This window comes from Molossus molossus, unplaced genomic scaffold (assembly GCF_014108415.1).
Source record: "Molossus molossus isolate mMolMol1 unplaced genomic scaffold, mMolMol1.p scaffold_m16_p_2, whole genome shotgun sequence".
Classification (NCBI taxonomy): Eukaryota; Metazoa; Chordata; class Mammalia; order Chiroptera; family Molossidae; genus Molossus; species Molossus molossus.
The window spans coordinates 91,969,427-92,256,875 of record NW_023425355.1 but is presented as its reverse complement, the minus strand read 5'-3'; the positions used below and the strand labels follow the sequence as shown (position 1 = coordinate 92,256,875).

General features: G+C 46.3%; 8 protein-coding genes, 1 non-coding gene and 1 pseudogene across 12 annotated transcripts; 5 read left to right on the top strand and 5 right to left on the bottom strand.

Moving 5' to 3' along the window:
- Positions 1-11,110: 11,110 nt before the first annotated feature.
- Positions 11,111-15,086, bottom strand: CETN2 (centrin 2). Its single transcript, XM_036270990.1, has 5 exons — positions 15,033-15,086; positions 13,937-14,095; positions 13,488-13,616; positions 12,118-12,255; positions 11,111-11,683 (listed from the first exon to the last, which is right to left on the bottom strand). The coding sequence occupies exons 1-5, from the start codon at positions 15,033-15,035 to the stop codon at positions 11,594-11,596; spliced, it is 519 nt and encodes a 172-aa protein (XP_036126883.1). The 5' UTR covers positions 15,036-15,086; the 3' UTR covers positions 11,111-11,593.
- Positions 15,087-15,336: 250 nt separating this feature from the next.
- NSDHL (NAD(P) dependent steroid dehydrogenase-like) lies at positions 15,337-49,110 on the top strand. 2 transcript variants are annotated; one of them, XM_036271604.1, is made up of 9 exons: positions 15,337-15,434; positions 23,849-23,963; positions 27,581-27,739; positions 30,283-30,429; positions 33,878-34,006; positions 36,428-36,570; positions 37,838-37,940; positions 40,647-40,970; positions 49,060-49,110. In XM_036271604.1, the coding sequence occupies exons 2-9, from the start codon at positions 23,892-23,894 to the stop codon at positions 49,069-49,071; spliced, it is 1,089 nt and encodes a 362-aa protein (XP_036127497.1). In that variant the 5' UTR covers positions 15,337-15,434; positions 23,849-23,891; the 3' UTR covers positions 49,072-49,110. The 2 variants fall into 2 exon arrangements, with proteins under 2 accessions (XP_036127497.1, XP_036127496.1); XM_036271603.1 differs by lacking the exon at positions 49,060-49,110 and adding an exon at positions 19,352-19,489 and having other exon boundaries at positions 40,647-41,050.
- Positions 49,111-68,255: 19,145 nt separating this feature from the next.
- Positions 68,256-68,378, top strand: LOC118636835. Its single transcript, XR_004960805.1, has one exon. It is a non-coding gene; the product is annotated as a small nucleolar RNA SNORA27 (small nucleolar RNA).
- A 13,568-nt stretch (positions 68,379-81,946) lies between these two features.
- On the top strand, positions 81,947-149,112 carry ZNF185 (zinc finger protein 185 with LIM domain). 3 transcript variants are annotated; one of them, XM_036271677.1, is made up of 25 exons: positions 81,954-82,004; positions 88,683-88,736; positions 95,870-95,948; positions 96,125-96,248; positions 96,664-96,729; positions 98,969-99,007; positions 99,112-99,189; positions 99,839-99,928; positions 100,840-100,926; positions 102,061-102,144; positions 102,457-102,498; positions 103,942-104,025; positions 104,452-104,541; positions 110,579-110,665; positions 113,903-114,007; positions 114,944-115,042; positions 116,699-116,785; positions 121,582-121,779; positions 134,983-135,180; positions 138,208-138,318; positions 139,386-139,466; positions 141,786-141,857; positions 143,444-143,546; positions 145,911-146,009; positions 146,941-149,112. In XM_036271677.1, exons 3-24 carry the CDS (start codon positions 95,915-95,917, stop codon positions 146,007-146,009), a joined length of 2,058 nt encoding a protein of 685 aa, XP_036127570.1. In that variant the 5' UTR covers positions 81,954-82,004; positions 88,683-88,736; positions 95,870-95,914; the 3' UTR covers positions 146,941-149,112. The 3 variants fall into 3 exon arrangements, with proteins under 3 accessions (XP_036127569.1, XP_036127571.1, XP_036127570.1); XM_036271676.1 differs by lacking the exon at positions 88,683-88,736 and having other exon boundaries at positions 81,947-82,004; XM_036271678.1 differs by lacking the exons at positions 88,683-88,736; positions 104,452-104,541 and having other exon boundaries at positions 81,947-82,004.
- Positions 149,113-159,844: 10,732 nt separating this feature from the next.
- LOC118636529 (paraneoplastic antigen-like protein 5) lies at positions 159,845-161,176 on the top strand. Its single transcript, XM_036271647.1, has one exon. It carries the CDS (start codon positions 159,845-159,847, stop codon positions 161,174-161,176), a length of 1,332 nt encoding a protein of 443 aa, XP_036127540.1.
- A 16,647-nt stretch (positions 161,177-177,823) lies between these two features.
- LOC118635403 lies at positions 177,824-179,492 on the top strand (annotated as a pseudogene).
- A 19,791-nt stretch (positions 179,493-199,283) lies between these two features.
- PNMA6A (PNMA family member 6A) lies at positions 199,284-200,688 on the bottom strand. The gene is given in 6 exon segments (XM_036270109.1): positions 199,284-199,449; positions 199,603-199,930; positions 199,933-200,211; positions 200,214-200,501; positions 200,504-200,601; positions 200,603-200,688. Coding segments are annotated over 6 exon segments (1,245 nt in total).
- A 16,880-nt stretch (positions 200,689-217,568) lies between these two features.
- Positions 217,569-218,900, bottom strand: LOC118636670 (paraneoplastic antigen-like protein 5). Its single transcript, XM_036271792.1, has one exon. It carries the CDS (start codon positions 218,898-218,900, stop codon positions 217,569-217,571), a length of 1,332 nt encoding a protein of 443 aa, XP_036127685.1.
- A 6,277-nt stretch (positions 218,901-225,177) lies between these two features.
- Positions 225,178-226,562, bottom strand: PNMA3 (PNMA family member 3). Its single transcript, XM_036271813.1, is given in 4 exon segments — positions 225,178-225,728; positions 225,731-226,051; positions 226,054-226,229; positions 226,231-226,562. Coding segments are annotated over 4 exon segments (1,380 nt in total).
- Positions 226,563-263,699: 37,137 nt separating this feature from the next.
- LOC118635400 (PWWP domain-containing DNA repair factor 3B-like) lies at positions 263,700-265,697 on the bottom strand. The gene has a single exon (XM_036270108.1). The coding sequence runs from the start codon at positions 265,695-265,697 to the stop codon at positions 263,700-263,702; it is 1,998 nt and encodes a 665-aa protein (XP_036126001.1).
- Positions 265,698-287,449: the final 21,752 nt, after the last annotated feature.

Sequence of the window (287,449 nt, the reverse complement as noted above, 5' to 3'; positions counted from 1 at the left end):
TATATGATCAACTAGATTTCAAAATGAAGGCCATAACTAGAGACAAAGAAGGCCACAACATAATATTGAAAATATCTATCCAACAGGGAGATATAACCTTGATAAACATATACGCACCCAATATAGGAACACCAAAATATATTAAAAATCTTCTGGAGGACTTCAATGGAGAAATCAATAGCAATACAATCATAGCAAGAGACTTCAACAGCCTGCTGACATCACTGGATAGATCCTCTAGACAATAAATTAGCAAGGAAACAGAGACTCTAAATGAAGCACTAGACCAAATAGATTTAATAGATATCTACAGAGAATTACACCCCAAAACTCACATTCTTCTCAAGTGCACATGGTACATTCTCAAAGACAGACCACATGTTAGGACACAAACTAAGTCTCTACAAGTTCAAGAAAATTGAAATCATATCAAGCATCTTCTCAGATCACAATGGCATGAAACTAGAAATCAATTACAATAAGAACATGCAAACACATTGGAACACATGGAGGCTAAATGGCATGTTATAAAACAATGAATGGGTAACCAAGGAAATCAAGGAAGAAATTAAAAACTTACTGGAAACCAATGAAAATGAACACACAACTACACAAAATCGATGGGGTGCATCAAAAGCACTACAGGCCTACCTCAAGAAACAAGAAAATTTTCTAATAGACTATCTAACCTCATAACTTAAAGAACTAGAAAGCATACAAAAAGAAAACCCCAGAGCAAGTAGAAGGAAGGAAATAGCAAAGGTCAGAGCAGAAATAAATAACACAGAGACCAAAACAACAATTCAAAGAATCAATGAAAAAAAGAGCTTGTTTTTTGAAAAGATAAACAAGATTGATGGACCCTTAGCTAGACTCACCAAGAAACAAAGAGAGAGAACCCAAGCAATATGCTCAATTAATATTTGACAAAGGTGGCAAGAGCATACAGTGGAGTCAAGACAGCCTCTTTAATAAATGGTGTTGGGAAAATTGGACAGCTACATGCAGAAAAATGAAACTAGACCATCAACTTACACCCTACACAAGAATAAACTCAAAATGGATAAAAGACTTAAATGTGACTCATGAATCCATAAAAATCCTAGAAGAAACTGTAGGCAACAAAATTTCAGACATCCTATGCAGCAGAATTTTCACTGACACATCACCTAAGGAAATAGAAACAAAGGAGAAAATGAACACATGGGACTACATCAAACTCAAAAGCTTCTGCACAGCAAAAGATACAATCATGAAAATGGAAAGACTACCCACTGTATCAGAGAGGATAATTGCCAATGATATATCAGAAAAGGGGTTAATTTCCAATATATATAGAGTGCTCATACAACTCAACAAAAGGAAGACAAAGAACCCAATTAAAAAATGGGCAGAGGAACTAAATAGACACCTCTCCAAACGGGACATACAAATGGCTAAGAGACATATGAAGAAATGCTCAACATCACTAATCATCCGAAAGATGGAAATTAAAACAACAATGAGGTATCACCTCACACCTGTCAGAATGGCCGCCATCAACAAATCATCAAACGACAAGTGTTGGTGAGGGTATGGAGAAAAGGGGACTCTAGTACACTGCTGGTGGGAATGCAGACTGGTGCAGCCACTATGGAGAACAATATGATGTTACCTCAAAAACAAATTAAAAATTGAATTTTCATTAGACCCAGTGATCCCACTTCTAGGAATATACCCTAAGAAACCTGAAACACCAATCAGAAGTAATATATGTACCCCCATGTTTGTAGCAGCACTATTTTCAATAGCTAAGATCTGCAAACAGGCCAAGTGTCCATCAGTAGACGAATGGATAAAAAAGCTGTGGTACATATACACAATGGAGTAATACGCAGCTGTAAGAAAGAAAGATCTCTTATCCTTTGAGACTTCATGGAGGGACCTGGAAAGTATCATCCTAAGTGAAACAAGCCAAACAGAGAAAGACATGTATCATATGATCTCACTTATTTGTGGAATATAATGAACATAACAGTCTGAGGAATGGGGTTGTCCCAGAGACGTGGAAGTGGGGTACAGACTGACAATCCCCAGAAGAGGGGGTGGTGGGGGAGAGATAAACCACAGATCTTATGTGCATGTATGCATGAACAATGGACACGGGCAGCAAACTGGGGACAGGGAAGGGAGCGAGGGGGAGGGGGAATCAGTGGAGGAAAAAGGAGAAACATCTGTAACAAAAATTAATTAATAAAGAAAAGACTAAAAAAATTTTTAAAATAAATACATAAAATGATCCTAAACATAAAATAAAAAAGAAGAAGAAATTGAAGATGTAATCAAGATTCTCTGAGCAAACAAAAGCCCAGACCCGAACGGCTTCACAGGGGAATTTTACCGAACATTCAATGAAGAACTAATACCCATTCTCCTCAAACTATTTCAAAAAATTCAAGAAGAAGGAATACTTCCAAATTTGTTTTTTGAGGCCGGCATAATTCTAATTTCAAAACCAGAAAAAGACACTACAAAGAAAGAAAACTACAGACCACTATCTGTGATGAACATAGATGCCGAAATCCTGAACAAAATACTAGCAAATCGGATACAGCAACACATCAAAATAATTATTCACCATGACCAAGTGGGATTCATCCCAGGCATGCAAGGCTGGTACAATATTCGCAAATCAATAACTGCGATACCCCACATAAACAAAATGAAAGATAAAAATTATATTATCATATCAATAGATGCTTAAAAAGCTTTTGACAAAACCCAACACCCATTTGTGATAAAAACGCTCAGCAATCTGGGAATAGAGGGATCATATCTCAACATAATAAAGGCCATCTATGAAAAACCTACAGCCAACATCATACCCAATGGGCAAAACTAAAAGCTTTTCCCTTAAGAACAGAAACAAAATAGGAATGCCCACTTTCGCCACTCTTATTTAACATAGTACTGGAAGTTTTAGCCACAGCAATTAGACATGAAGAAAAAAGTAAAAGGGATCCAATTTGGAAAGCAGGAAGTGAAACTGTCATTATTTGCAGATGACATGATATTGTACAGAAAAAACACCTAAAGACTCCATCAAATATCTACTAGACTTAATAAATGTATTTGGCAATATAGCAGGATACAAAATTAACATCAAGATACCACGTACCTCAGTTGCAGTTTGTCCCCAGCCCTGGTTGGGTTGTGCGGGTGGCAACTACTCGATGTGTCCCTTTCACGTCGATGTTTCTTTCCCTCTCTCCCTCTCTCCCTTTCTCCCTCTCTCCCTCTCTCCCTCTCTCCCTCTCTCCCTCTCTCCCTCTCCCTCCCACTCTATCTGAACAAAATATCAAAAAATGTCCTCGGGTGAGGATAAAAAAAATAAAATAAAAAATAAGAAATTGATGGCATTCTTATACACCAATGATGAACTCAGAGAAAGAGAAACTGAAAAAACAATCCAATTTACCATTGCAGCAAAAACATTAAGATACCTAGGAATAAACTTAACCAAAGAGGTAAAGGACCGGTTCACAGAAAACTACAGGACATTAAAAAAGAAGAAGGAGAATAAGAAGGAGAAGGAATAAAAACATGGAAGCATCTGGTCGGTGTGGCTCAGTGGTTGAGCATCAACCCATGCACCAAGAGGTCACTGGTTTCGATTCCTGGTCAGGACACATTTCCAGATTGTGGGCCAAATCCCCAATGGGGAGCATGCAGGAGGCAGGCAATTGATGTTCTCTCTTATCAATGTTTCTATATCTCTCTCCTTCTCACTTCCTCTCTCTCTCTAAAATAAATAAAGAAAAATAAATAAATAAATAAATAATAAAATGTGGAAGTACATACCTTGTTCATGGATTGGAATAATTAACATCATTAAAATGTTCACACTACACAAAGCAATCTATAGATTCAATGCAATCCCCATTTAAAATACCGATGACATATTTCACAGAACTAGGACAAACACTCTAAAAGTTCATATGGAACGAAAAAAGACCCTGAATAGCCACAGCAATCTTGAAAAAGAAGAACAAAGTAGGGGGGATCACAACGCCAGATATCAGGTTTTACTGCAAAGCCATTGTAATCAAAACGGCCTTGTACTGGCACAAGAACAGGCATATAGACCAGTGGAACAGAACAGAGAACCCAGAAATTCCCCCAAGACATTATGCTCAATTAATATTTGACAAAGGTGGCAAAGCATACAATGGAGTAAAGACAGCCTCTTTAATAAATGGTATTGGGAAAATTGGACAGCTACATGCAAAAAAGTGAAACTAGACCACCAACTTACACCATACATAAGAATAAACTCAAAATGGGTAAAAGACTTAAATGTGACTCATGAATCCATAAACCTCCTAGAATAAAATGTAGGCAACAAAATTTCAGACATCACACACAGCAGAATTTTCACTGATGCAACAACTAAGGCAAGAGAAACAAAGGAAAAACTTAACACATGGGACTACATCAAACAAAAAAGCTTCTGCGCAGCAAACGATATAAGCATCAAAATGGAAAGGGAACCCACTATATGGGAGAGCATAATTGCCAATGATACAGCAGATAAGGGGTTAGTTTCCAAAATATATAGAGTACTCATACAACTCAACAAAAGGAAGACAAACAATTCAATTAAATGGGCAGAGGACCTGAATAGACACCTCTCCAAGCAGGACATACAGATGGCCAAGAGATATATGAAAAATGCTTAATGTCACTAATCATCAGAGAGATGAAAATTAAAACAACTGTGAGGTATAACCTCACACTTGCCAGAATGGCTGCCATCAGCAAATCATCAAACAACAAGTGCTGATGAGGGTGTGGAGAAAAGGGGACTCTGGTGCACTGCTGGTGAAAATGTATACTGGTGTAGCCACTATGGAAAACAATATGATCTTTTCTCAAAAAATTAAAAATTGAACTGTCATTTAACCCAGTGATCACACTTCTTGGAATATATTCTAAGAAGGCTGAAACACCAATCAGAAAGAATATATGTACCCCTATGTTCGTAACATCGCTATTTACAATTGCTAAGATATGGAAACAGCCCGAGTGTCCATCAGTAGACGAATGGATAAAAAAGTTGTGGTACATATACACAGTGGAGTACTACGCAGCTGTAAGAAAGAGAGATCTCTTACCCTTTGAGATGACATGGAGGGATCTGCAGAGTATTATGCTAAGCGAAGTAAGCCAGTCAAAAGACAAGTATCACATAATCTCACTTATTTGTGGAATATAATGAACAAAATAAGCCGATGAACAAAATAGACCCAGAGACATAGAAAGAAGTAGGGTTTAGACTGACAAACCTCAGAGGAGGGGGTAGGGGGAGGGAAGAGATAAACCAAAGAAGTTATGCATGTAAGCATAACCAATGGACACAGACAACAATGCTGGTGGGGGGGGGGGGTTGTCATTGGGGGAAAAGGAGAAACATCTGTAAAAAAAATGAATTAAAACAAAGACACCAGTCATATTGGATCAGGGCCCACCCAAATGACCTCATTATAACTTGGTAAATATACTATCCCGAAATACAGTCACGTTCTAAGGTACTGGGGGTTAAGAGTGCAACATATCTTTTAAGGGAACACAATTCAAATCATAAAAAGAGATAATGGTCAGAAAAAAAAGAGCCACAGAGCGTTAGAATTTTTTAATAAATTAGTAAATCCTTGCTAATGGATCAACAAAGTTGGTAAATGAGTAAACCTGCCTGTGAACAGAGCATTATATCAGGCACAAAGCACAGCTATGATGGAATCAAAGGCACATCTGTGCTCTTCCCTTGAGAAATGCTCAGAGTAGTTTGGGGAGTCTCGGGCCATGTAGCAGGCAAACAATTTACACAGCACACACTCAGAAATGCAAAGATGTCATTTGGTTCTAATTAGACCTAATTGAGCATCCAAACAGACAAGCTATCATTCCATTATTGTCCACACCTGGTGGCTTCTTTAAGGCATCCACAGCTTCTCCAGGAACCTCTCCACTGTGGCATCCTGTCCATCACAGTCCAAGGCTGTTTGGGACCACAGGCCTCTCAAGGCTCCGAGAAGCTCCAGTTTGAACCCACTGTTGGATTCCAGATGATGTGTGCCTGGCAGCCTCTGTCCTGGCACTCCACCTAGTGGGAAAGGACATATCTGCAAGACTGCTGTCTCAATTCCATTTGGGAAGTAGACAAGTCCTCTCTACTCTCAGACCAAAGTTTTTTTGTGGAATGAGGGAGCTCTCAGGAGGGAGAGGAATTTCATAAGAAGAGAATAATACAGATTTGGGGAAAATATTGGCATATATTTCATTAGGGACAATAGCAGAGGCATAAGTACATGTATAGAAATAAACTCTATACTAAGAGTAACACACACAGGCACTTACAGAGGACAGAACAGTCCAAGTTAAAGAAAAAAGAAAAGCAGACAAATGAACAGTGATCATTGGTGACCAAGAGGAGTGGATTGGCTCTTCATGAGGCTGTGGTGGCAGCATCAACCATTGCATGTGCACCAGGTGTCTGGCACTACACTAAGCACCTGACATTTACCAGCTCCCTTTGACTCCACAGAAGCCCTATTTTCTAGATGAGGAAACTGAGGCTCCAGGCAGTTAAGTCATGTTCCCCAAGGCCACAGATGCTAAGTACAAGAGTTGTGATTTGAACCAGGTATGACTTAGCCTGAAGGCCAGGCTCCTTCCTGAGCAAGGTAGTAGCATGAGGAAGATAATACCACAGATCATCTTGAGAAAAGACAGGACAGAGAGAACAGCTAAGAAGACATTACAGCAATCCAAATTTGATTTGAGGTGGTGGCTTAAGAAATGAAAAAGGAAGGAGTCCATTGAAGCAACTACTGTAGGGAAATCTTGGTGACATACCAGATGTTCAGGGCAAAGAGGAGAAAGGAAATGAAAGTGAAAGTCCTCAAAACTGTAGCAACTAGAAAGAAAAAGGGGGAAAGTGGTGGTTAAGGGAAGGCTCAAAAGAGAAGATTGGGGGTCAGCAAGGTAAAACTAGAGAAGTGATGATTTGGCTTCCAGAAACATCAAGTTCCCATGGTGATGTTTTTAGAAATGGGCCCAGAGCAACTGTGAGAGTTTTCCGCACTGCTGACAGCATCAGTAGTAGGATGCTGTCGCTGCTTCACAACTGTGATCAATGCAGACTGATTACTTTTGTTACAGTTGAAGATACACAATATTCCAGCAACTTCTAGAATATAGGATGTTGAGCTGAGCTTGTCATGAGACATGGAATGGAAGAGGAACCCACTTGCTATAAGACACTTATCACAATGGCCCTGAAGGGCTCCAAAAAAGGTAGTTCCTGGACTGTGGGGAAACTTGGCATCATGAGGGAGGGCCATCCAGGAGCAAGCAGTTCTAATCAAACCGAAAAGTGTGCAGTGGGATGACTACTGGCTGTTTTCTATGGAGGTGTGACTGAGTTTCAGTCATCAGTAAGTGTCATTTGAGTGTGCTGCCAAAAATCCTAATTTTTTAAAGTGTGACAAAAACAAGAATTTAAAATCTGATAAAGGTGAAAAGACCTCAGGAGGGCCCCTGTGGCAGTCAATGTGCATTTCCACCCTTCAGTGTCCAGTCAGCAGTCCGGGTCCAGCAGCTCTTCCATGTCTGAAAGGACAGAATCCGAGCTACCTCCCTTCTTTAAACAACTTCCTTAGATAGAATATACTTAACTCAAGCCTGAATATAGCTACCGATGAATCCAGCTGTTCCTAGCAATTGAAACACTTTGGAGCAAAGAAAAGACTAATCCACCAGAAAGTTCATGCAAGGAAGCTTGATATGTCCCTGAGTTACTAGGGAGGACCACAAGGCCCCACGGGAACTGACTTCTTCTCCCTCCCCATTATCTTTCACCTTCCCTCCCCTAAAGCTTCATCCCTCTGTCTCCCTATATATTTTCACATCCTTATAGGAATTGACTCCGTCCCCTTCTCCATCTCCACCCCTCCATCCCTTACACCTCTCTGCTCCAGCTTTATATGAAGGCACTTCTGCTCCCTCTCCATCCACATTCCTGCCACCTCCTTATGACTCTCTCTGGTCCATCTTACATCAAGTAACTTTGGCTCTCTCTCCTTCCCAATACCCAGCCTAACAGGAATGCCCCTTCCTGCTCTCCATCTCCCCACACCCATAGTTTCTCTACCCCACCTGCAGGTTACTAACCTCTATTCCCATTCCCCTCAACTACACCTTCATCTCTCTCTGGTCAAGCCCCATATGAAAGTACCTTTCCTCCCTCCTCCTACTCCTACTCCCAACTCCCATGGAGCTCTCTGGTTCATCCTCACATAAACAAATGTCTGTGCTCTCTGTGTCAAAATCCCACTCCCACTCCCCTACAGCTCTCTGGTCCAGGCCAACATGAACTGACCGCTGTACCCTTTCCCTCCCCATCAACTCCATCCTACAACAGCTCTCTGCTGGGGCTGAACATGAACTAACACCTGCTCGCTCCTCTTCCCCATCACCCCCAAAGCCCCTAAAGCTCTGGTTCATCTACACATGAACTAACCTTTGCCCTTTTTTTCTCCCCCTCCCCTCAATCACTCTTTTCTGACCACATGGATGACTTTAGTCCTCTACTTCTCAGTCCCAGTCACTCGCCAATATCTTGCCAATCCATCCCCAACTGAACTGAACTCGGCTACCTCCCCACCGCATCCCACCCTATACCCCCTACATCTCTCTGGCCAACCCACAAATGCTGACCCCTGTTCCCTCTCTCTCCCTGCCCAGCCCACCTACCCCCTTCAGCTCTGTAAACAATCCCCGTGAGCTGACCTACCCTGCCTTTCCCTCCCTACCCACCTTCACCCTTCCCCTAAATTTTGCCCAACCACTCCCCTTACATCTCCCTGGTCCAGCCCCACAGAAACTTCTTATATTATCTGTCCCCATCTCTCCGGCATCTCTTGGTCCAACCCCAAATGAGATGACCTCTGCTCCCCTCTCTCCCCATCACCCTCCACTCACTTTACAATTCTCCGCATCATCTGTACCTGCACTGACATCCCCAACCATTTCCTCCCCATCTCTCTCATCCCCTCTACCTACTTGGTCTAGTCCCACACAAACTGACCCCGGCCCTCTCTCCACCCACATCTTCCCACCCTCTTGCAACTTTCTTTTCTGCCTCCATGTGAACTGACCCCAACTCTCTGTCTGTCTCTATCTTCCTGAAATCCCTGCAACTCTCTGCTCCAGTCCCTCATCCACTGATTCTCTGTCCCTATCCCCTCCACTGAGCAACTGCCAACCTGTTCTAGAATGGCTGCTGGGCAGGAATATTGCCAGCACCTTATGCTAATTTTTTATCCTCGGGGATAAGATGTTACTTGCCACTCTCCCTTTCCTCAAGAGATACCTGACTTTATTTCACTTATGAAAACATTAACCAGGAGTTATGTTTCCAGGGTGACAGTCAACAGTAAAATGGGAAGTCGGGCCCAGTCTTTTCACTCCTTTCCAATACTATATGCCTTTTATTAGACAATAGCAAAATCCTCCCAAGAAAGGTTGTCAACTCAACTTTGGGGATGACGATCGTAAAAGCTTCATGGACCCAACTTTAACAACAAAGCTTAGGTGACAACCACACCAAAGGAATGATAGTGAGAATAAACATTTCTGAAATGACTCCTTCTTGGATACCATGAAGCCAGGTACTTTATGTATTTTCATTGAACCCCCAGCGATCCTAAGTTAAGCACAACTCTTGTCCCCATTGCACAGACAAGGAACCAGAGGCACCCAGAGAGGTAGCTTGCCCCAAATTACCCAACCAGAAAGTGGTGAAGCCTGTGTAGAACCAAGGTCAGAGGCTACTCTGGGCTCCCCCACAACATGCCCCAGTGTTTCTCAAGGAGCAGTCTATCTGCAGGGTCCCTCTGCAGGAGACTCATGGGGCGGGGGAGGGGGAGTCAAATCCTTCTCCCCATCTGGGACTTGCCCAGATGTCCAGGGACTGAGGCCCAGGGCCACGCCTCTTTAAAATGCTCCCCTCGCCCTGGCCGGTTTTGCTCAGCGGTTAGAGCGTCATGACGCCTGCGGTCTGGAGAGACCCGGGTTCGGTTCCCGCTAAGGGCGCGTACCTCGGTTGCAGTTTGTCCCCGGCCCTGGTCGGTCGTGTGGGTGGCAGCCACTCGATGTGTCCCTTTCATATCGATGTTTCTCTCTCTCTCTCTCTGTTCCTCTCTCTCCCTCCCACTCTACCTGAACAAAAAATGGAAAAATGTCCTCAGGTGAGGATAAAAAATAAATAAATAAAATAAAATGCTCCCCTCCTAAGGTTACTAGTTGAAATACAGGACACTCAGGTAAAGTGGAATTTCAGATCAGCAATGAATAAACAACAGCAAAGTCCAAATGGGACATACTTATACCAAAAATTTTTTATTGATTTGAAATCAATTGATTTCAAATTGACCTAGATGTTTCTTTTATTAGTTAAATCAGGCAACCCTATCTCAGGACTAAGCTGCCCTCAGCAGTTTGAAATCCATTCTCTCTCCACCCTGTGTGGGTAAAGGAGCATTATTACATCCTTATTCTTTTTCCATCCCCCCTGGCCCTTCATGCTCCCCACCCTCAGCCTGTAACAGAGACCTTAATGCCATCTACCAGGGATTGTCTTATAGGTCATCCTGTGTAGGACAGAAAAGAGCTGAACAAAGTTACCCAGCCCAACCCGATGCCAATACAGTAATAAATTGACCAGAGGTTGGCTGAACTAAACTTACTGTCATAATAACCTGATTTTCCCTGATTTGTCCAAGCACAAATTACCAAAAACTCTTTTTTGGCCTTATACTTTGTCAGAACTACTTTTAGGACATCATTTAGCCTTACATTAAGTGGATTCTTCTAGTTTTGTACATCGACAGGTTCTCAAGGCAAAACAACAACAACAAACAATTCCTGCCAATAGTAAAGGATTATTTCATTTTCTGCCCACAAGCTGGTAAGGAGTTTGGGATCTACCAGGTTGCTTTGAACACAATGGTTTAGATTTAAGATGAACTCACAGTCAAGGCTAAAGAACTCATCCTCACAGAACAAAAGCTCAAAATCAGAAAGGCTTTATTTTAAGACAAAACAAATAGCAAAAGCACATCCAAATGCAAGTGAATGAGTCCACTAGACTTTTTTTAAACAGAAAGCTGTACTTAGATGTCAATTAAAACCAGAACCATCAAAGAGATGCCCTTTGCTTGTGGTAACAGGTACAACATGTGCTTGTCTAAGAAGTGTTTCTGTGGTAGCATAAATGTGGGAATACATGACAAGAGTAAAGCGATACAAGGTAGAATGGCAAGTGAGTAAAAGCTTTAAGACCCTTTTCTCTACTCTAATGTGCTCTTGTTCTGCTTTGGGGAATTAAAGTAAGCAGCTGGTCACCTCGCAAAAAATAGATTTGAGGTTGTTACTAAAGTTATATAGGGAGGTCAGTGGGGAAAAACAGTTTGTGTTTCAAAAACAGGTTTCACACAATGGCAGGCACTAAATCTAGTTATATGTGCTTGCAGTAGAAAAGAAGAGAATAATCTTAATAAAGGCTAGTCTTTTTCATGATGCGCAGGAACTCTTGTTCATTGACTTCTCCGTCTCCATCTCGATCAGCTTCATCAATCATTTCCTGCATGACAGTAAGAATTCAGGTTAGATTAATTCATAATCAAACTAAAATGTGACTAAACAACAGGCTTTTATAATGCTACATGAACAGACAATTGTAGACCACTCAGTGCAAATGTGCTTTTTATAATTGCTTGGTTCCTAAAAACTTATCTGAAATCTAAGTTATACTTTGTCAAACATATCACCTAGAAGGGAGCTTGAAGGGGGATTCCTAAACCCTAATATTGTAAGTAAAACTGTTCATGTGTGCATTTTTCTTGGAGCAGGGTTCATAGGTTTGTCACACTATCAAAAGAGAAATTAAGTGGTCAGCAGAGGGACAAAAACTAGCCTTCCTTCAAAGCGGTGCTCACATCAGACAAAATGTAACTCAGAAAAGTCACCCAGGGCTCCAAGCAGGAATTATGGGTTCCAGACTGATGCATTACAAACCTGCAGCTCCTCATCAGTGAGGTTCTCGCCCAGCTCCTTGGCTACACGTTTTAGATTGTTGAAAGATATTGTCCCAGTTTCATCATCATCAAAGAGCTTGAAAGCTTTCAGGATTTCTTCTTTGGTATCTTTTTCAGACTTAACAAGTAGAACATAAAACACATGAGTAAGGAAACAGCAGTTACTCATGTCCTATAGCCCCATTCCTGCCTAACCTCTCTGCCCTGCCCCTACATCACTGCATGGTCTTGATGATAGCCTTCATGACATAGGTCCTAGAGATCAAACATCACCCAGGGTAGAAAAAGAGGACAAATTCAATGACATTATTACAAACTTAGAGGCTAAAAAGGAATTTGATAAAGTACTGCACTTAAAACATTCTTTCTGTACAAACCAAAGAGAAACTGGACTTGTTTTAATTTTTACTTTTTGCAATTTTTATTAATTTATTTTTGTTACAGATGTTTCTCCTTTTTCCCCCCTAGACACCCTCCTCTGGACTTGTTTTTAAAATATAGGAGAGAGGTGGAGTTAAAATTAGAGGAAATATGCTTCTTAAGCTGGTATTAGACCACAAAGAAAAATTTAGGTATGATTAGATGATTTCAAAGCAACAGAATTATTAGAATAGGAACAGGCCTAAGTCCTAGGAAATACATCTGTGACACTAATGGAGATACTTTTCCACAGACCAGTAGTGCATAGATGAGCCACACTAAGGAGGAGCTGGGGAATCAAAGAAAGAACAATGGCCCCATGGCAACGTACTTCCGGGGTGGGATGACACTCAGGGGAGTGAGGTGGGACAACATATTATCCTCTCTCTTGACCCTTTGGACCCATTAAAAGAGTGACACCTGAGGGACTAGAGAATGGGTGAATTAAACCTTGGAAGTGCTGAAAGACCAAATCCCCAGTGTAGTGAAAAGCACAGCCTGCTGAGCAAAGGACCCTCAGGCTAAGGCTGCCCAGAATAACAACTGGGGAGAGAAGAATTTCACACTTTAAAGTATAGGGATTTCATCTTATGAAAACGTGAGACACTGTAATATCGTTGGTGTTTATAGGTCTAACTGTTTGTGGCTATCACATCGATATACCAGTTAAAGAAAGATAATAGCAAAAAAGTGACAGCAGTAGTACCTTCACTACTTTACAGAGGGCAAAATGACTTTTCCTGTGACTTTGTGGCCTTAAAGAAAGCCAAGTGAAACTTAAGCATCCTAATTCTCAGTCACAAATACTATCGTTTATCAGCTGAACTCTCCTGTTTGTATTAACTTTTCTTCAATGAAAATATTTTCACATCTAGATTCAAATGTGTCTATTATGGGTAGAAAAGATGCTGATTATCTCAGCTAACTTACCATTTTCTGAGTCATCACAGTCAAAAAGTCATTGAAGTTCATTTTTCCTGTCCCTTCCTTGTCAATTTCACTTATCATTTTCTTAATCTCTTCTTTCTTGGGTTCGAAGCCCAGTGCCCTCATTGCCACCTACAATGAAAACAGGAACATCTCAATATGCACATCTGAATATAGCAAGAGCAAATGTGACAGTGTTGAGAGCATTAAGCCAACATCTGACACAGTCATGTTAAAATGATTGGGAAACACTATAACATCAAGCAAACTGATATTTGCATTCATTTTATTTAATAATATTTGGGTAAGTAACGATAGCAAAACAGCACAGTGCATTCTTCTCTTGTAACTTTTTTCAGGGAGAAGAGGACAAAGGGATAGAGTGGTGACAGGGAGAAGACAAAGAGGCAGAGGAAAAGCAAGGCATCAGAGCAGGAATGTTCAGGGCTTGCCTTAAGTTCCTTAACATCAATAGTCCCAGTTGCATCAGCATCGAAGAGATCAAAAGCTTGCCGGATTTCTTGTATCTGCTCTGCAGTAAGCTCTGGTTTAGGACTCATCCTTTTTCGCTGGGCAGTTGATGTCATGTTTGCCTTCTTAAAGTTTGAGGCCTTTAGATGTTTTACAAACACGTAAGCACAATATTATGTAATATAGTCTATATTTACATAAAATAAAGACAACCACACATGTTTTTAAAATGCTTTATAGTAACCAATCCCAAAGCTTTCCTTAACTAGAGAGATAATAGGATTTACTGGGAAGAGCAATGAGTCTTTCCATGAACCTCTATCCCTCCCTCTTTTTTACTATTATTTCTAGAAGCAAGGAAATTCCTTGTTCGTTTGGATATCCCGTACTGAAAATCATCACGAAAGAGAGCTAGCTAGCTAAGGACCAGATTGTGGATAACTTGTACAGATAATAAGCTCTCCCTGAATTGGGGGATCCTTATTCTAGAAACGTCCTTACAACCCCCACTCGGGGTACTCCGCTTCCTTCTAAGTACTCTCCCTGATTACTTCTAGATTTGGCCAAATATTAATGTTTAGATGTACATTCTGTCAAAACCGAATAAAACTCAATCCACTTGGCACATCTGTCTGTGCCTTCCCCAAGAAAGTCAAAGCGTCTCCGAATGGCCCTATATTTAAAATTTAAAATGCACGTTAACAAATATCATAAACCTCCCCGAAACGCTGCGGAAACTGGTACTGGGAGGCGGCCAGGAGACCAGGTTCTGAGAGGGGTCGGGCCTTTGGAGAACCTGAGTCTTCTCTGCCCTGGAACAGGTCACCAAGAGGGCCAGAGTAGGCTGGGGAAGCCCATGGGGAGGGTGGGGGTCGGCTGTGGGTTAAGGGGAGCCAGCGGCGAATCACAGGCCCAGCAGGGTGGCTGGCTTCTCTTCCTTGCCCTTCAGAGAAAGATACCACAGGAAGGAGGGGCGTGCTAAAGCCGAGAACGACGCAGTAACGACAGAGGGGCGGCAGAGGCCTGGGAAGGGCTCAACCTCTGGGCAAGGGGCGCGATAGGAGCACCGGCACTCACCATCGCCGACCGACTCCGCTCCTCGTTGTTACGGCAACCAATGTACACACAGACGGCGCCATTCCCGTCGCGCCGCGCGCGCCGCCTCGCTTCCCATTGGTGACCCGCCTTCTGCCGCCGCTCGTCATTGGTGCATGGCTGGAATGGGTGGGACTAATCCAACAAAGGCCGGGTCCAAGGTTAGGAGTGGCGCGCTCCTGGCGGAGTCCTGACATCATTGGGCAGGATCACGCCACGAACGTTGACTGGCTGAGCCGGCGCCAAGCCCAGCCAGGCCGGGTGTTAACAGGAGTTTCCGCTTATCATCTGCTCACGCGGGCCAACGGTGGCGAGCAGCGACCTGAGTTCAGTGGTTGCAGACTGCAGTTGTGCTGAAACTGGCAAAGGGGACGTCTGCGACAGGTAAGGATCGCGACCTCTCCCTTGGAGTCTGCCTTGTGTTGGCTACTGGGCCGGAAGGCCAGGGGCTGCGTGGGATGGCCCGGGCTGGGGCTTTCTAGTCTGGCCTAAGACTGAGTTAGGGTCACAGGGCCTCATATAGTTTGGAGAACCTTACGTGTTGGAGTGCAGACTATTCACGGGGAAACTGAGACCCAAAGAAGAGAAGTGACATGCCGAGCTTTGTCGCACAGGTTCGGACGGGACGGCTGGAATTTAGAAACCGAATCCAGCGGAAGCTTTATTTGAATGTGTTCCTTTGAGAGCATCCCCCCACCCACCCAGACCAGGTTCCAAGAGAGAATCACTTGAATTCTTCCCTGGCTAAAAGCAGCCCAGGAAGGTGGCTGGGGGTCTGGGAACAGACTTTGAAGGGAGTGAAGAAGACATGAGCGAGTATGAGAGGGAGAGGTCATCACAATACTGTACTCTTTTTGACACCCAAACACTCAAAGGCGGATAAGGAGTAGCATTCCAAGCCAAGACACTCTCATGAGTAAAGTCTGAGGAGTTTTGGAAGTGTGAGGAATGCTCGGAGAACTGTAAGGGGGTGTATGCAAGGGTTTGGGCTGAAACGGAGCTGCAGCAGCAGAGCTAGAAGTCCAGGTTCCACCCTCCTCAACCACCCCGTGTTCAGAGCTCTGCGTGGCTCTCAGCCCTTACCTGCTTCCCAGTATTTAGGGAGGCAGGGCACAGAGCATAAGTTTCTCAGTCTGAGAAAGGCCTGAGGTTTATTAGCATTCCTTAAATCGAAGTGTTCACTGACCTGCTGCCTGAGGTTTATTAGCATTCCTTAAATCGAAGTGTTCACTGACCTTCTGCCCTTTGCCCTCTTCCTCTTTCCTCATGAAACAGGTCCAGACCTTTCAGTCATATATGATACTTTTTTTCTGTCCCCTCTGCATTAACCAGCCTCTAAGTTCTATCATTTCTCCCCCTTAAGTGCCATTTTTAAAAATTTATTTTTATTGTTCAAAGTATTACAGATGTCCCTCCTTTTCCCCGCATTGATACCTTCCTCCCCCTCCTCCCTGCCTTCACCACACTGTTGTCTGTGTCCATTGGTTATGCATATATGCATATATACCCCCCTCTTCCCTCTGAGGTTTGTCAGTCTGTTCCCTACTTCCATGTCTCTGGAACGGTTTTGTTTGTCAGCTTATTTTGTTCATTAGACTCCACAAACAAGTGAGATCATGTGATACTTGTCTTTCTCTGACTGGCTTATTTCACTTAGCATAATACTCTCCAGGTCCCTCCATGCTGTCTCAAAGGGTAAGAGATCTTTCTTTTTTGAAGCTGCATAATATTCCAATGAGTAAATGTACCACAGCCTTTTTATCCACTCATCTACTGATGGACACTTGGGCTGTTTCCAGATCTTACCTAATGTAAATAACGCTGCTATGAACATAGGGGTTCATATATTCTTTCTGATTGGTGTTTCAGCCTTCTTGGATATATTCCAAGAAGTGGGATCACTGGGTCAAATGGCAGTTCTATTTTTAATTTTTTGAGGAAACACCATATTGTTTTCCATAGTGGCTGTACCAGTCTGCATTCCCACCAGCAGTGTACTAGGGGAACCTTTTCTCCACACCCTCGCCAGCACTTGTTTAAAGATTTGTTGATGGCAGCCATTCAGGCAAGTGTGAGGTGATACCTCATAGTTGTTTTCATTTTCATCTCTCTGATGATTAGTGACATTGAGCATTTTTTCATATGTCTCTTGGCCATTTGTATGTCCTGTTTGGAGAAGTGTCTGTTTAGGTCCTCTGCCCATTTTTTCATTGGCTTGTTTGTCTTCCTTTTGTTGAGTTGTATGGTACTTGATATATTTTGGAAATTAACCCCTTATCAAATGTATTATTGGCAAATTGTAATCAGAACAGCCTGGTACTGGCACAAGAACAAGCATATGAATCAGTGGAACAGAAAACCCAGAAATCAACCCAAGCCATTGCATTCAATTAATATTTGGAAAAGGAGGCAAGAGCATACAATGAAGTAAAGACAGTCTGTTTAATAAATGATGTTGGTAAAATTGGACAGATACATGCAAAAAATGAAGCTAGACCACAACAGCTCTGGCCAGCTCACCCTCATACTTTTAAACCTTCATTGGTTCCCATGAGTACAGAGTAAAGTCCAGACTCAGCCTGGAATCTAAGCCACCTGCGTAGTTTTGCCCCTGCTAGTCTTTCTTACTTTCCACACACTACTTCCCAGTCAGTCTGTAGGTGGCAGCCTGGCAGAGTAGAAGGAGCAACTATAAATTCTGCCTTGACTGTGTACCAGCTGTGTGACGTTGGGCAAGTCGCTTGACCTCTCTGAGCCTCAGTTTCTCATCTGTTGAATGAAACCACTACTGTCTATCTCCTTAACAGGATGCCTTTTGGATCTTATTGGTATAATATACTTATATGTAAAAGTGACATTTAGCAGGTTTTCCGGCAATATTAGTTCTTTTCTCTGATTTGCTCTGTCATTCCACCTACTTGGCATGCCTGGAGCCTTAGACTTGACTAAAATTCCCTTCTCCACACCACAGCCAGAGTTATCTTTATGATCTTAACAGTCACCCCTGCTTAACAGGTTCCAGGAGCTCCCCCATCTCCTCCTCAGGTAACTCCTTAGTTTGATAAACAGCCCTTGCATGCTTTCAGCTTTGCTCCCAATCTTTTTATTATTTTTTTTTATAATCCTCACCTGAGGATATATGCTTTTATTGATTTTTTTTTGATTTTTTTTTTACAGAGAGAGAAACAGCGATGTGAGAGAGAAACATCAATCGATTGTCTACCATACACGCCCCAACTGGTGATAGAACCCACATCCTAGTTATGTACCCCTGACTGGGAATCGAACTTGTAACCTTTTTAGTGTACGAAATGACCCTCAAACCAACTGAGCCACCTGGCCAGGGCTTTGCTCCCAATCTTGCTTCATACTCGCCATGACACAACTTGTCATAGTTGCCAGAGCATGCTAGCTGTGTCATCACCTCATCATTCTCACCCTGGGCCATGGAATGCCTTTTAGGACACCCAACCTGTCTGCTGGACTCACCTCTGGGGCCTTGAGAGTTTGGCTCAGGATTGCCTTCTGGGCCAGGATCCCTGCTCTGGGTTTACCCTCAGCAGAGCTCAAAGGAAGACACTTCTGCAGTGCTCTCTCAGGTCTGTCTCTCTCACTAGATGGGTTCCTTGTCTTATGCAGGTTCTGCATGGCAGTGGCTGGCATGTGGTGCCTTGTGAGTAAGGGAATGTAGGAACAGATGAGCTGACAGCTGGGCGCTCTTTTACAAGCTGCAGCTCCCTTTCACCCCTGGGGCTTGTTTGGGCCCCACAGCAGCTCCAAGGTCAGCAGGAGAGATTGTTACCCTACAGATGAGGTCTCTTAGACCAGCCACAGCAGTGCAGTTCAACCTGGACTTCATTCCAAGTTCTTTGCTGGCCTTTCAAGGGCTTATAACTTAGTGGGCCAAGACAGATTTGGGGGGGAAAGGTATAAACCAGTGTGCAAAGTGATAGAACGGGAGCAGACACAGGTACCAAGGAAGCAGGTAACCCTTCTTGGGGAAGAGGATGGGTTTCACAGAGGTGTCAGTTGAGCTAGGCCTTGCTAGATGAGGAGGAACTCACCATGGAGCAGAGAGGGAACAGCATACACTAAAGGTCACACGCGGGCTGATGATTTCTCAGTGGCCAGCACAAATTCAAAGCCAGGGCCTTTCTGTGTCCTAAAAGTAAATATATAATCAGAGAGATGAATGACTGACAGAAACATACAGATACCTCAAGTCTGTGGAAGGACAAGGAGGGAACACTCATCTTTCTCTATCTGGTTTGAAATAGACAGGCTATCCCTTTTCTCTCTAGGACTCAGTAGTGTGGAACTTACCCCAGCAGAAAGGAGAAAATCGGGTTCATTCGCTCCTCTCTTCATTGAATCCTGTCAGCAACCCTCCTCCTCTTGCCCAGAAGTTGAATGAAGCACTTGGATTTCACCAATAGAAGGTGGCTCTCTTTTTCTAGATTCTTTTCAGCCTAAGACTTTGTTCCAGTGTGTATAAGAAGACATACATACTAGTTTTTATTTTTTTTTATTTTTTAAATTTATTTATTTATTTATTTTTGTTACAGATATTCCTCCTCCCCCCCCCCCGATACCCCCTCCCCCATACTGGTTTTTAATGGATTCGGAGACCTACCACTTTAAAGGAGAAAGACTTTGGGCTTCTGATTTGTGAACCTTAACAATCACAGACCCTAGAATGTTGTTCTTGGGGTTCTTATTTTCCCATTCAGAGCTGTTCTTCTGAGTTAATGTGTGGTAAAAATAGAACTCAGGATTTACCATTTTAACCATCTTCAATTTTACAGTTCAGTGGCATTAAGTAGATTCACATTGTGCAACCATCCCCACCATTCATCTCCCAGAACTCTTCTCATTTGTAGAACTGAAACTCTATACCTACTAAGTGGTCACTCCCTAATTCTCTCCTCTCCCAGCCCCAGGCACCCACCGTTCTGCTTTCTGTGACTATGAATTTGACTCCTCTGGGGACCTTATAGAAGTAGAATCATATAGTATTTGTCCTTTTGTGTCTGGCTTGCTCATTTAGCATAATGTCCCCAAGGTTCTATTTCACTTAACATAACAACCTCAAGGTTCATCCATGTTGTAGCATGTGTGAGAATTTCTCCTTTTTTGAATTTTTGTTTTATTGTGGAAAGAACACAACATGAGATCAATCCCCTTAACAAATATATAAGTGTATAATACACTATTGTAGGCTACAGGTACCATGCTGAGCAGCAGATCTCTAGAGCTTATTCATCTTGCTTAACTGAAACTTTCTGCCCATTGATTAGCAACTACCCATTTCTTCCTCCCCCAGCCCCTGCTAAGCAGCATTCCACTCTTTGGCTCTATGAGTTTGACCGTTTTAGATACTCATATAAGTAAAATAGTCCAGTACTCATCTTTCTGTGACTGGCTTATTTCACTTAGCATGATGTCCTCAAAGTTCACCCATGCTGTCACATATTGTAGAATTATGTTCTTTCTAAGGCTGAACAGTATGCCATTGTACATGTATACCACATTTTCTTCATCCATTTATCTATCGATGATATTTAGATTGTTTCCATCTTGGCTATTGTGAATAATGCTGCAATAAGCTTAGGAGTGTTTATGTGTCTTTGAGATCCTGGTTTCAATCCTTTTGGTATATGCATAGAGGTGGAATTGCTGGATAATAGGAAATTCCATTTTTAATTTCTCAAAGAACCTCCATACTGTTTCCCATAGCAGCTGCACCATTTTACATTCCCACCAGTAGTGCACAAGGGTTCCAATTTTTTCACATTCTCATCAACGCGTTATTTTCTGTGGGTTTTTTATTTGGGGGGGGGGTAATAATAGCCCTGCCAGCGGGTGTGAGGTAGTATCTCATTGTGGTTTTGATTGGCATTTCTCTAATGATTAGTGACACTGAGCATCTTTTCATGTGCTCATTGGCCATCTGTAAAATCTATCTTTTTTGGAGAAATGTTTATTCAATCAGAGTTATTCTTGGTGTTCATTTTAACCTGAGTGTATTATCAAACGGGGGATTTAGGTTGGGTAGGTTGCCAGTGGGATCTGACTAATTCTCCAGGATAGTCTTTAGTACCCCAGCCCCTAGAGACAACTAAAGTGTCACCAGAATTCTTACCTGGCTCATAGTATTTACAAACCTTAAAATAATTTTGCCATTTTGGCTCAGCGGTTAGAGCATCAGCCCACAGACCAAAGAATTGCAGGTTTGATTCCAGTCAAGAGCACGTACCTCAGTTGCATTTTGGTCTCCGGCCCTGGTTGGGGTCGTACAGAAGGCAACCAATTGATGTGTTTCTCTCACATCAATCTCTCTCTCTCTCTCTCTCTCTCTCTTTTTCTCTCTCTCTCTATCTCTATCTATCTCTATCTCTCCCTCCCCTTCCCTCTCTCTCTCCCTCTCCCTCCCTCCCTCCCTCCCTCTACCTGAAGATAAATGGAAAAATATCCTCAGGTGAAGATTTTAAAAAGAATAATAATAATTTATATATAATTTGATACAACATAGATTTGATTTTGTTTTTGTTTTCACAAGAGGCTGGGCAGGATGGGTTTATTCTTTCCCCTCCCAGATCCTCCCCTAGAGATGGAGGGAAGACAGAGTTTAAGGCTTCTTGCTTTTCTAGTAGGGCAGGTGGGCTATGCAATTGGCAACTGCTATTTGAATTTTGGGACTGTAAAGAATACTTGTGTGGATTTCTGGGGTTGCTGCAACAAATGAGCATGCACTGGGAGACTCAAAACAACAGACATTTCTTCTCTCCTAGTGCTAGAGGCCTGCAATCAAGAAGTGAGCAGGGCTCCCTCCGAAGGCTCTAGGGGAGGGTTCTTTCTGCTCTTCCAGCTTCTGGTGGCCCCAAGCTTTCCTTGGTTTTGACTGCATCACTGCAAATGCCATGTCATGTCATTTCCTTGTGCTTCCCCAAGTATCTGGGGAAATTGAGTAAGAAGCCAGCAGTGGGTATATGTGAGTATAGCACCAACAGAAAAATGACAAACCTATTCATTCCCATGAAGATTTTTTTTTCTTTATTTATTTTACAGAGAGAGGGAGAGAGATAGAAACATCAGTGAGAGAGAGCATCGATTTGCTGCCTCCTACGTGCTCCCCATTGGGGATTTGGCCCACAACCTGGGCATATGCCCTGACTGGGAAATGAACCGGCCACCTCTTAGTGCGTGGGTCGACGCTCAACCACTGAACCACACCTGCCGGACGCTCCCGTGAAGATCTTGCATCTTAGTTGAGTGCTTGTGTGTATGTGATGGAAAGCAGAAGGGGGGTCTGCAAGGGCTTGTACACACTCTGTGTACTCATGGATCCAGTGGATATGTGAGTGCCCACTTTGTGCCAGGCACTGCACTTCATGCTGAGATACCGTGGTGAGAAATATAGAACTCCTAGTACATGCTGCTAGGCCTTGGTGCAGGTGCCCAAATGCCTGTTCCCTAGCTGATGCACGTTGAGCCAAATGAGCCAGAGCTCACCAGCCACATCTGTTTAGGGTAGACAGATGACAGGGCCCCCTGCCAACATAAAAAAGATTATGGGATAAAGAGAGGGATGGGATAGACATAGAACTACAGATCAAATTGCACGTACTGAAAAGGACGTTTTGTAATATATTTTCCTCATAACTTTTATATATTTTCCTCATAGTTTTCCCCAAACTGGCTCCATTAGACATTGAAGATCCTAGCATCTGTTTCAAGGCCATTTTAGCCACCCACAAAATCAGTTCTTACAGGGACACGTGACCATAACCATGTGTGTGTGTGTGTGTGTGTAACTCGAGGTGTGGAATTGGATGAGAGCTATCATGGTATTTGAGACTCCAGTGCTGCCTGCCTGCCTGCCACCGCCTCACCAGAGTGTTCTCTGAATCTAGCCTCTGTGGGCAGTTAGACTATTTTCCTTGTCATGGAGTTCGCTGTCTACAGATGTTTGAGGATCCATGATAAATTTTTCTGTTTAGTATCATTGGGGGACTTTATCACCTGGTGTGCTTCACTGTGTCTCCTGAGATTTCTGATGACCCCAGACACTCAGTTCTTCCACACATAGTCGGAGTGGCTTTAATTTCATCAAAAAGGAAAGGTCTGCCCTGGCCAGTTTTGCTCAGCGGTTAGAGCATTGGCCTACAGACCAGAGAGTCCTGGGTTCGGTTCCCGCTAGGGGCATGTACCAAAAAAAAAAAAAAAAAAAAAAGGAAAGGTCCATCTCCTGTTGCACTCTAACCCCTCTCCGCAGCCCAGACCCTGGCATCTCAGCAACAAGCTCCTTAGTCCATTTTATTGACAGGGAAACTGAGCTGCAGCAAAAAGACATGACTTGAGCAGATTTCCAGTTTGTGATCAGGCCAGGACTGGACCCCACAGCTCCCTAGGTCAGTGCATTTTCCCGCTGTGTTGCCACAGTCTGATGATCAACGCAAGAGAAAATGAAAGTTACTGAAGCACGTGAGTACCGTAGGAAAAGCTACAATGCCAAAGATGTTCTTTTTGTTGTAACTGATGAATGAGGTTGTTTAAACTGGCCTCTCATTCTGCCTCAAGTCCAAGTATGTATGGAGTTATGGGCCCAGTCAGTTATGGCCTTCTCTAAGAGAGCAGCCTGCATCACAGGAGTGGTAGCTAGGGCTCCAGCCAATAGCTACACCTAAAGTTCAGCTCTTTGTGAAAACAACGGGGATGGCATCCACACAAAATACTAACAGCTAAAACATGTTTTGATTTAAACAAAATTAACGTCTGTCTCTAAATCTGTCTTTAAGAAAAGAAGGGTTGATTGCAAACAGGACCATATTCGGAGCTGAAATGGAGCAAACAGTTGGTGAGCCAATGAGAGACCAAGTCACAGGCACACGTTTGACGGAAGACATTCCAAAAGTGAGTACTGACACAAAAAAGATTAGCCAAAATCAGATAAGGGGAAAACCGAGCACATGCATAACCAGCAAGCCGTTGATAGTTAGCTGTCAGTTAAACAATGTATTTGGTACATTTATGAAATCAATTAATATTGAATATTGTTTTTCTGTATAAGATGTATATCTTTATTTAAGGTATCAGTTACTGCTATGTAACAATGTCAGGATGTAGTGGTTTAAAACAACACTCATTTCTTTGTTCACAATTCTGTGGTTTGGGCTGGGCCCAGCTTGGGGGGGGAGGTCAGTGGCTGTTCTCCCCTGGGCTCACTCCCAAAGTTACAGTCATGGGGACCTGCTGAGGTGTATGTTCCAGGTGGCCTCACATGCCTGGCAGTAACTGCTGGCTGTCAACTGGGTGCCTTAGTTTGCCTTCATGTGGCCCCAGAAGGCTAGACTGACCTGGGTGGAATAGCAGAAGCCTTGCCCAGGGGCGACAATGGCAATAACAAGGCCTCCTGGAGAATTTTCGATTCACTTTGAATGAATGCTAATGCTTCAGAAATTTATTCATGCCAAGCTAAAATGTGTTTATATCAAATGTTAATGGAGGACAACTCCCCAGGAGGATCCCGTGGGCCACCACATCACCCTGGTTTGGTGTAGAAGTCAGGGTAGAGCCTCCTCTATGCCCCTATAGTTGAAGGTTAATCTGAGATTTTAGTGTTCAGGCAAACCCGCAGAACCATGTGCTAGCTGGAGTTCCTTATTTGTATAAATTTGGATTTTACTGTTTCTCAGCAACCAAAAAGAAAAAAACCTAGATTCCAATGGTTGTATCAGAGGTGGTTCTTTCTCATTGATTGACTCTATAGTAAGTAAAAGTTATACTTTCAAACTACTAAAATCAAAAGAATAATTTCATCTTGCCTTATTTATACATTCTGTGTAAGACGTCTCTTGATAAAGAGGAAAACAAAAGGTTGAAAGAAACCCAGTGGCCTAGACATTCTCTTTATCTTAGGATCATAGTGCAATTAAAATGGGTTGTCTAGATGGTTTTCTTTCTTAAAACTCCCTCTGGAGCAAAAGTTTTGTTTTGACATACAAATTGGAAATCCTTAAATCACTTCTGTGATCCAGACTATAACTTTAGGATAGGAATAGTTTTTGAAATGTAAAAGAACTTTACACTAAAATAGTTGGGAGCAATAGATAGATAGATTATAGATATATAGATGGATAGATAGAAAAAGTAAAAATTGGTCACTTTTTTAGATTTTTTCCATTACAATTGACATATAATATTCTATTAGTTTGGGGTATACAGCATGGTTATTGGACATTTATATGACTTGTGGGGTGATTACCCCGATAAGTGCCCATCTGGCACTATGCATAGTTATTACAATGTTGTTGACATTTCCTATGGTCTACCCAGCATTATCTGTAATAACCAAGATTTGAAAGCAAACTGAGTGTCTAATGGGGTACATATATAAAAGTGGTCACTTCTTGGTTTGCCTTACTACATTTAGTCTTTCTTTTTGTAAATGTAAAAGATGTATACCTAGATTTGCTTAGGTTTTCAAGAATGTTTGAAAATATATATCACAGTGAATCAGGAAAAAAAACTCCACTCAGTAACCCATTCTTGAGTTTCATTACCTGTTTCCAGTCTAGATTTTTTTTTTTTTTTGATATTTTGTTCAGATAGAGCGGGAGGGAGAGAGAGAGAGAGAGAGAAACATCGACGTGAAAGGGACACCTCGAGTGGTTGCCACCCTCATGACCCAACCAGGGCCGGGGACAAACTGCAACCAAGGTACGTGCCCTTAGCGGGAACCGAACCCGGGTCTCTCTGGACCGCAGGCCGACGCTCTAACCGCTGAGCAAAACCGGCCAGGGCCAGTCTAGAGTTTTATTCTTACTTCTAATATATTTTCCTTGTCTGTTGTGCCCACTTCCCCTGCATCGTCTTTCCTGGCTATGAAAAGTGGTTCTTTCACATGATTTCTAACCACGTAGCATCATAGGTGTGATTAAAGACATTGGCCCCGATTTAGGTCCAGGCAGACTTTGCGGAAACCAAGAAAAATCAGTTTGGGAAGCAGGGAGGCTCAGTTATTTGGGGAAAAAAAATGAACTTGCCTATACAACTAACTTGGGAGGAGAGGATAAGAAGGGATTGTCAAAAACAGGACTGATTCAGATTTGTATGTTTCGTTTGCCTACATCCTAGGGATACCTTAGAAATTTTAGTCAAGTTGCAAATTATTGAGCATGATATGATTACATGTATATGGGAGTAATCAAAACAGTGTAGACAAGAATGGGTTGAAAAGATCTTTTGGTGGGAGTGGCATAGTGAGGCCTGGACAAAGGATGCTAAAGCTCCAGCGCCATCTGCAGGTACCTGGTGGATGCCAGTAAAGATGCAATTCTAGGTGGGACACCAGGGTGACAGGAGTGGATCTATAGAAGAGGCCCTGGCACCCCTCGAGTCTCCTGCATATCTCAATTGTATAGGTATGTAAGGAATAAGTACGGGAGTGAGTTTGTTTTTAATCAGGAATGGAATTTCATTAAGGTACTTAGTTTTTAGACCCCAACTTTTATTTACTATACATGAGCTTAGGAAAAATGGGGCTTTGTCATCTTAAGGAAGTCCAGATACAGTTTTAGAAAGACCCAAGGGAGGAGGGATATCACAGGTCCTCCTTTGGGGACACTTGTAGCCAGCGTAATCAGCATGCAACCGCCACAATTGTGCTTTGACTCCCTGGAGTGAGAATATTCAAGTGCTTGCATGTGGTGCTCTGTCCTTCCATCATTTATCAGAGTTGGAATTTAGCCAGGGAAGTGCACATGTTGCAGAAGCTGATATGTAAAGACTAGAGCTCTCCTAGATTCATTGACCTCAGAGCTCAGAGAATGGGAAGCAAAGCCCTGGGCCTGGCTAACATTCTCACTGAAGCCCCTCCAGCAGGTGCCATCAGACTGTAACAGTCTTGGACATACTAAGGCAAAACGGGGACAGACAATGAGCCCAACACCACCCAGCTCAGCCCCTTAGGGTCAGGGAGAAAAAGGGCCTGACTCTCCTATAAGTATGGAGACTGAGCTGTCCTCTTTCTGATGTTTTAAGTACACACTGTAGTTGAGTGGGAGTGTGTTTTATTTTTGTTATTTGGTTTTTTTTCATTTAATTAATTTATTAATTTATTTTGCCTTTTAAGTGCCTAGGGATCAGCGATCAGAAGCAAGAAGATACCACTTTTGGTTTTTTTTTTAGATTGTCCAGTTTTCATCATAAGTGGTTTAAGTTCTTTCAGAGATGCCTCTTTTTCCTTTCACTGAACACACAGCAGATTTTGGGTCATCCAGTACAGCCAAAGTCTTTTTTTGCAGTCTCATTTGCTCTCTCTCTTCCCTTCTTACTGATCCCAGGAGAGGAGGTTGCCACTGGGGATAGAATACCAGAATTATATAAGCTCTAGCTTGGCTCAGTGAGTGTTTCAAACAAACAAAGAGGTGGACCTGCCATCACAGTGGCTCATGACATGTGAGTTCAGGCTCTTTATAGGTTCCAGTTCTCACCACACCAGTGCCCCTGCCATCCCTCTCTCTCCACAGGCCAAGAAGTGCACGGTGATCGGAGGCTCTGGGTTCCTGGGGCAGCACATGGTGGAGCAGTTGCTGGCAAGAGGCTACACTGTCAATGTGTTTGATATGCGGCAGGGTTTCGACAGCCCCCGGGTGCAGTTCTTTCTGGGCGACCTCTGCAGCCAACAGGTACTGGGCCACCCAACCTTACTGATTTCCCATGGGCCCCCAAATGGAAACCAGTGGACTTCTCCTGCCCAGAGGCCAGCGACACTGTTGATTCAAAAAAATTTTTATTTTGAAAAATAATAAAGTTATACGAGATAATTTGACACAAAACCACATTCTTACTATTCAGAATGAATAATTGTCATTTCTGTCACTACTACTTCACTCTGCCATAGTAGTGCAAAAGCAGCCTGGTCAATACATAAATGAATGGGCATGGCTGTGTGGCAGTTAAACTTTATTTACAAACAACGTTCATTGTCCATGGGCTATAGTGTACCAGCTGCTATTCCAGAGTATGTACCCAGAAGTACAATTGCCGGTTTCTTTTCATTTTTTATTGAGATATAATTCACATTCCGTAAATTTTACATTTTTAAAGTGCACAGTTCAGTGGTTGTTAGTATATTTAAAAAGTTGGGCAGCCATCCCCACTATCTAATTCCAGAACATTTTCATCACCCCAAAAGAAAACTCCAGGCCCAGTAGCAGTTTCTTCCCATTTCCTCTCCTACTCTCCCAGCCACTCATCTCCTGTCCCTGTGGTTATACCTGTTCTGGACATTTCATACAAGCGTAATCATACAGTGTTTGTCCTTTTATTGACTAGCTTCTTTCACTGAACATGTTTTCAAGCTTTACCCATGTCACAAGAGTATTAATATTTTGAATTTTATTAGATGTTGCCAAATTGCTTGACAAAACTGCTATGTCAGTTTTTTTCCCCACCAGCAGTGTGGTCGTATCCCCATTGCTCCACATCCTTGCTAACACCTGGTATAGACTTTTTGATGTTGCTGTTCAGCATGCTTAGAGTCACGTGTCCTTCCTGTTTGAGAGTGAGAATGAGATCATTGCTGAAATCAATTGGTAGAAGGTTGTTGGGAAGGAAGATAGTCGCACAGTCTCACATGATCACCCCACTGATTACTTTTTAATTACAGAAAGGGAAAGATACCTTTTTTTCCCTTTTGATGACCAGAATCTGGCAGTCATCACCTTAACCAAGTGATCAAAGTCAACATGCCAAAAGTAATAGACCTGAATCTGATCATGAGGAAGCAGATTAATCCAAATTGAGGGACACTCTAAAATAACTACTTGAAAAGTGGCAGTGTTCCAAAGACAAAAAAAAGATAGGAAGATTGTTCCAGATTCAAAGAGATAGAAGAGGTACAAAGGCTAAATACAATGTGTGATCAATCCATGATTGGATCCTAGATCCTAATATGAAAATGGCTATAAAGGACATTATTGGGACCATTGAGGAAATTTAGATATAGACGAATTATTGGATAAGAGTGTCTTGTCTGTTATATTTTTGCATATGATCATTGTTTTGTGGTTATTTAGGAGGATGGCTTTGTTCTTAGGAGATGCTGGGTAGAGTTTAGAGGCAAAGTGCCATGATGTCTGCAACTTACTCTCTAATAGTTTCAGGAAAAAATCATGAGTGTGTGTATCTACATAGAGGGAATTGCGACATAATATTAATAAATCAGTGAATCTAGGCACTTAACTCATGGGTGTCTTTCTTTTCGTGATGGTAGCATCTATTAATGGTCATTCCTAGATCTTAATACTTAATTAAGGCTTTGCCAGATGGTGGCATGCTATCATTCTGTCTTTGTTTCTTACCTCAAATCTTTGTACCTTATGCAGATTAAATGCTTGACTCTTCCCCTTTATTTACTAGTTTGCAGAAGGAATTCGTATTCTTACTGGTGATCAAATTGTCTCTTTGGCCAGTGGGAGCCTCTGTAAGTTGGCTCTTAAGTCCTTTTAGCAGGACCCCAGGAGTCTTGGCTAGCTTTCTTGCTTTCTGGTATGACAAGATGTTCCTGGCTCATCTCGTCTATTTCCTGCCCCAGATCTGCAGTCAGCCATTGCTTTAGGGAGCTCTGGTTCCTCTTAGCAGCCCATTAAACATCTGTTTTCAGGCCCTTTAAGGTTGCTGTTTTATGTGTAGTTTCACAGAAAAGAATATCCTGTATATTGGCCATTTACACTGTCTTTCATGGTGTGGGACTTTTTCTTAGAATTCATAATTTTTGTCTATAAGCTCATCTTCCCCAGGAGTGTTACCCCCAGGTGTCCTGAATCATGCCCCACCCCATGGGGCATAGTGGCACAGATGTTGCCTCTGGTTGGATCTCACAGGCTTCTGATGCCCCAAACTGGTTTTTATTAGGAACTAGTTAATGGGAAGGGACAACACTGTTTTGTTTTGTTTTGTTTTTTTTAATTTAATTTAATTTAATTTTTTCTATCATTATTTATCCCCTCTGTGCCTTCTTCCCCATCCCCCTGGACAACATTGTTTCTTTCCCATATGCTTCTGTATTGTTTGAATCTTTTACAATGAGAATGTATGTCTTTGTTAACTGTAGAATTATAAAAGGGCAAGACACCGATGCGCCACAGAATGGAGAGTGGGAATGTGAGGAGGCTGTTTACTTGTGCAAGGCAAGGGTGATTTGTGTTGTCTTTGTTTTCTTTTCCAGGACCTGTACCCAGCTCTGAAAGGTGTAAGCACAGTTTTCCACTGTGCTTCACCCCCACCATCCAGTAACAACAAGGAACTCTTTTATAGAGTGAATTACATTGGCACCAAGAACGTCATTGAAACTTGCAAAGAGGCTGGGGTTCAGGTAAGGGGAAGGCTGGAGTGAGTGCTATCATACATTTCTAAACGTGTGGGGGCCAGGGTTCTTGCTCTCCTCCTGGGCCTAGCAAGGCTTGCTTCCAAAAGTGTTGGGAAGATCCTAGAAACGAAGCCCTGGAGCAACTGGGCCAATTTGAGCTGTAATATTCTAACTGCATCGGAATAGACCATCTGAGGACCCTAGGGCTTATTAGTCTTTGGTTAAAGAGCTACAAAATGTAACTATTATTTATATTTTTATTGTGATTTTGTGTGTGTGTGTGTGTGTGTGTATAAAACATAAAAGTTACCATTTTAACCATTTTTAAGTGTACGGTTCAGCAGCATTAAGTACATTCACATTGTTGTGCAACCACCCCCACTATCCATCTCCTGAATTTTTTCATCTTCCCAAACTGAAACCTGTCTCCATTAAACAGCAACTCCTGATTTCCCCTCTCCCAACCCCTGGCACCAACTCTTCCACTCTGTCTCTAAATTTGACCACCCTAATAACCTCATTCAAGTGGAATCATATACTATTTGTCCTTTTTGTGTCTGGCTTATTTAGCTCATTGTCTTCAAGATTCATCTATTTTGTAGCATGTGTCAGAATTTCCTTCTTTTTTTAAGGCTGAATAGCATCCCATTGTATACAAGACCACATTTTGTTCCTCCATTCACCTGTCAATTGGCACTTGGGTAGTTTCTACCTTTTGACTATTGTGAATCATGCTGCTCTGAACATAGGTATATAAATATCTGCTCCTGTTTCTGTTATCGATTCTTTTGGGTAAATACTCAGAAGTGGAATTCCTAGATCATACAGAAATTCTGTGTTCAACCTTTTAAGGAACTATCATACTATTTGCCAGTCCTTGCTTTTATTTTCAAAGAAAAACTATTTACTTTTACCTAGTAGAAAGCTGTTAAAACACAGACCCAAGGGGATATGAATTTCTGCCACATCATAGCTTGTTGCATTGTTGTAAATCCTGGTTCTCAGGGTCACCTTTCCAGAGTACCAGCCACTGGACAAAACAGCTCCCTGTCAAACAAGCGCCCCACCCTCACAGTGACATATGCCATAGATGTTTTTTTAGAGAAAAAAGACAAATGAGTCAGGGGGGTTCTCTCCCAATAGTCCCAGTGCTGTCTGCCAGCCCTTGGCACCATCAGCTGGCCCAGCAAAAATAGGAGCTCTTCTGAGCTCTGTGCCCTGGAAAGGCTCAGTTATAGTAAGAGTGACTTCTTACACTTGGCAAATGACAAGAAACTTAGCCCTGTAATTGTTACCTGATTTGCTCCTTGTTAGGTAACCAGGGGCTACTGATGTCACTTAACAGCTGAGGAAGCAGATTTAGAGGACTAAGTGCTGTCTCTGCTAGTAAATGAAAAAAGTGGGATTCGAATCAGACCCTTCAGTGCCAAAGCCCAGACTCTTCACTCGCCCTTGCTTGTATACCAGTGCTGTGAAACATACTGCTGCTGGTTTTAAATGGGGTATCTCAGGCACCCAGAAGAGATTCGAGAATAATACAGCAGCTATGCACTCATAACAGCATTTGAGAAACACTATTACTGATAGAGTTGAAGCTCTGTGTTTACCCATACTTGATGCCGTTGCCGTTCTTCCCCACTCATGGGGAACCACTGTTGTGAATTGGGTTTATCGTTTGTTTTCTCCATTTGCAGCCAGTGTAAGGTATTGATTTACATGTTATAGAACTTTATAAAGCAATATATTAAATAGATATTCCTGTATTTCTTTTTTAATCATTTTTTTATTTTCAATTACAGTGAACATACATCATTATATTCATTTTATATGTACACCCCAGTGACCAGACTTTACGTAACTTACTAAGTGACCACCCCAATAAATCCCATACCTATCCAGCACTGTGTCTAGTTATTAGAATATTACTGACTATATTCTCTATGCTATACCTTTTAAGTGTTACTTCCCACATTTAAATCCTTAATCTACCAACAATTTATGTTTATATACAGTCTGAGGCAGGGACCACATGTTTTGTTGTTCAGCACCGTTTCTTATGTGATTTCTCCTTTCCCCACTTTCAGCACCCCATCCAGCATACCTCACATGTTGGTGCTGTGCATGGCTCTGTGCCCAACTCTCTTCCTCTCCATTGGCCTCTATCTGTGCTGGGACCACTGTGCTCTGCCTTCATTCAGTGAGCCTAAGGGTGAATCTCAGTGTCTGGTAGGACAAGTCACCCACAACCATGTTCTTCTGAATTTGCTTGGCTATCCTTAGCCCTTTGCTCGTCCATATATTTTTTTATGTTTTTTTTTTTTTTTAATTATTATTGATTTTAGAGAGAGGAAAGGAGAGAGAGAGCGAGACAGAGAAACATCAATTGAGAGAGAAACGTTGATTAGTTGACTCCTGACTGGGGATCAAACCTGCAACCTGGGTATGTACCCAGACCGGGAATTGAACCCGCCACCTTTTGGTGTACAGGACAGTGCTCCAACTAACTAAGCCACACCAGCCAGGGTTCGTCCATATGCTTTTTAGGATCAGCTTTTTGAATTGATAGAGCCTGCTGGAATTGTTATAGTAATTGCACCAAACTTAAAGGTAATTTAGGAGAGAATTGATAAATCTTTCCAATATTGAGTCTTCCTATCCATAAATACATGTGATCTCTGTTTATCTCTTTCTTTAGTGCCTTTCAGTAGAGTTTTATACTTCACTTCATAATGGTTTTGTACATCTTTTTTCAAATTTATCCCTATGTGCCTCATTTATGGTTATTAAAATATCTTTCATGTTACATTTTCAATTGTTAGTGCACAGGAACACCGGTAATTTTTGTGTATTGATTTTGTACTCAGCATCTCTGCTGAACTCTAAATTTAATATTTTCTGTATAGTCATCGTATTTTCTGTGTACACACTTCCAATATCAGTGAATGGGGATAGTTTTGTTTCTTCTTTTCAAATTGTTATACTTCGTTGTTTGTCTTGTCCCACCATGCTGGCCAGGACTCCAGGGCAGTGTTGAATAAAAGTGGTTAAGATATGATTTGAGTTAATGATGCTCAGTGTTGGATGAGGTACCTTTAACCAGAGGGCTGGGAGCTGGGAACCCTCATAAGAGAGCATCTTCCTTTTGAATAGTATTTCTCAAGTGGGCCTGGGCGTGTGCTGACATGCCAAGGTTGGTGTCAGAATCAACAGGAATCTTTTTCAGACAGACATCTCCCTGAAAGTTTGTGAGCTATCCTTTCCCCGTGGAGAAGCACTCCCATAGTGAGATGCCATGAATAATGGAAGGCATTGCAGTAAATAATTTGTATGGTGCTTGCATACAAGGGTCATGAACAGGTACCATTTGATTCTCTTTCATACATGGTCACTGGAGTGTTTAAAAGGTGATCATTCCTGACTCGTATTTTTTTAATCCTCCTTTCTCCTCTGCCAGAAACTCATTTTAACCAGCAGTGCAAGTGTCATATTTGAGGGCGTTGACATCAAGAATGGAACTGAGGACCTCCCTTATGCCATGAAACCCATTGACTACTACACAGAGACAAAGATCTTACAGGAGAGAGTAAGTACCTGAGAACTGGTGGAGTGAGTGACAGGTGAGTTCCATGAGCATCCAAAGGGCTTGGATTCTTAAGAAAAATATTTGTGAACATATGAAGTTAGTATTCTGAGGCCTAAGTACCTAGCTTGGGAAGTAAAATTTGTTGCTGAAATTTAGTTTCAAAAGTCATAACAACATAGCTTAATGTGGCCAGACACTGCTCTGAGTCTTTTACAGCAACTGCCTCATTTAAACTTCACAATGACCCCCTAAGGTGGGTGCTATTATTGTCACCAGATTACAGAGGAGAACAGTTGATGCCTGGAGAGTCAGAGCCTTCCTGAGGCCATGCAGCTAGTAGGTAGAACCAAGGCAGTTTAGTTCCAAAGCCTGCATTCGAACTCATACTGTGCAGTTGCTATAGAAACCAGAAATGAGGCAAGTGTGCAGGCAGAACTTGGGCTTAACACACCAGGCGTGTGTTTTCATTTGAAACACCTTTCTAGTGGCACTCTTGTTCCCCTCTCTTTTTAAAAATGAAACAATGGAAGGATCTTGCTTTATTTTAAGGAAAAGTGCTTTTCTACTTGGCAACCTGGCTTATCCTAGGAGCACCTGGTTTAAGCAGTAATCTGAGTTGAGTAGCAGGCACCAAGCCTTCAGACTCCCGGGCTTCAGGGACCCTAACAGCTAGCCCCAGGATTAATGTCCATGGAGGACACTACCCTGAGGACAGCCTCAGCTGAAGGCCATGAATGCTCAACAGCCACAAACAGCTTGCCTTAGCTGGGTAGCTGTGAGTTTACCTCTCCCAGATGTTTATAGCACATCACAGCCACTAAACCAGAATTTAATGCCAAATAGGCATGAGCACCCATGCAGTGCTTGAGAGCCTACTGCCTGTTTGCTATTATTCCAGCTCAGAAAATCCCAGAACTCATCTTCAGAGAGACATGAGATCCCTCCCCAGTCCAGGGAGTAGAGGCCTAGCCTTTTGCAAGCTGGAGTCCTATCTCTGCCACCCTGCTCCTCGGAGCACAGAGAGCCTCACAGAGCTCCCACCTCCTTGGACTTGACCCAAAGAGCACTGAAGCTTCCACTGGGCCCTGTGCACTCATCCGAAGCACCTGGGACTCCGACCCTTTGTGTTCAAGAGCTGCAAGTGGCAGCTATGGCTCAGACCATCAGTGTGTCACTTGCATTGACTTTCAGTGCTCAACTGGAGAAAAGCAAAGCCTGGAAGCGCCTCCAGCAGTAACCCCTCTAGAGCCTCCTGTCAGCCACTATTGGCATACAGTGACTCACTGTTGGCTTTCAGACCACCCAACAGAAAAAATGGAATGTGGTATTCATCTAGAACCCCTTCACCTCTCTCCATTTTATTAACAGAAATGAGCCTTGGTAGAGGACATTGGAAGGCTTATTTAGTCATTTCCCCCATTGCCATGGGGACCAGAGCCTGGCGGGAAGACGGGAGACAGCTCTAGAAATCTGTTGCGAGACCAATTCTTCACTGTTGGGTAGCTACAATGGTTATAAACTCCATCAACAAGTAACTTAAACTCTCTGGGACCCACATATGTGTAAAAATCTTGCCACCATAGAGTAGAAATGCTAGGTATGTTGACAATGATACTTATCAAGCATACCCTTACCGAAACCGTTGGCATGGGCCATCTCATTTAGTCAGCACACAGCCCTATCAGTAGGCACTGTCATGGTCTCCCTTTTTTTTATCAGTAACAACAAATCATTCAGGAAGTTTTGTTACTTTGGAGGCAAAACCTGTTTCCCTGTACTTTAAGTTCTAGTTTGTCCATTGAGCTACACGGAACACAGCTTTTCTCTCTTCCTGGCGGTGGATAACAAGAACAGCAGCTGCTACTTCTTGAGTGCTTGCTAGGTACTAGGCACTGCTCTGAGGACTTTACCTGTATTGGATGCCCTATTTATCCCAGATTCTTCACCTTCTCAGTCCCTTCTTCATGGCCCACTTGGGTTCATCAGAGTCCCTTCCTGGGAGATAGTGCTCAGAACTGACCAGAGCAGCCCAAGACTGGTGGAAATGTGCAGTTGGCAAGAGCCCCTATGGTAGCAGCAGCCATGTGGGAGGCTCACAGCTAGCTGGCTCACCAGAACCCGCGGATCTTTTCCATAAACTGCTGCTACGGCTCGTCTTCCGCTGCTGCATTTGTGCATTTTAGTCTTGAACCCAAACCCAGGCCTTCCTATTTGATCTTACTGGTTTTGACCTAGTTGTCTCTCCTGAATTTTCCAATGTGGGTGGTCGGGGTAGGTGGGGTAGAGAAGTAGCCAGAACTATACAGGTCACTGATGCAGACCTTCAGCCCAGGGCAGTGGGTGGCATCTATGCCCCCTGTGGGAGGTGCTGCTTAGTAGGTACGGCACATCCACCATGGACATGCTCCTGCTCTCCTACAGGAAGTCCTGGGCGCCAATGATCCTGAGAGGAATTTCCTAACCGCAGCCATCCGCCCCCATGGCATTTTCGGCCCAAGAGATCCCCAGCTGGTCCCCATCCTCATCGAGGCAGCCAGGAAAGGCAAGATGAAGTTCATGATTGGGTAAGTCGGCCCATGGTTACTCTTCTCCAAGAGCTCTTGAACCCACTGTTACAAGGATCAGTCACATTCAGCTCTCTTCTTATGTGGCCTTCTCCACTGCCCTCTGTTCATTTCCTGAGATTGCCACAGCAAACGGCCCATACTGGGTGGCTTCAAACAACAGAAATGAATTCTCTCCCAGTTCTGGAGGCCAGAAGTCTGAAATCCAGCTGAGGGCAGGATTGGTTCCTTCAGAAGATTCTGAGGGAGAATCTTTTCTAGGCCTGTCTGCTAGCTTGTGGTGGTGGCAGACAGTCCTTGGAATTTCTTAGCTAATATATGCGTCACTGCAGTCTCTGCCTCGTCTTTACATGATCTTCTTCTCTGTGTCTGTGTCTAAATTCCCCTTGTTCTATAAGGACAGCAGCCATTGGATTTAGGGCTCATTCTACTCCAATATGACCTCATCTAACCTTGATTATATCTACAAAGACCCTATTTCCAAATAAGGGCGCATCCGCAAGTTCCAAGGAGACATGAATTTGAGGAGGGCACTATTCAACCTGGTACACCCTCTCAGGCAGGCTGGGAAAATATTTGTGTCCCTGTATGGAAATTGAGGGAACAGGCTGACGGGAAAGACTGATCCAGGATCAAGGGCCAGGCCCTCGACTCTCGTTGCATCTATGAAGATAGGTGGAGGCGTTAACATTCCTTCCTGAGGAAGGTGCAGGTAGAGGGGTCTCTGCAGGTGGTGACAGTGTGGCTGGCTGTCTCCTCAATACATTTACTCTTCCTTCCTTTTTTCCCTTTTCTCCCTCTCTTTTCCACTTTTTCTTGCTACCTTGCCTCCCTGCCTCTAACTTGGCCTCCCTGCTGCCCTGTCCTTTTCTTTAAGGGATTGCACAGAGATGATAGAAAAACAAATGAGGCCAGAGCAAAGCATTAGCCCAGAGTTTCCTGGAAGGATTTAAGAGCTGCTGCCCAAATTGGAGCTCAGAGCAGACAACCCTAATGTTGGCCATGCCAGGATGGGGCAAGCCGGGCACCAGGCTTTCGGATTCATTCCTGGGCCCTTAAATATCCCACTGCCCCTGAGCACCACAGGAGCCTAGCTCTCTGTACATCTTTAATTGGTCCTGGTGTTGCCAAGGCAGGTGGCAGCCACTGTGCAGGTAGCAATCTTTTAAACGCTGGGACTCAGGAGCAGCCGTGGGTCCATGTGCAGCAGTCTCCGCATGTAGCTGAGTGCTCCTAGCCCAGTGGAACCTTGTCTCTCTGCCCACAGAAACGGGGAGAACTTGGTGGACTTCACCTTTGTGGAGAACGTGGTCCATGGACATATTCTGGCTGCAGAGCACCTTTCCCAAGACACAGCCTTGGGTGGCAAGGTAAGACACCTGCTTCTCCCTGCTCAGCAGTGGATGGCCCACCATATCCTCCCCCTGCACATTTGCCGATTTTCAGATTTATTCCCTCTGATTCTGCATCTTGGTAGACCCGCTTTAGGATCCCATTGAGTCAAGGTTGAGCCCCAGTGGTCAGGAGTATGGTGTCATGTCAGTACCACATTGCACAGGGCAGCCGAAATCCAGAGGAGTGACCTGGGACTGAACGGAGACTCAGGACCTGGTTCTCTGTGAATATAACCTGGCTGCCTGCCATGGACATGCCTGATCTGGGCAGGGTCCTGAGAACATTGGGCAGAGTGTTTGCTATTCACCCTTTCTCTCACTGATTTTAGATGTCTCCATTTTCCCCCCATCACCCTGCCATGCTCATGCCTCTCACCCCTCCTGAGGGGCAGATATATCTGAATCTCCTGGTGTTTGGCACCCAGTGGGAAGGGTGGACATGTGGGGTAGGTGGACACTCACCCAGAAATGGAAGAGCACATGAGGGCCCCTCGCCCTTTTCTCTCAACCTGGGGGCCTCGTTTTTTTCTCCTAGACTTCTGCCATTTTTCCAGGCATGTAACTCTTAGGCTAGGTGTGGCTTTTGGTTTAGACCAAACACAGCACATTTGAGAAACGTAGTATGACCTGTTCATTGCACCTGAAGATGCGATGAGTGTTACCATGCTTAACACAATTACTAAATTAAATTAACATCTGGCAACCAACAAAATGTTCTCTGTATCTATGAGAGTGTTTCTGTTCTGCTTGTTCATTTTGTTTGTAGATTCAATTATCGATAGATATGTATTCATTGCCATTTTGTTTTTTCATCTTTTTCTTCAAGAACACCCTTCAACATTTCATATAATAATGGCTTGGTGGTGATGAACTCCTTTAGCTTTTCCTTGTCTGGGAAACGCATTATATGGCCATCAATTCTAAATGACAGCTTTGCAGGATAGATTAATCTTGGTTGTAGGTTCTTGCTTTTCATCACTCTGAATATTTCTTGCCACTCCCTTCTGGCCTGCAAAGTTTCTTTTGAGAAATCAGCTGCCAACCTTATGGGAACTCCCTTGTAGGTAACTAACTGCTTTTCTCTTGCTGCTTTTAAGATTCTCTCTTTGTCTTGAACCTCTTGCATTTTGATGATGATGTGTCTTGGTGTGGGCCTCTTGGGGTTCATCTTCTTTGGAACTCTCTGTCCTTCCTGGACTTGGACTTGTATGTCTGTTTCCTTCACCAAGTTAGGGAAGTTTTTTGCCATTATTGTTTCAAATAGGTTTTCGATTTCTTGTTCTCTTTCTACTCCTTCTGGCACCCCCAAGCTGTGAATGTTGGCACGCTTGAAGTTATCCCAGAGGCTTTTTACACTATCCTCATTTTTTTGGATTCTTTTTCTTTGCTGTTCTGATGGGTGTTTTTTGCTTTCTTATATTCCAAATCGATGGTTTGCTTCTTGGCTTTACCTACTCTACCATGGAATCTGTGTAAATTATTCTTTATTTTAGTTAGTGCCTCCTTCAATTCTGATTGTGCATCCTTCATTTCTGACTGGTCCTTTTTTATGCTCTTGAGGCCCTCACTAAGTTCACTGAGGTTCTCACTAAGTTCATTGAGCATCCTTATAAGCAGTGTTTTGAACTCAGCATCTGTTAGGTTGCTTATCTCCATTTCGCTTAGTTCTTTTCCTGGAGTTTTGTTCTGTTCTTTCATTTGGGACCTGTTTCTTTGTCTCCTCATTTTGGCTGCCTCCCTGTGTTTGTTTCTATGTATTACTTTAACGAGAGGTATGGGGTTAGCTGAGACCAGATGTTGTTTGAGAGAATTTAGGAAAACCTGAAGCAGGATCCAAGACAGGCCAATCCTATGGTAAAACAACTGGCAACAGCTTGGGTGGGCCTGAAAGTTTGGTGGGGCGTGGCCTCAGGGAATCAGCAGGGTGGGGCTGCCAGTGTGAGCCAGGTTGCTGGAGTCCAGATGTGGTGGCTGTCTGCCGCCCCAGGGAAGGGCTCACCAAAGGAACAAAGGCCTCCGACAGCACATCTGTCCTGGAGAAAGCCCCCTCTCCAGCCCTCGTTCCAATGCCAAACAGCTCAGTTCTTCCCTGTATGTCTTTGGCGCCCCTCAACCTGCTTCTCCTCTGAGTTTAGAGGGAGCAAGTCCGAGTAAGTCCGTGCGCGGGCCCTTTAAGAGAAGCTGCCTGGGGCTCCAGCTGCATCAGCCTTCCTGAGCCTCAGTTCCCGTTGGTTTTTCCAGCCAGAAGTTATGGGGACTTCTCTTCCTGGCACTAGAACCCTGAGCGGGGTGCCTGGTGCGGGACGGGGACCCCTCAGTCCTCAGGGAGGACCTTCCCAGCCCAGGTGTCCTCCTGATTTTTATCCACCACCAGCCTGTCCGCCTCTGCCCCTCCCACCAGTCTCGATGTGGCTGCTGCTTTAATCCCGTAGTTGTAGGACTTCCATTCAGCTTGATTTCAGGTGGCTTTGAATGATGGTTGTTCTGTAGTTTAGTTGTAACTTTGATGTGGTTGTGGGAGGACGTGATACCGCGTTTACCTACCCGCCATCTTGACCAGAAGTCCGGTCACTGGTTTCTTAAAACATTGGTCCTGGGTTGAGGTTTGAGCTCTAAGCTCTGAGGTGGCCTGCTCACCCCTCCGGCTGGGGAATGGCCTCTAACTTCTTGTTCTCTCTTCAGGCTTTCCACATCACCAATGATGAACCCATCCCTTTCTGGGCATTCCTGTCCCGCATCCTGACGGGTCTCAATTACGACGCCCCCAAGTACCACATCCCCTACTGGGTGGCCTACTACCTGGCCATGCTGCTGAACCTCCTGGTGATGGTGATCAGTCCTGTCATCCAGCTCCAGCCCACTTTCACACCGATGCGGGTTGCGTTGGCTGGCACATTCCACTACTACAGCTGCGAGAAAGCCAAAAAGGCCATGGGCTACCGGCCACTGGTCACCATGGACGATGCTGTGGAAAGAACTGTGCAGAGCTTTCACCACCTGAGGAAGGTCAAGTGAGGCCTGAGACTCGGCCCTCTTGCCACATTCCCCCGCCAATAACTCTCCCCTGTGGATCAATAAACTAACCTGTGAGTTTCTTCTGAGCGCAGATCCCTCCTGCCAGTTATATGGGAGCACACTCAGCCTTTCCAAGACCACAAGTGGGACAAAAACAGCAGACATTTCTCTCTCTGTAGGATCAGATCAGATTTGGACTTCTTTTAATAAGCAGCTTTGTATTCTACTATTTTGTATTCTCTTTCTTTCATCCCCCCCTCTCTCCTGGGTTCCTTATCATTCCACTGTCCTTGTACGTAATTAGGGAAGCTGTAGGGAAGAAATAACGTCTTTGCTAATTGAGGATGGAGAACTAGATTTATTTTCATGCAAACCAATACAAGACTAGAAGCCACAGACTGTTCAATGAGCCACATTTTACAAATACCCTAGGGGAAAAACGGAAGTTAGAAACATATGGTGGGACTACAAGTGTAGTGTGTATTTTTAAATAGAGTTTAGAGCAAACACTTCTAAAAAGCTTAAACAACTGTAACCCTCCCCCTCAATCCCTGATTGTTCCCCTCCCTACATGCTTCCAATTTCTCTCAGGCCCAGCTGCAATGCCGGCCTACATTGTTTTTTCATAAAGCATTCTGTCGTGGACATATTTCACTTTATCAACAGAGTCCCATTGTCCTTAGTGTCACAGTGGTTGTCTGCCCCTGTGGCATGCTATTTCAGCTGTTTACCTACTCTCCTGACTGATGTAGGACATCTGGCTGCTTGACAGTGAGGTATTGGAAAGGTCAGACAGAAGAGAGCCTCCTTTATCTGCTTGGAGTTTGGGCAGAAACTCCATTAGCAGATGCAGAAAGGGTGGCTCCCCTCATAGAACCCGTCACACAGAACCCTTCCGGCAGGTTTCCAGAAGGCCTAGCACATGTAATGACTCAGCAGTCTCTCTTTTCTGGTGATGTTCTGTTTATGGAACCTGGTTTCTTGACTAATTGACATGTAATCTTAAAGACCTGTTTTTTTCTCTGCCTTTGTCCAAAGTTGGGGAGGCTGGCCCGACCGGTGTGGCTCAGTGGCTGAGTGTTGACCCATGCACCAAGAGGTCGCCAGTTCAATTCCCAGTGGGGGCACATGCCCAGGTTGTGGGCCTGATCCCCAGAGAGGGGCATGCAGGAGGAGACCAGTCGATGTTCCCTCTTGTCGATGTTTCTATCTCTCCCTCTCCCTCTCTCTATAAAAATCAATAAAGAAAACAAAAAGAAAATTGGGGGAGGCTGGACTAGACATTGTACACACCATTTGGTTTGTGTAATATAAGTATGACCCCTCCTGAGAGGAGACGACTGCTAAGCTGATAGGGTGGGAGGCATATATACAGAAATGAAGCACAGTCTGCCCAAAAGCACTTAAAATAGAGGAGTTATGATATATTCACCATCCTCTGTAATACCAGGCAGGAAATGATACAGTTGAGAAGAGGTGGTGTAAGTTCAGAGGAAGTAGACATGGCTTCTAGCTAAGACCGTCAAAAAAACCTTCATGAAGGAGGTGACAGCATTGAGTTGTACGTTGAAGGATGGATAAAGAGTAGGTAGAGGCCCCTAGGTAGCATTTAAGGCTAAAAGGTCAGGTTCACAGCCAACGGCTTGTCATAGTTTCATTAGTAGTGTGTTGTCTTTCTCAGATTCTGTGAAGTATAGAAGCAACCAGCCTGGTTGGGGTGGGAGGCATGGAGCAGTGGGAGGTTAGTCGGGCTGAAGAGGTAAGTAGGGCCTCAGATGCCAAGCCAAGGGGGCTGACCTTTGTCCTGTAGGCAGGGAAAAACATTGACAGTTTAACAATGGAAGGCAAAAAGCAAGAAGCGCATTTCAGCCCCCTGCATGGAGCCTGAGAGACCAGATAGGAAGTGACAAAAGTGAGCACTAATGCAGCCCTGGAAATAGAAATGAAGCCTTAGTAGAAACATCTAGAAAAGAGGCAGAGGTTGCTGCCTGATTTCCTCAGAGGCATGAGAGGGAGGGAGGAGGCCAGAGCATAGAACGGGAGGATTCCGCTTACAGAGCTGCTGGGAGGAGGGTCTCTGCTTAGAAGACTGGCTGGCAGACCTCCCCGAGGAGCATCAAGGGCCGAAGTGCCCTCAGCTTTGTCCTCTCAGCTTCCCTGAGAAAATGCTAGCCGCTGCCTTGACGAAAGGTGTCCCCCGTCAAACTCGGTGTAAAGTCCACGGCTAACATTCTAGTGGAGCCATGCAAATCAATATATAACTGGCAACTTGAAAGTTTCGAAAAGGGAAAGTGTGGGAGCCACACTGGGCTGAAAGTGAACCTGGCCCAGTTGGAAATAGGGCAGAACAGTCATCGAAGGCTTCCCGAGGAAGCAGCATCTGTGCAGATCAGAAAGGTGAGACTGAAATCATTAAGTGGCTGGGGAACCCTCCAGACAGACCTTGAGCCCCAAGTGAGCAGCGGGCTGCCCTCCTGCCCTGGTGAGGGCTTTTGTCACCCTCCCTTGCTCTGCCTTGCAGTCCTGACCCAGACCTAAGGAACCCCACCTCCCACCCCCCCCCCCCCACCGCCAACCTGTTTGGAGAAAGTCTGACTGCCAGGAAACCATACCACCCCCTCCCCTGAGAGTTTGTTAGAAATTCTGGGGCCCCACCCATAACTACTGAACTGAAACTGGGAGGGGGGTGCACATTGTGTTCCCAAGCCCTGCCAATGAGTCTGAACTACTGAAGTGGCCTCCCACCATGTCACTGAGTCTAGTTAGAACCTCACCTCAGCCACTTGCAAGACTGAACTTGCCCCCTCACAGGACTAAGTCCCTGGGCCACCTAACCGGTTCCCTTCCTGAAGACAGATAGCCATGCAGCACACCTCCCTGAAGTGACTTCCTAGAGAACCTACCAAGGCCTGTGCCCCTCCCGTGGCACATCCACCTGTAGACTCAGGGCAGAGGGAAAGTGGACAGCTGAAAGTCCATGCCCAGTTTCAGCCATCTTCCCTCCCCGTTGACATTGATGTAGTTCACTCAGCACCTGGCTCTGTCTGCACCTGGGTCAGGTGTACTGGGGCAGCTGAGCTGATCTGTCTGTCTCCGATGCATCCTCTATGCACATCCAGGGAGTCCTAAAACAGACCTAGATCCTTCCTCTCCTCTACTGAAAACACATAAGTGGGTCCTGATTTTCTCCTGAACACATTCCATGGCCAGTCCATCATAGCCTGTGCTCAGCCCACCTTTCCAGCTTCTATTGGGCTTCATATCTGCTGTGCTCCAGCCAAACTGCCCATGCCGTCATACAGCCCCTCGCTCAGGCTTTTCTGGCTTCCTGCAATGTGCTCTCCCCATTTGTTCCCAGGTCTAGAATGGCAGCTCCCTTTCCTCTCAAAAAACCCTACCCGGATCCTCCCAATTGGAAACCTTGACTGTTCTCTGGGCTCCCAGCCTGGGGATCTCAATCTTTGCCTCATTAAATGTATTCCCTCTGTGTGCTTTCTCCCACCCCGACTAGGCCAGGAGCTCTTTGAGGGCAAAGCCAACCAGTGTCCTCACAGCAAAGAATGGGTACACAGGAAACATATGCAACCACCTGCCTGGCCCGGAATCCTAGAGTAACAGCAGCAAGGAAAGGAAACAACCCAAGGACTGGGGAAAGGAACGGCCAGTGAGACTGGTTGAAGCAGAAGTTCTGGGCCTGGCATTCATGTGTAGTTCAGGAGGTCTGTGAACCACATAAATTTGGACGCAGCCCTTGGGTCACCTGTAAGTGTGTATCTTTTGGCAGGAAAGGGCACATAGCTGTCATCTGCTTTTCAAACATGACTGTGACCCAATCAAAATTTAAGCCAGTAGCCCTGGCCAGTTTGGCTCAGCGGTTAGAGCGTCGCCCTGCGGTCCGGAGAGACCCGGGTTCGGTTCCCGCTAAGGGCACGTACTTCGGTTGCAGTTTGTCCCCGGCCCTGGTTGGTCGTGCGGGTGGCAGCCACTCGATGTGTCCCTTCACGTCGATGTTTCTCTCTCTCTCTCCCTTCCTCTCTCTCCCTCTCTATCTGTACAAAAAAGTGGAAAAATATCCTCGGGTGAGGATAACAAAAAAAAAAAATTAAGCCAGTAGAGTGCTAGCCAGCAGCTGTGGAGAAGCCCACTTTAGAGAGAGGGTCCGGGAGAGACAAACTGAGGGGCAGAGGCCAGAATGGGGCCCTCAGGCCTTATCAGAATTCCCATCTGCATGTGTTTCTGGACCGAGGGGTGCTTGAGGCCAGCTGTTCAGTCTTTGGAGTCTGTGACTCTAAAACAGGCAAGGCCACCCAACCGGAACCAACGTGGAGGGTGGCTCGGCAGACAGGACAGGAATGGTTGAAGCCTCTGGCCACAGCCCTCCAAGCTCTGGTGTGCATTTCTATCCACTGACAAGTGGCTCTCAGCTTGCTCTCTCCTTACCGTGTAATAGCCCTTGCTGGTAGAAAGTTCTCCCTTCTGCTGAACTGAAACGCCTTTTGATGTGGCTTCCCTTGCCTTCCCTTTCTCTATCCAATCCCAGCAAGCTAGCTTATAAGCTTCTCCTGTGGTCCTGCTAGGCCTATAGCCTCTTCTTCATTCTAAACCTTATCTCCAATAGCATTTCCTCCTCCCCTCTTTCTCTCAAAAAAAGTCCCTCTCTTCTGGCTTCCTACAAAGCCTGGTCACCATCAAAGTACTTCCACAGTTACAGGTAAATCATTGGTTTGGCTGCCCAGATCTCCTACAAGGCACTACACTTCTCAAGGGCCAGGGCTTTTTTTATTTATTTCTCTGTCCCTGAAGTAATGTGCAATGCCTGCTCCTGGGCAGGTGCCTAATAAGTGTAACCAGACTGGAAGGGCATTTAGAGGGGAAAGTCACCAACACCCACAATGACCAGCTGGGGGAGCCCCCAGAGAGAAGAAGCCACAGCCAAGGGCACTCAGACAGTTAGCAGAGCCAGGGCTAGACCATGGGCCCCTGATTCTGGAGGCCAGGGCACCCTATGTTACCTATATGATTCAGGCAGGTAATGCAGCAAAGGTGCCCACATGGAGAGGAAGGGGCATGGGCTCTGATCTGAGGCTCTCCAACTTGAAGGGCTTACAGAGCACAAATAGTTAGGAATGGAGAGAAAGAAAAGAGGCATGTTGGAAGACACTACAACCTTCCCTCACCAGCACTGCCTAGTTGTTGATCATGGAAGATTCCAAAGGATAATGGGCCCAAATTAGAGCCTTCCTTTTGTCAGATCTTCCTCTCACCCATTCAACCCCAGGAGGTTTGTTAACATTTGCTCCTTTGGCCCAGAGAACTTTCTAGAGTGACCTGAGTATGGTATAAAAAGAGAGAGAAGAGGGTAAAGTCCTATCTGCCTTTGCCTGTCTCCCAGCAACTCTTGCAAGATGCATTTTCTAGCGAGTTCTGGGAGACACACACACATCAGTGGCTTTGTTCTCCATTGGTGGGGGGTGCAGACACCATCAATTCAGAAAATATTAATGGAGCACCTGCTAAGTCCAAAAGGATGCTGAAGTGACTGAGATAGAGTCCTTACCCTCAGAGTCACACAGAGAAAGTAATAACCCACATACTCCTTGACTTAAGAGCAGAGATCTAAGTGTGATACATGGTCTTGATTGGATCCTGGTTTGAACAAATGCTCTCTAAGAGGCATGTAGAGGCAGCCCTAGCTGGTTTGGCTCAGCGATTAGAGCATCGGTCAGTGGACCAAAGAGTCGCGGGTTCAATTCCAGTCAAGGGCACATTCCTCAGTTGCAGTTTGGTCCCGGCCCTGGTATGGACCATGCAGAAGACAACCAATCAATGTGTCCCTCTCACATCGATGTTTCTCTCTCTCTCTCTCTCTCTCTCTCTCTCTCTCTCTCTCTCTCTCTCTCTCTTTCTTTCTCTCTCTCTCCACCCCCCCAACTCTATCTGACTCTATCTGAAGATAAATGAAAAATACCCTTGGGTGAGGATTAAAAAAATAAAAAGGGAGAGAGAGACATTTAGAGGCAAATAGGGAATCTGAATGTGAATTGATATTAGGAAATTATTATTAATCATTAGGTAAGTTAATAATATTGGGGTTATGTAAAAAAGTAAAAGTCCTTACTTTGTAAAGATGCATATTAAAGTGGCAAAATGTCATAATATATATATAATTTCCTTTTAAATATTTAAAATATTTTAGGAAACAAAGGATGACAAATTAACAATTGTTAAACCTAGGTAATGAGTATACAAATGCTTATTATATACTATTTCTGCACTTTTCTATACATTTGAAATTTTTCATAATATAAAATTCCAATAAAACATTCTTCTAACATTCAAAAAATGGTAGGGTGGGGGGGCAGGGTGGGGAGGAGGGTGTCTGGTGGGGAAAAGGAGAAACATCTGTAACAAAAATAAATTAATAAAAATTGAAAAAATAAAAATAAAAGCTTAGCACACTGCTGGCCAAAAAAAAAAAAGGTAAAAGTCTGCAAATGGTGAACTCAGGGTAAAATCCCATTTGCTGTCCACTTTAGTTAATAAAGTTTTATTGGCACCAAGCCACATCCATTCATTTGCATTGTCTATGGTTGCATTCACTCTATAACAGCTGAGTTGACCGGTTATTGTGTGACCCACAAAGCCTAAAATATTTGCCATCTTCCCCTTTACAGAGAAAGTTTCCCAACCTCTGCGTAAGACTGACAGATAGACCAACAAGCAGATGAAAAGATGCTCAACATCACTAGTCATTAAGAAAATGCAAATCGCCCTGGCCGGTTTGGCTCAGCGGTTAGAGCATCGGCCTGCCGTCCGGAGAGACCCGGGTTCGGTTCCCGCTAAGGGCATGTACCTCGGTTGCAGTTTGTCCCCGGCCCTGGTTGGTTGTGCGGGTGGCGACCACTCGATGTGTCCCTTTCACGTCGATGTTTCTCTCTCTCTCTGTTCTTCTCTCTCCCTCCCACTCTACCTGAACAAAAAATGGAAAAATGTCCTCGGGTGAAGATGATAAAAAAAAAAAAAGAAAATGCAAATCAAAACCACAGTGAGATACCACTTCACACCCATTAAGATACCTACTAACAAAACAAACATGATGCAATTAATGTGGCCAGCCTGAGAAAAGGAGGAATGGCATTCCAGCCTTTAGGCTGAGGCAACCACCATGGGCTGTGGCTAGAAATGGTAGGAGATGAAGTTGCAGGGGTCAAGGAGCTTGGACTTGATCACCTTAGAGAATCACATGGTGATATTTGTGTTTGAATGGTGAGGGGAGAGTGCAGGGTGAGGGACCAGAGACAGGCACCAGTGTCAAGCTACTTCTGAAGTCCAGGAAAGAGAAGATGAGAGTGTGTCTGCCTCAGGGAATTGGTTATGGGGATACAGAGAAGAAATAATCTGGAAATGATTCTGGGCTAGAATAGACAATACTCGGTGATTGATTGGATGTGGAGCTAAGGGACAGGGAGGGATTAAAGATAAACTAGAAATCTTACAGTATGGCCATGGTGAGTCTGAGGAACCTTGGGATTCTAGAAGGCAAGAAATTGCTATTTGAGAGGTCTTGGCATACTGCTGCTACTTGAAGTCATGGGAACACAGTAGGGTAAAGGATGAGACCTGGAGGATTAAAAGGCGAACTCAAACTAAGGCATCAAGGAAAGAAAGCTAGGGAGGTGAGAGTGAAGAACTGAGAGAGTGGTCAGCGGTGTCAACCAGTGCAGAGAACTTGAGGCTGAAGGCCAAAAGTGGATGCCAGACAGTGAATAAGCAAGTGTCCCTAAAGTCTAACAGTCACAAATATGTTCTGAGCACCTCCTGTGCAACTAGCCTTGTGCTAGGAGCAGGGGCACTGTGGTGAACAGTCTAGACAAGAGCCCTTGTGGAGCTCATGGTCCAGCAAGGGAAGGGGAGGTAGTTATTAATGGAAGAATCACAATTCATTGCAAATGGGCTAGTGGTCACAGGGAGGCTGCAGCATGAGGCAGCAAGCACCATTCTAGTTGGTGGTACACTTGTGCTCAAGGCAGATTTCCATGGAACTATTCATGAAACTTGTATTCTTTATTTTACCCTACAGATTCTTCTTTGATGGTGGCCTTTTTAAAAGCCAATTTTCTTAGACTTAAGGACCCCTCTAGCTCTCACTGCAGATAATGCTAGTCACACTGTGGACACTCCAGGTTTGTTGAATGATTTTGGTAGGAGGGGATTAGAGAAAAGACCAAAGATGAATGCTGAGCTAAATAACAGGAGCAGAGTTATGGGAAGGCTGGCAGACGGCTGGCTTTTGGTCAGCACCTCCTCAGCCAGCACATTCCCAAATATATAAATGGACAGACACATGGACCAGTGTTCTCTCTTTTGATTCTCACAACAAGCCTATCTGTTATGATATCCACTTTGTACAGGGGAGCCCAAAGCCTTTAAAGGTAGAGCTTTCTCAAGATGTACAGCTAGTTGGAGCAGAGCTGGGCCTCAACCTTAGGCTGACCCAACATTATTTTTCCCTATGACCTTTCACTCTCCCAGGATAATCCTGAGTGGCCTAAGCCCCTTTCTTACCTCTGCACTGAGTAGAAACACTGGATGTATGAGATTCCTGGGGTGACTATAAAAAAAATTGCCACAAACTTAGTAGCTTAAAATGATGCAAATTTATTCTCTTACAGTTCTGGAGGTCAGAAGTTCAAAATCAGTTTCACTGAGATAAAGTCAAAGTGTTAGCAGGGCGGGTTGCTTCTGGAAACTCTGAGAGGAAAACCCATTTTCTTGTCTTTTTCAGCTTTGAGTGACTGCCTGTAAGCCTTGGCTTGTGGCCAACTACCTTCATCTTCAAAGTGCATCACTCCAATCTCTGCTTTAATTGTCACATCTCCTTTTCAAGATGTGGACCTCTCTGAGGGCCATTATTCAACCTACCACAATGGCTAATAAGGTACATGATATCTAGAAAGGGACCCCTCTGACCTAATAGTCAGCAGGATGGGAGTATCCTAGTAACCAGTCAAGCATGAGGTTCTAGCTGAACCTGAGTACTAAGTAGTGAGACAACTAGCTTAGTAGGTGGCCAGGTAGAGTCATGTCCGAAGCCTGGTCAGTATGGGAACATGCATCATAAGAGAGTGCTGAGCAAACTGCTTAGGCATGGAAGAAAGGTACTGGGGCCCAGGTACAAGGCAAGCCTCCAGATAGAAGGGGGACCAAAGACCAGACAAGTCCTAACAGGCTCCACAGCCATGAATCTAAGGTGTGGCAGCCCCTGCCAAGCTCACTGGGGGAGGCAAGCCCCTGGGTACAGTGCCAAAGGACTGCCTGCCGACCCAATGCTCTAACTCACCTCTGACAGGCCAAGTGCTTTGAGCAAACTGTGCTGGATCCTTGCAGCCATCTGCCAAATACTATTTTAATCGTTCACTGGGACAGTTTGGCACCAACTGATGATTGCAAAACTTGTACAGAGGTCATTAATAGAATGGTGCTAGCTTAGAAGGTGCTGAGAAATGTGGGTGGGTCTACAGGGATGGTTCAGAAAGGCCTGAGAAGCCTGTGGCCCAGGTGAGCCAGTGTTTGTCCCAGCATTGCCTCCAGGCCCAGGACTGGAACCTCTGATCCTGGAACTGGGCCTTGGGTCCTGGTAGGGAAGACACTGGAATTTGGACATACCTCTTTGTGCCTTGTTTGGGGCTGGGATTAACATTTGGAAGAGTGAAGCTCAGAGGCTGAGTGAAGAGTGCCCAACCAAACGCCATCTACTTACAGCCAACCAAAGGGGCTCCAAACATGGGCCCAGATGGAACCAAGACCAAACCTGAGCCTGCAAGAGAGGCAGGGACAAGACCCAAGGCTCCAAGGCACTGCTGACGATTCAGCAGAGGGCACCCCATGCCACTGCAGAACTAAGGGCTCCAGAGGTCTTCAAAGCCAGTTCTTGCTCAGACCACTTGGTGTTGAGAGGCTGCTTTTGTTGCAGAGAGGCCCCAGATAACCTTTGACATCTACAGCTTCTCTGGACCGAGGGCTCCATGAGCAATCTGCTCAGAAACTTTAGAGGAACACCTGCTAACCTAGGAAGCACATTGCTAATAGCAGCATGTTGGGGGCTCTCTCTGAAATGCCTCCTGCCCTCTTCATGGCTGACTCTTACAAGTTTCTACTGGACTGGCAACCAAGCCAGGTGAACTTCCCACTGTGTCCTCCCCTAGTCTCCCACTGTGTCTGGTCAGGGTTTCCTTCAATGATGACACTAGCCCAACAGGCCTGGCTCTTGTACCTAATTCCCTCCAGAATGAGGAGTCCTCCAAGGCAGGGCCTGCTCAGAACCTCCCTGTGACCCTTGCAGGGCCAGTACAGGCATTGGCACCCTGGAGTCTACCTCCCCATTCAGCATGAGTGCTCCACAAAGCTGAGCTGAAGGAAATTGACAGGATAGGCAGGAGCTGCCTTGGGGGTTAACCAGAGGCGTCCTCCACTGTGGTAGGCTACGGGCATGAAAACCCAGCAATGAGAAAACTGTAATGACCCGGGGTTGAAGGAATCCTCCAGGACCCAAGTTCATGGTCTGAGAATAGTCAGACTCACTCAGGAGCATTCTGGGGCCAAACCCCAGCACCACCTCAGCCCAGCCTTCCTCCTCCAGTGTCTGAACTGAGTGAGGACACAGGTCAGCACCCTCATTGTTCAGATAAGGGGGCCGAGACTCAGGGAGGGCTGAGATTCATTCTAGGAGAAAAGCCCATTTATTAAAGAAGAACTATTAAAATGACAGTCCCCTCCCAGAATCTGCTGTGCAGGTCCTTCTAGAAGCCTTTGAGCCTCTCAGTCACTCCCAGGTTCCTGTGCTGAGGGAAGGCGTGAGGGAAGGAAACTCACAGGAATGAAGCCCTTATTGGCCACTGGAGATCAGATGGACACTGTTATGGGTTTGCATGTGTCCCCTAAAAAGTTACCTGTGAATGTAACCCAATTTGGAAATGGGGTCTTTGTAGATGTAATCAAGTTAGGATGAGGTAATTCTGGTGGGGTCCTAATGCAATATGATGGTGACCTTGTGAGAAGAGAAAACAGACACAGACATGGAAGAAGGCCATGGGGAGATGGAGCCACAGATTGGAGTAGCCACAAGCCAAGGAATGCCTGGGGCCACCAGAATCTGGGAAAGGCAGGAAGGATCCTCCCTTAGAGGCTTCTGAAGGAATGGCCCTGTTGACACCTTGATTTCAGACTCCTGGCCTCCAGAACTAGGAGAGGATAAATGTCTGTTGTTCCCCCCCCCCCCCGCCCAATGTATGTCACTTTATTGTGGTAGCCCCAGGACACTGCAAAAGATACTTTCACAAGTGTCACCTAGTAGTCTCACAGCAAGTCAGAGGCAGAAGGCTGGCCATCTCCCCATCCCAGTGTCAGTGCCCCTGCACTGCCTCTCCCGGCCTGCTGCTTCCACCCAGTCATGAATAAACAGAGCTCCTCAGCTTCAAAGCACTTTGGACATACTAATTAACTCTTGGTTAATGGAATGAACTAACGTGAAGCTCTAGTGACATCATCTTCATTCTGTGCCCAGATCTAGCCACAAGTGAAGTCTGGTGACTGCTGGGCTACAAGTCTTCTCTTGTGGTAACATGTTGTGCCTTTCACAACCGTTTCATGGAACACCAGTCAGGGAGGCCCCCTCTCCCCCTCAGCTCCTTCAGAATGGCTAGCTGTGGGGCACTCTTAGTCAATCAGGCACACACAACCCAAATGGTTTCTGTGATTAAGTGTGTGTGTGTGTGTGTGTGTGTGTGTGTGTACCACATACCTCTGCACTGTTCCACATTGCTGAAATTGTTTTACTGGCAGCTCTACACAAAAGCCTACAAAAACTCAAATATACCTTTGTATATTCCACATAATGACCCTCTGGGGCTCTGTCACCCTCAGGACCTGTTCACCTCCTGCCTTGTAGAATGCAGAAGAAGAATTTCTCTGCCCTTTATGTTCAGGACCCCAGAGGGTGAGCAGGACTTGAACTGGGCAAGTAACTCCTTACAAGGCCCGGAGATAGGATCCTGTCCCAAGTCGGAGGAGGGAGAGTTTCAGACCAAGGCTTGCCGGTCATGGCAGGGAGGGGCAGGGCAGGGGCTGTCCTGACTGCACCAGAGTCCCCGGTAGATAGACAGCACACAAGCTGCGGTGCATGGAATTGAGAGCCTGGGGTTGGAGCTCTGCCTTTGATTCTGCCACAGACAAACCTGGATGACAGCAACAGCCCGTCCCAGGTCTCCATGACTCCATTCAGGCTTTTCTTCATCCCCTACCCAACAGCCAGGGACTCTGAGCACTACGCAGTCTGCTCTTGCCTTCACCTGTGTGCCCCAGCAGGTGGGCTGGACCATCATCGGTGGTACAAAGGCCAATGTTGTCCAATAACAAAGGAAGGAAGGCCATTCCTGCTTAATTCTCTTTCAATCTTTCAGATTACAAAAAGCAAAACTCTGAATTTGGTGCTCTTGTGTGTTTTTAACTTTGTATTGAGGCAAAATAGACACTAAAAAGAATAGACCTGCAAGCCTTGGTCTGAAACTCGCCCTCCTCTGACTTGGGACAGGATCCTATCATGCATAAGAGTACAGCTTGATGACAGCTCACAAGGAGAATATACCTGTGTAAAAGCACCCCAGAAGCCTTCTGGCCAGGTCCCCTGCTAGTTACTACCTCCCCAATAGTAACCAGTACCCTGGCATCTAGTAGCAGAGATTAGGTTTGCCCATTTTTATATTTTACATAAATGGAACCACCCAATATGTGCTGTTGCACATCTGGCTTCTCTCCATCAACATTAGGGTTGAGGCCTCATCCATATGTTTATAGTTGTAGTTTATTCTCCCTCCTGTGGAGTATTATAGTACATGGAGACACCACAACTTACTTGTTCTGTCTACCCTGACAGGCACTGGGACTAGTTTGGGCTGTTATAAATAGTACTGCTATGGCTATTGCTGTGTACGCCTTTGTTGAATATATATATGCAATTGTGCTCAATGTATACCTGAATGAGTTTGCTGGGTCTGCCATGACAAACTACCATGGTCTGGATGGCTTACACAACAAAAAGGTATCGTCTCCCAGTTCCGGAGGCTGGAAATTTAAGATCAAGGTGTTGGCAGGTTCAGTTCCATCTGAGGCCTCTCTCCTTAGATCGTTGTTAGTCATTTCCTCCCTGTGTCCTCGCATGGTTTTCCTTCTCTGTGTGTCTGTGTCCTGATCTCTTTTTATAAAAAGTCATATTGGAGTAAGACCCACTAAAGTGACCACTTTACCTTTTTATTTATTTATTTATTTTGATCCTCACCTGAGGATTTTTTTTTCCTTTTTTGACTTTAGAGAGAGAGGAATAAGGAGGGAAAGAGAGACAGAAACATTGATGAGAGAAAGCATTGACTGGCCTCCTCCTGCATGTCCCCCACTGGGGATCAGGTCCACAACCTGAGCACGTGTCCTGATCGGAAATCGAACTGGTGACCTCTTGGTGCGTGGGTCGATGCTCAACCACCAAGCCGCATAGCCCAGACCTGAGGATTTTTCCATTTATCATCACATAGAGTGGGAGTAGGAAGGGGGAGGGAGAGAGAGAGAAAACAAACATCAATGTGTCTCACATAGACTGGTTGCTTCCCACATGACCCTGACCAGGACCAGGATGAACTGAAACCAAGGTACACGCCCCTGACAGGAATCAAACCTGCGACGCATTGGTTCACAGGCCAATGCTCTAACCGCTGAGCCAAACAGGCCAGGGCATACCACCTTACCTTAATTACCTCTGTAAAGACACTATCTCTAAATCAGTCACTTTCTAAGTTACAGGATGGGTAAAGACTTCAATATATAGCCCTGGCTGATTTGCTTAGTGGTTAGAGCTTCGGCCCACAGACCGGAGAGTCCTGGGTTTGGTTCCCGCTAAGGGCATGTACCTCAGTTGCAGTTTGTCCCCACCCCAGTTGGGGTCGTGTGGGTGGCAACTACTCAATGTGTCTCTCTCACATTGATGTTTCTCTCTCACTTCCTCCTTCTCTCCCTCTCACTCTATCTGAAAATAAATGCAAAAAAAAAAAAAAAGTCTCCTCAGGTGAGGATAATAAAAAAAGACCTCAATATATGAATTTTGGAGGGGACAAATTCAATTCATAACAATACCTAAAAGTGGATTGCTGGGTGACAAAGTATATATATATTCTATTTTATAGTAAAGGTCTAATTGTTTTCCAAAGTGGTTGTACCAATTTACTCTCCTTCCAACAATGTATAATGGTTCTAGTTGCCCCCACATCCTTGCCAACAGTTGGTATTTTCTACCTTTTTAATTTTAGGTCTCATGGTTTTAATTTTTATTTTCCTGAGAACTAATGAGACTGAGCACCTTTTAAAATGTTAAACCATTTGGCTATGCTCTCTGGTGAAGTACCCATTCCAATCTTTTACTCGCTTTCCTATTAAGTTGTCTATCTTTCTTGTTGATTTATAGTAGCTGTTTATTTCTTTCTTTGCTTCTTTGCTATATTCTGGATGAGTGTTTTGTTGGAATTCTATATTAAGATTTCCTTCCACATTTGGGATGGCCTTTTACTTTCTTAACATTGTGTTTTGATTAACACAATCTCTTCATTTTTATATAGTACAATTTATCAAATTTTTATTTTATATTTATCACTTTTTATGTTGTGTTTAAGAAATTGTTGACTACTCCAAGTTTACAAAGATATTCTCCATGTTTTTCTTCTAAAAGCTTTGTTGTTTTACCTTTTACATTTAGATCTGGCTATTCAGTCTGTCTGGAACTAATTTTTTAATATGATGTCATATGTAGTAAGGATTCATAGACATTATTTTTTGTATGGAAATTCAGTTGTGATGTGTCCTTGTAAGGGTGTCATCTAGATAATATTATTTTTGATTGCCCAAAGTAATAGCAAATTTCTCCCCTGTATAGTTACATTTCCCCCCTTACAACTAATAAGCAACATTCAGGAGATACTTCAAAACCATGCAAATAATTTGCATAAAACTTGCCCCCTCCCCTAGATTTAGCATCCATTGATTTTTGCAATGATGATTGAAAATTGATAAGAAAAGTATTTTTAATGTCATGTTACTAATTTCACCCAGCCATTATGGCTCAGTGGTTGAGCATCGACCCATGCACCAAGGGGTTGCCGGTTCGTCCCAGTCAGGGCACATGCCCAGGTTATGAGCCAAGTCCCCAGTGGGGGGTATGCAGGAGGCAGCCAATAAATGTCCTCTCTCATCGAAGTTTCTCCCTTCCTCTTTCTCTAAAATCAAGTAAGATAAAAATCTTTAAAAAAATATTTACTGGAAAGTCCATCATTTTCCTATTACCACGCATTGTGGTGCATTTCATTAGATCCTCAAATGCTCGCTTTTTAAACCTTCTATTTTAACAATAAGAGAACAGGTCTCAGCCTTCAAGCATTCATCAGGCAACAATATTTTATATAATATGTCATATTATTTCCTTTTGATTGTAATGTTTCTTTTTATGGCTACCTTCTATTCATGATAAATGATACTAGTTTTCCATTTACAATAGTATAAAGTTCAACTTTTATGTAAAATTATATGAATTTCAAAGAGTAAGTCAATTTAAATAACACATTTTAAGTAGATAATTATATGTGTGGTACTTGGACATGGCCAAAGATTGCGTAGATAGCATGCAAGTGACTAAAAGGCAAGCAATACTGACCTCCAACAACATGTTCTAGCTCTGTAGAGTGACATTCAATATCCTTCCTAGTTCAGCTCTCACCCACCTTTCCAGGTTCACCTGTGGCAGGTATCTCCCAAACACCATTCTTTATCAGATACATGCTATAAAAGAGCTACATTTACAATGTTTAAGAAAATAAATGAAAATTCAAAAAAATATCAACAAGAAAAAAGGACTGAAATCATAAAGCGTATACCCTCTGACAAAAATAAAATTCAGCTACAAATTGATAACAAAAAGGTGGCTGAAAAATCTTGGCATGTTTGGAAATTAAGCAACATGCTTACAAATAACTATAGGTCAAAAATCATAGTGGAAAATTAAAAATACTTTGAATATTTTAATAAGGAAAATTCTACATTTCAAAAATTGTGGGATACAGTCAAGATCCTGCCTAGAGAAAATTTTAGCCATAAATGTATGTGGTTGAAAAAGAGAAAAGGCTAAAACTAGTGAACAAAGTATCCCTCTCAAGAAATTTTTTTTTAAAAAGGAAGATAGAGGCAGGCAGGACTGGAGGGAGGGTGAGTGTGTGAGAGACTGAGCGAGTGTGTGTGAGAGTGTGAGTGGACTTGAGGGTGGACGACCAAACTCATGCAGTGCAGAGACACGGAGCAGAAGGTTCCTGTGCTGTGTACGGGAGCAGCCAGCTACCGCGGTAAGCGACTCTTCAGGGCGCCTCTCCCAGTGCCGCGGGGAGGTCCCATCATTTTGCAATATTCCGAGTCTTCCCTGGGAGGAGGCAGTGGGAGAGGCTGGGGCCCAACAACCTCAGCCCACCAGCACACCTGGCATCATCAGACCAGTGGACACTCTGTGTCAACACAGACCAGTGCACAGTAGTGGAGCTCCCAAGGTGCAGGTCGCGGAAGTCGCGGACAGCTGGGAGCCCAGCACCATCCCCCATGGTAGCAGCCTGATCAGACTGGAAATATACCCCCAGCAACAGAGGCTGGTGAGCAGACATCCACCCCAAGCAATAGAAGCACAGACTAGCAGCTGAGACCCATCCCAAAAAACTACAGCAAAAGCTGAGCAGTAGTTGAGCCCCAAGGGACAGCAGCACTCCCCAGCTGCCAGTGGCAGGACCTGGGGCTCCAAAGAGGCCTGTGCGGGTCCAGCAGCTCACAAGAGCAGTGGGAAGGCAGAGTCAGAGAGATTGGTGCAATCCAACTGCCCACCCATAGGACCTGCAGGGTGTGGGGCCACCAGAGAGGCCTATGTGACCCAGCAGGGACTGTGCAATCCAGTTACCCCGGCACCTGCAGGATGCTGAAGCACCAGAGAGGCCTGTGCAACCCAGCAGCCCATAACATAGGCATAGAGGCCGGTCCCCAAAGGGACTGTGCAATCCAGTAACCCATGGGATGTGCAGGGGGCGGGGGCACCACAGAGGCCTGTGCTACCAGGCTGCACACAGGATAGGCGTAGAGGATGTGAAAATGGAGGCAGAGTGAATAGAAGGTACACAGACGATCTCCCAGGAGAAGACGGGAATTACAACTAAAATAAAGACAAATCCTCGGAAAAAAAAGCAAAAGAAAAGCAGCAGGACAGGATCATATAACCAGAGACACTGGTAGGATCTGCAGAGGAGTGAGAGGGTAGCGGGCTGGGAGCCCATGGACAGCAACAGTCTTAGCTGTGAACAGCACCCTTGGGAATAAAGACCAAGCCCACTCCAAAGTGCAGAGAGCCAGGACAGAGCGCTAAAATACCCAGAGCCACTCACCTGGGGGCTACAGCAGAGGGAGGGCAGATTGGGCTGGAACACTGTGGGGACAACTGGAATTTGGAGGGCACTCAGAGTTTTTGCTCAGTTGCGGCCTCAAAAGACGGTGGCCAGTGTGCTCCTTCCCAGAGCTGTGGGGAAAAGCAGCATCCCAACCCTCAAATATTCAGCCTTTCCCAGGTGAAGCAAAGAAATGCAAATTGAGGCTCAAAACAACCAGCATCTATCCCACCCTCTGGAAATCCTGTTTTGCAGAACACCAGGGCTACATTTCAAGGCACTGACTAACTGAGACTACTAGCAACCAGGAAAAAGCTAGAGGATAACTGAACCTATCCTGGGCTTGCAAATCTACCCAGGAAAGGAAGACTTGACAGGGGTGTTTAACATGGGCCCACCTAGGCCAATGCAAACCCAGTAGAGGAAGCCACAAACAGCAGAACACCAACAAGCACAGGGAAAATTTGGCAGGCTCCAAAACCCACTGAGACACCCAAAATGGTGAAACAAAGGAACAAATCCCAAGTGAAAGAACAAGAGAACTCTATGGAAGATGAGATAAATGAAATGCAGTTAAGCAAATTATCAGAGGTAGAGTTCAGAGCCATGATCTTAAGGAAGCTCAACAGCGTGAGTAAGGACATCAGCACCATGACTAAAATATAGAAACATTGAAAACCAACCAAGTGGAAATGAAAAATGACATAGCATAAATTAAGAACACATTGGAAGGACTAACCAGCAGAGTAGAGGAAGCTGAGGACCGGATCAGTGAATGAGAAGACAGGGTAGAAAAAATCAACCAATCAGAAAATCAAAAGGAAAAACAATTAAAAAACAGGAAGATAGTTTAAGAGAACTGTGGGACAACTGGAAAAATAATAACATTCGCATCACAGGAGTCCCTGAAGAGGAAGATAATGGGCAAGGGTTAGAGAATGTATTGGAAGAAATAATGACAGAAAACTTCCCTAACTTGGTGAAGGAAGAAGGCAATCAAGTTCAAGAAGCACAGAGAGCCCCAAGTAAGAAGAACCCAAACAGGCCCACACCAGGACACATAGTAATTAAAATGCCAAGAGTTAAAGACAAAGAGAGAATTCTAAAAGCAGCAAGGGATAAGCAACAGGTTACCTACAAAGGAAACCCCATAGAGCTCTCAGCTGACTTCTCAACAGAAATACTACAGGCCAGAAGGGAGTGGCATGAAGAAATCAAGGTCATGAAAAACAAGGATCTGAATCCGAGACTACTCTACCCAGCAAGGCTATCATTCAAAATAGAAGGTCCAATAAAGAGCTTCCCAGACCAAACAAAAAGGCTAAGGGAATATATTAACACCAGATCAGCACTGCAAGATATGCTAAAAGGACTGCTGTAAGTAGTAGAAGAAATAGGAAGAAAAATAGAACCACACTAAACAAAAATGGCAATAAATAAGTACATATCAATTATCACCTTAAATGTGAATGGTTTGAACACTCCGATAAAAAAACACAGAGTAGCTGACTGGATACAAAAGCATGACTCACATATATGTTGTTTACAATAGACCCACACCACAACAAAAGACTCACATAGGTTGAAAGCGAAGAGATGGAAAAAATATTTCAAGCAAATGGAAAGCAAAAAATGTTGGGGTAGCAATAGTCATATCTGTTAAAGTAGATTTCAAAATGAAGGCCATAACTAGAGACAAAGAAGGTCACTACATAATATTGAAAGGATCTATCCAACAGGAAGATATAACCTTGGTACACATATATGCACCCAATATAGGAGCACCGACATATATTAAAAAATCTTCTGGAGGACTGCAAAGGAGAAATCAACAGCAATATAATCATTGCAGGGGACTTTAATACCCCGCAGACATCACTGGATATATACTCTAGACAAAAAATTAACAAGAAAACACAGACTCTAAATGAAGTGCTAGATCAAATGAATTTAATAGACATCTACAGAGAATTACACCCCAAGACTGCAGAATTCACCTTCTTCTCAAGTGGACATGGGACATTTTCAAAGATAGACCACATGTTAGGGCACAAACTAAGTCTCTACAATTTCAAGAAGATTGAAATCATATCAAGCATCTTCTCAGATCACAATGGCATGCAACTAGAAATCAACTGCAACAAGAACATGCAAAGACATTTGAAAACATGGAAGCTAAATAGCATGCTATTGAATAATGAATGCGTGACCATGGAGATCAAGGAAGAAATTAAAAACTTTCTGGAAACCAATGAAAATGAACAGACAACAACACAAAATCTATGGGATGCAGCGAAAGCAGTTCTGAGAGGGAAGTTCATAGCACTACAGGCCTACCTCAAGAAACAAGAAAAATTTCTAATACACTATCTAACCTCACAACTTAAAGAACTAGAAAGCAAACAAAAAGAAAACCCCAGAGCAAGTCGAAGGAAGGAAATATTAAAGATTAGAGCAAAAATGAATGACATGGAGACCAAAGAAACAATTCAAAGGATCAATGAAACAAAGAGCTGGTTCTTTGAAAAGGTAAACAAGATTGATGGACCTTTAGCTAGACTCACCAAGAAACAAAGAGAGAGAACCCAAATACACAAAATCAGAAATGAAACAGGAGAAATAATAATTGACACCACAGAAATACAAAGGATCATTAACAAATATTATGAACCATTATATGGCAACAAATTATGACAATCTAAGCGAGTTGGACAAATTTCTAGAAACACATAGTCCCCCGAAACTGGACCGGGAAGAGATAGAAAACTTGAACAAACCAATAACAACAAAAGAAATTGAAGATGTAGTCAAGACTCTCCCAGCAAACAAAAGCCAAGGTCCGGATTGCTTCACGGGGGAATTTTACCAAACATTCAAAGAACTAATACCCATTTTACTCAAACTATTTCAAACAATTCAAGAAGAAGGAAGACTTCCAAACTCCTTTTATGAGACCAGCATCATTCTAATTCCAAAACCAGGAAAAGACATTACAAAGAAAGAAAACTACAGACCAATAACTCTGATGAACATAGATGCCAAAATACTGAACAAAATACTAGCAAATTGAATCCAGCAATACATCAAAAAAACTATTCACCATGACCAAGTGGGATTCATACCAGGGATACAAGGCTGGTACAATATTCGCAAATGAATAAATGTAATACACTACATAAACAAAATAAAAGATAAAAATCATATGATCATATCAATAGATGCTGAAAAGTCATTCTACAAAATCCAGCACCCATTTCTGATAAAAACACTCAGCAAGCTGGGAATAGAGCGATCATATCTCGACATACTAAAGGCCATATATGAAAGACCTACAGCCAACATCATACTCAATGGGCAAAAATTAAAATCATTTCCCTTAAGAACAGGAACAAGACAAGGATGCCCACTTTCGCCACTCTTATTTAACATAGTACTGGAAGTCTTAGCCACAGCAATCAGACAGGAGAAAAAATAAAAGGGATCCAAAATGGAAAGGAGGAAGTGGAACTGTCATTATTCGCAGAATAATGAACAAAAAAAATATGGCACCAAAAAAGACCCCAAATAACCACAGCAATCTTGAAAAAGAAGAACAAAGTTGGAGGGATCACATTACCAGATTTCAGGTTATACTACAAAGCCACTGTGAGCAAAACAGCCTGGTACTGGCACAAAAACAGGCAGATAGATCAATGGAACAGAAGAGAACCCAGAAATGGACCCAAGACAATATGTTCAAATAATATTTGACAAAGGGGCAAGAGCATACAGTGGAGTGAAGATGGCCTCTTTAATAAATGGTGTTGGGAAAATTGGACAGCTACATGCAAAAAAATGAAACTAGACCATCAACTTACAACATACACAAGAATAAACTCAAAATGGATAAAAGACTTAAATGTGACTCATGAATCCATAAAAATCCTAGAAGAAAATGTATGCAACAAAATTTAACACATCATACGCAGCAGAATTTTCAATGATACATCACCTAAGGCAACAGAAACAAAGGAGAAAATGAACACATGGGACTACATCAAACTCAAAAGCTTCTGCACAGCAAAAGAAACAACCATCAGCCCTGACCAGTTTGGCTCAGCGGTTAGAGCGTCGGCCTGCGGTCCGGAGAAACAACCATCAAAATGCAAAGGCAACCCACTCTATGGGAGAGCATCATTGCCAATGAAACATCAGATAAGGGGTTAATTTCCAAAATAAATAGAGTGCCCATACAGCTCAACAAAAGGAAGACCAAGAACCCAATTAAAAAATGGGCAGAGGGACTAAATAGACACCTCTCCAAACAGGACATACAAATGGCCAAGAGACATATGAAGAAATGCTCAACATCACTAATCATCAGAGAGATGCAAATTAAAACAATAATGAGGTATCACCTCACACCTGTCAGAATGGCCGCCATCAACAAATCATCAAACAAGTGTTGGCGAGGTTGTGGAGAAAAGGGTTCTCTAGTACACTGATGGTAGGAATGCAGACTGGTGCAGCCACTATGGAAAACAATATTGTGTTACCTCAAAAATTTAAAAATTGTACTGCCATTTGACCCAGCAATATCATTTCTAGGAATATACCCTAAGAAGCCCGAAACACCAATCAGAAAGAATATATGTACCCCCATGTTCATAGCAGCACTATTTACAATAGCTAAGATCTGGAAATAGCCCAATGTCCATCAGTAGACCAACGGATAAAAAAGTAGTGGTACATATACACAATGAAGTACTATGCAGCTGTAAGAATGAATGATCTCTTATCCTTTGAGACAACATGGAGAGACCTGGAAAGTATTATCCTAAGGAAAACAAGCCAAGCAGAGAAAGACAAATACCACATGATCTCATTTATATATGGAATATAATGAACATAACAGTCTGAGGAACGGGGTAGTCCCAGAGACATGGAAGTGGGGTACAGACTGACAATCCCCAGAAGAGGGAGTGTGGGGGAGAGATAAACCACAGAACTTATATGCATGTATGCATGAACAGTGGACATGGACAACAAAGCTGGGGACAGGACGGGGAGGGAGGGGCGTGGGGGAATCAGTGGGGTAAAAGGAGAAACATCTGTAACAAAAATAAATTAATTAATTAAGTATAAAAAGAGGAGCAATTAACCTGAAGAAAAAGATGAATTAATGAAGGTTAGAACAGAAATTAATGAAAAAGAAAAAATACAATAAAGACAATTGACAAAACCAAAATTTATTCTTTGACAAGAATCCTTTAAAAATTTAATCAGCAATTAAAACTCCCCCCAACCATATGATGGTCAATTTTATATGGCAACTTGACTAGGCAATAGTCCCCAGTTACTCCATCAAACACTCTTCTAGGTGTTGCTGTGAAGGTATTTTATAGATGTGATTAAAGCCCATAATCCGCCTGGCCAGTGTGGCTCAGTGGTTGAGCATTGACCCCATGCACCGAGAGGTCGCTGGTTTGATTCCTGATCAGGGCACATGCCCAATTTGTGGGCCAAACCCCCAGTGGGAGTATGCAGGAGGCAACCAATCGATGTCCTCTCTCATCGATGTTTCTATCTCTCTCCCTCTCCCTTTCTTTCTCTAAAAAAATCAATAAAGGAGAAAAAAAGCTCATAATCAGTTGACTTTAAGGGAGATTATCCTGGATAATCTAGGTGGCTCCAATTCAATTCTATGAAAGGATTTAAGAGCAGAGTTGAGGCTTTCTTGATGAAGAAGTTCCTCCTGTGGACAGCAGCTTCCGCTCCTGCCAGAGGGTTTAAGCCTACTCTTCCTCACAGCCAGTGCTACAGATTTCGTACTTCCTAGCCAGCCCCTACCATCATGTAGCCAATTCCTGGCAGTAAACCTCTGTATGTATCTCCTACTGATTCTGTTTTTCTGGTTGAACTCTGACTGATACACCTCTCCCCAAACAAAACTCCCAGGCCCGGTGGTTTCTGTAGTGAATTCCACCAACAATTCAAGGAAAAGTTTCCAGTCATACAAAAAGAATACTCTGTAGAGACTAGGAAAAGAAGGAAGGCTCCCTAATAGGAACAGAATGGAAAAGAAAAATGACAGACCAATTCCACTAATTAGCATAAACACAAAAAGAAACAAAAACAAAGCAAAACAAAAAAACCAACAAAATATTAACCAAGTGACCATAGGCAAAGGATCTTATATCAGAACCAAGGTATTAGTACATGGGTACAATTGCAACCAAGTCTTGCAAGGCCAATGGTATTAATGGAAATGGTGAAATTCAATTTGAAAACAGTAGCACACCAACAGTCAAAATTTCTAATTAAATGCATTTTAAATCAGTATGCACATCCTTCAATTACCTTTATATCCTTGGTACCTTTGATGCCTTCATGCCACAGGACTCAAGGCTGAGAATCTGAGTTGAGGAAGGTTCTTGGCCTCACAACTGCTTGGGCTCCACCCCTGCATTGCTCCCCTGAAAATCCACACCTCTGTTGGGAGTCACAGTCCTCAGTCGTTGCAGTATACCTGAGTCTCCAGGAACAATTGTAAACAATATGAACTATTAGACTTAATTTTTTTTTTTATCCTCACCCAAGGACATTTTTCTATTTTTTGTTCAGATAGAGTGGGAGGGAGAGAGAGGAAGAGAGGGAGAGAGAGAAATATCGACGTGAAAGGGACACATCGAGTGGCTGCCACCCACACGACCAACCAGGGCCGGGGACAAACTGCAACCGAGGTACGTGCCCTTAGCAGGAACCGAACCTGGGTCTCTCTGGAATGCAGGCCGATGCTCTAACCGCTGAGCCAAACCGGCCAGGGCTAGACTTAATTTTTAAATTGAGAATTAGGAGTTCTGTGGGAGGAGCCTGGGCATGTGTATGTTTCAAAAGTTATCCCAGCCTCTCGTGCCCTCTAGGGCTTTCAGAGCCAGGTAGTTGTGTCTCCTGGGGCAAGTTACTTTCCTAAAAGGCTCCAGTTCAGCCTCTCCTCAGCTGTGTCACCTTGGGTAAATTACCTCATATCTCTGAGCTTCAATGTCCTCACCTTGACCACTGTAGCATTCTGGCCTATAGGGAAGGAAAGGGTCACTGCTTTTCTAGCTTCCAAGTAGGGCCCTGAATGTGTTGACCACGTGGTGAATGAGAGTGGATTTCCTTGGGCACTCTAAGGTCCAGGGGATCAGCTCTGCTTGCTCATTCCCAGAAGAAGTAACACTTCTGCCACGGGGCTCAGCTGGAACTGAGCCACTATCTCCCCCTGTCCCCGCAGCAAAGACAGACAGACATGGGGCATTTCCTGGAGGGGCTGGTGCGGTGTAGTCCTCGATCTCTTCATAAGCAGTCAGATATTCAGGTCAGGCTGCCCAAATGCAAGTCACCCCCTTATCTGTTTAGAAATACAGTATCCTGATAAAAACCAATCACGCTCGTTTTTCAAATGTGGCATCTTGCACAGATGTTTAAACTCTGGCATAAACAGCAGTTGCATCAGCCTCTCATATTTAAAGTCTTCAGGATGCCAATAATTTAATTTTGACCAAAAAAAAAGGAGGGCCAAGCCCCTACGGGGATTTTCCCAGGATACTCACTAACTGAAGCACTAAACACTGTGCCTGGCACATAGTAACCCTGCAATAAATATTAGTCTCACTATCAGTATGACTAGCACGGCTCCCACAAGCACTCCCTGGTTCCTGACTCTGTATGTAACTGGCTAATTCAGCAGTCTGAATCCAGTGAGACAATAGACATGGAAGTTAGGAGTCCAGGCTCTGGAGCAAGACAGCCAGGCTCAAATTCACTACTTGCTAGCTGTGTAACTGTGGGTTTCAGTCTCCTCATCTGTAAAATGGGAATAATCATAGGATTTACCTCATAGGGCTTTGAGGCCTGTATTGCCACCTTTTGTACATCCTGGTGGAAGGCCTCTGACCACAACTGTGGCTGGCTGTCTTTAGACTGTAAGAGCATTTAATGCCTCAAGTTCTCAGCCAAGGGTTAGAAAAGTACCTGGCTCTTAGTGGGAACAAATTGTTTGAAAAGGGCTCCTGATGCCATTTTGGGAGCAAGCAGGTCATACCCACTGGGTATCCCATTCCCCCTCTGCCATGCTTATTCCCTTCCTGCTCAGGCTGGCTTAGTAGGTTTCTACTCCTCACAACTGGATGAATCTTGACAAATGTAACTGCTATTGCCTGATCTCTGAACCCTTCTTTGCAAGCTCTTTCCTCATGGAGCTGGGCAGGGCTTCTCCCTGACTCCCCTTATCATTCTATCTACACGAACCATTACCATACGGCCTAGGTGAGGCCATCCCCTCTGTGGCCTTCAGGGGCCGTCAAAAGCTGCTTCTGTCCCGACATACTTGGCCTCTGCCCTGGAAAGTCCCTCTAAGTCCCAGACCCCTGTATTTTGGTATCAGCTCATCTTTTCTACTTGGTTGTCACACAGGTCCTCAGTCTCATTATCCTATTCCATCCACTTCCTCACTTATTCCCCCTGGCTTCTCTAATTCCTGAATAAAACATTTGTGCAAGTAACTGAAGTAAGCAGGCTCCCCCCTCCTCTCGTTCTCATTCCTTGTTCTAATGCACATCAGGCATCTTTCTCTCTATGGATAGGCCAAACATTTTAACCCCTTCAGACCGAGGGGGGAAAGGGCTAGTGGGGGCCTCCCTTGCCAAAGCTGGAAATGGAGGCCAGGGAAAAGGGAGATGAAAGTGTATCCCAGCCACATAGGAACATTTCTGTTGGTACAAGAAACCTACATCAAAGTGGCCACAAGATGAGCTAATACAAGACGGACAAATGTGACTCCACATTTATTTAGCTTGATGTGGAGTCTTGACTTCATAGGGCAGGGCCCCACCCATGCCATTTTCCTGATTTCTTCCCCTCCTTCCCAAGCTCATGGAGCAGGAGCCCCCCCCTTTATGATTGGTTTATGGCATTTGATATTCTTATCTCTATTTAAAGCACATACTGACCCTCTCACCCACCCACCCCCAGCCTTTTCCCTGGGGAAATATAATAAAGGAATAAAGACATTAGTCTTGAAAAATACTTTGAGCCCAACTTTTACATGTAGAAATAAGCTACAAAAATCCTTGATTCAATTGCGACACTTCACTGACAGCAGATTTCCTCCTTCCTTTCTCCTCTCCCTCGTTCCCTCTTTTTTGCCGTCATTAACAGCGCAATTCGTTGTTCCCTGTGGCCACAGCCAGGGGCCAAGACCTGTGACCTGAAGGAGCTCTCAGCCACCCCAGGACAACATGATTTCACCTTCCACCTCTGCCTTCTCCTTCCTTTAGACCTGAAATTCAAGGAAGCATGGAAATCTCTAAATGGTATAGTCTCTGCCATATCCAGGCTCCCCTCCAGTCTACTCTTCGCAGGACCATCTCTTTCAATTTTCCCCCAATGTCCCTCTCCCTCTCCCCACTGGCTCTCACCCCATCGCAGAGGCTCCTCTTCCCTCTGACACTAGTTCTTCCCTCAGGACCCAGTGACTTGTTAAGACTCTTGGGCACTTTTGTCTCCCCTAGGCAGAGCCTCCTGGAACCTGGGTTTCGCACAAGACAGTCACTTGGAACATATACATGGGTTCCTTAAGCCTGCCTTCAAGTGTCATTTCCCTCTGTCCTGTACCACAAGGAGAGGGACAGGGTCTGGGGTTCAGGGATCACCTTCTGAACAATTTTATATAATTTTGATATTTTGATCATTTTTAGTTTTAAAATGTAAATTTAAAAAGCACAGTTTAACCTGTTTTTAAAACACCCCACGTTACACCCTTTTCACTTTGCAAATTGGACTTATGTCATTATTGGTCATTCAAATGGGGCAAAGGAAATATTCTTTTAAAACTCAAACAAACTGGGTGTCTTATATCCTGTCAGAGGAAACAAATTGAAAAAATAAATAAACTACCACATATTTACTGGGCCTCTACTACTTGTGAATAAATATTATTCTAAAAAAAAATCATTAAGAGTGGCCAAATGCAGTAATCATGCAAGGACAGCTAAAGGCTGGTTCTCCTGCAATCCACAGTGTGATGGGGCAGGTGTGCTATGAAGTCCCACCACTGGGTTTCTGTTTTTGTTTTGTGCGGCTGTTTTATTAAAGAGAAAGTATATATTTAAGAGATTGTCACCTCCAAGTTACTCCGTGTGGAGGAACCCACTTGTCCACGAAGGTTGCCTTGGCCTAGAATCCAGCAGTGTGAGCCGAGCCCTGTGTGCCACCTGCTTGATGGACATGCTGGGCCACTGCAGATTGCACAGTGATGCCAGGAGACACCCATTTGTCACCCTCTACCTTGAGTTTTGAAATCTGAGCATTTGCAAAATGTTATCTCCATTTTCTTTCTATACTGGAGATGATACCGTTTCATTGCTCCAGCATTTACTGAGTGCTCAGTGTGTAAAGGACCCATGCTTGTTACAAAGAAGCAGGGGAGGAATGGAAAGTGGTTTCTGTCTTCTAGAGGTCATGAGTTGTGGGGGAGACAGAGGACCACATGATGTGCTCAGTGAAGGGAGCACATATGTTAGCGTGGCATGGTTGATAGTTCAGTGGGATTGCAGTTAGGAGAAAGCTGACCTTCGAGGAAAGCACAACTGTGGACAGTTCCATGTGCATCCAATCCCTGCTGTGTGAAGTCTCTGTTAGATGAAATTAATTCTTTCTCAATTCGGGGTGACCCCAGATTCTGCCATACAAGTTTGTTGTAGAAGAGTGCACTTTCACCATCTCTACGTTTTCTGGTTTTGCTGACATTTCTTCTTAGCTCTAACCTTTACGGACTTAAAAGTGCTTTGTTGGAGACACAGGTTCATTATTGGAGTTTGCCACCTCTGACAGTCAGTTAGCTTCTTGGCTGGGTTAGTGGCTTCTCTCTGGACCTTCTAGGGGGCTGGCCTCTTCTTCCAGCACAGAGAGTGGGGGAGCCCACAGCCACAGGCTTTGTGGGGGTGACATATTACTCCTGGCTCAAGGCATCACCCAGAAGCAGGAGGAGCTCCCTTCTGGGCAGCCCAATTACTGGCCCTGGATCCACAGCTCCAAAGCTCCTCAGCCAGAGGAGGTCTGGCATTACTTGAGTGGGCTGCTTGTGAAGTCAGCAGGGGCCTCAGCATGGCTTGGTGGGTTGGGCTGGGCCAAAAGCAGCAGGGGCTGGCAGGGGTTGACAGGACTGGCTTGGGTGTTAAGAATAGTTCTCTTCTCTTTTTTGTTTTCATTAGTGTGTGTGTGTGTTTTTTATTACGAAACTAATACTGTCATAAAAATTCAAAGAGTACAGAATGGAATAAAGAGAAAACTCAAAGTACCTTCCCACTCAACCCACACAAACCCACTGCCTAGCAGCAGCTGCTCAAACCAGTGTCATATGAAACCTTCCAGATACTTTCTAACATATATAAATGAAATATAAGCATATATTTTTTTAAATTACTTTTAAGAAAAAGAGATATTTGCATTTAAAACATAAAACATTACAGAAAATATTTTTTAAAAAAGAAAATAATGGTAACTCAAAATCCATCTCCTAAAAATAGCAAGTGTTAACATTGTTGGAGGTGTTTCTCAATGCCTTCAAACAAATTTACAGAAATGAAGTCATGCATCTTATGTAAACTGCTTTCCCCTCTTGTTTAACAATATATTATAGGCATTTCCCATGTTCCTAACTAGAGACCTACAATCATCATCTTGATCAGCTGCATATTACCCTGTTGTAAATTTTGAACATACACATTGATAAAAACTTAGACCGTTACCAGATTTTTAAAAATATTTGTATTGTTTTTTTGTTTGTTTTTTTTAGAAAGAGAGGGAGAAAGAGAAACATCGATGTGAGAGTGGAACATAGATCTGCATGCCTCCTACCGGGTATGGAGCCCAAAACCCGGGCATGTGCCCTGACCAGGAATCGAAGTGGCAGCCCTTCAGTACACGGGACAATGCCCAATCAACTGAGTCACACTGTCCAGTGTGTTACCAGATTTTAATATCATAAAAAATATTGCAATGTACTTATGTTTCTCACCTATCCCATGTAGTTGCCACCTAAGCATAAATTCTAGTAATACAACTCAAAACTGCAATAAGCTAACACTGTGTATTCACTACAGTGACAACAGTAACACGTCTGACAACATCAAGTGTTGGCAAAGACGTGGAGCACTGGACATTCTCACACATTATTGACAGGAAAGAAAATCAATGTTCCATTATCAGTTTGAACATGCACGTATCCTATGATCCAGTCTTCCTACCCCTGGGCATCATATACCCCTGGAGCTGTGGCTATCCAAGTGTGATTTCTCCATGAGAAGCATCAGCATCAGCTGGGATCTTGTTAGAAATGCAAATGATTCCTAAACAAATCAGAAATTCTGATGCCCACCAAAGCTTGAGAGCCATTTGTCTAGAGAATTTCTTGCCCATATGGTCAGGAGATGTATACAAAAATGTTCAGAGCAGTGGGGAGATTTCTGGATCTTTTGGGAAGATGGTACTGGAGAATTTCCTGACAGATAGGGCATGAGGAATGAGAGAAAGTGAAGAGTCAAGGATCATGCCAAGATTTTTGGTGGGGACAGGTGCAGGAGGAATGGGTTTGGAAGAGCTGATAAGGAGTTTGGCTTGGTATGCAAGTGGAGATATTGAATAGACCTTGGGATATAGGAATCTGAAATTCAGGGGTAAGTTTAGGAGTCACCAGCCTTCAGATCGGGTTTAAAGACAGGAGATGGATAGAAAGCACCATGGGAATCAGTATCATAGAGAGAAGTCCCAAGGACTTGGTCTTGGGTCCCTCCAAATTTAAAAGGTTGTATGAGGTGTGGGCAACAAGAAGGGGCCAAAGGAGACTTAAGAGGTGCTCTTGGTGAGATAGGAGGGAAAGCAGAAGAATGAGGTGTCCTGGAAGCCAAAGGAAAAGTGTTTCCAGAAGGAGCACTTCTATTTTTTTTTTTATCCTCACCCGAGGACATTTTTTTTTTTTTTTGCATTTATCTTCAGATAAAGGGGGAGGGAGAGAAGGAGGAAGAGAGAGAGAGAAAAACATCAATATGAGAGAGACACATCGAGTGGTTGCCACCCGCACGACCAACCAGGGCCGGGGACAAACTGCAGCCGAGGTACATGTCCTTAGCGGGAACCAAACCCGGGCCTCTCTGGACTGCAGGCTGATGCTCTAACCACTGAGCCAAACCGGCCAGAGCAGGAGTATTTCTTATGTCAAATGCTGTTGACATGTTCAGTAAAATGAGAACTGAAAATTGGTCATTGGATTTTACCAACATGGATAACACCGGCGGCACTGGCAAGAGCCATTTCTGTGGAAATGTGCTTGAAGAGATAGAAAGAAAGAAGAAAAATCAGAGACAAGGAGTGTAGATAATTATCTTCAGGGTTTCTTCAGAGTAGCTGGAAGGGAAGATGGGATCAGGAAAAAGCTTTTTTATGGTGAGAAGAATTATAGAATGATCCAGCCAAGAGGAAATCACTGATGAATCAGGAGAAAGGGAGAAACGTTAACCGGATGTCCCTGAATTGGTAGCAAGAGATGGGATCAAGGGCACAAGCAGAGAAATTGACCTTTCATTCTAAGCCAGGACAGATCATTTCGAGTACCAAAACTGAAGATGGAAGGCATAGATAATGGTGCTGGCTGGTGGGTAGATGTTTATATGCATTGTATTTTATATACTATACATGTATACCATTTATATATCAGATAATAAAACTAGTTTTTAAATGTCAGTATTGCTGGGTCAAAGTAAGTCCTTATTGTTCATTGTGTTACTTATTTTACCATCCCAGAAAGGTCACAGCAATTAATACTCCCACCCCTATGGCCCCTGGGGCATGACAGTAGCCATTTTCCCACACCCCAGGTAACCCAGGTTTTGCAGATCCATTTTATTTTTATTTTTAAAATATGTTTGTATTGTTTTTTAGAGAGAGAGATAGAAACATTGATGTGAGAAAGAATCATCCATCAGCTGTCACCTGCATGCTCCTGACTGGGGATGGAGCTCGTAACCCAGGCATGTACCCTGACCAGAAGTTGAACTGGGACCTCTCAGTTCATGGGCCGATGCTCAGTCCACTGAACCACACCGGCTGGGCTGCAGATCCATTTTAACTTTTGCGTATCTGATGGAGAGGTGGGAATAATTTCTCCTTCATATATTAATGGACTTCAGCAAGTCTTCATTTGTGAATTGTCTATTTCCTTCTTTGCTGGCCCATTTTCCTATTCCTTGCTTTGAAAGGAGCCCTTTTTTATAATTTTAGGAAGATTAAACCTTTGGCTGTCATATGTGGTACAAATAACTCTTCCACATTTGACATTTGTATAATGACAGTTATGATGGGTTTTTCAATACAGAAGTTTTGTTGTTGGTGGTGGTGGTGGTGGTGGTGGTTTTTTATCCTCACCTGAGGATATTTTTCCTTTTTTTTTTTTGTTCAGATAGAGTGGGAGGGAGAGAGAGGAAGAGAGAGAGAAAGAGAGAAGCATTGTTGTAAAAGGGACACATCGAGCGGCTGCCACCCACACGACCCAACCAGGGCCGGGGTCAAACTGCAACTGAGGTACATGCCCTTAGCGGGAACGAACCCGGGTCACTCAGAACCACAGGCCAACGCTCTAACTGCTGAGCCAAACCGGCCAGGGCATACAGAAGTTTTTAATTTCTCTTTTTTTTCTTTTATGGTTTCTGGTTTTCATGACATACTTAGAAAGGCTGTCCCCACCCCAAGATTCCTTCTAGTACTTTTATGGTTTTATTTTATTTTTTACATTAAATTTCTGAGCCATCTGGAGTTTATTTCTGTGTGGAGTGTGAGGTAGGAAATTCAGTTTTTCCCCCTCACAAGGCTAGTCATTTCAACATCATCTATTGAATGATATATTTCTTATCCACTGATTTGAAATGTTACCTTAATCATACACTGCATTTGAAATTAACTTTTATTCATTACTTTATTCATTTTGCAAATATTCTTTGTGTGTTCACTCAGGCACCATCCCAGGTACTTGGGTCCGTGGAGAAGAATGAGGTGTGTTTCCTACATGCAGGAGGAAGAGATGAGAGAGACAGGAGAGAGTGATTCTGCAGGGTAATGAATGCTGGGGCAGAAGTGTAGCCTGGGAAGAGACACTTAACTGGGTCTTGGTGCTTAGAGATAACTTCCTGCAAGATGCATAAGTATAGTAGGAGTTAACCAAGGCAAGAGGACCTCGGTCAACAGTAAGATTTGGAGACAGAGAACACGGTATGTTGGAATCAGCAAGTCCAGTATGGCTTCAGTATGCTGGGAGCTTGGAGCTTGAGAGCTGGAAGAGACGAGAGCCACAGCAGGCACCAGACCTGAATTGGGAGAGGGAAAGAGGAGTCTCAGATGGCACCCCAGTTTTCAGCTTAGATAGGTTATTGTTCAGACAAAGGACACAATGGGAGATCGTTCTGGCTGATTCGTGGAGAGGAGATGCAGCAGGGCAAGTGTGGAAGCCAGGAGACCACGGAATAGGTGAGAGAGGATACTGGCTTGGACTAGGATGGTGGTGGCAGTGGAAGTGGGCATATTTTGGACATAGAACTGCATCAGGACTTGCTGATTAATTGGATGTGAGAAACGAGGGAATGAAAGAAAATCAAGTTAACCACCCAGGCCTTTGGCATGCACACCTGGGAGGTGCCACTGATGGAGATGAGGAAGACTTAGAGAAGAGAGGTTTTGAGAGTGTAGGGTAGAAAACAAGAGCTTTGTTTGAACATGTTTAGTCTGAGTTGACTCATAGACATCGTAGGGGAGAAAAAAACTTTTCTTAACCCTCTTAGGGTCCCTGGCTGGGTCTGAAAATTAGACTGACAAAGACAAATTAATAGAAGAAAAGCATATACATTTAATGACATGGGAGCCTTCATAAGAAAATGAAGACCCCCCCACACACACACACACACAAAATGATTAAACCTGAGTGTTTTTTTATACTAGTGTAAAGTCATGGAAAGATATGACAGGACAAAGAGTCTGAGCTAACTATAGTATGCTGGGGGAAACTTAGCAAGGCCTGTTTATTCAGATCCTTCTTGACTTTCCCTATGCCTCCCTTGGAAATAAGGATGCTCCTTTCCTCTGGGTATAGGCAGGACACCTTTTACATGAGGATCTATGACCCATTGGGAAAAATGGCGAAGTTGAGGGGAAGTCACAGATACCTTCCTTCTTCTGCAGTTTTCTCAAATTCCTTCATCTTAAAATATTCAATATGTTGAAGTGCCTTGTCTTGCGGTAGCATGTCTTGAACTCCATCAACATCTATGTGGTGATTTCATTGAGCATCTATCCATGTAACAAGCTTTATTCTAAGTACTTTCTGTGTGCTATGCCATGTAACCCTGACGACAACCCCAGGAGGTAGATACTGGTAGTCTCATCTCTATTGTACAGGTGAGAAATGGAAATCCAGAGAGGGTGAGTAAATTTTCTAAGGTCACACCACTATTAATTGGCACAACCAGGATTTGCACCTAGGTAGTCCGATTCCAGAGTCTGTGCTCCTAATCTTCAATACATTCACATAAGTGGAGAGACAGGGAAGCCAAGATAAGCATGTTTTTCCATAATGAAGGAGTAACCAACCACTCAACTGTGGTTAAGAGGACAAAGATATGAGCATTGGGTTTGGCAACCTGGAGATCATTAGTAACCTTGACGAGCAATTTTAAGGGAGCGTTAGGGTTGATATCTTGATGGGAATGGGTTCTTAAGAGAATAGGAGGGGAAGTAGAGACAGTGAATCTAGACCACTCTTTCATGGAGTTTTGCTTAGTAAGGGAACAGAGAAGTGAGACACTAACTGGAGGTGGGAGTCAGATCAATTGAGATTCTTTCTTTCTCTTTTTAATGTTGATGGGAATGCTTCAGATGAAATGGACGTTCTTATGATGCAGAAGAGAAAGGGATAACTACAAAGAGGGAAGTCCTTGTGAAGGTGAGAAGGGGGGAAATCCAGGAATTTATATTGGCATCATTCTGCATAGTTGTGTGACCCCTGCCAGCATCGTCATCACCTTGGGGCAGGCATGAAGAAAGCAGATGTTTAGATTTGTCCAGAGTTGATGCTGTGTCAGGTGGAGGTGACAGAGGGACAGTGCAGCAAGGGAGATCAGAATGTTGACGAGAGATGTTGAAGTCATGGGTCATTGACTCTAAGCCAAACAGGGAGTGAAGTGAAGAGAAGAAAGGGCTAATGAACTGGAAGAAAGTAGATGAGACAGTGGATGGGAGGTCCCCATGAGCTGGAAAATGCGTTGTTACTACCTCTCATGGGGAAGTAGTTGAAAAAGCCCACTAGAAAAAGAGGAGGATGGGGTCAGAAAGTGAAAGCCCTGTAATAGACATTTCAGAGGTAATGGCAGAATGCAGGCTCTACCTGTGGAAAGAGGTGGCTGCAGTGTAGTTGACAAGGTCTTCAGAGATGTCAAGGTCGAAGAACTGAAAGGTCTGAGGGTTGGGATGGATGATCCACAGGCAGGGATACTGAAGTCACACACTCCCTACTCTACCTCATTGCTATACTGTCCCATCCCTTCCAGGCACTTCCTCACATTCAGTGAAATATGGATGGAAAAGAAGAATGAGCCAGGTGCCAAAAATTTGCCTGAATGTTGGATATGTTAATCAGTTAGCCTGAGCCTCAAAGAAGGAGAGGTTTTCATCCAAGGGCGGACTAGACTATTTGAAGTAGGTGGGTGTGGGAAAAGAAAGAATCTCCCCTGGGTGAGACTGCAGGGGTGCCTTGCTTAGAGCAGGGAGTTCAGCTTCAGATAAGGAAGAAGTGGAGAGTTTCCTTAATGAGAAGTGGAGCAGCTAGAGTGCCTCTGTCCACCAGGACTTTCTGTGATGATGGAAATGTTCTCTATCTGTGCTGTACCACATGGAGGCTACTGAGCACTTAAAATGTAGCTTTTGTGACTGAGGCACCGAATTTTCCATTTTATTTCATTGTAATTCACTTTATTTTAAATAGTCACATGTGGCCAGTAACAATTGTAATGGCCAGTAGAGTTCTAGAGATATATGCTTGTTAGGGAACTGCAGTCCTCAAGGTTGTGACCTTGTAGGGGAGGAAGGAGAGGAGAGGAAGGTATAATGCCAGGGAACCTAGAAATATTTGATTGGGTTCATAGTCCCTAAATACAGGTTACTTGAGCCAAGAGAAATGAACAGGTGCCAGGTGATGAGAGCCAGCCCTTCTCTCTATGCTGAGAAGATTTGAATTTCCACCAAAGGGTGACTTTGGCCAGAAGCCCCCTGTCCTGCTCAGATGGACAAAGAGGCAGCTTCTGAACTGTTCTCCCCTCCAGTCTCTCAAAGGCTGCCCTCCTTGAGGAAATCAAGGCAGCTGAGCATCCAGGGAGGGAGGTTTCCAGAAGCATATATCCTACACGAGATGATTTACAGTAAACTGGCTCTCCTGTGTGAAGTAGTTTTAGGAATCTACTGCATTTCGCCTCCCCAGGTGGGCATTTCCCAAGTGCAAGGGCAATGCTTAACCATAAGGAACAAATCAGCAATTCTCAGAGTTGGACAGACCCTCAGGTTGCTTCCCCAGCCAGCGGTTTTGCCAAGCCAGGCTTAGCAGGGCCCCCTGAGTGAGAGCTCCCTCTCGCTCCAGACAGATCTAACTTTTCAGAAGTCATTTTTCCCATGCAGCCTGCATCCCCCTGCTAGGTCTCCTAACCCAGGGCCTTAGCCAGTTCTGGGGGCATCACACAAACCCCAACATTAACTCTGGCTTTCCATTTCTTCAGCAGGTGGTGGCTTCCACACCTTTCCTCTTCTGGGCCTGGGCTCTCAATGCCTAGTGGGTGTTAGTCCTACCAGAGGGTCCCTGAGCCCAGGTTGCCCCTGAGACAGCAGCCGGGCCTCTGGAGGTGGAGCTTGGGCCGACTCAGGGGCATGGCTCCCAGCAGAGCCAGCCAAATTCCCCAGGCTGCTGACAAGCTAGAACCTCAGTATGGCCCCTTGGTGGGAGTGGCTGAGCTCCAGAGATGAGGGGGCGCTGGGCAGGGAGCCTACTGTCTCCTCCTCATGACTTCCCTTCCTCCTCATCCCAGGAGCCTCTGTGCCGGCCAGCTGTACTAAAACTCCGGAAAACCATGGCGGGGAGGTTTTCCAATTAGAACATTCTTTTTCCGATCTGTGGATGATTTTTAAAGCAGCAAAAAGCCATTCTTCAGAGCATGTGGGGATTATCTGCCAGCGGGGCCTTGGCTCAGCTTGTGCACTCATCTTCTAGTCCTCTAGAGGCCTGGCCTGAGGCTGCTTCATAGCCAAAGACAAAAGGCAGTCTGCATTCTGGGGCATTAGGTCACACAGGCCAGGACTGATGGTGGAATAGTTCCTGGGCTTATTCAAAGAAGTAGATTCAAAAGGCAGTGGGGAGTTCAGGCTTCAGGGGTGGATGTCCCAGTGGCCAGGGAGGCCCGCCTGAATAACCTCCCTGCTTCCATTGGAGCCACTGTCCACAAAGCATGGATTTGTCCCCTTGAAGCTGAACCTTTCTGCCTTTCCCACCAGACTGTGAGATGCTCCAAGTTAAGACTGGGGGTGGCAGTGCGTGGGGAGAAGGAGGCCCAAAGGGGGCACTTGGTGACTGAGAGAATATGTGTGTGCCAGGGAGAGGAACCAGCTCCTTAGCCAGAAGTGCAGGCTTAGGGTGGGGCAGGGGGACCCCAAATGCAAGACCAGGCAGAAGAGGTCTCACTCCATGTGCTGACTCTGCAGGTTCGGGTCTTTGTAGGGGTCTTTGTGGGTGCAGCCACACTTGGGGACTCCTGCTCCCAGGGGACCCACCCTAACTGGACCCAGCAGAGTCACCCAGCAAGTGGAAACTGGTTGAAGAGCTTAGAAGGATGAGGCGGCAGGGCGGGCCTTGGAAGGGAGGGAAGGAGGGGATTAGGATGCAAACAGGAGCCCAGCCCTTCCCACACATGAACCTGAGCACTCAGGCTGGGTGGGGGCTCCACTCAGAATAAATGGAGCCCTGGTTTTAGTCCCAGCTATTCCTCAGACTGGCTACATGATCCCAGCTTTATATCATCCCTCTCTGGGCCTCTGTTTCTCAATCTGCACAATGGCAGTTTGGGTCAGTTGTTTATCTCCAGTCCCTTCTGGTGTGGGGGGAATCTGCCTGGGTCGGCTTTGGAACCTGACAGCTTTCAGAGCCCCGTCCATTATTCCCCCTGCCTATCCTGGGAACTCTTCTCCTAGACTGACATGCCTGAGTTTTGTTCCCAGCCCTGGAGACCAGAGGGGCCTCCCTGGAGCTTAGGAGCACAATTGGCGAGTTCTTTCCAAACAGCCACCTATCCCTGCACTTATCTGCTTGCTTCAACCTGGCCTCCCAGAGAATCTGTTTCCATTGTCTGCTCATGGGCTATGCCCCTACTTGCCATAGGGGACCTCTCCACTCCTGTCTCTACCTTCCGGACCGCTTGCCTACCCAGGCAGCCAAACCTGGCCCCACCCTTAAGCCCACCCTACTTAGAGGCAGCACCTTAGGGCCTGCTTGTCAGTGGGGAGACTGCCTGAGCTGCAGGCTTCAGAAGGACTCTGCCAGAGCCCTGCCAGTCTGGGAGCTAGAGATAGGGGCTAAGGCTGAAGAGGAGCTGAGAGTACAGAGGGATGGGGTCAAATTCAGGCCAGGCAAGGGTAGACAGAGCCTAGGCTGGGGGCAGCCAGCCACCACCAGGGTCTTGGCCCTCAAGTTCTAGGCCAAGGAGAAGTTTATGAAGGAGCTAACGTTGTGGCTGGGAATAGGTAGGAAGTCACCACCAAGTGAAGAACTTGTGCAGGGGCCTGGTGGTATGAGAGCAGTTAGTGTGTCTGGGTCCAGGTGTCTGAAGGCAAGGAGTCAAAGAGGAAGCTGATAAAGTTGGCAGGGGCCCTGAAGCTTGGTTGAGGTGGCAGAGGTAGCTCTGGCAGGGGTGGGGATGTTCTGCTGGGGCAGTGAACAGGTGGGCAAGGCAGGGCAGGGTAGGGCAGGGCAGTTACTGTTCGAGTCTAACCCGTTTGCAAGTGAGATCAGCTGCAGGGCCTGGCAGACTGGCAGGGAGGGAGGAGTTGAAGAAAGGCTGGTCTCTTTGGCTGGTGCTGTCGTGGCAGATCTGGCCTGGGCAGGGCTGAATCACCTAGGATGTGGGAAAATCTCGAGGCCGTGGGGCAACCCAGCTGATGGAGCCCCCTCGCTGACTGGCCATTGGCGGCTTTGGACACCACTCTTGCTCGTGCTCTTTGGCTGGCCCACCCAGACTTAGGGCTCTGGCATGAACGTGCCCATCCCCAGTGGGAGGGAAAGGCCACCCTCTTCCTCACCCCTACATCAAATTCATCACTGTGTCCTCTACATTCTATCTCTTTAAGCTAGGGGCTCTGGAAGGGGAAGGGGGCCCAGAGAGGGGATGTAACATACCCTAGGTCATAAAGTAATTATGTTTAGGGGCTAGGATGCCAAGCCAAATACATCCACAGTCATCAGTTCAATGGGGGAGGCAGGGCAGGAAGGCATTAGATGCTGGCCACCAGACTGGAAGCTGAAAAACACTTGTTGGCAAGAGACAGAGATGAACTGAAGTGACTTTATATACAATTTCCCCACCTTTATCCCCCACGCATATTCACGCAGACACAGGGCCACCTCCTCCCTACCTGATAAAGCCCAGGAAGAAAAGGATGAGGGCAGCTTCCAGAATATCAACCACTCCTCAGTCTTCTGCAAATCCCTCTGACACCCTGTGCTGGTCTCCACGCCCCAGTGATCACTCAGACTGAGCCCTGCCCTCCCAGAGCTCACCATCTAGAACAAGAAACAATGGTGGCCACCATGCTAGATCGAAATAATCAGAGGAAACCAGAGGAGCACACAGAAGGAAGAGATCAACTCAACTTGTGCAGTCAGGGAAGGATTACTGACACTTAAGAGAAGTTTTGTAGAATGACTGAGTTCACTAGTCAGACAAGAGGAAAAAAGACATTCTAAGGAGTCTGAGTGCCAGGAGCAAATGCCCCAAGGAGACAGGACTTCTGATGCATTCCAAAGACAGAAGGAGACCACCACATCTGGAGTGTAGTGAATCTAGGGGTAGAGTGGCTAGACCTGCAGAGAGGTTGGTGCAGCAGAATCCTTGGGCCCTTGAAAGAGTATGGCTTTTATCCTGAGAGCAATGGGAAGCCATCCAAGAGTTGCAAGCAGGAAGCAACATGTAACTATTAAAGAGACTTCTGTGTGCAGACTACATAGGAAGGAAGGTGAAATCAGAGGTAGAGAGACCAGTGAGGCGTGGTGGCAGTGGGCGTGGAGAGAAATGTATGGATTGGAGGGCCTTTCGGGACACAGACTTGGCAGAGCTGTATCCATCCCTTTGAGTCTGTCATTCTGATAGGGCAATTTGGCCAACTCTGCTCTCTTGGATGGGCTTAACTATCCCTTGCCTGGGAAGCCTCACGAACCCCCCTCCCCCCACACACACACACAGAGGTAAGGTTAGGGGTTTCTTTTAATGCTCCCTCCATCTCACCTGCCCACTCCAGTGCCTTGCACTTAGCAAGTACACAGTAAGCTTGACTGAATGACACACATGCTCAAACAGTACGAATGGATAACACTGATCAAGCTGCACTAGCCCTTGGTGTTTGAATGTGTCTCCCTGCCCAGCCTGTGAGGTGGCCCTACTTGCTGACAGGGTGCTTACTGCTGCTGTGCCTTGTGAACCCCAAGTCCCTCCAGGATGGCCTTCTAGGATGCTCCAGTGTGGCCTCACTTCCTTCTCCTTCTTCCCAGCCTCTGGGACTTCCTGCATGATCTCAGCCGCCAACCACACACACACCCCTGCCCATCTCCCCGCCCCTGTCTGGGATCTCCATCTGTAAAATGGATCTAGGAACAGTAGTTCTCCACAGCATTAACCCGCAGCATCTGTGGAAGTCATTGGCCTCGAGCGGGGGCCAGATCGCATCGAGTGCGGGCAGGGGCGCAACTAGGCAACCAGGGCCCTTCACGTGGCGGAGGCCTCCCAGTCCGGGGCCGCGAGCCTGGAAGAATTTGCCTGGAAGTTTTCCACCGCAGCAGAGCCTTCTGGAGCTCACTACGGGCTTGGTGCAGGGAGTCCCGGCCTTGATTTCTCCAGCAGCCCCGCAGGGCGGGTCCGGGAAGGGGCGGGCGGGCCAGGGCACTGGCTTGAGAATGTGCGGAATGTGCCAGGCCCATCTACCTACCCCAGGAGAGGGCAGAGGAAGAGGGCCGGCCGAGGGGAGGGGCGAGGGGCGAGGCTCCGAGCGCCAGAGAAAACCTGTTTGTTCTCCTGCGGGCGGAGCCCAGTCCGTGTCTCCTCGCCGCCCAGCAGGCTCCCCGCCGCGCCCCGCGCCCGCCGCCGGCTCGGCCGAGGGAGCCCGCGCTCCGCCTCCGCCCGACCCTCCGCCCGCCACGCGAGCTGGGCACCTGTGCCAGGTAGGGCTGTCGAGTCGCCGTCGGCGCGGCCCGGCAGAGAGGCAGCAGGGGGCACCGGCCCCTGCCCAGCCTGGTGACAGGGGCAACTCCGGGCCTCAGTTTCCCCATCCATACCCTTCACCTGCTCCAAGCATCCCTCCTGGGCTTCTGCTGGGGAGGCAGTGCACCTGGTTTTCTGTTTTTCACTGTGAGCAAAGAGACAGAGAGGCAAAGAAGGCTGGCCTGGTTCCTCTGCCCTGGCTCTTTCTGTAAGAGAGGGTTTGGTTGTTAGTGAATGGCCTGGGGCCAGGGTGCTCTGAGAATTAATTGCAGGCCTAAGAATCAGGGAACCTAAGATCAACTAGTTCACCCTGTGTCCATTTTATAGATGAGAAAACTGAGACCCAGAGTAGGGGGCTCACAGGTTGCTTATGGTGAGCATGTGCCGGGCGCCAGGCAATCTCCTGGAAGGCCACCAGTAAGGTAGCTGCTCAGACAGAAGGCGCCAAATTAAGTGTCAGTGGGTGCTATCAATGGGATCTGCAGCCAGAAGACTCTGTGGCTGGATTGTTTTGATGAGGGAAGGGGGAGCCAAGAGTCTGTCCTCTTTGGAAAAACAGGGTGATACCTCACCTCAAAAAGAGACTGAAAGCACAGCTCCTCCCACTGTCCATCCTCTCTGCTACTTCCAAACTGAGGGCATCTGGGCAGCTCCGCCTGTCAGTGCAAGAGGGTAACTTGCCAGGTCACCTACCGCCCAGGGCTGCTGGGGGCTCAGATGATGTTAGAAGTGGGTGTGCCTGGGCTTTGGGGCATCCAAAGTTTAGTAGGAATTGTGTTCTCACTTCCGTTTGCACTTAGTCTTGACATTGTTGAAGTCTGTGTAGCTGCATCTCAGGACCACAATCTGTGAAACCTGAGAAAGAGCCCCTCACACCCCACCTAGCAGTGGTCATGTCCTCTGGCTCCCAAACCCAGTCTTGCCTTGGTTTCATGGCTCTTTGGACTTCTGGTTGCGATACCTGGCTGGGGACAGGGAGCAGGGTCCCATAGGCTGATGGGCCTGGACAGTGGGAAGTGGCTCTGGGTTCCCACTTCCTCCTCACCACCTCACATAAAGCTGTGAGGGAAGGCTGGCTGGAGTGGGGAGTGGTGCTATCTCCCCACAGCCTCCACTGCTTCATCTGAAAAGTCAGGGACAACTCAGACGCCCTGCTTTCCACTTGGAAGCAAGTGGCCAGGACATAGATGCACAGATCAGATGCCAACTTGCCAGCTGGCCTTGATGCTTGTATTGTTTGCTTCATCACTCCTGGACCACCCCAGGATGGAAAGGAGCAAATCATACTTTTTGCTGAGGTGAGGTTTCACCTACCCTGCCCCTTCCCTCCCTCATTTCCCAGCCCCAGCCCTTGTGCCTTCCTGGCTTGGCCTTCAGAAGCCGTGGCCTGGCTAGGGGCTCCATACTCAGCTGCAGAGAGCTGAAGGAAGACACCCAGCGCAGGGCCAGACGCACAGCAGGTGCTCCAGATCTGTTCATTTTAACCTCTGGCCGCTCATAAGTCAGCGACAGAGGTGCCCAATGACCACACTGGATGCTGTGGCTCTGGGTGGCATAAGCACAAGGGGCTGTAGTGCCTGGAGCAAGGGAGCAGCTCTGGCTGTGAGGATAAGAGAAGGCTTCCTAGAGGAGTAGGGCTTGGAAACAGGAGAAGGAGCTCAGCAGCTACCAGGTCAAGGCTCTCACATCCTTTGGGGCTGCTTTAGTGTGAGCTCCTCTTAGTGTCTGGAAAACCAAAACCAGTTCTTCCTAAGCTCCTGTATGTTCCACCCAGAGCTGAGCAATGAGCCCCTGGAAAGAAATCGTACACAGACCTTCCCAGGGAGTCCAGTTGGGGAGACAGAAAGACAGTAAGGAGCTGCCACTTGCATCAAAATTGTGTTCTTCAGTTCTTCGGCTTGAGTCCAGACTTCAGACAGAACCCCCACCTGAAGGCAGTGACCCCAGGGGCAGCCAACAATTCACCTCAGCCTCTTTCAGCCTGTTTTGTGCTCCTTGCGTTTTCTGCCTAGTGTCCTGTGGCCTCCTGAGATCTGGCAGGGCAGAGACTCTGGACCTTCAGCAGTGGGCCCGGGACCTGGCCACCCTAAGCATTGTCACCTGGTTCCTGAGCTGTTCTTAGTTGCATGCCAAGGAAAGTCCCCAATCTGACTCAATGCACTCTGGAAGCTGGATTCCCTCCTTCTCCCTTCCCCACTCAGCCTCCACGGGTAACTTATCTCTTTGGTATGGGTCTTGCTCCAAGCCACAGGCCATAGGGTGCTAGCTCATGTGCAATATCAGCTTGCTTTCTGCTTGCTAAGCTCTGAGGCTGCCCCCCTGCCAGGCTTACATGGCATGAGACAGGACCATGGCCCAAGAAGAGGAGAGCTGCAGCCCACATGGCACCCTGGGCCTTTGGGTTCCTATGGTTGGGATTCATCAGGGACTCTGCCTTCATTTCCACTGTGCCAGGACAAGGGCAGCACACCCAGGGGACCCACACACCTGAGAACAATGCTCAAGAGAGGTTGTCATCGTTGCTTCCAAGGGTTGGAGAGCTGTCAGGGGACTCGGGAAGTGCAGCAAGGAAGTGAATGGTGCGATAGAGGTGCCTTTACAAGCTAGGGGTAAGAGAGCGGCTGGAAAGTCAGGCTGGGTTCAAATCCCAGCTCAGCCACCATCTAGATGTGTAAACCTGAGCACATCACACAACCTTTGGAGGCCTGGGTTTTGTCACCTGTACAGAAGGGAGGCTGCAGCCAGGAGCACCTGCTACATAGCGGCAAGCAGCTGGTACCTGGCACAGAGGCAGTGCTCTGTCAGGGATGTCCATTGAGCCAGGACCACAGTGTCCTCCTCCAGGAGCTGAGGTGGCCAGGGGTGAGGTTGGGGTGGGTTGAGAGGAATGTAGGCTCTCCACTTGAGAAAAAACAGTTGTTTAAAAATTACTGCTAGTCTGTCCCGGTGATGCACATGATGTCAAATGTTAAATGATTTGCCACAGAAAACTTAATTCTTAAGTCATTCCTGGATGCTTATTAAAATATGATTCACTTTCTTTTCATTTTAACTTTTAACTTTTCACTGTTTTTATTTTAACTTTTCGTCTTGGATTAGGTTAAAAATCACAGAAAAGTTGTAAAATGGTACAAAGAACTCCCTTCAATTTTTATCTGGATTCCCCACTGTTAACATTTCTGATGGCTTTCTTGAGGAAGGGAGAAGTTGGCATGGAAGCACTTGTGTGGCAGTAAACTTCCACTAACAGGTGGCTATGGAGGGGTCAAGAAGTGGGCAAGGGCTAGTGTCAATTCATTTTCCAAAGGGAAACCAAGGCACAGAGAGAAATTCAATCAAGACTCATTTGAGGATTAAAAATGGAACCAGGCCCTGGCAGGTTTGGCTCAGCGGTTGGAGCGTCGGCCTGCGGTACAGAGAGACCTGGGTTTGGTTCCCGCTAAGGGCACGTACCCTGGTTGCAGTTTGTCCCCGGCCCTGGTTGGTCGTGCGGGTGGCAGCCACTCGATGTGTCCCTTTTACAACAATGCTTCTCTCTTTCTCTCTCTCTTCCTCTCTCTCCCTCCCGCTCTATCCGAACAAAAAAATGGAAAAATGTCCTCGGGTGAGGAAAAAAAAAAAGAATGGAACCAGGTTATCTTATCTCACAGATACACATGTATGTATTTGGTGAGTGTTTTCTGATCCCTTACCCATGCTGGGCACTGTGGCACAAGGAAGACTGAGAACGGAGAAGGGCAAGGATAGGGAAGTGGGAAGGGAGGGCCTGGGTGGGGAAGGAACTGGAAAATGAAAGGACAAGAGGCCCTATGGGTGTCATTTTCAAACTAATGTGGGGAGGCAGGAATCTGCAGCTTAAGTACTTGTCACAGAGGGACCCAGAGGCCACTTTCAGAAACTATCTACAGTTTTCCCCTGGGGACCATGCTCACTTGCCATTTCAAGAGGGAGAGGAGAACTGGGGTCAGTGGTGGTGGCCCCTGAGATGGCTGTGGAGCTCTTTGGACATACCCTGGGTCAGAGAGGAGACCTGGCCTCTGGGACCAGTAGTGGGCAGTCCACATGCTGCTGCTGGTTGTCGAAGGTGGTCCCTGGCCTTAGCCCCATCTGTGGGCACACCTCAGGCACTCTTCCAGCCCTCTTGGTCTGATGCCTGTGATCACTGTCTCAGAACACCATTTTCTGATGACGAGGTCAGTTTCCCAGAGAGCTTGGTGTGCCCGAGGGTTGCTATGGAGAGAGGTTCACGAATTCCAATCACAAGAACGGGTGTCCCTGGTGAAAATGCTCATTTTAGGTAGTGCCTGGTTTCGACTGAAAATAAAAACAAAACACCCCAAAACTAAGACTTGCCTCACCTCTTCTACCCAAGGAGCTCCTACTCACTCTTTCATCCTCTCAGGAGCACCCACGCCCAGGGCACCCCGTGGGTAAGGCGGCGCTCTGGCAGTGCCCTCCTCGCAAGGCTTCTCTAAGCTGTCTGTCTGTCTGTCTGTCTGTCTGACCAGCACCCAGCCCGGCATCAACTTTCCATAAATGCTTTTTGAATAACTGAATATGTGGCCTTGGGCAAATGCTTTCTCTTCTCTGAATCTCCATATTCTTATCTAAAAACTGGGGACAGTGATCAGAGGTGAGAGTGGAGCTCAGGGGACTCTGAGCCTAGGGTGGACAGGAAGGTGAGAAAGGAGGGGACTGTGAGGGACCTGGGTTGGGGAGAGCCCCCAGGAGGAGGAGGAGGCCTGCCAAAGGTCAGCTGGGTGGAAGATGTTGTAGGAGGGGAGAGGGGGCTGGGCACTGCTTTTCCTCTTGAACCTCACTTGTGATCACCTGTAACTAGGACAAAAGGAATTAGCTTTTGCCAATGGTAGTCAGGGGCAAATGTGGGGGGACTTCCCTGTCACTGGGCCTGTCCTGGCAAAGGCCGACTGCGTGGTAGCAGTGAGGGTACGGGGATATTCCTGGAGGGGGAGAGTTGGTTGGGGTGAGGATGGACTCCATGATCCTTGAGTCCACTTGGTTGTCCGTGTGCAGATGCGGATAGCATCTCTGTTCCACTAGGATGGGCTTAAAACCACCTTAGTTCCCAGGCTGCAGAGACAACTGGAGTGTTGGGGGTCAGAGAACAGAGCCAGCCCAGGCCGCATAGAGTGGCTCCCAGGGTTCCTCAGGACCCCATCTCATGGTACAGCAGGGGAGATGGAGGCCATGAGAACACTGAGAATAGCTCATGTAGGCAGCTCTGGCAAAGGGTTCTGCTTGGGGTGAGGGCTCCTGGGTCCTGCTCTGTCCAGCATGTTGGCCCTGCCCAGCCCTGGGCATCCACAGAGACATCTCATAGGGCTCTGCCCAGAACCCCTCACTGGCCCTTGAGGCCAAGCCACCTCCAAAATGGCCCAGTCACCCCAAGCAGTCACTTGTATTCAGCCTGCTAAGAGCTAGCAAATGAGCACAGGAGAGCCAGGAGGAATCCCAGCCCCTCAAGGGTGACAGTGGCCAGGTGGCTGTGGCTCCCTTTGCCCCCTCAGGGTTCAGAATCCCCACTGCCTTTGGAGGGAGCTAATCCACTCAGACATCTGCCTCTCAGGGCCCCTCCAGCGCTGACGCCGAGAAGTCTAGATTCTGGGGTATTGAGTATAGGATGGGGGTGGGGGGGATAAAATTCCAGACTTTCATGCAGAAGTCATTTACCTGTAAAGCACATTTACAAATACTCCCCCCATGTGTTCTTTTTCCATATTACATTTTCCCCTCTGCAACCCAAGTGTCCTCCCACTCTTTTCTCCATGTGGTATACCTCCTTCCTGCTGCCCATTGGTAGGCCTCCAGGCCGGACCCCCGGGACTGGAGCATCAGGGGCAGGTCAGGGTTCTCTGCCCAGCTGCTCACACTGGTGCCTGGGAACTGTGTGCTGAGCAGCAAACTGCGGGTCTTGGAGACCCAGCTGCTCAGTCATTGCTCTGGCAGGTCTCAAAAGGGCCCCTTCATCAGACTGCTGCCGAGACCCTCAGGGTCCCAGGAACCCCTGGAGAGGCAGCAGCACCTATTCCAACCCTCTCTAGGGGAAAGCAACCTGCTGCTGACTGTCTTCTTGCCAGCTGCTGAGACCAGGAATTGGGATGCCCTCATTCACAAGACCTTAAAAGGGGACATTTGATCATTCCAACCTTGTTGGCCCAGGGAATCAGGTCAGCTGCCTGAGTGCTGGCTTAGCTCTGCCTGGGTCAAAACAGAAACTGTTTGTCAAGTGGTGTCTTGAGAAAGGACTGGTGGAGGGCACCCGAGTAGGGGACGGAGGTCACTATCCCTGATTTTTAGCATTCGCAGCCCCCTCACACTCCATGCCCTGTCCTGCCTGAGGACTCTACACTGTTCATCTTTGTGTTCAGGTGTTTCTCAGCCTGGCCTGTGGTGTGCACGCCAGCTCATCCTTGCAATTCCTGCTGCAGCCTTCTTGGGACCCCTGCCCCTCAACCTGGGCTCTCCCTACGATGCTGGGCCTTTGATCTCCAGGGGATGTTTCAGAGGGAAGACAGGACAGGGATGGAGCCTCTGAAAAGCAGCACTACATGTTATCCTGTGGCCCTGGTGATGAGCAGAGGGCTGCACTAAAGCCCGTGCCTTTCCCCCATGACCAGGTGCAGGGGCCAGGGAGCACTTTGAGAAAAGGGCTTCATCTTCAGCCAGAGAGGGTAAGTGACATTTCCAGTGACTTGTTCTGACACAACCAGGACTTGGACTCCTGTGTAGTGCTCTTTCCTTTGCACGTGAGTTGAAAGAGAGAGTGTGGATGTGTGGCTTTGCGGTCTTGACCGAGTCCTCCACTTCTGTGATGGCACCAGTGTGCCCCTCCTATGCAATGATAGTTGATGGGCCAAGCTGGCTTGTCTCTGAGTCCTTCTGAATAAGTACTGTCCCATCTCCTTCCCAACTTCTGTTACTGCTGCCCTCTTCAGGCTTGGGGGCTGCCAGGCTGGTTGCAAAGGAAAGCTCTCTAAGGAACGACAGTCTGGGAGAAGACACCTTGCCCCCAGGGTGGCAGGCAGGGTGCTCCAGGAGGTGGGCTTTGACTAGCACAGTGTCACCCTTCCCTTGGCAACACAGACCACTGCAATCTTGGGACAGCTCATTTCCCTGAAAGAGCTTGAGAGGGGCCTCTCATAGGTGCTTACACACAAAGGAGGACCCTGACCTTGAAGCTTAAGGCATTTTCTTGAAACACACCCAAGGAGGACCTGGGTGTCTATTATGGAAAGCAGCTCTAAGGCACAGGGACTTTTCTTTGAGTTCTTTCCCCAATGCTGGGGCTACTGAAGGCTCTTTGTCCAAAGGGAACATTTACAGTGCAAATGGACAGAAGCCTTTCTCATGCCGAGAATCCCCATCACCAGGGCAGGTCCCAGCAAGTCAGGCTGTCACACAGGTGAGGAAGGGCACTGCCTGGAGCCTCGGGGTCATAGAGAACAACTCAGGCTTTCATAGGAGGGCCAGAGGGGGCAGGTGTGACAGCTGGGGTCTCCCTTGCAGGCTTTATTTTTCCATGATTTAGTCATTGACACCCTCATCCAATGGTGGGGAGCCAAGGCCCCATGAGAGAAGAGTCGCCTTCCACCAGGCCACCTGTCTACTCTGAGACCCCTGGCAGTGACCAGCTGAAGCATCAGAACCTGCTGGTCCACTCATCTTAGGAACAAGTTGCTAGGAGACAAGGGACTTTTCATCACTTCACCTCTCCCCTCATGACCCAGATGGAAGCACTTAGGTTTCTGCTTAAGTGATGCAGAAGGCTATATTCTGGGGCTCTGCCTCTGTGAGAGTTCCCTGCCCCCAGAACCCTGTGAAAGTGCTCACAGATCAAACTTCATTAAAACATGGTCTGAGGCTAGTCCAGCAACCAGCCCCTGCACTGGGTGGCCCGAGGCCTAGATGGCTTCATCCACATTTGCCACATTCATATTTGGTCATTGGGCTTGGCTGCATGGGCTGTGCTCTGAGCTGTATATTCTTCCTCATGATGATTCCAAACCCACACCTAAAGGGTCCACACAGAGCTGAGCAGCGGGCTCTGGTTCCAAGAGACAAAATTATGTTGATTCCTACCCATCAGGAATGGGGCCTCTTGGAAGGCCGGTACACATGGGCATATGCAGTCAGGCTTCCTCTCAGCTCCCCTGGTGCAGAGTGTCCCAGCTCACCTCTGGGGAAGCCCTGCCCTTTGCTCTTCTGCCCAGGGTGTGCCCACTCATGTTCGCTCACAGTGGCCAGCACCCAGCACACACACATTCAGACAAGCCCCAGCACCCATGCCCTCTGGCTGTGTCTCTATGTACAACGATGTTCATGCTCCTGGGAGGCAAGGCTAAAGGTGTTTTGTTCCTCTTCCTTCACAATTTAGGTAGGAGGTCCCTGCTTGGTATCCAACACCCCCTCCCCTATTCCCCTGACACTCAGGGCAAGAGAAGGTCAATCGCTCAGTCTGCTCTCTTTTCACACAAACCTTTGCCACAAAGATCCTAGGCCAGGGGCCTGGGAGCTGGGATGGGCCGGCTGCCTATATTGGCAGTCCCAACTGCCTTGCCCTGTGCTCAGTGTGCATTCAGTTGTCTAGAAGAGGCTAGCCCTTCCCATCTGCAGGGGAAGCTGGCATGAGGACCCCAGGATGGAGTGATACTCAGGGGCCAGAGAGAGCCACCAGGCCAATGGCCCTCCATGCCCAAACCCATATCCATGGCTACTGCAGTCTCTGCCCGAGGTAGGCTCTGCACCTCTACACCTCCATCCTCTCCTGTGGATCCTTTTTCTTTCCAGGCTAGTGGGAAATGCAGACATTGTTAGTGCAGTGTGACCAAGAAATGGACTGGGCTGTGTCCCTGAGCCAGGGGACTGTGGAACTTGAAGGCATCTCTGGGAAATGCCTCCTGAGCTGACCCCAAAACCATTTGGCAAGGACAAAGACACAGAAGCCTGCTTAGAAAAGAAGGTGTGCACAGGGAGTCAAGCAGGGTGGCTATTCTAGAAAATTTTCTCCCAGTTAGTCTTGCAGAGCACGTCTTTGTGGGCTGTGGGGCGCCCCTCCTCCTGCTGCTTCTCTCTCCATCTCTGTCTCCTCATGTAACAGCCAAGCACTTGCGTCACTGTCTGTGTCTCCCCCACTCCTACCTCCCCCGCTCCCACCCTCCTGCTAATCTGCCAGCATCAGCTGCTGCATCAGCTCTGACTCCACTGAGGACACCAGGCTTGCTGTGGCTCCTTGCACCCCCTTATTGGCTCCTCACTTCTGTCTGTCCAATCAGAGCCAGAGGCCCTTTTCCTGGGAGGTTGCTGGGCAGCCTTGAGAGGCTGGCTTCACAGGGAGGAAGGTGCAGTGGGAGCACACATATTGGCATTCTGAGGCCATCTGCACCAGAGAGGACCTGTCCCCATCTCCCCCTGCCTGCCTCAATAGACATCTGCAGGCTAATTGAAGAGAGATAAAGAAGGATGTGAAGGGCCACGAAGGTGGTCTGGAGGCACTCACCTGGTGTCTGAGGTGGCCTGGCCTGCTCAAGAGGACTTGGACTTGGTCCTGAATTGGGACAGGCTGGTGTATGTAATCTTAGTGTAGGGTCTTGTTCAGAGTTGGCACAGAGAGGGATGCTGCCTAGTGAGGCTGTATCGAGTGAGGCTCCAGAAGTGTGCCATGAGGGACAGCTGGGGCAGAAAGTGGCAGATAAGCCACCCATTCCTTTGGTGGTCCAGGCCATGCCCCTAAGCAGGGCAATATGGTAATTCTTAAGGAACCAGAAGACTTCTCCCCATCAAAATAGAAATGGGGTGCACGGAGTAGCTGTCCTGATCAGTAATATACTAACATAGGCCATTTGGGAGATGAGGACACTCACCAGCATCAAAACATCCAAATTATAGAAAGTGGCACATGCTCTGGCTTAGGAGACCTAGACAGCAGGTCCACATGCTTGGTAATTTGGCACCACTTTACAGATGAGAAGACCAAGGCTTAGAGAGTGGGACAGCATCACAGCCATGTGAGGCCACTTAGAGACGAGGAGCAGAGATATATTTGCTCTCAGATCAGGTGGCCCTTCTGAATGGCAGGATTTGTGGGCCAGAAGAAGTGTAAGACTGGGAGGCCCCAGGTAGGCAGAAGGTCTCCTGTCCTACTTTCAAAGGTTGCTGGGGATGCAACAATCCAGCAATCCAGTGTTCATCTTGCTTCTCTCTGTACCTTCTCCGTGGGGTGAATGGGGAGGTGCAGGGGCCCCGGTCAGAGCATCTTGCATCGCAAGCACACAGGGGAAGGAGAGCTCACAGGGTGTGGGCTGCCCTACTCGGAGGGGATTCTGGAGTCTGGTGCATGGAGTCGGTAGTGGCTGGACCAGGCTAAGTGGCCAGATGGATGGACATTGTGTGTGTGACTAGTCCAAGTCCAAGAGTCCCCTCTCTCCAGCAGGTGCCAGTCAGCTGCTGAGGCAAAGTGCTTGGCTTTGGAAGAAGTGTACAGGTACCAGTGGGGGTTGTACCTGGGCCACCTGCACCTGACATTTTGCTCCAAGCCACGGAGCACAGGGTCAGCAGGGCTACTGCATGGCTACAGCTCAGATTCCGGCTACATTCTCCACCTTCTGGGAGCCTTGGAAATGTGGCCTGGGGCCAGTTGCCCAACCTCTCCCTTGCTTATGGTGAAGCAAGGATGACAGTACACTTACAGGCTGATTGCAGACTTGCTGCCAAATTTGCGTGTCCTGACCCCTGGACTCGGTGCTAGCCTTGTTAGCTTGCTCGCAACTCATGTCCCAGGACCCCATGGAAGGGCAGGGCCAAGACCCCCATCCTGGTACTCGGGTCTTCTTGCACCATCACTGCCAACATTCAGGCTCAAAGCACCCCCTCCCCCACAGTCTCCTTCTCCCTGGGAACAGGGAGTGGGGGTGTGTGGTGTGGTGAGGAGGGTGGGAGGGAAGAGGCCTGAGGATGGGGAGTTGTGTTTAGCACTTGCAAAGTGGATTCCTTCTGTGCTACTGTGCCCCCTGCCTTTGTGAGGGAAGCTGGTCTCCTGCTCCCTGGGGTGCTTCTGAATTATGCTGCTGGGTCAGCTACTGCTGTGACCTCCCAACTGAAATCAGACCCCACATATACCACTTGCTCTCTCCCCACCCCTGGTGGGCAAAGAAGCTGGAGGCTCCTGCAGGAGGCCCTGTGCTCCGGAGGCAAGGCACTGCACATTGGGCTCCTGGAGGCCCCGGGTGTCCACTAGAAGGAGAGAATTCCCAGGACTGCTGCATCTGTACACTCTCCTCACGTCCCACGCCTTTAGCAGTTTTTGAGACCCATTCTTACCAATCCAAGCAGCGCCAACACCATTTCATTTGCTTAAACCACTGTTTCTTTAGTCTTTATCACACAGGCAATACACATTTATAATACAAAAATTAAAAATACAGAGGAGCAAAATATTTTTGTATATATCCTTTCAGGTATTTTTTAATGTGCATTTTATGTAAATAAATTTTAAAGTAAATGGTATCATCCTACACATCTTGATTTAAAAGCTGCCTTTCACTTAGTGATATATGAAAACTATACACACAAAGGCTTGTTAAATATCATATATATCAATATCATTTGTAATAACTGCTTGAATGATGGATCATCAGAAACCAGCTCTCTAACAGGGACCTAAATTCAAACCTCATGTGTCCATCTGTCTATCTGGCAATCATCACTTTAAATGCCCCTTGACCAAAGAGTTGCCTTCTTTAGTCCCATGGAAAGGTCCTAGTCTATGGCTCTTTCAGTTAGATTGTCCCATCAAAAAAAGACATTTGACTTCTGAGATGAATAATCAGCCCTGGTCTTTGCCTGAGTCTTCTGTAAAGACAGGCCTGAAGCAGTGTGGGCACCACCCCAACTTTGCCCTCCCTCACTGTGGGCTCTTGTGTGTGTCCCAGACTCAATGGCCCGCCCCTCTGCTTTTGTCATTCTGCATGTGTGTGAGTCCCTCCTGATTTGGAAGTAGTTTACTTGGTTCTACCACCTCTTGGTACACGGGAAGATACTCCAACCAATGGAGCCACACCAGCCTACTTGGTTCTAATTAGGGAGAAAACTTTTAGGCAACGTGGCCAACAGGTTTGTCAAGAGGAGATTGATGAGTTTCTGAAAGAACCTAAAGACTGAGTAGTAGGAGTTCCTGAGCTGAGGCCCAGAGAAGGTGAGGCACTCGCCCAAGGCCTCAGTCAGCAGCACCAGGAGACCAAGGGACCAAGATCTAGGAGTCAATTCTGTCTGTGTGCCCTGCCCAGTGGGGCCACTTCATGGGTTACTGGGATGGGCCAGTTGGGCATGTGAGGATCACCTATGGAATGTGCTCTGCTCCGGAGAACTCTGATGTGGATGCCTTGGTGCAGAGGCTGGGCACACAGGGTGCCCATTCACGATAATGAGTTGCTATTCCTGGCACACAACAGGCTCAGGCCTCCTGGGCTACTCATTTGGTGCAGTTTATGGGAAAGCTAGCTCTTGCTGACATGGCAAATTTGGTTTTCTCTTGGCCCCCTGCCCTGCCCATTTTAGTTTGCCCTTGACCTCCATGGGAACATGTTCAGGCCTTGCCAGCTGGCAGCAGGGCCCAGCTGCTTAGGCTTAGCCCTGGAGGGGCCCAGAGGGTAACAGACCCCTACCTAAGAGGAAGGCTGCTGTATCTCAGGACTGTGCTGGCAGAGCCAGGACCCCTGCTTCTTATTATCCCCACTTGCCTGAGCCTCCAACTCCTCTCTTGAGGCCCAAGAGGCCAGTTGTGGCAAGTCAGGTCTGTCACTAGACCCATGATGTGGGCCTTCCATCTCTCTGCAGCACTGGGCCGCTCCCAGCCTGGAGAACTTGTTTCTTCACCCCAGGCCCTCCTGGGGCAAACAGTCTTCATGGTGCTGTGAAGGCGTCAGAGGCCAGCACAGCCCACCCCTCACTGGCCACAGGAAGGTAACACCTGGTACCAGACCTCCACCCTTGTCTGGTCCCTGAGGGCCACAAGGAGTTGGCAGTGGGGTTTTCTCACTGGAGATTGAAACCAGCTCCTGAACCACACAAGGCTGCACACCCCTAGGCCATGCTTGTACTGACTGAGGACCACCCACAGTCCTCTCTTCCAGTGAGGACAGATTGAGAGTTACTGCTCTTGTTCAACTGCCCTGCCATCTCTGCTGTGCCAGGTGGTGCCCGGCACTTGCAAGACATTAGTGTATTCTATCCTCCCAGCAGTCATGTAGGGTAGACTGTTTAAACTCCTATTTTACAAATAAGAACACTGAGGCAGCCCCAAAAGTTCAGCTGACCAGCCCAAGGTCTGTCAGACAGCTACTAAGTACTGAGATAGATGGTCCAACTTCCAAATGGCTGTTTCCTCTGGCCCCCACCCTCCCCCCAGCCCCTCCTCCTGAATCCACTGGTGCCGGCCTCCAAAGAGCCTACTGTCTGTGTGGCACTGTGAAGGCTCCCTCGCTGCCACTCTTTCCCCACACTTTCCAGAGCCTGAATTCTGGCCATCAGTGCTCTCTAAGAGGGCTTATAGTGTTCTCTCATCAGCCATCTCTGAAACAGACAGCCCTGGTAGCCTGTGCCTTGTTCCCCAGGTGAGTGACCCTGATAGTGGAAGATCCAGAAAGTGTTCGCTCTGTGTCCTCTACCTGCCACCCAGGACTCCACCAGTTCTTGCTTTCCAGTGCCCAAAGGACAGTCTGGATGGTCTTGGTGTGCCAGGGACCACATGATGACCCATAAGCCATTATAAATGCATGACGTGACAGCCATGTACTTGCTTTTGCCCCAGGAATATTGTTGAATCAACTGAGAAGTGACCTGTAGAGCAGACACCATGAGCATCTCAGCTCTCGGAAGCAGCACCAAAGGTGAGGCCCAGGCTCCCTCTATCTCAGTCCCGGTTTTGGTATGTGGCTGCCTTTTTCCAGGCTAGCACTGCCTGGGCAGCATAGTGCGAGAGACATGTTGGGAGGGGCTGGAGAGGAAGCCCAAGGTCCTGGGGCTAGGCTCCCCTTCTGAAGCTGTGTAGCCTTGCCCCTGCCAGGGAAGCCTCTCTCAGCAGGCGAGGAGGAGCGCAGTAACGTCCTCAGGCAAATGAAGGTGCGAACAACTCTGAAGGGGGACAAGAGCTGGATCACCAAGCAGGATGAATCGGAGGGCCACACCATGTAAGTCCAGGAGGCTGGGAGGGCCAGCAGCAACTGGGTGGGGCTGGAGCTGTGATCCATGAGTCTCATCCACACCTGGAGATGCTGAGAGGCTTCCACCATTCAAGCTCAGCCAGGCAACATGGTCATAGGCCAGCTGGGGAGGTTGGAGCAGGGGAAAGCAAGGCAGCTGAGGGTAAGACTCAGCCAAAGTCACAAGGCAAGAAAGCTCTGGGTGCCAGGGTATACATGTGGAATGTGAAAGCAATCCGGGGAAGAAGGTGAGATGGGAATGGTGGGCCGAGTTCCTGGGATGCATGTACTGCACTTCCCTCAGCTGCCTTGGGACCCAACAGGCACTCTCTAAGATAGAGGCTACAGGGTGGCTGATGGTAGGGGGCCTGGGAGCCAGTCTTTTGGACTTCTCTTTCCCCAGAGAGCTGCCCTCTGGTCGGAGTCGTGCCACATCCTTTTCATCACCCGGGGAGGTCCCAAAGGCCAGGTAAGAAGTGATACCCAAATGGCTGGTGAGAGGGCCCCATGCTGCAGTCCTCAGAGGACAAGGATGGAGCCCGAGCTGAGAAGAGATGTCAGGGATCTGCAGCACGTCATTTGAAATCCACAAGAAGATGGGGTTTTCCACTCTGCTTCCCTTGGGAAAGGGAAAGCGGGAGTCACTGGGTCCAGTTTTCTGGCCTTGCTGTGTGGCCCTTGGGCCAGCTGCTTCCCCTCCTAGCCCTCCATGGTTTCACCTGTCAACTGTGATCAAAAGTGTCATTAAGAATCCCCTGCAAAGAGTAAGACAATGTCTGTGAGGTGCTTTGAGAGTCACACATGACTTCCCCCGTAGGTAGCCCTGATTGCTGAGTGCACCTGGTAATTGGCATGCCAGGGGACACTCACACATTTACGACAACTGTCTCCCAAGTTCAGGATGACATATTTTTACAGCTGTCCAAGGGGAATGGTCCCCTCTCTACTTCATTGGCTTTTGCAAAGAGGTGTCCAGGGAGGCTCTGAAGTGTGATAACGTTGACCCAGATCTGCAGGAACTGCTCCTGAGAACTAAGGAGAGGAGGCAAAAATTCAGGCTTGATCCTTGATCCAAACAGCTGGCAGTTGGCAGTGACTACATTGCCAGGGCCTTTCTCAGGTGGTGGTACAGGCAGTGGCAGCAGATGGAAGGAAGGGGTCCAAGTTCACTGCTAGCCCCAGAGGCTGTTTTTGGTAACTGTGGCCTTGCCTGTCATCCCTCAATGGCAGCGCATGCTACCTGCCAGATCCTGTGCTGAGCACAGGAGACAGCCCTCTCCTCAAGGAACTGCCATCCTAGCAGGGACTACAGGTGCAACCCAAGTAGAGAGATGAACATACAATAGAGAATTGTGGTTTGTGAGGTTAGCAAGGACCTGCAGACAGTTCAAAGATAATTTTCTTATTGTGGGGACTTGTTTACTTTGGGGGTGCAGTTCTCACCTTGGGCTTTGGTTTGGGAGTACATTTGGAAAGCTGGTCCTGGGGTACTGTGACTCAGGGCCTAGAGCAGGCATACCTGGAAGTCTACATAAACCTCACTCTCATTCTTTCCCAGGGGGGTCCAGGGCCAGCCAGGGACTGTGGCCTACCCTCCCCAGCACACAGGTATTTCAGATTAAAATGCTCATTGTGGCTAGAAGTGGTGCAAGTGACCTTTCTTAGGTCCCACCTTAAGTGTTCTTAGAACTTGGTCCCCTCCAGGGGGCTACCCCAGGGAAGTACAGGGTCTGTTGAGATGGAGAACACTGGGGCTCTGTGCTGCCCTTCCTACCTGCCTGCATGAGATCCCCTTAGACCCAACCCTGCTGCTTCAGCCCCAAGCTCCTCTATTCCTGGACAGAGTCCTTATCTCCTGCACCTGAGTCCTGGCTGCCCACACTGTCAGCTGTTGACTCTCACCTTCAACCCCCTGAGTCCTCTGAGACCCCTTGGTTGCCCCCAATCAGGAAGTGCCCAGCACATGGAGCCTAATGCTTTCCAGCCACAGACTAACCCTTGGCCATACCCTCAGGTTCCAAAATTCCATAAAGACTTGTGATGTGGTTGTCCCAGGGGCTGGAGGAGGGAAAGCCCCAGAGGAGGGGGAAGGGAGGGTCAGCTGATCTTGGCTGTCTCATGCCTGGGCTCTGCCCCTTGGGCCCTCATGAACTTTCCTGGAAAAGGCTGAGAGTGAGGGTGGGGGGATAGGTCAGGAGCCATGGCTTCTGCCTGCCATGTCCTCAGCCCCAGGCCTCTAACCATGGAGCATCCAGCCTGAGCCGGGTCAGCTTCAAAAGCAGAGGGTAAGAGGACTGTCAACAATCCCAGAAAAGCTCTTGCTCAAGAGAAAGCTGGGACCTGGCAAGCCACGGAGAAGCCAGAATTTGGAGGGGACACCTCCTTGACAAATGCCCAGCCAGAGATCATGACTTCCTAGGCACCTGCTGTGAGTCAGGGCCATGCTGGGCTGAGCCCCGAACAATCAGCCACAGGTACTTTTCCTAGGGAGCAGGAGAGGGACAGGCAGAGAAGAGCATGAACCAGGCTAAGGGTACATGGTGGCTGGCTTTCTTGGGAAGCTCCTGGCCACTCCTGCTCCTTCTGTTCTGACTGCACTGGGGCACCCCCCCCCCAAGCCAAGCTGCTTTGCTATCATTGGGGACAGGAGAAAGTAGGGCCCTCTAGCAAGGCCGCAATTCACTTTATGCCTTCTTTTTCCTTGGCAGGTCTACGAGCACAAGGGCTTCCACTGGCTATATCATCCGGTAGGTGAAGGCAGGATCCTGCCCGCCTCCCCCCACCCACCTACACTGCCCCCTGGCTTCTCCCTGGGAGCTTAATGGGCTGTTTCTTCTGGGCTTTCTTTTAGGGGAGTGTTCACCAAGCCCATAGACAGCTCATCCCAGCACCAGCAGCACTTTCCTAAGGCCAACGGAGCTCCAAAGAGGTGTGTCCATTGGGGCGCTGGCCAGCCAGCCAGTGGGGAGTTGTGAGGGCCTGGGCCAGGCTCATGGCAGAGAGAGTGCTCTGCCTGTTACTTGGGGGGGGGGGGGGGTTGGAAGCTCTGTTCTTATGTAGATTAAGGCTTTGGACAGAAACACAAGGGCAACCTAAGAAGATGAGTTGTGGGGGGTAGGGGGATGCAGTTGCACCACAGAGACTAGCAGCCCCCAAGTAGGTGCCTGGACCACTTTGGGCCCTCTGGTCTCTGGGAGTCCCTGGGCCATTACTGATGACCTGGCCCTTGAACCAGTTCTGATTTGCAGGGAGCTTTGACTTATTGATTGACTGCAGAGAGCTGTGTGCTTTAAACCACCTTCCTGGCAGGCTGAGGTGGCATACTGTCACAACACCTTGATGTCAGGCTGAACTCAGACTCCATCAGAAAGGCAGGGCCAAGGGGGCTATGTCTGCCAGAGGGCTTCCCTGCTGAGGGTGCTGCAGATCTTCTGGTTATCTGGCAGGGCTGAGAGCAGAGAAGAAAGGCTACCAGCATTCTCTCATCCACCTACCACATGCCTGCTGGGCTGTGTGGGCAAATCTGGAGGCAAGAGGGGGCCTGAGGGTAGGCACATGAAAACTCCTTGCTTCCCCAGCACTGGCAGTCTGATGAGAGCAGCTCCCACTGGGCCTTTTCGCCCCTCCTCCTCTGGCTACAAGATGACCACTGAGGACTACAAGAAGCTGTGAGTACGCAATCGCAGACCCAGATCAGTTCCCTCCTCCAAAGGACGAGCCCAAACACTGGTCCTCTGAGAGCAGTGGTCTGGTTGCCTCTGAGCACAGTCCAGGAGTGCTAGTCCTGTTGGCCTGATGTCCCTGCCAGTTGATGCTGTGACCCTGGAGCCCACCAGAGGGTGACAAGCCCCAGAATGTTGGATGTCCATGCATACTGCACTTCTGATCTAAGGCAAAGCAAGGTCTATAGGAAGTTTGTAGAAGGAGGTGGTGGGTCTGGAGAAAGGGTCACGGGTCATGGCCTTTGGGCTGTTTCCAGCTGACTGTGTTTCCTGGACATGACTCTTGGCTGGGCTTTCAGCATGGGCCGGGCCGGGCTAGGGCCTGATGATCCTAAGCATGCTGCTGCCCTTAGTCGTCTATCAGCTATGGGCATTTTGTGCCTAAATATGAGCTGCTTCTTGGATATAAATCTTTGGGGTTCCCTCTAGAGTTCCCTGTGTGGCCTGTGCCTAAGGCCCTCTCCTGTGTGCCCAGGAAGAGGAGCTCTGGACAGAGTTTTAGGTTGTGCTCATGGTTCCCAGGGGCCACACGGTATATTGTTTGTTCCTTGTCATCATCATCCAGTGACATGGAGCAGTTAGGGTATCTTTCTGAAGAAGGGGTGAGGCTTAAACTGGGTCTTAGAGAACAGTTAGGGTTAGGACAGGGAGAAAGAGGAAGGCTAGCTCTTGAGGAGGAAGAAGTGGCATAAGCAAAGGCCCAGAGGCAGTGATGCCAACATGTGTTGGTGTTGTTGGAAGTCAAGAAGCCAAGCTACTGAGGGTAACAGCCTATGACAAGGAGCAGGGGTGGAGGGAGGGGGAGGAGGAGCCATAACGGCCAGCATCCTCACCCCTCCCTGCTCCCCATCCCTCAGGGCACCCTACAACATCAGGCGCAGCTCAGCCTCAGGGGATGCTGAAGAGGAGGATGTGCCTTTCTCTTCTGATGAGCAGAAACGGAGGTAACAGTACCCGCTGGGCATCCCATGGACAGGGCTGGGGCCAAGTTTGCACAGACTAGTGAAATAGAAATTGTGCCGTTGGGGTGATGAAATGCACAGCACTTAGGACATCATTGCTGGCCTGTGGGAAGGAGGAGTGGCTGCTAGCAACAGGTGTTATCCCTTGAGTCCCAGAACCACCCACATAGCTAGGCCAGCTCAAGGGACTCTCTTATGAACATTCTATGAAGCAGAACCTAGGTAACAAGGGTTGGGGCAAAGCCTCATCTGTGGACAGAGGGTGGAAAGGGATGTGCTTTAGAACTTTATATCAGTTTGTTAAAAAGGGTCCTGAGCAAATTGGACCAAAATAGGCAGCACAGGAGATCCTCATAAGAGCGCTCTGTGCCCTGGCCAGTTTGGCTCAGCGGTTGAGTGTCGGCCTGCGGACCAGAGAGTCCGGGTTTGGTTCCTGCTAGGGGCACGTACCACCAAAAAAAAAAAAAAAGAGCCCTCCATGTGTGTGCTGTGTGTGCAGAGTCATGGCAGGGCCTGCATGCCTGGGGGGACAGGGCCAAGCTCCAGAGGTTCCAAAGTCCCAATGTCCCTCACCCCAAAATGAGGCTAGGTGTTTAGGCAGAAGCTAGGACCCAAGGAAATGAAGCTCCCAGAGCTCAGTCTGCCCCTTTCCTGATCCCAATGTCTGCCTGCCCCTCTGTGGCTCAGGAAACAGAGCAGAGCCCCCTGGTAAGGGCCTAGCAGCCCAGCAATCCTAAGGACAGAGTTCACAGTGGCAGGGGTCCTAGGGCCTAGAAAGTGCTGGGAAAGAGCCAGGCCATCTGGCATCGACTGCCTATTCTGCCACTAGCTAAATGTGTGATCTTGGGTAAGCCGCTACAACTCCCCATGCTTCAGTTTCCTCATCTGTAAATCGTGGGTGATACTGGCACCTAACTTTCTAGGGTGCAAGGAATAAGCCATCGTGGGTTGGCAGCATCCATTGCTAGATAAACACGGGCTGTTCTTACCTTGGTCTCTATTTTCCACTGAATAGTCCTCAGAGCAGGCACTAAGCTGGCTTTGATCCCTTGCCTTGATGTGGTGGCCCAAGCCATCCTGAGTACCTGTCTATCAGATGCCCCCTTGCCACTGCAGGACAGAAGCTGCAAGCAGCGTGGTGAGGAAGACAGCTCCCCGGGAGCGCTCCTACGTTCTGTCAGCGGCCAAGAAGAGTACTGGGTGAGTTGCACAGCAAGAGACTCGGCTCAGCCACCAGCCAGCTCCATGCTCTGGAATAGTTTTTGTCTATTCAGGGCTCCAGTATTCCTCTGTCTGGTGAAGGTTGGGGTGAGTGGGCCCTCTTAGCTGGACCTTTTGAGATGCTCAGATGTACTTTCTGGAAAACTGAGGGGTCTGGCTGCTGCCATCAGCATAGACAAGAGGCTAAGAATGGTAGAGAGGCCCAGGATTCTCTGGGGCAGAGTAGTCATGATGTCACCTGTCTAATCCATAGATTCTGCCCAACATATCACCTTTCTACCTCCTTTTCAGAAGCCCTGTCCAGGAGATGCAGCCCCCATTCATTGCGAAGAGGTAAGTGTCAGCAAGGGAAGCCTTAGAGGCCTATCTGCTGGTCATAGAGGAGGTCGCCTTTTGGCAACGGTGTACTGTGGGCACTGGGGAGAAGGTCAGGATGGGGTGACGCCACTGTCCCTGAGCACAGATAGTTCGTTGTAAGGGGCTGGTGGCTTCTGTTTGGAGGCCAAGTGAGCACCTGGGTGGCTGTGGCCCCAGCATCCAGTTCTGTGTAGGCAGGAGCCTGGCTTAGAGGACACAGCTTATGGCTATACTCTCCTATTTGCCAGTAGCTAACAGGGCTGGGCCCCTGACCCAAGATGGACATACTATTTCCAAGGGCCTCTGGGGTTTTGAAGCATAAGTAGTTATGGGGGTATATAGGATTTGTTCCCTTGCCCTCCCTCCCATCCTACCAGGAACATGCTGGACAGTGCCCACACAGGAGCTATCACAGGGATGGGGTCTAGAGGCTTGTCACTGGAAGCACCTGCCTGGTTGGCCAGGCCTTTGGATGTTACCATGACACTGGAGATGGGCCCTACAGTGTGAAGAGGGTTTAACAAGGAATAATCAGGACATCAGGACACTCCAGCTGAGTGAAGGAGGGGGGTAACCATTAGGTGAAAAAGACATCTTCTGGGAGCAGAGAATATTTGGGGAGAACAGGAAAGAAACTTCTGGACAAGTTGAATTTTAGGGATATTCCATTGGGTAGACAAGGAAGACCTCCATAATGAGCTGAGGACTGAAAAAACAAGATAAGCCAGCATGCCAATGTTCCAAGTAGAGGCCCAGAGGTGGGAACAGCTTGCTGTGTTGAAAGACCAGAAAGGCTAACTGAAATACAGCCAGCAGGGGCGGGTGTGCTCTTGATGGCTGTATCAGGTTCCTGGGGCTGCTGTAATAAAGTACCACAAACTGTGTAGCATAAACACCAGAAATATATTGTCTCCCAGTTCCAGAGGCTAGAAGTCCAAGATCAAGTTGTTAGCATGAGCTGGTTCCTTTTGGAGGCTCTGAGGAAGACACTGTCCCAGGCCTCTTTCCTACCATCTGGTGGCTATAGGCAACACTTGGTGATCCTTGGCTTGTAGATGCATCACTCTAGTTTCTGCCTCCATCCTCCAACGACTTTTGTGTGTCTATGTGCAAAATTCCCTCTTTTAATAAGGACACCAGCCATTGGATTTAGGGACCACTCTACTCTAGCATGACATAATCTAACTATGATTACATCTGCAAAGACCCTATTTCCAAAGAAGGTCACATTTACAGGTTCCAAGCAGACATGAATTTTGGAGGGACACTATTCAATGTAGTATGCTGTCCTTATCCCAAGGTGGAGTCGCTGAGCCCCCAGCCTGGGCCATCTTATGTCCATAGACTCCACTAAAGGAAAGCATGTCCTTCAGGGGGCAGCTGAACAGACAATGCATCTGTTTCTCTTTTTGCCCAAAGGGTGGAGGTGGTGGATGAGGATGGTCCTTCTGAGAAGAGCCAGAACCCACCTGCTCTGGCAAGATCCCCTCCTGGTTCCATCAGGTAATCAATCAGTCATCTCTCCCTGGGGCTGTTGGCTGTCAGGCCTGCCTGCCACTCAGTCATTGTGGAACTTCTGCCAGGTCACCTCTTTGCAGAGCCTCAGAGTCAGTGTCCCCATATGCCCAGTGACAGGATGGGGCACAGAAATCAGTAAGGGCCTATCTGGCTGGATGTCCTAGAGCTGAAAGGAGCAAAACAGTCTGGCCTCCAGGAAGAGAGCACTGAACTCTTGTCTGTTTAGTGGTTATCTGTGTCACGGGGTTGGAATGGGTCCGCCGCTGGGGCGCCAGCTCTGCCATTCTCAGGTTTATTCACCGTTCTACTAAAATTTGGCCAAGTTCAACCTGCCAACCTTGTCCTCCCACTCCTACTGGGGAAGGAGGCTCCGCAGTCCCCAGTGCCACTCACAGATGCCTTTTTTGCCAGTGCGGAGGGAGGCCGAGCCAAAGTGTCTCGGGCAATTTGGATTGAGCGCATGCCGAGTCTGCCAAGCCCTGCCGGGAGCCTGGAGCCCAGGTGGGTGTTGCAAGCTGGCTCTGGCCTGTGAGCTGGTCAGATGGGAGGATCTGGCAGTGGGGTGACAAGGCAGGGGCAGGCCAAGCGTTGGTGATCTCACTCCAGGCAGGGCCCTGATATGCCCTGATTTCTGAGCCCTGAGTGTCTGAGCAGATAATGGTACTCTCTTGTCTGTGGATGAAGAGCAGTCAATACCACCTTGTACTTTGAGCTGAATCTTGCTAAGTCCTATTGAGAGCACCACCGTCACTGCTGTTTAAAGCACCTGCCTGGATTCAGAGCCCTGCCCAAATCCAGGTCTGCTGAAAGCTGTGTCTCTGTGGCATCCTTGGAAGACCCCTGAGGCCAGAGGGACAGAGCACCTATCCCTACAGGTCATTTTTGGAGACTCCAAGGACTGTTTCAGCTCTCATAATGCCACCGCAAGCCCCACTTTCCCAACTCAAGCCCCACAGCCATTTGTATGTATCCACCATCCTCAGGGTCACCTCCTCTGTGTCAGGAGAAAGACAGATCACCTGCCACAGCACTGGCGGTAGAGTGAGGCTGCAGACAGACCTCCTCTGCCTCACAGGAGCAGCAGGACTGCTGGGTTGGGGCTGGGAGGGGAGGGAAGAGGTAGCAAGGCCCTCTCTGCTGGAAAGCCCCTCCTCTTCACTCAGTCCTTTTTTTATTATTATTGTTAAAAGTATTACAGATGCCCCCCTTCTCCCCCATCGACCCTCTCCTTACCATTCTCAACCCTTCCTGCTTCCCCCAACCTAATGTCTGTGTCCACTGGTTCTACATATATGCATTGAAGTTCTTCAGTCATCTTTTGATCTTTCCTGTGTGTCTGAACTTTTATCCATAAGAACTTTTGAACAGTGGAAATATCTGAGAACTCTTCACAAAGTAGCATTGATGGGACTTGGTGACTGATAGGATATGGGGGCTGTCTTAGATTGCTAGAGCTGCTGTAACAAAGTCCCAAAAACGGTGAATCAAACAACTGAAGTGTGTTATCTCCCAGTTCTGGAGGCTGGAAGTCCAAGATCCAGATGTTGGCAGGGTTGGCTCCTTTGAGGGCTCTCTCCTTGGCTTTTAGATGGCTGTCTTCTCACTGTGTCCTCACATAATCATCCCTCTGTGTGTTTCTGTGTCCTGATCTCTTTTTATCAAGACACCAGTCAGATTGGATTGGAGCCCACCTCAATGACCTCATTTTAACTTAATCACCTCTTAAAAATCCTATCTCCAAATACAGGCACATTCTGAGGTCCTTGGGGTTAGGATTCAACATACAAATTGGAGGGGATACAATTCAGCCCCAAACAGTGCACATCTTTGAGTTTTCCTTATTTCTCTTATATAAAAAAAAAAGCAATGAATGGTTTCATATGCTTTTTAAAACAGAATATAGGAGGAGAATTCAATTGCATTATATTATAGATTTGAGAGGCATTTTGACATTTATTCCAGAAAATTCCTTTGGGTGTTTAATACCTATTACCTGGTTGTCACAGAAGGTAGCTGTCGCAGTCTTCTGGGGCTACTATAACAAAGTACCCCAGCTAGTGGCTCAAACAACAGAAATGTATTCTCTCCCAGCTCTGGAGGCTGGATGTCTCAGATAAAAATTTGATATAAAGCCCCAGGAAATAGAGCCAGAACCAGATTATGGAATGTTCCACACACCAGAGGTGTCTCATGACGAGTTAGCCTCCTCCCGGAATGATGGCTGGTCAGGCGAGGCGTGATGCTTTTCATTGTGCTGCTTTCCTCAGATTCTGCTATCACCAAATATCTAGACCCCACTGGGCAGCTTCCAGGTGAGCTGCTGGCCAGTCCTGAGCAGCCTTCCTCTCTGACCTGACCCATTCAGGCCCTGCACTAGGCCAGGCAGCCATCGCCAGCCCCCCGCACCCAGTCCTGCCTGCCTAGCTATGCCCTTGAAGAAACCCAGCCCCATGGGGAGCAGCGACTCAACCAAACCCTGGGGCTTGCAGCACCTCAGAAGAAGCTGGTTTATGGCAGAATGGGACAGAAGAATATCACAGCCTTGTCCCCAGGCATTGTTCTGCTGAGGCTGCCCCTCTACAAGCCTGCCCCTATTCTCTCCCCTTTGGCTCAAGTCTGAAAGTCTTCTCCTCGTGTCATGAAGCAGGACAGCCATGAGGAGTGCCCCTGTCTTAGGTGGCAAGCCCTTTACAGATTTTAAGGAAGGCTGAAAGTTTGGAACAGGAATTGCCAGACAAGAATGCCCACAGGCTGTGCCCTCAGGGCTCTCCAGCTGTCTCTTTCTTTTCATTGGAACTCCCATCTTGCTCCAGACCCCAGACCTACTTGGGTGTCCCAAAGGCCCCTCAGCTCCGGTGTCCACATCCACTCTACTTGTCTTCACCATCACCCGCACACACACATATTGCTCACACATGGAAGGGGCCCTCCCTCCATGCACCCCAGGCCTGGTCTCTTGGGTTAATCTAGTTTTTCTTGCTGAGGAATAACTCCTGCCCACTTTCCAAACTGACCTCATTTGGATACCCTCTCCCAGAGAAACTGACCTGCGTGAGGGCTCCCAGGCCTGGCTGCTGCCCCGTCACAGCACTGTTCCAAATTCCTTGGCACTCTGCCTCACCCAACCAGGGCAGGGCCTGCAGTCTGTGCCCCAGCATGCTGCCTGCTAGGGTAGCTGGGAAGCAGTGAGTAAGAGCACAGCTTCCAGCACAAGGCAAAACCCTGGCATTGCCCCTTACTGGCTGTGTGACCTTGAGAGAGTCACTTCACCTCTCTGTGCCTCAGTTTCTTTATGTGTAAATAGGGAACAATGAAAACTACTGCCGAGGCTGTCCCAAATAAAATAAAATAAAATAAAATAGAGCTTGTAAAGTCCTTTGCATAGTGCCTGGGTGCTGTTATTGTCAGGTGCTCCACACTAGAGGCTTGCTAATTTTCAGGGCCCAATATCACCACCTGCTGGCCTCTGAGGAAAATGCAGCTGTGGGCTCTGGAGAAGGAGGTTCAGGTATCTCCACCGTTTTTCGAAAGTTCACCTTCTGCCACTTTGCTTTTAAAAAGAGCCAAAAGACTGACCTGGCCGGTTTGGCTCAGCGGTTAGAGCGTCGGCCTGAGGTCCAGAGAGACCCGGGTTCGGTTCTGGCTAAGGGCACGTACCTCGGTTGCAGTTTGTCCCCAGCCCTGGTAGGGTTGTGGCCACTCGATGTGTCCCTTTCACGTCTCTGTTTCTCTCTCTCTCTCTCCCTCCTACTCTATCTGAACGAAAAAATGGAAAAATGTCCTCGGGTGAGGATTAAAAAAAAGAAAAAGAAAGAAAGAAAAAATAAATAAATAAAAAGAGCCAAAAGACCTACATTAATATCTGTCTTCGCCAACCAAGAGAAATCCGAAGAGGATTTTTGCTTTTATAAAAAGAGGCAAAAAGCAAAACACATTTAGCTCATCGTTTCTTCCCTTCACACCATTTTGGCTTAGGAAAGGTTTCATAGGGACACTCTACTTGCTGGGAAACCTGCATTCCCTCCTCACCCCCCCCCCCCCCGCCTCTCTCTCTCTTTTAGCTTATGAGTTGCACACTCTTTGGCACAGGCTACTGTCAGTCGTGTTCCCACGGGCAGCTGGGGCTGCACTGGATGAGTGTTCCTGGCCTTCAGCAGCTCTTAGCCTAGCTGAGAACTTCAGATTAGACTGGAGCCATCTGTGGTTGAGGGTCTGGGGAGGTGGCGGGGCTTGTTGGGGGGCTGCGGGGGAGGAAAGTCTGGAAGGCTCTTGTATGAATTTGCTGGGGCTGCCGTGAGTTTATCCTCATAGGTTTGGAGGCCAGAAGTCCTAACTAAGGTTTGGACAGGCCTGTATGCTCCCTCCAAAGGCTCTGGAAGAACATGGTTCTAGAATTTTCTCTCAGTTTCTGGTATTGCCAGCAATCCTTGGTGCATCCTTGCCTAGCATGAAGGTGCATCACTCCAATTTCTGCCTTTGCCTTCACATGGCTGTCTTCCCTTTGTGTTCCTGTGTCTGGATGTTCGCTCTTTATAAGGACACCTGTCATATTGGGGTAGGACCACAGCGTGGCCTTATCTTAACTAATTACATCTGCAATGACCTTATTTCCAAATCAGATCACATTCACAGATACCAAAGGTTAGGACTTCAACATATCTTTTGGGGGGCAAAATGCAACCCATAACAGCCCCTCTGGAAGAGCTCCCATTTGACCTGGGTCTTTAAGAAGCAATTGCTCAGGGGGACGATGAAGGAGAAGGAAGGTATTGAGGGAGAGACGCCAGCTTGGGCAGGCTGGGGCAACGCTTTGTTCCTATTTCCTCTCTGACATAACAAGAAACACCAGTGAGAAAATACTTTTTACTTGCCTGTGACATCCCCAAGTAGAATGTGCCCCTGCTCCCTAGCAGCACATGTTTGAGACAGGGCAGAGTACGCTGGCGGCCAGGGGCTTTGTGCTGTCATCATCATTGTCACGGGAGAAGACAGGTGGAGATCAGAACTGCCTGTATGGACTTGGCCCCTTACTGGCTTTCGTGTGAGGAGAGGCTCTGTCCCTGGCAGCCCTACTGTTTCATTCTGGTCATCTCCAGTGTTCCCAGGAGGGACAGAGATGAGCAATCCACTGATCTGGTCCTCCATAGGCTCCCAGCCTAGGTTGGAACCAGGCACCAGGGTCAACACCCAGGCTCACCCACCTCCCTGCCTTCACCTTGGCTCCTCGGATTCCTCCTTTTCCTGGGGACCCTGGAGTGGCCTCTCTAAAGTGCTAGTCTAGTCATGTCAAGTCCCTCACCCCCCACTTTAAGCCCATCCCGTGGCTTCCCTTTGCTACACCTTATCTGGTCTCGGCATTTAAGATACCTACCAGCCTTCACCTCCCCCTTCCCCATCTCCCTCCAGCTAGGCTGGGGACTTCACCAGGGCAGGCCTGGGGCTAACCCCGATCTGTACCCCAGTGCTCAGCCCAGTGTCCAGGAGCAACCAAAGGGAGGAGTGGATCTGGATAGGCGTAGTTTGGGGTGAGGGTACCCCCACAAAATCAGGGAGCTCTAGGTTTTCTCCAGCCCTGGCCATCACCATGACCCAAGGCTACTTGATGTCAGGCCCTGCAGTAGGGGGAAAAAAATACATCGGACTTGAAGGAATGTGTGCCATCACCTGCAGACCAGGTTCTGAGCACAGGAAGCCTCAAAGGGGCGCACTGAGCACTGAGAATATCTGATCCTCTGAGGACTCACAGGGGCCTGGTCACTCACTGCCTTTTATCCCTCAGTCTCCGCTATTCCTCTCCCACTGGTTCTCACTTTAAATTTGGTTTATAGGTTTTCTAGGCATCTTATTCACCATCAGTCTGCATTAGCCCATGAACTCAGAATTCCTACTGGCCTCACAAATAGCCACTCTAGACACTCCAGTTGGGCCATAGACAGGATTTGTGGTGGCAGCTACAGACATAGTGTTGGGCTGGGTGCTTTCACCCAGAGGGCCCCTCTCTGTGCCTGAAGGGGCCTGGGCTTGAGGTGGGAGACTGATGAAGGGATCCCTCACTCCCCTTCCTCTGAGGCCTGGAGGTCAGTGGCCCAAACTCAGCTGCAGCACCAAGAAGGCTCAAGATGAGCCCCAGCCAGTGGCTCAATTGGTTAGAGCATCATCCCATATATCAAGAGGTTGCACGTTTGATTCCCAGTCAGGGCACATACCTGGGTTGTGGATTCGATCTCCAGTCAGGGCATGTGCAGGAGGTGCCTGATCAATGTTTCTCTCTACTCTCGCTCACTCTCTCACTCTCTCTTTCCCCCCCTACCAAACATCCTCGGGTGAGGATCAAAAAACAAAAATACATAAATAAATTAAATAAAAGAAGGTTCAAGGCCAAAGAAGAGCCAAGAGGGGATAAAAAGGCAATGGGTCTGGGTGTCCCACTGCACTAGCCAGGAGGCTGCTGCTGAGGGAGAACGCTCTCGGATGCCCAGAACAGATGGGAAGACTTTTCTTACCAGCAATTCTCTCTGGCTCTCTCCTTTGGCTACAGCGCAAGAAGTGAGGAGATTGTCCATCTGCAGATCATGACGCCCGAGGCGGGACTCCGCCTGATGGCCCCAGACCTGGAAGGAATGAGGTACAGGGACCCTGCTGCTGTCTAGACTCCTTCCACATTATTTTAGAGATGGGGGTCAGCAGGGCCAGCAGGCAAATGAGACCTAGGGTCTGAATGGTGGGAGACATGGTCGACCTGGGTTCTCTGCCCCATCTCATTCTTTTACTCCACAACTATTGAGGAGCAAGCACGTGGCCTGTGGGAGGCCAGGCTCCACTCTAGGGATCCAGCAGAGTCCCAGCAGAGCCCGTGGCCTCAAGTGCTGACTGTATGCCTGGTGGGGGAGGCAGATGTAGACACAACTAGCTGTGAAGGTTCACCCCTGCTGAGCCCTGAGGATCAGACAGACCTACTGTGCTAAGTGGGGACATAGGGTGTGTGAAGCTCCAGGAGGTCATTGGAGCAGTTGCCTGTGTGAGCAGAGCCACTGGGAATGGGGTGGGGTCAGTGGATCAGCCTTGACAGCTCATGATGCCTCCATGTCCAGTGCTGGGGAGGGAGAAGGATGAGATGGGGGCCACAACCAGCAGGGAGCATAGCAGGCCCAGACCCTGCCTTAGAGGAGTGGGCAGATGGCCAGGTAACAGGCAGGAAGAATTCAGAGGGCTGGGGCTGGGCAAGAGGAGATCGGATCAGGGAGGGGCCACTTCTCCCTCGATGGGCAGGATGAGGAAGGGATGCCTCCCTGGCTCTCTACAGCACCTTTTCTCCTGCTCATTTAAGTATTCACCCAACTAGTGTTTATTGAGTCCCTGTGGAACATCTGACCCCGATGGCAGGGCCTGGGAGGCAGCCGTGATGCACCAGGCTGGGACTCTGCCTTATGAAACCTGGAGTCTGGGGAGGGAGGCCAGAGTGTATGCCCAAGATAATCCCTGAGGCACTGGGAGCTCTGAACAGGGGCTTCTCACCAGCATGGAGATGGGGATGGTTAGGGAAGGCTTCCAGGAGGAAGTGACATCAAAGATGAGTCCTGATGGATCTCTAGTCCCTTTACTCTCCTCCTTGGCTCCTCCTCCACAGCCCCACCCCAGGCAATCACTGAGTCCTGTTCATTCTGTTTTAGAGATATTTCTGTCTTTACTGCCCACCCCTGGGTCCAGGCCTCCACCGCCGCTTGCCCAGCTGTCTGCAATCATCTTTTAGGATCCCATATCCAGACCGTCCTTCACATTTGTGCCTGGGTAATATTACTAAACGGCAGGAATAGTCATGCCAGCCCACTGGGGAAAACCCTACAATGGGGTTCCTCATTTAGGCTCTGCAGCCTGAATTCGATACTTTACCTGGCCCTTCCCTTCACCCACTTCCCTGGCTCCCCTCATATACTCTCCCTCCCTGGGCCATCCACTTCGGTCTCCCAGGCCTCCATGTGTCCCCAGCACTATTCTTCTGTGCGGGCTGTAGGCTCTGCCTGGGATGCACTTTCCCCTCTGCATTTCTCAGTCCCATCTCAGACATCCCCCTCTGGGGCACCTCACTCCTTGCATTTCTTTCTAAAGTAGCATCTGTGAGGAGCTTTCCCCTCTGAGCTCTCACAGTGCTATGTTCATATCTCCACCAGACAATCTGCCACACAGTTTTCCTCTCATGGATCAGTTTGCCCCAAGAACCCTGAGCACCTGGAGGGCAGAGACTTCATTCCCTTTGGGCCCCAGCACAGAGCATGACCCAGAACAGGAATGCAGGAGTGTTTGTTACTGGAATGATTGCAAATCATCCAATGTCTCTAATAAGGCAATGCTGGAAGCTACTTCATTGGTTTCCCTAAGGTGACCATTCTCTGAGAAAGGGGAAAAGTGACCCCTAGAAATGTAGGAGGAAGCCAGGCTGCCCCCAAAGAAGCCATAAGGCCTCTGACACTTTGTCTGGGAGTGACCAAGCTACAGCAACCCATCGAGAGCTCTTGGAGCACCCCTCTCCCACTTCCCAGCAGGAGAATCAATTTGGAGAGAAAGAAGGAAAGTTAGAATTCTCCAAGCCCTGCCCTGCTCCAAGCAGGTGTAGTCACTATGTCTATTTCACAAGTGAGGAAACAGACCCTGAAGGGTCACACGGCCAAGAACAGGCAGATCCATGACTCCCACCCAGGCTACCCGGCTTCCACTCTGCACCCTTTGCTCCATAACTCAATACACTAGTGGGAACCAAGGGAAGGATGATATGAATACTTAATACTTTTTGTATGAATATGTGGTGAGATTATTTGTAGGCATCCAAATGCATATTACTAGGAGGAATTCAAGGGTTTGTGGCTGAGGTTTGGGAGAGAGGTCAGGGCTCAAGATATGTCCATATTATATGCAGACAGATGTGAAATGAAATAATGGGGCTTGATGTTGATGCTTACATGGGTTACAGTGTCAAGGGAATCAAGGAGAGGGGGGCCTGCAAGCTGGACACAGACCACTGTGGAGGATGCAGCTCCCTGGTCATCCCCCCTGAAGGCAGCTGGAGGACAATAGTCAGCTCTGGCCGGGTTTAGCATTAGTTTCCAGATAGCCAGTGTGGGATAAAATGGGGGTATAGGTCAGGAGCACAGAGGAGAGGTGGGAACAAGCAGAGGAGGGCAGTTGGTGCTATGGGAGCAGAGGGGGTGGCCAAGGTGTCACAGCATGCAGATGGAGATGAACACTGGAAACACCAATGTTTAAGGGGCGGAAGAGGAAAAGGCATAGGAGACTGGGAAGTTGTGGCAAAGGAGGTAGAGTGTGGTGTCACAGAATCCTGATGGATGCACGGGGGAGAGAAGGTAGAAATATCCCACTGGGTCAGTGGTCTGAATGACAATAATAATAAGAATATCTCTGTTGGGTTTGACACCATGGTGCTCCCTGATGACCTCAGAGAGAACAGAGGAAGTTTGAATTAGGAGGTTGGGATCAATTTTACACCACAAAAGATTATAGTCCAGAACTCTGAAGTCAGACTGCTTGGGTTTACTTCCCAGCTCTACCCCTTGTTACCTTTGGCACTTAGGATAAGTCACTCAGGTTTTTGTGCCTCATTTACTCATCTGGAAAGTGGACATGGATAATAATAGTGCCCCTGTCCTTGCGTTGATGTGGAGGTTAATATATGCAGAGTTATGGTCTGGCCCTCAATCAACAGTAGTTATTAGAAATGAGATTTTGAGAATTGGCCAAGCCTGCAATATCAGGCTCCTTGGAGAGAGTGGGCATTTGGGGATGAGGTAACTGCCTCCACCTGAGTGTGGGTGGCTGCTGAGTGGTTAACTTATGTTTCTTTCCTCCATAGGTCTTCCCTAGACTCCAAAGACAAGGAAGCCCTCAGCCCCAGGGAGCCCAAGAGAGACTTGGCTGGTGAGGGGGTTTTTAAGGGCCCCAATCCAGATTCTGAAAGGTAACTCAGTGGAAGGACATAGAGCCCACATGGCCTCTAGTCCAAAGTCCATGGTTGGACCTGGGACCAGGACCATGTTCAATGTGAATATCTGTTGGAAGAATGAATGGAGGAATACAAGATGCCTGGAGAGATGCAGGCCCCTGCCAAGATCCCTCAGGGAACCAGTTTCAGAGGAAGATAAAACTTTAAGCCAGGCCACCCCCACTCCAGCCTTTGGCCCACCCTCACTGTGCTTTTACACCATTGAAAGCAGCTCTGCCAATGGCCAGGGCAAGCAAGGCCACTAAGCTGTCATAATGGGAAAGTCAGTGACCAAAGGATGTATGAGCCCCAGCAGAACATCTAGCAGGGACTTCCAGGATGGCCTGTGCACAAAGGGAGTCATGGGTGGAGGAGGCAAGGATGGGAGGTGGAGGCGTGGTGAGGCATCCCACTGACCAGGGCGACCTGGGTGTAGTGATCAGTGGCTGAGAGTTAGGCATTTCTTCAGCAGGAAGCTGATGGCCAGTAGCGAACAAGAGCCCACCATCTTCTCAGTACAGAACCCCACACCCCAAGATGGGACTCAGCCATGGGAATGAGGGAAGGAGACCCAGGACGGGTAGAGGAGATTTTTGTCTGCCTTGGGAATCTATGGTTTAATTATTAGTGGCCCCAAATGTCTGTGCCTTGTTCTGCTGGCCATTGCCCAGCCCCTCCCCACGTTGTGCCACCCTCCTCCTGGGTTTCTTGGTTCCACTACTCCTCCCAGCCCAAAATATTTGAAAGAAAAGCAGAAATACTTGCTGGTATTGGCTTGTTTCCAGTTGGAACAGTGCAGGATGGCAGCCCAGGGCACGGGTTTCTGGTTCTTGAGATCCACTCTCAAGACATCTGAGTTAGATTAGATCAAAACCCAACCAGAGTCAGCAAATGCTTCTCTTTCCACAACAGGTCAAGTACACAGTCAAGAGATGGCAACAAGGGATCCAGAGCCACAGGCTCCCCACTTGAAGGCTTGGCTGGAGCAGACATCAGCTCTGGAAGAGGAGGGTGAGCTGCCCAGGGGAGGCAGGTGGCCCCAAGTTGTTGATTATCTCATGTTCCTGGTGACAGGCCAGCAAGAACTACTTGGGCTGCTGGGGGCGGAGCACTGGTCATTTCCCTACTGCTTTCCTCAGCAGCCCTCTCAGCTGCTGCTGCTTCCCTGAACCCACTGGAGGCCCTCTGCCCTCACTAACTTGACTAGTTTGCAACTGATGCCTGGACCCAGAGCCTCTACTTACAAGTCCAGAAGCCCAAGCCAACATGGGAAGGGCCCTAGCAGGCACCAGCCTCTGACCACTGGGCCTCAGTAGTTGCCAGGAAAGGCCACTGGGCCAGGACCTCAGTTCTTAGAGCTGCTACTTGTGGGGAGGACTGTGCAAGAGCCAACACCTGCAGTTTGCATCACTGTGTGCTGGCCAGCAAGTCATGCAGATTGACTCAACTGGCTGGTGGCTGTCATGGAAGACTTCGGGTCCACCGTGATTGGGTCTGGTTCTTGGCTGCTTCGTTTTTTAATATTCATCCAGATCATCCTTCTTGCCTACACACCTCCAAAAAATGAAGTTTTTGCTTCCTGAAATTAACTTGCAAAATAAGCTGGAGAATCTTCTAGATTTCTCTGATTTTTAACCCAGTCTTTTACATTGTCTTACCTATACTGATTTTGACAATGGTTTTTAAGAAACTCGCCTTTACTGTCTTTCCAAAGAAAAGGTTGTTTCTCATTAGTAACTTAGTGATTATGATTGTAAGTACAACTGGCATGAAAGGGTTTAGGAACAAACACCAGGAACTCTTAGTGTACTATGTAAATGAAGGGTGCAGGCTTGCACAGGTCATAAAATACCCTGTGAACTATGACTGCTTGGCATGCTGTGAGAGTCAGTTTGCCTGAAAGACAGATGTGGCCTACCCCTGAGAAGGCCAGGTAAGAGAGTACCTACTCAATCTGTAAATGGTCACAAGGCCCAGTATTAATAACAGGAACACTTCAGTACATGCTAGGTCCCAGGCATTATTCTAAGTACTTAGCATCTATTAACTAATTTACTCTTGTCAGAAAAATTGTGAGGCAGACACAATTATTATCCCTATTTTACTGATGATAAAACTGAGGCTCAAAGAGGTCAGATAATGTGCCCAAGGTCACACAGCTGGAAAGTAGCAAAGCTGTGATTTGAATCTGGGCAATGTGCCTCCAGAGAGCACTAGGCAATACTGCCCCAGTGTCAGGTAGCTTTGAGATATAAGTATTGTGCCCTGAGCATCTATTTGAGCAGCTCCTTAGTCCACCAGTTGGAGTAGCCATTTTGCTGTGAGTGTGTGGAGCATTTCATAGGGGTTAATCGTTCTGGACTCCTAAGAGGTATAGTTCAGACGAGGACACTGGAATCCAAAATCAGGAGACTTCCTCAGGGACCTTCACACTGGTCAGGGGTAGTGTTTTGTTTCAAACTCAGGTGCTAAGGCCACAGCCAGGGCACACAAGATGTTATCCCTCACAGTGGCATCTGTACCACACTAATGGCAGGACTGAGAGGCCGCCCTTTACTGACAGATATAGTCCCCCTTTCCTGTGAGAAGGCAGCTCAGAAGGGGAAGGCCTGGGCCCAGTCTCCTATGGTCTGAGGCCTCAATGGGCCTATGTGCTTCCTCCCTCAGCTCCGGTGCCACTTTGGTTTCTCCTGTACCAGCTGATAGGAAGAACAGCCCAGCAGACTTGGAGGACATGGAGGCAAACTTAAAAGGGTAAGGCATCAGCCAAAAGAACTGTTTCTATGGTGGAGAGAGGCAGCTCAGGTTTGCATTAACCTTTGGCTGGAAAGTGAGGTTAGTGAGGCCTATGAGCTGGCCCAAGGCACATGGCAAGCGCCGAAGCCCCAGCTGAAACCCTCTGGTCTCTGCCGTTGGGTGTATGGAGCCTTCTACTACCTCATGTTGCCTTTAGCCAAGAAGTTCTCCATAATCAGGAAGTCACCCACTCTTTCAGTCAGCAACCACTTGGACAACAACCCTGTGATGGAGGGCAAAGCCTGGCCCAGACAGGAACAATATATCACGCTGGAGGAGGGAAAGGGGAGCAGGCATGGTGGCTTCATGGGGAAGGTGGCTTTTGAGCTGAATCTTAAAAGGTGAATAAGAGTCCCCTGAGCAAAGGAAACAGTAGGTGCAAAGGACTCCAATCAATGTGGTGTTTCCTGGGCACTGTATGTAGCTAAGTGCAACTGGCGCTGGGGGCCCTTGGAGGGGAATGGTGGAACAGGAGGTTTGTTGAGACAGGCCTGGGCTGATTGGCCTTTAATACCAGATATTGTTAAAGATCACAACAGTTACTTAACTTTGGGACACAGGCTTTGTGTTCAGCCCTTCATCCAGTGTCTCATACAGTCCTCCCACAATCCTGCGAGAATCCATCCTAATTAGAATGATGAACAAAGGCTTGGAACCTAGGTTTCTGTGCCTCCTGGGAAGAACAGTGCTCTGACAGAAATAGCCAGGGCGCTGAGATAGAGTGATGGCAGTGAGGAAGGCTATTGCTCAGATGGGGGGGGGGGGGGGGGTAACTCAGGGGAGCTCCTCTAAAGAGGAAAAGGAACTAATTCTAGGAAGAGCGAGGAGAAAAGAGCTGCATATAGGGAACCGCAAACCTAAAAACCCTGCAATGTGAACATGCTCAGCGTACTCCAAAGCATAGAGTGGCTGAAGTGGCATAGAGTGGTCCCCCTCTCTAGTGAGGGGGACCATAGACAGAGTAAGGCCTTTGTAAGCCATGATAAGGAGGTTGGATATTATTTAAAATGTAAGCAAAAGCGATACATGGTCTAATTTAGGTGTGTAAAAGGTGAGTGCATTTTTGTATTTTCACACCACATTGCAGGTACTTCTTTATATTTGTGACCTCCACTGAAACTGGGATGCTGGGAGTCGGAGTAGGCAAGGAATCTCTAAAGTATGAGGCCCTATTATGTGACTTTTTTGTTTCAAATCGCACTGACAATCGAGTGAAAACAATAACTGACACCCATAGTGTGCTCTGCTAGTTGCTTTACAATCTTCCCAGCACCCCTGTGAAATGGGTAAGACGGGGAAACTGAGACATAGAAAGCTTGTGATTTGTCCAAGGGCTTACAAGTGGCAGAGATGTGTCCCAATGCAAGAGGCTCTAAGAAAAACCTCAAGGGGAAAAAAATTTAAGCTAGTTTATGAAATATTTTCTTTGGAGCCTATTCTCAAGGCCCAGAACCAGTAACTCTTAGGTGGTTAATGTGTAAAGCATTCTGTATGCATGATCTCACTTACTATTTCCCAAACCTGGGTAAGGATCTAGCTTCTGATGTAGATTAACAGTGGAGGAAACAGAGGGCTCCTGTTGCTTCAAGGAGCAAACCTAGGAACAGAGCCCAAATATGGTTAACTCTACAGCCCAGGCTGAGAACTACTTGCCTCTGATGTGTATAAGTTTGCAAAATCAATACAAACTTTCTTGAACACCGTGTTTCACAATTCTGGCTGCACTTGAGAATCACTCAGGAAGTGTTTTAAAAAAATAAAAAAGCTTTCTGAGCTCTATGCAGAGATTAGATTTGATTGTTCTGGGGTGGGGCTCCGCCATCAATATCTTTTTAAAAGCTCCCAGTTTATTCTCATGTCCAGGCTAGGTTGAGAACCACTGTTGTAGGGTAGTGGTTCTGAACCAAGGGCATCTACCCTACCTCCCCACCCCCTAAGGGTCACTTGGCAATGTCTGCAGACACTATTAATTCTCATAGCTGGGAGGAGGGTGCTACTGGCAAATAGTGGGTGGAGACCAGGGATGCTGCCCAAAGTCCTACAATGCACAGGGCGGCACCCACCACGGAGTTATCCAGTACAAAATGTCAACAGTGGTGAAGTTGGCAAACCCTGTTCTAGAGCTTTCACGATCTCTATGGGAAACCAGGAGATTCTGGATTGGGAAGAAATAAAGGGTGGACCCTGAGAGAAGCCAACAGTCTTCCAGGGGTCTGGGCAGCGAGCCTGCGTGGGTTTGCATTTAGTTGGGCATGAGACCTTCCTGTGTGTGCCAGTGCATGCGATGGGCTCAGCGTGCGTGCGCACATGTGTGCTTGGTGTGCATGCGTGCACCTGTGCGTGCGTGTGTGCATCTGAACGTGCGCCCCTGCGTGCGTTCCTGCGTGTGCGCGCGTGCGCCCCAGTGTGCGTGCCTGAGCTCGGCGTGTGTGAGTGCGTGCGCTTGCACCTGAAGAGCATGCGCCTGCGCCCCGGTGTGAGACTTTCTGTGTGCGCCAGTGTGTACGTGCACTGAGCTCCTGCGTGTGCGCGCCTCCCAGCGTGTGCGCGCTTCCCAGCGTGTGCGCGCCTCCCAGAGTGTGTGCGCCTGCGCGGGCCGCCATTTCCTGCAGCCCCGAGTTCTAGTCGCAGTGCATATCGGGAAATGCAACCATCTAGGAGCCGAAATGGCTGTTCTGGGCGAGAACTACCTCCCTGGCGCTTCTCTTCCGGCCATGCTCGCGTCTGCCGCCAGATGGCGCACGAGGATCATGGATGGGCATGACCGCCCAGGTCTCCTGCTGCCCTTTCCTCGCTGGCGGGGTGAACTGGGATTCCCACTCTCCTTGGGGTTGAAGCTTTAGAGAGAGCGGAAGGGAGAGGAAGAGAAACACTGATGTGAAAGAGAAGCATCAAACGGTTGCCCCCTGCACATCCCCTACTGGGGAGCCAGCCCACAACCGGGGCATGTGCCCAGATGTAGAATCAAACCAGCAAGCTTTGCCTTACAGAGTGACGCCCAATCAACTGAGCCACACCAGCCAGGGCCCCACTAAACTTTTGTTATTAGGCTTTACATCTAAAACATAAGTTATCTTCCTTTTTGTTATTTTGCAATCTGGACATTTCGGGTTTATGATCTTTCTGCGTGAAGAACAGGTGAACTTTAAGCAAAGCACATTTATTCACTATGGACAACTGTTGTCAAACAATGGAAGAGTCTATTGGAGGTAGTACAACAGTGGAAGAGGGTGGTCTCTTCCTGCAGTGAGTATGATTGTGTCGAGAACTGGCAGTATCCGTAATAGGCCACACAATTTTTTATCTAGTTATAGCCAGAAGTATTACCTTGCCTATGTCTAAATGCTTGACTTCCAGATAATTCAGTATGAGCCTGGAAGACCTCTAGGCTGTTACATTGCTCAGCAATACTTCCTGTGATATTTTACTAAGACTTCAGCTGGGTTACACCTATAATTGTAGTGACTCTGCTCTGAGGTTGAAGGCAAAGGAGCCTTATTCATCCACTTGTCCCTATGTGGCAGTAGACCCCCAAATTGCTCTTTGCAGAAAATCAACTTTATTCACAAACTTGGTGAGGACAACCTCTACCACCATAATTCTATAGAGGACATGGGATGGAACAGGACTCTGATTAAATCCATGGTAAAGCTAGCTCAGGGCTCCCAGAGTCAGGAGACAAACTCTTTGGGCCTTCCAGGTTTATCTTTGGCTCAAGCATGTATGTTACAGGCAGAGGTGAAATAGATGTCTCAGGGTATCCTGCTGGCTAAAGGACTGGCATTAGGGAAGCAGACCATTTTTGGTATCTAGCTGGGCTGCAGCAGACCATCAGTAGAAGCAGCACAAAGTGGCTCAGTACTCACTTTCCTGCAGATCCGCAAAGTATAGCTGGACGTGGAGTTTGGCTTGTTCCTGCTAGGGTCCTTTGGTTCCCTGCACCTGAGGCTGAAGAGTCACACTGCTTTCATGGCATACGCTCAAAAAGTATGGTCACTTCTCCCCTGTTATTCCAGCTTGAAGGCAGGGAGCCTGCCTACTACGAAGTTAACTTTCATAAATAAAGAATCCCAGGGCTGAAGATAGCTGGTGTTGTCTTCTTGCCCTCGGTTAGCCCCATGATTAATTGAAGACAGGCTGCTGATTTGGGGAGGTTTGAGTTCAGGATGAGCCAGAATCAAGGTGATGGTGAACTAGGTTTTCATTTTATGGAATTCTGGGCTCATGCTTTCAATAACCTGACTCAGTCTTTGCCTTTGGCCTAGTGGGCATATGACATTTTTGGTGCTTGAGGCCACTAGGTAGCAACACCATCACACAGGATAGAGGTTCCAGAGGAGGCACCAAGAGACAGAACAAAGCCCTTGGAAGCACTGTAGGATGGGGATGGTGATGGGAAGTGCGAGTGTTGATGTGATGTGAGGCCAGGGAAGAAGGAAGACCTCCCAAAGTGCTCACTGCCTAGAACACGCCCTCCTTGCTAAATTCAGGGGTTGGCAAAAGCATCAAAAGCTCAGGCTTCACCTAGTACATGTGGGGACGGCCTTTGTCTGTGAGAAGGGAGTAGTGGTGCTGGGGTTCTCCTGAGGAGAAAACAGACTGCTTCCCAATATGGAGGTCATGCTGGGCTCCTCTTTGCCCCATTCTCAGGGAAAGGAACTGCTATGTCCATGGAAGGTGACATCAGTGTGCAGTGAGTGAGCAAGGACTAGTCCCACTATTCTCACTTCATAAGGGCACTCATTCTTCCTCAGCTCCTTGGCTGGTTTTGAGGAGAGGAATGTGGTCACCAAGCTGGGAGATACCTGGCAGGAGAAGCCTGGAACTCCGAGAGGTGGCCAGAGAGACCCAGCTGCACCTACTCAGCAGCCTGAAGACCCCAGCACTCCAGAGCATCAGAGCAGCCTCAGAAGACCCCAGCAGCTCATGGATTTGGAGAACCAGGCCAGCAGGTAAGGGTTACGCTGTGCTGGGCTCCTGCCTGTCCAAGCTGGAATTTTGTCAAGCTCCATGACCCAGGTGGGGGCTGTTTTCACCACATGTTCATGCCAGTGCCTGGCACATTATACACTTGGGTGCTCACCCTTGTGCCCCATGTGGGATTAGAATGGTAACTCCCTGGCCATGGAGCAGTGTCAAGGGGCTTCCTGTGGTGCAAGGAGCTAAGATAAGGCCTGTGGTGGGAGCATATGTCTATCCTCAGAGATGAGAAGCCCTGGCTAATTCCTGAAGTGTAGAGTAAGAAGAAGGTTTCCCAGAATATACATGCACTTCAGGTTGGGAGGTCACAAGTAGGGTTAAGGCTATTTGTCTGTTGATTGGGGGGTGAGTGGGGAGTGAGAGAAAGCAACAGGGTGAAGCCGTGAGAGAAATGGTCAGAGTGAGAGAGAAAGCATGAGTAAGTAGGCATTAGAGAGGATGACAGTGGTATTGAGAGTGGCAGCGGGATTGTGATAGGCAATGTTTTGGTGTGTGTCAGTGTGCATGAGTAAGATGGCAAGTGTGACTGTGACTGGAGGTGACCATGTGGTATGTGTTGAAGTGTTCAAATCGAGGCTCTCCTGAGAGCATCTGAAGTGCTGGTCCCTATACTTCATGCCCTATACAGCTTATGAAAATGTTGACAGATTGTTAAGATACAGCAAGCTTGTATTGCTTGGAGATTTCATAGAGACCAATTGAACGCTCTTACCATTTCCATAGATCCAAGTAAATGGTTTTTCACACAAAACAGAAATGCTAGAAGGGGAAAACCGAGACTCACTACCCCAGGAGATGAGAGATGGTACTTGTGGCTTCTCTTGCAGGGATAAAATAAAAATATTCATCCATCCTCACGGTATTAGATTTCTTATACTATGGAGATTCCATAATAAGTTACATAGAAAGCTATATTTAGAGCCAGGCTGTCCTATTCAATAAAAGGTTTTTTTTATTTAAGAATATCCAACTAGCCCTGGCCGATTAGGCTCAGAGGTTAAAACATCGGCCCATGGACCAAAGAGTCGTAGGTTCAAGGTCACGTACCATGGTTGCAGTTTGTCCCTGGCCCTGATTGGGGTCATGCTGGAGGCAGCCAGTTGACGTGTTCTTCTCACGTCAATGTTTATCTCTCTCTCCCCCTTCCTCTCCCTCCCACTCTATCTGAAGATAAATAGAAAAATATCCTCGGGTAAGGATTACAAAATAATAATAATAAATAAATAAATAAAATATCCAACTAATCTTTGACTCTTTTGCTCATCCTTGGCCCCAAGCCCAATGGGGGCCAAGACCAAAGTTATAGAGCAAACAACTTTGGACTTCCTGCCACATCATTTGGCTTACTACACCACCTAGTATTCTATTTAGTGAGAGAGGGTGCAAAAAGTGCAAACTGTAGATAAAACAGGAGACATTGGGTTTGTTTTGGGGTGTGTGGAAGTGTCAGGGGAGGTTTTCTTTACAGGTGGCATAAGGTTGGAGGTAGAAGATTTTACCAGATGGGCATGCTGTGCAAGAAATACAGAGTCAGGGTAGCTTCAGTGAAGGAAGGTTTAACTGGTGGTTTGGTGGGAAGTGCTGAGAGGGGCTGGGCAGGCACCTATTCCTAGGCGAAGGAGTGTGACCCACGTTCTGATGCCCCAGGGGCCACTGACAGCTTTCAGGAAAGTGAGATGACCAGGTGTGATTTGTAGGAAGATTCCTTCCAGCTGCTGTATAGGATCAGGCCAGGGGGGGATAAAGCAAGATGATTCAGAAGACCAGTTAGGAGACTTCTGCTCAGGCAAGGGAAAGGTGATGAGGCCACAAGTCTTTTTACTCTGTTAAGTGCAGAGGTGAGGGAAAGTGGTGCCAAAGCTGCTCTCGAAATTTCAGGGTTTGGCAACTTGGTGGAAGGTAATGGGCCCCAAACTATGACAGGAACTAGCTGAGGTTGTGGGGGTGCTGTGCAGAGATATGATAAAGGTCACTTGAGTCATGTTGAATGTGAACTACCTGTATGGAATCCAGGCAATAGTGTTCAATAGGCTATTGAGTAAACAAGTCTAAAGATGAGTGAAGATTACACCAGGGCAGGAGAGTGAATGAGGTCACCTGGAGAATGAGAATGCCTAGAGGGGGGTAGAATGTCATTTTTCTGGTATTTTGTTTATACTGCTGGGCTCTTGTGAAAGAATTGCTTATTTGCTTGCCAAGTTGGGGACTGCATGGACACAACTTGACCCCTAATTCTCCCTGTCTTTGGAAGCAGATGACTTTAGATGTACATTCCTGAAGGTCCCTCCTGAATTATCTGCTTCTCCACAAGCACCTGGGGCAAGTCTTCTTGCCAGGCCCTTGGCTGGATGAGTAAGTCCCTGGGGTTCAGGAATGCAAGGGGAGTCTTTCTTTTTGGCTCTACATGTAAAGCCATCTGCTTCACCAGCTGACATTTATCTCCATTTCATGCTTTTCCTTTGTTTCAAAAAGAAAAAATGGGGGATAATAATTATTGGCCCTCTGAAACTCTAATCAAGTATATAAAAAGAAAAAAATATAAAAAGATAAGAAAAAAATGGCAGATGGGTCAGATTTATGGAAAATAATATTGAAGGGTCTTCTAGAGGAAGAGGAAGAGGAACTAAAGAGGGGTACTGAGAAATAAATTTTTGGATAAATGGAAAAAACTGGAAAGAATGCAGTCATGAAAACCAAACCAGGCTGAGCTAACTTTCCTATGTGCTGTGGACCTTGAGATAGGCCTGCCAGGTTTGGCAACATAGAGTTAATGGCTGCCTTGAGGGGGGCATGTTGGGAGAGCAGAATGGCTGTGGTTGGATTATGGCGATTGGGAAGGAAGTAGTCAGTGAGGAGGTGCAGTTGGTAGAGGTGCACAACTCTTTCTAAAATGTTGGCCATGAAGTGGTGGATGTGGGAGGGGTGATCAGATAAACAGCTTCGGAATGAAGGTGAGGGCTTCCTAGAGTATGTGCGTATGTGGCCCAGGGGAGGAAATGCTTGCCAGGTAAGGTGAGTTTGCTGTTCAAAGAGAGTGAGCAAACTTGAAGGTGAAGGGTCACTGAGGTCAAGGTGGGGACTGAGAGGTAGATTCTAGAGTCTTGATCAGGAAAGAGAGGGCTATTTCTCTGAGACAGGAGGGAAGGCTGAGAGCAGATGTAGGTCAGAAGGCAGGGGAAGGAATGATCAGATTAATGTGAGCCACTTGATTTGTTTTGTGAATTAACGAACCACACAATCCATAATTAAACCAAATTTTACTTAGTTATTAGTTCCTGCCAAACCATATACTGCACTGGGGATATAGACACATAAGACTTGGTTCCTTCCCTCTAGGACAGCAGTTCTCAATCTGTGGGTTGTGACCCCTTTGGGGGTCGAATGACCCTTTCACAGGGGTCGCCTGAAACATAACAGTAGCAAAATTACAGTTATGAAGTAGCAACAAAAATAATTTTATGGTTGGGAGTCACCACAACATGAGGAACTGTATTAAAGGGTCACAGCATTGGGAAGGTTGAGAACCACTGGTCTAAGAGGTCACAGCCCTTGACAGTGGTCAGCGCTAACCCGTGGATTATGGATAAGGCACTGTGGCAGCATACTAGAAGGACCATGTGACTTGGCTGACCTCACAGAATCAAGGAAGGCTTCACAGAGGTGACAGTAGATTTTTCCCTTGAAAATCTTTGCAAGGAGGTGAAGGAAGGGTCCAGGAGTAGGAAGAATCTCCTATGCTAGATGAAAGACAGGTAGCAGTGTGGCATGTTTGGGGAGTACCCTGGGGTTTGCTATGACTGCAGTTTATGATGAGAGAGCAGTAGAGGAGTTGATGTTAGCCAGATAATGTGCAGACAAGAGTTAACCTAGCAAGCCTGAGACTTCTCTCCTTAGAAAGGCCTGCTTTCAAGGTGGCCCCTTGACTGGCCTCATGGAACTTGAAAAGGTAGACAGTTCTTTACACTAATATGAACCTTTTCCTAAATAACAAGAAATAAGTCTGATGGCAGAGATTGCTTGTACAAACAATGTGCCTTATGCTGAATCTCTGATTGCCTTCTGGGAGTTAGGAATTTTGGTAGGTGCCAGACAGAAAGTGCCTATGTGACTAACCCCCCAGTAAAAACCTTGGATTGTGACTTAAAACACTGGCTTTTCAATTTCCTGATTTTGTTTGGTATCTTTTTGCGGTAATAAACCTTAGTCTTGAGGACAACTATGTGCTGAGTCTTGGAGTCCTCCTAGAGAATCACTGACCGTAGGGGTGCCCTTAGGGACACCAACACAGCATATCAATATAATAAATGGCAAAAACTACACAATCACAGACAGATGGACAAGGTCATATACTTATGCCATAAGAAGGATTTAGACTTTCTCTAAAGGACAAAGAGGAGCCAGTAAAGTGTCTTCTTAAATTGTAAAATATCCATAACATAAAAATTACCATCTTAACCATTTTAAGTGTATAGTTCCATGGTATTAAGCACATTCACATGTTGTGCAACCATCACCACTACTTATCTCCAGAACTCTTTCCATCTTGCAAAACTGAAACTGTTCCCATTAAACAGTAACTCCCCATCATTCCCCCCGGCCCCTAATATTTACCATCCTATTTTCTGTCTCTATGAATTTGACTATTCTAGGGACTTCATGTAAGTGGATTCATACAATACTTGTCCTTTTGTGTCTGGCTTATTTCATTTAGCATAATGTCTTCAAGGTTCATCCATGATGTAACGTGTGGCAGAATTTCCTTCCTTTTTAAGGCTAAATAATATTCTGTAATAGGGATATTCTGCATTTTCTTTATCCATTCATCTGTGCATGGACACTTGGGTTGCTTCCACCTTTTGGCTATTGTTAATAATATTGCAGTAAACATGGATATACAAATATCTCTTTGAGATCCTGCTTTCAGTCCTTTTAGGTATATACCCAGAAGTGGAATTGCTGGATCATATGGTAATTGTATGTTTACGTTTTTTTAGGGGCCACTACACTGTTTTCTGCAGCAGCTGCATCATTTTATATTTCCACCTACAGAGCCAGAAAAGTTTTAGGGAGGGGAATGGTACAGTCAGATTTGTATTTCTATGGCAACAGTGAGAAAAATGGACTGGAACTAGGCAGGGTGGAGGCAGGGAGAAGAGCTAGGAAATGGTTCTAATTATCTAGGTAAGAGATGATGGTCCTGACTAGGGTAGTAGCTATGGAGATGGAGACAGAGAAAACTGTTAAATAATTACAGTGGGCCCAGAATTTGGTGACTGATAAGACTTGGGGAAGCAGTAAGGTAGAGGTCCGTGTCATGTCAGAAAGCCACATTACTGACTTGAGTGGCTAGGTGGAGTGTGTGACCCTCCTCCTACCCTGGGTGGTGGGCAGAAGATCTCCAAGCTGCCACTGCACTGCCTGAAGCCAACTGAACAAGTGTCTAGTCCATGAAGATAACGAGCCAAGGCAGTATGTTCAAAAGGCTTGGCAGACAAGAACACCTGACACAAGGCTCTGACTTCCAAGTGAAGGCTCCGCCCTGGCCACCCTGGCACACTGTGCTGTGTTTCTGAGGTGGACAGCAACATTCTTCAAGTGCCCTTCTTCTCTTCCTCCTAGTAGTCAAGTCTTGGAGCATAATGGGGCATGGCTGTGGACAAGTCCTCTTTCCAAACTCAGCTGGATTCTCTATTTCCAGTCTTTGGGTCCAGTCACTGACATGACATTTCAGTTAGACTAGGTTCATCAGTAAGGGTGGGTTTTGGAATCTGGGCCAGGGGATTAAAGACTGCTTACTGCTAACAGTCCTAAGTAGCATGCAGTCCCTCAGCTCCAGTCTGAGTATGCACCAGGAGGAAAGTCAATAGGTGTGCCCTCGTAGTGCACGAGGGTTGACTAGCCTGAGATTCCAGGAAGCACAGAGGGAAGTAGAAAGAGAACTGCAGGGATGTAGGCAACAATAACAGCAGAATTGTGAGGGAGGATAGGAAAAACCCTTGTCAGTATTTTAGAATGTCTGAATTGACCAGGTCAGAATCTTCAAGAGCCCAGACAGAATAGGGAATTCTCATGGGTAAGCCAGTTATTATTTCAGTGCTAAAGGTAAAACCTTAGGCTGTGGAAGATTGAGTTCTTCCATCAGTTTAGCAAACTTTAATTTTTATAGTCCATTAGCTCTACCATTTCAAATGACTGAGGATGATAAGGACAATGTAATTTGGGGGACAAAGAAAATAATTGTTGGCTTTTCTTGGATAACTTAACTGGTAAAATGGACTTCTCAGTCACTTGAAAGAGCCGGAATTCCCCATGTGGGGATGTTTAGCAACATCAGTGGCAGTGGCCCTTTTAAAAAGGAAATCTTCAAGCCAGTAGGAGACCAGACATATGGTAGTAAGAACATATTTAAAACCGTGAGATTTAGGAACAGAATGAAATAAAATTGCCACTGAAGAAAAGGTCCTAAACATCTGTATGTTAACAAAATTCCATAAGTAAGCAATGTGAATTTCCAATTAAAAACCACTGGCCTAGAATATACTGGATTTAAATTTAAAAAGTGAAATTGCAACTAAGTTAACATTTAAAAAATAATTGAAATTATGACTAACAACATTATGCTGCTGTTGTCTGATACCAGGCAAGGCAGCACCAGGACTCTGAGAAATAGAAGCGTATCATGGGCGATGAGGGCACTGACAAATCTCTACAAATGTTATATAATTTCTGAAATATTTATATAATTAACATTTTATCCATTAAAATTTAATTGAGGAAAGACTTGGCATTATTGGGGGTGATTGGACAGTGCTTTGCATTTAATTTATACAATATTAAATAAACCTAATTATTTTAACACCTTTCTCGTTACAAGATGAGAGTACAAATAACTCATTGGGTCCTCTGGGAAATCCCACTATCAGTTTTAGATGTAAAGGATATCTTACATTTTGTTTAGGCAATGCAAAATGTCAAATGTTATGAGGTGTTTGGACATTTTATTAAATAAGATTACAGGATAGTGAGAAATAATACTTGATTATCTATTGAATCAACATGACAAAAATTTCTAGTAAAAATAAGAGGTAACATGATTGTAAAGATTCTTAGCTCCTTTAAAATAAAAAGCCTTTTAAAAATAATTGAAGACATGGTAAAGTCAACATAAAGGATAGGACATTTGTTTGGGAAGACATAAAAACTTTGCCTTTTAGACAGATTACTCGGAAGGAAATAAAGATCAATTATAATATTTTACTAAGAGCAGACCAACAATCCAAGAAAGTTTTATTTTAACAGAGAAAGCCAGATTTTAGTTATGCATCAGTATAAGATTTAATACCAGAGTTCTCTTGTGAAAATCTTATAGTCTCATTAAAGTTTAGTCCATTTTGACCACGACAACTAAAATTTCTTTTTTGTGAATCTTTTAAATTTTTTAAAATAGACATTTACATTTTGTCTTACATAGTTTTTAGAACCACTAATTATTTTAATTTAGACAAAACTGTTCTCTTTTTCCTTAACAAAAACATATTTGCAAAGTTGTTCCCATTTGCCATTATTACTTTTAGTAGTCTCACTTATACATATTGATTATAATTTTTAACTTTTAGTTACTTCTGTCTTACAGAGAAAATTAGGGGGTAGATAATTTTGAACTGTCTGTCATATACAGCATTTTGTAGCAGACTAGTAAATTGTATGAATATATATTCCATAAAAATTTATAGTTATATACTTTTTTTGTTTGTTTTTTGGGTTTTTTTTTTATCCTCACCCGAGGACATTTTTCCATTTTTTTGTTCAGACAGAGTGGGAGGGAGAGAGAGGAAGAGAGAGAGAGAGAAACATCGATGTGAAAGGGACACACTGAGTGGCTGCCTATAGTTATATACTTTTTATAGTATGTGTTGCAGTGTGGACAAATGAACAAATTTATTAACAGATCTAAATAAACCTCTCTGTGCAAAAAATAAGCAAAAAGAATGTAAGTTTAAAAATAAACTTAGTAACTAATTTGACAGTATTTTATCTTAAAAAATGATCCAGGTATTTAATGAATATCTATTAATTAACTTAATTTAGCATAAGTCTAAGGTATTAAATTACCAGAAAGATCTTGTAAATAGTCTTAAAGGTGGTGTATTACAAAATATAATTACTGTTGAAATAAAGTTTTCAGAATAATGACCTAGTTTTGTTAAAAGCAAGTTTATATTTTTATAATCTTTTTTTTTTTATCCTCATCCGAGGACATTTTTCCATTTTTTGTTCAGATAGAGTGGGAGGGAGAGAGAGGAAGAGAGCGAGAAAGAAACATCGACGTGAAAGGGACACATCGAGTGGCTGCCACCCACACGACCAACCAGGGCCGGGGACAAACTGCAAACAAGGTACATGCCCTTAGCGGGAACCGAACCCGGGTCTCTCTGGACTGCAGGCCGACACTCTAACCGCTGAGCCACACCGGCCAGGGCTATATTTTTATAATCTTAAACATCTAGTAGATGTAATACTAGCTTATTCAACCAGTAAACCTGTTTCATGTTTAGGAAGAATATATTCAAGTAGAATAAAAATATATGCGTGTGTTAGCTGTAATGTTTATAACTCACTCACAAGACATAGCTGTTTTTTTGTGTGTGTTTTTTAATCCTCACCTGAGGACTTTTTTTTTTCATTTATCTTCAGATAGAGCAGGAGGGAGAGAGGGAGGAAAACAGAGAGAGAAACATTGATGTGAGAGAGACACATCAAGTGGCTGCCACCCACACAACCCCAACCGGGGCCGGGGAAAAACTGCAACCAAGGTATGTGCCCCTAGCGGGAACCAAACTCGGGCTGTCTGGAACCCGGGACTCTCTTGTCTATGGGCTGATGCTCTAACCGCTGAGCCAAATTAGCCAGGGCGACATAGCTGTTTTTTAATTAAACTAACAATATCAAACTCATCTTGTTTGGCAAAGATTTACCTAAAATCTTTGAACCTGATTTTTAAACATTTGTGCTAGTTTTTATAAGAATACTTTATTTTTTACATTCAAAGTATTAGAAATTGTTTCTGTAATTTATGAAAGTTTTAGGAATATTTAAGTTATATAAGTGCTTATTTATCTCTAAGTCAATTGGAATAGAAGGTAAAGGATTTTGTTAAGTTAATTTGGTAATACTGTTACTGTCTCAGTTCTTGTCTTTTTGAAGGAAAGATTTCAATCAAGCGACAATGTGTAGCAAAGCAAGCAAGAATTTATTGGCCACAGCAAATTTAGACTTAGGACAGTGAAATGAGGAAGATGTAGAAAAAGCAACAGGATACGTGCATATAAGTTCTTTGGTTTATTTCATCCCTCCTCCCCACCCCCTCCTCTGAGGTTTGTCCATCTGAACCATACTCCTTTCTATATCTATGGGTCTATTTTGTTCCTCAGCTTGTTTTGTACATTATATTCTACAAATAAGTGAGATCATGTGATATTTGTCTTTCTCTGATTGGCTTATTTCGCTTAGTATACTACTCTCCAGGTCCCTCCATGTCGTCTCAAAGGATAAGAGATCTTTCTTTTTTACAGCTGCATAGAACTCCATTGTGTATATGTACCACAGCATTTTTTATCCACTCATCTATTGATGGACAACTGGGCTGTTTCCAGATCTTAACAATTGTAAATAGTGCTGCTATGAACATGGGGGTACATATATTTTTTCTGATTGGTGTTTCAGGTTTCTTAGGGTTTATTCCTAGAAGAGGGATCACTGGGTCAAATGGCAGTTCAATTTTTAATTTTTTGAAGTAACAATGCTGGGGGCGGGGGGATCGAGAGGAGGGCGTCTGGGGGGAGGGAAGGAGAAACATCTGTAACAAAAATAAATTAATAAAAGTTGCAAAAATAAATAAATTTTTAAAAAACTAAAAAGAAAACAAATCCATGTATAAAGGACATGCACTGTTCAGACTTGTGTTGTTCAAGGGTCAACTGTATTTTTATAATTGAAAAGATAAAAAGAAAAATAATTGCCCTGAATAATTTTACAAAAATTATTCAATAACATGGAAAATTCTATATTATTAAATGAAAAACTTTGACTATACCTTTAATAAATATCTATCAATCAAAGAAATAACTGCAAAATGTTAACATTAAAAAAAAAGCAGCCCTGGCCAGTTTGGCTCAGCGGTTAGAGCGTCGGCCTGCGGTCCAGAGAGACCCGGGTTCGGTTCCCACTAAGGGCACGTACCTCAGTTGCAGTTTGTCCCCGGCCCTGGTTGGGTCGTGTGGGTGGCAATCACTCGATGTGTCCCTTTCACGTTGCTGTTTCTCTCTCTCTCTCTCTCTCTCTCTCCCTCCCACTCCATCTGAACAAAATATTGAAAAATGTCCTCGGGTGAGGATTAAAAAAAAAAAAAGCAACAGGAGAGCCTAGGCTGGGCTGCTTGGGCTCACTGGAAAGTCAGAGAAAAGGGGGCCTTGGAGACAGGTTCAGGGGGTTAGCCCCCAACCAGATGCCGTTGCCCATTGTTACCCGGGGTGCAAGTATGGAGTCCCTTAGAGGGAAGAAGAGGGAAGGGGATGGTGCCGCGTTGCCCATGCTCCCCTGGGTCCTTTGTGTTGAGGGTATTTATCTCTCACTTGCAGGTGGGAATTGTAGGGGAGGTCTAAGAGGAGGGTCTCAATAGGATATATGCATCAGCTTTCCAGGTGTGCTCTTTCAGCGTCGTGGTTTTCACTGATTGGTCTTTGCCAGGGCAGGGGGTCATTAGTCAGCACAGCTGGCCCTGAAGCAACTACCGGTCACTTGCCTGGTTTTGCTGTTTGTTTGGGCCTGGAGCTGAAATACTACTGAAACCTAGATGTTATCTTTAGGGAGGAAAAGGTCAGGGAGTCTTAACCGCATGGCCAGCAATATGAAACAACAGGGATCCAAACCTCATGACCAATGATATGCTAGGGGAGGAAAGCTTATCCTGGGGGGCGAAGTTTTTGTTTTCACAGTTTTGCCCCTTGCTAGGCATTTGGGGCTTTCTGCCCTGGTGAGTTTCTGTACCTGGCCCATCGTACTTTCTCTGCTCGTGTTTGTCTAACTGACTATAACAATACTATCCAGAGTCAAGAAAATATTACATATATATATACAGAAACACACAGATGAAAACGAATAGCAATCTTATGGCTTCAATTCTAAATTTCCAGCCATGAGTCAGGTATAAACACAGAAATACAAAATGCACTGGTTTATATAAGAGTTGGTTCTTGTCTTTTTCTCACTTTATATTTTTATCATAATTGTGTTTCTGGCAGATGGGACAAGTTGAGGTTACCTGCTCAATGTGAAGGCTAATATTTGTGGAGGAGGCTTTTAAGATTATTTTTGCCCCGATATGTAATTTTTTGTTGTTGTTCTTAACTCTCACCTGATTTTTAGAGAGAGTGGAAGGGAGGGGTAAGGGGGAGAGAAAGAGAGGGACATCAATGTGAGAAACACAATTGGTTGCCTTCTGCACCCTGTCTGACCAGGGCTGGGGGTCGAACCTGCAACGCAAATATGTACCTTTGACCAGGAATTAAACCTAAGATGCCTCAGTAGGTAGACCGACACTCTAACCACTGAGCAATTCGGGCCAGGGCCTGATAAGTAATCTTTTGGAGACTATAGACTAAATTTGTGGTGAGGAACCAAGGAGAAAGCAAACATCAGTTGGCGTGTCTGCAAAGCACATCTACCTGGATTAAATATCCAGATCATTTCGTTAGGTTTTTCAGCCTCCGATGGTTGAATTTGGGCTCCCTGAAGTCCTGGGGACCCTCCAATGGAGGCAGGGGCCTAAAGGATAACATATTGGTGTAGACACATGGGGGTAAGGAGGTGCTTTGACACAGATAGTCTGGGATATTGGAAAGCAATGGTAGTCTCCGTGGAAAGTTAACAGGTAGAAAAGAAAGCAGTGACAAGACTGAGTGCAGACAACTCTTTCAAGAAGTTTGGCTGTTGGAGGGGAAGAGAAGCAGCTGAGGGGGCGGGAGGGTCGCTGAGCTTGAGAAAGGCATTTTTGTTTGTTTTAAACAGGATGTTTAACTGATGAGCCCTAGCTCCTGCTTACACCCCACCTCTGTACCCCAGATTAGAAATGGGAAGTGTAAAGGCAGGTACTGATCAGATTGAGTCACAGGGATAAGATTGAAGTTGCATCCTGACTGCCATTTATGAGCTGCAAGAGGAACCTCATCCCAGCTTTTTCATCTGCAAAAAAAGAAAAAATTATGTTGTCCCATAATAATAGCAGTGACTATTTCGCAATAAAGAAGATAAGGACGTCCTAGCTGCGAAAACAAAGCCTCTACAGTCTCTGCGCGCCTGCGCGGGCACTCGTCAGCCTCCCAGGCGCTTCGTGGCCGGCGTGTGTGCGCCTGTGCCGCTGCCATTTCTTGCAGCCCTGAGCCAGGACTGCGGTGCCCCCCAAGACACGCGACCCTCAATCAAGAAAATGGCTGCCCTGAGCTAGATAGTCTTTGGCAGGGCTTATACTGCGGCTTTGCTCGCGCACGCCGCCAGATGGCGAACGCGGATCACAAATGGGTTTGGCTGTATATCTCGGGGTGCCTGGGAGCTTTTGGGTGTATGTGGTCCTTCCCACCATTGTGGGGTCACCCTTGTGAGAACCTAGTGTGTGTGACAGTCCTGATCCGTCTCCGTTGCCCCACTCAGCTCGCCAGGGCAGCCTGGAGGAGAAGCTCCTTCCCAGAAACCAGGGGCGAGGAGGGGCCGGTCGCTGCAGGGCCTGGCTGCGTACACTGGTCTGAGTACTGGGGCCTGGGAATAAAATATGGCTAGGACGTCTTTTCAAGTAGGACAGGTGGACTAGGACAAGGGATCCCGGTGGGAGGAAGGAGACAGGAGTACCACTGTTCCTAGCTAGATTTTCTCTTTTAAAACCTCTTTCAACTCATCGGGTGTTCTTTGGGATTCCGCCTTTGTTGGTGGGGAGTAATGGTGCTGGGGTCCCCCTGAGAAGGAGACAGACTGCTTTCCCCTGTGGGAGCAGTGTCAGCCTCATCTCTGCTCCATCCCCCAGGAGAGGAACTGCTGTGCCCACAGAAGGTGACATCAGTGTGCAGTGGGTGAGCAAGGACTAGTCCCACTATTCTCACTTCATAAGGGCACTCATTCTTCCTCAGCTCCTTGGCTGGTTTTGAGGAGAGGAATGTGGTCACCAAGCTGGGAGATACCTGGCAGGAGAAGCCTGGAACTCCGAGAGGTGGCCAGAGAGACCCAGCTGCACCTACTCAGCAGCCTGAAGACCCCAGCACTCCAGAGCATCAGAGCAGCCTCAGAAGACCCCAGCAGCTCATAGATTTGGAGAACCAGGCCAACAGGTAAGGACTCCTACAGCCAGGGTTTTGTCAAATTCCACAACCCAGAACAAACCCAGACATGTTGAGCATGCCAGTTACCTTCTGCAGTTATGACTGGTTAGGAGCCAGTGGGAAGCTGACCAGCAATTGACATTGGAGGGGCAGGTCTACGTGGGCTTCAGTTTGCAGCTACAGCGTCAAATCTGATAGACCAAGCCTAACACAGAAAACCATATTGTCGGCAGCCATTTGGGCCATGAAGACCTGGATCAGGAGAGGGATATGGGTCGCTTTTGCCATTCATGGAGACAGAAGGTTTGTGAGGAAGGTGTGCCCTGGTGTGGGTGGGACTCACTGCCAGAGATACAGGAAGTTCAGTGAAGTCTTCCACTGTCACTACCACCAGTTTGGCCTTGCATAGCAGCATTTGGGTGCTCCTTTTGCTCCCCAGAGAGTTTTCCCAAAGTGGCCATGAGTGTGGGAATGGCCTCATGTGAGCCAGTTGTAGGTAGCAGCCATATACACATTGAACAAGATGTTCATGGCCTTGCCCACCTGCCCTCAGGGAGCACCCAGCATACCAATCAACACAATAGCAATAGCACCATAGTGCAGGCACCATTCTGATGCTTCATTCATACTCAATTCTGACACCAGCACTATAGGGAGATTCTGTTATCTCTGTTCTACAGATGAGAAACTGAGGCAGGGCTGGGGTTAATTAGCTTGCCGACACTGATCCAGCCAGGCAGTGGTTTAACAGAGATTAGAACCCAGCCAGTCAGAGCCCAGTCGGTACTGCGAATCACTGTGTTATATCTGCTGCCTCTCTATTTGTGATAAGCCCAAAAAAGAAGAAAACTGAAGTGCTCTGGAGAGTGGCCAGGACAGCAGATGTTGTAGCTAGAATAGTCTGGGAAAGCTTTTCTGCTGAGGAAGGGACAGTGCAGTTGAGACCTAGCACACAAGGAAGAACCAACCTGGCAAAGAACTTAGGAAGATAAAAAATGGGTAGAGGAAGCAGCATGTAAGAGGTCATGGTAAGAGAGGGAGTTGGGAGGAAGGGACTGAAAGAATGTCCTTGTAGTTTGGAGAGTAGGAAGTGAAGTGAGGAGGGGATAGGAGACCAGGTGGGTGGGGCCAGGGCTGAACCTGTAGGCTAGGAGGAGGAGGCTATAGGAAGGAGTTGGGATCTTAACAGATGAGGGTTAGGGAGCCCTCTCATTGGAGATCTCACATTGCTTACATTGCAGTCCTGGAGGGATCCCCATATTTTTTGCCTTGCTCCCTCAGCTCTGCTGTCCCTTTGATTGTTGTGCTGGGTGTGGATCAGAGGATGCCAGACACTTGTTCAATCAGAAGAGGATGCTGTGTCTTTCCCCTTGCAGTCAGTCCTCTTTTCACTCTCTGGCTCTGTAATTTATACTCTATCTTTCTTTCCAGATTCTCAGGAGGCTTTCACTCTCAGCCAGTTTATCTCCTCAGCTTCCATGATCCATTCCTGTGCAATAGGGTGACGTAGGCATATGCACAGAGTGACTGGGCACTTTGAGGCCTGGAGTGAGAGGGCAGGTACCCCGGAAGGGCTTCCTGGAAGAAAAGGTGGTTTTGAGTGCAAAGGTAGGAGAAAGGTCATTCAGTATGGCTAGAGCATCAAGTACACATGACATCATTTGAGAAGATGTGGCTGGAGAGACAAGCAGGTGCTAGATCATTATTGCCCCACACACACACTCTTAAACTAGTTGAGGTCTTGGATTCTTGGCCAAGGGGTGATGCTCCAGAGCCTAGACCGGGTGGAGGCAGACCACATCCAGAGCATGATCTGAACAGCAGCATGTTGGAGAGAAACCAAAATCAGCCCAGGGCAGTGTGCACCCATAGAGCTGGTCTGAGGCTGCTGGAGAGTGGGCAGATGTGAAATGGACAGCACAAATGGAGCAGAGGTGTCAGCGGTGATGCCAAACAGGATACCCTGAATTACAGTAGGCAGCTGCAGCAGTTTTAGTAGGGGACTGGGGACCTGAGAGAGGCAGAGTGAGAGAAGTAAGGGCCTGGCCAGAGAAGGGCCTTGTGAGCTGGCTAGGAGGTTGGATTCCAGGCCAGAGGCTATGTGTCGCAGTCGAGAGAGAGAGATTCAGAAAAACCATTATACCTGTCAGTTTCCTGCCTCTGTTCATGGGCAGTGCCTTCTAGAATGAGCTGCATCCAAGTCTCTTCCTTGGTGATGCTTAAATTTATTTGTTCCTCTCTATCTCAGCCTTGTGTTCTCCAGAGAGTTCACTGGAGGATTGGGGGGAGGGGAAGCTGATCCTAGGAAGGAGCTATCCAATCCAGTGAGGGGGTGAGTTGGGCTGTGTCTGTCAAGTCCCCAGTAGCCCCATTGATGTGCTCTAACCAAGCAAGTCACAGGTCAAAGCTCTTGGCTACAGTGGGAGTTATGGGTGGATACTAGAAGATTGGAGTCTTGCCACTGACTCACAGTGTGACCTGGGTCACCTAGCCTGGGTTTCCTCATGTGTAAAGTGAGTGGTACCACTTATTGACCTCAGGAGTCTTAAAGAGCAAAAGTTCAGTGATGTGCGCCCTGGCCAGTGAGAGCATCAGCTCATGAACTGAAGGGTCACCCTGCCAGTGTGGCTCAATGGTGAGAGTGTCAGCCCACACACCAAAGGGTCATGGGTTCAATTCCAAGTCAAGGGCATGTACCTGTATTGCAAGTTTGATCCCCGGCCCTGGTGAGGGCACATGCAGGAGGCAACCAATCAATGTGCCTCTCTCATATCAATGTTTCTCTCTCTCTCTTTCCTCCTCCCTCCCTCCCTCTCTTCCACTGTCTCTAAAAATCAATGGAAAAAATATCCTCAGATGAGGATTAACAACAACAAAAAGAAAAAACTCAGTGATTTGCAAGGGTTATTTCCAAAATATCAGCATTAAAAAGAAAAACAAAACTTGAATTGGAAGTCTGGGGATTAGGGTCCAAAACCCCTGTTTGATATCAGCTCTCAGTATGGACACACTTGCCCCTTCCTCTACTTCTTACAGGGTGAGAAACCCCTCAAGCTGTATGGTCACTGTTACAGTCACTGCTGCCGCCGAGCAGCCTCATGTTTATATCCCAGCCTCCCCAAGTGAATTGGACTCCAGCTCAACCAGGTAAGGACATGTTTTCTGGGTTGTTTCCTCCCTGGAGCTAAAGGATTAGACTTTTGTCTCATGTCACTTCTCTGACATTAACTCTAGTGCCTCCCCTAACTCCTAGCAGCCCATTGGTTAAGGGGCCACATAGTATAGCCAAAGACTCTGTCCCAATGAGAAGCTGAGGTGGTACTTCCTAGGGCTCTGCCATCCATAAAACCTTGCTAATAGCTCTTGGGAAACATTCCTGGAAAGGCCAAAGAAAGCCCACTGAGGCCAGGGCATATGTCTGTCTCCCTTACATTACCCATCGTAAGGGATGTGCACACCCACTGCTTCATGCACATTCCTGGCCTCACCTACAATCTTAGCGTATAGGAAGGGAACTGTTACAGGGAGGCTGAGTGAGGTTTGTGTGTATGGTGGGGGGTTATCAGAGGGGCTTCTATTGACATCAAGCACAGAAATAGGGTTATATTGGGACTGGTGAGCCCAGCATGAGGAAGACCGTGTTTCTAATGTTGCCAGGGGCCTGGCCAAGAAGAGATGACTTCTGGGCCTCTGGAGCTCTGTGAACGAGAAGGGAGAGGTTAGATTGCTGATGGAGATTCACACAGAGCGAAGAGGACCATCAGTCTAGGGTTGAGGCTTGGAGGCTCTCCTGATCCCAGTAGAAGAGGAAGAAAGCACAGTCAGAGGGGAGAGATAGCAAGTCCACTGTACTGAAGTAGGGGGTGGTGTGCCTTCAATAGTGTTGAGATCTGTGTGGAGGAGGATAACATATCACCACTGGCTGCAATGACCTTGCTAGGGCTCTCACATCCACACACAGCAAGCAGACCCCGTGGGCTTTGATTTCAGCCTCAGTTCCAGTGGGCTCAGCAGTCCAGCAGCTCCCATTTGCCACTTTTATTGCCCAGCTTGAGCACACCAGAGCCTCTGCCCCCAGGCCTTCCCATTAGCTCCTTCACTTCATTCAAACCAGCTCGAGGTCCTCATAGCCCTGAACCCCTCCTTTGGGCCAAGCCCAGTCCCCTGGAATCTTTCTGTATACCTCTTTCTGTTCTGCTGTGTTCCTTCCACAGCAAAGGGATTCTCTTCGTGAAGGAGTACATGAATGCTAGTGAGGTATCTTCCGGGAAGCTGGTGTCTTCGTGCTATAGCAGGTGAGAGCAAGTCCCTGAATCATTTACGTCGTGGCCTTCTCCTGCAGCACCCTGTGTTGTCCTCATTCCTGCATCCCCAGTACTTCATCCAGGACTTGGCCCAGAGTAGCTTCTGTGTAATCATTTATTGAATGGATGAGTGATGTAATTGCCTATGGACATGATTTATGCATTTCCAGCTATTCTGCCTAACTCAGTGCCTTTGTGTTCCCTCTTTATCATTAATTCATCCTACACCCCACTTCCAGTGCCATCCCTTTCTGCCTGTCTTTGTTTCTTAATACACTACAAGCTTTCTTTTGTGAAATACTGAGAGCATCACTATATACAGAAGTGGTGGGGCCCTTACAGACCATCTAGTTAATTTCATCTTGTTCCAGAACATGGGGCTCCTCTCTTCAGTTCCCACGCTCTTTCCAGCATACCAAGTTGCCTCATCTGAACACACATTTGACTGTAGGTCCTGATATGTGCATAACTCATCATCTCTTCATTTGCTTGCTTCCTGAAGCCATGTGGAAGGGTTCCTCTATACCACATCAATTAAAACAGCTCACACCGAGATAGCATGCTCCTGGGAGTGTTTTTTTATAACACACTATCCTACTGCTAGGGTGAGGATTTTAGGAACAGAGCGAAGCATCCTGGTCTTACTTCAGGATTGGGCCTCTGGGGATTCTAGACCAGTTTTCACTGGTGCTATAAAATGATGAGCATAGGGGTCATGTTCAAGCCCCACCTTTGACCCTCAGTGGCTGGATTATTTTGGACAAGATATTCGACCTTTCTGAGCCTCAGTTTCTTTATCTATAACTCTTTAGGGTGGTTTTTCTCACCAGCTTTATTGACATATAATTTACATTTCATAAATTTTGCTTTTTGAAATGCACAGTCCGGTGTTTTTTAGTACATTTACAATGTTGTGCAACCATTAGCACTATCTAGTTCCCCATGAACACTTTCATCACCTCAGAAGGAAACCCTGTACCCATTAGCACCTCTCGACACCACCAGCCACAGCTCCTAGCCACCACTGATCTATTTTTTTCTCTATAGCTTTGTTCAGAGAGGTTTTGAGATTAGAAATAACATATGCAAAACCTCCAGCACCACAAAGGGAGCTGCCCTTGCCATTTAGCATTTGCCTCTATGGGTGTCATCTGATTGAACTTTATCCATCTTCTGTTTTTTCTTCTCCCAGTCCCACCACTCTGTTAAATTTATTTCTTACACTCTGACAATTAAATTTATTTTAAAACTGAATTTAATACTCAGTCAAAATGACAAGCCAGTTTTACGTCTTATGACAAGCCAGTAGATTTTCTTTGATAATGAGAATTATGTAGTCCAGTGTGTTTTCCTCTTTTGCCTCAGGAGGATTAGAGATAAGCTTAATGCTCTGAAGAAATCAGAGCCTGGGCTGAAATTCTAGCTCACGCCTTCCTTTGGACGTGACTTTAGGCAGGTTGCTTAACCTCTGAGTCAGTTTTCTTGACTAACTCAGGGGGTCATTATATGGATCCTATGAGAATGGCAGTTTCACTAAAAGCACACTGTGGGGCTTGTAGTTAGTCGCCCTTCCCTGGCAATAGTTTTATTTTTTTAACCATTAGTTTTTATTATAAAAAGTCTTATTATTGTCCGGCCGGTGTGGCTCAGTGGTTGAACATTGACCCATGCACCAAGAGGTCGCTGGTTTGATTCCTGGTCAGGGCACATGCCCAGGTTGTGGGCCCAGTCCCCAGTGGGGTCATGCAGGAGGCAGCCAGTCAATATTCTCTCTCATCGGTGTTTCTATCTCTCTCTCCCTCTCTCTTCTTTTCTCTCTAAAATAAATAAAGGAAAAAAATTAAAAGTTTTAAAAAAAAGTTTTATTATTGAAAAATTATGATGAAAAAAGAAAGAAAAATCTCACTCTTAATCTCACCCTGTAACCCAGGCACAGGTATTATCATGGAATGTTTTCTTTGTTCCCATCTCTGGTGGTGTCTAATTCCTGCTGTGAGTGGGCTCCTAGTGACTGTCGCATTATAGCCCAGACACATATGTGGGGAGAAAAGCCCTGCTTCTTTCCTACTGCTTCACCATGGCAGATCCTCTTTGCCCCCCACGCAAGGGCTCTTCTCTAAGAGAATTATGCCTCCTCGGCACCAAGTTTAAAGCTTCCCTTGCCATTTTGCAAAACAGATGGTGGCTGGCCATGCAGAGTCACGTCTCAGCTTATGGCCACAGTGTTAATGAGGAAAGCATCCCCACTCATGACGGGTAGTAACCTGGCTCTCACTTTCTGCCCTCCCCTTCCTCTATCACCCCGTGTAGCATCAGCAACACTGAGGACTCCTTCAACATGGACAAGAAACCCCCATATGACAGCACGCCATACTCTGAGAGGTAAGTCTACTATATTACCAGGGAACTCATGGGTCTACAGGGGAGAAACAGTTGAGGGGGATTTCCATGCTAAGTCCACTTGCTTTTGTCTTCTGTTTTGCTGTTTCTGATCCACTTTCATATTTGTCACACCACTGTGTATCCCTTATCAGGATGTCACACTTGTGTCAACTAAAGCCTTCAAACCCAGCTAAGATGAGGGTGAACACAAAGGGCAACTGAGAAAGGAGATGGTGGTGTCTGAAAGCCCAAGGGGCTCATGTCAGCAGGACAGGCCCTTGAGATTAGAACCTAATTGATCACTTCATGAACTTGTAAATCTGACTAGAATTAAAAAAAAAAAAAAAAAAAAAAAAACTACAAAAGAGAGTAGTGAGTGGGAAATGAAGTTGCTCTTATTAAGAAGCCAGAAAAGAGTCAGAACCATTAATTTGAAATGAATGAAGGTGCAGAGAACACTTCATTCAGCAGTTTCAAAAGCTGTTACTAAATGGTCTTAATGATAAAGAAGTCCCATTTTTCTTTTTTTTCTTAAATGTGTTTCTATTGATTTTTTAGAGAGAGAGATAGAAACATCGATGTGAGAGCGAAACACCGATCAGCTGCCTTCTGCCGCCCCTTATTAGGGACTGAGCCCACAACCTGGGCATATGCCCAGACTGGGAATCAAACCAGCGACCTCTCAGTCCATGGGATGATGATGCTTAATCCCCTGAGCCACACTGGCCTGGCAGAAGTCCCATTTTTCAATTTTTAGAATAGGGAGTAAGGAATCTTAGAGATACAGTTTACGTAAGTCACAGTAAAGAAAACATGTCTGGAAAGAATAAATAATATCTTAAGTCACATAGTATCATAGGGGTCCAAGAGTATACGGTCTGAGAGGCAGGGCTCAGTGGTCCCAGGTATGAACAGAAGTGCCATGAAGACAGATAGCCAGGTAGGGCATACAAGGACATGTCTCCTATAGGAGAAAAGATGGGTCTTCCTGTTCCAGAGGGGAGCAGATATGCTAGGCAAGGGGCAAGGAAGGGCAAGCTGCCTGGTATAAGAATCACATCTGGCTCAGCTGATGTGGCTTAGTGGTTGAGTGTTGACCCATGCACCAAGAGGTCACCAGTTCGATTTCCAGTCAGGGCACACGCCCAGGTTGTAGGCCCAATACCTGGTGGGAGGCATGCAGGAGGTGGCCAATCAATGTTCTCTCTCATCAATGTTTCTCTCTCTTTCTCTCTCTCTCTCTCTCTTCTCTCTCTCTCTCTCTCTCTCTCTCTCTCTCTCTCTCTCTCCTTTTCTGTCTCTAAAATCAATAAAGAAAAAAAATATTTTAAAAAAATCACATCGGGGTATCTACACATACAATAGCGAGTATGAAGATACATGACCACTTTCTAGAAATAATGTAAGAGTCTACAGAGGTCCATTCTGGCCCAGTGCTATGTGACCAATTGCACACCACAGAAAAAAGATGGCAGGCTGAGAATCCTAGCAGCAAACCTAAGCCTGGCTATGTCAAACCAGAGGGTCTGACTGTATCACATCAGTAGTCTACATTCCAGACTGACAACTTGTTTTTCATCTCACAGAATAACAGGAGGGATCTGTACTTACTGCAACCGAGAGATCCGAGACAGTCCAAAGATTACCCTCGAACATCTTGGCATCTGCTGCCATGACTATTGCTTTAAGGTAAGGAAGAAGGTTGGAGCTACCGTTGTTCCTAGCCATGTTCAGGGTCAAGAGTGAATCAGAGAGCCTGGCCGGTGTGCTCAGTGGTTGAATGTCGACCCATGCACCAAGAGGTCGCCAGTTCGATTCCCGTTGTGGACCCAGTCTCCAGTGGAGGCATGCAGGAGGCAGCCAATCCATGTTCTCTCACATCGATGTTTCTCTCTCTCTTCCTTTCCTTCCTCTCTCTCTCAAACCAATAAAGAAAAAAAATGTTTAATTTAAAAAATTAAAAATTAGTGAATCAGGGAGAGTTGCATTTACCTGGTAGAATTGCATTTACCTGGCAAGATTGAGACTGTATGCAAGGGAACAATAACAGTGAGGCAGTGGACTAATCCACATATTGGAGGTCCTAGTGGTGACAGAGAACTGTTCAAGTGAGTTGAAAGAGTTGAGAGTCAAGGAGTGGGACATCTGATTTGCAGATTTGGTAGTGACAAGGTGTAGAGCAGCAGTTGTCACACTTGACCATCCCCTGGAGGGCTTAAGACACAGAGCCCTGGACCCCAACCCATTTTCTGACTCAATACATCTGGATGGGATCTAAGAATTGGCCTCTCTAAAAAGTTCCCAGGCACTGCTGGTCCAGGGACCCCATGTAGAGTTTGGCCAGAGCATTGAAAGAAAGGAACAAAAGGCCGGGATATTGGGGAGCTCTTCCATCTACATGGATCCGGAATTGACTCAGGACAGGAGTACTGATGGAGGGAGAAAATAATCCCAATTTGAAAATCACAGACAGAGGGGCACAGCCTGGAGACCAGCAGATATTTTCAATAAGAAGGGAGCAGGGGGGATAATTTGAGGACCAGTTGTAGTCTGTGGACTCCAAGTAGTAGTATATTTTTCAACGAAAAGGTTGTTATACATGGTTTGCCAAGGAACGTTTTGTTTCCTGATTACTGGACTTATTCGAAAAGTCCTAGAAGATTTTGTCAACTTTTGGTTATATACTTAGTTCCAGAGCACTCCTGTTAAATAGCAAAATTCCAGGAGCCTGAGAAATAATCAGCTCTTGAAGTACTTGGTCTCACAGTGCTGACTGTTAGGGGAAGGTGCAGTCGGAGTGGGGGGTTGTCCCTGGGAATGCTTTGTGAGGGAGATGGGTCTGGAGTCTGAGGTGAAGGAGTACACAGGGGTATTTTCCAGGTGGCTGAGCATGACCAAAGGCAGCTGGCTCCTGGCCCACGGCACAGAGGGAATAAGAGTAGGAAAGCAGGAGGTCCACAGGAGAGGGAGTAGGTATGGAGGAGACATGGAGGGACAGTGGTTTTAAACTTGCCTGATTGGGGCTCACATAAGAGCTGGGAAAGTTGAAGTTGTAGCAAACAGTGCGGCCTGATATTCTTGGGTGATTCTTGGAAGGTGGGCTGGATGCCTGAGAGCTGCCTCATGGACCATGAGCACAGAGGTCAAAAGGGAGTTATTTTTCTAGGATGCCAAAGCTGCTCAGAACCAAGGATCACAATCCTGGTTCCAGCATCAGAGCTGATGTTATTCCACCTTCACTCTGCTGCCTCCCAGGAAAGGTCACCCCATTGCTCAAGCTCATTTGTAAAAGTTAGTCTGTCAATATCCTTAATTATAGGTTTTCCTTCCCTTTATTAGGTTGATATAACATTTAAAAATACCAGCTGGTATTGTTGCATTTAGAAAAAAAAGAGCCCTGGCCAGGTAGCTCAGTTAGTTGGAGTGTTGTCTCATATACCAAAGGTGGCAGGTTTGATCCTCGGTCAGGGCACATACCTAGGTTGTGGGTTTGATCCCCTGTCGGGGCACATACTCTCGGGAGGCAAGTGATCAATGTTTCTCTCACACATCGATGTTTCTGTTTCTCTCTCTCTCTCTCTTTCCCTTCCTACCCCTTCCTCTCTTTCTAAAAATCAATGAAAATATATCTTCAGATGAGGATTAATAAAAAAGAGGGAGAAGACACCCATGGCCACAGCATCTTAACAACTCTTCAGAGTCCCTGTTCTCCACAGTGTGAAGCATGTTGCAAGCCAGATTGTATTTTTTTAATGTGTTCCTAGAGGTGACCCCCAAAATGATCAGCACCATCAGCTGGCAAAGTTGAGGTTTAAGTCCTGGTCCATAGTAACTAAAATGACAGAAACACAATACAGTGAGTTATATGCTTAACATTACATGCTTAAACATTTTGTATCTGTTTTCTGTCATTTTTTAATTGTCTGCTTCAAAGTCCAGAGTGTGCCTTCTACTCAGTGTCTGCCTGCCTACCTTGGTCAGGAGCTCCCTCCCCACTGCACTGTTTATGCTGCTTCATTTGTATATTGACCTCTAGCTTGCTTTCTCTTTCAGTGTGGCATTTGCTGTAAACCGATGGGTGAGCTCCTGGATCAGATCTTTATTCACCGTGACACCATTCACTGTGGGAAATGCTATGAGAAGCTCTTCTAGGTGGGTGCTGGCACCCCAAAAGCCAAGTATTCAGGATTATTAGAGGGAAGACATGTGCCCTGGTCTGTCTCTGAGTCACAACCCAGGACACCAATATCACTCTTCGCCTTTATGTTCAGGAGGCCCCCGAGTCGTCTGTCCCTATGCTCTATGATACTTTGAAGTCTTAGGTGGAAAGACCCTCCTCAGAAACACTTCCAATTTGCAGGTGTTGTAGTCTCTTCCTCTCAAGAAGCGCCTTCCATGTAGTGCCTCAGCTGAGCCATCTAGCTGCCCTGGGAGGCCAGCCGGACATGTGTTGTTAGCCTCATTTAGGGACAAGGAAATAAAGACCTAGAAAGGAAAAGGGGCTGGGGAAACACCTGGCTGGTGGATGGCAGAATCAGGACCTCAACCCTGCACTTCAGATTCAGGTTCAGAGCTCTCTTCTGTAGGCCCTTGGCCACCTTCACCATAGCTCATATAGCATAAGATCAGAACTCGACAGCCAGGGTGTTTAGTAAAACAAGATACATCTTGGGGTGGGGACAGCAGCAGGTAAAAGCCAGAATAAGTATGCATGGGTGGGAGGGAATGGTGCCATCATGGGGCTGGCCTAACCAGGAGAGGCTGCCCAAGCAGCCTCTGGGCCACATTGTCAACACTGCCTGCAGACAGGTTCGTGTGGTAAAAGCCAGAAGATTCAACCCCAGTGTCTGAGCTGCATGAGGCCCAGTGCCCATAGGACACTGCCTTTCTGGATCCTGGTGGCCCTTCATCTTTAGCACCTCCTCAGCTAGAAGCACAGAGCAGAATATCTCCCTTGAAGGCAATGGAAATGGGTTGCAACCCAGTGTTCTACCAGCTACAAGCAGTCACCCACCCCAAGAGTCTCTGGTCATTGGATTGGATGTGTATTTCTAATCTCATGGCTGCTTCTGTTTTCTTTTAGCTCCCCCAGGCTGAGAAGAAGCTGATGACTCCTGGACAAGTTTGGCTGTCCCCAGTTGCCCCAAGTTGCTAGCTCCTCTTCCCTCACCATTTGATTTCTTGATGCTTTTGCCCTTCTCAAGTTGAATTTGCTTACATCCAGTAGCATATGTTAATGATGCTATGATAATTACTTGTGTGTGTAGCCTTTTATAGGTCAGACAGTGCTTCACATCCATGATCTTATTTCAGATTCAAGCAAAGAGGATTGAACAAGAATTCCATCTATGCTTCCCTAAAGAGTGTCAGCTTCCTGATGAATTTAGGTGGCCTGGTATGATAGGCATAGGCAGGAGCATTGGGTTCAGTGTGTAGTGACTTGGGACAGAGAGCAAATCACATTTTGGTTTGTAGCTCGGAGTGTACCTTTGGGACTGTAGAATGCAAGGAGAACCCTGAAGCTTCTGAAGGGCCAGGTTGAAGACTGTTGACGATCCCTGGTGGGTAAATAGCAGACATTGAATGCTAGAGATTGGCATAGGCCAATGTTTAGCTTGTCTGTTTGCCATATATACATTTTTAAACTTTCCATATACTTTTAAAAGTAGTTAGTAGCTTTTGATTGAGTTATATAGAATATTTTAATTCCTTCTACCACCTTTCACTATATAGTTGAGGTTGTTTTCCTGCAGGCGTGTATTGAAATGTTTACACAATTTGGTTTAAATTCTATAAGATGTAATTCTTAGGAGGCTATTGACCAAAGGAACATCTATGTCTGAATCTTGATAGCTGATTAATACCTTTGCCCTCAATTCCCAGTCCCTAAATTTTACACAAAAATATTCTAAAGTAGGTTTTAAAGTGTATACACTCCAACAGGATTAAGAAGGGAAAAAAGCAGCTAACATTCCTTGAGGCCTTACTACATGCCAGACATTATCACAAAGTGATGGCGTTAATCCCCATAATTCTGTGTAGAGGGCATTCTTGTCCCAGTTTACAGCTGAGGATATTGAGGTTCGGAAAGGTGGTCATTATATTATACAGAACCATTGCTGTCTCTTTCCAGTAACAGTAACAACAACAGCCAACATTAATTTAATGTTGAGTATGTGCAAAGGTTATGTAATCCTACCAGGTAACACAAACCCCTCAGACCTCCCCTGAGGCACACTCTAACAAAGAGGGGACTGTATGAAATCGGTCCTCTGGGCATCCTGAGTCCCCTAGTGAAGTACCACAAGGGCCAAATTACCCCTCTTCCCTCTCCTCCTCTTTCTCTGAAAAAATTTCTGAACTGAGATGCTCTCAGCTGAGAAGAGATTTGACTCAGAGACCTTCCCAAAGAGGAGTTTGTTGACCCAGGGAAAGCTCCAGTGGGCTAGCCAATCTGAGCACAGGGCCTTCAGTGATCTATTTTCCAATCCAAACTCTGTCCCAAGCTAGTGGAAACCCATTGGCTGGCTGGACAGATGCAGGCCAGTGATGCTCTGTTCAGGTTCAGTTGTGCTCCTCTGCCTTTCCACCAGCATCATTGTGTAAGCTCCTCAAGAGGAGGAACACCCTGAGAGTGTTTCTAATGAAAAATTAGGGCCTGTTCTCTTGATTGTATTATAAAATGTCTCTACATCTCTCTACAGTTTCTGAGTCCTATGCACATTGGCTGGTGGACTTGTTCTTCCTACCAAATGATTAGAGTGGAACATTACATTTATTTGCATAGATGTGCATCAGATTTGCTTTGGAGGGAATAAGTGGTATAATTACAGACACTAAATGTAAGCTGGTCTTTATAAAGTCTAGCCTGCAGAATGGGACTTTGCACATGGAAGGCACTGACACAGAGGTGCTGAGTGAATGAGTAAAAGGGAAAGAAAGGTCACTCCTTTGGGTGAGAGGTGCTATTCCTGAGTCTTGGTACAGGCCCAGCTGATGGAGTGCAGGATAAAGAGGTCCAAGTTAGGCTGGCTTCCCCACCGTCAATATACACTTTACCTTTAAGGGAGTTTTAGAACCAACGTGCAATATATTGACAGACAGTTTGCAAGATCAATATTGATTTCAATCTAAACCAACCTCTTTCAATTCTAAAAAGGCATAGAATTCTGCAGGCTCAAGGAAGAGGGGTGGTTGTATTACACTTTTGCTTCTTTTTAATTGCCTTAATCATACTTGCTTAACCCACATTAATGTACACGATTAAAATAAATATTAAGATATTACATTGTCAATATTAAGGCTTCCTTTTTTAAGTGTAATAACTTGGTGTATTTGGCTGTGTGATTTATTTTCTCCTATTACCTGAAGCCATTCTCTCTATACAAGCTAGTAAATACTTTTAAAAATATCAACTCTGAAGAGAAAAAAATAACAAGATCTAGAAACTATGCATGCAGAAAACATGGAAACTCTAGATTTGTTAGATCTTAATGAAAAATATTTTATTCTTTTGGGACCATCTCCCCTTCATTGCCATTGCAGACAAATGGCCACCTAGTCCTTATTGCACACTTGCAATGACTAGGAGCACAGTCCCTTGTAAGCCCATTCTGTCTGTGTACAGGCTCAGTTTTAGAAAATACATTCTTCAATTGAGTTCTGTTTCCCTTTATCACTCACTGGTAACCTACAATCCCTATGTACCAGCCTTTAAATAGATAAAGATGCTTATTAGGGTCGCCTTTTGTTAACTCTTCTCCCATTTAAACACCCCTGGTCCCATCAACTCTTCTTTGACAGTAATTCTGAATATGCATCTTCAAACACCCTCCTCAGAGGTGTCCTCCCACACACATCTGAACCCATTTCTCCAGATGTGTATCAATGGGCAAGACAGTTTCATCTTGCTCATTAAGACCAGTGCCCGAGGCTGTCAGAATCCTGTTGAATCATCATTCTGCCTATCAAGTGATCCATGCTTCTAAGTTGTATATCCAAAGATACAATTTGCATACCATCTATGTCTTGATCCAGCCCAGGGACAGAAAAGGGTGATCAAGGAAGTCCAAAAATAGCCCTGGCTGGTTTGGCTCAGCGGTTAGAGTGTCGGCCCATGGACCAGAGAGTCCCCGGTTTAGTTCTCAGTAAGGACACGTACCTCGGTTGCAGTTTGTCCCCGGCCCTGGTTGGGGTTGTGTGGGTAGCAACTACTCGATGTGTCTCTCTCACATCGATGTTTCTCTCTCTTTCTTCTCCCCTCTCTCCCTCCCGCTCTATCTGAAGATAAAATGCAAAAATGTCCTCGGGTGAGGATAAAAAAAAAAAGAAAGAAAATCCAAAAATAGAAGACATGACAGAGAAATCCCTCCACTACTGAACGAGGACCTTGGACCCAATGTTCAATAGCTGTTGAACTAGTGCCCCTGTAACTACTTTCTCACCCCAACCTCAGCCACCATCTAGGCTGCATGCGTACAATTGGGAAAGGAAGAAGAGGTTTTATTACTGCAAAAGACAAAGACTACATCTGTAGCTCCTAACCAGATATTTCCAGGACTTGTTGGTGACAGTATGACCCCTAAAAAAACCTAAAACCTACAAAAATAACACGGTAGTGTAGTTACTTTAAATTGTCAGTTCATATCTGATTCTATAAGCATCTTTCTCAATTATGACATTCCAGTCAGAGCTTTGGTTAATATGTTTCCAAATACATCCTGTTAAGAAGGAGGGCAGGTTCTTATTGAACCTAGGCAAATAATTGTATAGCCATTAAAATAAAAATGCTCAGAAAGAAATTACAAATTCAGGAGGGATCGGGCAGGGAGACAAAGATAAGCGTTTCATTTCTGTTTATAAAAGTATAGTCTACAGTCGGCCCTCATTTATCGCGGTTAATCAGTTCCAGGCTCTACCAAGATAAATAAATTTCCACGAAGCAGGATTCTTTATTTACATACTAAACTGTTATGAGTTATGGACAGCTTAAGAGAAATGAGAAAGGAGTTCCTTATATCTAGAAAATAGAACATTAAACATCAGCAATATTCCAAACAAAACCCATAATCATCCTTTATTAGTTCATTCAGTCCTTTGTAATTAATTCTTGTTCTGCTCAGTCTTGGGTTAGCAGTCCCATGAATCCATCAGCTTCTTCATTAGATTTCTGGAAATTCCAACTCAGTCCAGTGGTAGATCTCAAAGCTGTCTAAGTTATGCCATCAGAAGCCTGTACTCCCAGAGCACCTGGCATAGTCCTGTCCATGGGGGTCTGAAACAGTCCCTTTTCCTTGAACATGAAGCATTGTAGCCTATAGCTGATTACAAGCACTTTCAAGGAGTCCTCAGTGTAAAATAAAAAACTGTGCATGACAAAAGACTTACAAAAATCATGGAATTGACAAAGGAATTTGGTTGTTTCTTTGGCATGCAACATTTTAAAAAATAATGAATTATGACTGGTAACACTACTATTGTTTAATATCCGGCAAAGCAGAACCAGGACATATGTGGACAGCAAGGGCATTGGCAAATATCTAGGAAAGGGACTTCATACAATTTCTGAAATATTTCTATTAATAAGATTTTGCCTACACAAATTTAACCTAGGGAAGGTTAGGTATCTCTTCTGATTGACAAAACCTCCCAACTCGATATATCAAATAAACCTAATTATTTATAGTACCTCTGTTTTTACAAGGTAAAAGGTCCCTTGTGGTTTTCCAGGGTCTCTCAAAGAAAGTTAAGATCAAGAATATACCACTTAAGATTTGAGTTTAGGGCCCTGGCCAGTTTGGCTCAGCGGTTAGAGCGTCGGCCTGCGGTCTGCAGAGAGCCGGGTTCGGTTCCCGCTAAGGGCACGTACTTCGGTTGCAGTTCTTCCCCGGCCCTGGTTGGTCGTGCGGGTGGCAGCCACTCGATGTGTCCCTTCACATCGATGTTTCTCTCTCTCTCTCCCTTCCTCTCTCTCCCTCCCACTCTACCTGAACAAAAAATGGAAAAATGTCCTCGGGTGAGGATAAAAAAAAAAAGATTTGAGTTTAGGAAGGCGAAATATCAAAGTTGTCAGGAGGTTTGCATATTTGGTTAAATAAGATCACATGTTAATGAGCCAAGCTAAATGGCTTTCTATTTAAAGTGACAAAATATTTTAATGTCAGTATAGGAAGTAACGCAATTGTAAAGAACCTTAGTTCTTTCGAAAGTGAGAAGTTTTGGTTCTCAAGTAACTAAGAACATGATAAAGTAAAGAAAAGTATTCTAAGAAGCAGAACCTTTGCTTTCTAGGCGGATTATTCGAAAAGCAAAGGAAAACTTTTTATGACCTCTTATTAAGAGCAGACCAATAGTCTAAGAAAAAAATTTCCATTTTAACAGAGAAAATCAAATTCTAATTTCACATCAGTATACTATTTGACATAACAGCTCATTTAAAAATATCACTTAAATAAGCCCATTGAACTTCAACTAGCTCTGACCACAGAAATAAAAGTTATCTTCTGTGAACCTTGTACAACTTTCCATATTCAATCAGGTTTTGGCTTTTTTGTTTTTGGTTTTTGTTTGTTTAAATTTTTTTTTCCTTTGTTGATTTTAGAGAGAGAGGAAGGGAGAGGGAGAGAGAGATAGAAACATTGATGAGAGAGAACATTGATTGGCCGCCTCCTGCATACCCCCGCCCCCACTGGGGATTGGGCCCATAACCTGAGCATGTGCCCTGACCCGGAATCAAACTGGTAACCTCTTGGTGCATGGGTCGGCGCTCAACCACTGAGCCACAGTGGCCGGGCTCATTCAGGTTTTGTACTGTTGGCGTAAAAAATGTCCAGACCTGTAAAGATTTTTTTGAATTTATTTGAGCCAAACTGACCACATATGTTGGGGAGCAAGATCTAAACTGTTTCAGAGAATAACAGTTTTTCAGCTTCTTTTATGCATTTGAAATTTACTAGAGAACTAAGGAAGATAATGTAAAGGTGGGAGAAAACAAGACCAAGATTGGAATACAGGACAGTTAACAAGATCATGTGCTTTCTTTTTCTTCTTTTTTTTTTTTTTTTTTTTTTATTCCTCCCCCGAGGGTATTTTTCTAGTTATTATCAGATAGAACGGGAGGAAGAGAGAGAGAGAGAAACAAAGAGAAACGTTGATGTGATAGAGCCACATCGACTGGCTACCTCCCACATGACCCCACCAGGGCTGAGGACAAACCACAATCCAGGTACTTGCCCTTGACCGGAATTGAACCCGCGACTCACTGGTCCGTGGGCCGACCCTCTAACCACTGAGCCAAAACGGCCAGGGCTCTGTTTGTTTTTTTTTAATCCTCACTCGAGGATATGTTTATTAATCTGAGAGAGAGAGAGACATCAACCCGGGATTGAAACAAAACCTAGATATGTGCCCTGACCGGGAAACAAACTCAAACTTTTTGGTGAACGGGATGACGCTCCAACCAAATGAACCACCCAGCCAGGGCACAAGATTATATGCTTTCTTAATTATGGTTGTGCCTTGGAAGGGTATTACTTCTGGCATCTCCAAGGTGTGTTAACCTACATGCACAAGAACAATGAACAGGGTTTGCTTTAAAAGTTATAGTCCCACCCTGGCCAGTGTAACTCAGTTGATTGGAGAGCATCATCCTCTGCACCAAAGGGTGGTGGGTTCCATTCCTGGTCAGAACACACGTCCAAAGTTGCAGGTTCTATCCCTGGTGAGGTCACATTTGGAAGGCAGCTTATCAATATTTCTCTCTTTCACATCAACATCTCTATCTCTGTCTCTGTCTCTCTCCATTCTTCTCTCCAAAATCAACTTTTAAAAAGGTTATATAGCCCGGCCGGTGTGGCTCAATGGTTGAGTGTCGACCCATGAACCAAGAGGTCTGCAGTTCAATTCCCGGTCAGGGCACATGCCCAGGTTGTGAGCCAAATGCCCAGTGGGGTGCATGCAGGAGGTGGCCAATCAATGTTCTCTCTCATCGATGTTTCTCTCTCTCTCTCCCTTACTCTCTCGCTAAAATCAATAAAGAAAAAAACAACTCATCAAACTGTGTACAAAAAATGGGTACATTAAAAAAAAAAAAAAAAAAAGGTTGTATAGACTTAGGGCATGGCTGCCTATCATGACCTGCCCAGTTAGAAATTTATGATCAGATCACCGTGTGAGGCTACTTTTCATAGATCCCCTTTCTTTATCCACAGTCTTACACTTTCATCTTTGTCATTCTGGAACAATCATTTTACTTTAGGACAAAATTACTCTTTTTTCTTAAGAAAAACACATCTTGCATACCTTACATACTTAATTTAGTATAACTGTAAGGTTTTAAGTTACCAAAAGATCTTGAAACCTTTAGGGCTGACATACTACATACGAAATATAATTACTGTTGAAATAAAGTTTTGTCAGAATAAGTTCACCAAAAAAATATTACATACCGGTACCCTGGCTGAGTAGCTCAGTTGGTTAGAACATCTTCCCAGTATGCCATCCTCAGTCAGGGCATATACAAGAATCAAACAGTGAATGCATAAATAAGTGGAACAACAAACCAATGTTTCTCTCTCTCTCAAATCAATAAATTTAAAAAGTTTCAAATATTACATATATGTATACATACACACAAAAAACATACAAATAAAATAAATAAGTCCTGAGGATGTAACGTACAGCATGATGACTATAGTTAATACCGCGCTGCATAAAAGTTCTCATCACAAGAACAAAAATTGCAACTACGGATGGTGATTCATGTCAACTAGACTTATTGTGATCATTTGGCAATATATACAAATAAGAAATCACCATGCTGTACACCTGAAACTAATATGATGTTATATGTTTTCAGGGGTATTTCTTAACCTTCATCATTTTCCAGGATCACGGGGCCAGAACACCTCTTTCATGGCATCACCCTTAATAATACCTTATAATGACTGTAATACCAGGTGTTTGAGTGGTGGCTTTGCAGAGCCACAGTGACCCAGTGTTACGAGAATCCTCAGGTAAAATGTCCCACCTGGAGTCTTCGACTCTCTGACAGCATCAGGTAACCGACTTTTCTTGGTATGAGAAGTAGATTAATTTAACACACTCTTAATGGTGTATTCTTATTAAGTAAGTCCTATTAAGGTCTGTATTCCCCCTCTCAGACATAGCAAACATCTGCAGTTAATGGAGAATGAGGCGATGTCTGCAAATTTCTTTCTCTTTTTCTTTCCTTCTTTCTTTCTTTCTTTCTTTCTTTCTTTCTTCTTTCTTTCTTTCTTTCTTTCTTCTTCTTCCTTCCTTCCTTCCTTCCTTCCTTCCTTCCTTCCTTTCCTTTCTTTCTTTCTTTTTCTTTCTTTCTTTCTTTCTTTCATTTTTAGAGAGAGAAACATCGATGTGAGAGAGACACATCGAGTGGTTGCCACCCACACGACCCCAACCGGGCCAGGGACAAACTGCAACCAAGGTACGTGCCCGGGACTCTCTGGCCCGCGGGCGGATGCTCCAACTGCTGAGCCAAACCAGCCAGGGCTGCAAATATCTTGCTCAGTAACCTTTCATTTAAAATTTTGTTTGCTTTTGTACTTCTTAATCCCTTCACCTTTTCCACCCAACCCCACAAGCTCCCCTCCCATCTGGCAACCATCAGTTTGTTCCCTGTATTTGCGTCTGTTTTGTTCATTTATTTTGTTCTTTAGATTCCACAGATAAGTGAAATCATATGGCATTTGTTTTTCTCTGGCCGACTTATTTCACTTAGCAGTATACCCTCTAGGTACAAATTAATAGTTACAAAATAGTCATGGGGATGTAGTGTACAGCATAGGGAATATAGTCAATATTTTAATAACTATATGGTGCCATCTAGGCACTAGACTTATGGGAGGATCAGTTTGTAAATTATATAAATTATATAAATTATATAAAAGTCTAACCATTAAGTCTAAAATTCATAAACTATTATCATATTGAATGTCAACTGTAATTGAAAAAATAAAAAATAAATAAAATTTTGTTTTAAATACTTTTATGTAAACATTATAGAAAAGTCCATTCTTCTGCATCCCCAATAAAGCAAAAGAAATCTATTCTGTCACCAAAGGCCCACAATTTCTGGTCCTGAAAAGTAAGTACAGGCTTCAGAGCCTTGGTACTCAAAGCCTAGTAAGGGACCTGCACTACTGGAGTCATCCAGCTTTCAAGAAACAGCAGATTCTTAGTCCTACCCCATCCTCCTCACTGGGACCTGCATTTTTATCAAGATCTGTGAGAGATTTTTTTTTATCCTCACCCAGAGCAGTTTTCCATTTTTTGTTCAGGTAGAGTGGGAGGGAGAGAAAGAGAGAGAGAAGGAACATCGACGTGAAGGGACACATCGAGTGGCTGCCACCCGCACGACCAACCAGGGCCGGGGACAAACTGCCACCGAGGTACGTGCCCTTAGCGGGAACCGAACCCGGGCCTCTCTGGACCGCAGGCCGACGCTCTAACCGCTGAGCCAAACCGGCCAAGATCTGTGAGAGATTCCTGCACACTTCCCGTTGTGCTACTTGTGCCCCACCCACACCCATTTCTGAACCCCGAATTTGGGTCCTGCAGGCTTCAGGGCAAACATTGCAGTCTTCCCTCTGTGGAAGAAACCTCCTTCCAAAAGGGGCGGGAAGCAGTTTGGATACTAGGTGGGTAACACTCCTGAAGTCAAGAGAATAATGGGAGAATGGGGTCCTTCATAGTTTTCTGTCTCTTCGTGACCTCTAAAAATGTTCATGCCCTCGTAAAAGGCAGGAGCTCCCTAGAATACCGCCCAAGAAAAAATAAGCAGGGATCAGGACTTTTCTTTAGAAAGCACCGTCTGGGGTTTCGCTTTTGCACCCAGCCCTGTGCCGACTGCTTGCAGCATTCAAACAGGGGCCGGTGCCAACTGCTGCACTGCAGCTCCCTGTCCAATGGGCTGGAGACAGCGCGACGGGAGCCGGAAATGGCTCCTGGGCTCGCGTGCCACGTGGCGGGCCCGGTGGGCCGCTGGTAGCTAAGCGGAGGCTGGACATAGTCCAGCTCTGCAGTACCCTGCCCCCAGCTTGATTTGAACACTCTGTAACCCCCGGCACCTCAGGGACAGGATCAGGGACTGAGGCAGGAGCCCCCCCTTCCAGGCGGGAGGTGGGGGCCAGGCTGCGAGGGCGCAGCCGCGAGTGCGCCGTGTGCACTCCATAACCTCTTCCCGCCATCAGCTCCCGGCCCAGTCTGCACCGCGGCAGGAGCGCCAGCAGACGCGTGGTGGCCGTGGTGCTGGGCGGCCGTGGTCTGCAGGGATCTCCAGCAGGTATGGAGTGGGGCCCTGGGCACACAGAGCAACCCAAACCGCAGCCCCTCCACCCTCACCCCACCTCGACCCTCGCCATCTTCCTTGGCATCCCAAAGGCCGCTTGCTAGAGGTGTCTCCCGACGTGGGATACCATGGGATCAGGCCTGGCACCCCACGGACTCCCGGCCATTTCCAGGCACAGTGACAAGCCTGTGACCTGCAGAGGAACCTGTTTCACACCTGACCCTGCCCGGAGCCATGTAGTCTGCACATCCAGGACAAATGGCTCTGGGCCTTCTTCCCCTGGAAGGAAAGTGGCTTTGGCCCTCCACCTGGCCCTGCCAACGTCCACTGACCAGAATGGGGGGCGTTTGAGGGAGAGAATGTGTAGTCTTAGGGTGGGAGTGGGGAGCTTAGGGGAATGGTAAGCTTGTGGGTAAGAGTTGGGCCTAGGTCTGGGCAGGGCCTGGGTCCCCGCGAGGCTTAGGTGGGGGAAGGGCTTGGGAGGGTTGGAATATGAGTGGCAGGGGTAGCACTTGGGTGGGGGCAGGGATTGTGTGGAGTTCCCTGTTAGGGATTGCGCATGCGCGTAGGGTGGGACTTAGTGGGGCTGGGCTTGGGAAGGGGTGGGACTTGGTGTGGGCCGGGCTTGGGAAGGGGTGGGACTTGGCGTGGGCCGGGCTTGGGAAGGGGTGGGACTTGCTGTGGGCAGGGTTTGGGAAGGGGTGGGGCTTGGTGTGGGCCGGGCTTGGGAAGGGGTGGGACTTGGTGTGGGCAGGGTTTGGGAGGGGTGGGACTTGGTGTGGGCAGGGTTTGGCAGGGGTGGGACTTGGTGTGGGCAGGGTTTGGGAGGGGTGGGACTTGGTGTGGGCAGGGTTTGGCAGGGGTGGGACTTGGTGTGGGCAGGGTTTGGGAGGGGTGAAACATGAGTGACAGGAGTAGGACTTGAGGTGGAGCTTGGCATCAGGGCTTGTGCTTCCTTGGGGTAGCTTTTGGTGGTGGTGCCTTTAGGAAGGGATGGAACGTGAATGGCAGGGTTAGGAGTTGTGTGGGGTCAGGGACTGAGCTTCTGTGGGGCTGGAGCTGGGTATCAGGGGTGGGGCTTGGGTGGGCGTGGGACTTGGTGGGGGCAAGGTGTGGGAGGAGTGGAAAGTAAGTTGCAGGGGTAGGATTTGGATGGGGGCAGGGCTTGAGCTTCCGTAGGGATGGATCTTGGCTTCAGAGCTTGGGCTTGGTGGGTGGGCCTTGGGTTAGACACTGAGTGTAGTGGGGGCGGGACATGACAGTGGGTGGATGTGAGGGCGGGGCCGGGGGGAATTGAGGGTGGGGCAGTAATCTTAAAGTAGGATTCCTTCTGCTCTAGCAGTTGACCAGAGGGAGCAGTTTCTTGTGTCTCTGCACCAGGGTACTTACGGACAGCTCTGCAGACTCAGAATTGGTACAGCCTGAGCAGCCGCAGGTGGGTCACAACCCTAGCAAAATACCTCTGCCTTCCCTTGGGACAGATCCAGTGGAGCAGTACCCCCCACCCTGGGGCCAGGGATTGTCTGACTGTGGACAGTACTAGAGAGCTGAACGTTGAGTATCGGTGGAATCTCCACATCCGCAAGGCCAGAGGGCCCTACTCAGACAGACTGGTGAGCCGCTGTGAGGTGGGCCTCTATCGGGAGAGGCATCTAATCCTGGCAAAGAGCAAGAGGGGAAGGGGCTGCCTGTCAACGTGTGCAGACTGCAGTGTAGGGTCACAACTAGAGGGAGGGAGAGTTGTCCCTCTCCTGCAGTGTGGCACTAATGACCTTTTTTGGTCCCTGATTTCAGGGACGCATTTTAAAGTCACAAGGTCTTGATTTTTGAGGATTCAATCCTTGCTGCCCACCCCCCCCCCCATCTCACTTCTCCAAACCCCCTTTGTTGCTAGCATACTTCATTGGTTGGAGGCCAGGGACATCATTCCTGGAGGGCCTTAATCTTAGCGCATGCCACCCAGTCTGCGATAGAAACCCTTGGCCCCTGCTGTTCATGGTATCCATGACGACACTTCAGCTCTCCAGGGCTCTCCACACCCACCAGTTTCATTGCATTGCACAGAACTCCTGCCCTCTTTTTCATCTGTTGGGCATTTTCTGGGAAAGAGGGAAGCTCTGCATCTCCCTCCTCCCACCTTTGCCCTGGCAAAGAGGGTGCCCTGGGCCTGCACAGCCTTGTGCCGGGGAGTGGGATATTCTGGTTTCTCCTGCTTGGAGGGTTTTGTCAGGGTCCCCAGGTGTCAGACCCTGCCTCCTGATGCTGGCCTTTTCACCACAGGTGTCTGCAGCACGTGCAGCAGAGTCCTCAGACTTTGAGGAAGAACCCACGGCAGGAGGAGGTCAGCAGGGAGGGGATGAGGTGGGGGGAGCTGGGAGTGGGGAGACCCCCCTACACTGTACACTCCACCAAATGATGACGGGAGCCCTGGGAAGCAGGGACTGAATCTCTGAGTGGAGGTGGGGGCAGAGGAGAGGCTCTTGGTGAGGGTGGGAAATGGGCAATAATGATGCTTTCACCCCATTTGCATTACAGGTTGTGGAAACCTGGGACTCTTCTGCCTTTGTACTTGGCATTGGCTGAGAATTGACTGAGTCTTGGTCAAACTCTGTGAGCAGATTACTACCCCTACTATTAGATCAGTCCATAGAAAGTAGGAGCAATGGCCTTGACCCTGTTAGAGGATTGGTGCAAGGGGATGGACCTGGACCCCAGGAAGGCCCTGCTGATTGTGGGGATCCCCATGGAGTGTACCGAGGATGAAATTCAAGAGACTGTTAGGGCAGGCTTACAGCCCGTGTGCCCATACAGAGTGCTGGGCAGAATGTTCAGAAGAGAAGACAATGCTAAGGCAGTCTTCATCGAATTGGGTGACACTGTCAATTATGCCGAGATGCCCAATCAGATACCAGGAAAGGGAGGTGCCTGGGAAGTGGTGGTAAAACCTCGTAATCCAGATGAGGAATTTGTCAGTAAACTGAGCTACTTCCTGAAGGAAGAGGGCCGGAGAATGGTAGATGTGGCCAGAGCCCTGGGGTGTGGCCCTGCCACTGAGGGCGGGGAGCCAGACGATGTTTCCCAGGCGAAACCCATAGTTGTGCAGCCTCTGAAGGAATGCATGTGGTACCGAAAACTCAAAATGTTTTCAGGAAACGTCTTTCCAGGCCCAGGCGAAGAGAACTTTGAAGCCTGGCTGGAGCAGGTCACTGAGATGATGCAGATGTGGCAAGTGTCTGAGGTGGAGAAGAGGCGCCGTTTGCTGGAGAGCCTGCGCGGCCCTGCCCTGTCCATCATGCGGGTGCTCCGGGCCAGCAATGACTCCATGACTGTAGAGCAGTGCCTGGACGCCCTGAAGCAGATCTTTGGGAATATGGAAGACTATAGAACCTCACAGTTTAAGTTCCTCCAGTCGTTTCAGAAGATTGGAGAGAAAATGTCTGTGTTTTTGGTGCGGTTAGAGCCCCTGCTGCAGAAAGCCGTGCAGCACAGCCCGTTGTCAGTGCGAAGCGCAGACATGATTCGCCTGAAACACATCCTTACTCGGGCCAACATGACCAACACCCTCCGGGGCAAGCTCGAGCTCCTGGATCAGCGAGGGTGTCCTCCCACTTTCCTGGAGTTAATGAAGCTCATTCGAGATGATGAGGAGTGCGAGGCCACCATGGTAGTGATGAAGCAGAAGCAAAGGCCTGGAGGAAGGGGCCGTAAAGTGTCCAGCAGACAGATATTAGAAGAAACCAGTGTTCCCATACCTCCGGTCCTAGGGCAGGCAGGGCAGTTTTGTGAGAGCAGCACTCAGACCATCCAGGAAGGGGCTGCCTCGTCACTGAAGCGCAAGCCGCTGTCCTGCTATTGTAGTGGAGACGAAGGCCACAGCCAGATCCCATGCTTTAAGATTAAAGACGAACCACCAGCAAAACAGAAGCCTCAGCTTTCAGCAACAGAGTCGGGAAACGAGGTGGGGGCTGGGGCCATGAGCCACCCCGAGCCCTAGAAAGCATAGGCTCAAAAAATCCAGGCACCCTTTCCCCTAGCGGGCAGCAGAAAGATTTTAAAAATGGGAAGGGGCATTCAAAACAAATAGCAGAGGGGCAGGGCAGTCAGAACCAGGCCAAGCCCCCTGATCCTCCACCAGCTGAAAGGGAGTCCACCCGCAAGGCCAAACTCGGCTCAGGGACAGCCAAACACGGGACCCTGAAGAAGTACTGGCGACACAACCTGGGAGCCACCACACCCGGCCGGGGTGCTCCAGCCACAAGCGGGGACCCCACCATGGCAGAGGCTAAAGGAGTTGCATCTGGGAACTCTGGCGTCAGCCCCGTTACCTGGGCTCCCCCAAACTCCCACCCTGTGGACTCCGAGCTAAGAATGCCGACCGGCCCACTGGCCCCATGGGGCCCGGAGGAGCCTTCCCCAGGGCCACCCCTGCCAGAAGCAGCCAGCACCAGTGAGGAAGAGCTGTGCAGCAGAGAGGCGGGGGCCCTCCGGAGGGGAGACCGCAGGGTCCAGCCCGTCCTCAGGATTATCTACACTGCTCTAGGGGAGCCCCAGGAAGGCAGCACCCTTGAGCCCCTGCGCAAGTGAGACCAGGAGAGCCCAGCGCCAGCCTGCAGGCAGTTCTCCCCCTGCAGTTTGGAAAGGCTATGGGCACAGAGCCCCAGGGAGAGCCTAGGCTCAGCCTGGCAGGGGTTGGGGACTTGGGCTAGTACCCACAGCTGGTTTGGGTGGGAATGGGTGTGCAGGGAAACGTGTTCTAGGGCAAGAGGAGAGGAGAAGGAAGTGGAGGAGGAAAACTAGGAGTGGGGGGAGGAAAAGGTGAGCAGGAGAGGAGGAGGAGGTCAGGAGGAGGGAGAAGTCATTGGGGGGCAGTGTTTTGTTTTTTTTTGTTTGTGCAGCGTCACGAGATGCGGAGAGGGCAGGAAGGAGAACAGGGACTGGCCCGGCGAACCACCACTCAGCAGCTGCCAATGCCAAGTCCAGACCCAGCTCCAAACTGCCAACTCTGGCAGCCAGACTGGGAGCACCCCTGAGCAGCCCACCCCAGCCTAGGAGAGGGGCACCTGAAGATGTCTGCCTCCCACACAGAGACCTTAGGGGCCATCTCAATGGTGCCAGCCACCCGGGCCTCCCAGTAGAGGATCCCCATTATCCATCCCCTGGAATGGGCTACTCCCTGTACTTGGAAAAGCCCACCCTATTTCTCTGTAGGCCCCATAGTGAATCACGTGTCAGGTAGTAAACCCCCCCCACACACACACACACACACACATTAACTGCCAGGTCCTGGCCTACCTACCGGGGCAGCCACCTCTCAGCCCCTGTAGGTGCTGTGAGCTGCACAGACAGCCAAGGCTCTGCCAGCTCTCGTCCAGAGCCGTGAGGTAGATTTAGGCCAACTGCTGCTTGTTCTCGTGGAGATGTGTGTGTTCTTTTCTGAGCAGTTCCCCACCACAGATACCCCAGCCCAGTTTCAGAAGATGGCGGGAAGGACAGACGAGGGCGCAGCCAGTCATCACCCAGTGACCTCAAGAAGGAAGAACTGGACCAGAACAGAAGGTGGCTGCTGGAGGCTGCACGGGGACTGTGCTCTGATGTGCCCCCTGTTGTTCCTTGTGACTCACTGTCCTTGGCTTGGAGTGACCTCTGCTGTGTTTTCCAGTGTCTGTCTGTCCTGTGCAGGCCGCAGGGCAGGGCCAGGCCCCAGCATGTTGTTCAGAGGGGGAGGGGAGCCCTGCAGTGAGTGGACATCGCCGGTGTCCTTAGTCCTGCAAAGCCGATCGTGGGGCTCTCAGGGAGGGGAAGTATGGTGGGAGGACCACAGTGTGAGGGACAGCTGAGGCCCCTCGTCAGGGACCCCTGGAGGAGGGGGTAGTGTGACCTATGGGCTGTAGTGGCCGTTAGAAGATAGAAACTCCTCTGTGTTCATTTATTTTGTTCAGTAGATGCAGTAAATGTTTTTCTTCAATAAATTTCATTAAATGATTCATCAGTGTTTTGTCTCTGCTCTGTGGGTAAATGAGAGGAGGGTCTTCTACAGGTGGGGTTGGTGAGCAACAAACAGTGGCCTGGGCCTCGAAGTCAGCATTGGGGTGTGGTAGGGGCACGGCCCACGAGGGCTGTGAAATTCTCTGGGCTGGACAGTGTAGGTGGCAGGAACTTGTGGGCATAGGCAGTATCTTTTTGAGTCCCTAGGAAGGTCTGGGATCTACCAGGAGTAAGTGGGTTAGACTTTGAAGGGAAGGGAAAGGACAGCAGAAAGACCAGAAGTCATGGGATCCCTGGCAGGGATGTGAGGGCTCAGGGTACCCATATGGGTTAGAGAGTTCATGTGTGCAGTCCCAGAGACCAGCTGGCTACAGAAGGGCCCCGGAGTGAGGTTGGATGCCCCTGCCAGGTGCTAGGTGAAGGACTCTAGGGTGGGGTGGGGTCCTGCCTACCCCTCTGTGATCAGGCTACCCCTGTCAGCTGATAAATGGCCAGCCTTGGTGTAGCCACTGAGAGATGTTTGTAGGCCTGGAGTGCGTGATAGCTGAAGAGAAAAGGTGTGTGAGGGTGTATGTATATGTTGGGCAATTGATGGATTTTGAATCCTTCTAGGATTATGTGTTGATAGCCATTTTCTCACACCTTTCGTGGAGGAGACAGGAGGAGGGCCGGCCTCTGGGTGGGTGGGTGAGGGTATCAGCCCTCCTTCTGGGCTGGCCTAGAAAAGAGAACCCTGCACCTGGCCCCTGGAGGCCACCCCTCCTAGCCTTTTGTTCCCTCCCCCCAGAGGGAGAGCATTTGGGAAGAGATTAGGGTACATTTTTCATCCTGTCATCTTTTTCCTTTGTTCACAGAGGCCACTAGCCTCAGGCTCCTGGCTCCTTCATTTAGAGCCAAAAGGGCAAGGTTCGAAGCCCAGGTGATTGCCAGCTACTTCCTCAGGTTTGGGGGACAAGTCCAGGTTCCCTGCTGTTATGCACCCCACGTACCTCCCTAGCCAGAATTTGCCAGTGCCTGGAAGTCCCCTCTGCTCTATGAGCTTTTCCTTATCCAAAGCCCCAGTCGTTTGGGGGCCTCCTCTCAAGGCCACAATTCCCCTCTAGACCCCACCTCCTCCCCCTGGAGCCCAGAGCAAGTCTTTCCCTTGAGCACTTTGGCAGCCAGCACCTCTGTCTGCGCTGCTCCTTCCCCAGTTGCCTGCTGACAATGTTGAACTTCCCTTGAATCCTGTGATCTGGGAAAAGAACAATGGTTAAGAAATCTATTATTTTGTGTCCTGAAAAATGACTTACTGCAAAGAACCATTATGGGCTGAATCACATCCTTAGCAAAATGTGTGTGTTGAAGTCCTAACCTCCAGTTCCTCAGAATGTAGCTAATTTGGAGACGGGATCTTTACAGAGGTGATTAAAGGGGGGTTATTAGTGGGCCCTAATCCAATATGACTAGTCCTTATAAAAAGGGGACAATTGTGCACAAAGATAGACACACCTAAAAGAAAGATGATGTGAGAGACACAGGGAGAGAAGGCCATCTGCAAGCCAGTGAGAGAGCCCTGAAACAGCTTCTCCCCTCATGGCCCTCAAAGGAGACAACCAAACCTTCATCTCCAACTTCTGGCCTTGAAAATTGTGAGACAATCCATTTCCGGTGTTTGAGCCACCCAGTCTGTGGTACCTTGTTACGGCAAACTGTGCAAACTCATACAACCTCCCTTCCCCATATGACTCAGTGGTGCCCCTCTTGTTTATGTATGACAAGACTAGATGAGGACCCTCCACATTTCCCTTCGTTGTCTCATTTCCACTAATCAGTAGGAACAGAGTGCTTGTTAACCAAAGTTTGGTTTAGCTCCTCTCCTTCATAGAGAGCCCTGAACTTTGTCCCACCCTCAGCTTGAGCCAGGAGTGACCTGATAGTTGTCCCTTGTGACATGGTAGTAAGGAGTTACTTTTATTCTTCTGGCAAAGAGACTTTTCTTTGACCCTTGTGTGAGGCCTCTTGATTTTCCTCTGGCTCCACATATCGCATGGGCAGGGGAAGGGTTCCCTGGAATACCCTCCCAGGAGGTTGAGGGGGATTTTCTTTGTTTTTTTTAAACTCAGAAGTTGGGGAGGGGCTCTGAGGAAGGAAGAGGTGTTTTGAATCCAGAAAGTGCACAGGAGGTTACATGGGCTCTCCCATTTGGGAGATTTGGGTAAGGTTCCCTTGGCTCTCTGACGCCAGAAATTGCAGGGAGAGCTTTTTGACTCTATGAACTGGAAGGTGGAGGGAGGATCCCTCACTATCTGTTCCACAGATAGTTCTCCGGGTGGGAGTTGGGGTTGAAAAGTTCCCTCTGCTCTTTGAACTGAGATCCCATGGAAGGGGTTCCCTTGATTCAAGGATGGGGGTCCTTAGGCTTCTGAACCTGGGAATTGAGTGGGGTGTTCCCTTGGCTCTCAGATCCGGGGAGTGTGGGAACTTAAACGAGTAAAAGTATTTCCTGGTCCTTTAAAAGTTTTTTATCTTTAGTTTAACTATCTGTTAATACCATGTATAATTTACTCAATGAGGTACCCCCTTCCTTCTTCCTGCTCACTACATGCTTCAGTACTACAGCACTAATTCAGTTCAATATCTCCAAAATTGGCAAAATTTCACCAAAGGTAATTTAGAACTTCAATGGCCTCTTTGAAAAACTTGGGCTTTCCCCAAACCAGCTTATCTAGGATTTCTCCCTTCCTGTCATCCCTGGTCCTTCTTACTCCCTTTTACCACCTTAGACCTTCCTTTCAGCTCCCTTGGATCCTTTTCTTTATCCCCCTTTCATACCCCTGCTTCCCTCGTCTTTCCACCCGCCCCCGCCACACCTTTCCTTTCCAGCTTCAGGTTCTCGACTTCCTATAGGCACGAGATCTTCAGGCCCCTGCCCACACCCGGTGCTCTCCAGGGACTCAGGAAACCCAAAGCAACCATTGAGGCTGAAAAATCTAATTGGAAACACTCTGGATATTTTATTTACTCAGCTTTGGAGAAACACTGATGGCCGTTTGATCTCTCTTCTCTCCCTTATCCACAATTTAGTCCACAACCTCCATAAGATTATACATCAAGGCTAAGAAGTATGAAAAGAATCCCCTTTACAAATACTGTTGGCATGCTTTAGTTCTCCTGTTGATCAACTAACCATACCTTGTTCCATCTGCCAAAGACATAATTCTAACAAAAATGTATAGGTGGGACAAAGAGCCAATTTTCTAAAAAAATATGTAAGTGAGATTTGCATTTCTGTGTTTATACCTGACTCTCTGCTAAAAGTTTTAGAATTAAAGCCACAAGAGCTCTATCTACATTGCTTTGGGTATTGATATATGTATATGTGATAGTTGTTTATCTCCAAATGGTATTGCAAAATTAACTTATAAAATCTCTTAAAGGAGCTCTATTTTAAATGGCTTAGAGATAATTAAGTGCTTATATAAAATAAATATTCTTAAAACTCCTAGGAATGTAGAAACTCAAGTGTTTTAATAATTCAAGTTTCATAATTAAGGTAATGCTTTGGCAAAGAGTAGTTTAATATTGTTGGTTTAATAAAACCAGCTTTATCTCTCAGTTATCAGCACTAAGCACATAAAAGCATTCATTTTTATTTTACCTGAGTATGTTCTTCCTAAATTTATACAGGGTTACCAGTCAAATAATTAATATTATATTTAGTGGATATTTTAGATTACAAAAAATAAATCTGAATTTATTCACACTGAGTCATTATTCAGACAACTTTTATAGCAACGATAATTGTGTGTCATAATATGTTTGGTTAAAAAATAGTTTCCAATATTTTTTGGTAACTTACAACCTTGGACTTATGATAAACTAAGTCAAGTAATAAATATTCTTCAAATATCTAGATCATTTCTTAGTAAGATAAAATGTTGAAACATTAATTACTAAGCATAAGCTTAAATTTATATACATTTTCCTTCTTATTTTTATATGGTACAGAGAGGCTAAATATATTTGGACCTGTTAATAAACATGCTCTTTTTTGGCACACTGAGAAATTATATTATAAGGATGTGTACACCTATAAATATTATCAAATATATATTCATAATTTTGCTAGTCAGCCACAAAATGCTGTCATATAACAGATGGTTCACAGTGATATACTCCCTAGTTTTCTCTGTAAAGTAAAAGTTACTGGAGGTTAAAAATTATAATTGATATGTGTAAATGAAACTGTTATTTACAGCAATAATGGCAAAGTGAAACAACTTTGTATGCGAGGTATGCCAAATATGTTTTTGTTGAGGAAAAAGAATAATTTTGTGCTAGAATAAAGTGACTGCTTGTTCGAAAGCGAGAATGAGAAAAATGTAGAACAAAACCTGAATGGATACAGGAAGTTGTAGAATATTCATGGAAAAAGTATTTTATCACTCACGGCCAAAATGCAATGATTTTTTAAATAAGACTTTAAAAAAACAGTTTTAGTATCAAGTATTATACAGATACAAAACTAAAAATCAGTTTTCTCTCTGTTAAAGTGACAAAACTTTCTTGGATTATTGGCTTGCTCTTCATAGTAGATTTTAAGAGATTTTTTTCCTACCTTCTGAGTAATCTCTTTAAAACACACAGATTCTGTGTTTTATCAGAATAATTTCCTGTGCTTTATGTTGACTTTATCACATTCTTAATGATTTAGAAGAATCAAGTCTTCCTACTCCTAAAAGAGCTCAGGGTTTTGTTTTGTTTTTAACAACCATGTTATCTTATGTTTACTTTTAAAATCTTCTATTGTCATTTTGGTTTACTATGTAGCCAAGGAGTATTTCTCACTGACTAATGATTCTAGTTAACCAAGTGCTCAAATCTCCTGACAACTTTTGCATTTTGCCTTCCTAAAACCAAATTCTAATTGATGTCTTCTTGATCTCAAAGTTTGGGGATCTCCTAAAGGGTTCCTGGAAAATCACAAAGGATTTGTTCTTTCAATAAAAAAAAGAGGTGCCAAAAATAATTAGATTTATAATATTATAAATTGCATGAAAGCGTCAAAAATTTTAAATGCTTAGCCTTTTCTAGATGACATTTGTATGGGTAAAATATTATCAATATAAATATTTTTAAAAGGACAATCTAGCCCTGGCCAGTTTAGCTAGGCAGTTAGAGCATTGGTCTGTGGACCGAAGGGTCACAGGTTCGATTCCCAGTCAAGGACACGTACCTGGGTTGCAGGTTCAACCCCAGCCCTGGTTGGGGTCGTGCAGGAGGCAACCAATCCATGTATTTCTCTCTCTCTCTCTCTCTCTCTCTCTCTCTCTCTCTCTCTCTCTTTCCCCTCCCTCCTTCTCTTCTACTCTTATCTAAAAATCAATAGGAAAATATCCTTGATGAGGATTAAAAACAAATTTACAGGGCAATCTATACATTCACTGTAACAACAAAGGGCTTCTTATGGGCTTAAGTATTTGCAATCCTATCTGCCTTGCTGCCAATGCAAATAGGGACCATAGTGCCATAGGTGGCAAGAGTACCCATCTCTTAGACCGTTATCTAACTAATCTTATTAGTCCCTAAATTACCTTCTTTTCTCACCTAACCACTCGATTACCTCTTTCCAGGCACCATATGATTACAAAATTGTGTTATAGCTATAAGTCTAGGCACAGAATCCCAGCCCTGGAAGGGGGTTGTGACCTTTGTTTCTCTCTAGATTCTCTCTCTCTCTTTTTTAATCCTCACCCAAGGATATTTTTCCATTTTTGTTCAGATAGAGTGGGAGGGAGAGAGAGAAAGAGAGGGCAAGAGAGAGAGAGACATCTACTGGTTGCCTCCCGCACGACCCCAACCAGGGCCGGGGACAAACCGCAACCGAGGTATGCGCCCTTGACTGGAATTGAACCCATGACTCATTGGTCTGCGGTCTGACACTCTAACCACTGAGCAAAACTAGCCAGGGCTCTTTCCAGATTCTCAATAAGCCTTAGAATAAAAAGCTAATATTTTGGGAGGAAACCTAAAAGACTTGACTGTTGCAGTAAATCATATATGGACAACCTTTGTGCCTGGAGCTGCTGCTGTGGAAGCCACTCAAGGTTTGTCAGAACTCCCCCAGTACAGGCTCTGCCTCAGGAAATAACGGTGATTTGTTGAAAACCTTACTGAAATCACCAACACCATAACCAAAGGACTCCAGGAACTCCAGTGAGTGGTCCTTTAAAATTGTCTGGCATTGGACATGATTCTGGTTTCTCAAGGGGCATCTGTGCAGTAGTCTGGTGTGACTGTTGTTCCTCAAAACATCTCTGATGTCCATGCTATCACCAAAAATATTCAGACAATCTGAGAAATTTTTCTATCAGATTTCCCCTGCTATCTTCACTCAACCATCAAGATGCTTCAGGTCCAATGTCTAAGAATCATCTTGACTCACTCCTTCTAGGATGCAAATCTTGGTATTATTTCCTATTCAACCTTTAATAACTATTTTGTAATGTTTTTCTAAGTAAAGCTCATTAAATACTAAAGACTCCCAACAGCTGTCATTCCAACAGCACTCTCAACTGATAATGCAACTAGCTATTCACAGCTAACAAGAACATGAAGGTCAGTTTACCCCTGAAAACTATTTGGAACAACTTCAACCTCATGGTTACTCTTATCCCATTCCTAATATTGTTTAAGGACACATTTTTGTCCGTCGTAACAGGAGGGACTGACCAAATGTTCACAATTACCCATTTCTTACTTTCTACCTTGTCTTCACCAAACTTCAGGGAAGTTTCTCTCCTTACAGGCCCCTGAACTCTGCTTGTGCCCAAGCCGGAATAAGCACAAAGATGCAGAACATCTGCTTCGTCAGCTTATTTTGAGAACCAGCTGACCATAGACAGAAACTTTTCCTGTCAGGCCTGTCGGTCATTTTTTCTTGCTTTTCCAGAATCTTTCCTTTAAAGATTCTGCTCATCTTGCCCTATAAAAGAAAAGCCTTTTTCTGTTTGATTTTGATAAGCTTGCAGATTTCTGAGATCAAAGCATTCTTCCTCTCAAATTAAAGTCTCTGCCTACGTCCAGATTTATTTTTGTTTGACATAACCAAGGTTTTCACTGGAATGTCATATTTGATAATGATGTTCATAGAACCATATGTGACCAGATATGTATTTATTTATTTATTTTATCCTCACCTGAGGACATTTTTGCATTTATCTTCAGATAGAGCGGGAGGGGGGGTAGAGAGATACATCGATGTGAGAGAGACACATCGAGTGGTTTGCCACCCACATGACCCCAACCAGGGCTGGGAACAATCTGCAACCGAGGTACGTGCCCTTAGCAGGAACGGAACTCGGGACTCTCTGGACCGCAGGCCGACGCTCTAACCGCTGAGCCAAACCGGCCAGGGCGGTACTTTTAATGAGTTAAGATTGACTTTATGAAGCCAGTGCTTACTTACAAAGCCCTCTTGGAAAAAACAGCCTGATAACTGACTTACACTGTTCCCAGCTTTACAAGTGGGTAAGAAATGTCATTTCTTGGAAGGCCCAGGAACGTTAGGATATTTGGGGGACCTCAAGAGGAGAGAACTCATCCAAATCTATAGGTATAGAAGCAAAATGTGGAGGTGATTCTTGGCTTAACTTCCTAACATTGAGAGGCTTTTAAATGTGCATTCTGAGAATCCTTATAAAATATTCCAGCTAAGCAAACTTTAAAACACCTGTCTGACTCAACACTATGAATATAGTTAATGCCACTGGATCATACACTTAAAAATGTCAAAATGCCATTGTCAAAATGGCAACTTTTATGTTATATATATTTTACAATAATTAAAAAAAATTAATAATATAATATACCAAAAACTCATTTAATTGTATACTTTAGATGGGTTAATTGTATGGCATGTGAATTTATATCTCAATAAGCTGTTTTTTAAAGCCCTATATTACCATTTTTTGCAGCACCTATATAAATATTCAGGCCAAATATCATGAGATCTGACTTATTTTATGATCAAGAATTAACCTTTGATTGAAAGGAGGGCTACTGTACAAAGAAATTTAATGGTTCAATAGAAAGCTATAGCACACTATTGTACTTTGTCAGATTCTGTTCCTGTTTATTGTCATCCAGTGATTTTGCACCTCTTTGTAAACTGTAAATAACTTATGGTTTTCTTACCTACCTGTGAATTGGCCTAAATCCTGTCACCTTGCACAAATTGTCAACCCTTACCAAATTTTCAATTCTTCCAGTTTCCTTCAAGATCTGGTTACAACCCTCGAAAATAATGTTTCCAATCCCCATCCCCCCTTATCTCACCTGGCATCACTGAGACCTAAAACCTGACTGCCCAGATCCTTATTTGGACTCTAGGTTGCCTTGAAGCTGCCTTCTTCCCCTGCCCCCCGCCCTGCCCAAAATCTGAAGCATTGCAAGGTAAACCTGAAGACATGATATAAATATAAAGACTTCATACCAGAATGGGGCCTATGTGTGCTGGATTTCTCTCTGGCCAAGCCACTGTCTGGGTCACTAGGGAAATCTGGCAAAATGCTCAGATCATGCATATCTTTTATGAGAGGTAACCAAGACTGGACAATATCACAAAGAGAAAAAAGAAGCTTCACAATGCTACATGATTGAAAGATTTTCATCCACTGTCTTCTTAGATTTTAATACAAACACTTGCATTACTATTTCTCTCTTCCATTATAGGCATTCCTTTTTTAAGGTGCATCTGTAGGACCCTAAAACCCCTGAAATTCATTACTACCTCTCAGCAGATGGTTCAAATGATTTTGCAAGAATAACATCAAAACTCGTCAGGAGACTTTTTTTTAACCCTGCTTTATTTACCCCATTCAGGAGATCTATAAGTGTTTGAATTGTTCAGTGATGATACATATCATTCATCTCAAACAAAAGTGGGGACTAAATTTTTTAAATTTTACCTGAGCCCTGTGATTCTGGAAAACAACAAAGATTAAGAAATTCTCCCCACTATGTGTTTTTGGAAAAGGACTCAATTGCAAATAACCTCCCTTCCTCATAGGCCTCAGATAAGACTTAGAGATGCCCGTCTTGTTTATCTATGACAAGGCCAGACACAGACTCTCAAATTGCCATTCTTTGCCTCATAAATTATTTGCTAAATTGTTTTGTACCCACTGATTAATTGGAACCAAAATTCTTGTTAGACAAAGTTTGGTTCAGCTTCTCTCCTTCCCCCAGGCTCCTGAACTTTGGTCCACTCTCAGCCCAGTTAACATATAATAACCCTTCTTTAAAATAAGTTGGCCTCAGGGTGAAACATTCCTTTATCTGCTCACTACCCTTTCATCCCACTTCTCCCTCCTCCAGTTCATTCCAGCCTTGTTTACTTCTTCTTATAAGAAAAAATATATATATTTTTTGAGATCCTGACTGTGTACCAGTCTCATGAATGGAGATACTTAGCTGCAAACCAGGAATAAGAAAACCCAAACCCAGTAGTCATCACTCGCAATATTCAGAGAGATGGATAATGAACTCTGGAAAGTTGCTGCAGGAAAACATACAATTTCCACGACTTTGAGTATCAGCAGAAAGAGAGAAAAATGATGTGAAGATATTAGCTAAAGTGGTAAAGTAAGGACCTACAAAATTGCCCATCCATGAAAGCAATGAGAAAACTGGCAAAAATTGTCCGAATTAACTTTTTCAGAACTGTGAAAATTCAGTGAAATCTTGCTTGTACCAACCCAGGTTACATTTGTTTTTTAGGTTGAATCTCACCCTGGCAAGTTTGGATCAGCGGTTAGAGCGTCAGCCTGTGGTCCAGAGAGACCCGGGTTCGGTTCCCGCTAAGGGCACGTACCTCGGTTGCAGTTTGTCCCCGGCCCTGGTTGGGTCGTGCGGGTGGCAGCCACTGGATGTGTCCCTTTCATGTCGATGTTTCTCTCTCTCTCTCTTCCTCTCTCTCCTTCCCGCTCTATCTGAACAAAAAATGGAAAAATGTCCTCAGGTGAGGATAAATACAAAAACAACAGCAACAACAAACATGATTGAATCTCAACAGCAAAAGTGAGCTTTGTGGTGTTTTAATTTGCCTTAATGTCATCCCCCACACTCCACCTCAGCAGATGCCTTGAAAAATAACAAACCACATTGCTGGTACCAGAGGGAAAAGAATGGAGTTAGAGCTTTTTAAAATCTCAGCCCTGAAGAACAGTCATCATTTGACCTGTCTGGTGCTTTCCTAGAAGACCTCACTCAAAAGGCTTGTCTTTACTGAACTTAGAGGTCACCAGTGCTAAAAATCCTTCTACTGGGTGTCTGTTGAAAACATTTATTTGCAAGTGTTTTAACATAGCTGACTGAAGCAATAGATAACAACTAGGGCAAACAGTTAGATCCACCCAAAAGCTTAAAAGAAAAATTTAAGGAATGAGATGTTAAGAATCCCCCCCCATCCCCCCGCTGAACACCAACCAACTTGGACACCAAATAAATGTCCTATAACTCAAATATATTCTGACACTACCTGAAGCTAGCATCTGACTCCACAGGTTTAAGGGCTCAGTCACACAAGATTGCCTGCATATCAGACACCAGTGGCAGTATTGGGACCTAGGTTACCCACATTTCTATTGCTGTGTCACTTGACTACAAAGTTGGGAGTTCCTACAACCTCTCTTCAGGTTTAATAATTTGCTAGAATGGCTTACAAAACTCAGAGAAACAGTCGACTTACATTTATCGGTTTAGTGTAAAGGATACAAATAAACAGCCAGATGACCACATACATAGGGCAAGTTCCAGAAGGGTCTTAGGTGCAGAACTTCTGTTCCATGGAGTGCCTCCCTCCCAGGATATTGACATATTTGTCAACCCAGAATATTTTTGAACTCCATCATTTGTTGTTGTTTTTTTTAATTAAGATTTACATCACATAGGCATGATTAATTATTAACTCAATATGCAGGCCCTCTCCCGGACCCTGGAGGTTAGGAGGTGGAACTAAAAGTTCCAGGCTTCTAATCAACAATTGGTCTCTCTGGTGACCAGCCCCCCTCTTAAAATTATTCAGGTGTCCTCCAAGAATCACCTTTTTAGAACAAAAGACACCCTTATCACTCGGGAAATTGCAAGAGATTTAGGAGCTCTGTGCCATGAACCAGGGACAAAGTCTACATATCAGAACAAAACATGCTCGTTTTACTCCTATCAGTTAGGAAATTACAAGGGTTGTAGAAGTGCTGTGCTAGGAACCAGGGACAACAACTAAATATACATTTCTTATTACACCACAGATTTCCACAGGAGTTATGGAAAGCTCTGACATATTCCTGGGAATCTAGGAGACTATGTGCATTTGCAGGGCTATATGCATGCTCAAGAAAGACCTTAGAAGTCCCTAGTTCTCACCTCTGTCTGATTGTAAGTTTCTGAGCAAGTGGGAAGTGAAGGTTAAGCTGGCGTTGTAAACAGACTGGTTGAGTGTTGGAGACCATGCACACAGAGCCCTTCATCAAAGACTGGGAGATTTATTGGTTCCAGGCATTGAAGGAAATATCTGTCCAATCATTAGCCAACCACAAAGCTAACCAAACAGATAGTTCAGTGGCACATATAACAAAGAACACAGATTTTACGCAATTAGTTCCAAAAAAATCACTAAACAAACAACTACCACTACAATGAGCAGCAGCAACATTAAACCCTGGTGAGGGGAGAGCTAAAGGAAACCATGTCTAGAGAACTAAAGGAAAGTACAAGGATAATATCTCATCAAATAGAGAATATAATAAATTATCAAAGTTATAAAAAAGAACCAGACAGAAATTCTGGAGTTGGAAAGTACAATAACTAAAGGAAAATTTTCACTAGAGGGATTTAAAAACAGATTTGAGTAGGCAGAAGAAAAATCAGTAAATGAAGATAGTCATATGAGATTATCCAGTTGGATAAACAAAAAGAAAAAAGAATGAAGAAAAATTAACACAGCCTTAGAGACCTGTGGGGTGCTGTCTTGGTCAGTCCTGGCTGCTGTAACAGAATACCATAGATTTAATGGCTTAAACAACAGATATTTCTCACAGTTATGGAGATTTGGAAGTCTAAGGTCAGGGTGCCAGCATGGTCAGGTTCTGGTGAGGATTTTCTTCTTGATTTGCAAATGGCCATCTTCTGGTTGTGGTCTCACATGGGATGGGGGAGGGGAAGAAGAGAGAATGGGAACACAAATGAGTGTGCTGAAGTCTTCTGGTGTTTAGACCCCAGAGTCCTGCTTGACTCTAGCAACTAGAGGGAGCAGCCTGTAATACACATAGGCCAAGAGGCATTTGGAACCAGATACTAACTAAACTGATACTAAAATTGCACCCAAGCCATGATTCAGTTCATATCCTGACTGGATTGAAGTTATATACCTCAGGGAAATTATAGTACCTGAGTGAGGAAAAGATATCCCCTCTTTGGGAGAATATATTTACTTCAGTCCCTGTGGCTCTTTTAGACATAATGCCAGACATAAAATAAAACAAATTTCAAAACATGTGAAATAACAGGAAAATCTGGCCCATGATCAACAGCAGTTGGCACCCTATCACTTCTCTTACATTCTGTTTTCCAAAGAAAGTCACCAGACCAGCCTAGATATCAGAGGTGGGGAAATCAACTCTGGTGATGAGAAAAGTTATGAAGTCATTGCAAAGAGAGTTGTGGAGAATTTGGGACATTAAAAAAATCAGTCTACCAGAAGAGTTCATGAGCAGGCTCCTCACCCACATGTCACATGGAACATCAGATGTATTCTCCCTCTACTGCTCCTGCCCCCACTGTTCATGTTCGTGCCCAGGGAAGCTAGGTTAGAGCAGCTTCTTGCCACTGTCAGTACTGCCTATGCAGCAGTTCTCACGGGTGTGCTGTGGATCCATTCTTGGGAAACTTGTAAAGCTGCTGGACAGGTGGCCAGCCAGTCCTAGACATGGTGGACATTGCTGAATTCCTGAGGCCTCTCTTGACAGAGAGTCACGCATGTCACCTCACTCAATCCTTGTGTTGCTCAGAAAAACAGTTTCAACATCAACCTTTATGACCCCTTTTTCCTCGGGGCTCAGACTTGGGACCACTGAGCTGGCTGCAACAAGCCTACCAATATCCACTGCATTGCTGGCCTCACCAGATCTTTCTATTCCTGTGCCCTTGTGTCCATTACTGAAGGCTTACAGTGTGACCAGTAGAAGGTAAAGCTCCATGACTACCCTGCAAGAAGAGTGCTCTTATTACCCATTGACAGATGCGGGACAGAGATGTGCAGTGGCTTGTGCAAAGCCATCCTGCTGCTAGATGAATCCAGTGTTGCCTGATTCCAAAGCCCACACTTTTTTCAGTGCAATGACTTCCTAAGTGGTGAGGGCTGGCTTTTCACCATAAGATGCTGTGAGGAGGCTCTTGAGTTGGAAACAATGATCTTATGTGTGTTGTTGAGGTTCCTGGCATGGTGACTTTGACCTGTGAAGGTAGAGAGACACTAGGGATGTAGCACACACCTGTCCACTAATACCAATCTTCCAGTCCCCACCCCAAACCATGAGTTTTCTCTTTGCTATCTTTCACTCCTTACCTCCCCACACCCTTACTTGGTCATTTTGTGGCTGGAGGGGCAATGGGTGTGCCTGTTGCTTCTGGAGGCTCCAAGTCTTGTCACATGAAGCCCTTACCAAGCAGACCCCATTGCCAGGACAACACTGAGGCCTTCTCACGTGCTCTCCTGATCCAGTCATTTGCCCTGCACCCAGACGCAGAGATCTTTCTCTTCCGCCTACTGGGGCTTCTGGGAGCCCTGGGAAGCCCACCTGGCCTCAACCCCACGGGAGCCACCTGGGAGACTCTCCCGTGGACTGCGCAGCCCCAGGCCTCCCTTTCCTGACTCTCAGGCTTCAGGGCTTTGCGGTGGCCTCGGGCAGTCGGCTCCGCAGCCCTCAGGCTCCATTTCCCCCGCGGCAGCACTTGCAAGGCGGAGAGAGTCAGCAGGCGGCCAGGGACTTGCCTAGGGCTGGACCCTAGAATTATCGCAGGCCAGCACCCTGGGTAGGGGCCGATCGCTGCGCAGGCAGGAAGGCATTGGGGGCGGAGGGGGTCTCGGTCCCGCGCAGGTGGGGAGGGAAGGTGGGGTACCGGGCTGCAGGGTCTGGGGAGGAGCGGGCTCCTGGCTGCGGAGGGGCAGGTGCTGGTGGGCGGGGAGGGGCTCTGCACTTGGGCGTGGGGGCTGCGGCTGGGGCTGTACAGGTTGCCTGGGGCTGACTGGGGAGCCTGAGCGCCGGGCTCCGCCTGGAGAGGGGAGGGGAGCACTGCCAGGGGCGGGATCTGGGAGGGCAGGGCTCCCCTGGCTGGAGGGAGGGGCTCGCGCTGCTAGGGTCGGATCGGGGCGTCAGCCAAGGCCCAAGAGGGTCTCCTCGCTGCGGAGGTGAGGGGTGCAGTGGGGGATTGTGCGGCAGTGGAGGTTGGGGGCGCCAACTGGCTAGGGAGGCGCTCCAGGCCTCCCCTGGGCAGTGGGGTGGGTTGTGTGGCACCAATGTCCCTCTCCCCCTTCGCACTCCCAGGCGTCCCCAGCAGAGACTGCGACAGTCAGCGCACCCCTTTCAGTTCTCGCCTGCTCCCCCAGATCTGGGTGATGGCACTGATGATGCTGCGGGACTGGTGTGGCTGGATGGGCGTGAAGGCACAGCGCTCCCTGCTCATCCTGGGCATCCCAGAGGACTGTGAGGACCAGGAATTCCAGGAGGCCGTGCAGGCTGCCCTGGGGCCCCTGGGCAGGTACCGAGTGCTGGGCAAGGTCTTTAGAAAGGAGCTTGGATCCAGGGTCGCCTTGGTCGAGTTTGATGACAATACAAACTGAAGTCTGATACCCCGACAAATACCAGGCAAGCAAGACACCTGGACTGTGGTCGTCCTGCCCCAGGCCCCTGATTCCAAGTTACAGAATGGACCCGATATTCCTATGGGGACCCACCCAGAGGCAAGCCGTGGCTGGCAGGGCAGGTGAGGCTGGAGCCCCAGGTGAGAAGGGAGCTGCAAGTGAAGAAGGATATGCAGGTGAGGTGGGAACTACAGATGTGGCAAGAGATGCAGATGTCACAGGATCTGCAGGTGAGGCAGGACCCCAGGTGAGAAGAGAGTTGCAGGTGAGGCAGGAGCTGCAGTTGAGGAAGAAGCCTGGATCCAACAATGGAATCAGGCCCTGAAGCCAGTGCTGGAAAATATGGCCTACCAGGAACTGAGAGCCTTTTCTGGGACAGAAGAGCCAGGCCAGGAGAATGAGTCCTTTGAGAGCTGGCTGGACCATGCCAACGACATGCTGTACCTGTGGCGCCACATATCAGAAAGGGAGAGGAGGAGGAGGCTGGTGGAGAGCTTGAATGGCCCCGCACTTGATCTCGTGAGTGGCCTCCTGAATGAAAACCCGACATCCCTGTGCAGGACTGCCTGGCCCTGCTGGTTCGGGTGCTTACGAATAAGGTCACCCAGATGACCATACAGCTGAAGTTCATGACTTGTGCCCAGCAGCCCCAGGAAACTCTCTTTGCCTGTGACATGCCCGGAAGGCCTGCTGCAGGCAGCCATGGGAAGGGGGCCATCCATCCTGCCATTGCAGACCAGGTACGCAACCAGCAGGTGCTGATGCGGGCCCGCCCCAATGAGAAACTCCAGAACAAGCTGAAGAGGATGCGGCTGGAGAGGAGACCTCCTGGCTTCCTGGGGATGCTTCGGCTCAGTCGGGAGTCGGAGGCATGGGAGGCCACTTCAACTATGAGCCAGCAGTTCCAAGTGCAAGAAGGGGCCTGTGTGGGCACTGGAGACCTGGCTGCTGCCCAGGCCGCCCCAGCCCATGATGTTGCCCAGGCTGCCCCAGCCCATGAAGATGCTGCCCAGGCTGCCCTTTCCAAGGAAGATTGTGCCGAGGCCTCTCTGGCCAATGCAGGGGCCATCGAGGCAGGTCCTGCCACTGCCAGTCCCAAGGAGGCTGCTCCTGAAACCCGTGATGCCACTGGGGCAGACCCTGCCCCCGAGAAGACCACCAAGGCCTCCCCTGCCACTCAGAGAGAAAAAAATGCTCTCGCTCTTGCAGGCCTAGGTCAGGCAGGATCCTCACCTGCCCACGTGGGCAGTGCTTTCGGGGTGGGCCCGGGAGGTCCTGGCAGTGATCCAGAGGGCCTGGCCCAGGAAGGAGGTCAGGAGGTTGAGAAGCCCATGAAGAGGGGCTCAAGTCCATCCCAGAGGAGTCAGAAAGGGAGGACAGGGCTGGGGAGATGAGTCCCCCTGAGCCCTCCTGTGGCATATAGGCTTGGAAGGCCCGGAGGCCTCCTGTTTTCTCAGGCAGCAGAGCCCTGGAGGCAGGGGAAGGCCAGGCCAGAGCAGTCTCCTCACCACATGGGGCACAGGGCCCAGCAAAGGGTCTGCCCAACCCAAAGCAAGACCCTGTGCTCCCCATTACTCCTAAGGGGCCCTGACCACCATCATCAGCCTTTCCAAGCCACCAATATGACCATCTGTAACACCAATGGGATGGGAAGAGGTGCCCCCTCATAGTATCACCACATCCGGCCCCTGCCTACTGGGGCAGCCACCTTGGGAGCACCCCTGAGCAGCCAGTCCCAGCCCAAGAGAGGGGCCCCTGAACACGTCTGCCACCTGCGCTGGACTGGGAGACTTTAGGGGCCATCTCAAGGGTGTCAGTCTCTGGGACCCCCATCCTATATCCCCGGGGGAGCCCCCACTCTGTTTCTCTGTAGGTCTCATGCTGACTCACATGTCAAATAATCACACCCCTCCCCCACCACACACCCATTAGCCGTGGTCCTTGTGCAGAACGGCCAGGTGTGTGTGAACCCCGTGGGTGTCCTGACCTACCTACCGGGGCAGCCGCCTCTCAGCCCCAGCAGGTGCTGTGAGCTGCACAGACAGCCAAGGCTCTGCCAGCTCTCGTCCAGAGCCGTGAGCTCAACCTCTGCTTTCTCGGTGTAGATTTAGGCCAACTGCTGCTTGTTCTTGTGGAGATGTGTGTGTTCTCTGAGCAGTTCCCCACCACGGATACCCCAGCCCAGTTTCAGGAGATGGCGGGAAGGACAGACGAGGGCGCAGCCAGCTCTCACCCAGTGACCCCAAGAAGGAAGAACTGGACCAGGACAGAAGGCAGCTACTGGTGGCTGCACGGGGACAGTGCTCTGATGTGCCCCCTGTTGTTCCTTGTGACTCACTGTCCTTGGCTTGGAGTGACCTCTGCTGTGTTTTCCAGTGTCTGTCTGTCCTGTGCAGGCCGCAGGGCAGGGCCAGGCCCCAGCATGTTGTTCAGAGGGGGAGGGGAGCCCTGCAGTGAGTGGACATCGCCGGTGTCCTTAGTCCTGCAAAGCCGATCGTGGGGCTCTCAGGGAGGGGGACTATGGTGGGAGGACCACAGTGTGAGGGACAGCTGGGGCCCCTCGTCAGGGACCCCTGGAGGAGAGGGTAGTGTGACCTATGGGCTGTAGTGGCCTCCAGAAGCTCCTCTGTGTTGTCATTCCCTTTGTTCTGTGGATTCAGGAAATGTTTCTCTTCAATAAATATCATTGAATGATTTATCAGAGATTTGTCTCTGATCTGTGGGCAATTGAGGGAAGGGTCTGTTGGGGTGATGCTGGGGTCAACAGTAGCCTGGGACTCCCAGTCGGCTTTGAGGGTGTTCGGTTCTTTCTTTCTTTCTTTCTTTTTTTTTTTTTTTTTCTTTATTGATTTTAGAGAGAGGAGGAAAGTGGGAGAGAGAGATGAAAATATCGATGAGAGAGAACATCGATCGGCCGCCTCCTGCATGTCCCCCACTGGGGATCGGGCCCACAACCTGGGCATGTGCCCTGACCAGGAATAAAACTGGTGACCTCTTGGTGCATGGGTTGACGCTCAACCACTGAGTCACACTGGCCAGGCGAGGGTGTTTGGTTCTTAATTGCAAAAGGTGGTCACCACTAAGGGAGCAATGGCTTTGAACCCAATAAAGGAACTGATGGTGCCAGCCAACCGGACTGTGGTGGGTGGGGTCAGTGGCTTGTTTCTCCAGGGTATGCAGGGAAACCTCTGAAAATCAGTGGATAAGACACTGAAAGGCGGGAAAGTGGCACTGGGTAGGATAGAGTTCTGCAAAGCCTAGGTTATCTTTTTAATAGCTCCCCAACTTATTCTCGTGTCTATCCAGTGTCTAGAACTACTGTGCCAGAGCTTTCACAATCTGTGGGCAGCCAGGGCATTCTAGATTGGGAAGGGAAAATGGTGGATGTAGAAAGAACCCACTAGCCTTCCAGGGGTCTGGGCAACTAGGGCAGATGTACCACTGGAGCGTTTGAACCTAGTCCAGTGTGATTCTTTCCTGTGTGCGTCTGCGCGCGCATACCTTTAGCTTGTGAGATCTTATGCCTGGCTTGTGTGCGCCTGCGCACGCCGCCATTTCCCGCAGCCCAGAGTTTGCGTTGCAGTGCCCATAGGGAAATGTGACTGTCCACAAAATGAAATGGGTGCTTGGGTCCAGAGAGGCTTCTGCGGCGCTTCTCTTGCTGCAGTGCCCGCGCCGCTCGCCAGATGGCGCGCAAGGATCACAGATGGACCAGCACGCAGCTCTGGAGCCTCCAAGGCTCCTGCTGCCCTTTCTTTGAAGGACTAATAGGCCCAGGTGTCCCACTGGCCTTGGAGTTGAAGCCCCTTCTACCACTGCAGTCCAAGCGCAGGCAGGAAAGGAAGGTAGCAGGCTGCCCGCGAGGAGCCAAAACGGGCTCCTGTGGCCCCATCCTATTTGCCTTGGAGTTGGTTGTCTCTGGACTCTGGTGTTCAGAGCAGTCTGGGGGCAGGGGCTGTGGACATGCGGAGAGATGCTGCAGGGCAGTGGAGCCTTGCTCTTCGTAGCTCTAAAGATTATGGAGCTTTTCCTTGTTCAATAGTAGAAACTGCGTATAAGAGAAATGAAGTGTTGCCCTGGTCACAGGGTTGCTAAAGTATGCTTAAAAAAATTTTTTTTTGTTTACTGATTTTTAGAGAGAGAGAGAGAGAAAGAGAAACATTAATTTTGTTGTTCCACTTATGCATTCATTGCTTGCGTCTTGTATGTGCCCTAATCGATGTGTGTGTGTGTGTGTGTGTGTGTGTGTGTACACGCACAACCTTGGTGTAACCTGAAACCTTGGTGTATGGGGTTGACGCTCTAAGCAACTGAGCTACCCCACCAAGGCAAAGCTAAGATTCCCCCCAAGGCAAAGCTAAGCTTTTTAAATTTAATTTAATTTATTTTTTTGGTACGTGCCCCTAGCGGGAACTGAACCCGGGACTCTGGTCCACAGGACGACGCTCCAACCACTGAGCCAAACCGGCCAGGGCGGCAAAGCTAAGCTTTTAAAGTTTGGGACCTATGCTCCTTTCATTACACCATACTGCTTCTAGTTTGTGGGTAGTTCCTGCCACTAAGCCCTTGGTGAGCCTGGTGAGCATGTTGCTCTTATAGTTTGTCCAAAGTAAGGGAGGGGTGGGTTAAGACTGGACAATTCTGGAAGTGTGTCCTAAACTGTCCTATTTATTATCTCTCCTCTTGCCTCCCAGATGTTTGTGATGGTGCTCAAACACTTCTACTCTATTTAGAAATGTAAAATTACTATTCAGATAGACCCTCTGTATCGTTTAACTAAAGTTCACCTGTTACACTTAGGATGACATCATAGTTGTGACTCTCCTGTTATCACCATCTCCACGGTATCTTCCTGGTCTGTTGACAGTAGCAAGTAATTGAGCAGTACTGCCTAGCCAAGTTGACACATGAGATTAAACACTATACTCCTTGATTATGTTTTCATGGTAAAGAATTCAAACAACAAGAGGTATATAGAAGACATACTGAAAGTTACACTTCCACCTTTGTCCCCTTCCCTCCATAGAGGTAAACACTGTCAGCTTCTCAGTTAGTATCCTTCCAGAATTTTGCCTATTCTTTTAACATACAAACATATACATATATAATTTTGTTTTATTTTACTTAATTGGGATCATTATGTAAGTATTATTTGGTGTCTTGATTTCCCTCCTAAATGGTAAATTATATATTTTATCTTTTTTTATTCAGACAAACAAAACATTTATTTAATGTTTACAACATTCGATGATACAATTGAATAAAAAGCAGAAGTCGCTCTTTGGCCCCTTCCTGAAACTCTCTCTCTTCCTCAAGGGTAAATACTGTTATCATTTGGTGTGTACCTGCACAAACTTTAGACAGAATATTACATAAAGATATGAAACTGACAGGGTGTGGCTCAGTTTCCCCTTCATGTGCTATTTTCCTTTCCATTCTCACTCCTGCATAAATTATGTCAAGAATGGCATGTTAGCCCTGGCCAGTGTGGCTCAGCTGGTTGAGCGTCGTCCCATACACTGAAAGGTTTCAGGTTCAGTCCCCAGTTGGAGTGTGTACAGGGAGCGCCCATTTGATGTCTCTCTCTCTCTCTGCCTGTTATGACATTGAGATTATGTCATGTGAGGTGATCTATATTAATATCAGAGAGTAGGTTGTCTTGTACATGTGCTACTATGAAGCATGTGAAAAACCTAAGCCCATTCCTATGAAGGACTGTCAGTGACTTGACAGCTGTAAGAATCACCCTTTACCTTCCAAGCTGGAGCCAGGAACTATTAGCTCCCGGGTTGGGGAAGTATATAAAGGTCAAGAATAATTTTTCAAAGAAAGCCAAAACTTTGTTTTATTGTGTGGATTTATTGGATAGTTATCTGCAGGAATGTTCCAATAGAACAATCTGGAGGGGAGGGGTGGGTCCAGTGGGTTGGGCTAAAGCAGGGGCATGAATCGAGATCTGTAGTAGGCAGGATAAAGGCCCCCAAATATATTAGGTTCTAATACCAGGAAAAATGAATTTTCAGATGTGACTAAGTTAAGGATTTTGAAATGGAGAGATTATCCTAGGTTATCTGGATGGGCCTTAAATCCAGTCATGTCCGGCCGGTATGGCTCAGTGGTTGAGCACTGACTCACACACCAAGAGATCGCTGGTTCAATTCCTGGTCAGGGCACATGCCCAGGTTGTGGGCCTGGTCCCCATGGAGGGGCATGCAGGAGGCGGTCGGTCTGTGTTCTCTCTCATCGATGTTTCTATCTCTCTCTCCCTCCCTCTCCCTTCCTCTTTCTAAAATCAATAAAGAAAAAAATCCAGCCCTGGCCAGTTTGGCTCAGCGGTTAGAGCATCTGCCTGCAGTCCAGAGAGACCCGGGTTCGGTTCCCACTAAGGGCACGTACCTCAGTTGCAGTTTGTCCCCGGCCCTGGTTGGTCGTGCGGGTGGCAGCCACTCGATGTGTCCCTTTCACATCGATGTTTCTCTCTCTCTTTCTCTCTTCCTCTCTCTCCCTCCCACTCTATCTGAACAAAAAATGGAAAAATGTCCTCGGGTGAGGATAAAAAAGAAAAAAGAAAAAAATCCAATCACAACTATTCTTATGAGAGAGGCAAAGGAAATCACACACACACACGTGCTCACGCACACACGCACACATGCAGAAGAGGAGAGGGAGATATGAAGAAGGAGCAGAGAGACTTTGGAAAATTCTGACTTTGAAAACTGGAGTGATGCAGACATGGCCAAGGAATGCTGGCAGCCAACAGAAGCTGGAAAAGGCAATGAAGGATCCTCCTCTAGAGTCCGCAGAGGGAGCTCAGCCCTGCCAAAGTTGTTTCTGACTGGTGATACTGATTTTGGACTTCTGGCTTCCAAAACCGGGATAGAATAAATTTCTGTAGTTTTAAACCACCTAGTTTGTGGTAATTTGTTACAACAGCCATAGAAAACTCATACAGGACCAAATCTAACATTGTCAGCCACAGCTTCCACACATGCAGAGTGTGCGAAAGCTAAAGAGTAGATGGTCACAGAGGAGATAGGAGCCTTGGAGAGGCAACTGCCAACATGCTTACATCCAAAAGTTGCAGGGGGAGGGGCCTGGGGAACTAGAATAAAGATTTGGACTTTGGGGATCTGCCTGTGACTGTGAAATGGAGAGAGGAATTGAAGGGGAAGCTGAGGGTTTGGATCAGTGTTTACTCTCCCATGAGTGGTTTTTGAGCTAGGCAAAGGAGGGAAACAGTGACTAGAGCTACAGGGCCCTCAGCTGTTTAAGGAGCACTCTAAGAGAAAGGCTTGGTCAGAAACCAGTGATGCCAGGGATTACATTGATGAACTCTCAATTAATGGCCCTGTAGCTAAACTTTGGCACTGGAATACATCTGCTATTACAGTGATACACAACAAATCCATGGGATGCGGGGTGGCTGTGTATAGCAGGATGTTAGATAAATGGAGACAGAGACTGGTTGGAGGTCAAGAGACCCTTGGCCATCTTGGAGACCACCCATGGCTGTGTGTAAGGCTAAGGAGAAGGGGAGCAGGCATAGAGAAAAATATTGACTGATATTTCCACTTTGTTTGATGCCTTTTTATCAGTCCTATGAAGTTGAAAGCAACCAATTCATAATTTTTAAAAGACAAATAAATGACCAGGATTCTTCTGAATGACTATTCTCTTGTTACTTATGGATTTAACAAAGTGACTTTCCACAGATTTTTAAACATTGGCTACAAAACTAATCAAACACTTGTAAACATTTAATGAAAATTACCTTACTAGTATATCAAACTGTCTTTAGTGTTTTAAACACCTTTAAAAGCCGGAGGGAGCAGGGGCAAGATTTTAACTGTTAGTCTCCCAGTGGCCTGGGCTAGACTCCAGGGTTGTGATCACAGTGGACCTCCTACTAGCACCTGCAGTAGTCCAGTAAGAGTGGCCTGTGGACTCAGGAAGGTAGAAGGGCTCTGAGAGGTGTTGGAGATGTCGATGTGCTTTTTGCAGCCTTTCATAAGCTTGGATGGCTTGGGATGTGTTCGTCCCAGAGGATGCTGGGAAACAGAAGGGGCTTCTTCCCGATTCACACAAGGAGTATGTGTGCAATGCATATACTGTCCAAACATAAGTGGATCACAACATGTCTGAATGTCCCAACTAGAGTTAAAATTCATTTGCCCAGGCAGCTCCCGGCAATTGCTCTGGGAGGCCGTGCATTCAGCCAGGTTAGAATTCCCTGGAGCAACCTTTTCCTGCTGGAGAACACACAGGGATGAAGACAAGATTCTATAGAGCCCTGTGACCGGGGAGGTGTGTGGGAGAGGCAGGGGCCCCCAGGACAGGGAGCTCTACACATCTAAATGGAAGAAATTGTTTTCCTTTTCCCTTTGTTTCACTTTTGGGAAATCCTGTTAATGCTCCTTCGTTCATGACTTCCACTTTTATGTCTTCCTTGGGAGAGCTACACAATATTAACTTTCAGCTCTCTAATTTAGTCATTAACACTCTCATCAGCCTTCTATTGGATTTTTTTTCTTATTTCGTGTAACACAATTTAAATTTTTCAAGAATTCCCATTGCTTCTTTTTAAATTAGCATCTAGTATTCTCCAGGTTGATTAAATATTTCCCTATCTATTGTTAGTGGTAACAAAGACACTACTATCAAAAAGTTTCTGATGTGAACATTAGCCTTGCTGTCAACCTAAGGGAGACTTCCTGATTCAACATTAGATCCCATGCAGGGACAGGGCACTGAAATTGTCACTGCAGAGGATTGGCAGTTAATGGTGCTGGTGCATTTAAGATTTTATCTCTTTGACGAGTCTGTTCAGAATGTAGAAGCTCTCTGGACTGGCTCCCTATTACCTTTAGGGGCCCAAGTACATGTGGCCATAGAAGCTCAATGCTTCATTTGCAAAATTAACAAACGCACACTCAAAGTAAAGTCTCTTAGAGGCCAACTAGACTTGATATTTCCAGACCCAGCTCAGGAAATACTGTTTTTAGCAAAGACAACCGCACCCTGGAGAATTCCTTACCCACCATTCAGTTATCCAGGAAAATACCCCCTCTGCTTCCAGTTCTCTATTCCTCATGCCCTTGGAGCTGAGGTTTCAGATGCAATTGATGTTTGTTCCTTATCAGGGGTAAGGACACTTAAGACTCCCTTTACAGACTATTGATTACAAAAGCTATTTTCATTTTTTTTAAAGAGATGTTGATTTAAGTTTAAGCTATCACTAAAGTATGGAGTTTAGGTTTTGTGACTCATTTGGTTATAGGGGCAAGGGGAACTTTTGTATACTGAGAGTTGTGTTGTGACAATTAAAAGTATGTATGCTTGCTACGATGACTAAACTTACTGGGTGTGTTTCCACCCTTAGTTGCTGAGAACTACTGGTGATGTTAGAAGTGAGAGACTGAAATTTTTTAACAGAAATTGTAAGCTCCTGAATGGAGCAAATGAATAGGGAACTATTCTGGTCTATGAAGTTAGCACCCTTTGAGACCTGACCTCCCCCCTGAAATGAGAAACTAAAGGCCATCCTTAAGGACCAACAGAAAACTTGGAATTTCTAGGGTTACTCAACCAGAGAACTAGAAATGTAAAATCTGGCACCAGCTACTGACGTGTCACCACTCGCACACATACATAAGATTATTGCCCAGGACTAGAACTTATGACAGTACCAGATAGGCATGGACAAAACCTGGTGTCTTTATGAGCTGATCAAGGTTTCCAGTATAGCCCTGGCCGGTTTGGCTCAGCGGTTAGAGCGTCGGCCTGCAGTCCAGAGAGACCCGGGTTCGGTTCCCACTATGGGCATGTACCTTGGTTGCAGTTTGTCCCCGACCCTGGTTGGGTCGTGTGGGTGGCAACCACTTAATGTGTCCCTTTCATGTCGATGTTTCTCTCTCTCTCTCTCCCTCCCACTCTATCTGAACAAAAAATGGAAAAATGTCCTCGGGTGAGGATAAAAGGTTTCCAGTATAGTGGTTAACTACATGACCTATTGGCCAACATAAGGACACTCCAGCAGGTTTAAATTCAGACCTAAACACTATTGATTTCTAGTGGGCAATATCAACATTTTTGTCACCACAGACCAATCTTGCTGTGCCACCCCAAAGGCAGGCTAGACAGCACTTGAGTCTAAAACATCTCTGTACCTCCTGTATCTTCTCCAGAAATGTAAAGTTCAACCTCCAGTCATCATGTCAAGTGAATTTGGCCAAGTCAAGTGAATTTGACAGCAAAGTCCAGCCTGAAATAAGGAAAAAAAAACAACACCTTTTCCCAGGATGAACATCAAGGGTCTCCAAAGTCCATAGCTCACCATATAACAAAGATAATTTTAAAAACTGTATGAAACAGAATAGTACATGAGAATTATATAAAATCTCTAATCTATGTTTCTCACGAGGGCCCAAATATCTGAATGAACTCATGTGATCTTTGTCTACAATACTATTATCTATCTTCCTCCTACCTAGAAACAAGCAGTTCCTTACCTATTCTTATTTTCCACTATTTCTCTTTGTGACGTCTTTATATTTTTTCAATAGGATCTCCATTCAAAGCACCAATCCAGGCTCCAGTTTCCAGTACTATACTGCTATAAGTTATATGTTCCTCCCCATTAAGAGGGAAAATATCCAAAACATACAAATAATACAAAAAAGAAAAGTCAATATTCTCAAGATGTCAGTTCTTCCCAACTCAATCTATAGATTCAATGCAATCCCAGTCAAAATCCCAGCAAGTTATTTTGTGGTTATCAACAAACTGATATTAAAATTTATATGGAGAGGCAAAAGACCCAGAAAGGCCAACTCAATGTTAAAGGAGAAGAACAAGTTGCAAGAGTGACACTACCCTACTTCAAGACTTACTATAAAGCTATAGTAATTAAGACAGTGTGATACTGTTGAAAGAAAAGACAACTATATCAATGGAAAAGAACAGAGAGCCTATAAAGAGACCAGCATAAGTACAGTCAACTGCTCTTTCACAAAGGACCAAAGATAATGTTTCATTTTTTTATTTTATTTTTTAAATTTTTATTGTTGAATGTATTACAGATGTTCCTCATTTTTCCCCCATTGACCCCCTCCACCCCACTCCCACTCCCCTCCCGCCTTTTCCCACACTATTGTCTGTGTCCATTGGTTATGCATATAACTTCTTTGGTTTATTTCTTCCCACCCCCCCCCCAACCCCTTTCCCTTTGAGGTTTGTCAGTCTAACAATGAATTTGTACTTCTTAATCCCTTCACCTTTTTCACCCATTCCCCCAACCCCCCTCCCATCTGGCAACCAACAAAATGTACTCTGTATCTATGAGAATGTTTCTGCTCTGCCGGTTCATTTTGTTTGTAGATTCCATTGTTAATAGATATGTATACATTGCCATTTTGTTTGTTCATATATTTTATCTTTTTCTTCAAAAAGACCCTTCATCATTTCATATAATAACGGTTTGGTGGTGGTGAACTCCTTTAACTTTTTCTTGTCTGGGAAACCCTTTATATGGCCATCGATTCTAAATGACAGCTTTGCAGGATAGAGTAACCTTGGTTGTAGGTTCTTGCTTTTCATCACTCTGAATATTTCTTGCCACTCCCTTCTGGCCAGCAAAGTTTCTTTTGAGAAATCAGATGACATCCTTATGGGAACTCCCTTGTAAGTAACTAACTGCTTTGCTCTTGCTGCTTTTAAGATTCTGTCTTTGTCTTGAACCTTTTGCATTTTGATGATGATGTGTCTTGGTGTGGGCCTCTTGGGGTTCGTCTTGTTTGGGACTCTCTGTGCTTCCTGGACTTGTATGTCAGTTTCCTTCACCAAGTTAGGAAAGTTTTCTGCCATTATTGTTTCAAACAGGTTTTCAATTTCTTGTTCTCTCTCTTCTCCTTCTGGCACCCCTAAGATGCGAATGTTGGTAGGCTTGAAGTTGTCCCAGAGGCTCCTTACACTATCCTCATTTTGTTTGGATTCTTTTTTTCTTTTTGCTGTTCTGATTGGGTGTTTTTTGCTTCCTTATATTCCAAATCAATGGTCTGCTTCTTGGATTTACGTACTCTACTATTGAATCTGTGTAAATTATTCTTTATTTCAGTTAATGCCTCCTTCATTTCTGACTGTGCATCCATCATTTCTGACTGGTCCTTTTTTATGCTCTTGAGGCCCTCACTAAGTTCATTGAGCATCCTTATAAGCAGTATTTTGAACTCAGTATCTGTTAGGTTGCTTATCTCCATTTCGCTTAGTTCTTTTCTTGGGGTTTTGTTCTGTTCTTTCATTTGGGACCTGTTTTTTTGTCTTCTCATTTTGTCTGCCTCTCTGTGTTTGTTTCTGTGTATTATTTAATGAGAGGTATGGGGTTAGCTGAGACCAGATGCTGCTTGTTTGAAAGAATTTAGGAGCCCTGGCCAGTTTGGCTCAGCGGTTAGAGTGTCGGCCTGTAGTCCAGAGAGACCCGGGTTCAGTTCCCGCTAAGGGCGCGTACCTTGGTTGCAGTTTGTCCCCCGCCCTGGTTGGGTCGTGCGGGTGGCAGCCACTCGATGTGTCCCTTTCACATCGATGTTTCTTTCTCTCCACCCCCCCCCACTCTATCTGAACAAAAAATGGAAAAATGTCCTCGGGTGAAGATTAAAAAAAAAAGAATTTAGGAAAACCTGAAGCAGGATCTAAGACAGGCCAATCCTATGGTTAAGTAAGTGGCAACAGCTTGGGTGGGGCGAAGCCTCAAGGAATTACCAGGGTGGGGCTACCAGTGTGAGCCAGGTTGCTGGAGTCCCAGATATGGCGACTGTCTGCCGCCCCAGGGAAGGGCTCACCAAAGGAACAAAGGCCTCGGACAGCACGCCTGTCCCGGAGAAAGCCCCCTCTCGAGCCCTCACTCCAGTGCCAAACAGCTCAGTTCTTCCCTGTATGTCTCTGGTGCCCCTCGAGCTGCCTCCCCTCCAAGTTTAGAGGGAGTGAGACTGATAAGTCCGTGTGCGGGCCCTTTAGGGAGCTGCCTGGGGCTCCAGCCGCCTCAGCTTCCCTGAGCCTTAGTTCTCGATAGTTTTCCCAGCCAGAAGTTATGGGGGCTTCTCTTCCTGGCACTTGAACCCTGAGCAGGGCGTCTGGTGTGGAACGGGGACCCCTCAGTCCTCTGGGAGGACCTTCCCAGCCCAGGTGTCCTCCTGATTTTTAATCCACCACTCATGGGTGTGGGACCAGCCAGTCTGCCTCCGCCCCTCCTACCAGTCTTGATGAGGCTGCTACTTTAATTCCGTAGTTGTAGGACGTCTATTCAGCTTGATTTCAGGTGGTTTTAAATGATGGTTGTTCTGTAGTTTACTTGTAACTTTGATGTGGTTGTGGAAGGACGTGATACCGCGTTTACCTACCTGCCATCTTGACCGGAAGTAAAAGATAATGTTTTAGAGCAGTGATTTCCAACTGGTGTGCTGCAAGAGTTTTTAAAACATGCGATACCTGACTATTTCATCAGGAACACTGACCTCTTTTCTATTAGATTGTCAAATAAAAAATGACAGCAGCCAACACAATAATAGCCGTCCAGTGTGAATGAATCAAAACTATACCTATTTTTTTTGTCAGATTGGCAGAAAACATAATATATTTTTGGTGTGCTGAAGAATTTTAGTAATTAGTTTATGTGTACCATAAGATGAAAAAGGTTGAAAATTGCTGTTTTAGACAAATAATGCTGGAACAACTGGACATCCACAAGCAAAAAAATAAATTTAGACACATACCTTGACCATTCTCAAAAATTAACTCAAAATGGACTATAGGCCTAAAAGTAAAATGAAAAACTATCAAACTCCTAGAAGATAACATAGGAGAAAATCTAGAAGACCTTGGGTATAGCGATGACTTTTTAAGTACAACACCAAAGACACATCCATGAAATAAACAATTGATAAGCAGCATGTCATTAAAATTAAAAACTTCTATGAAATACAGTATCAAAATAATGAGAAGACAAGCCACAGATTAAGAGAAAAATATTTGCAAAAGACTCATCTGATAAAAGATTGTTATCCAAAATATACAAAGAACACTTAAAACGCAACAATAAGAAAACAAACAACTTGATTAAAACGTGGGCAAAAGACCTAAAAAGGCACATCACCAAAGAAGACACACAAATGGCACCTAAACACATGAAATTATGCATCATATTTCATCAGGGAAATGAAAAGTAAAACAATGAGATATCACTACCCACTGATTAGAATGGCCAAAATTTGAAACACTGACAACACCAAGTGCTGGTGAGGATGTGGAGCAACAGGACCTCTTATTCATCACTTGTGGGAATGTAAAATAGTATAGCCACTTTGGAATACAGTTTGGCAGTTTTTAGCAAAACTAATCATAATCTCACCATACGATTTAGTAATCATGCTCCTTGGTATTTGTCCAAAGGAACTTAAAACTTATGTCCACACAAAAGCTTGCACAAGGATGTTTATAACAGCTTTATTAATAATTGCAAAAATTTGAAGCAACCAAGATGTCCTTCAGTAGGTGAATGAACAAATAAACTGTGGTAATTCAGACAATAAAATACGATTTAGTGCTAAAAAGAAATGAGCAGTCAAGCCATGAAAAGACATAGAGGAATCTTAAATGCATGTTAATAATTGAAAGAAGTTAATCTGACAAGGTTACATAGTGTATGATTTCAAGAACATGACATTCTAGGTAAAGCAAACCTGTGGAGACAGTAAAAAGATCAGTGGTTTCCATAATTTAGTGGGGAGGAAGAGATGAATCAGCAAAGCACAGGGGATTTTTTTAGGGCAATAAAACTATTCTTTATTATATTATAATGATGGATACATGTCATTATACATTTGTCAAAACTCAGAGAATGTACAGCACCAAGAGTGAACCATAATGTAAACTATGGACTTTGGGTGATGAAGTGTCAGTGTAGGTTCACTGATTAATTGTAACAAATATACCACTCTGGTGTGGGATGTTAATAGTGCAGGAGATTGTGGATTTGTGAGGGATGGAGGATATATTGGAAAACTCTGTATTTTCCACTCAATTTTGCTGTGAACCTAAATTTGCTCTAAAGAAAACAAATTTATTAATTAAAAATAACACAAAACGATGACTGCATAACTTTTTAATAATTACATCTGCAACAAATGATTTTATTTCCAAATAAGATTACATTCTGAGGTACTGACAGTTGGAGCTTCACCATATAAATTTTGGGAGGACACAATCCAACCCAAGACAATCTTAAACAATTCAGGGGAGTAATTTCTGTTCACCTATGTATTCTCCCACAGAAATTTCTTATAGTTCATATCAGGTTGCCAAACAAAGGGCTGTTTCAAAGAGGTAGCCCAGAAAGACTAAGGTGTTGTTGAGATATTTTGGGTGGAATACGTGACTGAAACTGGTTCCTGTCTCCAAATGAAATGCAAGAGATTGTTGGCCAGGGGGAAGTTCTACTGTTTTTGCAGCTCCTAAAGGCAAGCTTGTGTAGGCACTGCTATGATGACTGCTTGTTGGTGATCGTTCAAGTTTCTTAAATTCTTGATGAATCAGAAGTATAGTACTGCTTATCATTTAAAGGTAGTTTTGCAACAATGAGGTATCACCTCACACTTGTCAGAATGGTCGCCATCAACAAATCATCAAACAACAAGTATTGGCGAGGGTGTGGAGAAAAAGGTACCCTAGCACACTGCTGGTGAAAATGCAGACTGGTAGAGCCACTGTGGAAAACAATATGGTGTTTCCTAAAAAAATTAAATAGTGAACTGCCATTTGACCCAGTGATCCCACTTCTAGGAATATATCATAAGAAGCCTGAAACCAATCAGAAAGAATATATGTACCCCTATGTTCATAGCAGCACTATTTACAATTTCTAAGATTTGGAAACAGCCCAAGTGTCCATCCATAGATGAATGGATAAAATAGCTGTGGTACATTTATTTACACAATGGAACACTATGCAGCTGTAAGAAAGAAAGATTTCTTACCCTTTGAGAGGACCTGGAGGGACCTGGAGAGTATTATGCTAAGCGAAATAAGCCAATCAGAGAAAGAGAAATATCACATGATCTCACTTATTTGTGGAATGCAATGAACAAAATAGACCCAGAGACATAGAAGTAGAGTACAGACTGATGAACCTCAGAGGACGGAGGGGTGGGGGTGGGGGGGGTGGGAATAAACCAAAGAATTTATACACATGTATGCATAAGCAATGGACATAGACAATAATGCCATGGTTGGGGGGATCAGGAGGAGGGTGTCAATGGGGGGAAAAGGAGAAACATCTATAACAAAAATAAATTAATTAATAATAAAAAATTAAAAATAAAAAATAAAACAAAAACGTGATCAAAGAAGCCATTGAATTCTAGGTGTCTGTAAAAATTAAGATGCTCATGGCTATGAGTACCAAAAACATGTCTCAATATCAGCCATCAAGTGAGCCATCTTGGGTACCTAGCCCAGTTAAGCCTTCAGATCATTAAATTCCCACCTTAAATCTGCAACCACATGAGAAACTCCAATAGAGAACTGCCAACTAAACTTACCCCAGTTCATGACTTGAAAATTATAAGCAGAATAAAATTGTTGTTGGTAGCCAGTATATTATATTGTGTTACATAGCAATAGTAACTTAACTGGGAGAAGTATCCAGATTACATGAAGAGTTTCTGTGAAGCATCAAAAAGGAGAAACCTCTCAACTAAGAAATGGGGGGGGGGGGCATTATTAAGAATTTAAAACAAAAGAAATTAGAAATCAAAAGCACAATGAAATAACAATTGACGTCCCTCTGAATTGTCAACATTTAAGCCACATAATATGAAATGTTGGTGGAAATTGATGGAGATATAAATTGGTACAGCAACCTCGAAAACAATTTGGAAACATCTCTTAAAACTGAAGATGGTCTTTGACGCAATGCCATTGCTAGATACATACCGTAGTGAAACTTTCCAAGAATATTTGGAGCAGCATTGTTTGTGATAGCTAAAAACAGGAAGCAACTTAAATATCTGTCAAAAGAAAAATTGATCAATAAATTTTGGTAGACATACTCCCATAGTGAGATACTATACAGAAGTGAAAAGTGATAAAACAGATTTGCATGTTTGAAAATGGTGATCCCACAAATATCATTACTTATCACACAAATTAATATGGAAAACATGACACCATTTATATAGTTTAAAGTATGAGAACACAATATTACCAACTGTTTAAGGATTATTTATTTGCAGTGGAATCACAATAAATGCACATGCAGAACAATGCTTTCCTCTGTGGGGCAGAGAGAGGAAGACAATGGGAAAGAGTGTGCAAAGGGATTAACTTCGTTGGCAGTGTTTTATGTCCTAGGTACTACTATTAAAGTATTGGTTTCACTTTTCTTTATACCCTGTGTGTTAAGTAGTGCAGAATGTATTTTTTAAAATATTTTTATTTATTGATTTTAGAGAGAAAGGAAGGGAGAGGGAGAGAGAGATAGAAACACCGATGAGCGAGAATATCGATTGGCCGCCTCCTGCATGTCCCCCACTGGGGACTGGGCCCACAACCAGGGCATGTGTCTTGACCAGGAATCGAACCAGTGACCTCCTGGTGCATGGGTTGATGCTAAACCACCGAACCACACCAGCTGGGCCAGAATGTATTTTTTAAAGTATATAATCACCAGAAACTCTTGTAAAAAATTCCCAGGTTTGCTGGTTCGATTCCCAGTCAGGGCACATGCCCAGGTTGTGGGCCCAATTGGGGGGCATGCAGGAGGCAGCCAATCCATGTTCTCTCTCATCAACTTTTCTCTCTCTCCCTCCCCTTTCCTCTCTCTCTAAAATAAATAGATAAACAAATACATACATACATACATACATAAAAGAGTAAAAAAAAAATTCCCAGGTTTGTCTCAGATTCAGCAGATCAAACTCTCCAGAAGTGGGGCCCAGGAATCTGCCCCCTGGTTGACCCTGACACTACTGCTCTAAGCCAGGGGAAGGCCACCCCAGGGGAGGCGGCCTCATTCACTCTCTATTATACTTTCCACTTTATAAGTGACAGTTATCCATCAGTCCCCCGAGTTTAGTGTCTTTGTGCTAACTACCATGCAAGGTGATGGGGACATAAAAGCAAATAAGACATTTTTACTGGCTTTGAGGATCTTCTATTTAAGCATTTAGTGGAGGAGCCCATAAACCAGGATAAAGTTTAATTTCAACTACAAAGGATCCAAAAACTGAACATATTAAAACTATCACCTCAACCCTGGTGTCTCCAAATCCTTCTTTCCAGGCATCCAGGACATCCACATAACTGCTTCACTACACCTGGCTGGTACCTCTACATTGCTCTTTCCAGAAAAATTTCCAATGCTTTCTTTGCCTTGAACACCTCTCCTTGAGGTCTCATAACTTTGCCATTTACTCCCTGTGCGACTTTAGGCTGGTCATGTCCCTTCTCTTAGCCTCACTTTCTGCTTCTGTAAGTTGAGTGGAAGGTCAAGCCCTCAGAGTGGCAAAACTCAGACCAGGATGAGGTCCTGCAGATCACCATGCTATTTCATTGCTTTTCTAAGATCACAAAAACCTGATTTAGAAATTGGCAACCAAGTGTTTCATGAGAGATGGATGCTGAGTAACCTCTGAGATGTTTTTAAGGAAAAAGACACACATGGTAGACTTTCAAAGATTCTGACAACACCCCTTTTCATATGCCATGGAAAGTGAATCATTACTTTTGGAGTAAGACACTTTAAGACAATTTTGCCACTTTTCTACATTACTGAGCAGAAGGAAACCTACAAATCTGAAGTTGAGCCAATTTCCTCCCTTGTAAATGTGACAGGGATTGTGAGTGGACAGAAATAACGGAAGGGAGTTGTAATGTGGGTAAAGCTGTCAAGGGGGAAAATATCTAGTCAGTGGGCTTTGGGGAACAATTTAGGATCTGATATCAGCTCTACCAGCAATAAGGTGCATAACATTGAACATGTGCCTTAACCTTTCTGAGCCTCATGGGTTGAATAATGATAATGTTGATATTTACTTTCCAGGGTTCTGGTGAGAGGTAATGAAATAACTCCTATGAAGATTTGTAGGAAGTTTGTCCCGGGAAAAGCCCCTAAGGTACATTGTCACTAGGCCCCTTCCTGTCAACTACCAGGTAGACAAGCAGAATACACCATCCCATGTGGGGTTGAAGGACATCTAGACAGTTCTGTGCCACACTCATTACAAGGTGGCTACCTAGACCTGGCTAGCTGGATGGACAGAAACCACAAGCCCCTCCTTGTGTGGCTGGGGGAGAGGCCTGCCAACTGGATGCCAGGATGTGGTTGGCATAGCAGCCAGGAGCACACAGACCACTGGGCCATCAGACTGTAGGGCAGTTACTCCTTTTTCCCATGCCCCATGGGACCCACTGATACTGCAAAACCCACAGCCCACCACTCACGGGGACAGGCAAGCCCAAGGGCTTAGGCTCCAAATGGAGAAGGCAGTTTATCCAGACAACGGATTTACATACCCTGAGGAATCAAAGCCAAACTACAGTAGTGTCTAGTGAAGGCCCAGTTCAGAAACTTCCAGGTCACATGCAGAGATGGAAGGTGTCCTAGAGCAGCAGCAATCTTTGCAACAAAGGTAGCAGCCAGCACAGTAAGACTCACAGTGGGAGCAGCCAAGCTACTCAGGACCTAGGAGGCTGTAAACATGGCCATTAGGATGTCCTGAAGAAGTCTCTTAAGGGTGCTGGGAATAATTCCTTTTCTGGACCCCCCAACTCTGCCCCCAGCCCCAGAAGATCCTTCTCTCAATTGCCCACAGCAGAGATGAATCTCTGATGAATCATTCAATGATATTTATTGAAGAGAAACATTTTCTGAATCCACAGAACAAAGGGAATGACAACACAGAGGAGCTTCTGGAGGCCACTACAGCCCATAGGTCACACTACCCCCTCCTCCAGGGGTCCCTGACGAGGGGCCTCAGCTGTCCCTCACACTGTGGTCCTCCCACCATAGTCCCCCTCCCTGAGAGCCCCACGATCGGCTTTGCAGGACTAAGGACACCGGCGATGTCCACTCACTGCAGGGCTCCCCTCCCCCTCTGAACAACATGCTGGGGCCTGGCCCTGCCCTGCGGCCTGCACAGGACAGACAGACACTGGAAAACACAGCAGAGGTCACTCCAAGCCAAGGACAGTGAGTCACAAGGAACAACAGGGGGCACATCAGAGCACTGTCCCCGTGCAGCCTCCAGCAGCCGCCTTCTGTCCTGGTCCAGTTCTTCCTTCTTGGGGTCACTGGGTGAGAGCTGGCTGCGCCCTCGTCTGTCCTTCCCGCCATCTCCTGAAACTGGGCTGGGGTATCCGTGGTGGGGAACTGCTCAGAGAACACACACATCTCCACAAGAACAAGCAGCAGTTGGCCTAAATCTACACCGAGAAAGCAGAGGTTGAGCTCACGGCTCTGGACGAGAGCTGGCAGAGCCTTGGCTGTCTGTGCAGCTCACAGCACCTGCCGGGGCTGAGAGGCGGCTGCCCCGGTAGGTAGGTCAGGACACCCACGGGGTTCACACACACCTGGCCGTTCTGCACAAGGACCACGGCTAGTGTGTGTGTGTGTGTGTGTGTGTGTGTGTTGGGGGGGGTGGGATGCATGTGATTACTTGATACGTGGGTCACCATGGGGCCTACAGAGAAGCAGGGTAGGGCCCTCCCAGTACAAGGAGCATCCTGCTCTGGAGGATGGAGAATGGGGGTTCCCATGACTGACACCCCTGTGATGGGCCCTAACATCTCCCAGTTCCATGCGGGTGGGAGATGTCTTCAGGTGCCCCTCTCCTAGCCTGGGATGGGCTGCTCAGGGGTGCTCCCAGGACAGCTGCCCAAGGTGGTCAGGGTTTGGGGCTGGGGCCAGGTCTGGTGCTACCACATGGGGGCACCTCTTACCATCCCATTTGGTGTCAAACGTGGTCATCTTGGTCACTTGGAAAGGCTGATGGTGGTGGCCAGGGCTCCTTAGGGGTGGTGGGGGTCTCGGGAGATTGGTTTGGGCCGACTGGGCCCTTCCCTGGGCTCTGCTCCCAGTGTGGGGTGAGGAAGTTGCCCTGGCCCAACCTCCCCCTGCCTCCAAGGCTCTGCTGCCCAAGAGGAGAGGAGGATGCTGGGCCTTGAGAGCCTATTTGCCTGGGGAGGACTTGGGGGAGCTTATCTCCCCAACCCCATCCTCATTTTCCGACTCCTCCGGGATGGGTTTGAGCCCCTCCTGGGGGTTGTCCTCGGCCTCCTTGTCTCCTGCCTGGGCCAGGCCCTCTGGCTCACCACCAGGACCTCCTGCACCTGCCCCGGAAGCACTGCCCATTTGGGCAGGTGTGGGGCTCCCAGGGGGCTCTGAAGGCCCTGCCTGACCTAGGCCTACAGGGGTAGGGTCATGGTTGTCACCATCCTCCTGCTCCTCATCCTGCTCCTGCTCTTCCTTCTCCTCCCCCTTGTCATCCTCGGCCTTAGGTTTGGCTCTGGCATCAGCCTGGGCATTGGCCTGGACAGCGGCCTGGACAGCAGCCCCTTCTTCTGGCTGGGCTCTCTCGCTCCTGGCTAGACTGGCCTCCCATGCTTCAGACTCCCGAACCAGCCCCAGCATCTCCAGGAAACTTGGACACCTCCCAACCATTCTCAGCGTCCTCAGGGCTTCATCCAGTGGCTCAGTAAGGTTGGCCCTAGTGAGCACCTGCCTTAGGCGCAAGTGGTAGGCTGAGGTTCGAGCCAGGGCCCCCTTCTCAATGGCTTTCTGTAGCAAGACTTCCAGTCGCAACACAAAAGCAGACACTCACCCAACTGCTGCTAAGCAGTCAAACACTTCACCCGGAGGGTCGCCGGGGACTCCTTGTCTCCAAACACCTAGATCAGGGCCTCCAGGCAGTCCTGCGCGGTCCTGGTAGGGTTCTCCACCAGGAGCCCATGAATGAGCTGCAGGGCCGACCCTTGAAGGCCTTCTATCAGCCTCCTCCTCCTCTCCCTTTCTGAGACCCCTTGCCACACGTGCAGCATGTCAGCAGTGTGGTCTAGCCAAGCCTCAAAGGATTCCTCCCCCGGGGCTGGCTGGTCCTCCCGGAGAACACCCCCAGGCGCTGGTACCTCATGGTCTCCACCCAGGGCTGGACCGCCTGACTGACCGACTGGAGCCAGCACACCCTGCGCAGCCCCAGCCCCAGCCCCAGGGTTCCGGCCACACTCTCCACTGTCTGCCCCTGTTGCTCCAGGAAGTGGAACACACGACCAAGAAACTCCTCGCCTGAGCATCTGGGCACAAAGACCATGTTCCAGGGACCCCCGGTGCCTGGAATTTCCCTGGGAACCAAAGCATAGTTGACTTCCCGGTCAAGCTCCACCAGGGCGCAGTGGCATTGTCTTCCTCTCGAAACACTTTACCCAGGACGGAAAAGTGGCCCATGGGCCACAGGGCAGCCTCCAGACTCTCTTGGACTTCAGCTTCATCAGTCCTCTGGGATGCCCAGGATGAGCAGGCCCCTGCGAGCGCTGACGCCCATCCACCTGCACCAGTCCTGCAGCAGCATCACCGCCATCGCCCGCAATTTTCACCAGCGCAGGGGCTAATACTAGGGGCAGGAAACGGTTCCCGGCGCAGACCAGGGTGGCACTGGGTGAGAAATGAATTGGGGCCGGAGCCTAGGACTCAGAGAACTTCCCAGGTCTCCACCGCCTGTGAATACGAACGGGGCGAGAGCGAGGTTAATGCCCACCGCCCCTCCCACCCCTCAGCTGCCTCTCCTCCCCTGGTGGCACCTCTGCATCCCAGGTTCAAACCCCCACCTCCGAAGGCCCACAGGGGCCGCAGCCTCCTCCCCACACTGCTCCCAGCCCCGGTAGGTGCCCCAGTCCTGCTGCGGCGGGTGGAGGGCGGCAGGGTCTCTAGGGGCCAAGCTCACCTTCTCCCGCGGCGTGGTCCTGCCTGATCCAGGTCCCAGCAGCAGGGCAGAGGGCTAAGCACAGAGGCGGTGGGGTCAGATGCCCCTCTTTCTCTGGCTCTCTCCCGCTGCTCTCCCTCTTCCTTTCCTTGTCCCTCTCTCCGAGTGGCACGTGGGCCAGTGCGCCGGTGTCTGCTCGCCACCGCTCTCTGCAGTGGGAACTAGGAGCGGGGGCGCAGTGGTGGCGGAACGTGGACCCTCCGCGTCGCCCGGCCGACCGCCGGGCCATTGGAGCACGTGGGTCACTCGGCGGGGCTGTAGCACCCTGAGTTGATGTGCCCTGTCTGGGATCCAACCCTGGCCCCCGCCCCTCCCGGAAATTACCCTCAGGGTGCCAGCGTGGGGAGATGTCCACACCCTGGGATGCCCGCCAGAGAGTGGCTGGACAAGCCCAAGGTGCGCCCGCCAGCGCTGCGTTCAGGCCAGGGTTGGGGAGCCTCTGGGGCTTCTTCACCTGCTCTTCCCCTCCCCCTCCTTGTTCCCCACCCAGGACTGGTGCTGTCCCGAGGCTAGGCGAGGAGCACCTCCTTTAGAACTGCACCTGGTGGGATTCTGTGGAGTAGATGCCACACGTGCACATGCGCGCTCACACACACCACGCCCCTCGCTGCCCACACCTCACTTGGGGACTGAGGGCTGCAGGTCTCTGCCACTGAGGGTGCAGGATGGGCCAGAGTGATTAGCTGCCCTGGTGACAGGGGCCAACCCTGTGAAGATTGCCATAGCCTCTCTCATTTAGCTAACTGCAAGTCCCAAATTCAAGAACAGGCTTTTGCTACTTAAAACTCAACCCCTTGATCCTGTGTCTTACTGTGTATCCTTGGCAATTCCTTCCCCCTCCAGCCCTGCTTCAGTGAACAACATAATTGGGATCTCCCGAGTGTGTTTATGGGTAGCCGGTTTATTTTGATGGGGTGCCCAATGTGTCTCCTTTCCCCTGTGCCTTGGCCAGCCTAATGGGCTCTGGGACAGTGCTCTCTAGGCCCCTCATGGCAGCATGAGTGCTGTGCCTCTGCAGAAATCTCTGTCTGTTTGGCTCTGAGTCCTTCCCCTTTCCTTTGCCACCTAGGGCAGTGCTGCCTCAGCTTAAAACAGAGTGCCAGTCCCTGTGGGTCTCATCACTCTGCTCCTGTCCCATTATATGAGTCTGGGGCCAGGTGAATAGCCTGGTAGACAGATTTCCTCAGGGTCACACCTCCAGGTATTGTTGCCTGGATCTCTTCTTTTTCCTTGCTTGGCATCTGTTCAGAATCCTGTTCTGTGCCTTGCTTTCCCCACTCAAACTTTCCTGGTCGAAGTTTCTCTGAGTATCCAGCTTGCCTATGCTCCTTGTTAAATCACAGCCCCAGTTTATTTGTCTATGACCCTGTGTATGGGCATTCAGGCTGTTCCCAGTCTTTGGCTGTTTCAGACACTGTTGTCAGCAGCATCCTACACATACCTGTCTGAGCCACTGTCTGTACAACAGGCTCTGGAATGTACATCAAGAAATGGTTTTGCTGGGACTGGGGCTGAGCCCACTGCTTTTATAATTAGGCATCGCTAATCCATTATTTTCCATGGCCTGCTCAACCCATGTTCACTCCCACCAGCAGCATGGGAGCTGTCGTGTGTACCTCACAGTCTGAGCAGCCTTTGATCTTGTCCAGTTTTAACCATTTACCCATCCCATGGAGAGAGGCGCTACCTTGTTACCATGTGCCTTCCTTGTCCCTGGTCAGCAGTGAGGTTGGGCATCTTCTCACAACATGTTTTTGGCTATTCCCAGTTCTTTTGTGAATCTCCTTTCCTTGTCTTCCCCCATGGCTTAGGAACTGTTTCTAGGAGAAAATTCCAAGTTCAGAGGACTCATGCCTTTTACACTCACCCATCTCCCAGAAACAGACCATGTTGGAGTTAGTCTCATAGTTGGACCTTGGCTTGCCCATATGGTCTTATTCCCCCAGCTTTCCTACCTGTTGGATGGTAAATGAAGAAACACGAGCCCAGCCAGTGTGGCTCAATGGTTGAGCGTCGACCCATGTACCAAAAGGTCGCTGGTTCGATTCCTGGTCAGGGCACATGGCCAGATTGTGGGACGAATCCCCCAGTGGGGGGCATGCAGGAGGCAGCCAGTCGATGTTCTCTCTCATCAATGTTTCTATCTCTCTCTCCCTCTCACTTCCTCTCTCTCTAAAATAAACAATAAAGAAAAAAAAAATGCCCTGGCCGGTTTGGCTCAGCAGTTAGAGCATCGTCCCACGGACCAGAGAGGCCCAGGTTCAGTTCCCACTAAGGGCACGTACCTTGGTTGCAGTTTGTTCCCGGCCCTGGTTGGGGTTGTGTGGGTGGCAGCTACTCGATGTGTCTCTCTCATGTTGATATTTCTCTCTCTCTCTCTCTCTCTCTCTCTCTCTCTCTCTCTCTCTCTCTTCCTCCCTCTATCTCTCCTGCTCTATCTGAAAATAAATGCAAAAAATAAATAAATAAAAAGAAAGAAAGACGAGTGTTCTGTCTCAAACCATCTTTCCCAATTGGCCTTGTGCATAGACCCCCTCCCCTTTTCCCCACTGAGGGCCAAGACTGCCCATTGTATGGGGGAACTGTGGCTCTTAATACCCACCTGGCAAATTTCTGTTCACTGAACCTCAGTGTTAGTTCACCTGCTATGGCTTGCACCTCATGTTATCCTTCTGTCTTGATTTCCACCATGATTTGCTTGGGATCCTTCCATAGGGTGTTCCTTTGGGAATATTTGTGGGTCTTGTGTCACTGACTGTCAACTCAGTTCCATTATTTTCACCCTTACCTCTTTTACACCTGCTGACTCTCCAGCTCTGCCTCAGGGCACCCACTCCTCACTCTGCCAGGGCTGGGCTGTGATGCCTCTATTGCTTCTCCTTTGTCACCCCTAGGGCCTCATTTTGATCCATCTCTCAGCACAGTTGACCCTCCTTCCTTCTCAAAACCCTTTCCTTTCTCTGCTTCTGTGACACTCCACCTTCAGGCTGACCTCCTCCCTCTTTGCCTACTTGTCCTTGGAACTCCCATCAGCAGTGTGAGAGTGGTCCTGTGTGCCCCATAGCCTGAGCAGCCTCTGGTCTTGTCCAGCTTTGATTATTAGCTCATCTCAGTTCAGTGTGATGAAGGCGGACTCCCAGCCTCAGCCCTGGAATCCTCAAGGTCCTCTCATTGGAGGGTTTGTCTTGCTGTCCATGGCTCCAAATGTTCCTCTTCCCTGAGCTCCACATATGCTCATCAAACTGCCCACGTGGATGCCCCATGGGAATTTCAGAAGGAAGATGTCCAAACCAGAGCACTTCATCCCACTCAGCACACTCGTTTCTTCCCCAGGCTTCCCCAAGGGCTCCGCCTACCACCTGGTTGCTCAAGCAAAGATGCCAGGATTCTTTATTCTCTCTCCTTTGTCCCTGACCCCAGTCTAACCCATCATCAGATTTTATTGACACTAATCAGTGACTGCTCCCCTTCTCCATGTCTCCATGGTTCCTGAACCTGGCTCCTTTTCTCTCTGCCCCTGCTCTGGCCCTTCTCTCTACTCCACTTCAACCTCCATGGCAGCCGAGGCAAACTTTGCAACACTACCAGACCCCGCTTCTACCTGATGACAGGTCCTCCCTGTGGTTCCCTGTCTCTTTAGAGTAAATTCCAAAGTCCTCCCCTGTGGTCAAAAGCACCCCCTCCCCTGCCAGAGATGACCTTCTCTCTCCTTGCCACCCACCCCCAGTCCCTGTCACTGAAGTCCTGCTTCATTGGCCTACTCAGATGGCCCCGAAGCACACCCAGCTCATTCCCCAGCTCATTCCCACCTGTAGTCTTTGCCTTCCCTCTTCCTCTGTCTGGGACAATCCACTCCAAGAAATTCCTGTGGTGGCATCCTCTTCTTGTCCTCCTCTCCGTCATTCAAGTCTCAGCTGAAATGTCCTCTCTTCCCAGAGGCCTCCTTCGCCTGGCCAACCACATCAAATGTGGACCCTGGGATATTCTCCATTCATGTTCACTTCACATTAGCAGCATTGATTTATGTCATCACATGATAGATGTGAGTGTTTGGGTCTTTGTGTTTGGGCATCAAGGGCTCCCTCCCCAGATGACAAGCCCACCAAGAGTAAAAGCCTTGCCAGTGTTTCTCACTCTGGGATCCCCAGCACCTGGAACCAAGTCTGGCCCAGAGGAGGCTCTTGGTGCCTTCTTTTGAGCAAACACTTTAATCTGTCAGCCTACTCCCATCTGCCAGAGGCCTGGGACTTTTATCCCAAGGGCTGTGAGGAGCCCCAATGGATTTGACATGTTGTGTGGTGGACTGGGCAGCAGGGAGGCAATTCTGGAGCAGAGAGGGCCTTCTGCAGTAGTCCAGGCCAGAGGGTGATGGTCTGGGCCTCCTTGGGCAGAAAAGTTTAAGAGAAAAGGAAGATACAGGCTCCAGAGAGGGAGAAGGCACAGGGAGGGCTCAAGCAGGGTCCCAGATTTCTCACTTGAGTGCAGACCCAGAGGATGGAAAGGTCCTTCCCTGACATAGGGATTGCAGCAGCAGCTGTCTTTCCCTCGTCTTTGTGAGAGGAAGAGAGAAATGGGGTGACTGGTGGGGATGAGATCCTGTGGCCACACTTGCATTTGAGAATCCAATGTGACATGTTGAAAGATACACACTCTGTCCTTTTCCTCCTTCCTCCCTCACACCCTCATAATCCTACTACTGCTTGTTTCCCAACCCGGCCCTGTGGGCAGCTGGGCTCCTCGGTTGAGGTAAAGGAATTGTGATTGTGCCATCTGCTCAGTTCAGCACCTGGGGGTCTTCTGTCTTTCAGCTTAGTCACCCAACACTGGGCCATGCACAGAGCCAACACCTGGCAAATGTTAACCACATGGAGAAATAAACATAGAAGCACTTCATGGTGAGATGGTGTGGAGATGCTTCAATCAAGGTGACAGGATGCTTCCAGAACACACCTCCTTTAGTACTAGCTGTTGGGAATAAAGCACAGGGGATGGCCAGCCTAGCTGAGAGCATGGAACATGGCGTGGCAGCAGAGGGGACCTTGATGTTTCTCTCCACTTGGCTTCCTCCCAGCTGGGTGGTCTCCGATGTCTCTTAACTTCCATGAGTCAAGTAGGAGTTTTGTCTGCTCACAACCCAGGAAGAGCTTCTCTACTTTGCACCACAATTACTGAGGGCCTAGGGCTCTGTACAGCCAAATGGGCCCTTCCAGGAAGAGCATGAAGCTCTTTTCTATCTTCCTATCAGATAGTGCCAGCCCATACTTCCTAAATTGTGGCTTCAGACCAGCTCTTTGCCAGCCACAGCTGGCTCTGACTGTTCAACAGCCCGTTTTCCACCACCCCTCTGCTCCTGCTCTCAGCCTCTGGGGCTTCCAGTCCTGCCCCAAATCCTCCCCAGGGTCTTGGGCAGCCAGGTGGGCCCCCTTCTCCACTTTGTGAACCTCCACTGTGATCCCTTCAGTGGTTACTTCTGCCTGGGGGACGTTATCTCCTCAGTTTCTTCCTGGCTGCCAACCCCCTCTATGTCTACCCACCCACCATAACCTCACAGGTGCAGGTGACTCCTTATGGACTCCTATAACCTTTCCAAGTGTCAACCCAACACGGCACTTATGCTTCCCTGACTTGTGGTCCTGCTGGGCTGCATAAACATCATCATGCTCTTTATCACTCCTTCACAAACCTTATTGCCTGAAGCACACTTCGTAATTCACGACAGTCCCTCTGGAGGGTCACAGTGAGCTCAGTACAGATGTGGGACTCAGGGCATGGCCTGATAGGTGGCCAGCCTCTCTCTGCCTTGGGTCCAGATTAGGAAGGTCCTCATGTGGAAAACTGGCAATGGGAGTGTGAAATCGCTCCCTCCCTCCCTCCCTCCCTCCCTCTTCTCCACCCCAAACACACAAAGAAGAGGTTGTGTGAGCACACAAGGAGATTGCAGCCCCCTACAAGCCAAGAAGGTAGCTCTAAACAGAAATCAACTATGTTGGCACCCTGATCTTGGACTTTCAGCCTTCAAAACATTGAGAAAATCAAGGTCTGCTGTTTAAGCTGCTCAGTTTGTGGTATTTTGTTATGGCAGCTTGAGCTGACTAAGACACCTGGGTTGCACTGTGCTTACCTGGGGAAGCTCTTCCTTGGAGAATTGGTATTTCCTCATCTGTCAATTGGAGCCATCAACCTGTCTCACTGGGAGGCCATAAGAATCCCCTGTAAGAGTACACATGGTAGTGTTTTTGAAGAGTCCATGTTCCTTCACTCTCCAGAGGTGATATTGTGTTCCCTGCCATGATGGGTTCAGTGCCCCTATCCAAGCTTTGCCTCCTTTAACAGGAAGGGTAAAGCCAGAGTCAGAGTGACAGTGAGGGAGGGGACAGTGGAAACTCAGGAGCCTTTAGTTATAAAGACTCTAGGAATAATGATATCCTGGCTGCAGAGCTGGGTTACTGCAAGGCAGGGCTGCCCAATGTTGTTCTTAGGCTATAACGTACTCTCCCACCCCACCTCCTGACCTACCACCTCTGTGCCTGGAATAAAGGTGTGTCCTGCCCTATAATGTCTTGATGGAGGTGACTGAGTTCACTTCCTACCCGAGGACCCTGACCCGGCCCACTGCAATGGACCCCCAGTCCCTGCTGAGCCCTGAAAGCTCTGCCTACTTGCATATGGCTCCCCTTCCTGGGTTCTCACTTTCCTGCATAACCTTCAGTCTTCCTCAAATGCAAGCACTCTTTTAGCCTCTAGGGCAGCGATGTTCAGTCTTTCTCATCTCATGGCACACATAAACTAATTACTAAAATTCTGCAGCACACTAAAAAAATATATATTTTGCCAATTGGATAAAAACATAGGTATAATTTTGATTCATTCACACCAGGCAGCTTTTGTCGTGTTGGCTGTTGTCATTTTTATGTTTCATAATCTAAGGGAAAAGAGGTCAGTGCCCCCTGACTAACTAGTCAGGTATTGCATGTTTTAAAAATTCTTGCCTCACACCAGTGTGCACCGCCCACCAGTTGAAAATCACTGCTCTAAGGGATCAAATGTAAAGGGGACTTTCTGTCCCTCTCCCTTGAGAAGGAAGCTATGCTTTACCATTTCCTTTCCTTCTCTCCACGGGGCAGAAAATGTCATCCTGTGAACTTGGGGAGCTCCCAGGGCCTCCACCAGACAAAATGAGAACCTTCTTTAATTCCCCCAACAAGGAGTTAAGCTGTACCAACTATGTTCCTCTCATTATAGTATGTGTTAAGCCTATGTCTGTGAGCCAGGGCAGAAATAGACCCTATCCTAACTCAGTATATAGTCTAAGGGGTGACCACAGTCCATAAGGAAGTTATCTCCTCAAGCAAATGTTGAGACATAAACTCAGTCATATCCATCAAGGGGATCCACCTCACCCCTAGCCCAATGTTCTAGCACCCATTCAGGTGGCAGCAAAAGCTCCTTATAGGCATTTCCTTCCAGGAATGGGTGGTACAGAGATGCAAAGAATCAACCAACATTCATTGACTACTTGTTACAGATCAAGTACAGCCCTAGATTTCAGGGGTCTGAGCAGTGAGCACATGAGAAAATAAAAAGAGAACACAGGTTATAACTCTTGGCTTTTTATTTTTTACTTCTCTGAAGCCTAGCAAAGACAATCCTCTTGAAAACTATGACTCTTGGTTGTCGAAGCCAGGTTCTTGAAACAGAAAAGTGTCCCCTTTTATTGTCAAGAGTCACCAAGTGTGTGAGAAGTCAGAGCATGGACAATGCCCTGGTAACTGTAGTGTGGGGAGGAATAAAGGCAGGCCCAGGAGCTGTTCTCTATTAAAAGGAACTGAATGTTTGACCTGTGGATGGGGTGGGAAAGCATGTGTAGAGACTGTAATTTTGATTTTTTAAAAATGATTCATGAGTCTTTGTGACTAGTGCTATGAAGAAAACTCAGTTTTACATGAGGACTCTCTGGGGGAGGGCGTAAGTATGAGTTCATCTGAAAACCTAAGCAGGTTAAGGATTTTAGCTCTAATTTAAAACACAGTGAGAAGTCATTGTAAGATTTCTAAGCAGGGGATTTAATGTGATCAGATTTGCATCCTAAGAGATCACTCTTGTTGCAGTATAGACAAAGTTTTGGAGGGGGCAAGGTGGTCTTTAAGAAGACCAGTTAGGCCCTGGCCAGAGTGCCTCAGTGGCTAGAGCACTGGCCCATGCATGGAAGGGTCACAGGTTCTATTCCCAGTAAAAGACATGTACCTGGGTTGCAGGTTGGATCCCACTCCCTGACACATGCAGGAGGCAACCAATTGATGTGTCTCTCTCACATCGATGTCTCTCTCTCTCTCTCTCTCTCTCTCTCTCTCTCTCTCTCTCTCCCTTCTCCCTCCCTTTCTCCCTCTAAGTTGGCATCCACATTTCATCTCTTTGAATTCATGTTTCTATCCCTCACATGATTTTATCTGAATGTGATCTATCATTGTCCTCAATATATTTTATGGAACCCTATGTTGTTTCTCTGCAACAAATATATATCGACAAATTAAAATGTTATTTTAGTCATTGTAACCCCAAGACTCTATTTTTAAAAAAATGTCATCACTATAATTATTAATCCTAGTACCCAGTTATTCAGAATAACAAATATAGTACAATGTTTGATAATTAATCAATATGGAAAATAAAATTTGGTTGGAAATGAATCTTTAGAAGAGATGGATGGGAATTTTTTTTCCAACGAATTAATATTTTCATGGACAAGTATGATGTGTGCAAATATGAAGCAGGATACTGTTTTAATTGTAATCCTACTTGTATTTTTAATCTAAGGAAGTAGATAGGAGCAAAAGAATATTTACTATAGTATGTCATCCCATTCTTTGAATTCCTTCTATAAGGTCTTCCAATGATTGCACAACAGTCTTCCATCAAAACTTGTTTTTACTCTCATCTCTGTTTTGGTCTCACTCTCTCTCCCTTCCCCCTCTCTAAAAAAGAACAATAAAAACAAACAAAAAATCCCTTGTTTTTAAGGACCTATAAATCAGATGACAACTCAATTGAGTCCCTCTGCCAAGCACTGGAAACCACCTGACCTGCAAAAGGATTGGTTCCCCCACTCATCAGAGTTCTTCATTTCACAATTTCTGAAAAATATACCAAAAAGCCTCTGTGAAGACCTGACTATGGATTCTCTCTTTCTCTTTCACCTAGAACTATGTACTATGTTTTATCTGATTTACTTGTAAAAATCTGGGCACACTAAATATTGATTTAAGCACACTTTTTACAATAATTAATTTTTGATAAAAGCACTCTTACCTTATACATGTCTTCAACGTACTGTTGTCAAAACCTTAAAGCTGCAGATCTAGCTCATTCAATATGTGGGAAATACATGCCATGTAACCTCCCTGGGGAAAGCCCTCATTATTTGTCACACAAATGAGGCAAATCAGCTTTAATTTCTGTCAGAACATCTGGCTTTATTTTTCAAATTAAATAATTGTGCTAATATGCAGTTGGAAGAATATTTTTATACCACTAAGAAATATGTGATAGGGTATTTCTTTCAATATAGATATTACTAGAAATGACAATATCAATATTTAAATGCTATAGAGGTAAGATACTTTATCCATTTTCTAATCAGTTATAAAACTGGGTAATAAGGCAGTTTCTTATCACCTAGTTCATTATAAACCTATAAATTTGTAACTAAAATTTTATGTTATTAAATAAGGCATTATCATGTAAAGTGTGGCATGCATTGTTGCCTATATTCCATTCTAGTGCTGGTCTTCGGGAAATAAAAAAATCACAATCAGGTTAACCTCAGAAATAAATCTATTAATTTTATTAAACATTAGGGCCAACCTCTCCTCATGTCATACACTGCTAAAAATTAGTCTGGTAGCTAGTACCATGCTTGATGAATCATAATCCTTCAGGCTGTGTTATGGAGCACCTAGTGCTGTGGACTGAATTGTGTCCCCCCCAAATTTGTATGATGAAGTCTAACCCTTAGTACTTCAGAATGTAAATTTATTTGGAAATAGTGTCCTTGCAGATATAATTTCTTAAGATAGAGTAGGGTGAGCCTGTAATCCAATATGACTATTGTCTATATAAAAAGGGGAAATTTGGACACAGAGACATACACAGACAGAGAATGCCATGTGAAGATTGGGTTTCTGCTGCCACAATCCAAGGCTACCAGAAGCTAGGAGAAAGAAGTGAAACAGATTTTCCATCAGAACATGCAGAAGAAACCAACTCTGCTGACACCTTAATTTCAGACTTCAGGTCTCTAAAACTGTGACAATACATTTCCCTTTTTCAGAAAGTCCTGCCCAGTTCATGGTAACTATAGCTGCAGGCCCAGGAGCCTAACACACCTGGGAAAGTTTACATTCTCTTAGAATTCATATCCTGTTCCAGGGAATAGCTCGGCTTTCTCCTTCAGCACTGGCTCTGAAGCCACTGCAGGGCTTGCCCACATATTTTAACAGGTTTGGGACCCTGATTGCCAAGGATTTGTTCTCCGGGGTCTGGCTGGAGTTGGCCATGTACATCTGCTGTGCTATATTGCTATGTCACCTGCTTCCAAATTGGACTTCCATTGTCAGCTGCTCCTGTGTCCTTCTTGGTGGCTTTATGGAAGGTGGTTTCCACAGTGCTCTAGTCAGCCTATGATTTTTTCACATCATGAGTGTGTGTGTGTGAGGCAGCAGTGATCAGTATCCTTGGAGAGGATGCTACAAATAATGTTCCCTGTAGGCAAAGTTCTGAGCAATCCAGTAAGACAATTGTGACCAGAGTGACAGATGACCGTAAGCAAGATATCTAGCCTCAAATGGGATGAATTTCTGGGGCAAAGCTGGGCCTGCCTGAGTATGTAGTCCTCACATACTCTCTGGTAGAATGGAGTCTTTTCAAGGTCAACTCAGAGGACAGAAGGCCTCCAGGTAGAACCTAGGCCCTCCCTCATGTAACATGGAATGCCCCCGTGGCCTGTAGCTTTGGGTTAGAGATAAGGGGACAAAGACAGCTGCCTCTATAGATTGGAAGATGGCCAGGCAAAATGCTGGTTACCAATGGAGAAGTTTGGCCCAGATCTGCAAAGAGACCCTGTCCAATAGGAATCTGCTTGACTCCCAGCTCTGGTGTTCCTTTAACCCCAGCAGATGAGAACACTCAGTGGTCTCTGGATTGACTCATCATCTTGACCTTTGTGGCCATTTCTGGTGTGACACAAATGTTCCCTCTAGTTAATCCCCAATACTGACCTTTCTATTTCACAGACATGAGCAGGTCATCCTCTCCTTCACAAACCTCTGGGGTAGTGATACTTCTCTGGAGCTTCTGGTGGTCTGCTGCACATCTGAAGCAGTAGTCTAAAGTTCTTAGCATGAGCACCACAGGCTTTTCATGGTCCCATCTGACATCCCTGAGGACCTGCTCCCTCTCCTTGACCTTCCATATATCACCCTAGGCCCCATCCACATGAACCTTCTCTCCAAATATCTTCTGACAATTTGACCCCATCCACTGCACTGTGAGTGCCTTGACTATACAGAGTTTGCCAGGCCTGTGAGGTCTGACAGAAATCAAACAAACAAAGTGAGGCCAAAGATCAGCCCAGCAATTGGTATAGAGGTACTTTTCAGTCTATGGAAAAGGGAAGGAGAATTCAAACTTGTGATAGTCTTGCTGAGTTATGGAGTTGGGTGCTACTCTGTTTTGCAAGTAGTATACTGGATAGAAGGTAAATGGGCATAGAAAGATCTCCAGAGTACTAGACACAGTTCTTGCTAAGTCTATACTAACTCTGCAGGCTCAGATTGAGACACCACAAGGTTAGGCACAGTACACCTTCCAGAAACTGTGAGCTGGAGAACTACCAGAGCTTATATATCATTCTTACCAGCCAGAGTGGAGAGACCATATTGAAGTCCTCACATATTCATCCAGAATCCAGAAAGGACATACATTAGGAGGAAGGCTCAGATAACTCTATAAGATCTACATTAACAATGCTTAAAAACAAATGTTGAAAGGCTCATGCTGGTCTATAAGTGAACTAATTGGCTGCTGGAACAAAACTCAACACAGAAATAAAGGAAACAACAAAACCAAGACATTTAACTACATAACAGTCAAAATGTCCAGCTTCTATGCAAAGAAAATATGAGCCATCACCAGGGGGAAAATGTGCCAATACCCAGAAATGATTAGGATGATGGGATTAGCACATGAGGGCAGCAATTGCACATAAATGTGTTCCAGAATTAAAAGGGAAAAATGAATACAATGAAGGAACTAATGAGAAAGAATCTCAATATAAAAATGACAATTATAATGAAGAACCAAATAGAAATCCTAGAACTGAAAAATATGGGAGAGAGAATATAAACACTGTAATTGATTCACAGGTACATAATCGATTGATTTTTGACCAACACTCCAATAAAACCAGTGTCAAATGAAAATATTTTCAAAAACATCTTGATTCCACACCTCTCCATAATAAAAAATTAATTTAGGTACATTGTAAGATCTATATGAAAGAGCTAAAATTGCAGAGTTTCTAGAAGAAAACATAGGACAACATGACAATACCTTTGTAATGTATGACAAGCAAATATCTCTTAGGCAGGGCCCAGAAAGTGGTCACTATAAAAGAGAACAAATGATGCAATGGACCTCATTAGAGTTAAATCTATCTGCTTGTGAACAGATATTACTAAGAATGTGCATAGGCAAGACACAACTGTGAGAAAATATTCCCAACACATATACATATACTTGTATCCAGAGTATTTTGATAACTTGTGCAATTGAATAATAAAAAAGGCAAGGACCTCAGTTGAAAACCGGGAAAGAGATTTAAATAGCCATGTTCCATATCATTAGTCATCAGAAAAATAAAAATGAATATCACAGTGAGATATCACAAAGACTCACCAACCAGAATGGCTAAAAGTTCAAAGTTGACAACACAAAATTTTTTGAAAACCCCAAGAGATGGGCACTGTTGATGGGCATATAAATTGCCATAACAACTTTGGAAATCTGTGTGAACTTTATTTTCATAAAGTGTAACAGTCCTACCCTGTCCTAGCCATTCCATGCCTAGGTATTTATTCAGGAGAAAGGAAAACAAATGTCCACAAAAAGACTCACACATAGATGTTCACATAGGCTTTGATCACACAATAGTAGTAACACACATAATCGTAGAAACCTTGAAAACAGGAAAGTTCCAGGGGCCATAAAAGAATGATTGATTGCATAGTAGAACCAGATGTAGGGCTCATCAGTCAGGCACCAAAAGAGCTCTTGCTCCTGTTTTGTAAAGAAGCAATATGTGCCTCACACTGCCTTCTTTCCAACTCTCTAGTTTGACTCCTCAAAGAAATAAAGAACCACCAACCATCTAACATATGCACTCACACAGAAACACACATCTTCTCATACATTCATTCAACGTTAACACATATACCCTCTCCTATTAGCACACATTCACTCATACTCATACACACACTAACACACACTCTCACAAACTCATACATACACACTCACACACTAGACACATTCCCACATGCATATTCACTGACACACACACATATTCACACTCATTGACACAAATATGTACTTATACATACTAACACACATGCACACAATTCCTCACAGTCATGCACATACTACCTTGCACACACAAACTCATACATATTCATACACTATACATATTCATCCATGTATACATTCACACACTCACATGCATTCATTGACACATATCCACTGATACACTCTAACACATATAAACATACATTCACACACACACTTATGAACACACAAACTTATACAAATGCTCATATTTAACATACAGAAATACACATTTACACTCATTCACTAACACATTCACACAGCCTTACATAGTCACATATTCACACATATTCACTGACACACATTCACAAACTCATTCATACATACTTTTACATGCTTACATTTACACACTTTTACACAAACACTGACACAGGATGGCCTGGTTTTGTGTGTGCAAGGTAGTATGTGCATGACTCCAGGTCTAAATACCTTGAGCCCCAACAAGACAGTGAGGAATCCTGGGACTGCTGGCTCCTGCCTGCCTTTCCTTGCCCTACATTATTCCTGAGGAGTTCCCTGAGTGCACTGGGAATCCAAGCAGCCACCGTCCACTCCCATCAGCATCCTATTGATGGGTACCATCAAGCCTGCCTAGCTATGGTCCTTTGCCCTTTGCCCTGATCGATAAGCCACTGTTCCCTGGATGTTGGCCACCGCCTTTTGCAATTAGGACATTTAACAGCGCTCATGGACCTTGCCCAGAACATACACCAGTGCTGACTAGGCCACTGATGCACATCCCCCTACACACAGCAGACCCTACCTTCAATTGCCCAAAGCAGAGGTGAGACTGAGCTGAAACATTCAATTACATTTATTGAAGAGAAACATTTACTGAATCCATTGAACAAAGGGAATGCCAACACAGAGAGGAGCTTCTAATGGCCACTAGAGCTAACAAGTCTCGCCCCCCTACTAGGGTCCCTGACGAGGTACCTAATCTGTCACCCCCTACTATGGCCCTCCCACCATAGTCCCCCTTCCTGAGAGCCCCATAACTGGCCTTTGCAGGACTATGGACACTGGCAATGTCCACTCACTGCTGGGCTCCCCTTCTCCCCTGGATGACATGCTGGGGCCTGGCCCTGACCTATGGCCTGCATAGGACAGACACAGGGCACTGGAAAACACAACAAGGGGCATTCCATCAAGCCAAGGAAACTGAGTCACAAGGAAAAACAAGATGACACATCAGAGCACAGTCTCTGTGGCGCCTCCAGCAGCCCCCCTCCAACGCTGATCTAGTTCTTCCTTCCGGAGGTCACGGGTGAGCACCAGTGGTGCCTTCGAACATCTTTCCTGGAGTTTCTTGGGGCTGGGCTCAGGGTATCCGTGGTGGAGAACTGCTGAGAAGAACACACACATCTCCACAAGAACAAGCAGCAGTTGGCCTAAATCTACACCGAGAAAGCAGAGGTTGAGCTCACGGCTCTGGACGAGAGCTGGCAGAGCCTTGGCTGTCTGTGCAGCTCACAGCACCTGCCGGGGCTGAGAGGCGGCTGCCCGGTAGGTAGGCCAGGACACTCACCGGGTTCACACACACCTGGCCGTTCTGCACAAGAACAATGGCTAATGTGTGTGTGTGTGTGGGGGGGGTGATTACTTGACATGTGGGTCACTACGGGAACTATAGAGAAACAGGGTGGGGGCTTCCCAGTAAAGGGAGCAGCCTGTCCCAGGGGATGGACAATGGAAGTCCTCATGACCAGCACCGTTGAGAGGGCCCCTAAGGTCTCTGTGTGGGAGGCAGACGTCTTCAGGTGCCCCTCTCCTAGGCTGGGGTTGGCTGCTCAGGGGTGCTCCCAGTCTGGCTGCCAGAGTTGGCAGTTTGGAGCTGGGTCTGGACTTGGCATTGGCAGCTGCTGAGTGGTGGTTCGCCGGGCCAGTCCCTGTTCTCCTTCCTGCCCTCTCCGCATCTCGTGACGCTGCACAAACAAAAAAAACCAAAACACTGCCCCCCAATGACTTCTCCCTCCTCCTGACCTCCTCCTCCTCTCCTGCTCACCTTTTCCTCCCCCCACTCCTAGTTTTCCTCCTCCACTTCCTTCTCCTCTCCTCTTGCCCTAGAACACGTTTCCCTGCACACCCATTCCCACCCAAACCAGCTGTGGGTACTAGCCCAAGTCCCCAACCCCTGCCAGGCTGAGCCTAGGCTCTCCCTGGGGCTCTGTGCCCATAGCCTTTCCAGGCTGCAGGGGGAGAACTGCCTGCAGGCTGGCGCTGGGCTCTCCTGGTCTCACTTGCGCAGGGGCTCAAGGGTGCTGCCTTCCTGGGGCTCCCCTAGAGCAGTGTAGATAATCCTGAGGACGGGCTGGACCCTGCGGTCTCCCCTCCGGAGGGCCCCCGCCTCTCTGCTGCACAGCTCTTCCTCACTGGTGCTGGCTGCTTCTGGCAGGGGTGGCCCTGGGGAAGGCTCCTCCGGGCCCCATGGGGCCAGTGGGCCGGTCGGCATTCTTAGCTCGGAGTCCACAGGGTGGGAGTTTGGGGGAGCCCAGGTAACGGGGCTGACGCCAGAGATCCCAGATGCAACTCCTTTAGCCTCTGCCATGGTGGGGTCCCCGCTTGTGGCTGGAGCACCCCAGCCGGGTGTGGTGGCTCCCAGGTTGTGTCGCCAGTACTTCTTCAGGGTCCCGTGTTTGGCTGTCCCTGAGCCGAGTTTGGCCTTGCGGGTGGACTCCCTTTCAGCTGGTGGAGGATCAGGGGGCTTGGCCTGGTTCTGACTGCCCTGCCCCTCTGCTATTTGTTTTGAATGCCCCTTCCATTTTTAAAATCTTTCTGCTGCCCGCTAGGGGAAAGGGTGCCTGGATTTTTTGAGCCTATGCTTTCTAGGGCTCGGGGTGGCTCATGGCCCCAGCCCCCACCTCGTTTCCCGACTCTGTTGCTGAAAGCTGAGGCTTCTGTTTTGCTGGTGGTTCGTCTTTAATCTTAAAGCATGGGATCTGGCTGTGGCCTTCGTCTCCACTACAATAGCAGGACAGCGGCTTGCGCTTCAGTGACGAGGCAGCCCCTTCCTGGATGGTCTGAGTGCTGCTCTCACAAAACTGCCCTGCCTGCCCTAGGACCGGAGGTATGGGAACACTGGTTTCTTCTAATATCTGTCTGCTGGACACTTTACGGCCCCTTCCTCCAGGCCTTTGCTTCTGCTTCATCACTACCATGGTGGCCTCGCACTCCTCATCATCTCGAATGAGCTTCATTAACTCCAGGAAAGTGGGAGGACACCCTCGCTGATCCAGGAGCTCGAGCTTGCCCCGGAGGGTGTTGGTCATGTTGGCCCGAGTAAGGATGTGTTTCAGGCGAATCATGTCTGCGCTTCGCACTGACAACGGGCTGTGCTGCACGGCTTTCTGCAGCAGGGGCTCTAACCGCACCAAAAACACAGACATTTTCTCTCCAATCTTCTGAAACGACTGGAGGAACTTAAACTGTGAGGTTCTATAGTCTTCCATATTCCCAAAGATCTGCTTCAGGGCGTCCAGGCACTGCTCCACAGTCATGGAGTCATTGCTGGCCCGGAGCACCCGCATGATGGACAGGGCAGGGCCGCGCAGGCTCTCCAGCAAACGGCGCCTCTTCTCCACCTCAGACACTTGCCACATCTGCATCATCTCAGTGACCTGCTCCAGCCAGGCTTCAAAGTTCTCTTCGCCTGGGCCTGGAAAGACGTTTCCTGAAAACATTTTGAGTTTTCGGTACCACATGCATTCCTTCAGAGGCTGCACAACTATGGGTTTCGCCTGGGAAACATCGTCTGGCTCCCCGCCCTCAGTGGCAGGGCCACACCCCAGGGCTCTGGCCACATCTACCATTCTCCGGCCCTCTTCCTTCAGGAAGTAGCTCAGTTTACTGACAAATTCCTCATCTGGATTACGAGGTTTTACCACCACTTCCCAGGCACCTCCTTTTCCTGGTATCTGATTGGGCATCTCGGCATAATTGACAGTGTCACCCAATTCGATGAAGACTGCCTTAGCATTGTCTTCTCTTCTGAACATTCTGCCCAGCACTCTGTATGGGCACACGGGCTGTAAGCCTGCCCTAACAGTCTCTTGAATTTCATCCTCGGTACACTCCATGGGGATCCCCACAATCAGCAGGGCCTTCCTGGGGTCCAGGTCCATCCCCTTGCACCAATCCTCTAACAGGGTCACGGCCATTGCTCCTACTTTCTATGGACTGATCTAATAGTAGGGGTAGTAATCTGCTCCACAGAGTTTTGACCAAGACTCAGTCAATTCTCAGCCAATGCCAAGTACAACGGCAGAGAGTCCCAGGTTTCCACAACCTGTAATGCAAATGGGGTGAAAGCATCATTATTGCCCATTTCCCACCCTCACCAAGAGCCTCTCCTCTGCCCCCCACCTCCACTCAGAGATTCCAGTCCCTGCTTCCCAGGGCTCCCCGTCATCATTTGGTGGAGTGTACAGTGTAGGGGGGTCTCCCCACTCCCCAGCTCCCCCCACCTCATCCCCTCCCTGCTGACCTCCTCCTGCCGTGGGTTCTTCCTCAAAGTCTGAGGACTCTGCTGCACGTGCTGCAGACACCTGTGGTGAAAAGGCCAGCATCAGGAGGCAGGGTCTGACACTGGGGACCCTGACAAAACCCTCCAAGCAGGAGAAACCAGAATATCCCACTCCCCGGCACAAGGCTGTGCAGGCCCAGGGCACCCTCTTTGCCAGGGCAAAGGTGGAGGAGGGAGATGCAGAGCTTCCCTCTTTCCCAGAAAATGCCCAACAGATGAAAAAGAGGGCAGGAGTTCTGTGCAATGCAATGAAACTGGTGGGTGTGGAGAGCCCTGGAGAGCTGAAGTGTCGTCATGGATACCATGAACAGCAGGGGCCAAGGGTTTCTATCGCAGACTGGGTGGCATGCGCTAAGATTAAGGCCCTCCAGGAATGATGTCCCTGGCCTCCAACCAATGAAGTATGCTAGCAACAAAGGGGTTTGGAGAAGTGAGATGGGCGGGGGGGGTGGGCAGCAAGGATTGAATCCTCAAAATCAAGACCTTGTGACTTTAAAATGCGTCCCTGAAATCAGGGACCAAAAAAGGTCATTAGTGCCACACTGCAGGAGAGGGACAACTCTCCCTCCCTCTAGTTGTGACCCTACACTGCAGTCTGCACACGTTGACAGGCAGCCCCTTCCCCTCTTGCTCTTTGCCAGGATTAGATGCCTCTCCCGATAGAGGCCCACCTCACAGCGGCTCACCAGTCTGTCTGAGTAGGGCCCTCTGGCCTTGCGGATGTGGAGATTCCACCGATACTCAACGTTCAGCTCTCTAGTACTGTCCACAGTCAGACAATCCCTGGCCCCAGGGTGGGGGGTACTGCTCCACTGGATCTGTCCCAAGGGAAGGCAGAGGTATTTTGCTAGGGTTGTGACCCACCTGCGGCTGCTCAGGCTGTACCAATTCTGAGTCTGCAGAGCTGTCCGTAAGTACCCTGGTGCAGAGACACAAGAAACTGCTCCCTCTGGTCAACTGCTAGAGCAGAAGGAATCCTACTTTAAGATTACTGCCCCACCCTCAATTCCCCCCGGCCCCGCCCTCACATCCACCCACTGTCATGTCCCGCCCCCACTACACTCAGTGTCTAACCCAAGGCCCACCCACCAAGCCCAAGCTCTGAAGCCAAGATCCATCCCTACGGAAGCTCAAGCCCTGCCCCCATCCAATCCTACCCCGGCAACTTACTTTCCACTCCTCCCACACCTTGCCCCCACCAAGTCCCACGCCCACCCAAAGCCCCACCCCTGATACCCAGCTCCAGCCCCACAGAAGCTCAGTCCCTGACCCCACACAACTCCTAACCATGCCATTCACGTTCCATCCTTCCCTAAGGCACCACCACCAAAAGCTACCCCAAGGAAGCACAAGCCCTGATGCCAAGCTCCACCTCAAGTCCTACTCCTGTCACTCATGTTTCACCCTCCCAACCCTGCCCACACCAAGTCCCACCCTGCCAACCTGCCCACACCAAGTCCCACCCCTCCCAACCCTGCCCACACCAAGTCCCACCCCTGCCAAACCCTGGCCCACACCAAGTTCCCACACCCTCCCAAACCCTGCCCACACCAAGTCCCACCCCTTCCCAAGCCCGGCCCACACCAAGCCCCACCCCTTCCCAAACCCTGCCCACAGCAAGTCCCACCCCTTCCCAAGCCCGGCCCACGCCAAGTCCCAACCCCTTCCCAAGCCCGGCCCACACCAAGTCCCACCCCTTCCCAAGCCAGCCCCACTAAGTCCCACCCTACGCGCTATGCGCAATCCCTAACAGGGAACTCCACACAATCCCTGCCCCCACCCAAGTGCTACCCCTGCCACTCATATTCCAACCCTCCCAAGCCCTTCCCCCACCTAAGCCTCGCGGGGACCCAGGCCCTGCCCAGACCTAGGCCCAACTCTTACCCACAAGCTTACCATTCCCCTAAGCTCCCCACTCCCACCCTAAGACTACACATTCTCTCCCTCAAACGCCCCCCATTCTGGTCAGTGGACGTTGGCAGGGCCAGGTGGAGGGCCAAAGCCACTTTCCTTCCAGGGGGAAGAAGGCCCAGAGCCATTTGTCCTGGATGTGCAGACTACATGGCTCCGGGCAGGGTCAGGTGTGAAACAGGTTCCTCTGCAGGTCACAGGCTTGTCACTGTGCCTGGAAATGGCCGGGAGGTCCGTGGGGTGCCAGGCCTGATCCCATGGTATCCCACGTCGGGAGACACCTCTAGCAAGCGGCCTTTGGGATGCCAAGGAAGATGGCGAGGGTCGAGGTGGGGTGAGGGTGGAGGGGCTGCGGTTTGGGTTGCTCTGTGTGCCCAGGGCCCCACTCCATACCTGCTGGAGATCCCTGCAGACCACGGCCGCCCAGCACCACGGCCACCACGCGTCTGCTGGCGCTCCTGCCGCGGTGCAGACTGGGCCGGGAGCTGATGGCGGGAAGAGGTTATGGAGTGCACACGGCGCACTCGCGGCTGCGCCCTCGCAGCCTGGCCCCCACCTCCCGCCTGGAAGGGGGGGCTCCTGCCTCAGTCCCTGATCCTGTCCCTGAGGTGCCGGGGGTTACAGAGTGTTCAAATCAAGCTGGGGGCAGGGTACTGCAGAGCTGGGACTATGTCCAGCCTCCGCTTAGCTACCAGCGGCCCACCGGGCCCGCCACGTGGCACGCGAGCCCAGGAGCCATTTCCGCTCCCGTCGCGCTGTCTCCAGCCCATTGGACAGGGAGCTGCAGTGCAGCAGTTGGCACCGGCCCCTGTTTGAATGCTGCAAGCAGTCGGCACAGGGCTGGGTGCAAAAGCGAAACCCCAGACGGTGCTTTCTAAAGAAAGTCCTGATCCCTGCTTATTTTTTCTTGGGCGGTATTCTAGGGAGCTCCTGCCTTTTACGAGGGCATGAACATTTTTAGAGGTCACGAAGAGACAGAAAACTATGAAGGACCCCATTCTCCCATTATTCTCTTGACTTCAGGAGTGTTACCCACCTAGTATCCAAACTGCTTCCCGCCCCTTTTGGAAGGAGGTTTCTTCCACAGAGGGAAGACTGCAATGTTTGCCCTGAAGCCTGCAGGACCCAAATTCGGGGTTCAGAAATGGTGTGGGTGGGGCACAAGTAGCACAACGGGAAGTGTGCAGGAATCTCTCACAGATCTTGGCCGGTTTGGCTCAGCGGTTAGAGCGTCGGCCTGCGGTCCAGAGAGGCCCGGGTTCGGTTCCCGCTAAGGCACGTACCTCGGTGGCAGTTTGTCCCCGGCCCTGGTTGGTCGTGCGGGTGGCAGCCACTCGATGTGTCCCTTCACGTCGATGTTCCTTCTCTCTCTCTTTCTCTCCCTCCCACTCTACCTGAACAAAAAATGGAAAACTGCTCTGGGTGAGGATAAAAAAAAATCTCTCACAGATCTTGATAAAATGCAGGTCCCAGTGAGGAGGATGGGGTAGGACTAAGAATCTGCTGTTTCTTGAAAGCTGGATGACTCCAGTAGTGCAGGTCCCTTACTAGGCTTTGAGTACCAAGGCTCTGAAGCCTGTACTTACTTTTCAGGACCAGAAATTGTGGGCCTTTGGTGACAGAATAGATTTCTTTTGCTTTATTGGGGATGCAGAAGAATGGACTTTTCTATAATGTTTACATAAAAGTATTTAAAACAAAATTTTATTTATTTTTTATTTTTTCAATTACAGTTGACATTCAATATGATAATAGTTTATGAATTTTAGGTGTTCAGCTTAATGGTTAGACTTTTATATAATTTACAAACTGATCCTCCCATAAGTCTAGTGCCTAGATGGCACCATATAGTTATTAAAATATTGACTATATTCCCTATGCTGTACACTACATCCCCATGACTATTTTGTAACTATTAATTTGTACCTAGAGGGTATACTGCTAAGTGAATAAGTCGGCCAGAGAAAAACAATGCCATATGATTTCACTTATCTGTGGAATCTAAAGAACAAAATAAATGAACAAAACAGACGCAAATACAGAGAACAAACTGATGGTTGCCAGATGGGAGGGGAGCTTGTGGGGTTGGGTGGAAAAGGTGAAGGGATTAAGAAGTACAAAAGCAAACAAAATTTTAAATGAAAGGTTACTGAGCAAGATATTTGCAGCCCTGGCTGGTTTGGCTCAGCAGTTGGAGCATCCGCCCGCGGACCAGAGAGTCCCGGGCACGTACCTTGGTTGCAGTTTGTCCCTGGCCCGGTTGGGGTCGTGTGGGTGGCAACCACTCGATGTGTCTCTCTCACATCGATGTTTCTCTCTCTAAAAATGAAAGAAAGAAAGAAAGAAAGAAAGAAAGAAAGAAAGAAAGAAAGAAAGAAAGAAAGAAAGAAAGAAAGAAAGAAATTTGCAGACATCGCCTCATTCTCCATTAACTGCAGATGTTTGCTATGTCTGAGAGGGGGAATACAGACCTTAATAGGACTTACTTAATAAGAATACACCATTAAGAGTGTGTTAAATTAATCTACTTCTCATACCAAGAAAAGTCGGTTACCTGATGCTGTCAGAGAGTCGAAGACTCCAGGTGGGACATTTTACCTGAGGATTCTCGTAACACTGGGTCACTGTGGCTCTGCAAAGCCACCACTCAAACACCTGGTATTACAGTCATTATAAGGTATTATTAAGGGTGATGCCATGAAAGAGGTGTTCTGGCCCCGTGATCCTGGAAAATGATGAAGGTTAAGAAATACCCCTGAAAACATATAACATCATATTAGTTTCAGGTGTACAGCATGGTGATTTCTTATTTGTATATATTGCCAAATGATCACAATAAGTCTAGTTGACATGAATCACCATCCGTAGTTGCAATTTTTGTTCTTGTGATGAGAACTTTTATGCAGCGCGGTATTAACTATAGTCATCATGCTGTACGTTACATCCTCAGGACTTATTTATTTTATTTGTATGTTTTGTGTGTGTATGTATACATATATGTAATATTTGAAACTTTTTAAATTTATTGATTTGAGAGAGAGAGAAACATTGGTTTGTTGTTCCACTTATTTATGCATTCACTGTTTGATTCTTGTACATGCCCTGACTGAGGATGGCATACTGGGAAGATGTTCTAACCAACTGAGCTACTCAGCCAGGGTACCGGTATGTAATATTTTTTTGGTGAACTTATTCTGACAAAACTTTATTTCAACAGTAATTATATTTCGTATGTAGTATGTCAGCCCTAAAGGTTTCAAGATCTTTTGGTAACTTAAAACCTTACAGTTATACTAAATTAAGTATGTAAGGTATGCAAGATGTGTTTTTCTTAAGAAAAAAGAGGCTGCAGGGGGAGAACTGCCTGCAGGCTGGCGCTGGGCTCTCCTGGTCTCACTTGCGCAGGGGCTCAAGGGTGCTGCCTTCCTGGGGCTCCCCTAGAGCAGTGTAGATAATCCTGAGGACGGGCTGGACCCTGCGGTCTCCCCTCCGGAGGGCCCCCGCCTCTCTGCTGCACAGCTCTTCCTCACTGGTGCTGGCTGCTTCTGGCAGGGGTGGCCCTGGGGAAGGCTCCTCCGGGCCCCATGGGGCCAGTGGGCCGGTCGGCATTCTTAGCTCGGAGTCCACAGGGTGGGAGTTTGGGGGAGCCCAGGTAACGGGGCTGACGCCAGAGTTCCCAGATGCAACTCCTTTAGCCTCTGCCATGGTGGGGTCCCCGCTTGTGGCTGGAGCACCCCAGCCGGGTGTGGTGGCTCCCAGGTTGTGTCGCCAGTACTTCTTCAGGGTCCCGTGTTTGGCTGTCCCTGAGCCGAGTTTGGCCTTGCGGGTGGACTCCCTTTCAGCTGGTGGAGGATAAGGGGGCTTAGCCTGTGCTTGATTGCCCTGCCCCTCTGCCCCACTCAGGTTCTCTGCTGTTTGCGTGGAATGCCCCTTCCCTTTCTTCCAATATCTCTTTCGTCTCCTCAGCCTGTAGCAAGAAGAGCTGCCCTGTTCTCCTGAGCCTATTTAGCCTTGGGCTTGGGATGGCTCTTTCCCCAGGTCCAGTCACCATTTCCGGACTCTATTGCAGCCTGTCTCATCTGCTTTACCAAGAGAAGGTTTGGAGGGTTGCTACATTGTGCGCTGATGTGGCCATTTTCTCCACAACTATAGCAGAATATGTGGTGTTTCTATTTTCCTAAACTTCGAGAGTCAGCCCTTGGCACACACCTCCTGCGGTGTTGGCCTCTGCCCCTCCTATGCCGGGAACTTTGGGAAGGCCTGGCCTGTAGAATGTTGCCAGGGCCAGGAAAAGACACTGCTCGGAAACCACTGGCTCTGGCAGGTGACCTTATGCCTGCTTCAAAGCCATCCAGACTCTCCCTCTCAAGACCTACCGTAGCCTCTCATTCCTCCTCCGCACGCAGCAGCTTCACCAGTGCCAAGAAACCAGGAGGTTTCCTTCACTGTTTCATCAGCTTAAACCTGTCTCGAAGTTTGTCAGTAAGGTTGGCACCACTTAAGACTTGTTCCCGGCGAGTCTGATTCACATTCCTTCGTGATACCGCATTTTTTCTACAGCTCTTTGGAGCAGGCGTTCCAACTGTAACACGAAACGAGAGAGTTTCTCCCCTGCCTCTTGGTAGGCCTTAGAAAACTTCACATGGGCAATTTTACGGCTCTCCACAGGTCCAAACACCTGTTGCAGGGATGCCAGGCACTCCTCCACAGTTATGGCAGCATTGTGGGCACGGAGCCCCCTGACCACCTGCAGAGCAGGCCCCGGCAAGCATTCCATCAACCTCCGCCTCTTTTCCCCCTCAGGTACCTGCCACATCTGTAGCACCTCAGTGGTGTGCTCAAGCCAGGCTTCAAAGGCCAACGCCCCTGGGATGGCACAGTGCTCCCAGAAAACACTCTTAGTTCTTGGTAGAACATTTGTTCTAGCAGAGGCTGCACTACTGCCCCCAGGGTCTGGGCCCAAGTCCAGAAATCAGGTGATATGGCCACTCTGGGAGTGGGTCAATTGATGTCTGATCCAAGGACTCTGTACATGTCTGACACTGTCCGCCTCCTCCTCTAAGAAGTGGTTCAGTCTATTGAGAAATTCACCATCTGAGTTAGGTTTTACCACCACTTCCCAAGGCCTTCCCTTTCCTGGTGTTTCCCTGAGGATCAAAGCATAGTCGATATCTTGGGCAAGCTCCAGGAGAAATGCTTGAGCATTCTCCTCCCTCCTAAACATCCTACCAATGACACTATACCTGCCCAGGTGTCTAAGAGCCTCCTGAAGAGTCTCCTCAAACTCATCCTCATCACAGTCCTCAGGAATCCCCAGGATGAGCATGGACCTCTGGGTGTTCAGATGTTCCCCCCTACACCAATCCTGCAACAGGGTCAACGGCATGGCCCCAATCTCTACGGCATCTAATTTAGGGGGGAATGATCAGTGCAGTGTGTGATGCACAGAAATCTGGGCCAACTCCCAGGGTGACAGCAGACAGCCCAGGTCTCCACTGCCTGTGAATACGAACGAACGAACGGGGCGAGAACGAAGTTAATGCTGAAACCCCCTTCCCACCCCCAGCTGCCACTCCTCCCCTGGCAGCACCTCTGCAGCCCAGGCTCGACCCCACCCTTCGCAGGACCGCAGGGGTCACAGCCTCCTTCCCACACTGACCCCAACCCCTGCTGGGGCAGGCGGAGGGCGGAGGGGTCTCCAGGGGGCAAGCTCGCCCTCCCTGAGGCTGGTACCTTCAACTGGGTTGGGGTCCTTTCTGACACAAGTCCCAGAAGGAGGGGCGCAGGGCTAAGCACAGTGGCCGCTGTCTCTCCCTCTTCCTTTCCCTGTCCCTCTCTCTGCGCAGCACGTGGGCCAGCGCTCTGCAGTGTGGACAAGGGGCGGGGGCGCAGTGGTGGCGGAGCATGGACCCTCCACGTCGCCCTGGAGACTGCTGGGCCATTGGTGCGCGCCGGTCACGCGGCAGGGCGGTTCGCCACAGCTGAGGGCTCCACGGGACCTAGGTTGACATCACTGGCTTCTTACCCCGCCCCTGAGGGGGGCGCAGGCACAGGTGGTGGCGCCTGGCGTCAGACACTCGGACCCTGAGGGTCCAGCCCTATTCCCCACCCCTCCTGGAACATGCCCTCGGGGCACAAGAGTGACATGGGGTCTACACCCCGGGATGCCCACCAGCGCTGGTTCAGACCAGGGGTGGAGAACATCTGTGGTTTCTTCACCTGCTCTTCTCGTCACCCTCCCTCTCCCCACTCAGGACTGGTCCTGTTCCAAGGCTAGGTGATGAGCACCTCATCTAGAGGTGCACCTGGTGCGATTCCATGTACTAGATGCCACATGCGTACATGTGCGTTGCCACGTGTGCGCACACACCATGCCTCGCGCTGCCCACAACTCACCTGGGGGTTGAAGGCTGCAGGTCTCTGCCACTGAGGTTGAAGGATGGGCCAAAGCGAGTCACTGCCCTGATGCTACAAGCCAGCCCCAAAGAGGGTGACCTACTGTCTGGCTTGGCAGGGGCCTTTCCCATTTTGTGCGCTGCAAATTCAGTGTTCTGAGAAACTGCTTTCTCCACAGGGAGCCTAACCTCTTGGGCCTGCCTTTTCCTGTGGGCAGTGGGGTGTGAGTTGTGCTGTATCAGTAGGTTTCCAGGCAGCATCCAAAGGAAGGAGTGACTATCCTTCAGGTGTGCTCCTTCCTGCCTGCTCTGCCAACCACATTCACACCTCCTTTGAGTAGGCCACTCCCAAGCACACAAGCTGTCAGATCTCAAGCACCTCAATGTGAAACTCCTGGAAATTAAACGTAGCCTTGCCCACCCAACCAGTGGAAAGTCTGGACATCCCAAGAAGCACACAAATTCCATTGTTGTAGACTTCTGGCTTGGACTATGTTGGTAGTATTGGACGTGGAGAGAAGTAAAGGAATTTGAAAGGTATTTTAAAGTAGAGTGAATATAATTTTGGTTTGGATTGGGTTTGGGGTGTTAAGGCAGATGATTAGTATAACTAGTATTAACCATTCACTTTTGCCTAGCTAAATGGTATTGTTCCTTACAGCAGGGTTTTAGTCTATGCAGTTGGTCTATAGACCCATAATTGAATCAGGCTCTGGGGAGGCTAAGGCATGGGTATCTGAGACATTGCCCTACTTGAAGGTTCCCTGCTGGGCCCCACTCCTCTGGTTGCTGTGGACTAGTGACTGCCTACAGTTCTCAGTAACTTCCTGCATTCTTGCAACTTGATCCAATGCTGTGTCATTTGCTAAACTCCCTGAGGGCAGGGCCTGTGCTTGTCTGAGTTCCCTGCTCTCCGGTGACTAGCCCAGTGCCTGACCCAGGGAAAGCACTCTACCTCAAGCTGTAGCAGGAATTAACCCACAATTCTCATTCTGCTCCTTGCAGTCCACAAGAGCACCACATGCCTGTCCAGGACCCACACTGTCCTCATCCCTGCCATGACACACATGGCTGCAGTTGTGTTAGCAGGTAGCTTGGCCACTGGAGCGCCCAGCCAGGTCACTGGGCACAGCTCATCGCGAGGTCTTTGTCCTTGAGGTTCTTGCAGTTAACTCCACTGCTTCTGCCTCCTTGCCCGCACCCGCGGAGGGGCGGTGCCCGCCTAAACCCCGCCTGTACCTGGGCCATGAACTACAATTCCCAGGATTCTTCAGGAGGGCGCTAGCGCCTCCCTGTGTCCTTGGTGGGCAACCATGGTTAACCCTTCAGAGGAGCTCAAGACCAAGAGTCTAAGACCCCGGAAATGCGACTGCGGGCTGAGGAGGAGCTTGGGAGGCAGCTGTGGAGGTGCGAGCAGGTGGGCATGGTGCAGGGCTGATGCGCCACATGGGCGGTGGTAAGCTTGACGTCCTTCCTGAGCCACCGTCTAGTGAAGGCCTGAGGTTTGCCTTCTTTCTTGCCCTCGAGTGACTGGCTGTGGGTCAGGCCGAGTTGCCATGATCATGGCCTTGCTTTGGCGCTTGACAGCTGGAGGAGAGCTTGCTGGAAGAGATCCATAACCCTGGGCGCTGGAGGTAAGCTGCGCACCGACTGACTGCACTCTCCGCGGGCATGGCAGGTATCCTGATGTCCCAGAGGCTGTGGCATAAGGAGGAGCGGGTCAGCCCTTTCTTAGTCGGAGGGAGGAGGACACCTTTGCATTGGGGTAGAGGACTGCCAGGCTGGATTGTTGGGGATATAAGGCATCTGTTGCTTTGAAGGTGTCAAGATGACACACGGTGGTGTGACAGGCAGCATTTCCTGGCGGCAGCGCTGTCCAGTAGAAACATAATGCGAGCTACACGTATGCTTTTAAAATCTTCTAGTAACCATATTGAGAATTCAAAAGAAACTGGTGAAATTAACTTAAACGATGTATTTTATTTAACTCAACATATGTAAAAGTATTGTCATTCCAACGTGTGATCAATATAAGTTATCAATGAGATATTTTACATTGTTTGTTTTTTTCTTCACTAACTCTTAAAAATCCAGTGTGTATTTAACCTGAATACATCTCAACTCAGACTCATAGTTCAAGTGCTCATAGCCACAGTGGCTCCATGGCTGCTCTACTGGACAGCCCAGCTCCACAGTGTTCTCTTGGCTGCTCCCTTCATCGGGCTGGGTATAGTGTAGTAGCTCAGATGTCACCTACTGCCTGGTGGAAACCTGTCTTGCTAAGGTTTCTGGCACCCAGGCTTTCAGTCATTCCTTTCATTCTGACTTCCACTTAGAAAAGCACCACTATGTTTCTTATCTAATTTTGAACTGTGGTGCCTTGTGAGGCAAGTAGGACAGCTGATAGTGCCATTTCACAGGTGAGGAGTACTCAGTCAGCATGGACATTTTTAGCTTAGGAGTGTGCTTGCTTCAGGCAGGGCCAGAGTCTCTCATGCTTTCTTCCTCCTCCCCCAGCACTACCTTCCCAGGACTCTGCTCTTCCCTCCAAAGGATGACTCAGAAGAAGAAGGCAACATCGTTGGGCTTCTGGCAGTCTGTTCAGAGGTGAGATGAGATTCCTGTTTCTCTCTGAAAGGCTCCCTCAACTCTTATAGAGGGAATGCATCATCCTCTCTGCTGTGGACTGGCTCTGATGAGTCTCAAACTTCTCACAAATTGCCCAGCTTGGAAGAAGATGGAATACATAGAACACCCTTCTGTAACTTTCTCCTCTCCACCCACCATTTAATCATTCACCATACCTTTGAGACCTGCTCTGTGCCTCAAAGTTTTATGTTATGCAAGTGCGAAACCCAGTCCTGGGCATCAAGGAACTCAGGCTGTGTTGGGGAGAGCAAGCAGGAGAAGACCTGAACATGAAATGCTAAAATAACATTAACTGCCTGATTAACTGCCCACATCAGAAGTTTAAACAGGAAATACTATGGGGAACAAAACAAAGAAAAATTTAAGCTGCATTTGAAGACTTAGAAATGATAGGCAGAGTTTCCAGGCTACAAGAAAGTAAGACAGAGGCCCAGGGACAGAAATGAGCACAGTTTTTTCAAGAACTAATGAGAAGACAGACTAAACTAGAAGGTGTGTCAGAGCAGAGGTCAAGATTTATGTATAAGAATAAACTCAGATGGTGTCTACAATCTCTTTAAAAATTTTCATTGCGGTAAAATACATAACATAAAATTTACCATCTTAACTGTTTTTAAAAAATATATGTTTTTATTGATTTTTTAAATTTTAAATCTGTATTGTTGAATGTATTACAGATGTTTCTCATTTTCCCCCCATTGATCTCCTCCTCCCCGCTCCCGCCCCCCTCCCACCTTTTCCCACACTGTTGTCTCTGTCCATTGGTTATGCATATAAGTTCTTTGGTTTATTTCTTCCCACCCCCCAACCCCTTTCCCTTTGAGGTTTGTCAGTCTAGCAATGAATTTGTACTTCTTAATCCCTTCACCTTTTTCACCCATTCCCCCAACCCCCCTCCCATCTGGCAACCAACAAAATATTCTCTGTATCTATGAGAATGTTTCTGCTCTGCCTGTTCATTTTGTTTGTAGATTCCATTGCCGATAGATATGTATTCATTGCCATTTTGTTTGTTCATATATTTTATCTTTTTCTTCAAAAAGACCCTTCAACATTTTATATAATAATGATTTGGTGGTGATGAACTCCTTTAACTTTTTCTTGTCTGGGAAACTCTTTATATGGCCATCGATTCTAAATGACAGCTTTGCAGGATAGAGTAACCTTGGTTGTAGGTTCTTGCTTATCATCACTCTGAATATTTCTTGCCACTCCCTTCTGGCCAGCAAAGTTTCTTTTGAGAAATCAGCTGACAGTCTTATGGGAACTCCCTTGTAGGTAACTAGCTGCCTTTCTCTTGCTGCTTTTAAGATTCTGTCTTTGTCTTGAACCTTTTGCATTTTGATGATGATGTGTCTTGGTGTGGGCCTCTTGGGGTTCGTCTTGTTTGGGACTCTCTATGCTTCCTGGACTTGTATGTCCGTTTCCTTCACCAAGTTAGGAAAGTTTTCTGCCGTTATTGTTTCAAATAGGTTTTCAATTTCTTGTTCTCTCTCTTCTCCTTCTGGCACCCCCAAGATGCGAATGTTGGCAGGCTTGAAGTTGTCCCAGAGGCTCCTTACACTATCCTCCTTTTTTTGGATTCTCTTTTCTTTTTGCTGTTCTGATTGGGTGTTTTGTTTTGTTTTTTATCCTCACCTGAGGATATTTTTCCATTTTTTGTACAGATAGAGTGGGAGGGAGAGAGAGGAAAGGAGAGAGAGAGAGAAACATCGACGTGAAGGGACACATCGAGTGGCTGCCATCCGCACGACCAACCAGGGCCGGAGACAAACTGCAACCGAGATACATGCCCTTAGCGGGAACCGAACCCGGGTCTCTCCGGACCACAGGCCGATGCTCTAACCGCTGAGCCAAACTGGCCAGGGCTGATTGGGTGTTTTTTGCTTCCTTATATTTCAAATCGATGGTTTGTTTCTTGGTTTTACCTACTCTACTATTGAATCTGTGTAAATTATTCTTTATTTCAGTTAGTGCATCCTTCATTTTTGACTGGTCCTTTTTAATGCTCTTGCGGCCCTCACTAAGTTCATTGAGCATCCTTATAAGAAAGATTTTGAACTCAGCATCTGTTAGGTTGCTTATCTCCATTTCGCTTAGTTCTTTTCTTGGGGTTTTGTTCTGTTCTTTCATTTGGGACCTGTTTCTTTGTCTCATTTTGGCTGCCTCTCTGTGTTTGTTTCTATGTATTACTTAACAAGAGGTATGGGGCTATCTGAGACCAGATGCTGCTTGTTTGAAAGAATTTAGGAAAACCTGAAGCAGGATCTAAGACAGGCCAATCCTATGGTTAAGCAACTGGCAACAGCTGGGTGGGCCTGAAAGTTGGGTGGGGGGGCGCCTCAGGGAATCACCAGGGTGAGGCTACCAGTGTGAGCCAGGTTGCTGGAGTCCCAGATATGGCGACTGTCTGCCGCCCCAGGGAAGGGCTTACCAAAGGAACAAAGGCCTTCGACAGCACGTTTGTCCCAGAGAAAACCCCCTCTCCAGCCCTCGCTCCAATGCCAAACAGCTCAGTTCTTCCCTGTATGTCTCTGGCGCCCCTCGAGCTGCCTCCCCTCCGAGCTTAGAGGGAGAGAGTCCGATAAGTCTGTGCGCGGGCCCTTTAAGGAGCTGCCTGGGGCTCCACCCGCGTCAGCCTCCCTGAGCCTCAGTTCCCGCTGGTTTTTCCAGCCAGAAGTTATGGGGACTTCTCTTCCTGGCACTGGAACCCTGAGCGGGGCACCTGGTGTGGGATGGGGACCCCTCAGTCCTCAGGAAGGACCTTCACAGCCTAGGTGTCCTCCTTATTTTTATCCGCCACACATGGGTGTGGGACCAGCCCGTCATGCCTCCACCCCTCCTACCAGTCTCGATGTGGCTGCTGCTTTAATTCCGTAGCTGTAGGACTTCCATTCAGCTTGATCTCAGGCGGTTCTGAATGATAGTTGTTCTGTAGTTTAGTTGTAATTTTGATGTGGTTGTGGGAGGACGCAATACCACGTTTACCTACGCCGCCATCTTGACCGGAAGTGCTTTTATTATTATATCTTTCTAAAAATTACTTTCAAAAGTATAACAATCACCTTTTGAGACTTTTAATCCTCATTCTTAGCTTTGTTAAACTGGGCTTAAAAATATGTTTCCTTTAGCCCTGGCCAATTTTGCTCAGTGGTTAGAACATTGGCCCGTGGACAAGAGATACCTGGGTTCGGTTTCCGCTAAGGGCACGTACCTCGGTTGCAGTTTGTCCCCAGCCCCAGTTGGGTTCGTGTGGGTGGCAGCCACTCGATGTGTCTATCTCACATCGATGTTTCTCTCTCTCTCTCTTCCTCCCTCTCTACCTCCCACTCTATCTGAAAATATGTGCACAAATGTCCTTGGGTGAGGATAAAATAAAATAAAATAAAATAAAATATGTTTCCTTTATTGATTTTAGAGAGAGAGGGAGAGTGAGAGACAGAAACATCGATAAGAGAGAGCATTGATTGGCCACCTCTTGCCTGCCTCCCACTGGGGATTTGGCCCACAACCTGGGCATGTGTCCTGATGGGGAATTGAACCAGCAACCTCTTGGTGCAGGGGTCGATGCTCAATCACTGAGCCGCACCAGCCGGACTAAACTGACTTTTAGATCACATTAAGTGGATATGAGGGGCAGCTAGGAGGCAGCTAGGAATTCATCAAACCAATTCCTTTTTAAAGTTAAAAGAAATTGTTTTAATACTATTATAACAATATTTTTAAAACTAACAGAAGTCATCATGAAAGGACCCATGATTTCACTGTCCAAATGTGATTATCTTTCATTTGTCTATATTCTTTTTCAGGATGCTCATAAGTATACACAGGCATTTGTTAGCTCTGCTACTTATAAGTTGGGCAAGTTCTAGAACCACTGTGAATATATTTCAATTGTGAAAGGGCATAGTAAGAGATATGTACCTTACAGGGTAGTTGTGAAGATGTTTCATGGCTTATTGTATGTAAACTTCTGATCACAGTGCCTAGCATGGTAGACAGTCAACAAATATTATTTTCCTTCCTGCCTCCCCTCATCTTCAGAAATTTCTGCTGTTCCCAAAGGGATAGCAGGCCCCTTGGGCATTCACTACTTCCCCACCCCCAAGAACATGGCCCTGGTAAGTATGCAGCAAAACTGGTGTGTTCTCAAGAACCAGCCACGTAGGAGGCAGTTCCAGGCACCAAATAGGGTCAGATTTTCTATTGTCTAGGAGTAGTGACTTTCTTCCATTTGTCTGTACTCCCAGAGCCAGCGTATTCTGGTCCCTGACTTTCTCTCTATAGGTAGCAGTCTTAGTCATCTGTCTGGAGCACATGATCTTTGTAGCTGTTGTGCTGAAGTTTAGGCTGCTCCCTCCTACTGTTTGCTCAAGCCTCTTCTCTACCATCAGGACATCTGTGGTAAATCTTGCCCATTCTACTCTTTTATTTGAACAATTGTCCCGAAAGCAGATACTTTACCTTTTAAAGCTTTGCTATCACATGGTACATTATTGCTTGCTGCCTTTTTTAATTATTAAAAAAAGTTTTATAGCAACACTAACATATGTATTCTTGTAGGGGAAAAATTTTCATAACTCTATTACTCAACAAGACTGATTTCAAATTTGTGTATTTCCTTCCAGTCTTTTTCCATTTCCATATCCATATTCATTTTTGTCATCATATCTCCTTCATTACTTATGCATGTAATTATGATGTTCAAAATGTTTTAAAACCCCAAGGAGGTGGTGGGGGTATTTTTAGGATCAGATGGTAATTGCCTTTGAACTTGAATGTGTTCAAAAGCAAGTATGAAAGTGCTGGAGACATAAAAGAGCATAATTTATTCAGGGAGCAGTGAAAAGTTCACTCTTCCTGCATCATGGAGTTTATGTGAGCAGGAGTAGGAGGAGATAAGGGCAGACAGGTAGATCGGGTCCAGGTTGGGAAAGGTCTAGAACATCACTTGAAGGAATGTGGTTTCATCCTAGAAGGAGTACTTGCAGAGGATATTAAAAAGAAATCTGACCCTGGCTGGTTTGGCTCAGCAGTTGGAGCATCAGCCTGTGGACCAGAGAATCCCGGGTTCGGTTCCCGCTAAGGGCATGTGCCTCGGTTGCAGTTTGTCCCCGGCCCCTGTTGGGGTTACGTAGGTGGCAGCCACTCGATGTGTCTCTCTCACATCGATGTTTCTCTCTCTCTTTCTCTGTCTCTCCCTCCCACTCGATCTGAAGATAAATGCAAAAAATGACCTCAGGTGAGGATGAAAAAAAAAAAAAAGGAAGAAATCTGCCATGCCTAGGTTTGCATTTCAAAACAGCCACCCTGGTGTAGACAGTGAGACAGTAGAGCATGAGATTAAAGGTGACAGGAAGACCAATTTTGAGACTAGTTGCAATAATCCAGCAGAAGGTTGTGGCAGTGGGGATGCATTCCTGGAAAGCAATGGGAGTTGAAGGGGCTTGAACCCCTGACGTAGGGACTACTGGGGCTATGGGCCAAAGGAATGAAACATTCCATCCAAGTTTCATGCTTTCTTAAAGAACATGTCTCTTATAAAGCCACTCTCATTCACCCAGCATTCCCACCCTGACCCCCACCCCTACTCTTTCCCTTCTTTTTGTCCCAGCAGGCCATATGCTCCCTACATTAAAACTAATCATTTGACTTTGTACTCAGGGCTTTCATTCTCAAGCAGTTTGATCATTCACCTGGCAAACATTTATGAAACAGGCAGAGAGCTGGGGCTAGAGGGCATTGGATTTAGAAGTTCTCAGCACATACCAAGGAGCAAACCAAGCCAGTTCCTTCCACTGAAAGAAAATGCCATTCCCACCATGCCCAGTATGTAGGGGTTCATTAGAATATGCTTTAACTTTTTTTCCTAATAAAATGACTTTCTTCTCAAGAGCAGAGATGTGTCTACTTCTTTTTGTAGCTCCCATGGAGTAAAGCATTTAGCTAGACACATACTAGGTGCTCAGTAGGCATCGGACTTGTAGCAGTGGAGACCTTGAACACTGTTGGACCACTTTTCGTTCATCTTCTCCTCCAATGGTGCAAACTCCAGCTCTCCCTGAGGAGGCTCAGGGTAAGTAGGAATGGTTTAAGTCTTTTGGGAGTCTGTGATATTCACAGATGTGCCCTCAGACTTCTTCCAGGAAGGTGAAGGGTAGCTGGATTCTGCTCAGAGAAATGTAGGTAAGGATGGGATGCTGGTGAAATACCAGACGTTGATTTCCCTCGGTAAGGACAGCATTTCTTCCCATGGACCCGCCGAACTCAGGCTGGAGAGCCAGGGGTCAGATTTGTTTCCGTTTCGCCAGTGGAAAGCCCAGTGGCAAATGGAGCTGTTGATAAACTTATGCTGCTTTAGAGGCTTTGGTCTCTCTGTCCTCTGATTTTCTAGGCCAGGAGTTTTCCTGTCAGGTTTACTTAAGATGACTCCAGATTCCCATTCTACCTGAGAGGGCAAAACCAGTTGTTTTTTAACAGCTGAGGGAATGTTCCCTCCCCCTTCTCTTCCTCCAAACCCTTCTTGGAAATCACATTGGGCCCTATGGAGATAATCTTGGTACAATTCTGTGGGGTCTCCTAGAATACCCTTTCTCCCTGAAGGCCAAGTGATTAGACTGGAATTCTGGAACACCACTGTATTCCCGGCACAAAGAGCTAAGTCCCCTTTCTTTTTCAAAAAGCAGGGATTCCAATTTCCAAATCAGGCATGATCTCCCAGTTAGAACCAGCAGAGGAACCATGGATGCTGGAAAGAGAAGTGTCATGAGGCTCTTGTTCAGATGAGTGAGTGAAAGTCAGGTAAGTTGATGTCCTTATGGTCAGCGAGGAAATGCATGGCCTTTTTCTGTTTCTGGTAGTGAAAGCAGTGTTCTGTTTATTTTGTATTTCCCATGGAAGGCACTCATACTTGGTCCATCCACAGAAAGTAGGAACTGACCATTTGGAGGCCTTGGATTGAGCTGGTGTTTACAATTCCAGTTCCAAGGAGAAAAATAAACATTTTAAGAATTCTAAATGTTGTATGGGCTTTTTCTTGGCCTCTGGTACCTACCCACATTCAGCATTCATAATTCTGTGTGAGGTGTTCTCAATTGCATTCTCCTTCACAGGACATTTACATTCCAGTCAAAAGATAACATGTTTAATAATGGCAGCTTAACCCTAAAGAAAAAGGCAGGATGAGGGCAACAAAGTAAACCTTTTGTTGTATTTGTGTTTTTTTAAAACATTCATTCATTTAACATTTTTTTTACCCAATCAGATTTGCTTTATTAAAAAGATATTATGTGCTCATTATAGAGATTAAAACATATGGAGAGACATAAAGAAGAAAACACAAATGTCTAGAAATCCTACCTGCCAGAGACAACCACTATCCATTTCTGTATGAACGTTCTCGCTTGCATGTCTCTGCACAATTATGTGTGGACATGTGGATGTTTTAAGGTTAATGCTGTGATCCTTTACTTGCCATTTTCCCTTTAATACAGTGGTGTGTTGTGGGCAGCTTTCCATGCCAGTGAATATATAGATGTAGACAAACATTCATCCTCTTTAGTGACTGCATAGCATTCTACTTTATCAACACATCATGATCTATTAGCTCAGTCCACTATTAATAGATACTTAGGTTGTTTCCAGATTTTCATTATTCTAAGCAGCACCAAACTTAAATGACCTTATACTACATCTTTGCAAACTTATCAGTCTATCTCCTATGATATAGTCCTCTGAGTGGGCTTTTGGGGCAGATGGTGAAGTACAGCACCTCTACGATACATATTTTTAAAACTCAGAACACTCCTGGGTCATTTTTAACTAAATGCAAAATAAAGTTGAATTGGTCCTAAAAAAATCAATGGACATTTTCTAAACAATTCCCAAGCCTGTGAGGAAGATCGATGACATTGGGTTGGGGGTTCCCTTTAAATTCTTCATTTTCACCCAAGGCTCTAATTTATCGTTCCTACTTCTTTTGAGCCTCCCTAGCAGATTGAAGGTTTCCTCCATTTCAGAAAGGAGCCCCTAAGCATTCACTGTTTGTATTTTAAGTCATTCCAGATCAGTATTCAGGTAATGGGAATGATGAGCAACAAGAGCAGACACTTTGTACACTTTGCAATGTGCCAGGCAAGCAAACTTATATGTGCTTCTCAAATATAGCTCGGTTCATCTTCCAAGCCTTAGGTACCAGCCATCATCTTCATTCTATTGATGAAGAAACTGAGGCCCTGAGAGAGTAATTGTTCAAGTTCACACAGCAAGTACATATGCAGTTTGACTCCAGAAGCTCACAGGTGCATCTAAGCCATCGTGTCTCCCCGGCAAGCTTACACAGGTGATAGACACAGGTGTGCCACATTCTAACTAGTCAGCTTCTGTGAGCAAATGGGGGTACCCCTCCTCCTCAACCATCTTAGTTGAATTAACCTGTGGAAGTTACCTGCGTTCATTTGGTAGGACATACGCATTTCTTGTGTGTGAAAAAACATTCCAGGGCTGATACATGATTACTGTTTCCACATCTCTTTCCCCTCCCCATTGTTCAAGGCTAACATCAACCTTCTGAGAACAAAGGTCTCCTCTGGTTCCCTATTCAAGGCAGAGGGAAATTTTGCATAAGAGCTGGATATTTTTGTGTGTAATCCTAAACTTAAAGGCTGCAGTAAACCTCTCCTACTTGGTAAATACTGTCTCTTGTTGGATGGTTTGTTTCACCATAAATGTATAGTGTGTTGGTTGTAGGGAAAACATTGAAATGTAGGAAACAAACTGATGAACAAAATTGACCCAGAGACATGGAGGTAGGGTACAGACTGACAAACCTCAGAAGAGGGAGTGTTGGAGGGGAAGAGATAAAGCACAGAACTTATATACATGTATGCATAACCAATGGACATAGAGACCAAAGCTGGGGATGGGGCAGGGGGGATGGAGAGGAGGGTGTCTAGGGGGGAAAAAGGAGAAACATCTACAACAAAAACAAATTAATGAAAACAATTTTTAAAAACAACAAATAAAATCACTCCTTAGAGAAAAGCATTGACATTTTAATGCATTTCCTTCCACTATTTTTCATGTGCACATATAAGTATATATGCACATATGTTATACATTATACTTTTAAACAGTCATGCACTTGGATATCAAGGATGAGGGTGTGGAGAAAAAGGGGACTCTAGTGCACTGCTGGTGGGAATGCAGACTGGTGCAGCCACTATGGAAAACACTATGGTATTTCCTCAAAAAATTAAAAATGGAACTGCCATTTGACCCAGTGATCCCACTTCTAGAAATATATCCTAAGAAGCCTGAAACACCAATCAGAAAGAGTATATGTATCCCAATGTTCATAGCAGCACTATTTACAATCGCTAAGATCTGGAAACAGCCCAAGTGTCCATCAATAGATGAATGGATAAAAAAGTTGTGGTACATATACACAATGGAACACTATGCAGCTGTAAGAAAGATCTCTTATCCTTTAAGACGACATGGAGGGACCTGGAGAGTATTATGTTAAGTGAAATAAGCCAATCAGAGAAAGACAAATACCATGTGATCTTGCTTATTTGTGGAATATAATAAAATAAGCTGATGAACAAAACAGACCCAGAGACATAGAAAGGAGTATGGTTCAGACTGACAAATCTCGGAGGAGGGGGTTGAGGGGGAGGGATGAGATAAACCAAAGAACTTATATGCATATATGCATAACCAATGGACACAGACAACAATGCTGTGGGGGAGGGTGGGATCGGGAGGAGCGTGTCTAGGGGGGAAAAAGGAGAAACATCTGTAACAAAAATTAATTAATTAAAAATAACAAATAAATAAAAAGAAAGAAAGCAAATTGGTGTTTCTTGCCAGAAGGCCTGCTAGGGAAGAGGTATCAACAGTCTCAAAGATGTTCATATTCTTCAATCCTCCAATGATATTTCTAAAAGATAATGTGAAATGCAAATAAATATTCATGCAAAAGATACTAAATCAAAACATTACATAAGTATTAAATTGAGCTAGATTATAGCATGTGACAAAATATACCAATCATGCAAAAAGACAGACTTAAGGAACAGGTGTACGTAGTTAATATTACACTGAAGAAAAAAAACAAAACATGAAATGATGCACCTATATATAGCCTTAACTGTGAAAAACCAGCTAAAAGTAACATGAATCTTATTACATGCCAGGCACTGGGCTGAGCAACTGGATCTGCACCTCTCCCCAAGAGTCCTCAGAGGAGCCCTGGGGGGAGGTGGGCACAGTTATGACCCCTCTGCTCCAGATGAGGACACCAGACACAGGGTGGCTCAGGGACGTGCCCAAAGCCCCACAGCTCCTCAGTGGAGGCACTGGGATTCCAGGCCAGGTTGGCGACCTCACAGCCTGGGCCCTAAAAGACATTCAAGGTGTGTGGTTAGCAGTTACAGTCCCAGAAACACAGCTGAGGGACACTGGCAGATTGTTACCATGGCAGCCCCGGGAAATGGCTGAAGGAAGGACCCACAGCATGTGGGTCACAGAGAGCAGCACTCTCCCAGTGCTGAGCATGTGCTCCTTCTGCTATTAGGACAAGAAACTCACCCACCTGGATGTATTTTAAAGCCTCCAAGAAAGAGAATGGATGGATATGTGCCACAGGATCATGTTGACTGCTCATGCATGGTGACATATTGGCCATGAGTTCTTAGCTTCTCTCTCCTGTTCTGCAGTCTTGAATTATCTGTGGGAGTCCGAGCTTCTAGAGGCAGTGGCTGAAGGGCCCCGGTGTGGGCACTGGTCCTTGGCTCCCACCTACTCCCAAGCATGGCCCTAAGACCACAGAAAAGCAGAGTGGGCCCAGGCAGCCCCTGCCACTCATAGAAAGGGTCCCATCTCCTTCTCCATGTGGCCTTAGGTTTCCTTTTCTTCACTTCTTCCTCTCCAGCCCCTTTATGCTCATTGCTTCCCCCAGGACTCTGGCTCTGCACGCAAGACTCAGTCTTCTCCCTTCTCTCCAGTGCTGTCCTCAGCCAGGTGATTCCTCGCTAGCAGTGAGGCCAGGTGAAGGGGGAACCCCAGAATGAAGGCAGAGGACTTGGCACTGGGGCAAAGAAATAATATTTTGTTTCTACATAAATCTTTCCCCAACCACACACACAGAGGCAAGGGGATCTGCCCCTGGTGAGTACTTTCATCAAGCACTTTCCACCCTGTTACTGGTATCACCTTCCCTTTTCATTCTGAGCTGTTCCTGAAAGGCCTCATCTAAACCAGGCCCTGCACTAGATGCTGGGGATTCTGCTGCAAATGCCACACCAAGGCCCGCTCCAGTGGTCCTTACAGTCTACTGGGGGAACAGACAATAACTCAAGGAAGGAAAACCACCTATATAATCATAAATCATGGTCGATGTTAAGACAAAAATATGCCAAGTAAGCTTTGAGGCAGGGTGCTTTCTGTAGCCAGAGTGGTAAAACAAAACAGCTGCTTTTAAGAAATGAGGGAAGGATGAGAAGGAGCCTCAGTTTTGGGAGGACTGAGAAAGAGCGAGTCTGGAAAAATGAAAGGAGCAACAAGGGTGCAACCTCTGAGAGAGGCATTTTTCAAGGATTGGAAAGGCCCACCTACCTTGCCTGGGGTAGAACCAGTGAAAGGGGGACAGTGGGAACTGTGTTAGTAGGGCTAGGCAGGGGCCTTGTAGGCCATGGGCAGGGGTCTAGTAGCTACTGGAGGGTTCTGAGCCAAGCAGTGAAGAAATCCGATGGGCATTTTAGAATTCCCCCTTGACTGCTGTGCGGAGAGTGGGTGCAGAGGAAGCCCAGGTGAGGAGATAGTGGTTGGCAGCACAGTGAGTTACCCAGGTTAACTATGGCAGTGGCACAGAGCAATGCAGAAGCACTCCGCTGAGGCACTGCTCAGCCCCCAAACTGTACCACAGCCTCCTTTCACACAGGCAAAAGAGCCTCTTTTGATGGACGTTCACTCTTTTCTCATTTGAAAATGAATGTTTTGGCACATTTTTTATTAAAGAAAAGAGTGAGACCCGAAAAATGAATTGGAACTGGTTGGAAGTTGTGCATATGAGGGCTGGGGAGCCCTACACACTGGAAGGCATGATTGTAGGGTGACAAGGAGGTGAACTGGCTTTTTTTTAAATAGTGGATTTTCTCATTACTAGTGTCTCCTTGTCTTTTCTCTTGAGCTAGTTTCTCTCTCTCTCTCTCTCTCTCTCTCTCTCTCTCTCTCTCCTCTCTCTCTCTCTCCCTCCCTCCCTACCTCCCTCCATGGAGAATTGTTTTTCTCATCTTTTGCCTGGGAGATATTCACCTGGTTACTAGTGGTCTGGGATCTGGGTGGCAAATGGAGCTGGGTGTCTCACTGTTCACCTATCTAGATTTTCAGTACATTCTTGTATTCTGAGTAAGTGCTTCTCCACTGAGGCATTTGAGTCTGCTGCAATAGTGCAGCAGACCTCAGTAGTTTATAATACCTATTTCTCACGCATGGGCCTTTGGATCGCTTTTGGTGGCTGTGTGTCAGGTTGTGGAGATGGCTTCTTCAGGTCTGCTCCTTGTGTATTCTCCTTCTGAGACCCAGGTGGAAGGATCAGAGGCTGCCTGAATGAAGGAAAATCTCCAGATGGTCCAGGGCTGAGGCAACAGAGACAAGCCAAACTACACAAGCACATAAAGTCTCTAATTGGACATGGTGTGCCTCATGTCCATTCATATTTTGTTGGCCAATGCAAGTCATGGACCAAAACCCAAAGGCAATGGACATGGAAGTATATTCCACCCACAATGAACCATGCATGGCAAGCACAGGGAGGTAAGGGAGACTTGTGAATAAATAAATCTCCCACCACATCTGCTGGGGCAGTGGTACTGGGTAGAGACCTGAGGGGTGGGGCGGTGCTGGCCATTGGAAGAGGAAAAACACTCTCAGACCTTGATGTTTCCCCAGAATTAGGAGGTCTGATTGGCTGGAGCAGAGTGAGTAGGGGGGTTCACCACAGGTGAGATCAGATGAGCACTTGGGATTTATTTCCAGGTTGATAGAAAACCCCTGCCTGATGTATTTTCATAAAGAGTTATGATAGGCTCAAACTGACTTTTTAAAGGAGCTCTCTGCTGCTTTGGAAAAGAAGGATGTAGGGGAAAGGAGAGGCCACTGGAGGACCAGGAAGGAGGTGAATGAAGCCAATAGTTCAGACTAGAGATAGTGGTGGCTTGGACTTTGGGTGTGGTCATGGAGATAGAGAGAAGTGGGTATATTTGCAAGTCCACTGGAAGTTGAGTGGACAGAACTGGTGACAGAGTAAATATGTGTGAAGGAGGGAACTAGTCCCAGATGCCTAGCTTAGACTACCACAGAGATATGATACCATTTAAGGAGAGGGAGAGGTAGAAGAAGAGGGCTATTGAGACCATAGAGCCTGGAAGAAGGGTCATTTCTAAACTGAGGAGTCTTGCTGGGATGTAAATAGTCGGATCCCTCCTGACAAAACTGCTCCAGAGACCCTTCCATGAGCAATTAAAGGGAGCCAGTGGTAGGTGTGGCAGAGGGAGCCCTCAGTCTGATAAGGGCTGCCTAGTCTGTGCACAAGGAAGGCTGCCCATGGAGTTGGTGCCAAGGGTATGTTGGGAAGTCACTCTGTCCATAGGTTTTGGTGCCTATGCCTTGAGCTCCATCAGTAGGAACTAGAGAAATACTCTTAGGTAAGATAGGAGACATGAATCCTGACTCTGCCATTGGCAACTCAATGATTCAATCCTCCATGTCATTCCTGATGCTTGTCATAACCTTAGTTCAAGTGCATCTATTACCAGCAAGGAGCACAGCGTGTGGTTCCTGGTAGGTACTCTTACCCTATTGAGACAGAGTCTTCAGGGGGACAAGCCTTGTGGCACCCCAAGGGAATTTTCTTTCACGTTAGAAATGGAATATAATCAAAGTGTTCTCACTTAAAAGATGCAGTAACATTAAAGAGCACTTTGAATGAGTTGAAAACCACTCTTAATCATACCACCTTCCAACAAAATGATTTTGCTTTTTAGTTTTTTGTTCTATATTGATTTATTGGAGATATTTATGGGTTATCTTGTTTAAATTGAGATTAAAATCATGTACCATAAAAATCCATGCTTTAAAAACAAATTTTTTATTGCTTTTGGAGAGAGAGGAAGGGAGAAGGAGAGAGAGAGGTGGAAACATCGATGAGAGAGAACATTGATTGGCCGCCTCCTGCATACCCCCCCCCCACTGGGGATTTGGCACACAACTTGGGCATGTGCCCTGACTGGGAATCAAACCGGTGACCTCTTGGTGCATGGGTCGATGCTCAACCACCGAGCCACACCAGCCCGGCTAAAATCCATGCTTTTAAAGTGTACCGTTTAGTGGTTTTTAGTACATTTGAGGTCTTCTAAGTTCATTACCAACTGGCCTAAGGCAAGTCCACCTCCAGGACAGATGAGAGTCTGAGAAACTGCAGCAACCTCTCTAGAGGCAGTTCAGTGGAGTATGACACTTTTTATCATTATCAGCATTGGTAGTGGGTACCACTGGAGAGAGGAATACAGTGTGTGGGATTGCAATAGGGCCATGGTGTACTTTTATATTTTAGTTCATATAAATCTGGACTTTTGAATTCTTTTGCATATATTTCATGGTTTTACTTGTGAAACAAAAAACATAAGGACCACTTTAATAACTGAAGGCAGCCTGGGATATTTGAGAACTAGGAAAATGAATGTGTTTCAGTTATGGATATGTGGTGCCATCACTGTGGGACATTAGGCAAGTTCATTATTTTTTCAGTCTTAGCTTCCCCATTTGTACAATGAGGGAATGTCACTGCCCACTCCAAAGGCCTGGGACTCTGTGAACCTAAGGCTATCTTCATGTGGCCCATGACCTCCTTATTTCTTAGTGCATCTTCATCCTCTCCACCACTCTCAAGAGTTCCAATGTGTAGTGAGGGGAGGAAGATGAGCACACTTGTGCAGATGACTTTACCAAAGAGTTTTGCTGAGAACTGCCGCAGCGAATGAGGGCTGTTACTAGAGGGAAATGTGAAGACAAAAGAGAGCCTTCTAATGTGAGACAGAGGGCATGTGTGTCTGCTGATGGGACAGATCTGATAAAAAGACAGGTGATGATTTCCCTGGCTGGTTTGGCTCAGTGGTGAGAGCATCAGCCCACAGCCAAAGAGTCTCAGGTTCGATTCTGGTCAAGGGCACGTGCCTCAGTTTCGGTTTGGTTCCCAGTCCTGGTCAGGTTTGTGCAGGAGGCAACCAATCAATGTCTCTCTCACATAGATGTTTCCTACTCCCTCTCTCTCCTTCCCTCTGCCTCCCACTCTATCTGACAATAAATGGAAAAATATCCTTGGGTGAGAATTAAAAAAAAAAAAAAAAGACAGGTGATGGTGCAGAGAAAGGAAGGGGACAAGGGCATGAGCATATGTTTCTAGGAAGGGGGAAGTTGGCTTTCGATAGGGGCTGAGGCAGTTCATCCGTGGTCATCAGGCCAAGGCTGAGAATAGGGACACAGACACAGAAAGTGTGTAGGTTTAATGGCAGCGGATGACATGATTCTTAGCTGATTGCACCTGTCTTCTCAGTGAAGTATAGGACTAGGTCATCAGCTAAAATATTGGAAGTTTAGGGAGAGGAGGTGTGAAAGAGTAATTTAGAGAGATGGACTAGAAGTAAAATACCAGGGAAGTGGCCGTCAAATTTAAGCCTGTCAACACCCTAACAACATTCAGCTGTTTAAGTGCAGCTGGGAAGTTGGCTTTTTCTGTGACTCAGGGAGGCACAGGCAACAGAGGGAGAGAGGAACAAAGAAACTAAGGGTGTCAGCAAGGGAGCAGTTATAGGGTTGGACCACAGTATCTAACTGGGTAAACAGGGAAATGAGGCCATGGAATGTATATGTGGGAGCAGGTGAATGTGGGCGTGTGTGTGTGTGTGTGTGTGTGTGTGTGTACATGCGTGTCCACATGTACTGGGGTGATGGATAGTGAAAAGGGGGTCGAATCAATGGATTAGTGGGCTCTTGGAGATAAAGGATTGTTGGACTAACAATCCCAGTGCTGAGAAACTCAAAGACAGGAGGCAGTGATCAAAGAAGGGTGTACTTGAAACTGAGGATTTGGAGGCACTGAAGTTATTGGTAATTATGAGGTGATAAGGCCTTGTGAGTGAGAGGCTGGGGTGGGCTTCAGGGGGAAAATAGTTGGATTGAGATGGTCAGGGCACTGAGAGGCCAGGTGGGGAATAGGAATCCATGTAGATAATGAAATTGCCAAGTTAACAACAGACGTGGAGAAAAACAAGAAGTCAGAGCATATAGCCTTCTATGAATGGGAGGTGGGGGGGGGGGGTGACAGGGGCAGGTGTTGGAAGATTGCTACTGAGAGGGAAAGTGGGTGGAAGAGTCTGATGTACTTTCAAGGAGTTGAGAATTTTTCAAGATGCACTAGAAAAGTGGTTGGGAGCCCTGGCCAGTTTGGCTCAGCGGTTAGAGCATTGGCCTGCAGACCAGAGAGACCCCGGTTCACTTCCTGCTAAGGGCATGTACCTCGGTTGCAGTTTGTTCAAGCCCCAGTTGGGGTCATGTGGGTGGCAGCCACTCGATGTATCTCTCTCACATTGATGTTTCTCTCTCTCTTCCTCCTTCTTTTCCTCCTGCTCTATCTGAAGATAAGTGCAAAAAATGTCCTCGGGTGAGGATAAAAAACAAAGTGGTTGGGAGATAGCTGGCCATGAAGAGCATCTCAGCCAGTGAGATTTCCTCTGCCAGACAGTGGTCAGTTGCAGAGGGGTGCTGATAACAGTGGGAAGGTGCAAGCCCACAGGGAAGATCTTCCAGGACCTGTACCAAGGTGGTGTGGGCTCTGAGTATGAGAGTACTTTCACTGCTAAGGGTTTTTCTTCCCCAGCCTAACTTGCTGAACCCATTGATATATGTCACAGGGAATCTTATACAGAGTGGGGCAAAAGTAGGTTTATAGTTGTGATTACACAAAACATAGAGTTTATTCTTGTATAATTATTTATGTATTTATGTATGTATGTATGTATGTATGTATGTATGTATTTATTTTATTGTTGAAAGTATTACAGATGTCCCCCTTTTCCCCCATTGGCCCCTTCCTTCCAGGTCCCACCCCCCTCCTGCCTTCCCCAACCTAGTGTCCATGTCTATTGGTTGTGCATATTTGCATATAAGTTCTTTGGTTTGTCTCTTCCCAACTCTCCCCCACCCCATCCCTCTGAGGTTTGTTAGTCGGTTCTCTACTTCCATGATTCTGGATCTCTTTTGGTTGACAGCTTATTTTCTTCATTATGTTCCACAAATAAGTGAGATCATGGATCTTGAACTGCTACTCCTATCTTGTCACTTGAAAATAACTGGACAATATCTATCCAAATCACATATCTTGCTCAACATAGTACTTGGTTTTACCAGTGGGCTTTTTTTTTTCTTCTCGAATTCCTTAAAAATTTAATTCTTTATCAGTTTGATGAATCTCCTATAAAACACTTTTTAAGAGTCATTTGCAGAAAAGCTCTTTGTCCTTTGCCAGGAGATGTCCATTCTGGTGTAGATAAATCATGTTCCAAAATTTTTATCAGCAAAGTCATAGTATCTTTCTGCTTCCCATGTACTCCCTTCTTGGAGAAAGATAATTATCAACTAGAATAAGAGATGAAAATACTACTTATAACCCTGAGTTTTTAATTTCCTCCCTGACAATATGCTAAATTGATCGGGATAAGGACAGACCTAAGGGAAGGAAACCAGCAAAGAAGCCATTCAGTGATCCAAGCAGAGATAACACGCACAAGGAACTCTGCCCTGCATGGTCATATCTCCTGGTCTTCCCAGGCTGAGTCCTGGAATCACCTTATGTTGTTTCCCATTATCTTTAGACCTTCTCTACAGTCTTTCCCATGCTGTCTTTCTCAGCCTTTCTCAGCTGTCTCTGGCCTAGCCAGGCACTCTATCTTAGTCTGTTGTAGCTGCTATAACAAAATACCATAGACTTGGTGGCTTGTAAACAACAGAAATTTATTTCTCACAGTTCTACAGGCTGGACATTCAGGATCAGGCTACCAGCACAGTCAGGTTCTGGTAAAGGCTGTCTTCTGGGTTGCAGATTGCTGACTTCTTGCTGTGTCCTCACCTGGTGGAAGGGGCAAGGGATCTCTCTGGGCCTCTTTTATAAGGGCACTAATCCCAATCATGAGGGCTCTACTCTTTTATTTTAATTTTTTATTTATTAATGTGTTTTTGTTACAGATGTTTCTCATTTTTCCCCCATTGACACCCTCCTCCCCTTCCCCCCCACCCCATCCCCAGCTTTGTTGTCTATGTTCATTGGCCATGCATACATGCATGTAAGTTCTGTGGTTTATCTCTCCCCCCTCAAGCCCCCTCCTCTGAGGCTTGTCAGCCTGTACCCCACCTGGATGTCTCTGGGTTAATTTTGTTCTCTATTCTGCTCCACAGGTCTATGTGCCTGTTCTTGTGCCAGTACCAGGCCGTTTTGATTACAGTGGCTTTGTAGTATAACCTGAAGTCTGGTAATGTGATCCCTCCTACTTTGTTCTTTGAGGGCTTGACCCTTAATACCTAGTTACCTCCCCAAAGCCCCATCTCCAAACACCATCACTTTGGGGGTTAAGGTTTTAACATATGGACTTTTGGGAGATGTGAATATTCGGACCATAGTATTCTATTTGGCATTTACTTCTCACGCACCACTTGTGTTATCTGCTCATCTGGCTGCTTATTCACCTCTCTCTATTCTAATCTCTTCTTGAAACTATAGAGCTGGCTCTGAGAATTGTGGGCACCATGAATTCCTTAGAGGCACTGTATTCCATCACATAGCCCTGGCCCAACTCTTTCTTTTATTTATTTATTTATTTTTTCAGATTGGGAAAACAGACCTGAGACTAAGGAATCAACCTCCAGGCAGGACATTTCTGAAGAAGATTCGTTTCAGGAAGAAATAATAGAAAAACCATCAGGGAATGGTTGCTGGGACTCTGTGTTGTGTGAAACTCAGGGATGTGTGGGCCAATTAGAGAGACGTTCAGGACAAGTAGCAATATTGCACAAGAGATACTCCAGGGAAGGTACTGCCTACAGATGCAGCGCTTTTGAACCTTCAGCTTGCAGTCAATCTTTATTTCATAACAGAGAATTTCTACAGGAGAGAATCTACTTATGTGTGACACTCACATAGGGAGCCTGATGCAAAATTTAGACCTGATTACTCAGGTCTTCTATGAGGAAAAGAAACCTTGGCAATGTAGCAAATGTGGGAAGTCTTTCTGTCACTATTTCACCTTCATTGGGAATCAGGGACATCACACTGGAGAAAAACCCTTTAGGTGTAAGGAATGTGGAAAAGCCTTCAGCCAAAGCTCATCTCTTACAAAGCATCAGAGATCTCACACAAGAGAGAAACCCTTTAAATGTAGTAATTGTGAGAAAGCATTCAGCCAGAATTCATCACTCTTTGACCATCAGAGAATCCACACAGGAGACAAGCCCTATGAGTGCAGTGAGCATGGGAAGGCCTTCAACAAGAACATGCACCTCACCCAGCATGTACACATCCATACCGGGAGAAGCCCTATGAATGCCATGAGTGTGAGAAGGCCTTTAAAGATGCCTCCTCCCTCCCTTGTCACATACTGATCTATACAAGAGATAACCCATATAAATGTGCTGACAGTGGGAAAGGCTTCAATGGCCTTTCAGGGCTTGTTCAGCACAAGAGAGTTCATACTGGAGAGAAACCTTATGCATGCCACGAGTGTGGGAAAGTCTTTAGCCAGAGCTCATACCTCATTCACCACCAGGCAGCTCATAGTAGAGAAAAGCCCTTCCAGTGAAATGAATGTGGAAAAGCCTTCAATCAGGGCATACACCTGACTGAGAACCTTCGAATTCACACTGAAGAGAAGCTGTATGAATGGAATGAATGTGTGAAAGTGTTTGCTCGAAGCTCATCTCTTATTGACCACCAGCAGATCCACACTGGAGAGACGCCCTTTGAGTGCAATGCTGTGGAAAGGCTTTCATCCAGAGCTCCTCCCTCACTAAGCAATGGAGGACTCACATTGGAGGAAACCCTATGGCTGCCCTGAGTGTGAGAAGGCCTTCAACAAGAGCCCATCCCTTAACCAGCACCTGAAGACACACAGGAGAGAAGCCCTATGAGTGCAGTGAGTGTGGGGAGGCCTTTCACAAGAACATGCACCTGACCCAGCATGCACGCATCCACAATGGGGATAAGCCCTACAAGTGCCATGAATGTGGGAAGGCCTTCAGCCACAGCACACACCTGACCCAGTATCACAGAATCCACACTGGAGAGAGACCCTGTAAGTGTGATGAATGTGGAAAGGCCTTCGCTGAAACCTTGTCCCTTTCTAGACAACTCTTTGTTCACAATGGAGAGAAACCCTATAGATGTGATGAATGTAGAAAAGCCTTTAGTAGCCCCACAGGGCTTATTCAGCATCAAAGAACACACACAGGGGAGAAGCTCTATGAATGCACAGAACGTGGGAAAGCCTTCAGCAGAAGTGCACATTTTACTGGACATCAGGGAATTCACACAGGAGAGAAACCCCACAAATGTAAAGAATGTGGGAAAGCCTTTGGACAGAACTCACACCTTACAAAATATGTCTGAGAACACACATTGGAGAGAAATCCTATAAATGTAAGGAAAGTGAGAAAGCCTTCAGCCAGAGTGTATCCCTTATGCGTCATCAGAAAATTCTTACTAGAGAAAAGTCCTATGAATACAATTGTGTCACTGAATCCTCAGCGTTTATTCAGCACCAGAGTACACTGGAAAGAGAGCTTCTGAATAAATGAAAATGCTCATTGGAGCCATTGGATGTAAGGATTGCTGCAGATTAACCTTTAACATCCCTTTTTACCCTGATATGTGGTTGTGGGAAATACTGGGGTCCTCCTCTTTGCTTAGGATTGTGTAGGTACTGTGTTGATAAGACACCATTGCAAATATATCTCTCTCCCCTATAAATTAAAGTGAATGGAGGGTTAACTTTCATTGGGGCTTTGAAGTCAAAGATAGGTTTAACTATAAATGTTAAGTATTAAAATTATTGTTTGAAACTTTATATAAAACACATTTGGGATTTTTCAGAACATGATGGTCTCTTACATATTATGTTTTGATACTTCTGGGTCCCTAGTAAAGTACCACAGTGACTGCCATTGGAGTGTTGAAGTTGTCAGTCTAAAACAGATGGAGTGATGCTAACAGTGGGTAGAGTTGTGCATTGTGAAAAGGGGCAGCAAGGAACACTGAGAACTCTGGAACCAAAGGGAGAGAGACATTAAGCTGGAAGGTTATTTGGGATCATCCAGGCTAGGGCTTTTCAAATGTTTTATGGTTGTAATACAGTTTGTTGCTCTTGTCTTTGTTCCTTATGTAAGTAATAGTGTAGTCTCTTGTATAAATCTCATAAAGTTGAATACATGGAAGTTGAATTGTACATGTATATTATTGAAAATTACCTTTTGAATAAATTCTTCTGTGTATCACTTACATAAGTCGGTTCCATCTTTTATGTGATGTCCAAGGCAGTCAGTCTTGTCTATATCCCAATGCCAATCTAACACCTTGTCCACTGTGGTTCTGCTTTTCATCCTGAGTTCATACATCCCCTTGGCTCCCTGATAGATTTCAGTTGTCAGAATCCAAGAGCTATACCTGAAGGACTCTACCAAAGACATTTATCTGTTGGGCTGCAAGTCAGAGCTGGGAGAATATGGGACTGATGCCAGTATTCAAGAACTTGCAAAGTTACATGAATGCTGAAAATGGCAAAATAATACTGAACAGCAGAAAGGAGAACAGGAGTTTTCTCTACCTTCTGAACTGTCAGGTTTTGTAAGGGATGACATAGCGCTCCTCAACAACCCTTTAACATCAGAGTTACCTGGGGAGCCATTAATAAAATGCAGATTCCTGGGCCCAGTCTAGCTACCAAATCAGATTCCCCAGGGCTGGGCTTACCCATGGATATGTACTTTGTAAAAGCTCCCATGGCGATTCTGCTGCACAGCCAGCACCAAGGAAGCCATGTCATAGGATACTGTGACAATTCCCTGTGTAGCCTTAGACATCAATGACATAGGAAATAATGTGTATAATGTTGGCTCTTCTGCTTCTGAAGGAATCTCCCCTGTAAAATTTCCTTCTGTTCTGTTGTATCTAGCTCTTATTTCTTTCCATGAAGATATATTAGAAGAGGGGGGTGGGGATGAATATCTCTATGCCTCGTAGATTATCAGCCCCTATTTCTCTTCTTTCATTCAAAGGAAAGTATTTTCTGCATTTTCCACTTTTCTGTATGTGCAGTAGGTATGGTAAATTGTTCAAACAACATCTGTTCTTTTGCCTTCCTCAGATTATTCCCCATTTTTCACAAGGCCAGTGAGTCTTAGGGGAGTGTGAGATATCTCCAGATTCAGACAGTAGGTCTCCATTCCTATCGCCTGGTGATATAAGATGGGTGTGGCTCAGTGGTTGAGTGTCAACCCATGCACCAAGAGGTCGCCAGTTCGATTCTCAGTCAGGGCACATGCCCAGGTTGTAGGACAAATCCCCAGTGGGGGGCATGCAGGAGGCGGCCAATCGATGTTCTCTCTCATCGATGTTTCTATCTGTCTCTCATTCTCCTTTCCTCTCTCTAAATCAATTTTTTTAAAAAGAAAATTTTTTAAAAAAAGATGGGCATGGGGGGAGTATTGGGGGAAGGGTTTCAGTTTCTCCATCATCGTCATGATATTGCCATGTCTACGTGTTACAAAGTACCACAGCAGTCATCTTGTCACGATGAAGGAAACTAGTAAGGACAAGGGTAGCTCATTGAAGGTTGAAGAACAGAAGGATGAAAGGAACTTGGCCAATGATGGCCTCGAGGGGACACTGCATTAATAGTCCCAGAACTCTTGCCTCAGGACTGCTGATGACATGAGATAACAGATCTTCCATATTGCTGGGACCACCTGGAAGTGGGCTTTCTGTTACTTGCAGCTGAAAGTAAAAACATCCCAAACTCTCTTCTAATTTCTCTCCCCATCTAGTCAACTAACATTAACTTTTGTGTTTCAACTGCAGATGATCAGATCAGAGCAATAGAATTTATGGAAGTTCCCTAACAACCAAGGTTTTGCTTCAAATTACCATGGGAGAAACTGACCATTGTGAGAAGGCCTCCATGGACTCTGGGGTCTGATAAGGAGGGGAGCACCTATCTCCTTGATTTGCTGTAGCCACTCTGGAAATATCAGCCACCAGTTTCTAAATCCATGTTATGCCCTAACTTATCAGAGGAACTTCAGTACCAAATACATATGTAGGTGTTTGGGGAATTGAGATAGGTACTTGGTGCTTGAACCCCAAAACCTAATGGTCCCCTTCCTCTGTGGGGCTCCTGAGGAAAAGACTGATGGATGACCTGGTAGGTATGCTGTCCCCACAGCTTCAACCACTTATTACAATCTTACAAAGCCTCCCACCTGCCCCTGCCAGCACATGGGCTCTGGGACTAATCCTGCATCTGGTCTGATAGAGGATAGAAACCTGGTCAGCCTGGTGCTGCTCATTCCACTTCTAGGAATAAAAATAATACCAGCTACTCTTTTTATTAAGCATGTCTGTGTGTCAGGCACTATACCAAGCATACAGAATTTTTTCTCATTTCTCCTAATGACTTTACCTCAGACGTTACCATTATTTCCATTTCCAGAAGGGTGTCATAAGTTACCAAGGTCACATGGCTAAAAAATGATGGAACTTGGATTCAAGCCCAGGTTAGATAGCACTCAGTCTCTGGACTCTTGCCTTGTTTCTGGAGACTCAGTCTCCCTCTATTCTGGCCAGTTCCAGTGATAGACCCTGTTTCAGTGCCCTGAGAGTCTAGCTCCTCTGTACTGAGCCTAACATCTCCTACTGTCTTTGCTGGTACTAGAAATCGATATCAGCATTCAGGCCTCCAGACCACAGCTTGTTCTGAATGGCCAGACTGTCTAGTTACCAGTCATATGAGTTTCTTATCACTGCCATAACAAATTACTACAAACTGAGTGGCTTATACAACACACATTTATTCTCTTACAGTTCTGGAGATCAGAAGTCTGATGTGTTTTACTGGGCTAAAATTATGGTGTTGACAAGGCTGTGTTCTTCCTGGAGACTCTAATGGAGAATCCATTCCATTGCATTTCCTAGCTTTTAAAGTCCACCTGAATTACTTGGCCTGTGGCCCCTTCCTCCATCTTTAAGCCATTACCCCAGCCTCTTCTAATCTCTCTCTGACTCTGATTCCATCACCACATCTCCCATTCTGACTCTGACCTCTGCCTCCCTCTTATTAGGACCCTTGTGATTACATCAGACCCACCTGGATAATCCAGGATCAGATCTCAATCTCAAGTTCCTTAACTTAATCACATCTGTGAAATCCCTTTTACTATGTATAAGATAACACATTCATAGTTTCCAGATTAGGACATGGACATCTTGGTGGAGGTTGAGGGGCAGGGGGCATTATTCTGTCTCTCACATCAGGGAGCTTGCCAGTACCTATCAGCCCAGCCTACTTAGGTCACCACACTCTCATCTAGTGCTGACCCCCATCTCTCCCTCCCTCCATGGTGTAGCCTCTGACCTGGTAGATGGGTTTTGCTCAGGTCAGTGCTCTGGCATTGCAAGTTAGAATGGCAAACCAAGGCAGCTCACCCTCCACCACTTCCTACACATACACACACACAAAGGGAAGGAAAACACAGGTTCTCAATAAATGGTTAACAGCAGTTATGACTTGCCCCTCCCACTGTCATAGTGCAGAACTTAGCCAGTTCCTGAGGTGAGGTGAGGTGGTGGTGGGACATCCCTGGTTTCCATGTTCTTAGGACTTTCTGGGGGTGGTGGGTAGGTTTCTTTTTTTCTCCCCCATGTAAAGATGTGGGGGATAAGCATCTGAAGCATATACCAGAAAATTTGTCCTATGAGATATAGTGCTTGGGGCCTGGCAGAGGCTGTGTGTGGCCGAAAAGACATCATATGTTTCTGTCCTGCTCTCAGGGCTCTTTGGAGAGCAGAGGGTAAAGGGGTATGGAGCCTCATTTTTATAATGGCGCTCTTCCATTTCCCCTCTGACTTATTATAACTTTCATTTTGAAGTTAGTTATACCTAATTAGAAATAAATGGTTTCCATAATCCCTTTCCTTAAAAAAACTCTTTATTCCCTTAACTACTCAATGCCCATGCCCAGCCCTGTGAGAGGCATGACTTCTATTTAGGAATTCTGCACCCTTCCAGACTTCCTGAAAGCTCAACGCCAAAGCTTAAAGTAGTGGTTCTCAACCTTCCTGATGCCACGACCCTTTAATACAGTTCCTCATGTTGTGGTGACCCCCCAACCATAAAATTAGTTTTTTGTTGCTACTTCATAACTGTAATTTTGCTACTGTTATGTCTTAGGCGACCCCTGTGAAAGGGTTGTTTGACCCACAAAGGGGTCACGACCCACAGGTTGAGAACCGCTGTCTTTTGGTCCTTGACAGTGGGGTGTAGAAGATCAGGGATTCACATCTGGAGACTTGTGGAGATTGACAGTAAAATACAGGTCTTTAACCTCCTTTTCTTCAAGTAGGTTCAAGCAGTTGTAAAGAGCTTCTGTTCACAGGGATTGGATCTGGAGCATAAGCTTTGATGCCTTTAGATATCACTTTCCAGTACCAAGGCTCAACAAACTGCCTGTGATCATGTAGCTGGCCATTAGCAGAGCTAAGACTAGAACCAGGGCATATGCCTCCCAAGATGTAGTTTCTTCCATCAGACCAGGCCAAAAAGCAATCACTGGAAGGCTCCCAGGACCTCTAAAATAGCTGAGATAGCAGAGCTTGGAAATGGAAACTTCATAGCCCAAAGATTCTGCTCATGCACCAGTGAGATTCTGTGCATGGGGCAACAAAACAAAGGAGACTCAGATTTTGTTCTGACAGTGTCTGCTATGAACTAACTTTCAGAAATTATTGGGGTGCTCCTAGAAACAGTGGGGGCAGTTTTGAGAAAATCTGGAAGTCCCAAAAATATTTAGGGAAAGTGCAAGCCAGAGAAATGCTATGAAATACTGCCAATGTGCCTCTGTTTCTATCCCCTGGACAAGGTGAGTTGTGAGCAGGTATAGTCTCAAGCCATGATATAGCAATAACAGCACGCAGTAGCCACGTGACCTGTTTATGGTCAAACCGTTGGGCCTAAAATGGAAATGAGGGCCCCGGGATCTCAACTTATGTACTCAACTAGACCACTTAATTTTTCTGATTAGAATTTTACCTGTCTCCTATCCATGAAGATTTCTCCTCCTAAGGAAACCAGTAAAATATGTATATATAAAATGTGTATGTGTATATATATATTCTTAAACTTTTTGGTCTCATGACACCCTTAGACTCTTTCTCTGGACTGCAGGCCAACACTCTAACCGCTGAGCCAAACAGGCCAGGGCAACACCCTTAGACTCTTAAATATTATTAAAGAAGGACAGCAGTTTGGTTTATATGTATTATGGTCATCAATATTTACTGTATTCAGAATTGATACTAAGACAATTTTTAAATATATATTTATTGGCTCAATTAAAAACAACCCCATTGCACATTAGCTTAAATAACTTTATGAAAAATAAATAATCAAAAAGAAATTGGTGAGAAGAGTGATATTATTTGACTTTTTGCAAATCTCTTAAATATCTTTTTCATAAAAAAAAAAAAAGCTCAATTGTCCTATCTGCTTCTGTTTTCAATCTTTTGAGATGTGTTATTTTGATGGAAGTACATGGGGAAAATTGGGCCTCATAAAAATATGTTATTGGAAAAGGAAGAAGTATCTTAATAGCTTTAAACTAAATTTAAAGACAATTTAAAAGACAGTGAAAATTTTCAGGCAATATTTTTGAAGTCCCATCTCTAAACAGTTAAGCTCGGTATTTGGTTCACTTTTCTCTAGAGGTGTCCACAAATTCTAGAGTATGTGGTTGAAACTCTTCAGGTAATTGCATGTCTTTTTTGGTACTATACAAAATTCAAAAAGTGGTAATTTCTTTAAGATTAGTTATAATGTGGAATCTGAAATCTGATCACTGAACTTTTCATACTTTGTTACATTAAAACCCACTAGTCTTTCTGGCACTTTGAATGGCTCTTTTACCCATGCATGATTTTGTAGTATCATACATTGGTCATTTGGAGATAAACTGGTTCACAAGTATGGCAAACATACCCAAAGGGTGACTCTCAATGAGTCACACTCTTGGGTAATTCTCCTTCCATTGAGGGCCTTTGAAACTTTTGACTTATTTGTAAATGACAGAATATGACAAAGGTGATAGGATTTTGTGAGTGTAATTCAAGGCTCTAATCAATTAACTTTAGGTTGATCAGAAGGGGGATTATCCTAGTTGATCCTTGCAGGGCTCTTGCTTCCCTTCCTATTAAGTATCAAATCCTTCTCATGGTCCCCAAAGCCCTGCCTCATGCCCCCATTTTATCTTCTCTTAGCTTCTTATATTTTCTCTCATGGGACTTGGCCCAGTTTGTAACTAGACACTTGTGTAATTTTTGGATAAGTGTGTGTTTTCCATCCCTGAGACTCACAGCCTTTCAGAGGGATGTGAGTTTTAGCATAGTCTTCCAGTGCCTGGTAGGCATTCAATAAACATTTGTTGACTGCACAATTCAGAAATCTTCATCTGCATCCTTGACATCTGAACCAGATACCTGCCCTTTATTTTCATCTTCAGAGAAAGAGCCAAAGTTTGCCACATTCCTGTTGCTTCACCTCCTGGGATCAAAAGAATACAAAAGCTCACAAGAAACTTTGCCCTTCTTGTTCAACTGATGTGGGGATCTCTAACCACATATCTTTTTATTATCCTAGGACTATAGACACATTGACAATGTTAAGTCACCTTCATTACTGAAGTAATAAAGAATGGTTGTCCTGGTCAGTTTGGCTCAGCGGTTGAGCGTCGGCCTGCAGACCAGAGAGTCCCAGGTTCGGTTCCCACTAGGAGCATGTACCACCAAAAAAAAAAAAAATGGCTCCCAGGCCCTGGCCGGGTAGCTCAGTTGATTAGAGTGTCGACTGATACACCAAGGTTACAGGTTCAAACCCACATCAAAGCACATACAAAAAACAATCAATGAATGCATAAATAAGTGGAACAACAAATCGATGTCTCTCTCTCTCCCCCCACTTCCTCTCTCTCTCTCTAAAATCAATAAATAAAACATTTTAAAAAAAAATACTTCCTGACCATTCTTCAAGTTTCTGGGAAAGTGGATGTTAAGGACACATTCACTACCTTCCAGCATCTTCCACTTAGATTTGTAAACAAAACACACTGTGTGTATCTTCTTTCTTCCCACCTCTTGCTAGATGCCCTATTTTCCCCAAACAGTCACAGCATTTGTCCCTTCACCTTCCTATCACCAATAAAACATGGGTCTTTGCATTTCTCTTTTGGTTAAAAGAGACATTGTGATGAATTTTTAAAAATAAGCTTTCTGTCTCTTTCTTTCTCTATTCTCCTACTGAGAGTCCCATAATGGTGTCCTATAATTCCCATGGGCTTTCTTCACTCTTTTTCATTGTTCTAATTTGTTCTCCTCTGACTGCATAATTTCCAAAGACCTCTCTTCAAATTCACAGATTCTTCTGCTTGCTCAAGTTTGCTGTCAGTGGTCCTATTAAATCTTTAATTTTTATTTTTCTCTATTGCATTCTTTATTTCATTCATTATATCTTTCAGCTCCAGAATTTGTTTGCTTCTATTTTACAATTTCTATCTCTCTGTTGAAACTCTTGTTCTATTCATGATTGTTTCCCTATTTCACTGAGTTGTATTTGTGTTCTCTTATAGCTTACTGAGCTTGCTTAAAACAATTGTTTGTTTCAAATATAATGCTAGGGAAATTGGAAAACCACATGCAAAATAATGACACTACACTGCTGTTTAACACCATACACAAAAATTAACTTGAAATGATTAAAGATTTAAATATAAGATCTTAAACAATAAAATACATAGAAGAAAACATAGCTACCAAACTTAAGAACCATGGTCTTAGAGAGGGAAGTAAAAAGCAAAAATAAATGAATGGCACTACATCAAATCAAAAAGCTTCTGCACAGCAAAAGAAACCATTAACAAAACAAATAAGGCCACTAACAGAATGGGAGAAGATATTTGCAAACAATACCTCTGATAAGGGGCTAATGTCCAAAATATATAAATAACTTATACAACTCAACAACAAAAAACAAACAACTTAATTTAAAAATGGGCAGAGGCCCTGGCCAGTGTGGCTCAGTTGGTTGGGTGTCACCCCATGCACCCAAATGTTTCTCATTAATTCCCCAATCAGGGAACATGCCCGGGTTACAGGCTCAATCCCCTATTGGGAGTGTGTAGGAGGCAGTCAAGCAATGTTTCTCTCACACATCGAAGTTTCTCTATCTCTCCCCCTCTCTCTTCCTCTCTTTCTAAAAATCAATAAAAAACGTAGTTTTTAAAAAAATGGGCAGAGAACCTGAACAGACACTTCTCCCAAGAAGACATACAAATGGCCAACAGATATATGAAAAGATGCTCGATTTCGCTAGCTATTAAGGAAATGGAAATCAAAACTACAATAGGATACCACTTCACAATTGTTAGGATGGCTATTATCAACAAAACAAGTAATAACAAGAGTTGGAGAGGTTGTGGAGAGAAAGGAACCCTCATTCACTGCTGGTGGGAATGTAAACTGGTACAGCTACTATGGAAAACAGTATGGAGGTTTTTCAAAAATTTAAGAATAGAGTTACCATATATCCCTTTTCTGGGTATCTACCCCAAAATTTTGAAAACATTTATTCACAAAGATATAAGCACCCCTATGTTCATTGCAGCATTATTCATAGTGGCCAAGACATGGAGACAACCAAAGTGTCCTTCGATGGATGATTGGATAAAAAAGATGTGGTATGTATATACAATGAAATACTACTCAGTCCTAAGGGAAAATGAAATACAGTGATACCTCGGTTCTCGAACATAATTCGTTCCAGGAGGACGGTCGAGAACCAAATTGTTCGAGAACCGAAGCAATGAAATAATGGAAACTGGATTAATTCGTTCCAAGCCCCAGAAAATGCCTATTTACTGGCCTAATTTGTATATAATATGTAGAAAAACATAAGTCTCAACAAGAAATAAAAGTGTACAGTATGTCTAAGGGTTAAATTCAGTGTCAAGCGTGACTCTCTCCACAAAGCGTGACTCTCTCCACAAAGCGTGGCTCTCTCTCTGCACTCACACTGATGACGCAAGCAAGGCGCGCTGGGCCGAATGAACGCCATTCGGCTCAACTCGGCTCATCTCGGAAGTTCGAGTTCCAAATATTTGTTCGGATTCCGAGACAAAAGTTTCTCGAATCTCCTGGTCGAATACCGATTTGGTCGAAATCCGAGGCGTTCGAGAACCGAGGTATCACTTACTGTCATTTGCGACAGCGGACCTTGAGAATATTATGCTAAACAAAATATGTCAATCAGAAAAAAAGCTAAGAACCATATAATTTCACTCATATGTGGGATATAAAACTGAAACTCATAGACATAGACAACAGTATGGTGATTACCAGAGGAAAGGGGGTGGGGGATACTGAAGGGTAAAGGGGGCCAAATATATGTGATAGAAGATTATTTGACTTTGGATGGTGGACATACAATGCAATATACGGATCATGTGTCATAGAAATGTACACTTAAAACTTATATAATCTTATTGACCAATGTCATCCTAATAAATTTAATTTTAAAAATAAAATAAAATGTAAAAATCCCACAATTATTTGGAATTCTTTATCGAGAATACATGTATCTTCATTTTGGGGGACTTGGTAAAATTATTGTGTTCCTTTGGTGATGCCATGTTTCCTTGATTTTTCCATATTCTTTGAAGTCTTGTGTTTCTGTCTTTGTGTTTGAAGAAGGAGTCACCTCCTCCGATCTTTATTGACTGGCTTTGGGAGAAAAACACCTTCACTAGCCAGATCAAAGGATTCTGAGGCTTTCCCAGACCATTTCTATGGATATTCCTGCTCGACACTTCTTGTTCCCTTTTGGGAGGGAATTCTTAAGCTTGTATCCCTTCTCTCAATCATGCAAAGTAGGGTTCTGAATCTTCTAATTTGTTTTCCCTAGGGTGATGCCCTGAAATGCTCATTTGTGATCCTTCCTCCAATCTCACAGAGTTAAGCCAGCTTTCTGCATGTGCTAAGTAGCTGTCTGCAAAGACTTTCACTTGCTGTCCACAAAGGTGCACTCCAGAAGCTGGGGGGGGGGCGGTGATATTGGGGTGACTGTGAAACAATTGGGGAGTCTGAAGGATTCCTTATGGATTCTATTAAGTGGTTAGTAGAATGAACCATGAAGTGGTTAGTAGTGTTCCTTTGTGGGGTTTCAAGTCCTGGTTGTTGTTCTCACAGCCTCTCCCCAATCCCTCACCCATGGAGATCACCTCACTATTCTGTGTGGAATAAGAAAGAAGTACAAATTAGTACTTACAAAATAGTCACAGGGATGTAAAGTACAGCATAGGAAATATAGCTAATAATATTGTAACAACTACATATGGTGCCAGGTCAGTACTAAAATTGGAGAGATCATTTCATCAATTATATAATTGTCTAACCAATATGCTGTACACCTGAAACTAATATAAAGTAATATTGAATGTCAACTGTAATTTAAAAATAAATTAATAAAAAGAAGTTGACATCTTGGGCAGCATCTTACACAGCTATGGAAGCTGGGTGTGATCACTCACATGTTCTCACTTTCCCCTGTGGAAGAAATCATGGGCTGAATAAGTAAGTCTTGGTACTGAGTTGTTTCACCTTGGGGAAGGAGTGACAAAGGAAAGTGAAATTGTTCTTCTTACCCCTTCAATCTGTTTATTCGCATATTTTTTGCTCCAATAGTATGCAGGAACTTCTCTGAAGAACTTCTAAACTCTCACAAAGGGTCTGGTCTCTGCATGATCGTTAAAAGAAGTATTCTGTGTGTGGGGGGGGTGGATTCTAGAAGAAATACTTATTCTGACATTTACTGGCATGAAGTGGTTATTCTAGTTATTTATAGTTATTCCACATCACCAATTTACCTAGGTAACATTAATCATCTATAATATTAATCTATTTCAACAAGAAATAAAAATTTAGAGTTGAGAAAAGCATGATTTTCAGCGTCTAGTTTCTATTTATTCTAATTATATTTAGTAATGTCTATTTAGCTAGTGAAATAGAAATACATAGTTGTGTAAAACTAATTCATTAATAAAGAAAAATTATATTTGAGAAGAGTATGTTTCCAATAGCTCGCTTCTACATGTAATTCAAGTTATCTTTGGGGGAACAACTTGCCTAGATACCATAACTTACCTATAGTATTAATTCATTATTCCAACAATAAATAAGAATTTAGCATTGAGAAGTGATTATTTCTAGAATCCTGCTTTCATTTAGTAACTCTAGTTATGGTTAACCATTTCTAGTTAAGTAATTTCTTAGGTTCCACTAAATATATCAAACAAACATATTAAAAAATAAGTATTTATTCTTTAGAAAAATCTAATATTTCAGCTTTTGGACTTCATCTATACATTTTAATCATCTTCATTTTTCTGTAGTTAACTACTTACCTAGGTCTCTCACTAGATATTTAGAGAATTAACTCATGACAGCAACAAAATATCAGGTTTTTATTTGAAAATAATGTGTTTTCTGTTTCCTGTCTATATATACACATACATTTTAATTATTTTTCAGGAAGGATCATAGGAAGGCATTCAATCATTTATACAAATGTATCCCAAAAAGCATGAGCATTCCCGTGATGTGATGTTTCTGTAAAATACATGTGATGTTTCTGTAAAATACATCTCATTTTAAAAGTGATTGTCGCTTAATACCTGTTAGCAGGGCTCTATCGTGTAATGCAAGAGCATGTGTCTTATATTAAAATGTTAACTATATACAGTCAAAAGCAATTTTATGAAAATGTCTGGAGAGTTACACATCTGAGCAAGCAGAGAGAAGTACAGCTGTTGGCAATATTTTACAAATTAGTTTGGGGAGAGTTTGGGAACAAGAAATGATGATGACCGTGCCACCCACAAAGGCCAGAGAGAGACCCAAAACTAATTCAGCATGTCCCCAAGTTTCCAGAATGCCTTTCACGCCATAGAGAATAGAGAGATCACATGTGTCGTGCAGTCAGGGTTTTTATTAATGATACAAATGAGAGGTCTCTCTGCTACCGTGCGGGTGCAGGGGGGGAGTTATTTAGCCTTGCTCCTCAGGGCCGTGTCTTTCTCATCTTCCTTAAGATGTTTTTATCAAATAGTTCCTTTTCCCGGGAATGCACAGGTGGCCCTTGCAGGTACTTTTCTTCTGCCTTCTTGTAATCTAACCCATCAAGTGCAGCAATTGAACAGATAATGGCTTCTGGCAGGAGGACTTCCAGAACAAAACTCACTTTGTCGTCTCTGGTCAGAGTCAGCATGTTCTTGTCTACGTGCTTGTAGATCTCTTGCAAATGCCTTACCACGACATCCAACTGATCTTCATCCTCCAGGTATGTTTCAATGCAGATCACGTACCTGCTTGAATTCAGAAATGAGGACAGCCACCTGGACTGTTTCCTGCCTTTGACAATGTCCAGAAGATGGGGGTCTGCCCCCTTCCTTTTCACAATGAAGTCCACGAGTTTCTGGTTGTCTCGGTCCCAAGCGGCCTTCATCCGGTCAGGAAGAATTTTCTTGCGGGGCCTCTTGGCACCCGGGGAGCTCTCCTCCTCCTCAGAATCTTCCAGGTCCACGTAATTCACCTTTGGGAAGTCGATGTCCACCTCCCCCTCTTGGATGGCTTTCCTAACTGGGTAGCTGATGTCAGCAGCATAGTAGTCCAGGAAAGAGCCCACAAAAGACCCACGACCGAGCCCTTCTCTGTAGTGGGAAATCAGGGAGAAGCACCAGTTCACACCCTGCTCGTACACTTTCCTGGCTCTCATCAGTAGTTTCTCTTTCTCTCGACAATCCAGGTGCTTTAATCTCCGAAGAGGCACTCGAATGCCGCTCTTTTCACGGTGCATGTCTGCCTCAATCAAAAGCACCCTTGCGGTCTGCTCCGTGTGGCTGACACTCTTGACCACTGCTGGCCAAAAGGGGTGATTCTGAAACTTAAACCAGACCATCATTCCTCTTTCAATGGGACACGACTCCTGTGGGAAAGCCGTGCTTGTTGGTTGTCCCACATCCTTGGCAACACCCTTCTTCACAGCGGTGGTGGGGTGAATAGCTTTTGAGTCAACTGAGGGCTGAAGCTTTTGCCGTCCTCTCTTGAACTCCAGTGCCCAATGCTTCCTTACTTTGTTTGCCAAACGAAGTGAACGACGCAGCCCCAGGTCGGGGGGACTGGAGGATGCTGCCGCGCCTTCTGAGCCTGGCTTCCGGGCACCCTCTCCAGGGTCCTCAGGGTTCCCCGAGAAGGGAGAACACTCAGAGGAGACGACCAGGGTCTTTGGGCAGGTGCTGCGTGGTGCCTCTCTTTTCCGGGCCTTGGGCACAGTGACAATGACACTGGGTGGCAGAGATGGAAGGACGCCTCCATCTTTAGCACCTGCAAAGTCCTCCTTGACCGTACAATGCCGGGAACGAACTCTTGAGGTGTCTGTCTTTGTCCGGCCCTCTTTCTCACAGTCGTCTTCTGAAAGCAATGGGAAGTTTGAGCACGTGCTGGCTCTCTGTGAGGACTTTGCTCGAGTTTCCCTTGGAACAGGAGTGCGGGATATGTGCACCTGGGATTTGTCACCGTCGGGGGCGTCCTCACCCTCTGAACCCAACATCAGTGATTTGGGGTTTTTACTTCCCCTGAGACTTCTTGGGGTGTTCCCTTTGGGCTTCTGGTCCTTTTTACCAGATCCCCTTTTCGGTCCCTTTTGAGACATCGTAGCGGTCTCTGGACCATCGGATGCCCTTGCCGCACCCAGGCTTGCTCTCTCTTTCAGAATCTCCAGTGCCAACTTAAGAGCGCTTCTGTAGGCCACTCCCTCTCCTGGTGAGAAGCTGGCCTTAGACTGGGCCACTATCGACGAGGCGATGGACTCAGTTTGAGACTCATTTAGGATCTTGACGTTTCTGCTTTTCACTTTAATTTTGTTATCTACTGAGAGTATTTGAACTTGTAGATAACATGTCTTTCTCTTCTTATATTTCGGTAAGCTTATGGATCTAGACAAAACCCTCGCTGGCCAAAAGTGGCCTTTCCAATTGCATAGGACATACTCAGAGTCCATTTTGATTGTAGTTGGGTGATGAGAGGTCATCAACAGAGGTCGGGGGGTCTGGCTGGCATACCCACAGCTACAGAAGGACTCCTCCCTAAGACAATGTTCTTCGCACCTTTTTGTCTAGGACTACAGAGGGTTTATCGCTTCTGTGGCCAGTCCTTCTCCACTTGTATCTCCCAGAAATGCTGGAACTTACGTTTTGACAGACTAGACCGGAGAATACTGGAATGGGCAAAGGAAAAGGAGAGTATCAGAAAGAGTTCCTTTTGTGGAAGTAGTAGAAGTTGGTCATTGAGAATTGATAAGAGATCAATATAAAGAATGTGTAACAGACTGGAAGTTGGGGAGGGGGCAGGATACAAGGCAACTATTTAGGGAAAAAAAATACTAAGATACCAGAAGAGTTCTTCAGCCCTCTGAACCCAACTTCGAGCCCTATTTGTTACTACTGCCTATTAAAGAGCACCTGTGTGGGCAGGTGGGTGTCCTGCCCGGAATGTCATGTGTTTATTGGACATCCTGGGCCTTTTGTGCTCCTTGGGGCTCATCCTAGGGGCATGCTTCAGTGTTTCTTTCCTGGGGTGCTAGTGCCGCCCTGTGGACCCAAGGGAGCCAGAGATGATCTCCAACCTACAGACACTGAGTGTCAGCACAATATCATGTTCAAGAACATGAGCTTAGAACTCAGAGGTTCATGATGCTCATATGGTGGTTACAGGTGTTCCCCTTCATAAGGAATGCTGCAGGCACGAGCCATTGGCTGGGACGTACACCTCTTCCTTTCTCTGTGGTGCTTTAAAGGGCTCCCCCTCTCCCCAGCATCAAATCAGCATGAAGTAGTGACTGTAGAGCAAGGAGCAACATAAAACCCACCCCAAATGTCAACATGAAATTAGTGATTGCAGATGAAATGTGTACTAAAATGGGAAAGTCTTACCGAACGCCAAGTGGACCGTGGTAGGTGTGGTTCTGTGAGCAGGATCTGTTGATCCAAAAACTGCAACTGCCAGTTGGACACACCTTGTACCCTCTGGGCTTGTGAAGTGCACTGTTCTTCCAGGGACAAGTGAAACCAAATGTCAACACCCAGGATTTGTGCATCTCTGTGTTAATCCAGAAAATCCAAAAGAGAGAGGAAATTAAGCCAATGAAATGGGGATTGATTCATCCCTTTCCCTTCTCCAACTTTGAAATACATACCATTCTTAAGCAGAGATGTTAGTTAAATCTCATTTGTCATGTAGATGTCATGCTGGTTTTCATCCTTCTTTTGCATGTCCAAATATTTGCACCTCAAGGTACTTGATTTAGCTAGTCCCTCCTATTCCACAACAGAGTGAACTACTCCTTATTTCAGAGTAGCAGTGTGTGTGTGTGTGTGTGTGTGTGTGTGACACAAACATGGGATCTGTTAGTGTATGTGTTGTTTTGTGTGTCTAAAGAAATATTAAAGGGGTTGTGGAATAAAATGTGTAGAGCGATTTATGCAGGAGACAACACACTATCTACATATATATAGATAGATAGATAGATAGATAGATAGATAGATAGATAGATAGATTTAATATATAGAAATATATAGATATATTTAATATATGTATATATATTTTAAATCCTCACCCAAGGATATGTTGTATTGATTTTTAGAGAGGAGGGAGAGTGAGAGAGAGGGGGAGAGAGATCGACGTGAAAGAGAAAGAAACATTGATCAGTTGCCTCCCACACACACCATGACTGGAGCTTGAAACTGCAACCCAGGTATGCGCCCTGACCAGGAACCAAACTCGCAAACTTTTGGTGTACGGGGTTATTCTCCAACCAACTGAGCCATCTGCCAGGGTGAGATGACACTTTATAGATGCTCGCTCTCAGTAGGATGGGGAATGGGCTTCCCACACGTTTCCTAAGCATCCGTATGCACATGCCTGCACATATGACCTAGGTCAGCATTTCTTCACTCAAGAGCATCGTTGATCACTGCTTCATCTAAATGCCTGTTTTCACACCATTTCTGTGAATCTCTTGACAATGTGGATCTTCCAAATTTTAAAAACTTGAAGTAAATTTCAGACATCTAGTTGTGTGGAAAGCACACGCAATGATTCTCTCAATCCCCCTCTTCCCACACAGAAGTAACCTGTTTGTAGGTTCTACTTTTCTGTATACACTGTACAGATATACATTATAAAAAACTTACATATTTTAGCTCATCCATCACCAGCCTCAAATAATGTGCCTCATAAGATGAAATATTATTTCTGTAATAAGTGCCTGCATGTACAGCTTTATTCACACACTCATAGATAGAATATGAGCTATACCATGACTAAATGTACATCATTTGGACATAACCTGGGCAACCTCTGTCTTTGACCAGGGTGAGTGATCATGCAGGTTTCAGGTCCTCTGTCTTAGAGAATTCAATGTACCTGCTCTCAGAGCACAGGTGTTGCGTGAAGACACAGAACAGCAAGGGGAAGGAAAACAAGGTGACTCAGTCACTGCAGCAAGACCTGCCATCCCGTCACCTAAAGCAGGAGTGCCTGAGTCACCTCAACCCAACCAGAGAGCAACCGACATCCCAAGACATGTACACACACACACACACACACACACACACACACACAGTCTCTCTCTCTCTCTCTCTCTCTCTCTCTCTTATAGCGACATTAGAGACACAGATGCCTGATACTGATGCATCTAATCCATGTTCCCTGCCTCTACACACGCATATGCACAAGGTTCTGCTTCTAGTATACATGTTATTTTCTGGTCCTCTTACTTCTTCATTTTAAAAACACACGTGGAAAATCTAAAATGGTGTTTCTTTTGTTGTTATTGACACTACTACAGATGTTCCCCATGAAAAATACTAAGCATCAGTCATCTAATCTAACACTCGGGAATGCTTACTGCAAATATACACTGCACTGACTCTAGACCTTTTATTCTGTGTATACACATATTCAATGCATATAAAGCAGTTTGTAAATTGTACAAACACTTTGCCCTGACTGGTGTGGCTCAGTTGTTAGAGCGTCGGCCAGCAAACTGAAGGGTCGTGGGTTCGATTCCCTGTCAAAGGCATGTGCCTGGGTTGCAGGTTCGATCCCCAGCCTCAGTTACAGCGCATGTGGCAGGCAACTAGTTGATGTGTCTCTTTCACATCAATGCTTCTCTCCCCCTGTCTCCCTCCCTTCCAATCTCTCTAAGAAATCAATGGAAAAGATATTCTTGGGTGAGGATTAACAAAATAAATAAATAAAAATAAAAGAAACACTCTGAATATTCTCTTGTATTCACATTTGTGTACCTCTTTTCAAGTATCAACCACTTTAACGGGCCACTTTTAAGAGAAAACCAAAATATCAACTGCAGTTGTTTTTCCAATTACTAAAGCAATACATGCTTATAAGAGACAAACAAAAGGGAAGGGTGTCCAGTGAAAACAATGAATTGTCCTCCCGTTATATACTTTGGTCCATAGTCCAAACATCTTCCATTAAGAGTTGGTACATAATCTTGCAGATGACTTTCTTTTCATTTTGAAACTAATAGGAGTACAAATCTCCTCTCCCTCTAAAGTTGTGTACAGGTAGGTGGATAGATACATACGTAGATGATCGATAGATAGAATAATATGTAGATATCAATGCTCTTTTGTGTACCAGGCACAATGTGTTAAAACCAGAACATTGAGCAACATCAAACTAACATTTACAGTAACTCCAAATACACACAGGGCTTGGATGTAAAAATACATCCAAAGTTTTAGTTCATAATCAGATCAATCGTGCCTGCAGAGAGAGAATACACAGAAGAGAACAGTAGGGGGGCACGATAAACAGCAACTCCACAATCTCCAACTTCATAGTCAATTTCAGACCATCAGGAAATAAAGTTACGAAATGGACTAGCTTCTATTTTCCAGGTCCTGGTATAACTTTTGTTTTATTTCATCTGCTCTTCAGTTGAACAATCAAAGAAGTTGATGACACAGAGTTTCATCTCCCCAATCAACAGCCATGATTTTTGAAAGAATTATTTGGAAGCTGCGTTCTTCCCCTCCTTTTCCCAGCGAGGGCTATAACCACTTGTGAAGAAAGGAAAGAACACAATGCTGCAAAGGTGTTGTGTCCAAATGAGGGCACTTTTCTTGAGATGCGCCCCAGGGACCACTCCTCAGAGGCAGAAATTCTCTCAACATCACCCCAACGCCCCCTCCCTACAATTGCTCGCTGTTCAGTGGAGCTTCTTTGAAACTGTAGGTCTTGTGATTTTAACTGTCCCCAAAACGTGTAGTTTCATGAAAGGATGAGCTGGCAGTTCCCTTCGCTATTATAAAGGCACACTTTATAAAATGTCTGTCATGAAGAAACTACATTCTTGCCTATTTTTGCACCTCTCCATTGCCAGATGAATTCAGCATAAACTTGCACACATAGTTCTTTTAAGCTTTTAAGATTTCATTGGGCTTGCAGTCATAGTCAGACATTGTCATTGGAAATTTAAGTATGGACAAGCAGGAAAAAAATGGTTAAAAGTCTGAAGACATATTTAAATTTCCACGAAATGACTAAGCTGCATTTTTGAATTCTTTAACCATTGTTTATATATTTTTTTATTTTTATTCATTATTTTTTATCCCCACCCGAGGACATTTTTCATTTTTGTTCAGATAGAGTGGGAGGGAGAGAGAGAGAGAGAGAGAGAGAGAGAGAGGAGAAACATTCACGTGAAAGGGACACATCAACTGGTTGCCTCTACACAACCCCAACCAAGGCTGGAGACGAATTGCAACTGAGTTACCTGCCCTTGACCGGAATCGAACCCGCGACTCATTGGTCTGCGGACCCACGCTCTAACCGCTGAGCCAAACTGGCCAGGGCCATATATACTTTTAATTGAAAATTTTTATTTTACTTTATTTTATTATTATTATTTTTTGTGTGTGTGGTACATGTCCCTAGCAGAAACCGAACCCGGGACTCTCTGGTCCGCAGGCCGATGCTCAACCGCTGAGCCAAACTGGCCAGGGCTGAAATTTTATTTTGACATAAACAAAGATGCACAGTTGGCTGTAAGAAAGAAGAGCAATAACAAAAGAAATAATAATAATAATGATGATTTTATTGGGCTTGAACTCCATTTTTAGAATAGTTGAATGAAAATCGGTATCTTTGCACTTTTTTCTTATGTTGTTCACTAGCTTCATAAGCTAGCACTCCTACCTGGAGATCTGAGTTGTTCTCGTCCATACTATTTAAATGGCAAATACTACAAACCAAGAAAATTATGAACAGCCCTCTTTCTCACCTGCAAATGATCAGCTCTGACTCTAAATACACGTACGCCTTCCAATTACCAAGCGCTGCCTCCCAATTTTTCCTTAACAAACAAGCAGGAACTCACCTCCAGAGCCATCTACTCAGAGAAGAGGAAGCATGGGCACTTGAGCAAAGAACTACACAAAGATCAAAGTTTGCCATCAGCACCTTATTGTAAGACTACAGTGAATTCTCCCCCATTCCTTTGGCAAACTGGTGGTTCCTCCCGTCCAGTAGACCAACGTACTTTCAAAGATGCTCTGTTAACTCTGCAGTTCCTGGTACCTGACACGGGGAAAGCTCCAATATCCTCTATAACACTATGAATTCATGCACAGAGTTAGGGTTAAGAAGTCAGGGGCAGCCTCCTCTTTATTGCATGCGAGACCCCCAAAATTACAAACAGCCAGGAGAGTAAATGAGGTGTTTATTTCAGACCTAATGATTTCCCTGCGTTGTGCCTAAGGAGGAAGAGGTGCCCTTGTTCACAGCATAAGGCATTGCATTGTACAGCTCATCACAACAGCGATGGACATACGCAAGGAGCTTGCAAACCATGAAGAAGGACTACCAAGTCCATAGTGTAAGCCAACAAGGGTATGCTATGCATTCAGCACATAGACTGATGCAGATCTTCATGTACTGGCATTAAACAAATTCAGACAAACTCTGACTGCAGGCCAATTAAGTACAAAGTATATACTTTACATAAAATGTACATCACATGGGGAGTGACTCTGTCTACTTCATCTAAGGATATGAAGGACAGGCAAATATAAAAAAAATGTCTAGAGTGGTCATCAGAGATGTCATGAGAGGGTTCCATCAAAAAGAGAAAAGGAATGCCCTGGCCGGTGTTACTCAGTGGTTAGAGGATCGGGAATTGAATGCAGGTTGGGATCTTGGGCCTGGGTGGGGTGGGTGCGGGAGACAACCAGTCAATCTCTCTCCCTCCCGCCCTCCCTCCTTCCTTCCGTCCCTCCCTCCCCTTCTCTCTAAAAAAAGTAATGGAAAATATAAAATATCCTCTGGTCAGGATTAACAACTACAACAACAACAAGAAAAAAAAATAAAGGAGAAGAGGAGTGTGGGTGGAAATGGGTGGTGGAGGTAGACGTTATTTTTCAAACTGTGTTGTCAAATATTACAGGCAGAACACATTTACGTGTACATATGCACCAAAATCTTACCTTATAGTGAGTCTAAGGGGATAGGAAATGAATTGGATGTAAGTGAACAAAAAGAAGGAAAGTGTAGCAAAAGGTAACACGCATACCACTACATAGAATGCAATCCAAATGTGTTTGAAATGTTTTGAGGTGTAGTTGATATGATCACAGGAAATATTCATTCCTAAAATGCATGTACCTCACCTCATAGGAGATATTGAATTATAGCAAAGAGAGGAGGGTTGCAGAATGTGCGAAGGAACGATAGCAACAATTTTCCAAGATAAAGAAAAATTTCACGTGGTATATTTCATGTGCTCAACCACAAGCTTAACTCATTCACACACACACACACACACACACACACACACACACACACACACACAGAAACACTCACACAGTGATGCAAGCACACATACAAACAGACATAGGCTCTTGATAATAAAACTCCCCCAAACCAAAGTGAAATGCAAAACCTTAAAAGGAAAGAGAGAAAAACCAACCTGATATTAGACAGGTTCCTCTTATTATTTCAATTAGGAAGAGCTTGATTGAATGAGTTGGAGTCCAGAGAAAGCAAACAGGGAGCAATGAGACAGTAAGAAGAATGATTGGCAGGGAGAGCGGGCATTTGCAGCTCTGGAAAGGCCAAGGGAAGAGATGGTGGTTCTGAGAACTCATGACCTTGGAGGAGGAGACCTCGGAGCTTGGGCTCAGACTTGTAAGAAAAGGGGGCTACCCAGCCCTATGCAGTTTCTCAAGGAGGTCAGGGGCGGGGGGAGCAGGAAACCCGAGACCCTTCCCAGTGTTGGTGGGGGGACGTGATGAGCTCCCATTACAGTGCCAGGATCTGAGAGGGGCCGCCCTGGCCCTTGACCTGGGACCCTGATAGCTTAGGACGGCGTTCACCAGTCCTCTGGTGCTGGTCCCTACTGAAATCACATGTCCCTGGCCCTGTAGTGTGAAGGGCCATTATTGGGGTGGCCCCGAGAGGAGCAGGACCAGAGAGGAAGGTACAGCCGGTTGTGTCACATCCAGACCTCCTGTTGCCCTCCGGAGACCCCACTGGCCTAAGCTCTCAGGCAGTCAGAAGGTAGAGGGGAAATGGAATGGGCAGAGCTCAGTTTCAGCAGCATACAGTAGGGTATAAGACTGAGCTGAAAGGCAGGGATAACCTTTCCCTAGATCCTGTTTCTTTCCAAGGCACATCCCTGGTAAGGAATGCAACAGTATGGCCTACAAATGCTGTGTTTTTCTTTAGAAACACAAACAAACATATACCAACTGTAACATCAGCAGCGTTCACTTTCAAACACACAATCAAAAAGCCCAGAGCCCTCAAGAAGGGACTTGTATTTCTGCCTGTATGATAAAGAAGGAGCTGTTTACTGGCTGGAATTCTAGTTACCTGGCTGTAGTTAATAGTGTGATAACAGGGAATTTTATTTGTAGAGAACATGTTTCTCAGTTTGTGTGTGAGTGACTCAGGGTGAGCACAATATCATCTCCCGGGCTACACAAAGTTACTTAGATCTTCCAATCCTACCCATTCGTCTCATTTGCAGACTTGAAATCTTCTCTCTCATATCATCCACATAATAGCTTTCTATTATAAGTAGGTGTGAATGAATAAGCTTACATCTGTAAGGGTTCATGGGCAAATCACTGTAAACAGAGGTGTAAAATGAGAGATACTGAGGGATCTCTGCTGTCTAGAAGACAGGTGACAACGCCCTCACACAACAAGTGTCACATAGGACACTGAAGCAGGGAGGGGGTATGTCAGGTTATTCAGTCACCTTAGCCCACAACAAGAGGAGCTGCCGTTCTCCCTTACCAAACAGGAGGGGTTAGAGCTCTTAATGTCCAACTAAAGACCACACACTGACCACACACACACACGCACACACAACTCACATTGATTGTAGACACCGACTAGTCTCGATGTTTCTACAGTTACTCCGTCTCTCCAGTCCGTAAATATCCTCGTTAACGTTTCTGCCGCCTGAAAAGAATGGCTTACGCCAGTTGTCATGGAAACCAGAATGTCATCAAACGGTTTTCCCTGATGCTGGCTCGCTCTCTTTGGAAACCAGGAAGTACACTAATACATCCTCAGATGCAGAGCGTTGATCTTGCTCTCAGTCAGTTACACCCCACCAATCCAATGAATGAAGGAATGACCGAATAAACAAATTAATTGAAAAGTGAATATAGAGACAATGCCCGATGTTCTCATAGAAATAAGCGTTAGGGGGCAAGGGTGTTTTCACAAACGGGTGTTGCAGAGAAGCAAGTAAAAGGATAACAGCTTCGGTCCTCCCTTGAGACACACACACACACACACACACACGCACACACGCACACAAACAATCTCACGCATGCGCACGCACGAACGCACGGGCACATGCTCGGGCGCCAGCGCGCGCACGCAGTTAGGTTCCAGGGCCTGTTAAGGACCTCCGTGCGTCCTGCCAGGACACGTGCCGCTCTGTACGCTTGTGCTGGTGAGATCCAGGGAATCTTGACCCTGGGAGGAGAAAAGGTGAGAGGACGAAGCCCCTGGATGTCAGAGGAATGCGAATCGGGAACTCGGGTTGTGGCAGGGCCAAAGAACCCTGGGTCTACCCTCGTCAAGTAGATATTGACGGGGTTGCCAGGACACCATGGTTTCCGAGAAGAGACACGACTCCGCAAGGAGCCCTTGACCTAGGACGGTAGGGACTTCGAGATGAACCTCTTCCATTAGGAATCTGAGCTCGGTGTGTACTGCTGTGGGACGCTGCCAGTGCACAGTATGCTGAGGGACAGGCTCTTAACGACAGGGCAGAGGGCACACACTTCTTCTCTCATAGTCGTTTGTAGTAGTCTAGGTTTTTGGCAAATCAATTAATAGTGTCTCTGCTCTCAAAGGGCTGCTTAAACGTCATCAGAGAACACTGGACCTCAGCAGTGCCCAAAGGTCATTCCGGGAGCTCTGGGGAATGGTCCATAAGAACACGTTGGGGACTAGGGAGATCTTCCTTCCCCTACACTGTATCAGTGGATCTGGACTGCTCCGTTCCCTTCCATCCAAATGGCAGGTTGTAAGAGACGGGATGAAGACGCAGGTAAGAACATCCAGACCTTTCCTATTCATTCAGGTAGATATTAGATAGATTTGCACAAAAGTAAAGCAAAGCCACACTTTCAACAATTAAAAAATTTTTATTGAATGTATTGGGGTGACATTGGTTAATAAAATTATATAGGTTTCAAGTATACAATTCTGTAATACATCGTCTGTATATTGTGTTGTGTGTTCGCCACCCAAACTCAAGTCTCCGTCCCACACCATTTATTCACCGTTTACCCTCTTCTACCTCCCGCACCACCTTTGCCCTCTTGTAATCACTATACTGTTGTCTGTCTATGAGGTCTTATTTCTTTTTTTGCTTAATCCCTTCACCTTTTCACCCAGCTGCCCACAACGCCTCCCCTCTGACAGCTGTCAGTCTGTTCTCTGTATCTATAAGTCTGTTTCTATTTTCTTTGTTAGTTTATTTTGTTCACGAGATTCCAGATGTAAGTGAAATCATATGGTAGTTGTCTTTCTCTGACTGGCTTACTTCACGTAGCATAATATTCTCTGGGTCCATCCACGCTGTTGAAAAAGGTAAGACTTCCTTCTTTCTTACGTCCGAGTAGTATTCTATTGTGTAAAGGTACCTCGGCTGTTTGTATCCACTCCTCTGGCACTTGGGCTGCTTCCACATCTTGGTTATTATAAATAACACTGCAGCAGAAATAGGGGTTTATATATATGTTTTTGAATTAGTGATTTGGGTTTCTTCAGATAATGTTCCCAGAAGTGAAATGGCTGGGTCATAAGGCCATTCCGTTTCTAATTTTTTGAGGAAACCCCATACTATTTTCCACAGTGGCTGCACCAACCTGCATCCCCACAAAGGTTTCCTTTTCTCCACGTTCTCACCAACGCTTGTTGTTTGTTGATTTATTGGTGATAGCCATTCTGACAGGTGCGAAGTGAGATCTCTTTGTGGTTTTGATTTGCATTTCTCTGATGAACAGTGACATTGAGCCCGTTTGATATGTCTGTTGGCCACCTGTATGTCCTCTTTGAAGAAGTATCTATTCAGGTCCTTTGACCATTTTTTAATCAAAACCACACTTTCAATATATTTTCTTTGTTTGTTTTCAAAAGTAGAGTGAATTTTTTCATGAAGCCTATTTAAAGGTACGCAACAATGGGCTTGATGTTATTTTAAACGAAGGCATTAAAATTAGTAGCTCGGTTTTTTGCAAATACTTGACTAATGTATTTCAGCAGACTAAAAAGTGCTGTTTTACAGTTGAAATTGTTCTGAGTTGAAACTCACACATTGTAAAATTAACCATTGTAAAGTATTCCATTCAGTGGCATTAACTAAATTCACAGTATTGTGAAACCATCACGTCGGTCTGCTTACAAAACACTTCGCCAAGTCCTGAAGGAAATCTTATACCCAGTAGGAAGTCAGTCACTCCTCATTCCTCCTGCCCCCAACCCCTGCAACCACTAAACTACTTTCTTTCTTTATGGATTGGCTTATTCTGGACACTTCATATATATTGAATCATACATTACCTGACCTTTGGTGTCTGGCTTCTTTCACTTAGAATCATGACGTCAAAGTACATCCACATTATAGCACTCCTTCTTATGGCTGCATGATATTCTATTGCATGGACAGTCCGTGTTATGCTTATGCATTCCTCAGTCCACGGGCACTTGGGGTGCTTCCACCTTTGGCTGTCTTGAATTGCGGTACTATGAACATACACGTTCATGTGTTTTTGTAACGCTTGTTTTTATTCCGGGGGTGTATCTCTAGGAGCAGCATTACTGCATCATATGCATACCATATGTTTATGCTTGTGAGGAACCACCGAATCATTTCCAACAGCCACTGCACCATTTGAAAATCCCACCAGCAGTGTATCAAGCTTTCGATCACTCTGCTTTCCCCCACAACACTTGTTATTTTCCTTTTCAACGTTTAGACATCCTAGTGGGTGTAATAGCTATTACTGTAGTTTTGATTTGCATTTCCTAATGAATAGTGATGTTGAGCATATCATCATGTGATCATTGGCCATTGTGTATCTTCTTTGGGGAATGTTCATTCAGGTCATTTACCGATGCGCATTGTTGGTCGTCTGTCATCTGTTTGGAGTTCTGAGGGCTTTTCTATTTTCTGGATACTAGACTCTCCCTAGATGCATGATTCGCCAATGTTCTCTCCCATTATGATAAAGCCCTGTTCTCTCTTGATAAAGCCCTTTAATGCAAAAAGGTGTTCATTTTGACGAAGGCCATTTATCTATTTTTCCCTTTGTTGCTTTTGCATTGGGTCTAATATGTAAGACGTCATTGCCAAATCCAAGGTCACGAAGGTTTAGTCGTGTGTTTTCTTCCAAGAACTTATATTTAGGTGTTGGGTCCAATTTGAGTGAATGACGTCTTGTGCATGGCATACCTTATGTGTATGACTTCATTCATCTCCTAGATGGATACAGTTATCCCAGAGACATTTGTTGAAGAGACTATTCTTACCCCCATTGAACGGTCATCATCCGTCATCCCTCGCCCAATTCACTGGTGTGCTTCCAAGAGCCAGCGAAATGCTGAATGTTATAAGGAAGAGAATTAGAAGTAAACATAAGCCATTGGCTTAGCATTAACAGTACTTGAGGATGTAGGCCATGTGAAAGTGTGATCAGAGCAAATAAAATATGGATGCTTTGCTCTCAAATCTTAGGTGAGAGAAGTGAACCTGTGATACAAAAGAGGAAAAAAATATTAAAGAGCTGGCCAAAAATTCACGAAGGTACAAAAGAAGTGAAATATTAAAAACAAAACAAAACAAAAAAGTGGGGGGAAGAGTGAGAAAGGGAGGGTGAAGGTAAATAAGACCCCCCCCCACACACGTTAAAATTGTACAGCATGTCTGCCTAGTGGAATGAAGCATTAATTTTATTTCCTTCATAAATTTTATGTTTTATAACATTATTTTACAGGGAATTTTTATTACTTTCATAAATAGAACAATGGCTTGACAGTAGAATGTAAGTTGACGAAGAGTGCTCCATATCAAATTATTTTTGGAAAGTGGAATGTTCCTTATTCGCTAACTTCAGGAAGGATGACTTGAAAGTTCATGAAAGCCTTCTTGGCACTACTGTAAGAAATGAGAACATGGTGTGGCCCTCCATAGATAGGTGTCATCCGATCCCTGTGTTTTCACGTAGCTGGAGGAGAACTAAAAGGCATCCGTTTGGCTTCCCCTTAGAAGTTCAGTACGGACAAGTTTAACGTTGGTGTTAGAAAAGTCAAAAGGTGTTATAACGCAATCTCGGTTATTCATGGAGCAGATACTTCATCAATGTCCTTTATTCCTATATCTTTCTTGTTTTTCAGGTGTTGAATAGTTTCCGAACCAGCATGGATGGATTGCATTTGCCAAACGAAGGCAATAATCTGAGGAAGCCACCAGATGGAGACGTTGAGCTGCCATTGTTAAAGCTCTCCAGGCACTCCTGGGCTGGGAGCAACCTGGAGGATTTACTGAAAACGCAGATTCCCAGTGCCACCCACAAAGTCGATTGGGTAGGCCTGAAATAGAGCCAGGAACCCGGATTTTAACACTCCCCTTCCCGCGATTCTGATATAGGTGGTCCCATGCACCACACTTTGAAAAACGGATGAAAATGGTCACTGAAAGCATAGGCCTATATGGAAACGTTCAGGGAAAGGGTATAAATTGAGGAAAGAACGGAGTAAACCTGAGTCCTGAGGGACGGCATCATGCGATGGGCTCATTTGAGGAGAAAGAGCGAACGATGGCAAGGAGAAGTTGTCAGAATGAAAGAGAATAGCAGGAGGACACCCTGTTCTGAAAGCCCAAGGAAGGCAGAGGGACGGAGAGAGAGCACGGGAGTGCTCAAACACACTTCACACAGTGTTTTCCTTTTACTCAAACATCTGTCATCCTCTCTGACTTTTTCCGGAGAAGTATTGCCTCAAAGAATGAGAATGCCCTGTGACGTGTGACAGCATCTAAATAATTCTTCTTTTGCAATAAATGTTACAGCCTGCATCCAAAGTCCACATTTATTAATGAAAGTATTATGGAATCCTAATGATTAAAATAATAATCCTTTATGCTTTGAAATATACTGTAGGCACCAGATCGCATTCCATGCTCGATACTCAGGAGAAATTGTGTACCAGTAGCTCAACAAGTGGTTATAGTAATGGCAACACAGAATTACTATGATATATGATTATGGTTATAAACAATAATACCATTGCACTATTATTAATATTTGAGCGCTTACTTTATATTACTGAGTGCCCATAAGAGATCTCATGCATTATTTCACTGAATGTGACCCAAATTTTATCAGACAAATGCTATTATTATTATCATGCCTTTAAGATAGTAACACAGTCACTGAGGTTTGGCGGTGTCAAGAAGTTAGCTCGACGTCTCACAGTTCATAAGGGATGAAGCCTCATTGCATTTTGTGCTGGAATTTCAGTTCACGCTTAGAGCATTGTTGTGAGTTTCTCTTTAAACAACCCAATATAGTGAAGTTTTTATTCGTTTTGGAAAGGCGTAGATTGCAGGGACTCCTAGCTCTCCACCTAACTTCCTCATTCTCCTCTTCTTCCTGGATTCCCATCTAAGTGTCCATTCCTAGCTTCCCTCGCTGCTAGGTGTGACCATGGGACTGAGAGCTCGGCAATGGGATGTCAGTGGAAATGATGTGTGCCCCTGCCAGGCCTAGCTCATAAGAACCTCGTACCGGGTGCAGCTCCCTGTGCTTTGCAAACTGCAAAAGGAGGCCACCTACGGAGCATCTGGAGAGAGCCACATGGTGAGGTGGAAGAGTTCCCCACAGCCTGGCTCCCTTGTACAAGTGCATGGATAAAGCCCACCAGAAGGAATTTTTTGCTTTCCCGGTAACGTTACAGGAGAAATAAGTGAACTGCTTTTTCGTCATTATACATGTGTGGGCTTGAGTGTTACAACAGTAACTGTCTACCGAAACTAAGGCAAGTTGGGTAAAAATAAATTTCAGGTATGCACTGCTCTGTCATCATGGACTGTATTTTGGATAGTGGCTCAGGCAAATAGGGGTTCATTTATTGCAGTTGCCATGCAGTAAGAATAGACCATTCATACCCGGCCAGTGTGGCTCAGTGGTTGAGCGTCGACCCATGCACAAGGAGGTCCCTGGCTCGATTCCCGGTCAGGGCACATGCCCAGGTGGTGGGCCCGATCCCCAGTGGGAGGCATGCAGGAGACGGCCAATCGATGTTCTCTCTCACTGATGTTTCTATCTCTGTCCCTCTCCCTCCCTCTCTCTCTAAAAATCAATAAGAAAAATAAAATAAAATAAAGAATAGGCAAATCAGGGCTGGCACTACAGCTCAAGGAACCAGTTTCTTCTCTCTCCTCGCCCCTTTGCCCTTCAATGTGGCTTCTGTCTCCAAGGTCACAAGCATTGCCTCTGGATTCCTGGCAGGACAAAGGGGAAAGGGCAAAGGGAGAATCCAGCTGCATCTGTCCAGTTCAAGTAGGCCTCCTAGAAATGCCGCCAGCGTCATCTGGGACCTGTGGCACGGTCATGCTCCCACTTCTAAGTGCACCTCGGTTACGGTTGTGGTAGCGAGGACACAAGGATGAAGGATAGAATGGTTCGGTTGAATCAGGACCTGCCAAAGCCCTTACCTTACACCACCTTTAAAGACTATCCAAATCCCTTGTGGGAGGGAGCTTTTCACGTTGCTCTAGTGCCAGACTTAAAGAATCAGAATGCTCCTGAAATTTTGGGTGCACACGACTTTCAGGTTGTTGAACTACTGATCGGTGCTCTATCAAGGGTGGCTGCTTTTTCTTTTCATCTGGTCTGGTCCCCAGGAACTCTTCCATAGCTTTATAGTCTCACAACTTTAGGTGCACCTCAAAACGTCAAAGAGGGTACTTCCTTTGATTAATTGTTTTCAAATTTACATGGAAAATGACAACTTTATAAAGGGCTTCTAGGTCTACAGTCACACCCCACAAACCGTTGTCTGTGCTACTGAAAGATGCAAACACTGCTAGAGACAATGATTCACAGCTGAAGACACAGCTTATTCCCAGAGCAGCAGAGTTGGACAGAAGAGCGACAGGTGAGGGTCTGTGCAGAGCAATGGATCAAACTGCCAAAGGTCTGGTCCTGGCTCTACAGTGAAGCTCTGTGAAGGTGGGCAACCAGTTGCACTCTTTGATGCCCAGTCTCTTACCTTGGAAAGCGGGGTCACGCGAGTTCTCTCCCAGAGGGTGCTCAAGCAAGATAAGTAAATGAATCTTGAGTTTGTATACTCTCAAATGGCAAAAAGGCTTATGGAAGTGTGGATTTGTTTATGGGTAAATGGTGATCAGTTTGAATGACACATTCTGAAGCTGGGTTTCCAGCATGGTCAAAGCGCGGCACAATGCTAGTGTCATCAGCACACAGAATGATTGGATGACAGTGTAGTGAGAGGAGAGAGAGAGGCTGCACAAGTTGCCGAAGTAGGCAGAGGTAGAAGTGCCAACCAGGACTGGACAGAGAAGTCTTCTGAACTTGTCCCAAAGGCCCAGTGGCAGAAAGCAGCAATGCTATGCTTGAGGAAACCACCAGAAGCTCAGGATGGAGAGGATTAAAGGGGAGGGAAACAAGGTAAGGTGTTCAGGGGGTCCCGGCAGGTAGTGTAGACCCCCTTGTGAAGGCTCTGAGGAATCACGGAAGGGCCTTAGGCATCACAGTGTAGGCTAATGTCCAAGGATTCAAACCTAGACACATCTGACTTGCAGTCTTCATTCTATTACAAGCTTCCATTTAGGCACAGGATAAATAAACTGACTGGTGCAACAGGCTAGACAAGGAGAATCAGGAACATACAGACGTGTTGCAGAGCTGATTGTGGAGAAAGTGTACACCTTCAATAAATGAGGATGGCACAATGGTATCTCTACCTGACGTCAAGCACAAAAATGCGTTCTACACGAACACAGACTTACAAATGCAAAATAACACCTTAACAGCATTTAAAGAAAATACAGGGGGAAACTTTTTTAGCCCGAGGGTTAAGGTAATTTTATTTTAAGAGGCCCAGGAGGCAAGAAGGAACAAGCAGATACATTAGACTACATAAGACTTTAAGACTTTTGGCATCAACGGACATGATCAATAAAGAGAACAGGCAACTTGTGGAATGGAAGAAAATAATTTAAAATAATGTATCTGATGAAAGATGAAAATCCTGGACATACCAAGAGCTCCTACAACTGAACCATCACCACAACAAAATACCTGATTAAAACATTGGCAAAAGACTTGAATGGACATTTCTCCGAAGAGAGTATACGACTGGCCAATAGGCACATGAAAAGATGCTCAACATGACTAAAAATTGTGGAAATGCACATCAAAACCACAATGAGATAACACAGAAATTTGAAAAGATATTTAACCTACAACCCAGCAACTCTACTTATACCCAAAATAACTTACAGGAGAATCAAACAGGTATGTCTACACTTGTGTTCACACAGCATTATTCACAACAAATAAAAGGTGGAAGCAGCCTAAGTCTCCATCAACAACGGAACCGGGGGGTGGGCGGGGGTGGGGGAGAATGGTGTATACTTACAATGGATATTCCTTTTCAATTACAGTTAAAGTTCAGTATTATTTTATATTAGTTTCAGGTGTACAGCGTAGTGACTAGACATTTATGTAACTTACCAGGCGACCCCCTTGATAATTCTAATACCCACCTGGCACCATACTTAGTTATTACAATATTATTGACTGTATTCACTACTTTACATCCCTGTGACTACTTTATAATAATCAGTTTGTACTTCTTAATCCCTTCACCGTATTCACTCAGCCGTAAACCATCAGTCTGTTTTCTGTTATTTGTGAGTCTGTTTCTGTTTTGTTTGTTCATTTACTCTGTTCTTTAGATTCCACATATAAGTGAAATCACACGGTACTGGTCTTTCTCTGTCTGACGTCTATCACTTCGCATAATACCCTCTAGGTCCATCCATGTTGTCGCACACGGTAATATGTCATTCCAATGGATTATTATTTGCCCTTAAAATGGAACAAAATGCTGACCCATGCTACAAGATTGCTGAGTTCTGGAAGACAGTATGCTCAGTGAACTGTGCTAGTCCCAAAAGGACCCATGGTGTATATATGAGGTACACAGAGTAGTCAAATTCACAGACACCAGGAGTAAAATGGTGGGTGCTAGGGGTTGGCAGGAGGAGGAAATGAAGAATAAGTGTTTAATGGGTACCAAATTTCAGTTGGGAAAGAGGAAAAATTTCCAAAGGTGGATGGTGGTAATAGTTGCACAACAATGGGAAGGTATTCAATGCCACTGAGTTGTATACCTACAAATGGTCAAATTTGCATTATTTATATTTTGTTGCCATTAAACACAAACACTGTCACAAAGATTGATATCTGGGATACGTAAAGTGCTGCCACCAAACTGCAAGAATGTCATCCTTGCCCAGTGGAAACATGTCATGACCCTGGTGTAGATATGTAATGGAGAAGCTGATTGAATTGACCAATAAGCATTTTTTCAAAAGCCCTATCTTGTTAGTGATTGTAGAAGTGCAAAAGAACACCCCGTCCAAATGTAATTTTACACTCACTGAAATGGAAACGTTCAGAAATCTGATTATCCCATGTATTGGTGGGTATCTGGCCCAATGAGAACTGAAACTGTGGGTGGGGTCATCAGCTGGAAATAATTTGGCTGTACTTGTAGCCTGTGAGCCAGCAAGCTCACGCCTTCAAACTCTGCAAAACATATTGCAGGTATGACAGACATTAGGGTATGCCTAGCATCACTGCTTGTAGGGGCTGTAAAGTAGAAAGTGTGGATCTAGATGTCCATGGACAAGAAAGTGAATAAGTGAATTGAGGAGCGGGTCCACAGAGGTATACGATACAACAGAGAAAAAGATAGCAGGATGACTACATCTAATAATATAGACACCGGGGACACGATGTTGAGTGGAAAAGGTGGTGCCAGAACACCACACACAATGTGATACAATTTATTGTAATAGACAAAGACATATACAACAGTGAGCAACAATATTTGAGGAAAGAAACGCGTGCTGTTTTTTGTTTCTTGTCTTTTTTTCTCAATACCCCTAGCAAAAGGAATGGGGTGGTGTACACAGAACATGCGGGAGAAGGGCTATTCCTCTGCAAAGCCAGGGGGTGGGTGGCAAGGACCCAGGAGGAGATTGGATAGGAATTGGTCGATTCTCCGTCATCAGGAATGTAGGCTTGAGCACTTGCTCCACACTCCCGAATCCCTTTGTGATTTGCCAGGAAGAAGACCTGTGAAACGTCCTTGACCTGAGACACTAGCAACCGCCAGCCCTGGGTCCTCCAGCCTTGGCTACAACAGAGGAAGTCAGATCCTGCAGGGGCGTGGCTAGGCGGAGGCCCCGCCCCGCACATGCACACTGTGCCAGCCAATCAGTGACGCTCCCGCCCAGGCGGCTGACTGCCCAGAACCCCGCCAGAGAGCAGGGCAGCATCACTGAGTTCCCGATGTCAAGTCGAGGTGCTGAGGGAGAGACAGAGGGACCGGCGTGGGTTGGGGGGGGATGGGTGACAGAGAGGCTCTCTGGGAGGTCAGGTGTGTGGGGAGGCTGGTCTGGCGACCCAGTGTGGCCTTCAGATTCTCCTCAGATGTGAGGGGAACAGCATCAGAGGAAGGGGGTGGGCGGTGGGCCGGGCTCTGAGGCTAGCCTCTGAGGTGATATTCAGGCTCCCCTGGGGCAGGGCCAGCGGGGCAGAGGGCGGGTCTGAAGGTCCCCACGTCCTGGAAGGGCCCCAGCCTGTGCGCAGGCGCCATCCCAATCTGTCCCTCTGGCCTTGCTGCCTGGGGGCCAGTTCAGCCCTATCAGGTCGCCTGGGGTTCAGACGGGGGGGGGGGGCGTTGGGAAGCCCCGGGACGTGACTGCCCCTGAACCTGCTCAGAAAGGCTTATTCTCCGTCTGTAGGGAGGGAGGCTCCTTTTGTCACGCCCATGGTCGGGCTCCCCGACCAGCACTGGGCCCCTGGGAGAGTAGGGGCAAGGATGACCTCTGTCCCAACCTAGGGGCAAGAGTCTGGCAGAGGGGGCTGACACCCAGATGTCCCGGGGCACCAGCCGGCCCTCCATCGCAGCCCTGGGTGGGGAGGATCAGGTGTGCCCCTCTGCTTTGTCCCCTCCTGGTAGGACAGGAGGCTCGCGGACACACGCGCACTCTGCTCTGCGCAGAGGTTCCTTGCCCGGCATCCCGCACTGACCATGTCCCTGTCTCTTTAACTTGCGTTGATGCTCACAAGGGGCAGGAGAGCTGTCACTACATCTGGAGACACCGAGATGGCACAACCTCAGAGGAAGCGCATGGCGAAGGAGTTGAAGGCCCTGTTGGAGGATGAGGCTATGGCAGTCTGTGATTTGGGGGTCCAGAAAGGGAGCTGAGTGGGCCCCAGGAGCATCCCGAAGGTACAGTGTCTCGGACACCTTTGTAGATACAATACACGGGGCTGGGACTGTGTCCCTCAGGTCCCTGCTTCTGAGACCATGACGTTGTAAACAGTAAAATCCACGCAGGTGGAAAGCAGTTTTATATCCTGGAGGTTGCTCACGTGAGCCTCATACCCCAAGCGGCATGACAGAAGCTGACACAACAGCTTCTCTGGACGCTGGCGGTCCTGTCCACAACTTCTGATGTGTGCCACAGGGGTTGGTTCTGACAGTACCCCTGAAAGGCTTGCAACGGCGTCTCCATAGCACGGTTCTGGTCCCCAACCTATTTCCATCTGACTTGCACATGAGTGCTTTCATAGGTCTGCTTGACTCTTTTTTTTTTTTTTTTTTTGTACGTGCCCCTAGCGGGAACCGAACCCACGACTCTCTGGTCCGCAGGCCAACGCTCCAACCGCTGAGCCAAACCGGCCAGGGCTATAGGTCTGCTTTAAAAACTTGGTGGCAAAAAGCTTAAAACACGCCACAGTGAGGGGATTTCTTCCGAACAACTACCCAAATCAGTTAATAAATTTATTTAATAACTTTTTCCATTTTTTTTTCGATGCAGGAAACAATCCAGTAACTGATAACCATAGTGGAGAAAGACCTATTCCAGAATTCCAACATAGAGAACTGGGGTAATGTGTCTACAGTCATTTTTGCTTGCCCGATAGAAAACATAAAGGTCTGCTCAGGTAACAAGTATTGTATGTAAAACACTTGGCGTGGCATTTCCCCTCCAAAACTAGCATGGCATTTTTGGTACCCTTCATTAAGACTTAATGCAATGTCTTTACAGGAATGAATTACACGAAATGCGGGAAAAACTTGAAGGTATGATTTAGGAGATAGTGGAATGAAAGTAAATTGTTTCAAACTGTATAGCATTTACACTGGGAACTGTTAATCAGTGTTCTGCAAGACTGTCATTTAATTCCTTGTTCTTAGATACAGTAAGTATTTAGTGTGATTTGGCTTCATAGGATTCTTTAGTTTCCCTTTTTATTGTGGATGTGGAGAGAATGGTGCTTACCAATGGTGAGGTAAGAGTGAGGCTTTTATTTTATACATGTGTACATTTGATGGGCTGTGCGATATTAGAAGAATTTGCACGAAATAATTTCTATTCTGCTTGGTGTGGCAGAGTGAATGATATATCCGTTTTTAACAACAATTTAAAATTTTCTCATTGTAGCTCTTCCCTCGGACTGTCCTAGTTCTTTTCTTTGGTGCAGAAGCTTAAACTGAAGCCTGGAGAGCAAGTCTTTATTATTATCTTTACATTAATAACCTCCGCAGTGCAGAACTAGGGACACGTTTGAAACCTAAAAGTTTTAAATTGTTCTGTCAGATATCAGTTACAGCAACTGGGTTACAGGACAAGACTCTTAATAAAGAGTCCGAGTCCATTTGTAAGTCCTCCATATGGCTCATTTGTGCAAGTAGGTATTTTTTTTAAAGCTCTGGTCTATGTGGTGGTGACAAGTTGCTGTCTCATAAATTGATTATTATACCCAGGAATCTGAGTATATAACACATTTGTGTAGTCCTGCAGCTCCTTTCAGATTACTGAAAATAATTATTGATGGTGGATCCATAACATAAAATCAGATGCTTATG

What these genes read in the sequence shown, in the direction of transcription:
- CETN2 (XM_036270990.1), bottom strand. An exon ending in CTGTGATGACTCAGAAAATG is followed by an intron (nt 12,256 to 13,487) that starts GTAAGTTAGCTG and finishes CTACTTGTTAAG; the next exon opens with TCTGAAAAAGATACCAAAGA. An exon ending in TCACTGATGAGGAGCTGCAG is followed by an intron (nt 11,684 to 12,117) that starts GTTTGTAATGCA and finishes ACTGTCATGCAG; the next exon opens with GAAATGATTGATGAAGCTGA.
- NSDHL (XM_036271603.1), top strand. Translation starts at nt 19,461, where the DNA reads ATGAAGCACTTGGATTTCACCAATAGAAG. An exon ending in GCGACCTCTGCAGCCAACAG is followed by an intron (nt 27,740 to 30,282) that starts GTACTGGGCCAC and finishes TTTCTTTTCCAG; the next exon opens with GACCTGTACCCAGCTCTGAA. An exon ending in AAGATGAAGTTCATGATTGG is followed by an intron (nt 36,571 to 37,837) that starts GTAAGTCGGCCC and finishes CTCTGCCCACAG; the next exon opens with AAACGGGGAGAACTTGGTGG.
- ZNF185 (XM_036271676.1), top strand. Translation starts at nt 95,915, where the DNA reads ATGAGCATCTCAGCTCTCGGAAGCAGCACCAAAG. An exon ending in TCTCGGAAGCAGCACCAAAG is followed by an intron (nt 95,949 to 96,124) that starts GTGAGGCCCAGG and finishes TGCCCCTGCCAG; the next exon opens with GGAAGCCTCTCTCAGCAGGC. An exon ending in ATGGAGGCAAACTTAAAAGG is followed by an intron (nt 116,786 to 121,581) that starts GTAAGGCATCAG and finishes ATTCTTCCTCAG; the next exon opens with CTCCTTGGCTGGTTTTGAGG.
- LOC118636529 (XM_036271647.1), top strand. Translation starts at nt 159,845, where the DNA reads ATGGCCTTGACCCTGTTAGAGGATTGGTGCAAGGGGATGGACCTGGAC.
- LOC118636670 (XM_036271792.1), bottom strand. Translation starts at nt 218,900, where the DNA reads ATGGCCGTGACCCTGTTAGAGGATTGGTGCAAGGGGATGGACCTGGAC.
- LOC118635400 (XM_036270108.1), bottom strand. Translation starts at nt 265,697, where the DNA reads ATGGACTCTGAGTATGTCCTATGCAATTGGAAAGGCCACTTTTGGCCA.